The sequence below is a fragment of the Prionailurus bengalensis genome, chromosome A3 (assembly GCF_016509475.1).
Source record: "Prionailurus bengalensis isolate Pbe53 chromosome A3, Fcat_Pben_1.1_paternal_pri, whole genome shotgun sequence".
NCBI classification, from domain to species: Eukaryota; Metazoa; Chordata; class Mammalia; order Carnivora; family Felidae; genus Prionailurus; species Prionailurus bengalensis.
Window position 1 is genome coordinate 139,840,630 of NC_057354.1, and position 286,669 is coordinate 140,127,298.

Genomic DNA, 286,669 nt, shown 5'->3' on the forward strand with positions numbered 1-286,669 from the left:
CCCCCCCCACTGGCCGCCCCCCCACTGACCCCCCCCCCACTGGCCGCCCCCCCCCTCCCACTGGCTGCCCCCACTGTCCACCCCCGCTGACCCCCCCCCCCACTGGCCACCCCCGCTGACCCCCCCCCCACTGGCCACCCCCGCTGACCACCCCCACTGACCCCCCCCCCACTGGCCATCCCCTGCTGACCCTCCCACTGGCCGCCCCCACTGGCCACCCCCACTGACCCCCCTCCCCCCACTGGCCACCCCCGTCCCTGGGCCGCAGTCCCCACCTCCTCTGGGGTCTTTCCTGGTCATATGCCCTGGCCCGCGAGGTCTCCGTGCCAGGCCGCACACCCCAAGGACAGAGCCCGGCGTCCCCACGGGCAGACACCGCTGTAGGCAGGTGAACAGGAGTCCAGTCCTACCGAGTCTGACGCCGTTGGGGACTGAGCAGACGTCACGGAGGACGTGTGTGCCTGCGGACACTGGCGGACCCTCTCCGTGGTCACTGCCCTCGTGGCCCCAGGCTGGCGCTCACAGCCTGCTTCCAGGAAACGGACGAACTGGTATCTGATCACGTCTCGGATTTCCAGGGTCCAATCGCCCCGATACAAGTGGGCGAGAAGGTCCCCCTGCTGCGTGGTTGGAGGTGATTTCCGTCCCTAACGGTAGACGTTGGCATCTCGATCGTGGTCACAGGTGGTGCAGAAGACGTGGTCCGTGCGCTGAGGTGGATGTGGGGTCGGTTCCCAGAGCGTGCCCCGGTCAGGGTGTGCAGGCGGGAGGGTTTGTATAAAATCCTCCGTCAGGCTCACAAACAGAATTTCCCTTTTTCCTTAGTCGCCCGGCTCATTGGAAAGGCTGCCGACTTTCTGCCACGAAAGCGATCTGAATGTTGAAATCAGTGGCCTCTTCACAGAGACAGTAGGTCTGGGGGAGTCCACGGGCCCCTCCTGGTTTCTGTCCGCTTAGTTCAGTGCCCAACATGGTCGCCTGTGTGCGCAGTGCTCTCTCCGTAGGTGACAGCGTCACCGTGTCACTCTCTGGGGTTCCCCAAACCCAAGGGGGCCGTGAACCCGTCGGCTTACACCGTTGCCCTCCTGGTAGGAAGGGAGCCCCGGAGACCCCTGAGCTGGGCAGCAGGCGGGAGGAAGGCCAGTGGTGGGTCTGAGGCATTGGGACGTCTGACTTTGGGTCGCGACCGAGTTAACCTCATCGTCCGTTTGGCTCAGTGACCCCTCTGAGGTCGCCGGGCCGGGGTCGGCCCCCAGGGCTCTGCCTGCGGGTCCTGCTCCCCCATCAACAGGAGGGGATGGGACGCTGGCCTGCACGGGGAGCCTGGGACAGCCCGGGCGGCTTCTGTGCAGGACCCCTGCCCCCCGACCAAGGGACCCCGCTTTGTGGACCTCCGAGTGTCCCCAGCTGTGCCAGGGCCTCCTTCCCGGGGCTGGGAGTTTGGAACCATCTGCTGTTCTCATCACATAGTTTCCACCTTCCTGGGAACAGCCCGTTTGTGGACGGCGTCCAGCTCCTTCTGTGGCGGCCGCCTCCTCTCTGGTGTGTGTGTGGCTCGGGCCCCACGCAAGCCCTGCCCCCACTGCCTGACACCTCAGTCCCTGCCCCCCGGGCTTGAAATGAAATAAAGCTGGCCTCAGGGGTTTGCGAAGGAGACACGCTGTAGGGCACCAGTCCCGGGATGAAGGTCTGGAGGGTCCGCGGGCTGGGAAAGCCCCGTTGCTGAGGCAGCGAGGGGGTTCGCGCAGGTGTCCCGGCGTCTCTTGCGGCAAACGGTGCGCCCCACAGAACGTGTCAGGTTCGTGCTATTGAGGACGGAGCACAGCTCACCAGGGGTTGTTAGCCGCAGACCCGGATCTTCCGGAGGTCTGATCTGCCCCTGAATTGTGGGTGGACCGTCCAGGGAGCTCCCCCTGGCCCCGGTGACACGCTGCGGGCAGAGGTGGGCACACGGGCCACAGTAACGTCATAATACGGGTAAGTGGATCAGAGGAAAGTGTCTGTAACACGGCGGGGTGGTGAGGACAAGAGGAGGGTCCTGCAGTGGGACATGTGTGGCACATTGGAGGAGAGGCCGCCAGGCGCCTGTGTCTGACCTGACATGGGCCCAGGACGGGGCTGGGGGCCACCAGAGCACGCACACCCTTGGGCGCTGGGCCAAGGATGTGAGGGTCTCATCAGAGCAAAGGGAGTTAGTGGAGGGACTGTGGGGGGTCGAATAGTGTCCCCCAAATCCAAGTCGCCCGGGCCTCATTAGTGACTATTTGGAGGAAGGGTCTTTGCAGATGTAATTAAGGTAAGGGCAGGAAGCAATTGTGGTGTGAAGCGATGGCCCTAAATCCCACGGCACCCTTGTGAGAGGCACAAGAGGATGCACAGAGACGCAGGGAAGAGCACATGGTGGCCATGAGCCCAGGAAGCAGGGACGCGGCGGCCACCAGCCCAGGAAGGAGGGACGCAGCGGCCACGAGCCCAGGAAGGAGGGACGCGGCGGCCACGAGCCCAGGAAGCAGGGATGTGGCGGCCACCAGCCCAGGAAGCAGGGATGCGGCCCTGCCCTGCCCATACCTTGACTTTGGGTCTCCAGCTCCCAGAACAGTAGAGGACAAGTTCCTTTGGTTTAAAGCCGCCTGGTTTGTGATAATTTGGGAAACAACACGGGTTGTCAAAGGAAAGGAAAGTGATTTCATGTATCAAAGCCAAGAAGACACAGACCCTGGGTCCCGGCCCTGTTCCAGTGTCTGCTGTCCTCGTGCCTCGGTTTCCCTGAGCGCTCCACCAGCCCCCCTCCCCCCTTCGTCACTGGTGTCCCTCCCATGGCAGAAGATGAAGACGTGTGTCTTCCCAGGGAGCAGCTGGGGGCCCCGGTTGTCCCTGAAGGTCTCTGTGGCGAGTGGAGACCAAAACAATGCCTACCCCGCTGTGTTTACGGGCACGTCGCTCGGGCTTCTGGACTCTCCTCTCTGCAAGCTGGCTTGGGTCTCAGAGAGGGAGACACGTGGCGACAAGTGGGATTTGCCTCCTAGATGCGTAAGTGGCCACAGTTCTTACGTTCTGTGTAAGTTTTGACTGTTTTCTCTGTATTAAAATAATTTTGATGCATGGTTGTTGTAACGTGAGTAGGTGACTTTCGGTTCACTGTTTCCAAGTAAAACGCCAACAGCTCAGAGCTGATCATCTGGAACAAAGTACCCACGCCTTCTGCCGTGGCCTCGCCCTCTGGTGTGGCCCCTCGCTCCCGTGGCAACCGGCTCCTCGGCTCCACAGGTGTTTCCAGCACCTTCTCCGGGCATTTCTGAGGCACCGAGAGATTTGCTCTTTTCTCTCCTTCTTGTTCACTGTAATGGCCAACGTGCTGCAGTGGAAAACCAACATTTGCTTTGAGTTGTTCTTGTGAGACCGGCTTCCGAACAGCACGACTCCACAGGCACCTTTCAGGTTCGCGTTCTCTTCGCGTAAGACGGGGCGAGTAGCACCTTCCTCTCTCCTGGAGCAGCGTCAGCGTTGGCGTCCCCTGCGCTTGCCTCCTTGGGGAGGGACGGCGGGATTTGCTGGTGCCTCGGAGACTCTGGGGGACGCCGAGCACACCCTCCGGCTGGAATCTAAAACAGGAAGCATGGACTCCAGACCCACAGCTTGGAATGTCAGAGCCTTTGTCGCTGGAACCAGCAGAGGCCAAGGGAATGCAGCTCGCTGCCCTCCGGGGGGGTCTCCAGGGCGACCGCAGGACCCTCTGTGCTGTCAGGGCTCCGCCCCTGCTGGTCCCCACCTCCGGCTCGGTGTCTCAGAGCCTCTGCTCAGCGGGAAGGTGAAGCTGGGTGAGCGTCCACGGCGCGTCCCCTGCTCCCCCCGCCCCCAGAAGAGACCAGGAGGCCCAGGGGCCAGACGCTGTTCACAGGCCCAGGGAGAAGCGGCCGCTGGCCGGGCTGGGTCAGTCACCTTGGGGGTCGGTGGGAATACGGCAGCTTTGATGGGAACCGATGCCCGGAGGAGGCGCGTTTCTCCAGCACAAGCAGCGGCGGGGGTGGAGGCTGGTCCTCGCAGCGAGATGTGGCCCCAGCGGCCGTGCAGAGGGGCCAGGGGCTCTGCCACTGTGTGTCTCGGGGGCCACTGAGTTTCTAAATCACACGCATGCAACCGCAGGGCACGCAGCTCCCGTGCAGGACGGACACATTCACTTCATTCACGTATCCGGGTATCGTGCCCCCGCTTCCTCCAGCTTGTGATCCCCTGGCTTGAACGTGACCTCCGCCTCGTGGTTGGTCCCCGTGAATCTGCCTAGAGCGGCCATCTTAAACGGAGGAATCGCCACCAAGCACAAAATTGCCCAAAAACGCCCACCCAAACCGCGCCGCCGGGTAGACCACGAGAAGGAGCTTCGATTGCGGGAGGAGCTGAAGCAGGAAGTTGGGGCGTGGCCTCGTCCCGGCGGCAGGACGGTGGGCAGGGCGGCCCCCGCTTCCTGGGGCGCCAGCGGCCTGACAGTGCCCATGCGGGGCTGCAGCGCACTTCCGCGAGCCGGCGAAGTCACAAGGGGACCCCGGATAGCGAGCAGGAGGAGGGACGTCGGGGACGGCCGTGGGGCGCGTGCTCTGGGCGAGGCGAGGGACGGACCTCTCAGACGCGGGAACGTGCGGCTTCCCGGTGCCTGTCCTCCCGTGTGGTTGGGGGTCTCAGTCTGCGGGCCTCAGGAAGCCCTGCTACCCCGCTCGCGGACTCCCCGCCAGCCCAGCGCTTGGCACACGGGGTGGGGGCCGGCCACCTGCAGCTGGGGGACGGGGTGGGGGCCGGCCACCTGCGGTGGGGACGGCCCCGGGGACGCTCAGGTCCACACGAAGCGAGGCCGCTCTGTCCACCGAGTGGCTCCAGGGCAGCAGACAGGTGGGCGAGGCCTCTGTGTGAGCGGGGATCCCGAGCCACACAGCGCCCTGAGCTGACCTGACCTGCACCCCGGCTGCTCGGATGCACAGAGTCGGAGCAGGAAGGGCACTGGTTTGACTGGAAGAGACGCAAAGCAGCCACAGCCCACGGCCAAGGGGAAGGCCTCCCCTTGGTGAAACCACAGCCCGTAAGAAAGACAGCTGTCACCAACCACGTCGTCCAGAGAGTTTCCAGTGAAAATTGTTTTTCCGTTTGGGGTTGGGGAGAGAGGGTTCCAATGCTGCCAACAGAAATCACTTCTCGTGGCAGGTGCAGATTCTCGTGGCGTTTGTAGGCAGCTCTGTGTTCTCCAGAGGGGCTCTTAACCCCACGGAGCCCATCTGTGGGGGGGGGGGGGGCCCGACGGGGTCTGTGTTCAGTGTCTCAGGCTCTTGTCATGCGGGGCAGGGAGGAGCCGCACGAGCCCTCCCGCGTGTCTAGTCCCCGCACGGGGAGGGAAGCTCGCGAGCACTGTGGCCCCACGATGCACGTGACAGGCGGCCCCCGCGGGACGGCCCCAAGTGCCTCTGAAAACGGCCAGCGGTCCCAGGGGAGCTGGGGCACACGGGCTCTGAACCTTCCCTGTGTGCCCACCTCCCAGCACATTCTGGAATGAGCTCAGGTCCACGTGCGCCCACGTCCTGGCTCCAGGCGCCCCTTTTTTCCCTTTTTTGAGTACCGGTTTGAGTTGCTGGGAGTCAGGAACTTCCTGTGATAATCACTCGATCCATAAGCGCAGGCCCCTGAAAACAAGCCCCGTGGGCTTCCTGTGCCCAAGGAGATGGGGTCCCAGATGAGGAGAATCTGTGCACCCGCGTTTGTGAGGGGATTATGAGGAGGCAGGTGGACTCGAGGGACAGGCCAGAGAGGCTTCCTGGAGGAGGTGATGTTGGCTCTTTCAGTGTTCCACTTTCTCTTCAGAATTTCAAGAACAACGGCTTCTGAGATGTGTTACCGATGAAAACAACTCTGATGATGTTAGGAAGAGAAATACTCAAAGGGTTCCACGAGAAAAACATCGGTCTGTCTGACGTGCGCTTTGGTGACTTCTGGGAACACTATCCTGTGTGGCTGCGGCGCCCCCTCGTGGGGCCGCAGGTCCGCGGGGACACCGCAGGTCAGGGATGGGAAGGAGAGCGGTCCCTTCCAGCAGGTTGGGGGACACTCAGCCCGGTGTCCCCGGGGAAGGACGCCTTGGGGACTGTGGGCACCTCTGAGATGGTGACGTCCCGTCTGGTCACTGGGTGGGGACTTGGGTGACGGTCAGATGAGCAGGGGACACGGCTTTGAGGCCTGCAGATATTTGGGGTCCAGGCAAGGGTCAGGTTGCCCCAAGAAAGGGCAGGGCGCGCAGAGAGGAGGCCGCGGGGAGGCTGGTGTCAGCCTCGTGGCCCGGACGGGTCCGGGGGCTGCTCTCCCCATCTCCCCTCTGCCCAGGATCACGTCCCCAGGGCCAGCTGTCCTCTCCCTGGAGGCGAGCTGGGTCTATCCCCTGCACACGGGGCCGTGGATGCGAGCACTCCTGAGGGTGGGGCCGAGTGCTCCTTGATTCTCCATCCCCCCTGCCCAGACCGGACAGAAGTCCTTCATCCGAGGACCGACCCGACCCGGCCACGCCCCGGGGCCACCACTCTTCCGGCTCCCTTCGTGCCGTCGTGTCCATCCCGTTGGTCCTGGGACGGCCACGTGGGGCCCGGGTTAGCGTGAGAAACCACCACGGTCCCTGCTGGGTTCTTGCCACCGGCAGAAGGGTCTCCCCGTGGCCTCCGCCCGGCGGGACGGCTTGCAGACCCCGTGCTCAGGTGGGTCACCAGCTGCGAGCCCCACCCATGGACGAAGTCCGCACTCCGAGCCCGGGGCCAGCGACGGTGGTGTCCCCGCCAATGTCACCTACTGCCTGTTTTGGGCATGAAATTTTGTTGGTGCTCATCTGTCCACGGCCGCTTGCCGCGGCAGAGACCACGGCTCCCTCTAAGCCCAAGACAATGTGTGGCCCTCTGCAGAGAAGTCTGTGCCTGTTTTCAGGCAATCGTGATTTTACCGATGGGACCGTGTCCCGAGAGGCGGGACCATCGCAGGAGGCCCAGGAAACCACTTCCAAGGCGGGTGGTGTGTGGTGTTGGCCGTGGTTCCCAGGCCACAGGGGCTCCGCCCGCCCTCCTGCACGAGTGATTACAGTCTCCTCAACCTCCCCTCTGGAGCATAGTGGATAGTTACCTTTTGTCCCATACCGCGCATCTTACAGTTCATTTAAACTTATTTCCATAAGTGATGGTTTAATTTCCATGAGAAAAAAGGGGGCGTCTTTGTCCAGATGGATTTTATATTCTGTCTGCATCACGGATATCAATTTTTCATGCAATGCAATAAAATGGGTTCCAAACTTTGCTTGTTTTCTAATTCACCTGTTACTGCGGGGGTGGGGGGGGGGTCAAAGCTTTTACAAAATTCTCAGAAAGATTTTTTTGCTTTTAAAAACATGTTTGATAACGGATCACTGGTTCAGACAGCAAGGCCGTGCGGGGTCCCGTGGGGAGCTCCGTGGCAGGGGCTTCACGAGACCTCAGGGCGGCCTGGGGACCCTCTGCGGGCACCGCGAAGCCATCTGCTCACCGGACCCCCACCTCCTGCCCCCTTGCCGTCCCTGTTCTGACCTTCACTTTCCAGCCCCGAGCCCTGCGCCCTCACCCGCCCGGTGCAGAGGCGAGAGTCACAGCGGAGCCCCAGCAGCGCCGTGTCAGCGGAGGCCGTTTCCCGGGCTGCGAAACAGACTCTCCATTTGGGGAACCAGGATATGCTCTTACAAGGTCCTGCTTCCTCGAAGGTTTTCCTTCCCGAGGACTTTTTGGGTGAATGTTTTTCTTCATATTCTAGGCCCGAAGCTTTGAGAGGAGGAAGTGATGCTCTCCAGGGAACCAACTTGTCCCTCAGGTGCTGGGGGAGAGGTGGCCCTTGGCCAGCGTGGCTTCTGGGACCCCCAAACTCACCCCCCGCCCTCTTTGCTACCTCCCCATGATAGCCTATTCTCTTTTTATAAATATGTTGTTTAAATTTTTTTAGTGTTTATTTTTGAGAGAGACAGACAGAGACAGAGTGAGCAAGGGAGGGGCAGAGAGAGAGGGAGACACAGAGTCCCAAGCAGGCTCCAGGCTCCGAGCTGTCAGCACAGGGCCTGATGTGGGGCTTGAACTCATGAGCTACGAGATCATGACCTGAGCTGAAATCGGATGCTTAACCGACTGAGCCATCCAGGAGCCCCCATGACAGCCTCTTCTGAGGCATGGAAATAATATCAGTCATCTGTACTTTAGTGAGAATTAGGACTAAAATTTCAAGCCAGAAGTTTCCACCCTGCCTTGTTACAGCAAGTGTTGTATAGTGCTTCTTTGCTATCCTGAAATGAATCTCACAGCTAAAAGAACTTATCTGCACAGTTTAAAAATCAGCACAGCGTCCTAAGTGTTGTATAAAGAAGAACTTCGGAGCAAACCATTTAACGTGAAAAGGATTATCCGCAGCTGCCCAAGAGGCTCCTGCTATTGGCTGCTGTTTTCTAAGGAAGTAATGTAGGCCGAAAATAAGTAACATGACATTCAACTGAATGTCGTCAATGCTTTTTTGTTTCTACTTCACGTCTTGAAAGGAGGGATAAAGGAGTATCTTTATAAAAGTACACAGAACCGCAGCAAAACGCAATCACCCCAGACGCAACCCCGTGGGACGTGTGACCGAAGAGCCTCGCACAGTCCAGAAATGAGGAGGAACTTTGGCTGGGAAGACAGGGTCCTGATTTGCTTAATGAGCTCAAGACACGAAAACTGTGCAGAAAACGCTCTTGTGTTTCGGAATGGACCGCTTCCCCGGAGTTGGGGCCCGGTGGCGGAGGGGGGCGGTCCTGAGGCGGGACCACCGCCTGTGCCCTCCCAGCCCTCATGAGGCCCCGGCCCCGCCGACTTCCCCACACCCGAGGTGGGGCCTCCGGCTAACAGAGGCTGTTCTAACGCTCCTTTGTGGAATCCACCGGAAAGAGACCCTGCCCCCACCCCCCAGCCCCAGGTCCCAGGACCGCACCCGCTCCCTCGTCCAACACCCCTCCCTCCGGGGGGTGCAGGGGAGGACGGAGAGATCGGCGACCTCCCAACACTTCGCCAAAGAGGGAGTGGGATCCCAAAGCCCTTGCTTCTCCGCTCAGCTCTGTCCTTTGCAAACGCCACCCGCTTTTGCAGAGTCCTCCAGCCACTTATCTGCCCAGTCCCCGTGAACGAACCAGCACTAACGTCAGCCCCGAGCCACCGAGGGGCAGCCGGCCGTCCCCGAGGCAGGGAAGCGCAGGGCCGGGTGCTGGGCGGGCCCCGACCGGGGACCCCGTCGGGTGCGAGCGGGGCTGAGCCGGAGCCGCGGGAGGCCGGCGGGTCCAGACCTGAGGCGCCTTTGCGGGGGCCCGGCCGAAGGTGCGCGGGTGGCCCTGCTCACCGGCTGGGCTGCTGTTGGGTGGGGGCGCCCGCCCGCGGGTATTCCTGCCCCTCGCTGGGGAAAAGCCGCTTCGACAGCACAGTGGTGGCCGTTTCGCGGACCCATGCTCAGCACGTGTGGGCTTGAGCCTTGGCTGTGTCATCGGCCGTCACACTTTCACACTCAGTGGCCCCTGGGGCGGCGGGAAGGGTGGGACGGGGCACCGACGCCCCCTTCTGGTGGGGTCACCCCCTGGCCCCCACCTTAAGCGCGGGAGGCAACGGCACAGGGGCGGGGCTTCTGAGCTCACGGTGGACACCTGTTCTTGCCAGAGGCCCTCCCTCTGCTGTCATTTGCCCTCCCGCTCCATCACCGCCTTGTTGGGACCCACCCGGGGGGAGGGGCGTGGTGGGGACCCAGGGGCCTCTCCCAGCTGTGGGTGTGCTTTGACTGGCCACGGAAAAAGAAAAAAAAAATCGAAATAAACAGAACAAAAATCCCCCAAGACCAATAAACACAAACCAAAACCCCCCAAAGTCAACCCTTTTTCTCTGACACCGAAAGCTGCTCTCGGTCCCACACCCACGAGGAAATGAATCCTGCCAACGATCTTAATTGCTAAGGGTTGGGATCCGCTTCCACCCCGACTCTGGGCGTGGCCTCCTCCAGCCTGGCCCCAGATGCGAGCCACCCCGACAGGACAGAGCCCAGCACCGCGGCCGGCGTCCTGGCCAGGGACTGGGGAGCACACCCGGGTCCTGCTACAGCTCCTGGTAACTGGCACACCGCTCGGGAGAGCACGGCAGCTGGAACCCTCAGGACTATTCTCCCAGATACACCTGCCTCCCCCAAGGGCTGTCTGGGGGTAACATGAGGTGCAGCGGGTGCCTGGAGGTGGGGGCGCCTGGAGGTGGGGGCGCCTGGAGGTCAGGGAGCCTGGAGGTGGGGACGCCTGGAGGTCGGGGCGCCTGGAGGTCGGGGCGCCTGGAGGTCGGTCACCAAGCCTGGTCCTGCCCCACGGGGGGCCCTGGTCGGCGGTGAGGCTCACCCGGGACGGATGTGTGCACCGGAAGGGCCAGTGAGGGGTCGTCAGACCGAGAGCCGTCGGGACCGCGTGAGCTGGGCTCGTCCTTCGGGCTCATTACTTGTTCATCAGCACCGCCTACGAGGCCGGCCCCACGCGCACAGGCCCCGAGGCGGGAAAGCCCAAAACAAGAGCCTGGAGCGGAGGCCGCGCACGAGTCGCGCTGTTGGTGGCTGGCTGGGACCCTGAGGGGCAGCGGACTGTCCATCCGGGTCCACCCATCTCCTTACGGAAACCGCTCGGAGTCAGAGCCTGTCCCAAAGGCTCCGTCCACAGGCCGGGGAGTACACGGCGTGCAATGTTTGTGGGTCCACTACGCCCCCCATGTCTGGTGGTGAGGGGTCTCTGGCCGGGGTGCTTGACTGTGGCTGAATCGTCATTAACTTCATATTAACAGCAATGAGAGTCTGGGGACACAGGAAGACCCAGCACCCGTGGGGAATGACAGAATCTGCAGGTTCCGAACGCCAGGGCCGCGGACGTTCGGCAGTTTCCTTGCCGTGTCCTCCTTCCCGGCGCGTCGTGAAGAGGTGTCCAGGAGTGTGTCCCTCAGTCACCAACTCCCCAGGTTCCCGGGCAGGTGTGTCTGTGCTCTTCCCATCTCCCGGCTGGGCCCAGGGGGACTGGCCACCTTGGAGGGACCCAGGCTGCTGCTTGGTCGCTCGGTGTGGAAAAGTGGGGCGATGACAATAGCTGCTTTGTGGGGATGACCGGTCCCCCGACGCCAGCAGGTCCGGGGCCTTAGAGGGCCTCCAGGCTGTTGCCTGAGTGAGGGGAGCTGGGGGCAGGCAGCATGTGTCCAGAGCGGGGCGGGCCGGGCCCCGGGACACCGTGCCATCGACCCCTCGGGGCGGGGGTGAGACAGACCCCGAGAGTCGCCCTGCTTCCAGGCCCACCCGGAGGAGGGCAGCCGGGAGAGGACACAGGCGCGAAGGCCACCTGGGCACAGGACACTGGAAAAACGCACAAGCAGGAAACAGGTGCGCGGGCAGGAAGCGGGGTGGAAGGAAGAAGCAGCCAGGATGAGAGCGGGGGAGACGAGGCCTGAACGCAGTGGACACGGCGCCTCCCCGTCTGTCCGGCTGGACGAAGGGGCTGGTGAATCCCCGTCCGGGAGCCCCAGGAGGAGCCGGCAGGCAGGCTCACACACACGCACAGCCAGACGGTTGTCAGGGGAGGATTTATTTGTCCGCCCTTGAGTGTCACTGGACCACACGCCAGACGGGCCCTGATGTGGAAAACAGCCTCGGGAGTGATTTGGGGAACACGAAACCATTTTGAAGCCTCGAATGCCCCGGTCAGTAAACTGCAGGCCTACTGTCTTGTGTCCCGTTCCACAAAGGGGCAGCACACGTGTGTGTGACACGCGGCTCTGAGTGTTCAGAAGCAGCTCGCTTCCTGCAGGATGGAAAGGCCCAGGCCGTGTCATCTCCAGGGTGCACTTCTGCCCCAGATGCCCCGAGACGGCCATGCGCTCCCAGGAATCAGCAGGAAGCAAGTTCTCATGCGGGGTTTCCAAGCAGGCGCCTGTGGTTACTACCGGCAGAGGAGGGTCTGCGATCCATAGGCCGGGTCCTGTGGGAGACAAGTCGCACTGAGCACACGGACAGCGTGTGCTGTCCCGCGTCAGCCCTCGGGTCTCGGCCAGGCTAATTAGGGGCACAGGTGTGCAGGGAGCATCTCCAGGGACAGGACAGCGGGCTGTTGCAAGGGCCCGCTGACCTCCTAGGTCTGACAGGTGCAGGGGTGCGAAGTGAGTTTTTAAAAAGTCTTACTTATGTTTATGCAATCTCTACACCCAATGTGGGTCTCGACCTCATGACCCGAGATCAAGATTCGCACACTCTTCTGAACCAGCCAGACGCCCCTAGAAGTGACTTTTTAATGCATCTGTTGAGGTCACACGTACAGAGTAAAAACGGTAAAAAACAAGCCCATACGCTACTTACAGCTATTCATTTTTTTAAAAAAGTACATTTAGGGGCACCTGGGGGGCTCAGTCAGTTAACCGTCCGACTTGGGCTCAGGTCATGATCTCGCGGTCCGTGGGTTCGAGCCCCGCGTCGGGCTCTGTGCTGACAGCTCAGAGCCTGGAGCCTGTTTCCGATTCTGTGTCTCCCTCTCTCTCTGCCCCTCCCCCGTTCATGCTCTGTCTCTCTCTGTCTCAAAAATAAATAAACATTAAAAAAAAATTTAAAAAAAAAGAAGTCAACGTTTCCTTTCAGCTCCTGTTCGCTGGCAGCGTCTTGAGCCAGTACCTGGGGTGAACGCCCTCAGTTGGCACAACGAAAGCGTTTCACGGCTTCCACTCTGGCTCACCCGCTCTAATTTGCCCACGCTTTTTAAAAAGTAGGTTAACATTTCACTAGTTCACATTCTCCTGTAAATGCGATTTGTGGGAGAAAACACACAGGCAGGTGCAGAATGGGGAGGAGCGGGCGCTGTGGGGAGCACCTCCTGGTCGGAACGGAAACACCTGCCACGCGGGGACCCACGATCGCCCGGTGTGCACCCACCTGCCCCACGCCCCGAGTGCAGGCACCAGGCTGCGTCCCCGTTTCCGGGGATGTTCCAGGACCCGGCGGGCAGGCTCCTCCTGTCTGCACGATGGGCAGTGAGGATTTGCGGCCCGCGTGTGTCCTGTGGACAAGCACACACTGGTTACGACTGTCATTCCTCAGAGGCACCCCAAGGGCCCGCCCCACACGCCGTGCTGCCACCGTGACTGGAGGGAGTGTTGGAACACCGGGGAGCCCCGCCCCAACCCCGACCTCTCAGGGGAGGAGCCTGGCGGCATTACCGCGACGAGAACGTTCTCGCACGGCGTGGCCTGTACTGTCCTCGGTCAGACGAGGGACGTCAGGAGGCCACGGAGCGGGGCCAGCACCAGCCCTGCGGCCGCAGCCACCACACCCGAGCCCGGTGCTGCCACCCCTATCTGACGGCACTTTTAATTCGTGCAGAAACGCGTTCAGAAACTCACAATCCGTATGCGGAAAACTGGGATTACGGGCAAGACCCCCACTCCCACTGACGTTACAATTCTCACGCTCACTGAGGACGCTCTGCGTTTGAACGTGACCGTCTCTGACGCGCTGCGTGCGCCTCTCCTGCTGGGGCCAGTCCTGGCCGTGGCCCCCCACCCCACAAAGCAGGGGCGTCCCCAGCGTGCGACACAACACCCTCCCCAGCAGCCGGGGGCACAGGGGCCACAGGGAAACTAGGAAATGCCGCGGGACGAATGGACGTGAGCACAGGACGCACTGGGCCCTCGGGCGCAGAGGTGGCCCCAGGAGGAGGGGCCGGTCCCAGTGATGCGCGTCTACGTGGATATGAAGAAAGACGTCAGCCGAGCCACCTTGGTTTGCAGCCTGGGGCGCCGGGAAAGGAAGGACCGGTGGCGGCCGAGAGGCAGAAGGACCAGAGACCTGGGCAGACGAGTCTCACGGGCTGTGTGCCTCAACCTCCCCTCCCCCCCCACCTCCGCCTCTGCCCGCGGCCCAGCTCTCCCGCCGGGTGGGTACCCCAGGGGCGTGGGCATGTCCGCCACGGATCTGGGACAGCACAGCACGTGGCCACCACTTGCCAGGAGGGGCCGTGCTCTCTGGACCCCTCTGTCTGGGATGTGTGGCTGCAGGCGTGGGACAGCCCCCTGTCCGAACCGCACGTCCCACGGAGACGGGCCCGCTCCCAGAGACACCCTCTCGCCGGCACCTGCCCCGGGCCCCCGGGCGTTCCGCCTCCCCGTTCGCCAGCCTTCCGCTTGTATCCTGTGTTTACCCTGCCATTTCCACTGGAGCTCCCATCCCACAATCCATCTCTAACGGTGCTGGGCACGCGGGCAGCCGTGAGGGCCTCAAGGGACAAGGCGGTGGTGGGTTCGGTTCACACGGTCCTTTCGTTAGAAGGTCGCTGCGGTCAGCTCAGAGTGGGAACATGCGTGTGCACGCGTGTGCATGTGTGTGCAGAACACTCACACCCCCCGACGGCCGCACACAGGCCACCACACCAACTCCCTTCGTCAGACCTCATGTTCTCGGGACGAGTAGTTTCACAAACAGGTTTTCAGGGAAAGAAAAACAGAATCTTCTGTGGACAGAGCATTAGAGCGGACTGTTTCCCTTCCCATCCTCCTTTTCGTTTGTCACAGAATTATGATTCCAGCGTGTTCCGTAAGGAGCGAGCGGGAAGCGGGCTCATGGGTCCTGCTCCCGGGACGTGGGGACGGACGGGACTGGTGAGGTGGCAGGAGGTGGGTGCGGGCTCTCAGGGAGCCGGCTGTGTGGAGAGACAGGAGCGTGAGGCTGTGAACGCGGCTTTCCGAGCCCAGCCTCCTCCTGTGGTGGGCGGGTCACCAGGACCTGAGCGAGAGCGTGGGGAGTGTCGGCCATCCTGGAGGAAGGTGTCGCTGATGGTGAGTCAGTGAGGACTCAGCAGGACATTCGGACACGTCCTCCACCCACCAGCTGTGCCCGCCGCACGGGAGCCCGTCATCCCCGCGGTCACTTACGACGTCTCCAGGACTCAGGACACGACAGCAACAAGCCTTGGGGGGACCACCCTCCCTGGGGTAGCGTGGGTGAAGGCGTCTGGTCTCCTGGAAGGAAAGCTCTGGGAAGCCGGCTGGGCACTTGTTCCCGCTGGGTCCCCTGTGCCCGGACTGCAGAGGGCTCAGGGGAGCGCGGGACAGAGAGGGAGCCTCGGATTCGGCCCCCCCGCCCGGCTGGAGCGGAGGCAAGGAGGCCCCGTGCCTACACCCTCTGGGAAGTCACTGAATTTGCTCCATGGGGAGCAGAGGCCAAGACAGGAGGACAGGTGTCCCAGGCGTGTGGCCAGCCGCCACGCGCGACACTCGCTCCAACAGCGCAGCATGCTGGAGGGCGCCAGGCGAGGCCACCCAGCCTGGCGGCGGGGGTTGGGCGGGAAGCAGGGGCCCAGGTGCCAGGCGATTGTGGATCGCGCACGCAGAGCCGTCCGTGTGGGCACAGCCACACTCTCCCTCTCCCCCTGCTGAGCGCCCGCTAACCAGATGTCCCAGGAGGGCTGCCCACCAGGAGCTGAGCCCCCTCCCTCTGTTCCCTGTGTGGGTTCAAATCCAGAGGACAAACCCCCCCTTTCCAAGCCTCCCCCCCTTGCTGGGAGGACCGAAAACTGGGAAAATTCAAGCTGTCGACCAAAGCAGTTTCAGGTAAAAAAGGTGAAAGGCCTTCGGGGCGCGGAGGGGAGTGGACCCCGCAAGTGGAGAGGGCGCTTCTGGGCGTGGCAGGTCTGCACCCCCTCGTGGCTCAGGGTGTGGCTGCCTGGTCCACACGGCGGCCCCGGCCGTGGTCTGAGCCCGGTTCCTGTGTGAACTGGCGTCCTGTTTGCAAGTGAGCATCCGCCTCGAGCCGCTCGGCCGAGTGACCTCAGGTGTTCTCCCGGCTGCAGTCGGCCGTCGGGCTCGGGGGATGCTTCCCCCCAGACTCCCCGGGAAAGGTGTTCGTGGGGCCGACGGCTGTCAGTTTCTTGGTGTGGGGGCTACAGGCGTAACCCGGTGACCAGGGCCGGTGTCTTAACGGCGATGTTCGCAAACACAAAATCGCACGTTCGCACTCAATTACGGAACATCAGCTGCTCGCCGCGTGACACTTGGCAGGTCGGGAGCGGCGCCCGGCCCGTCTGGCGGAGTTTGCTGACGGCCCCTCGAGTTTCTGTTGCTCCGCTGACTTAGCGGCTCGCTGCGGGGGTCCTGGCGCCAGCGTCCGCGCCTCTAAGAGCAAGTGATTCTCACAACAGGTTGCCGTCCTACACCTGGAGACGCTCCGCGAACCCGACTCCAGGGACTCCCCGCCAGGTAAGTGGGGGGTGGGGGGCGGTGAGCGGTCCGTGACCAGTCAGAACAGCCCTGAGGGTGCGACCACAGTCGGGCCAGAGTCAACTAGGAGGAGGCAGGGGCGCGGTGGCCGAGGACAGGCCCCGGCCCCGCGCAGCCCCCGGGTTCCCGCGGCTACTCCACGGCCGACCAGCCCGGGCAAGTGACACATTCCGGAAACGACAGACCGACACTATCATACGAGTTTCTGGGGCTTCAGCAACACCGTGTGGCGGCCTGGGGACTGGGCAACGGGAATCTGCTCTCTCCCTGTTCTGCAGTGTAGACACCCGAGGTCATGATGTCGGCAGGGCTGGTGAGGGACCATCCGCTCAGCTGCTCTCCTGCTTCTGGGGTTTGCTGGAGACCCTTGGCTTGTAGACGCCCCGATCTCTGCCCTCGTCTCCACCCGGCCTCTCTCTGTGTGCGTCCTTGTCCCCGTCCCCCTTCTGTGAGGACGGCAGTCCTGCTGGGTTGGGACCACCCACTGCAGCATGACCTCATCTCAACTAGTTTCATCCACAGCCACCCCGCTTCCACATGTGGTCACGTTCCGAGACACCGGAGGTCGGGTCTTCAGCGTGTGACCCCGGGGGACGCACGTCAGCCTATAACAAAGACTCAGGTGACCGACAGAGAAGTTAGACGAGGTAACAGCTGAATTTACCGGCCCGTGTGACCCGTGATGTCTGGGTCTTCCTGTTCATGGTGACCCGAAGGAATCCCTTGCGGTATCGTCTGAACTGCGGCAAACGTTAGTTCTGTCGGACGTTACGAATCTGCTGCAAAGTGTGTCCTTTAAAAACCACTTAGCAGACACACAGTGAACTCTTCAGGGACAGAAGTCGAGGCAGAGGTGGTCTTGGAGCTTAAAGGATATGGGTGCCGGGTCTATCAGTGCGTTTCGGCAGGGGGATGGGCGGAGGGGGGCCGTCGCGCTAGGGGGGGGCTTCACCTCCAGCTGCTGGGGACAGAAGCAGGGCTGTGGCTGGCCTTGGTCGGTGACACCCGTGGAGCACAGCAGTGGCCTCACAACGGTGACACCTGTCTGCCGTGGCTATGAGGTTTGGCTGTTTAAAACCTGCTTCTGCAGGGTGTAGGAACACGGGGAGATGTCCCTCTTCAGGTCAGGGGCAGGCGTCTCTGAACGTGTCGGGACGTGGCGGGAGCCACGGAGGCGCCGACGCGTGGAGGTCACCGCATCGCTGGAAGACGGGAGAGACGCAGAGCAACGCGGGAGCCGCGGGGGCCGTGGGGCGAGGCCTCGGGGCTGTGGGGCGAGCGGCAGGAGGGACAGACCGCGGGAGGCACTGGTGGACGAGGTGCGGCAGACACGGGTGTGGAGGGGCGGCCAGACGGCATGAGCAACAGCTTCGTGCATTTTATGCACGTGAGAAACTTCAGCAAGAGTCTGAGCTTGACTCCTGAGAGCTGCTGGTGAGAGCGGCTCAGGGGCGCGGACCCGTCTGCCGCACAGACGCCCAGATCTGCCTCTGAGGCCCCACCACGCTGCCAGTTCGGCGTAAAAGTCCAACTTCCCAATTCCCAACTTCCCAGGAGTCGGCCCTGGAGTGGCGGATGTGGCTGAAGACAGGACCCTTGTTCTCTGAGAAACCAGGGGCGGGGGGTGGGGGGGCGAATCTCGGCTCCTGAGAGAGCATCCTGCAACCTTGTAACATTCCCAGAACCCCATCCCCGGGGTCTCCGCCCACAGACACCTGACTCCGGGGCGTGAGGGCCATTGTCCCACTTTCCTTGTTTGAAGCGTCATCAAGAACCAGGAAGTCTAATGTTTTGTACAGAACAGCTCTGGGGACGGAAGGGCTTGGGGCACTGACCCTCTACCCTGGCCCCTGAAACACAGCAGCCTTGCCCGCGGGGAGGAAATGGCTTCCCTGCGGCGGAAGAGCGGGGACTTACCACCTGCAAACCACCGTCCAGGTGAGGCCTGCCAGGCCGCCGACGAGCAGGGCACCCAGCGCCACGGAGACCCAGGACGCCTTGGGGAGCCTCCCGGAGTCTGAGGAGAAGGAGGGGGTTAGCGAGCCGGCCTGCCGAGCGTGTGGCCGGTGTGCCCGGGAGCCCGAGCCCACCCTGGTCCCGAGGGGGCCCGCCTCTGCTCGCGACGGCGTGGTGCCCCTGGGGGCACAAATCTGCCCGAAGCAGCCATTTGCACCGACGGGCTCCCCCCGATGTGAGGTGCAGGGAGAGCTGGGGAGAGCGCAGGGGCGCCTGCCCTTTTCCAGGAAGCAGGCCCTCCCGCCAGGACAGACAGGCAGAGCCGCGTGAGCCCCGTGGAGAGGTGCTGGGGACCCCGCGTGCTGGTGCTGCGCTCACAGAGGGGCCGAGCGGGCAGGTGGGGGGAGGTGCAACGTGACGCCACGAGCTCGAGCCCTCGGCGCCCCTTCTTGCAGAAGCAGGTGGAGGCCGAGCTCCGTTCCATGGTCAGAGCCCCGAGGGGGAGCCGTGGGGCCCCGACACAGCAGGCGCCCCAGCTACGGGCCGGCTGTTCATTCTGCAAAGAAACTGAGCAGGGCTGATGGGTGCGGACCGGAAGGGGCCGTGGCTGGACGGGGGTGAGGGGGGGCTGCAAGGAGTCGCCGGGGACGTGCAGGGCTCGGTGACGGGACTCGGGAAGTGCCCGGCCCACACCTGACTTCCACCTCCCCATCCCAGAAGCGGGGAGAGAACAGGTGGCCTCTCCAGACCCGTCACCTCCCGGGTCTCACCACCTGCCCAGGACGAGCCTGACGGGGGGAGAGGGCGCGGGCTTCTCTGCCCGTCCCCCGCCGGCTCCTGTGTGGGAGCAGGTCCTATGCCTATGTGTGGGTCATCCCAGGTCTGCTGGACTCAGTGCCGGCCAAGCAGACACATGGGACCTGTGACTCTTCGATCCCACTGATTTTTCTAAAATGGCCAAGAACGGACTTCCCAGACGCCTCCACCGCGGTCTGTGGCCTGTCACCCTGCGTCGAGCCAGCTCCTGTGTGGGAGGGGCCCCACCCCACCTGCCTGATGTCCACCCGGCCTCGCCACTGTCCCCAGCCTCAGCGCGGCTGCACGCAGATGGGCCTAAAGAGGTAACTGAGGTCGAACGAGGTCGTGAGGCCGGGCCCCAATCCCGTTGACGGGCGTCCTGTGAGGAAGGGACATCAGGACGCAGCCAGCACAGGGAACCAGGTGAGGACCCGGGAGGAGATGCCACCCACGGGCCTGCCGGGGACGGCCTGCCCACACCCGGATCCCCGACTCAGCCCCCGGGACGGGTGACAGGTCTGCGGTCCGGCCCAGCCCGTGTGTGTTGGATGTCGGGGCCACCAGGCAAGCGAGCACAAGGCCCCGTCCCAGGGCTCCGAGCCAAGCAACCCCGGAGCTGGCTGAGCACGACTGGGTTCCAGACGCCGTCCCAGGATCCGTGCGGCTGCCGCGGGGTCTCCTCTCACCTACCCTGATGTGGGGAAAGCCCGCACGCACGTGTGGCCATTAACGATCGTGCACAAAACGCACCAACACAAGGGCCCTTTGCCCACAACGTGAGCGTGCCCGGTGGCCCAGCTTTCCCGTGGCACCTGGGGTCTCTCAGCCTGTACGTGGTCGTGGACACCAGTGGGCAGTGGGTGTGGCGCAGGGAGGGGGGGGCACGCCACGGGGAGGCGAGGGGGGAGCCTCCGGCAGACGGGCATCAGCACTCTGTCCCCACCCACCCAGGACGGGATGACAACGCCGAGTGACCCAGGCGAGAGTCCGTCTTTCCCGACACCAGGCCCCCGCCTCGCCGAACACGTGCGCACGTGGGGTCCTCCCGCCTGAGAGCCCACCCTCTGGGACAGGATCGCTCGGAGAGGCTGGTGGGGGGGCGTCCGGAGCAGACAGCTCCTAGCGTGCTGGAGGCAGCCACAGCGGGTCACATGGGCGCACACACACACACCCGGCCACGACAGCAGCGGGACGCGTCCCCGCGGGCGCGGGCGGGGCCCAGGCCCGGTGCCTGCACCACAGTAAGACCTGCCACGGTGCTCGTGGATGTGGCTGTCGGGGACGGAGATCCCTCAGGGTGGCGAGACGGGGGTGTCTCCCGTGGGGGGCCCCCCTCGCCTTGAAAGCGGGGCGCCGGGGCCCCAGAGCGCAGGGACTGGATTTTCCCTGCACCTGCCCCTGACGCCCTCCAGCAGCTGACGCCCCGCCTGCCGCTTCCGGGCCCGGCGAGGCTCCCCGGCGGGACCACGCGGTCGCCCGGCACGCGCGACCAGCGCTCTGCACGGGCGGCGTGTGGGGGCGGGACTGGCTCCTGTCCGGGGGGCCCTTCGAGTCACAGCCTCTCAGAACCGTCCACGGGGCCTCGACCCGCCCGCCGCACTCAGCCCCTCAGTCGGCCCTCATGACCGGAAACCGTGAGCGCGCCCGCCGCTCTCAGCGAACACACGGGCGCCAGGATGGGCGCCTTGGTCCCAAAGCTGGCCGGGCCCCTGCACCGCCCGCCTGCGGAGCGCCCTAGGCTCCCCGCACATCCCTGTCCCTCGCGTCCACCTCTGGTCGCAACACCCACGTCCTGCCGCCACCTCGGCCTGGCCCACGGCAGCCGTCTCCTGCGGCGCAGGTGTGAGGAGGCGCCCCGCCCTCTGACACAGGGACATCAGGGGACAAGGGCCTGCTCCGCGTTGCTCTCGCCGCCTCTCCTGTCCCCCCCTCCTCCCAATCATCCCCGCGGGCCTGCCCCAGGGCCTTGGCACCGAAGTGCTTTTCCACCCCTCACCTCCGCCTGCGCCCCGCTGTGACAGAGACGCTCCCTGAAGCCCTGGGCGGGCCGGCGTCCTCACGGACATACCTGCACGTCACGCGCCCCTTTGTGGCACTTACCACGAGGGCGGGCTCTTCGCGGCTTGTGAGGCTGTGGGTTCGTGCCTTGCTCCCCTACAGGACTCTGACCCCTCACAAGCCGGGGACGTCAGGGTCCCGCCACCCCGCCATCCCTGCGCCTCATGTGGGCGCCCGGACGGTGCCTGCTGCATGCATTCGGGGACAAGGGTGCCGCCTGGAGTCTGTCTGGAGCGAGGGGCCCCTCCCGCCCCCCACACTCGCCGCTTCTGCAGGGATCCCCCAGCCTGACCACGCCCTCCGGCTGCTTCCCCCCCCCCACCCCGCGCTGTGTGGCCGGCTTCGGGTCCCCGGCTGCCCTGGCGTGTTTGCAGTTGGGCTCCGACGGCCTGGTGCCCCACCCCCACCCGAACAAAATCTGTCCCTGCAGATTCTCCTTCACGGGGGCGAGGCGCCAAGTTAGGAACCTGGATCTGCAACCCAGTGGCTGTGTGACCCCCAGCGAGTCACTGGACCTCTCTGTTCCGTACGGAGAATGAAACGTGGTGCCAGCCTCACAGCGGAAGCTCCCGGGAGAGGAGGGACGGTGTCCCCACACTGGAGAGGACAGGAAGGTGTCCCCAGTGCCGGAGAGGACGGGGCGGTGCCCCCACGCTACCTCGCCCTTCACGAGTGTCGTGTCTTTCCCGCAGCCAAGCTGGGGTCGGAACTGGCTGGTCCCCGCTCCCACCCAGAGCCACGGACGCGGCACAGGGAGCACACACAGGACGCCACGGGACACGCATCTAGGAGGATGACCCTGCGGGCGTCTGGAAGGCGCACTGCAGACGCGCTCAGGACGCAGGCGGAGGGTGGACTCACCCACGCACGTCGTTCCGTCCTCCCCCAGCACGTACGGGTCTGCGCACTCACACCGGAAGCTGCCCTTGGTGTTCCGGCACCGGGCCGACGGGTGGCAGGGGGGCTGTGCCACGTCTTCACACTCGTTCACGTCTGCACAAAGCACACGGAGGTCAGGCGCCGTCCCCTCCCCAGCTCCGGTCCTCACCCTGGGCGCAATGCAGGCCCCCCAGACTGCTGCCTAGAGAATACGAGAACCCCCAGTGCCCTGTGGGGCGTGTCCCTCTCGGGGGAGCCTCCGTGGGAGCACCTGCTCTCTTCTCGTCGGCCTGTGAGGTCAGCTCAAGAGCCGGTCGGCCACTCTGTGACCACGCTGCCCAGCACGACCAGGCCGTGTGGTGGGCGTGCGGGGCGGGGTTGTTCCTGACACGGAGGTCGAGGGTGCGGGCTCCCCCCAGCTGGGCTCTTCCCACGTGTAAACGGGTGTAATTATGCACATCCAAGGGGCCAGGGGTCAGGGCTGCGGTGCGTCTGGAGGGACATGTTTGCCCAGGTTGGGGACCCGCACCTTCTGCTCCCCCTGCCCCGGGGAAGCCACGGAACGCGTGGGACAGACCCACACTGGTCAGGCTTTGCCTAGTCCTAGATTCCTGGACCGTTACCTGCCCAGGTGCGTCTCCCCCTCCCGAGCTCAGGGTGCTGACCCGGGGCTCCCTGTCCAGTAGACACAGGAGCCACGGTTTGTATTCATGGATCACACACCCTCTGGGCAACAACAGAGCAAAGGGCCACAGACACCCCGTGTTTTATCCACTTTGATTCCCGACTTCGAAACCCTCACAAGAGCCTCATTGCAGTTAATTTCTAGGTTCGCTTTTTCCACTAGCCTTTCGTGTGGATGGGCTGGTGGAAATGTAGGGCTGAGTGACGAGGAGAGTGCGTGTCTCGTCTGACCCGGGCACCACATCCTCAGGAAAGCCTTTCTTTCCTCCCTGCAGCCGTGGCCGCCGTGGTTCACCGAGGACAGAGGTGGCTCTGACGTTCACATCAGTTCACCCCACGAGGAAAAGCACTCTCTGCACTGTGTTCAAAGGCTGTTTTTCCTTGACTTAGAAACTCACAGTGCAGGGCACAGATCAGGTGAAAAACACCACGTACGGAAATAGCACATTTATACCACTGGCTGCACCGCGTCGAGTTTTCCAGAATTTGTTTAAAGATATTATATCTTAATCGTTAATGCAGGAGGACAAAACACAGGTCGTGTAAATAAAAGGTTAACACCCTCTCCTTCCTCGTCCGGTCTCACTGTGCCAAGTTTGAAACCGAGATTAATGAGTCGTCGTCTTCACGAAGGCACTGGAAGTATTTACAAACAGGCTCCTCTCGCCCCAAGCGGGTTCCCACTGTACAGCTGCTCCGTGATGTGCATCTCACCTGGTGAATCTGTGGACAGTATCTCACGTCAGTGGACACACTGCTAATTTATTCAGCACAAGAGTTCCCGGTATGGATCCACCAAAATCCAACCCACTGGCTCTGGACTCGCTATGTTGGTAACGCTGGGCATCTGCCTGTGTTTTCGCTGTGCCTGTGACTAACCGGAGCGGAGAAGCCACGGACACGGATGACCCCCCTCGGTCAGGTCGCCTCTGCCAACGCGGAGTCACAGAAGCCCTTGGTTTGGGGGCAGATGACAAAGCTACTGAGGTGGCCCAGGCAGGGTGAGCGGGGGCGCGGGCCAGCGGGGGGGCAGGATCATTAGACCAGGAGCAGGCTTCTCAGAGCCGCCCCGCCCGACAGGGTCTTGGTATCCGGGCAGCTAGGTCCAGACTCGGGAGCTCTGGGCGCCCGGGGGGGGTGGGGGGGACTGTGAGCCAGGAATTGTGTCCACGTGGCGGGCCACGCCCCCCAAAGGCTGCCGGGTTCACCCCACCGGGGTTCAGAACCGAGTGACGTTCACTGCTAGTGGTCAGCACGAGCCAGGCATGCGCTGGGCAGACGGCTGGTTAAGGAAGAAGAAACACCCGATGGGTGTGAGACGGGACGTCAGGAATAGAGCTCTGGGGTCACGAGGGCTAAAATCCGCCGGAATCCACACGTAAAACGTCTAGGTATTTAGGCAAAAAGGGTGTAACCCATGGCACCGTGGGTTCCTGTGAACCTCGAGGGCAAAGCTCTGGCTTCCCCCCGACCACGTCGGATGAGGCACGGGGTGTCCTCCAGCCTTGCCGCTCACATCCTGCTCGTGCAAATCTGGGCACGGGGGTTTTCTGGTCCAGCCCTGGGCCTGGCGATACGCTCCCCCGAGCCGGCAGGGTCTCACCTGGTTGCTCCTGTTCTGGCGACTGCTCCTCAGGGCTCTCCCTGGACACGACTCTGGGGCCAGCCACCGGGCCCCTCCGGGGACCCCGACCCCTCCCAGACCCCGGCCCTCGCCAAGCAGGTGCACAGGACCGCACTGCAGCCCGGCCTTGGCGCTCACGGTCTCCGTCAGTCTCTCTTGTGTGACCACCGCAGCCCTTGGGGACAAGACACCGCTGGCCTCCGAGACCAGAACCGCATCTTCGTCACCGAGACAAAACGTCCGCAACGTGAACCACTTCTAGCTGAGCATCTCCGTGGCCGTAAGCTCGCTCTCACGGCCTCCATCCACCTCCAGAATGCTTTCCTCTTCCTGAACTGAAACTCCTGCGTGGCTGCACCCCTGTGCCCGCTGGGCCGTCAGCAGCTCCTAACAAGCAGCCCGCGCGCGGCTCCCTGCCTGCCGCCAGGCTCCTCCCAGGGGCAGTCGTGGCCAAGGTCGTGGGCCGATGAGCGGAGCCTGCGTGCCTCCGGCATCGCTTCCCCGGCTGCCGCGGCCCGGTGGGGTGCACGCACGGTTTGTGGGTCACTTCTCAGCCAGCGGGCCTGCGGTCACCAGGAGTCCCCGGCCTCAGGGACCCACACACAGGGATCTGCTGCAGACGGCCATTCTGCCCGCTCCTCCGCAGGGGCAGGGCCGCTGGGGGACCCTCACCTGCGCTCGCGCCCCTCCCCCCGCACCGCTGCCAGCAGCCAGGCTGGACGAACGGATGGGAGGTGACCTGGGGGCGCCCACATGCCCAGGTGCGCAAGCCGGGCGACAAGTGTGTCCCAGGGCGTTCCGAGAGGAAGCACCTCCCTCCTTCAAGTTTCACTCGAGAATGTGGCTCTAGAACCTTCTCCTGTGAGTCACTGACTTGTCCCTAATACCTGCGTGCCGACGTGACGGTCGTGACACATCTAGAAAGCGGTCCACGAGGGCACCCCCGCCCAGGAGACGCTTTATTTCCCCGCCACGCGGGAGGGTCGTTACGCTCAGAGGCGCCTTTTCAGGAGCCACACTTGCACTTACTTCCAGTCTGACGGGCACAGATTTGGGGGTGAGGCGGGGGCTGAGGAGCACTGACCTCTGCACACGGGGGGCTGGAAGCGCCCGCCCCGGGGGGAGCAGGCCACCTGCTCCGGGCCGTGCAGCCGAAACCCGTGGTGGCAGGAAAACACCAGCACGCGCTGCCCGGGCTCGCCGCACAGCGCCCAGTCCCCGTTGTCCACTCCGCCCTGGAGGCCACACGCGTCACCTGCACAGGGACGGAAGGCGGGTGCCCTCAGCGCTCATTGCCGGCTCCGCCCCGCCTCCGCCCGTCCCGCGGGTTGGTCCGGCCGCGCACGACCAGGAGCACTGGCTTCAGGGCCAACCCCACCTGCCTCAGGACGCCGGCTCCGGGCCAGGTCCCCCCCCAGGCTCTGCTGCCCCCTGACACGCTGTTCCCTGGTCACCAGACACAGCAATGGCGTCCAGGACGCTGTGCCCGCACCTTCCTCCTGCATCAACCCCTCCCTGGGAGGCCTACCCAGCCTTCCTGCCCCCTGGCGCCTCTCAGGGCCCTCACCTCCTGCCTCCTCCTCACTCCCTCACCCCCTCACTCCCCCCACCCCCCTCACCTCCCGCCTTCCAGCCAGAGACATTTCTGCCACAGCCCAGCGGGCCATCCAGCTTCTTGGCACCGGGCAGAGCTCTCCAGACGGCACCACTGAGGCCCAGCGGACACCTGTGCCCCCGAGGCCCATGCGCTCACCTGTCCGCCTGCCCACCCCGACTCGAGGGTCCCATGTGCAGCTCACGTGTGGGGCGCCCACCTCCCCCATCCTTGCAAATAATGCACGTGCCACGACAGAAGTTAAGAAGGGCGTTACGTCACCTTGAGGAAGGACCTCCCTCCACGCGTCCAGGTTCAGGCCTGGAATGTTCTCGCACGACTCAAAGTCCCTCGGGAATCTTCCGACCAGGAAGGCGTCAGGGGGCACGCGGGGGAGACCCGTGTTGTCACAGATGACCCGGGACAGGGAATGCCTGGCCAGCTGGCGCCGCTGGGCCTCCGTGAACACCCCGCTGCTCTCCCACCAGAACCTGCGCGAGAGGAGAGGGCCTGGGACCGGGCGGCCGTTGCGGTCCGCATGCTTCCAGACTTCTCACGCCCGCCATGCCGGGCCCAGAGCCAGGACCCTCAGGGTCCTCGCGGGGCCCGGGCCGAGGCTGAGCCTTCAGAGGGCGCCCTCGCGGGCCTGGGCCTCAGGCCCGGGTTAGCGTCCGTCTGCCCCACTGGGCAGACCTGTCAGAGAACACCCCACAGCGGGCTTCTGGCGCCAGAAACACGCGCTCTCCACGCGACACCTGCTCACAGGTGAGGCCGGGCGGTTGGGACGCGTCCGCAGCAGCTCACAGGGTGCTGGCCTGCACGAGCCCCGTCTGGGGTGACCCGGGGTCGCCTCCCGCACGAGGGCCGGTCAGGTGCACCCACCGGTCTCCGTCCCTCAGGGCCTTCATCTGTTTCCCGATGAGGCAGGCGAACAGCGGCCCCGTGCGCGCCCGGGGGAGGAAGGTCTCCGCCAAGCCGCCCAGCCAGACGTCGATGTTGTCCGGGTGACCATACAGGTCCATCATCCGGCCCGCGATGCTGGCGTTGGCAGTGGCCGTGCGCAGGTGGGCGCGGGTCTCCAGTGCGGGCAGGCCGCAGAACCGCCTCCACGCGTTGTAGCCTGCAGGGGGAGGGGCTGTAGCGTCCGCCCCGCCTGCCTCACCTCAGCCACGGCTCGCCCGTCCCGTCCAGGACCAGGGACGCCTGGCTACAGAGAACCCACCCCACTACCCGACGTGCCAGGACGTTCTGGCACCGACGTCGGGGCCTCCCTGAAGGGCTGGTTCATAAACCCAGTGGGAGGCACAAAATGCCAGACCCCAGATGCCACGTTTCACCGTGATCATAGCTCACCTCCCGGGCCTTTGAGGGGGAGGTAAGAGGGGACACGTGGGGGGGGGCTCTGAGCAGGCTGGCCTGGTTTCCCACGGCCGGTCTGGGAGTCCCCAACACACGCAGAGAGGGGACACGTCAGGCGTGGCCCCTGACCCGGAGGGGCTCCCCAGGCACCAGGGGAGTCGTGTCTGCACACAGAGACTGGATGGCAGGCGGCAGGGGCCTCGGGTGGCTACCAAAGGCTGGCCAGACAGCCCAACTATGGGCGCCCCAGAGGAAAGGCCACGGAGAGCATCCCAGAGGGTCTCAGGGCTAGGGCGGCGAGGGTTAGGACAGGTAAGGGTGATGGGGCCTGAGTGGGCACGGCAGGTGGGGGTGGGGAGCTAAGAGCCTCCTGGGGAGAGGGTTCCCACCCACACAGTGGCCAGGGAATCAGACTGCTGGGGTGAGACGGCCTGGAGGCAGCAGAAGGCTGTGTGCTGATTGGGACAGTGACAGGGAGGGGCGGGCAGGACAGCCGCCTCTCACTCCCCTGGAGCTGTGCCTCGTGTGGGCTGCTGGGAGGCCAGACCATCTCCCTTTTCCTCTTTTTAAACCCCCTGCTCCTGCGCCACTGGGAGGCCCCGGACGCCCTGCGGGGCCTGTCCTCTGAGCAAGCTGCATGAGCTCCCAGTGGATGAACGAGGGTGCTTGGAAGGCCCATTTCTTAGAGACTGGACAAAGGTTGGCGATGCATTTACTTCTGAGAAGACAGGCCCAGGTGGGAAGTGAGCCAGGGAGGAGCCTGGGGAAGTGACTCTGGGGAGGTGAGCCCAAGGAGGAGCCCGGGGAGGAGCCCAAGGAGAGTCAGGGGAGAAGCCCGGGGAAGTGAGTCTGGGGAGGTGAGCCCAAGGAGGAGCCCGGGGAGGAGCCCAAGGAGAGTCCGGGGAGAAGCCCGGGGAGGAGCCCAAGGAGAGTCGGGGGAGGAGCCTGGGGAAGTGAGTCTGAGGAGGTAAGCCCAAGGAGGAGCCCGGGGAGGAGCCCAAGGAGAGTCGGGGGAGAAGCCCAAGGAGGAGCCTGGGGAGGAGCCCAAGGAGAGTCCGGGGAGGAGCCCGGGGAAGTGAGTCTGGGGAGGTGAGCCCAAGGAGGAGCCCAGGGAGGAGCCCAAGGAGAGTCGGGGGAGAAGCCCGGGGAGGAGCCCAATGAGGAGCCCGGGGAGGAGCCCAAGGAGAGTCGGGGGAGGAGCCTGGGGAGGAGCCCAACGAGGAGCCCGGGGAGGAGCCCAAGGAGAGTCGGGGGAGGAGCCCGGGGAGAAGTCCAATGAGGAGCCCGGGGAGGAGCCCAAGGAGAGTCGGGGGAGGAGCCCGGGGAGGAGCCCAACGAGGAGCCCGGGGAGGAGCCCAAGGAGAGTCCGGGGAGGAGCCCGGGGAGGAGCCGGGAGCAGGCAGACCTGGCAGGCCGTGGTCCCGGCCCCGCTGCAGGTTGATGGACGCCAGGTCCAGCATGCCCGAGCTCCCCAGCACGAACAGCCTCTCTGTCAGCTCCTCGTTCATCAGCTGGTCCTGTACCTGCAGCTTGGCCGGTCTCGAGAGAAGGCCCCTCACGAGGGGGTCCAAACCGCCTGGAAAATATCACGGAAGAGGCCAAGGTTGTCTCACGAGTCCTGGGAAAACCACAGTGTCTCCAATGGCCAGCTCTGCTTGCTCTTAACGGATGAGCCCTTCAGGTTCTCGAATTCCCTCCACGTGACTCCGAGGGCTTCCCAGAGCTGCTTGGGTTCTGCCGTGTGGGTGGGTCGGCACCTGGCCGGGCCCCCCAGGGGACTGACTGGTGAGCGTAGGGGGCAGGCTGCAGGCCCAAAGGGGACCCAGAGAAGGAACCCGCAGTCCTGACGTTCTCACGTTGTGCACCAGTGAGGACGGTGTTACTTGTAACGAACGTGTGCTAACGAGGTTTCTACACGAGCTTTGAAACACTAGGTGGAGGGGGGGCTGCACCTCAGGTGGCCACCCTGCGGACTCTGAAGAGCTTCAGAATCCGGGAGGAGGTTTTCTGATGAGCGGTCGAGCCTTTAAAAAGCTTTGAGGTGTTGACTTTCCCTGTAAAGGCCGATAACCACACAGAATTCGGCCAAATGTGCTGGGAGCGGAAAGCCTGCCGTCACCACGGGTTTGTGGGCGCTTGTGCCGGGGAGCCTGCGGGAGGGGGCGCACCTTCCTTGAGGACCCTCCAGGGGCTGAAGAAGGCGTCCTGCAGCCGCAGCGGGGGGAGCGCGGGGTGCTCCCGGAAGCTGGCGTCCAGCCGCCGCACCAGCGGGTGCACTGTGGCGTGGCCGAAGCGGAAGGCGGCCGTGGAAAACACGTTGGACACGGTGGGGTCCACGGTGGGGTCATAGCCCTCATAGGGGCCCACGTGCTGCTGGAAGGCCTCGGGGCCCAGGACTTTGGGGACGTAGTCTCGCATGGTGATGATCTACGGAGAAGGGAAAACAGGAGTTTCTGAGCGGGGCACCTCCAGCAGGGCCCGGGGGCCAGACCGGGGCCACGTCCAGAGACAGGGGAGGACTTCCTCCTGCACATGCCCGGGGGCAGAGGTGTTCCAGGAGGGACGTGCCATCCAGGCAAGGGAACAGGCAACCAGCTGAACGGATGCGAGTAGCGACCTCACAGCTCTGGCATTTACGGGACGGGGCGCGTGTCAGCGACACCCCCAGACACCCCGCAGGGAAGGCCACACAAAACGTGGCTGCACACCACGCAGACACCGGGGCTGTGGCACTGCACCGCGCTTCACCCGTGGGCACTCCGGCGACGCCTGAACTCAGAGCGCAAGTCAGAAGTCCAGGCGTTTTGCGGAACCTGAGACCAGAGGCTCAGGATTCAGAGCCGGGAGTTCGAATCCCACCTCCTCCTTCTCAGTTGCGCTACTCTGGGAGGGCCGGGGGCCTCTCTGGACCGGCTTCCCTATCTGGAGAACCTCTTTCGTGGAGTTTCCGTGCGAGCAGGAACCAGCCATGGTTTTCTGTGCTGGGTGTGCGGTGTGGTGTCCACGTGGCAGACACGTTACTTACAGAGAGGGTCCGGGCGCTGCTGGACTCCCCGCCCGGAAGCGGGAAGGAAATGGCGCGCAAGCCGAGGGCTACGTGGGATTGAAGGGTCCTCGCCGGTTAAAATTAGGCCGAGAGAAACACCCTGTCGCTCCTTCCCCCCCGAATTGTGTCTGTCAGGTGGTTGGTTGGTTGTAACAGAAGCACGAAGGCAAGGGGCCGGCAGGGGTCGCCACGGGAGCCGAACCCGCGTGTGGGTTTTGTAAACGAGGCCTCGTCCTAATTTGGTCCCGAGCTGGAAGATGCATCGCTCTGTCTAAGGGGACAGGACTGACGCGGCCTGTGACCCTCCCCAGGTGCCCTTCAGGATCACGGGACCCAGCGGAGAGACAGGTGCAGCCCCCTGACTGGACCAGGTCTCAGCTCACCCTGCCCTGCAGTAAGGCCTCAAAGTGACTTCTCCACAAGGTTTTTGTTTGTCCTACACCTGTGGGTTCCCCTCGTGGGAGCCCCTTCCTCGACCTGGGGCAGGGGACGCCCCCCCTCCCACAGGGCTGTCTGTCCGGGGGCTGAGGGGCCCCCAGGACGCAGCCCATGCCCCTGCAAGGGTTTTACCAACTCTTTCAATGCAACCTATCATTATTTTAAGGTTTCCAAGGCATTTGCAAAAACCCCGAAGAGAAGCTATTGACCAAAGAAAACACAGAAGGAACTTTGAAAGTGAAATGTGAGCCTCAGAAATGTTGTAAAGTCCTGGGCAGCCGCAGGGAGGGGCTCCGGGGTGATGGGCGGGGCTCTGCTTCGTTCTTGCCCTTGGACCTGGACCCCTGCTCACACGGGACAGCTGGGAAACACACCGTCTGTCCCCGCGGAGCGTGCGTTCGGGGAAGGGGCACAGACACGACACGACACAGAAAACAAGGGGACACGCGCCATGGCAGAGAGGGGGGCGGGACGCCCCCGACGGGACCCTGTCTGAGAACGGATGCGCCTGCATCGCCTGCATCGGAGGCCACTTTGTTCAAGGTCAGAGCGTGTCTGACGAGCTGTTTGACTTTGCCAGAAGACGGTGGCGGGTTTCCGGGTCACATTACATCGCCGTCCTCCAAATCTGCCTAAACGCCCCTTCACAGGCCCTACGTGGTTATCACTTCTTTTATTTCGCCGACCGCGTGTTCCCCTCTGTGAATCGTCAACGTGACTCCGAGGTGAGCTCCCCTCCACCGCCCGCGGGTCCGTGTAAGCGTGGGCATCAGGTTCCCACGACCGGCTCCACCCTCCAGCACCACCCCCACAGCACCGGGCTCCCGCGCTCTTACCCCGCCCCCTGCACCAGGGGGCTCCCGCCCTCTACCCCCCACCCCTCCCCGCACCACGGGGCTCCCCCGGCTTACGCAAGCACGCAGCTCCTTCCGGAGCTCTACTCCTGAACCTCGGGGCTCCCGTGCTCCCCTCCCGCCCAGCTCCCGTCGCCCACGCTAGCACAGGGCGTCCCAGTGACCTCTCACACCTGGTGCAAGGCGCCCACCACCTTGCGCGCCTCCTGGTAGGCGGTGTCCGCGCTCCAGTGCGCGTTGAGGGCCTTGAGCGCCACGGCCAGGCGGTTGTGCTCCCGCAGCCACAGTGTGTGCAAGGCCGTCAGGGCGGGGACCTCGCTGGCACGGCCGTCCCCGGCCAGGAAGCAAGGCGCCTGGGCCGTCCCGCGGGTGCCGGGCTCGGGCGCGCAGCCCGTGGGCCCAGGTGGCCGCGCGAAGGGCAGGTAGGCGCGGCCGGCGTCCCAGTGGCGCGTGTTGACCCGGAGCAGCCCCTCCGCACTGGTCCAGTTGCGCAGCTGCTTCTCCAAGGCCGGGGAGCTGCCGTACACGGTGGACGCGTCCAGGAAAGAGGTCAGCCCGTTCATCTGCTGTCGCGGGTTCGCCGAGGTCAGGTTGCCGAAGAAGGCGCCTTGGATACCGGTGCCACAGGCCGCGGAGGAGCGGTAAAATGGCAAACAGGACCGGCCTGAGGTCCCCGAGCCGTTGGTGGGTAGCTGCCGGCAAAGGGGAGACCGGGTCACTGGGCCTCTGCAGACACCCTGAAAGCTCTAGGCGAGCCGGGACCCTAGGACACCGGCGCCGCTGTCTGCCCCGCCCACTTCGGTCTCCTGCTCCGCCCACTTGTCCCCCTCCAGCTCCGCCTTCCTGCCAGGGTCAGGACGTTCGGAGGAGGCTGGAGTTTCCTTAGGTGTGATTGGTGCGGGCCCCATGGTGCCCTTCCACCCCTTCTCCACAATCTTTCCTTTTGGTCTGTTTTGTTTAGATGCCTGGCCTGTTGGGGCCTCCTCTGCAGACGCCCAAAGGGTCCTAACTTCTGGTTCTCTTATCGGGACCTCCCACCAAGCTCGGGCACAGCACGGCCCGGGTGGCTGCTCCAGGAAGGTGTGTGGTACCTAGGGGACACGGCCCAGACAGTCTGCTTTTGGGTAGAAAGTGCTCCCCCTACCCCCGACCTTTGAGGATGTTTTCCAAAGAGAAGTGATGAAACCCTTACCTGCACTGTCTCTTCCCTTGCTAGTAAGAGAGGAAATTAGCACAATATTTACAGAGACCAGATTTGCAGTGTCCGTGGGCGCATTCTGTGCTCCCCCAGCTCTGCACCGTTAGCCCTGCCGATGTGCCCGCTAGGTGTGCATGCGTGCCCCAGGCTGTATGTCCAGGTGTGCGCCCGCTTTGTTATTTGTGACAGCATTTTAAAACAACAAAGCTTAAAACCACCTAAATGCTCATGAAGAAGCTAATCGTTAGTAAGTTATGACGCGTACTGCAGGACTGTCAAAGTCTGAAAACAATCACGTTTCTGTCCACTTAATGACACGGGGAGAACTATAACTACTGCTCGGAGACCCACACCAAGTTGGGAGCAACGCACGTAGTGCGACACACGAGCTGTGCGTGAGGCTCCTGTACGCACATAAGGACACGTTATGTACATACACGCACAGGCAATTTCTGGCCGCATCCAAAGGTTTTGACCTTTCATTTTAGACTTCTGTTTGATTTTTTAAACGACATCTATTACTTTTGTAACCAATGTGAAGGAGTTTAAACTTGTACCTGTATGGGAAAACACGGGTCTTGGTTTTTGCAGGTCAACTGGCAGTCAGCTTCTCCCTCAGATGCAACTTTCCTGGTGCTCTGAGGGGTGAACGCGATGTCGTGATCAATATATTGGCCCCACACCATCAGGAGATCAGAATATTGGTCATCTTCCGTGACGGCCTCGTTGGAAACTCGAATAACTTGCCTTGTCACCTCCCGGACCTGGGCGAAAGAGACCAGCTTGTCATGTGGGAAGGCCATCGGCAGAGAAAGAGGACACTGGGGGACCCTGAGGGTCGTAAGGCCGTGCTCGTTCACAGGACAGGAGGCTGCGCCCATTCACGGATGGCTGGCGCTCAGAAGTTCGAGTCTGTGGCATTAGGGTGGGTGGACACATCCAGGCTGCCTTCAGCATAATGCATTGGTTTGCGGTGATTGGGGGGCCTTCGTTAACTGCCCTGAGTCTTAGTTTCATTATCTGCATGTGAGTATGAAATGTTGATAGTTCAGGATCATTGTGGGGATTAAATTAGGTAATTTATTACACATCTAGCCATTGGTGTGACAGAGGTCATGACTCAGAGGACAGGGCCACGGAGGGCTGTTCCCCAGGCCTTGACACCTTTGTGGATGTGATTACTGTAAGGACCTCAAGACAGGGGGCTACCCTGGGTTTCCAAGTGGATCCCACGCAATCACATGGTTCTTAAAATCGGAGAGCTTCTCCTGACTATAGGCAGAGGGGATGCAGCTTTGGGGGGGCAAGAGCCAAGGAGGCAGTGTCCCTGAAAGCCAGGGGGCCAAGAAGCAGACCCCAGCCTCCAGGAGGAATGAAGCCCAGCCCACACCTGGATTGGAGGCCAGTGAGACCCATGTCAGACTTCTGGTAACTTTGCGTAGTTTAAGCCACTAAAATTGTGCTAACTTGTTACAGCAGCAGCAGGAAACTAATACATCCCATTAAAGGTACCTGAGCTCTGACCTGAGTAGCTGTATAATTCTGGCGGGGTTGCCCTTAACACTGAGAGTTCAGAAAGCCTCAGGGCGCCGACAGGTCTGGTAGCTAGTGCAGGACAGGAAAGGTGTTATTACCTCATTACCCAGGCCGCTGAATGGAGGCTGCAAGTGACCTGCAGAAAAGTACGGGTTAGCACACCCAGAGGGGCCTGTGCCAACCGCAGGGAGCCCACGGTGCGGCTCTGACACCAGGCGGCTCCTGTCCTCCTGCCTGTCAGCCAACGGAAGACCTCCCAGGGAAGCTGTTGGTTTCCGTAGGGGAGCCTGGGGACGGGGTGGCGGTCCCCAAGCTGGCGTGGTCACATCCTGACTTCTCACACTAAACAGGGAGTCCCTTTTATGTTTCTGGAGAGTTCCACTGTCACATACAGGACGGGACCAAGCAGACTGGTTTGTTCATGGAAGCAAGTAGTCAAACGGAGGGTCAAATATCCATTTTTTTAACCAAATTGATCAGTGGATTGGATATGAGTTTGCTTAGCAAATAACTTGCCTCTGGGAGTAAAGCGGCAACCATCCATGGTTTTGCATGAATGAATGAATTACGCAACTTTAAGAATCTTTGAATACACCCCCTCCTCTGCCCACGCATAGAGGATTTCTTTCAAATACTGAAATGAGGTGACGAGCAGAGAGTTAGAGGAACTTTAACTTAAATCTGCCTTGTTGTGCTCCCTGGCTGGTGACTGGGATCTCTCTGTGCCCTGGAGCACAGGGGTCGTGAGGGTGGACGGGGACTCTCCGAGCCCACTGCCCTGAGCAGGCTGGCTTCCTCCGAGGTGGCGGGTGGCCGGGGAACATCGTGGGGACACAGCGCTGTGAGCTACGTACGGGGGGCAGTGGAAAGCCGTTGTACAGGACGTGGGGGTTCCACCCCCTGGCCTCGCTGATGCCGTCTTCGTAGGCGGGGGGCAGCCACCTGGCCAGGGCTGTGTTGGAGGCTCCCCACCTGGGATGGTCTCTGCAGAAACAAATGTGAGGCTTCCAATCATGAGATAGCCTACATCTGGGGAAAAGCGATAGATGAATTAGAATGGAAACACTGGTTCAAAGAGCAAAAGGAAATGGGAATTTTCTGCTACAGAAAAATCTGTTCTTTGTTTTTTAACAGCTAATTTGGGTATAAAATTGTTCATGCTCCCTTGGCATTTACCAACCAAATCCACGTGGGGTCACTCGGCATCTGGGGCGGCCCTGTGGTGCTCTCTGCAAGAAAAATGAGCAAGGTGGCCATTTGAAGGCAGCAGGCAAGTGTCTGGCTCAGGAGGTCACACGGCAGAAGGACCTGAGTGGGCAAACATTGGGATCTAGACTTCCAACGATCCTTTCGTGCATCTGATGTGTAGGCACTTGGAGCACCTAAGTAGCAAAGTCTGAGAGACTCGTGACACGCTGAGTGTTTTTTTTAGTTTGTGGAGTGTTTAGAAATAGACGTATTTAAAAATTAGTTGTGTTCTGACACAATTATTATTAAGGACATCATGTATGTGGATCATTCTGACATAAATGTGACTGATTCCGATGCTCTAAGAGGGAAGAGAACCGGGAGCTCCTGCGAGTGGTTTCTGATCTGGGCAATGGAGTCGGCACATTAGAAGGACAGACTGAACACGGCTTCTCCTGATGGTGCCACATGGCTCCTGACTTAGGGAAAAGGGTTTTATTGCATCCATCGCATCGTGGCTGCCTTACCCGGGAACCCTCGGGAGCACCTAGCAGGAGGCGGGATGGGCACTGTTGTGTGTCTGCAGGGACAGTGGGTGGGGATAATTTGATTATCAGTCCTTCGTTGATCTCCAGCACACTGGAGTGGTTCATTTTGCAGAGCGACACGGGACAGCAATGCGTTTAATTAGCTGCCATAAGTCAGCATGGGGAGATTGGTGTGCGCTCCAGTAAGGTGTCAGATTTGTTACAGTTGGTTTCTCTTTACTGGAATCCCATGAAGAATGGCTTGGAGGGGTGCTCTTTCAATCAGTTACAAATGAGATTTTTTTTTTAATAATTTATTGTCAAATTGGTTTCCATACAACACCCAGTGCTCATCCCAACAGGTGCCCTCCTCAATGCCCATCACCCACTTTCCCCTCTCCCCCAGCCCCCATCAACCCTTGGTTTATTCTCAGTATTTAAGAGTCTCTTATGGTTTGCCTCCTTCCCTCTCTGTAACTTTTTCCCCCCTTCCCCTCCCCACTGTTAAGTTTCTCAGGATCCGCATATGAGTGAAAACATATGATATCTGTCTTTCTCTGCCTGATTTATTTCACTTAGCATAATACTCTCCAGTTCCATCCACATTGCTACAAACGGCCAGATTTCATTCTTTCTCATTGCCAAGTAGTATTCCATTGTATATATAAACCACATCTTCTTTATCCATTCGTCAGTTGATGGACATTTAGGCTTTTTCCATACTTTGGCTATGGTTGAAAGTGCCACTATAAACAATGGGGTACAAGTGCCCCTCTGCATCAGCACTCCTGTGTCCCTTGGGTAAATTCCTAGCAGTGCTATTGCTGGGTCATAGGGTAGTCCTATTTTTAATTTTTTGAGGAAACTCCACACTGTTTTCCAGAGCGGCTGCACCAGTTTGCATTCCCACCAACAGTGCACGAGGGTTCCTGTTTCTCCACATCCTCGCTAGAATCTACAGTCTCCTGACTTGTTCATTTTAGCCACTCTCACCGGCGTGAGGTGGTATCTCAGTGTGGCTTTGATTTGTATTTCCCTGATGAGGAATGACGTTGAGTATCTTTTCGTGTGCCTGTTGGTCAAATCCTAAAATCTGTATGGAACCACAAAAGACCCCAAATAGCCAAAGTAATATTGAAGAAGAAAACCAAAGTGGGAGGCATCACGATCCCAGACTTTGGCCTCTACTACAAAGCTGTAATCATCAAGACAGCGTGGTATTGGCACAAAAACAGACACATAGACCAATGGAATAGAGACTCCAGAATTGGACCCACAAAAGTATGGCCAACTAATCTTCGACAAAGCAGGAAAGAATATCCAATGGAAAAAAGACGGTCTCTTTAACAATGGTGCTGGGAGAACTGGACAGCAACATGCAGAAGAATGAAACTAGAACACTTTCTTACACCATTCACAAAAATAAACTCAAAATGGATAAAGGACCTGAATGTGAGACAGGAAACCATCAAAACCCTAGAACAGAAAGCAGGAAAAAATCTCTCTGGCCTCAGCCGCAGCAATTTCTTATTTGACACATCCTCAAAGGCACGGGAATTAAAAGCAAAAATGAACTATTGGGACCTCATGAAGATAAAAAGCTTCTGCACTGCAAAGGAAACAATCAACAAAACTAAAAGGCAGCCAACAGAATGGGAAAAGATATTTGCAAATGGCATATTGGACAAAGGGCTAGTATCCACAATCTATAAAGAACTCACCAAACTTCCACCCGAAAAACAAATAATCCAGCAAAGCAACGGGCAGAAAGAAGATGTGAATGAGACGTTAACTGCTTAGGCTGCGATGTTTGTGCCGAGTGACTTTTCTATTTCAGTAGCTTGTGGGCTATCACGACCGCCCAGGGGCACTCATGTGCCTTTGTGGACACTCAGCAAGGGTGTGCACTTGACCTGCACACCCCATGTGGCCTGGTGCCCTGCCGGCCGGCCTGGAAGCATGACCATCTCGGCCTGCGGTGCGGGGGCCCCTGCTGGAGCTCCCCGATCGGCGGCAGCAAAGACCCGTGAGCGTGAGAGACGGGCCGTGGAGGGGGCACGACTGAACCCTCCCGGAGGAACAGGCTTTTCCGTAATTGGTACGCGCTCAACGTGTTCCCCAAACTCTGGAAACCTTACTTATCGTGGTGACATCTGTGCCCATGTTGTGTTCCTCGATATTTCATCAAGAAACCAACACCAGCACCGTCTACTTTTCCTTAAAGGCTAACAAGCGTCCGTGGGGCCTCGGGGGGTGGCCTGTGCCTGTCAGGGGTGCTGTTCCGTTTCGGGTTTGTTTGGATTCAAGTGTCAATACCAGTAAAGGATCTGAGGACAGCGCGGGTGCTGACCCATCTAACAGCTGGTTTCAAGCAGATAAATGCAGGCGTTTAAGGGAGAGGATGGTGTGAAGGTGACACAAACAGCTCCCTCAGTGCGCTGAGATCCTCAAGGTTTCACCTCCGCTGGGCAATTTCGTGCCTTCGGTCCAAACACAAAGGAGAAGAAAGAGTCAGTGTGAAAATGACCCCAAAGCAAATGGCCAGAAGAAAAGGGCCCTGGGGACGTGAGTCTTCAGATGCCTGGCGTTCGTACAGCCACATATGTTGGCAAAGCCAGATCCGACACTTAATTTGGTTTTTGACAACTTTTTTTGGCAAATTAAGACAGAGAATTAATTATATATACACCAGAACGTATACTAAACCTAGGTATGTTTGGGGGTTCTTCCTATAATTTCAATGTACGTATCAAGTTTCGCCTTCAGAGTGTATTGTTTCCTCTATGAATTCACGGGTTTTGAGGAGAGAAGGTCTCCACAGATGAAGCTTGGTGCAGAATTAGCACGTAAAGGAGACTGGCATGCCAGCCTCTGCTAGGATGACGACCTGCAAACCTGGTCCCAACCTCTCTGTACGTCCGTGTGCAGGACGCACATCAGGCAGGCCTGGGAATTAAGCAGACGAATCCAGTAACAGGCTGTGTCTCTGTCACCGTGTGGATGGAAACGTCGTCTGCAACCTCCACGCCTCTGCTGGATGGTTAGAGAGGCTGAGGGCCAGGTTTACTGGCTGCCATCTTTAACTCGACGTTAACCAAGCCTGAGCCGTGAAGAGTGTCGCCGTCACCTTGAGAAGCAGTATACATCACAGCTGCCTGATCGTAGGGGCCTCCCCCCTGCTCTCGGGAAAATTCACATTGAAGGATGTTTCTGGCCCTCTGTGGCTAGTGCCCTCGGCCAGAGCCAACTGGTCACATGTGGAACGGTCATTTCATGGTAACAATCATGGCAACACCTACTGTCCCCGAGCTTGTAGACTGCATGCAGGGAGCTCTAGAAACGCGTCTCAAAATCAGCCCTGCCGGTATCATTCCCATTTTACGGATACAGAAATAGAGCCCGGAATGCCTCCGAGAGTCATCAAGGTGGTCCCCGCTGCACGCAGCAGCCAGAACTGGACAGCACATGTGTGAATTTCTGACGTCCTACATGTCACGTTTGGATTTACCGTAGGAGACACAAGCAGCACCCACGCCCACACCGCCACACGCGGGGAACCCAGGTGGCTGCCGGAGCCCGAGGACCAGCTGAGAGCAGAGAAGGGCCACGTGAACGGGTGTGCACTCGATTCCTCGTGAGCAACACGCTTGTGGCACCGATGGGGTCACACAAACAGAAGAGAGACCGTAGACGTCCTTCTCCACTCTGGCTGCTGATTTTGCGTGATGCGGCCCAGCAGTCGGGATATTCTCAGCAGAGGGCAAAGGAAGGTTAGAAGCCACGCCCCACCCACATGAGGTCCACGCTGCGAGAAAACCAGTACAAGTGGAGAGTTTTTAAACCCACCGTGTGGAGACTTAGAATTTGTACGGTTAAATCCCAGGTCGCTCTGGCCACCGCACCGCCGTCAGTAGGCCCAGAGCACCGCTGTTCGCTGCCTGGCAGCAGCTATAGGATGAGAAGGGACTTGGTTAAGGAAGAAAAAGGGAGGCAAAGACGCCCACTGCGCGTCCGAGTTCGGGTGTGGAGGAAAGACCGCAGCAGGAAGCAAACCCCAAGAACTCGGAAAGAAGCACTGGCGAAACTTAGGACGAATGGGAAGCATGACAGTGGTAGCGGCCAACACGTCCGCGGTTTAACTCTGCCACCTCGTAGGGAAGCCTGACCGCCGGCGAACCTCGAGGGAACAGCAGTGCCGGCTTCCTGCTGACGACAACGCTGCTTTCAAAACTGAGATAAAAGATGTAGAAGCTCAGCGAAATAACCAGAAGTACCCACAAGGAAAATACGCTTTCCCAGTTAAGAAGATACGGATCAGAAAGAAATAGCTGCTAAGCCTTTACTCCCCGGGTGTGAACACACCCGTGTGCATCACGCCCGGGGGGGCCGCGCAAGCCTTGTGGAGCTGATGGGACCCGGGGCCCGTGTGAGCACACGCGTGTTGGTCTCCGCGGCACAGACGTGCACCCCGGAGCAGCCATGAGCGGTGTCTCCCGTGTGCACTGAGGACTCACCGGTCCGGGCGTCACCGAGGCTCCCGCCCTCCGCAGCCTGCACCCCAGGCAAAGCCAGCGCCAGCAGGAGCCGGGGCGTCACGGAGGAAAGAGGTGCGGCCAGGAGAGGCGCCAGACAAGACCCCCCCGGATGGAGCTGGCAAGGGCTCCCCAGGGGGGCCCTGCCCCCACAGAAGGAGCCTCAGAGACGGAGGCGAGAGGCCCAGGCCCTCCTGGGGGGGGGGGCGGGGGGTGCCCAGGGACGCCCTCAGTGGCGTGCAGAGCGGGGGAGGGACGCCGAGCATCTGGTCGTCCTTGATGGCTTGGGTCACGGGCATCACCCTCTGCCTCCGACAGCAGCCCCGTGTGCACGGCCCCCGCCTGACCAGCCACGTGGGTGTCCCCGTTTCCTTTCCTTCATGTATTAAAAATGGGAGCTGTTCCTGTTTACGCCGGACCCACTGGGGCCCGTGGCCTTATTTGTCAGCTGCGAGGACCAGGCTGTCACATCCCCCAGCATGTGTCACGGTGCCTGGCTCTTTGGGCGCTCAAAGTGTTCTGAATAAACAAGGAAAGAACGAATGAACGAGCCAACGAACGGACGCATGGCTGACGGCCGTTTTCTCCCAGCCCCCACCCCGGGGCCAGGCCGCAGCGGTGCTGCCCTCCGGTGCCTGGCGGCTGCTCTCCTCCTCCGCCCGTGACCCAGCCCTGCGTCTGGGCCTGACGGAACCGCCCGCGGCCCTCGTGCTTCTGGGTTCTGGTCTCAGCTGAACCCATGGCTCCTGGGCCTCCCCAGCCCCGTCACACTCTCCCCTGCTCTCTCCCCTCCACGCCACTGTCCCCCGCGCTTGTGTGCCACTCTCTCCCCCACCCTCCTGTGGGCCCTGCTGTCCAGGGGCTGGGCGTCCCCTCACCGGTCCTGCGGCAGGTGTCCAGGGGACACCCGTGGACAGGATGGGGGCCGGGTTCAGGGGCCACTGGTAGATGGGACGGGGGTGGCATCCAGGGGACACCCGTGGACGGGTGGGCAGGTGAGGTGGTCGAGGGTAGAGAGATCCGGCGCTCAGAGGCGGAGACGACCCCGGGCGGTCTGCCACCTCCCTCAGGAGGGCCGCTCATCGTGTCGGAATCCAGCTGAGAAAACCGGAAGGAAATACCTGTTGGTGCAGGCGCCCGTGATGAGCCTGTACTTGTTTGCCAGGCAGGTGTCTGGACACGTGGGGGGCAGCATGTGAGGCAGGCATCCGGACAGGTTCGCGATGGTGCTCAGCACGTCTTCTGGCAGGACATCTGAGGAGAAACAGCAACGCGTTTGTGGCGGCAAGCCTACCGATGCGGCGGGCACTGTCCCACACTCTCAGGGTGTCTGTGACCCCTGGGTTCGGGCTCACACGGAAGCCACGCGGTTCGCTGGGGCAAGGGCTTCCTTCTCCGTCAATCCAGTCGCTCTCTCAACAATCCCCCTGAGCCTCTCACCGCCAGCAGGTGGCCTATTAAAACCTGGTTTTGCTTTGTGATCGTTCAGGAAAGCAAGTCAGAGCTCCAAGCCCCCAGACACAAGCCACCTAGGGGGGTCACCTCCCCGACGTGCCTGTCACACCCTCGCGGTGATGGAAGACAGCCAAGCGCAGTCCTTGTCCCTCCTCCAAGCCTGCCCTGGTCCGTGTGTCCATCCACAGAACCTTCTTTTCTCTGCACACTGATTTCTGGATCCCTTCTCCCGGATCTTTCTAGATTAGGGGCCCAGAAACCTGTCTCTTATTTACTCACTTTCTCCCCAGTTCTGTTGCTGCTTATTGAACAAATCAAAGCCAGGACCGCTTTGTTGTCTGCTCGCAGAAGGGATCACTGGCCACTTCTCCAAGATGGTTTGTACAAATCTTCAAGATAACGCCTTAATAAGCCGACTAACCAGACACCCGTGAAGCTGAGGTATTCGGCAGAGAGACACAAGGAGGAATGCACCCTGTAAACTGGGGAGAAATGACACCAGCTTCCTGACCATCAACGTGCGCCGAGCAGTCCCTGCGGCTCAGTGACCCTCCGACCACGCTTTCTGCTCAGCCGACGGGAACGTGTGCGGCTCACGACGTGAGTGCAGAGCCTTCAGAACAGGAAGCGTTCTGCCGTGGGGAGCGTGACCAAGCCCGTGGAACCATGGAACCACGATCGTAGCTGCGCTGACGGACGGAACCAGCGTGCGCGAAGGGCGGGAAGCAGGGCGCCTGCAAGTAGCTGTGGACGCTGCACGCTGATGAGGTCCCAGGGGCCGCGTGGCCTCAGTTACTTTTCCCACGTTCTACACTGTCTACACCTGTCCACGCTGTTGACAATGGCAACCATAGGAAACTCCCTAAATTAATGGGTTCTTCAGTTCTGTATGTTGGCCTGGGCCAAACCCCTCTGCCCTGTCTCCTGATACCCCTGCACCCCGCGGCTGAGCAAGGCTCTGGGGACGGGATGGGGCCTACAGCCCTCAGAGCCCTCACTCAGCCCCACGATTTGACACAAAACCACGTCAGAAGAATCTTTGGCTGCCGTGACGTCAGTCGAACCTGGTAAGTGTACTGTCTGAGAATTCTGGTGAGTCCCGACTCAGCCAAGCCTGTCTTGTTGTAGAGACTAAGTAACCACTTCAGGTTAAGTGTCTACGGCCAGTTCGGATTAAGGGACCCAGTAGCTCATGGCACCACACTGGAAAAGTCTGGGTGAGTTTGTTTCTTAAAAATCCTGCCTTCTAGGGGCGCCTGGGTGGCGCAGTCGGTTAAGCGTCCGACTTCAGCCAGGTCACGATCTCGCGGTCCGTGAGTTCAAGCCCCGCGTCGGGCTCTGGGCTGATGGCTCAGAGCCTGGAGCCTGTTTCCGATTCTGTGTCTCCCTCTCTCTCTGCCCCTCCCCTGTTCATGCTCTGTCTCTCTCTGTCCCAAAAATAAATAAAAAACGTTGAAAAAAAATTAAAAAAAAAAAAAAATCCTGCCTTCTAGTTGCCCACCCCAGGGCTCACAAATGTGCCCGTGGTCACGACGGCCATCAGCGCAGGGCCCTGCACCCACGGGGTGCTTTCACCCGATGCAGCTTGAGCCCAAGTCTATTTTGTTCTGCCAACAGCCGGGCAAGCCGGCAGCCGGTGTGGTGCCCAGTTCAGGGTCGAGCACCCTGGTTCTCCAAGGCTCTGAGCCAGTAACAGGCAATGACTTGCCGTCCTTGCTGGCCCCTGAGCTCCTGGGAGCTCCCCGGGTTCTGACCAGGTCTGTGGACCTCCCCACACTCCGTCCACCATGACGCGGGACGCCCAGGAGGCTGAGCTCCTTGGCAGGTTCAGTTCGGACGGCAGAGCAACAGTGACCTCCCAGGCCAGTGCAGACACAATGTGACGTCTGCCTGAGCCTGTTTATTTAAGAGCCAAGTGTCGGTCCTGGGAGTGAGCGGAGACCCCATGTGTGTGCAGCGGAGTGAGAAGTGCCCTCGAAGTCCCCACCCAGCCCGGGGGTCGGCTCCTCGGGGGCCGCGGCTCCGGGTGGGGGGCACCTCGGGGAGCTCACCGGTGGGAGGCTGAGATTGCCTGAGCTTCCCGTAGACTCTTGTCTTCACGGCCTGCACGGAAGCTTCCATGATCTCAGCCGCTCGGGCGACGGCGCGGCTGGTTGGCTCGGGGAGCTTGGAAAAAGACAGCAGCTGTGACGGAGAAGGGCTCTCTCGTTCGCTGAGGTCTCTGCGCACAAGAGGAGACTCGGGGTTGGTAACTCTTTCGTGGCTGTGTTCATCGGCCGTCACTGATGGCTTCAGCGGACGCTGTGGAGCACCACATGGCCAGCACCGTGCGGGCTGCAGGTCAGGCTGATACACACGCTGCTCGCCGGGACTCAGGGCTTAGCCAGGGGACAGGGCCTGTGCGACACTGTGTGAGATACACCTTCTCCCCCAGATCCCGAGATGCCTTTGCCGTGTTCCAGCCGGTGAGCAAGCCGCCCTGAGTGCCTGCAGCCCTGCGAGGCCCCAGGGCCAAGAATCAGCCACCACAGGGCATGACGCAGCCACACGCCCTTTGTTCTCGAACCGAAATCACCCTAACGTGAAGTGCCATCGGTGTCGCCGGCAGCTGGCCTTCCTGGCCTCTCACATCCCGGGAGCCCCAGCCACAGGGGGTCAGTGCGGCCCCTCTGCCCATGGCATCTGGGGGCCAGGGCCCCAGGAGCAGGGGGGCCGGGCTGGCCTCTGTGCCGAAGCTGCCCTCGCCTGGTGGCTCCTGCAGGGTGGCATCATGCGGCCCCAGGTGGAAGCAGGAGCTGGCAGGAAGGCCCGACGCTGAGGCCTTGGCGAAAAACAGCCAAATTCTCGCTCAGTCGTCCCCCTTGCTGCCATCCAGTGGGCCACCTCTGTGTTCCATTTGTTAATAATAAGCACAAACGGGCAGGGCTTCCTGGGTGAAAACAGTGTGGCAGGCGCTGTGCTAAGTACTACTTTCTTCTCAGTAATTCCTCACAAAGGCTCAGGGGATAAATTCTGCAATTATGCCCATGAGACCAGAGCAGCTGGCCTCAGGCCGACAGCCAGCGAGAGAAGGACCCGGTATTGGGACACAGAAGTCACACACGTCTGCAACGTGTACGTTAGAGATACCCGAACGCACATATAAAGGTATCTGACATGTAACTTTAATATAAAAAAGCTGTGCTTAGACCTGCCAGTGTGTTTTTTAACCACATGATGGCATCACGTACTTGAGGGGATCCAGCTTTTCATAGAAGCTGAGACACTGGCCTGCATACTGCACAGACCCCCAGACAGGGGACCCTGGCCCCAGACACGGAATCCCAGCCCCAGACAGGGGACCCTGGCCCCAGATACAAGACTCCCAGCCACAGACAGGGGACCCTGGCCCCAGACATGGGAACCCCAGCCCCAGACAGGGGACTCCGGCTCCAGACAGGGGACCCTGGCCCCAGACACAAGACTCCCAGCCCCAGACAGGGGACCCTGGCCCCAGACACGGGAACCCCAGCCCCAGACACAAGACCCCCAGCCCCAGACAGGGGACCCTGGCCCCAGCCCCAGACAGGGGAACCTGGCCCCAGACACAAGACTCCCAGCCCCAGATAGGGGACCCTGGCCCCAGATACAAGACTCCCAGCCCCAGACAGGGGACCCTGGACCCAGACACAGGAACCTGGCCTCAGACACAAGACTCCCAGCCCCAGACAGGGGACCCTGGCCCCAGCCCCAGACAGGGGAACCTGGCCCCAGACACAAGACTCCCAGCCCCAGATAGGGGACCCTGGCCCCAGATACAAGACTCCCAGCCCCAGACAGGGGACCCTGGACCCAGACACAGGAACCTGGCCTCAGACACAAGACTCCCAGCCCCAGACAGGGGACCCTGGCCCCAGACACGGGAACCCCAGCCCCAGACACAGGACTCCCGGCCCCAGACAGGGGACTCTAACCCCAGGCACAAGACTCCCAGCCCCCGACAGGGGATCCTGGCCCCAGACATGGGAACCCCAGCCCCAGACAGGGGACTCTGACCCCAGAATCAAGACTCCCAGCCCCAGACAGGGGACCCCGGCTCCAGACAGGGGACCCTGGACCCAGACATGGGAACCCCAGCCCCAGACAGGGGACCCTGACCCCAGAAACAAGACTCCCAGCCCCAGACAGGGGACCCCGGCTCCAGACAGGGGACCCTGGACCCAGACATGGGAACCCCAGCCCCAGACAGGGGACCCTGACCCCAGACACAAGACCCCCAGCTCCAGACAGGGGACCCTGGACCCAGACAGGACCCTAGTTGTGGACACCGGACCAAGCTGCAAACATGGGACTCTGGCCCCAGAGAAGGGACCCTGGCCCCAGCCACGAGCCCCCAGCCACAAGTGCCAGGCTTTCTGGCCCCCCCTGAGACTCTGTGTGGACAGGAGAAGGGCCCTCCAAAGATGTCCACACCCCAGTCCTCAGAGCCTGTGAACACGCCTGGCCGCATGGCAAAGGGGATTGGGTTGCAGGTAGAATCTGCCTTGCTGGTTAGCCGATGGTAAGATGACGTTTCCCTGGATTGTCCCATGGGCCATGTGCCCCCCAGGTCCTTGCGAGGGGAGGACGAAGTCAGAGTGAGGACGACCGAGGAGAAGTGCTCAGGGACCCAACGTCACCGCCTGAAGAGAGAGGAAGGCCCACCAGGGGACGTGAGCCGGGAACGAGCCGGGACGGTGAGGACAGAGGTTTCGTCCCACAGGCTCCTGGGCTCTGGTGCAGCGAGGGCCATGCCAGGCTTGTAAGCACAGGACCGTCTGCCGACTCACGAGTGCCATACTGAGCCCTGGGGTTTGGGGCAGTGTCTGCATGGGCCTCGGGGACGAGCACCCCACTGCTCCCAGATGCCCGGGGAGGACGGCGGTCCGTGCGGTGCGGTGGCCTCGCAGCCTCGGCCGGGAACCCCACTCCACATGGGCTCCCTGCCCCCCCAGGAGCCCTGCCTGTTACGTCCACGGGATCGAAGCTTTCCTGCTTGTGCAGGGAGGCGGTGTTTCTCCCAGGGCTTAGCCACTCTGTGGGAGACCTTGGAGAACTGTCCAGAACAAAGGCAGAGGGGCCTCTTAACTGCCTTTCCGAGCAAACAGGTGAGCAGAACCTTCCAGGGGCAAACCCCCGGCAGCCGGGCCAGGCCACAGCCCGGAGCACGGGCTTCCAAGGTCACAGACACCGCCGGCACGGCCCGCGGTGGGGAGGCGGCCTCCAGCACGGGCGGGCCTGGAGAGGCCACCTGAGGAAAGGGCTGTGCCCACCGTCTGCTCGCGGGAGGGGCCCACGCAGGCAGCTGCACCCCACGGGAGCTTGCACTGGTCACACCGCCTCCCATCCCATGGGAGGGGTCCCCCGAACGATTGAGGCGCCTCCATTGAGACCACCCCATCTGCTGGGACCCAACAGCGCCCCCCAGCCTGGGACCCAACAGCATCCAGCCCACACCAGCCTGGGTCCGTCCCCGCTCGGGGCACCTGCCCGCTCACGGGGAGAGTGCACTTTAACACGTTGCTCTGTGCTTGTGGCTGACCCCCTGGCCGCGCTGTTCCAGCCCCGATCCCTATGTAAGTCTTCTCGTGTGGAATCCCGGGACCAGACTGCGTCCACACAGCACACATACGCCCTCACCCCTGACAAAGGTGTGGCTCCTTTCCGGGCTGGCCTGGGGGAGCACGTGCAGATTCACAGAAGTGGGCTTTCACTGAGAGAGTACAGACACATGCCACACATATGCACACACGCACACGCGTGCGATGGGAGCCCAGAGCCCAGCACAGTACACACACATATGCACACACACACGTGTGACAGGAGCTCAGCACACACACATATGCACACATGCACATGTGTGAGCCCAGTGCTCACCAACAGAGCCCAGCACAGCACACACACATATGCACACACGCACACGCATGCGACGGGAGCCCAGCGCTCACCAACAGAGCTGAGACAAAGCCCTTGGAGCCCTTCTGGTGAGGTTGACAAGACACGTCCTCACGTCCAGACCCAGCTGGCCCGGCTTGGAGCGAGGACCGGACACCAGCCCCTGCCCCTGGGCCCCAGCCTCGTGCAGCCAGGCTCCTGTGCCCCACACAGACCTGCCCTGGCTGGCGGCAGGCCCTCGTGTGCTTCCCATGGACGGGCGGTCCTCAGAGATCTCCTCGGGGACGCACGTCACCCGGCTGTGCGGCCTCCGGTGTGGACTGCTTCTCCAGCCCCCAAGGCACCCAGGCCAGCCTGTGCTGCCCACTCCCGTGACCAGGGTCTGCCTGCTGACCCCCTCCCCCCGGGGGGATTCTCTGTTCCCTGCGAGGCCCCGGCTCCAGCTGGCTACCCTGCGTGCGGGCCTGGCCGTTCCGGGCCCGTGACAGGCTGGTGGCAACCACGAGTTGTCCTGCGGGCGTGTGTCCCTCTGGGCGCCTGGGCTGCTCCCTGCGGAGGCGCCTCCACTCCTGTCACCTCCGCTCCGTAGCCACCCCGTGAGGTCGCGGGGGTCGCTCACGCACGTCACAGTGCACACCCGGACCACGGCTGCAGGTTGACGGCCTCAGCTCTAGAGGTGAGTAAGGCAGCAAGCATGAAGAGGCGGCACACCTACCCTCTATTCGCAGCAAAACATGCCTGATTTGGAGCTCAGATCTGGGGAGCTCTCACGGGCTCAGCATCAGCCGTGCATCGGATCCCGGGTCCCGATGTCGCCCTGGTTCCCCCGGAGCGTCAGAAGCTCCCTCAGCCTCCCCCACGGAGCCGGAAAGGCCACAGCGTCTGCAACGGATGGGCTCCAGGGACACCGCAGACCAGGTCGTGCCGCCTGGGGCGCACCTTCTCCAGGCAAAGTGAGTGTCGGAAGTGGCCGGAAGGCCAACCTGGGAGGATTTAGCGCCCGGGGACGTGAGCCCCAGCATCGTGCCATTTACACTAATACGAGCGTTGGGGTCCTCGGGTCCACGTTCCTGGACCCAGCGCCTCCCGGCACCACGGGTCCCCTGCTGCTGAAGCGTCACAGACAGGAGGACCTGCTCCCCACCGCGTGCACGCGGGCCCTGGGAGCGCATCCTGGGAGCGCCAGGGAACGGTCATCAGCCCTTAAAGGCAAGTCATTGGGCACTGGGGGCATTCGGGACCCTCCCTGGGAGGCTCAGGGGGCAGGGGTGGGGGGGTGGCCGAGGTTCTCCCTGACATGCGCCTCTGGGCTCACCTGTCTGCTCCCCGTCCCGTCGCTCACCTGGGCCACTTCTCAGCAGCACCTTGGCCCCAGCCATCTGGGCTCACAGCCAGAGCACGGGGGGATCACAGCCCAAGCACGGGGATCACAGCCAGAGTACGGGGATCACAGCCAGAGCACGGGGGTCACAGCCAGAGCACGGGGGTCACAGCCAGAGCATGGGGGGTCACAGCCAGAGTACAGGGATCACAGCCAGAGCACAGGGGTCACAGCCAGAGCATGGGGGGTCACAGCCAGAGTACGGGGGATCACAGCCAGAGCACGGGGGTCACAGCCAGAGCATGGGGGTCTCAGCCAGAGCTTGGGGGGGTCACAGCCAGAGCATGGGGGGATCACAGCCAGAGCACGGGGGTCACAGCCAGAGCCGGGGGTCTCAGCCAGAGCTTGGGGGGATCACAGCCAGAGCACGGGGGTCTCAGCCAGAGCATGGGGGGATCACAGCCAGAGCACGGGGGTCTCAGCCAGAGCATGGGGGGGTCACAGCCAGAGCATGGGGGAGGTCACAGCCAGAGCATGGGGGGATCACAGCCCAAGCACGGGGGTCATAGCCAGAGTACGTGGGTCACAGCCAGAGCACGGGGGTCTCAGCCAGAGCACGGGGGTCTAAGCCAGAGCATGGGGGGGTCACAGCCAGAGCATGGGGGGATCACAGCCAGAGCACGGAGGTCACAGCCAGAGCACAGGGGTCACAGCCAGAGCATGGGGGGATCACAGCCAGAGCACGGGGGTCTCAGCCAGAGCACGAGGGTCTCAGCCAGAGCATGGGAGGGTCACAGCCAGAGCATGGGGGGATCACAGCCCGAGCACGGGGGTCACAGCCAGAGTATGTGGGTCACAGCCAGAGCACGGGGGTCACAGCCAGAGCATGGGGGGGGTCACAGCCAGAGCAGTGGGGATCAGAGCCAGAGCATGGGGGGGTCACAGCAGAACATGGGAGTCACAGCCAGAGCACAGGGGTCTCAGCCACAGCATGGGGGGGTTACAGCCAGAGCATGGGGGGGGGGTCACAGCAGAACATGGGAGTCACAGCCAGAACAAGGGGGCCACAGCCAGAGCACAGGGGTCTCAGCCACAGCATGGGGGGGGGTCATAGCCAGAGCAGGGGGGATCACAGCCAGAGCATGGGGGGGTCACAGCAGAACATGGGAGTCACAGCCAGAGCACAGGGGTCTCAGCCACAGCATGGGGGGGTTATAGCCAGAGCATGGGGGGTGTCACAGCAGAACATGGGAGTCACAGCCAGAACAAGGGGGCCACAGCCAGAGCACAGGGGTCTCAGCCACAGCATGGGGGGGGGTCACAGCCAGAGCAGGGGGGATCACAGCCAGAGCATGGGGGGGTTCACAGCCAGAACACGGGGGTCACAGCCAGAGCACAGGGGTCATAGCTAGAGCATGAAGGGTCACAGCCCTGAGTATGTGGGGTCACAGCCAGAACACATGGGGTCACGGCCAGAGCACGTGGGGTCACAGCCAAAGTATGGGAGGTCATAGCCTTCAGTACACAGGTGACAGTCCCCAACTGGTGGGCTCCAGCCCCAAGTTCTGCACTCATGTGTCAACCAGCCCTGGAGGCAGGGTCATAGCCTTGAGTCCATGGGGTCAGAACCCCGAGTATGTGGGGCCACAGCCCAGAACACATGTGGTAACAGACCTGAGATGGTGGGGTCCTAGCCCCGGGCAAGGGGGCCCCTTGGTCAGTTCATGGGACCTTCCTTCCTTCCTTGATTCTCTTCTCTACTGTCCTTCCTGCTCTGGATCTTTCTCCTCTGCCTTCTCTGCCCTCCGTCTGTCTGTCTGTCTGCTTCCCTGAGTGTCCCTCTCTCTCTGCTTCGGGATGAGCAGGGCCAAGGCCGCGCCCTGGTCCACAAGACGACCCCCTGGCGGCCAGGGTGACTCTCGCACCCCAGTCACTGGGCTTGTGCACTTTGTGGAATGAGGACCTTAAAGGCATGTGATCCTTCCAGTGACCACCGTGGACCCCACAGCTGGATTCTTCTCGCTTTAGAAGAATTCACAGAAGAGGCAGAGCTCACATGGCACATGAACCACGGTCTTAGCCTGAGTACTTTAGAAGCTCTTCAAGAATCAGGATAAAATATGCTGAGAAATTACCTTGTTTAGGCAACTCAGGTTTTATATGTTATCATTTCATAAATAATAAATAATTAAGCGACCACGCAATTATTGGGGGATTTTTGTTGAAACTTAATTAGTTATTGAAATGCAATAGTTCATTCTGTGATTAGTAAGCAAATAGCAAATTAACGGCTCCTTAGTTCATTAACCCTAATTGAGAAACAATACACGTCAGGGGGAAAATGTTGGCATTTCTAGCCTGAAGAGGCTTGTGAATGGAGGGCAGGAGCGTTGGGGCCACAGTGGAGCCACGAGGCCGCTGGGGGCAGGTCTGTGCACCCCAGCCCAAAGGGCATGAGTTCAGGGGCACCAACCACCCGGCACCACCCCCTCCAGAATGAGGCTTGTCTCTCCGCCCGCACCCAGCGCCCGCCCCGTCCCAGGTCGCCCTGCACCTGCCCCCGTCTCGGTTCCTCCAAAGCTGATTCTTTATCGCTAACCGACCACGATACTTTTTTGATGATCGGTGCGCCCGTCCCTGAATTAAGTGTGTGTCTCCCCAGAAGGAGTGTGGACATGAGATGATATTCATCTTCCTAACCCTAGCGGCACGGGGCTGGCCTTGCTAAGTAGGGAGAGCATAGCCCCTCAGGACACACCGCTTGAGTAGGCAAATCAAGCATTATTTGAGAGTTCTCAAAAAGCAGATCTTTCCAATAAAATATCCCAAGGGGGTCGTCACGGCCTCTTTAGGCTGCAGACACTGGCTTCAGCGGGATCTGTTGCCTCCGCCAGTTTCCAAGCAGGGTCTGGCTGGGCCACTGACGGCCATTCCCATAACCGCTGTTGTGGTTTCAGACACGCCGCCGGAATAGGAGTGCAGGGGAAGTGGGCTTTCTCTTTCTTCCCCCTTTGACTCAAGGTTTTAGAAAAGAGGTAAAAATTAGTTTACTATCAATACAGACAGCAGGGGACTTTTCTGGCTGGAAAAGCAGATATTTGGAAATGAACCAACTGTGCCTCGTGACATTCTGTATTTTGACAGTTTATATAATTATTAGTCAACTTCAAAACCTGCTTTTTAGTTGTTTTGTGTTTTATGAACATCTAATGTTTGAGACCACGGTATCTTTGATGTTGATGTCAATTATATATTTAAAATCGAGGTGTTTCGGGCGCCTGGGTGGCGCAGTCGGTTAAGCGTCCGACTTCAGCCAGGTCACGATCTCGCGGTCCATGAGTTCGAGCCCCGCGTCGGGCTCTGGGCTGATGGCTCGGAGCCTGGAGCCTGTTTCCGATTCTGTGTCTCCCTCTCTCTCTGCCCCTCCCCCATTCATGCTCTGTCTCTCTCTGTCCCAAAAATAAATAAACGTTGGAAAAAAAAAATTAAAAAAAAAAAATCGAGGTGTTTCTTAACTACTTAAACCAGAGTGATGGGTGGCCTTAATCCAGCACCGAATGCGCGTCTTTGCCAGCCCCGCCCAGGCCCCGGTCTCCCAGCTCCCCCGCCTCCTGCTCCCCAAAGGCTGAGTCTCACCCCCCAGGGAGAAGCCCCCGGCCCCCAGGACTGTGAGGACCGCAGCACTGAGTCCCGGGGACGGGGACGTCACTGTGCTTCTCCACATGCTGGAGGAAGAATTTGACACTGAATATGGGTCTTTCCAGCTCTTGCCCGAGAAACCAGGAAAGTGGATTTGCACAGGCAAGGTCTCCTGAGGTGTGGAGACGCTGGGCCGGTGGCGAAAATTAACCTTAACCCGGCAGACCCGTGCCCTCTCCTGGCGACCTGGCGGCTCCCCTCCCGCCCCCTCCGGAAAGCCCACCTTTTCATGGTGTGGTAGATGGCCTCGTCCACCATGCGCCTGCTCTCTTCCACAGCGCGAGTCACAGCAGAGTCTAGGTCCTTCCCTGTGGACGACACACCCCACGGTGAACCACATTCGAGGTCAGCCACCCTCTGCCACCTTCAGTTTCTCCACCAAGTCCACGGGAGGCGGCGACAAGCTCGCGGCTCCTGGGCCCGAATGTGGGGTCCTGGCTAGGTCACCCCGTGGGGCCCCGTTCACACATCGCAAATCGGGCACCAGCTCCCCCTGAAGAGCTGCCGTGGAGCAGAGCGCCAGGAGCAAGCGGGCCCAGACCCCCTCACCTCCTCCAAGGTCGGTCTGGCCGCCCTTCTTTCTCTCTTGTCCAGACACCACTGCCGATTCCGAAAACTCTGAGTACTTTGTTACCTAATCGGTGATGTGGTGAGTTCCTAATATCTTCCTATTTTAAGTTGTGCGTTTCACAAAAGATAAAATACTTAAATATACCAGCTGTTTCTGATGACAAGACTTCCACTATTTTATTTTATTTTATTTTATTTTATTTTATTTTATGTTCGAAATGTTTAACAAGTCCTATGGTCTAAGTGCTCATGTCCCCTCAAAATTCGTACACTGAAAGCTAACCCGCAGCGTGACCGTGTGAGGACAGAGGGGCTTTGGGAAGTGATTAGGTCACGAGGTGGAGCCCCTGAGTTGGGACCGGGGCCCTCGTAAGGGACCACACAGGGCCCGTCCCCGCGAGGACACAGCCAGGTGCTGAGCCAACCGTCTCACCAGACACCAAGTCGCTTGTCCATCTGGGACTTGGGCCTCCGGAGCCGCCGGAAGTAAAAGGCACCCAGCTGGCGCCATTTTGTTACAGCATCCCCAGCGGAGTGAGGGAGTCATTTACGACTCCAATCCGGTTAAAACGTGGGGTTCCACATGATCACGTAGCAGGCTCCTTCCAGTGATGCACACGAGGAGCTTCTGTTACTGACGTATCTTCACACAATCAACACTTCATCAAAGGAAACGCATTTGTTTGTAAGAATAAATGGAATATCAGAATGTTTTCAAACATTACACACCTTATAGGAATAAAACTATTTTTATTTCTTTAAATTTTTTTTTCAACGTTTTTTATTTATTTTTGGGACAGAGAGAGACAGAGCATGAGTGGGGGAGGGGCAGAGAGAGAGGGAGACACAGAATCGGAAACAGGCTCCAGGCTCTGAGCCATCAGCCCAGAGCCTGACGTGGGGCTCGAACCCACGGACCGCGAGATCGTGACCTGGCTGAAGTCGGATGCTTAACCGACTGTGCCACCCAGGCGCCCCAAACTATTTTTATTTCTTTAACGTTTATTTATTTTGAGAGAGCGCGAATGAGCAGGGGGGCAGAGGGAGAGGGAGAGAATACGGAGCGGAGTCTGCTCTCAACACAGAGCCTGATGAGGGGCTTGATCTCACGACCCTGGGATCATGACCTGAGCCAAAACCGAGAGTTGGACACTTAACCCACCGAGCCACCAGGCGCCCCAGGAATAAAACTACTTTTCGAAAGGTAACTGTCTGTATTTGGAATGACGGAGCCCAGCATATCCCAGGAAACAAAGAGGTGAGTATGCCAGGCAGGTGGCCTCTGTCCTAAAATGTAACTAATGATTCCCTTGCAGGAACAAATAAATGCGTCCATAGTCAGGAGCATCTGTGGGTCTGGAGACGGCACGTTCCTGAAGGCGGAGACCCCAGCAGGTTCCCACCACCCGCCGGGGTGTCCGACAGGGTTTCGAGCATGGAGACCCCAGCACGGGCGCCTTCCACACAGCCTCTCCACTGCCCCTCCGCTCCGGCCCTGTCTATTCTGAATATGTCATAAGAAGGCGAAACTCCATGTGGATCATCCCTGGGGTTTTGGGAGAAGCGATTAGCCCACGTGCTGGGTGGCCCTCCCTCCGCAAGGGTCTGGGGGAGCGCACTGTGGGGCAGGTGCGGCTGCGACCCCCAGGCCGGGGAGCTCAGGCATTCTCCCTGGGGCCGCAAACAAGGGCTCAGCCAGCATCACAGACCTGGAGACTTCGAACTTGCCTTCTGCTTTTCAGATCCGAAAGCTGATTTCTAGAGAGTTCCGTGGGGCGTCTGATCTGGAGACGCCAGCCTTCTAAGGACAGTCACAGCTCCCAGGGGGTGTACATCCCCCCGGAAAGTTCTCTTCGGGACACAATCATCTCACACAGGGGAGCTGGAGCGTGGGGAGTCCTTCAGGAAGAAGGTCCAGCCATTTCCGAAGAGTGCTCATTTAAAGAAAAAGGTCAGACAAGAATGTCGAGTCTTCCTTCTCTGAAGCCATAAACCGTGAGGGCCCCCGCGTGTCACTGTCGACTGACTCTGAGGACGTGGTTCTGTTCTCATCTCTGAGTTTGTGTCCTCACGTTACTGAGCCCTGGTGCTGAAACCCAATCAGCAGGAATAAAGTTTGTGCACTTTTCCTTTTTAAGCGTGTGTGCTGATTCCCGGATCTCCCAACCTGCAGGCAGCTCTCTGCCTCCCTATGCACCCTGATCTCGTCTGCTGTCGCTGTTGTGACTTGTCCGAACACGGGCCGTAAAGACGAGGTGCGTAAGTCTCGACTTTGCAGGAATGATGGAAACGCACCCCCTCTGCGTGCCGATGGGTACGGTGACTTCCGCCAGGAACCCCAGGCAGGGTGTGCTGAAGGGACTCACCCTGTTCCTTAGACCCACAGGGCCGTGCGTGTATTTTTGACAAAAACGAAATCCCCCTGCATCAGTAGAGATTGCCAAAGTGTGCCACTTTGTTCCTCCCTGGGCTGAGCCCTCCTGGGACCCTACTCTGGGTCCAGACTCAAGGGTGTCTCAAACTGTGCAGGTCACAGGCTGACACGATCTACGTGTGCCATGAGTGTTTATCAGCCAGACTCCCATCCAGTGGAGGGGGGGGGGCTTCCACAGAAAGACCTGGGGAGACAGTGAGCCTGGATACAGCTGCACCTCGGGTCTCTGGGGCCCTCCTGGGCCGTGGCTGGGTCGTGTCTGGACACAGGCCTCTGGGGCCCTCCTGGGCCGTGACTGGGTCATGGCTGGACACAGGCCTCTGGGGCCCTCCTGGGCCACGACTGGGTCTTGACTGGACACAGGCCTCTGGGGCCCTCCTGGGTGGTGACCAGACGTGCACACGCCAAGGAGAGGTGCCCAGCACAGAGCCCCCAGGCAGCTCTACATCCAGGCAGCCAGCTCAGTGAAGCCCCGAGTCCTGCGGTAGGAGCTCAGGTTCACACAAAAGTAGAGTTGTGTCGTCATTTACATCGGCTCCGGTGAAATGTGACCGATAAAAATATTTCAAAGAAAGTTAGGAGCGAATAATGACCTTGTTTCAAAGCTGTCAGGTTTTGTCAGCTGGAGAAAATAATCTCTCATATTAAAGAATGTAAAGTTGGTGCATTACGAGAGAAATATTTTGTAAGCAAGTAATTTGTAAATAATTAATAATCCAGCTTCAAAATATTCCGACCAACCATAAATTAACCTCCAAAGTACAGCGTTCTGACCAGACGCTGCATGGTGCATTATCTATATATTTATTCAAACTTTAAGCCAAAGAAAATCAAACTCTCAGGATGGGGAAGTGATAATAAAATTGCTGTCTCGAAGCTGCAGAAACCACATGTCCTGATACTTAAAAACGTGGTTTCTAGAACTAAAAATGGGGTGCACGTATTTACATTCTGTTGAACGTCCCTCATGGGTAACAATTTTGTCTGCTTAGCCATGTGACTTCTAACTCTTGCTACTGTGGTTTTACGGAACGAGGGCCTTGATAGACACAAAATAAAAGGACAGATTAGTTAATCCACGAGACACTTGCTGGGCATCGTCACAGGCGGGCACTGGGCTGCGTCGTGACTCACTGAGGCCGCGGTGGGACTACTTTCCCCTTGAGGTGCTTGAACACGTGAGTCCGTTTTATTTTTCCTGGTCCCGCCCAGACCCCGTGCATTCAGTGCCCCAAGCGCAGCACCGCGGGCCCTAACTGTGATGGATCTTTACCCCTTTCCTGCCTCCTGGGGTGGGGGCATGTTTGTAGGGGGCAAAGGAGTCTGTGGAGGGTTTTGGTGCGACCTGCAGTACGGTCACGGAGCCCCCTGATCCTGGAAAGTGGGAAAATGGGAGCTCCCAGCATGACGTGGAGTGTGGACCGGCAGCAGGAGGGCCCTCCACCCTGGGGCGGGGGGGGGGGGGGGCCCTGGGTCAGCAGTGAGTCCAGCCAGGCTGGGGGAGGCCAGGGCCTGCTGGGGGAGGTCTGAGTCCTGAGGTCGGCGGCCAGGGAGCTCCCACCAGGTGCCCCCCAACATTGTGTTGGGGAAAATTCCCTTCAAGGGGTTCAGTGCCTTCTTTTCTCTTTTACTCTTTGTCAGCCAAACAAAAGCAGAATTTGAGCTGTGATCACTTTAACCACCCATCCCTTTCTCAGCCGGGTTTGACACTGTAACATCCCGATCCAGAAAACACATCATAAGAATTACTTAATGAAAGTGATTTCATAGCAAAGAAACAAGCAATTTCTCCCAAAGAAAACTTTTTTCGCATATACGAGCAGATAAAATGGAGATTCTCATCGTGAATCAGAGGACACGAGTTACTCCTCAGACATAATTGTATTTTAACCCTTCTACCGTCCAGAATCACTGTCCCCTTCTGGGGAAAGCCCACGAACGGAACAGCCCGGGGGCCCCAGCTGAGTGCCAAGTCCCCCGTGACGCTTCCTGTCCCGGTGACCGTGGACGGTAACTTCAGGTCAAGAGACCGTATTTCATCTGTCACTCACCCCAGAGGAGGTCCTGGCCGGTCCGGATGAAGGGGAGGAGGCGGTGTGAGCAGGCCACCAGCAGCGCCACGCCCAGGACCGCGAGCACCCTCATTCTAACGGCAGAATCGATGGAGAGCACGCACGCCATCGGGGCAATGCCCACGAGAGCTGCTCTTTGGGCAACTTGTTACCGGAGCCTCTGGCGTCTGACGGCTCACTGACTAGTCTCCACGCCGGCGACAGAGCCCCACAAGCTTGGGTCTGAAGCCCTGACTCTGACTTGCCTCCCAGACTAACGCTCTGGCTCCCCGGGGCCGCGGCTGCTGCCCTATAAACCCTCTCGCGCTCCAGTGCCCACTCGAGTGTCGGGAGCCGCAGCGGCCCCTGTGCCCTCGGGTTTGCGCCAGGCTCCTGTGCCGTCAGAAGCAAGCGTTCGTTCCCTCCTTCAGGCCCTCGTGCGGCTGAGCCCCTGGCTCCGAGCCAGGAAGAAAGGCAAAGAGCGTGCGCGTGTGGAGAAAGAAGCAGCCGGCTACAATCAGCCCCTCATGACGCTGGCATCCCCTTCTCTCCTCTCTCTCCTTGACCTTCAGAGGCCGCCTGCCTTCGTGTGGTCCGGTGGGCTGCTGAGGCCTGGCAGGTGCGGGCCATTACCTCCATCTGGAAGGTGAACGGGCGCCTCTCCCAGGGTGGGGTGAACAAGGAGTCCCCGTACAGGAGGCGGGGCCCCCCCCACCCCGTCCATGGGCGGATCTGCCCGAACAGGCACCTGACCTGTGTGCACGCCGCTCCCTTTGGAAGGTGAGGGAGGAAGGGTTTCGGCACTTGGCCTCCTCCCAGGCTGCCCATCTCGGCACGAACGTGCTCAGCCCAGCATGTGTCCACAGCAGTTCTCTCCCACTAAAGACAACACCACCGTCATGACCTTTGTTCTGGGTGTTTTAATGGAGATGTACACTCTGTTTCCCATGGAAGTCTCTCGGGTTCCTACTATGTGAACACCATCTTCTTTCTCCTTTTCTCCTTTCTTCTCTCTTTAGGACCTACTCAAGCAGGCCCGTGGCTTCTCCAGGAGGGCCAAGACCGAAGTCTGAAGCCATCAGGCAAGGTGACCTGGAGGTCAGTGTGTCAGGAGGTTGCAGCAGAATGTCAAGATCAACACGACAGAGACCCTGACGGTCTGGGATGATCAGAGTCCTGGTAGAGGAAGGATGAGGGGGCCCTCTTCAGAAGGAGAGTCCTGGGCTCCCTGGGCAGAGCAGGGAGGCCAGCCAGGCTCAGCCTGCTGGCCTGATTCCCGGACATCTTGTCACTGACCCTGGGAGGCCAGGGGAGGAGGGAATCGGGCACGAGCCACAGAGGACTGGTTCAGGTTTGGACACGGAATTTGGGGTGTGGGATGCACACACAGGCGGCGAGCTAGTAGGGTTTGCAAATGCGCCTTTGGGGCCCGGGCTGGAGTCTGTGCTGAGGGACACATCTGGGGGCGGGTGCCATAGATTTGCAGCTGGATAACTGGGATAAGTGATAACTGGGGTCATCTGCAAGAGGACGCGGGAAGGTTCTGGGCACCAGCACCTCTAGTGCCATAGTGGGGGCTGCCGTGTCCCCAGCGACGTCACGTCCAAATCCTGGAACCTGGGAGTCTTCAGACGTGACTGAGCGCACGACCTGGAGATGGCAAGGAGCAATCCCAGGATCCTCACGGGACGCAGGCAGGAAAGTCTGGGGGACAGAGGTTTCGATGGCAGCAGAGGCTGGAGTGATGTATCCACGAGCCAAGGAATGCAGGTGCCCAGAAGCTGGAAAGAGCAAGGGACAGACTCTCCCCTGGAGTCCCGGAAGGACCCAGTGGTGACGCAGCCTGATTTTATTCCCTACGGGCTCCTTTTGGACTTAGGACCCCAGAGGTTAGAGAACAGATTCGTGCTGTTGGAAGCCACCAAGTGTGTGGTAGTTTGTTGTAACCAAGGAGACCAGCACAGGGCGCAGGAGAGGCTCCGACAGACAGTGGTGCCTGGGGCTCAAGGGGAATGTGAGAGTGGACAGAGGCAGAGAAACCAGGCCTAGAGACGTTACCTGGGAACGTCTCATCACACTTGAGTTACCATGTTGCTCGAGGAGCGAATTCTCAGATGACGTAAAAATCCAGGGGGACTTAAATCAGGTCGAGAAAGTTGGCTCTCTGGACATAGGAAGGAGAGTCTTCTCCACCCTTGGGGTCTGCCGGCGGGACGGAGGGTTAAACTGGCATGAGACAGACGAACAGGAGGGGTACCAAAATCTGACCCCGTGTGCACGGAGGCCCAGTAGTGAACTTAAGACCCAGAACGTGACCGAGGCAGGCAGTGTTTAGGACGGTAAATCTTTGAGGGGCTGACAGACAGGGAGCACTCAGCCTTGGGAGCTCCAGTTCGTGCAGGGACTTGAACGGGTTTGGGGAAGGGGGATCGGGGTGGTCCTGAACGGGTCCCTGAAGAGGTTCTCACGGGGGTGTACGAGTAGGCAGGGCCAGTCATTCATGGGCCTTCTCGGGCCGGAATGTGCCCTTCTGGCAACCAGGGGGCTCCCCTTACCTGGGACACGTATTTCCTGCTTCCAGGGGGCAGAGGGGGATCGGAGTGCCCGGTCTTCATTAGCTTCTAGGTAGAACAGCAATATGCCTGAGTGGGGGGTTTAGGCCGGCCTGCCCTTGGCCCCGATGGCCCCTACAGGAATGATGAAGATTGCCTCCTATCCAGCCTGTGGGTTTGTACTTGACTTGACAGAAAGTGAAAAATTCAGCCAGAATGAAAACCCACCAGATTTTCCCCTTGTGAAGGACCAGTTCTTGTGGTCAGTGTATTTAGTCCAAAGTGATGACACTGAGCGGGTCCAAAAATAATGGCGTTGGAAGAGGACGCTACCTGCCTTATTTCCTTCCACCCACTCTTACCTGATTGAGGCCCCGTCCACGGGTGCTGGGGACGTGAGCGCGAGCCCCTGGGCCTTGTTCTCAGGGGCAGGAAGTACTTAGTGATAAAATCTGGGAGGAGCAGATGGCGCTCATGCCTGGTAACCGCGGGGGTGGGTTCTGGCCTAGGGTCACGCCCTCAGGGGACACGAGGCCCTGGATTCAGCGACTGGCCTACTCTGCAAATGCCCCCCCTCCTATCAAAAAGAAATCTAAGTATCTTTCTCTGAAGCTACAAGGACATAGTGAAGGAAGCCACTGGAAGTGGAGATAAGACGTGCACGTAAATCATTACAATGCAAACCAGAAGTGACGAATGCCAGTGAGGCAGGTGTAGCCCGAGCTCTGGAGCCCACATGCCTTTGCACTATGGGTGACTCTGACCTCTGGTGCAAAAGGCATAGGACGCAGGGACACATGGGGCAGGAGACTGCACCCTCTGGGCGTGGGTCCTGTCATTGTCATCATGGGCACCATCGCCTGTGTGGGAGTAGGACCGAGGTCTGCCGGGCTCATGGGGACGAGGGTCTGCAAAGCCATCCCTGCCCTCGGGGTCTGTGCTGGACTACTGCCAGGAAGGATGCCCGGTGGGCACAGTTAGTGCTGGAGCCGGGGCTCTGGGGGCAGTGACATGGTGCTGTGGATCCTCAGGTCACAGCCGGAGGGAGACGGCAGGACAAAGGTCACTCGGATTGAGGCCCTGTGGCTGGAAGAATCACCCTGGACCCTGGGGCTTGGGGGTGGCAGGAGGCGACACTGGCTGGGGCTGGGGTGTGACACAGCAGGTGAGAAAGGAAAGTTCGGAGGTCTGCACCGCCCGCTTGGTTCGCTGGCTCTATAGTTTGGCTTCTGCCACGCCCAGGAGGCCAGGTCCCCTTGCCACCTCTCGACAGTGGCTCCTTGTGGCCTGGACCCACCCCTTGCTCTCCCAGGGTGCACTTTCAGTGGTCTTCGCATGCAGAGAGGACACAACCTGACTATGAAGTCAGAGAGGAACTCTGGTCCCGGACCCACCTCTTTCCAGCTGCGGTCCCCCAAGGTCAGCACTGAAACTCTGAGATTACGCATTTCTAAACGTAGCCACTGTCTTGTGCCACACACATCACACACCTGCACGCACACACGCACCTGGGTGCACACACACACCTACACATTTGCACACACACGCATGCTCGCACACAAACCCACAAGCACACACCTGTACACACACAGGCATGCACATGCACACCTGCACGCATAGAGGCACGCAGCTAATAGCACACACACACCTGCTTGCTCACACACGCGCACACACACAGGCGTGCAGCCAGTAGCACACACACATGCATGTTCACGGACAGCTGTATGTGCACACACACGCACAGGCGTGCAGTCAGTACGTTGTGTCTGGGACAACACACGTGTGATAGCAGGGAGAGCGGTGCAGACGCCCTTCCTCAGCGTCTCCTTGCCCCTGCCGAGCTCCCTGCGTCTTGTGTGACATCCCTGACCCTCCTGATCCGGGCGTGGCCTGCCACAGCCCGTGTCTGCTCCTGTTCCACTCAAGCTGCCCTCGTTGTGCCCAACAGGAAGACGGTCACCGCGATGCGTGAGCACTTCTGAGGTCTGTAACACAGGACATCCTGTGCCTTGCAGAAGACAAGATGGTGGATTTTGTCACCAACGAACTCGTCGTGTCCTAAGAAAACTCACGTACGCGTTACTGACTTGTGCTGGGCGATTATTTGTACTTTGGGTGTCAACAAACTATCCAACAGAGTGGGCTTTGATTGACACTTTAGTGAATGTGTGACCACTAATTTTCAAAGAATCAGGCCACTGAAGACCATCCTCGCACCAGCCCTGCAACCCTTCTGTCTGCCCGTCCTCAGCTCTGCTGGCAGTGAGACGCTCCCCTCCTCTGGGCCCAGGGGAGCCCCCAGACACCAGCTCTGAGGCCACCTTCACCTTGACTCTGGGTTCAAAGCCACCCACCCCCTTTATTGCTGCGAACCGAGTGCCATTCTTGCCTCTTACCTTTAGTTGTGTTGTGTCGTTTGTTCTTTCATTTGTAAACTTGTAAGTTAGTCTTTTTTAAAAGAAAGACTGTCTCCGATGTGGGGGGGGGGGGCAAGGGCACTCGGTGACAGCATCACTGCAGCCTGGTGTGGGGCTGGGTCCTGAGGCCCAGCAAGGACGCTGAGGGAGACGAGGAAGCAGAGCGGCTCCGTGGCTCGGTCAGTAGGATGCGGCTTCCACAGGCCTGTCAGTGGCCCCAGGGGGGCTGGTGAGATGGGCACGGGGGCCTCCGACCGTCTTCCAACTTTGATGGAAACCTACAATCATTTTAGAATAAGCTCATTTATAAAAAGAAAAGAAAATTCTGCATTCAGACTCCGTTAATTTTCCTTATAAAATTTGAGTAATTATTCAAGTTTGTTAAAACCTGAGTTTAGGTCAGCGGGTCACCTGACAATTCGTGCAAGTCTGACAAAACCAGGTGGGGACAGGAGGCTTTCAGCGCGAGACGCTCAGCAGGCATAGTGCCAACGCTCCCCAACCCCCGGCGTGGCCGCCTCCAGTTGCTGGCTCTGAGCCGGGGCCCGGCCTGGTCCCACTTTCCTGTGGGGGCGTCACGGGGCAGCAGCAGCAGCAGAATCTAGGACTTTGGGGCCAGATTGTCGGCGTCTGTGGGGCCAGAGCTGGCTGTGGCCCTGGAAGTGAGGATGCACACAGGAGGCACAGAGGCTCAGTAATTTGTTGCTTTAGTGAACAGCTCAGGTGCTATGTGCAGGGCGTTTGAGAAGGGCCTGAGATGCTCTGCGGCAGGAACCGGTGCCTGGGTGGCTGCAGTGTTTGGCACGAGGCCTCATCTGGCGTCAGGCTACCGTGGAGTTTGCGCAGATGCCCCACGGAGGGTGAAGAAGGGTCCGCGGTCTGCTGAACCTTCTAGTAGTTTCCAGTTAATGGTCATTCCCCATCAGCTCTCCTGGGGGTATTCACAGCTTCATCACGTTCAGCAAAAACATCAGAACTTCGCAGACCGGGGCCTGGACTCTCCCCACGTACTAGCACCTGCTTTAAGCTGGGTCCTCACAGCCCTGTCCTGGGGGCTTGTGTCAGACAAACAATCTTCCCAGAGAGGAGAGACATGGGAAGGTTGCAGAATTATTCCTACTTTTCAGTGAATTTACACTGCTACAGGGATAAGAGAACAACTAGTGGATGTTAAGGGGGCACCATGGTTTTCTGGTTTGTTAAAGGTTCTTAGGAACTCAGTTTCATATCGTGCATCACACACTGAAGAAGCAATAAGGAAAACACTTTGGCATTTGTTAAAGTAAAGCAACACAGAGAGGCCTCCCTGTGAGGTTGGAAAGGCCCCAGATCGTTTTTAGTGGTCTTTGGAAGCCCCAGGGCAAGAGTGTTGTCAGTGTTCACGTAGAATATTCTAGGACCCTGAGTAATGAGACGTGGCACCCCCACATTCCCATTGAGTTCAGAGCCCAGTCATTTTGGGGACTGTGAGGGCCTTTGGAATTTGGAAATGCACTTTGTTGACATGAAGTCTTTCTAAGGTACTTTGAAAGTAATGGTGCAAATATGATTTGCCAATGTTGACCTGAGTAGAAATCAGGCCCCAGAATGATCCAGCAGAAACAGGCATCCCAAAGTCTCTGAAGGTTGTGCGAACGTGTTGCCACATTAATAACTGCAATGTGCAGCTTCCTGACCTACGCTTGTCTTCAGTGACAATGTGTGTGGCACAGCGGATTTGTCCCTGTCACACGTAGTGCATTTATGGAACGGCGGGTGGGGACAATCAAACGCATGCAGTGTCCTTCCAGGTCCCCACCTTCATGAAGATCTCAGAATGATTCTGTCCTGAGAAGAGGTCCCGTCCCCTCGACCATGGGCGAGAGGCAGCTCACCAGGTGCCGGGACCCTGGGATCTTGGACGGTCACACCTACCCCTCCCCAGTGTCACAGAAGGCAACTCGGCTTCCTATTCCTGAAAGAAAATGGACGCCTGCCCTTGCCGGAGGTCATTAGGAGGGTGACACACAAAATGACTCGCGGCCTGTTTCGAGCGTTGTTGCTACCCTGTCAAGAGGGGATGGACGGACCACGTCCTTGTGCTGGTAACACTGTAGAGCACGGGGCGGGCAGGGCTGTGTGGGGAGAGCACGTCGGAGTTTCTGTCACCGTCATTCTTGCAAAGGGATGGGCCCACAGGAAAGGTGATGAATTCAAGCCAGGTCCTGTCTGAGGACAGGAGGGACGTGGTTGGGAGACTATCAGGTGTGGCCTGTTCTCTTGTTGGGCTGAGTTCCTCATGTGAAAAAGAACACTTTCCTTGGAGATAGAGAAGAAAGACGCTGGAATTTTAAAGAAATGTTGCGTTGGTGAACACAACGGCTCAGCCAGGTTCAGAGTTAGTAGCTTATATAAAAGGCTCTGGCATCCATACGCAGTAAGATGCACACCTTCCCTCTCCAAGTGTATTTCTCTAATCCGAGCACTGAAGGTCAATAAATGCACTTGAAAGATTTCCAGACGAGGATGTAAATATCAGCAACTAGTGATCTTCAAGCACACGGCTTTTTCTCAGGAAAAGTGATAAGGTGTTCGTTCGTACTGACCTAGAGGCACAGCTCACATGAGGGCAAAACGGTCAATTCAATCAACTTAGGGAAACAGCAAAACAGAACAAAAACTGTATATTCAATGTCGTTTTGACCAAATTCCAGTGTGAGAGAATATACAGCCTCTCCAGCTAGTTTTGGTCTGTGTGCATGTGTGTGTATGATGATAGTAAAAAAAAAAAAAAGCCTGCAAAGGTCACAAAAACAAAGGCCTAATTTAGAATACAGTACAGTTGAATTTTTTATATTGACTCCGTTAAATAAATGATGCATTTATTCTTGGATTAACCATTAACCATTGCAAACATCTTTAGGACGAAGTTCTACGCTGGACAGGTGTGAACAGAAGTAAGGTGTTCTCCCTGCATTCACCAGAGGTTTGATCTGGTTAGGGAGACACATGAGAGTATCATTTCTGTGGAGTGGGATACATTCTCTATTAGAATCCTGGACGTGAATCTCAGGAACACAGAAGAGGGTGTCCGACTGCAGCTGTGACAAGGAAAATCTGCTGCGGTAGACAATGCGCGGGTAGGAAGCCATCTGGGGGAGAGAGACTTCTGGCTAAAGGGAACAGCAGGAGGGCTCTGAGAGAAGTTGGTTTTGTCTCTGGTTCTGTCCATAGTGCCCAGAAAATCCTGGCATACGTTACCATCAATAAGTGTAAATGAATGGGGGGGGGGGCGGGAGGGAGGGATGCGCGATGGGAGGGAGGGTAGAGGCAGGGATGCACGGATGGAGGGAGGACGGACGGGCGGATGGATGAGTGGAATTAACGAATGTGTGGATGAACGACGGAATGGGAGAGTGACATGTGAAGGACTGATTGGATGTCCTGAGCAGCCAGGAGACTAGTCGTGTAAAACCAATCCTGGAAGGGAAATCAGGACCAGATTGCGAAGGACCTTACGCTTTCTCATGACGGATTCAGTGAAAGGACCGAGTGCGAGCAGGCCTGAAGCGGGGGAGGCAGGAAAGTCTGGTTTGGTTTGCCGGGGCGGCAGTAATAAGTCACCGCGGACGGTGGCCTGAACAACAGGACGCATTCCTCTCGGCCCTGGGGCTGCAGGTCTGCGATCTGGGTGCGGGCAGGAAGCCCCTGACGCGTCTCCTTGGGCCGTCTGCGCGTGGTGGTCCCTCCGTGGGTGTCCGTCCGCGACAGCAAGTCCCATTAGGACACCAGCCCCACTGGGAATGTGGCCCATTCTGAAGACCTCACTAACTCCCCCCATAAGGACCTTGCCTCTAGCGCATCTGGAGCTACTGCGGTTGGGACTGTAACGTGTGACTCTTGAGGGGACACGGCTTAGCCCACAACTGGCTGCACCGAGGGGCAGCAAGGTCCTCCCTCGCCCGGGTCCCATCGGGTGAGTACAGCTAGCTGGCCATGGAGGACGGGAGGTGGGGACCGTGCATCGCAGTCCCGGCCCCTCCCCCCGCTCCCTCCAGAAGCACACGTGACCCACACTCAGCTTCGAGCAGGAGTTGTGCGTGGAACGTGTGGCTTCCCGTGACCCACAGGCAGGTTTGACTCTCCTGTCCGAGGGAAGGTGGGACCAATTACATGTGCCAGGGGCCAGGAGTCACAGAGGGACGGAATGCAATTAGGGTAAGCCAGATTCTGCTGTGCTGACACCCGGCCCACATTTCCACTGCTCTAACCACACTCCGTGAGGTCTGTCGGGGGCCCTGCTGCTCACTGTCACCAGGACCAGACTGCCGGGATGGGCACTCTGTGACTCCTGTCACTTCCGCCTGCGGGTGACATATTCCCACTGCTCAGGGCAGGTCCCCGGACTCTCCCCGCCTCCACCTGGCACAGAGCAGAGGCCCAGGGACTCTGACCTCCGGCATCCAGAGGAGGGGGCTGGTGGCAGGAAGGTGGAGCACGCCTTGGGTCTTCACGTGGTCTGCGAGGCTGCACCCCCGGGGTTTGCCCACGCCCGCTCTCTCCCCGAGGGCGTGCCGTCTACGGGGCACACCCGCGGGCAGCAATCCCAGGGTGGCTGAAACACGTCCAGGCCACCGGAGTGTCGGGCAGCTCCCCACTCGGGCTCTGGTGGGCCCCTGGTGGGGACGGACGCCGGCTCCGCAGATGATATGCTTCTCTGTCTCCACAGTGACAGCTGGGTGCCGGTCACAGGACCTCCACCCGGAGTCACCCCTGCCTCCTGATGGGTCCTGTTGTCACTCTGCAAAAGCCAGTGAGACGCACAGAGATGATGTTTGCACGGGAACAATTCGAAACCGCAGCAGTGTGCCACGGACGTGGGAGACAGCCCGTCGCAGAGGCGGCGCAGGCAGAGGAGAGCACGGCTCTGCGGAGAGGAGCTGGCCGCACGTCTGTGAATCGGAGGCACGCAAGCAGCTGGGGAGGGGAGGAAACTCCCCCGGCCTCCCCACTTCTGCTTCTGGAGGGAGGCGGCTCGCACAGCCGGTCCACACGGGGCCCGGCCTCTCCTCCTAACTGGCCAGTCAGAGGGGCCAGCGGCCTGGCCACCGCGACGTCCACCTGCATTCGGGGTCACCGGGTGCCACACCCGATTCTGGCCCCACTCGGGCCCAGGCGGAACCAGGCTTTACGGGACATCTGTTCCGGGTGAGGCCTGGGTCCTCCACACCCGGGGTCCCTTCGGGCGAAAGCACTCAGTGCCCACTTAGTGCAGACAGGACCAAGCACAGACTGGGTGATCGGGTCCGCCCTGCACCCCTCGATTTGCATCAGGAGTATCAGGTCGCCTGTGCTCTCGGGCCCTCGCTACTGGCCTGCTCGCACAGGCGGCATCGTCTGTCACACTGCTCCCCACGGGGGTCTCGGGGTTAAGTGTTGGCTTTGGGCTCCCGGCTCCCAACCCTCCAGCCCACACCTGTGGACCCATAATCCCAGATCTGGAATTTATCCCAGTGACAAATACTCAGACGTGTGTGTGCAAGATATCCGTTGGGGAAGGGCTGAGATGACCTGAGTGGTGGTCGGGGTGGAGGGTGGGTTCGGGGGGCGGGTGGTGCAGCCGTGCCCTCAGGTGGCCAACTCCCCCAGGCAGGGCGTGGGGTGCCAGCAGGAGGGGGCAGGGGCAGCGGGTAGGGGGACCTCCCTGCAGCCTCAGCTTTGCTGGAGACCCACGGGCCTGGCCTCGGGGGGCTCACTGCCTGGGGGAGGCCACTGCTGACTCACCTGCGCCTTGGCCCCTCTCCAAGGCGCCCGGCCACGCTGCCCTCAGCATTTCAGGCAAGGGCCAGAATGACGTCTGCAGACAGCAATGAAACCACAGTCGTTTCTAGGTGTGCAAGGTGTGAGGGTCGGGGGAAGGGGCAGGAAAAGGAACACTTTTTCAAAGGGCTTTGTTTTTTACCTCTATGGCTTGAAATTTTGCCATGAGATTACGTGTTAGAAAACAATCTATATTTTTGTAAACGATAAAAGGGATTTTGAAAAGATCTTCTGTAGCCTTAGTCGTTACTGATTGACTTGCCAAGACACGAAGAAGATAATGTGGAATCTTTGATTCTTGCTAAAAATCGAGAGTAAATTCACACCTACAATAAAAGCTCGCGTCGGCTCCACAAATGTGCAATTTGCTTTCTCGCTTGCTCTGCTTGGTGATTTCACACATTGTGACAGAGAAGTTCTTTCCCTGAGACATGTGCAGACTTGAATCACAGATATTTCTGGTCATTACGTAATAGCCCGTTACAGCATCGCGTGTCCTCTGTAACTCAGGAGTCTCCCTGCCGAGTTTTGATCATATTTCAAAAATTAGTTTTCTAGGTGTGAGAAGCGTAGGACACAACGCTGAGGGCCCAGGCCATCCTGAAGGACTGAAGGGCTGTGTGTCCAGCAGGGAGGGTGCCCCAGTGAGCCCTGTGGTGCAGCCATCTGCTTCCCTGTGGCAAAATGGGGTAACTCGCTCAGGAAGCAATAACAACTGCCCCGTTAAGAGAATTCACAGGACAACATACTGCACAAGATACGGGGGCAGTGGGGTTCCTCTGTGATAAGGTGCCCAGACATGAACAGTAATTATCAACAGACACTGAGGACACATGGCACCTGTGTGGTCACAGGAAGTCCTTATGACATCTTTACAGGGCACGTGCCACCATTTCCTTTTTCAGATGGGAATGCTGAGTCTCAGGAATGCGTTAAGTTACTGCCACTAGTTGGGACCTAGTCGGTGTTGAGTCTTCAACGTAGGGCAAGTCTTATTTCAAAGTAGCTTGCATTTGAGGGGCTCCTGGGTGGCTTGCTTGGCAGGCGCTGTCCAGCAGAGATGACGGACCGGCCTGGCGGTGAGGGTGGCAATGGCCGTGCAGCAGCATGAACTGAAGGCAGACGGTGCCAGCCACAGGCTCAAAGGGGTCAAGACAGTAAAGTTCGTGTTTTGTGTATTTTGCTACGATTACAAACTCCAGGATCGGTGGTCTCTGCTTCCTGCTCTCCGTCCTCACTGCGCTTCTCTGCTGCCTCACCACCTAGAGGCCCCCGCCCAGTCAGCCCGCCCCAGGCTGTCCTGGCCTCACCTGAGCTGGGCGTGGGCGGCCTCCCCCATGAGTCAGGTGCAGGCTTCCCGGCTGGAATGTGTGGCCACTGCTTTCTGCCAGTGGCGCCTGCGCTCCACAAGCTTCAAGGTTGTAGTAAATCACAAGGGAAACTTCTCGGAAGCATCGCTGGGCCTGTATCGGTTTGAAGAATGTCTTTCTTCCTGGGTTGGGGGCAGCCCTTTGGCCAGGGTGACGATATTCCCGTGGCGTGGCTTACAGCAGGCCCCTAAGAGCCACCCAGGCGCCAGCCCCTCCTGAATCCACCCACTCTATCGGATGTGCTGGAAGCTTCCGGAACCTTCCATCATGAGAGCCACTCACAGGCTCACTGATGCCAAGTGCCCCATGCCCCCCTCGGGTTGGCTTACATCCACCTGCCAAGTGGCACACACACACTCTTTTTTCCATGTCGTCACTGTGTTCCAGAACATTCTGTTTCTTCTAAGAAAACCTCTCAGACAGAGGTCATTGACCTTTCTGCTGGCATATTACTGACGCTGAGCGAGAAAAGATAACTCTGGGGGTTGGTCCAAGGCACTCCTGGTGGGAGGCTCTGGAAATGAGTTTCTGGGCTGCTTCCCACACCTGTCAGGACGGGCGCTGAGAGTGTTTTACAGGGAAGGCCTGGGGTGAGTAAGCATAGATTTCTCCAAATTTGGGCTGCTTCACAGAGCATGTCGACACTAAACAGGCCGCCTGTGATGGGGTGCTATGCTCAGTGTGTGCCAGTCAACCCTCTAACGGTGTGGTTGCCGCGGACTTGCCCCTTGTGGCCTTCCAGCTTCACCCGAGTGCACACACTCCACACTCACTAAATTATTATGGGACCCTCAGGTCTCTGACACTTTTCTTCAAGGTCTTGTCAGGCATTTATCAGGTCCAGTTTGGGAGAAGACCCATTTCTGCACGTGGCTCACTGCCCAGACAGGCCAACCTCCCTCCAGCCTTGGTGTCTGATCTGAAGAGCCGTGCCCAGAGCAAACCTGTGGTCCAGGCTGATGCGGCTTAACCTCCGGGTTTGGGTTCAAGGTGTCTCGTGGCTGCAGCTGCTCAGGTCTGGCACCTCCAGCCACCACCTGCAGGTGACATGGTGGGCGTATGCAGGACTCCCATCAGTACCAAGCCCTGTGCCCTGGCTCTTGGGCTCTGGAACAGACGGGCCCGAGCTGTGGTTTCTCCCACCTCCTAAGCGAGGACACCGGGGCGTAGAGAGGTCATCTGCTCCAGGCTGTGCAGCTCGTTAACCCTGCAACATGGGCTCAAACTCTGCATGGTTTTAAGGCACACACCGTAACCCACGTCCGGAGCTCAGACAAGGATGTGATTTTCCAAATCAGAGCCTTTGCTCACCTTGTAGGGTGCCATGATGTCGGCCTCTGTGGGCTGACATGTCTTGCTTGAAGACATTAGTACACTGTAAAATTTTATTAGTGTATGTAAAAGGTAGACTTCAGGCTTTTACACAAAATAACCCAATTACCAAAAAAGTTATCTGTCTAGATACATTACGCTTTCTTCCCAGTACGATCTGTCTCCCAGATGGAACCGTGTACTCTGTGAGGAGGAGTCGGTATGTCCTGGTGCAGCTGGGACTCTGGCTGTGGGACTGGAGTTCTGGGGTAAATCCTGAAACTTGCATGGAATAAAACTGGAAGAATCAACTATTTTCCTTTGATGCTGTGCTCAGGTGCACAGGCAGGAATCCTTTGTGAGCTCTGTGACCATAAGGATGAACAGATACAGTGTCACAGCCACTGCGTGATGACCAACACGGCCATTTATTCTTGTCTCAGGTGAGACGAGGCGCCCTTGAGGAAGTCATGGAACAGATCAGGCTTTCCTCCCTTGGAAAAATTACTTTTGAGTGTTCACAAATAAATGGAAAAACAAACAGATTTTTCCTTGACCTTTCGCGAATTCACATTGGACGTCTCTACAGAATCAATTTGTCAACAAACTATGAGCCCAGGCTGTTGATTCAACTCTCGACTCCCACGACTCTGTTCTTCAAGACGTAGCGTCTGAGGTTCAGCGAGCGTGAGGCGGCCCTCACGGTGCCCCTGATGAGACTTCTATGAAGCCTGGTATCTCCACTTTTAGAGTTACTCCCTTAGGCTGACTTAAGAGACCGTGGCCCAAAGACTCTTTATCAGACGTGAGCTTCTTGACCAGAAAGTTGCAATATTAACAGGCATCTTTAGGAGCTCCCGTGGAAATAAAAATAAGATCTGTGGGCTCAGGCGCAGCAGGCGCAGGCAGGTGCGGGCTGCTGGGGGGAGGAAGCCTGGAAGCAGGGAAAGCACCAAAGGGAAGATGTGGCAGAAGGGGCTTCCCCTGCCCCCTCACGATTGCCATGGTGGCTAAGGCCGGCAGAGAGCGCCAGCAAGGGTGTCACAGCCGCCAAGGACAGCATCTGGGGTGTTCCTTAAATCCCTCTTTTCTGGCTCAGATTTGTCCCTTGTCCCACGCGGTTGCTGGAGGGCGGGTGCAGGAATCGGTGTGCCCTGGCTAAGCCACAGGTGGATGCCGCACCCAGGAGGGGCTGGGGTCACACCTGCTGAGAGTCCCCCTCACTGAGCCTGTTTAACCTCCTGGCCTTCACTCTGAACAAAACCCAATACCCCTGGTTTATGTGGCTTACCCCAGACACTTTGGATTTCCAGAATCAGCGCCAAGTGTCTGTGCTGAGGCGCTCAGATCTCAGTGTGCTGCCCTCAAAGACGAGGACGATTCCCACTTAAATTCCCCAGAAATCCTCCAGCCGCCGAGGCACCGTCTACTCAGCCTCCACCTGTCCAAGGGGTGTAAGGCCCTCAGCTCTTCCAGAAACTTCTGATTCACACAGAGGTGTTCTTCACCCTCCTGGCAAGCAGAGGTTCACGAGCCACCCCCGGGGTGCCCAGAATTTCACACGTCTGTCTTTCTGTCACATATACTTCTGTACATTCCCACCTACTTGTCACTCCCGTGCAGGTCACATCTCAGAAGGGGAGTTACTCTCCCTGGGACACGTGAGGTTCGGGGAGATTTAGGAAGTCCCCTTCCGCGGGAAGAGCCAGCCGGCCACTCTGTGCTCTGAGGCCCCCTGCCCTGCTCTCCCCACGTGTCCGTGGCTGGACGGCAAGGGCTTTGTTATGTGAGTTCTAGCTCTCAGACTCTCGAGCCTAGAAAGTGGTCAAATCTGTGCTGAACAGCCCGATGGATGAACGAGGGGGCTGACGACAACATGACACCCAAGGAAGCCCAGCAGTCCCTGCACTTACCCCCTGACTCCTGGGCTCCTCCCTGGCCTCCCCGCCTGTCTGGGATTTGTAGCCCGAGACTGAGCCACCTGAAGCCCCATCCACGCATCTTGCCTCCCCGAAGATCTCTGCTTTCCTGGCGTGTTCCACTGGGGACACCGTACCTGCCAGCTCCCCTGCCCACCCCCACATCCTGTAGGGCCCAGCGCGGAACAGCCTCTCTGGGCTACCAGGGCCTTCTGCCTGGAATGGGAGGTGCGAGCATGCTGGGAATAACGAGCAGATACTCATCCTCTCCACAGATGCGGGAGGGTGCCACATTCCAGGCACCTGTGTGTCCCCGGCCCCTAGCATGTCTGTACACAGCAAATGCCCAGGGAATGTTTTCTGAATGCTACGGCTGGAAGGCAGAATAAGAACATGTTTGAGACCGCAGCTGATGGTGCCGGGTCACCAAGGTCCAGATGAACGAACGCAGCCATGTTCTAATAAAGCCACATTTACAAAAACTGTCCACGGATCCGATGTGGCCCACGGGTTGTGGTTTGCTGACTCTGGCTTTCAAATAACTTTTTTTTTTTTTTACATTTATTTATTTAGAGAGAGGGAGAGACAGAGAAAGAGGGAGAGAGAGAGAATCCCAAGCAGGCTCTGTGCTGTCAGCTCAGAGCCCGACATGGGGCTTGAACTCACAAACAATGAGATCGTGACCTGAGCTGAAATCAGGAGTCGGACACTCAACCGACTGAGCCACCGGGTTCCCTGTGCTCTCGAACAACTTAAAGATGCTTATTAATAATTAAAAAAAAAATAGAGACAACCACTCAAATTATTTACACCCTGAGTTTGAAATTAGAGGGAATGAGTCAAGAGTGACTGAATTATTCCCTGAATAAAATATACATAAGTGAACACCAGCAATCATCCTGAAGTGCTCAACTGTGGGTCCGGCTGCACATTCTGGGCACTTCCACGGTTAAGTCACTTCTTGAACTTTTCATTTAGGGTGGGATCAAGGCTCTGGGGGCTAAGCTGACAATAATTTCATCAGTTCTGAGGATGTCGGATCTGAAGCCAATAAGGCAGAGCCGTGGCCCAGGCCCGTGGCCTGACCTTGCATTTTTTAAATGCGTCTAGGCTCACTCTGAGCTCTTATGAAGGCACAGAAAATCCCTAACTCCTAGAGGAAGAAGGTCACACGACATTCCATAAGGCCGCTGGTGAACCTCTCATCTCTGCCGCCGAGCGTCGGTGAGAGAGGGCTTTGCACAGAAATCCCCAGATCGCCTCGAAGCCGATTTCTGAAAAGGCCTTTCACGAACCATGATGGGCGGTGGTCCCCACGTTACCTGCAGGGCTCCCGAAATCTAACCCCCCCCCCCAAACCTATGGGGATACGACTCTACTTCTGTGTAGGAGTCACAATAAACGGTAACCAGAGAGCCCACCTGAGGGCAAACAGGAACTCTGGTTTACCTGGAGGAAACACTGTGCATGTTCTTTGTGTTTTGCATTTACCCTGAATTCCGGTTTCAAAGGAAAAGTTTATTACAGGTGAAAAGTTTTTCTTGGGATAAACACATATTATTGAAGATTCTCATCTCAAGTAAACTTACTGTTAGGTACCAATAAAATATATACCCTTTCTCCCGGCCAAATGTATGTCTGTTTTGGACACATAAACTCAGTCAAATTGATGTTCCTCCTAGTGCTCTGGACTAAAAACAGTTGTGTCCTCATAAAGTTCACGTGTTGAACCCGCCCCCCAGCGTGGCTGTGCGGGTGACGGGGGCAGGAGGGTGGCGCCTGCGTGATGGGGGAGTGGTGCCCGTGCAGCAGAGACCCCTGCCGGCCCCTGGCCCTGCACCACGGGAGGACACGGCGAGAAGTCGGCATCTGGGAACCAGAGCGGGTTCCCCCGAATCTTCTGGAGCCGTGACCGCGGACACGGAGCCTGCGGGACCGAGGAAGTGGACGTCGTTGTTCCCACGTCACCCAGTCTGTGGCTCCTGAGCGCAGCCCGAACATCTAAAATGCTCACTCCCCGGCAAACTTCCGCCGCCTTACCATGACTCCGGAAATCAAGTGACGAGGTATCTGCCTTTGAGTTTTTAAACAAACACACAGAAACGAGAATTACCATCTAAGCCAGTTTAGGGAAAGCCTGCTAAGGCGGCGCGATTACAAACTGCCGAGCTATAAAACAAACCAGCTTCCTCAGCAGGACAGAAACATCCGTGAGTCCTAGCACGTGGTACAGACTTGGGTTTACTACAAAGCGTGTTGTATCACGGGGCGATTACCTGTTTGGAACCGCTCTGTCCATGTGCTTCTGAAAAGTGCAGCCGGAACGGGAAGTGCAGTCCCACCAGCACCGACACGTCGGGGCCTGCTGTCACCTGTGTCCAGGTGCCTGACTTGGGGCCGGTTCAGCCGTGCACGCGCACTCTCCAGCAGAGCGTGCTCTCCAAACGTGTGCGTGCTCGCTCCAGGCGGGCACGCCCTCCAGCCGGGCGGGCTGGCTTCTCGCCGGCTCTTCCAGGCGTGTGCGCGTGCTCTCCAGCCCTCTGCGCATGCTCTCCAGCCGTGTGCGCATGCTCCTCCAGGCGTGTGCGCGCACCCTCCAGCCCTCTGCGCATGCTCTCCAGCCATGTATGCGTTCTCCAGCTGGGCACGCATGCTCCTCCAGGCTAGTGAGCTGCACCGGGCTCGGGCTCCGCACCGCCCGGCACCGACGGGTCATTCCACGGTATATGTTAAATAGTTGAATCCAGGGTCGTGCTTCCACCTCAGACTTCCACGTGTGTCTCATAGAAGTCTCTATGAGCCCGACTTGGATCTCCTTGGATTTACAGGGTGGGCTCTTCCTCAGGACGTAAGTCGGGTAGGCAGTGTCTTCTGAACCGTACACTGTCCTTTTGCCCCCCGGCTGAGGCCTGCTGAGAGCTTTACAGAGTTTTTGCTGTGCATTTCACCATTTCTGCTTGCGACTTAGCCGTGCTCTTACGTGTGGCTGTGCGTCCGTGCCCGGCGGTCAACCCACGGAGCTTGCTGCGGCCAGGACCCTCCGGACACGCAGAACCTGCGCCCGTGGCAGCCTCCACGTCCTTCCGGGGTTTTGACACACACGGAAAACGCTTTTCCTCGGCGACGCCGTGCTGGCTGTCCCTGACCACGGCCGTGTCTGCGTAACATGTGTGCAAGTGCACATGCCCACCAGGTGCGCCGTTTCGCGGGTAGGGGCGGGCGGCCAGCGGCGGGCAGCTGTGCAAATGCGCCCCCGCCTGGCGGGGTTACGGAGTCCTCCCTCCTCCCTGCAGGCTGGTACTCGGGCTGCGGGGTCAGGCTGCTCCCGTCCGCACGCGGGAGGACACGGCGGCAAATTCTCCACTCGGGACCCAGCCTTGCTTGTTGTGAAGGCAGGACGGGGCCGGGCTCTCCGTCCTGGACCAGGTGTTCCAAACCGCAAGGCCCCGCGGTGACCCCCGCAGGTGCCCCGCAGCATCCGAGAGGCGCCGTGGCAGGATCGTATTCGTGCTACGGGGACGCCCGCGTGTGCACCGCATAAGGGACAGACGTCCAATCATGTTGTGATTACACCCGAAACTAGTGTAACATCGTGTGTCAGCTGCACCCCGCTTAAAAAGTAAATAATAGATGCATAAATAATTAGCCTGTGAAACCATGAGGACATACAGTCTGGTTCCCGAGTTGAATAAATCAGTTTTACTTCCAAAAAAACCCAAAAAAGTCCTGTTGGAATTGGGGAGGGATGGGTTAGGAACTGTCTTTGCCTGTTCTGTTGCTCCAAACTCTGGAAAAAAACAAGATGATAATAATTGGTATAATCTCCAATCTTACCCCTCCCCTATTTTTGTGCCTCTGGACAGACGACATCAGATGGCCACCAGTCACTGAGTGGGAGGGAAGGGATTTACTCATGGCAGTCACCACAGGCCCCAGTAAAGAGAGGTTTTACCGTCAGCTCCCACAAATCGTCCACAGGGACAGAAAAATAAACCAGGACCTTGTTGAGTGTTTAGGGTTCCACGGACACTCCTGTGATATGCTGAGCGTCCTGAAGGCAGAAAACAGTCACGAAAGCTCACCGGCAGGCGGAGAGTGCAAGTATTAGGTCCTGGGGGGTGGGGTGGTGCCAGGAAGTTGCTGGTTGTGACAAGGCCTCTGCTGGTTGGACCCCCAGGTCCACACACACACACAGCTCAACGAATATGGGAAGAGGTTCTCTGGCACCTGCCTGTGTGTGGAGGGATCCAAATGCAGCTGGATCCTTTCCTTACGTGCAAATGTCGTTTGAGGTCATGAAAATACAGACCACGAGGTGAGAAAAATAAAGTTTGTGTGAACCATGTAAAATTGTTCCTGACGCTCAAACCTGCTCACGGTCCTTCCTAGGACACCCGCCTCGGCATCCAGCTCCCTGGTCCCCACCAAGCGCCGCTGGCTCCTGTCACTTCTCAGCTGTGCCCCCCCCCCCCCACCGTCTCCGCCACGTGCAGGTGTCTTTGCTTCTCCTCTGGTGTTAGCGGGTCACTTTTCCTGCCAGCTCAGAGCCCACCGGGCCTGTGAGAGCGGTCTGGGCACGAGACCCGAACCCCAGTCACAGACCAACGCGGTGTGTCCTCTGAGACACCGGTGATGATGTATTTGTCATTTCATTTCCTTGCCTTCAGGATGACGGACATTTCCTCCTCCTCCTCCTCCTCCGCCCAAGACTTAATAAACCTTCAAGATGAATGTTCAGCTAGCAGGGTCACTAACGGGATGCACCTACTCAACAGCATCCTGCCAGATGCCCACGTGTGGATCGTAAATTAGGTCAGGATCCACGGCATGGATTGAGATACTTTCCAAGAGGATGTGTTCCCACTTTGACTACAATACTTCGTCACCGGGCAAGTTTTCTGCTGTTACTGTTGAAATGGAATAGGAACATGTACAAAAATGGAACAAAGGGAAAACAGGCCACATTTAGAAGATACCGGTTACTACTCTCCAGGGACAGGCAAAGACAAAGTATGACCTTGGGGTTCCACAGGCCCTGGGCTGAAGCGTGTCTCACCAGCTCCACGGAATCCGTGCCGGGGGGCTCAGCCTGGGGACCCCAGGGCCTCGGCTCACCCAGCCCCACAAATAGCCTGGCCTTCGACCTGGGCTGAGGCCTGTTCCCTCACCTTCATGGTGAGAACGAAGTCAGACCTGTACCAGGTAGGGAGCGAGTTGAAAGGGGTCGTGTGTGTGCGGCCCTCAGCATGGTCTCCAGCACCGATGACTTTGCACACGAGATCAGTGGATGATTCCCACTGTTAATTAGGATGGTTACTGACAATTAGGAATTACTGATAATTCCTAATTAGAATGCAAAACTGGTATTTTAAGGTTAGCTGCACATCCCAAATGAAAATAAAATAATTTCTGACCCAGCACCCTGACAGCCTGGCGTGAGGAGCAGGCCCCGCCTTTGACGAGTCCTGTTTCCAAACCAAAGCAATAATTGTCGTTCCACCCCCACCCCCCACCCCCACCCCCCACTGGTCACAGGGGCCTGAGCAGCCTGACCCGTGTGGCCACGTGAGGGTGGGGATGACTCCCGTGGCCACTGGGCAGGTGCACAGAAATGCAAAGGGAAAGACAAGTGGGCACATGGCCACTGCTCATTTCCGAAAAAAAAAAAAGACTTTTGCTGTTTTTTAATTTTTAAAAAGTTGCGCATCTTTTCAAAGAATTGTATATTTATACAAATATAAAAATAAACTTTAGCATCAAATCTTCTTGGGAAAATATTAATCGTTCGTTATTATCCAGTAAAGGTACATTTTTTAAATCTCTGGTTTTAATGAAAATAAACAAAAAAAAATCCTCACAATTTCTTCACTCTGGTGAAGAATACCTTCTAGTTTTGAGTGAGCTTAGACTCTTTGGCTCCGGCGAGGAAATGGAGAACCCTTAAATGTGGAGGCCGGCACGCCCCCACGGAGGAGACGCCGCAGAGGGCTGTAACTTGGTCTTCAGGTGGAAATGTTACTCCTGCTGCCGCGAATGTTGATATTGATGGGAAGTGTGACGTAAAGCAAGGGAACAGACGTCTGCAGAGAAAATTGTTGCCTCGTGCTCTGTGAACACCGTTCTCCGGAGTATTATTTAAAATTCACCTTAAACAGTCTGCTGCTATTAGTTTTCCACAGAGGCCCTTGCGATGTAAACGGGAATTCTAGATATAATACCTATGATACACATACTGTGTACAGAGATCTTCTAGAAGGGAGATGCATTTCAAACACCTAAATATTAGTATGTGTTTAATATATGATTATAAATATTTGATGTATATTACAAACCAAAACGGTTCTTCTTCCAAAACACCGACCGACAAGAGGTGGGTGGGCTGCAGGGAACTGACGTAGCCGCTCAGGTCCACACCCGCGGGGCCATGGGGCTGTCAGCACTGCACACCTGCTTTCCTGCAGCTGCAGGAAACATCTACCTGTTTTCCCAGAACTGTTTTCCGGAACTTTCCAGCCCGGTGGTTTATGTGCTTCCTGTCCTCACAACCATGAGAAATGAGGCTGTGACCTGGACTTTGAGAACAGTCTGTCTCCCTAAAAGAAGATTCAAGGGTTCATTAAGTTGCTTTCAATGACAAAAATAGAAAGCGGACCTTCTTAGAAGTGGTAAACAGTACAAAAACCAAGGAAACTATGATAAAGGCTATATTTCACAGGTTAGGAAAGTGGTTTAAATTAGCATATAAGTGATGCATTATGTAATTACAGTTTATGAAAAGGTAGTATTGAAGTTAATTTCCTTTCCCGCATACTTCTCATTTCTCACGTCACACCCTTACTCAGCCCTCTGACAAAAAGGGAAGACAAGACCCTTCCCTGTCTGAGGACCGTAAAGCAGGGGATTCTCAGGATTTTCTCACATTTTATGAAAATACAATCTAGAGGATAGTGATGTGGGAGGCAGAGGGCGCCGGGCAGAGCCCACCGTGGCCTGACTCCGAGACGGGCCCGCGAGGTGCATCACCTCCAGGGACGCGGACGTGTGTGAACGCAGCTCCACCCAGCAGCGCCCTGGCCTCTCAGATCTAAGAAGCGTGATGCGTCTCTGGAAACTAGTGACACGTTTTATTGGTATCACAACTAGAGGCTCATTATAAAATCACACAGAGTTGTAATATTTGCAGGAAAGAGTCATTTCTTAAGAAAATAATTTAATGCTCAGCGCTCAGCAGAAGCACTTTTCCTCGCGAAGCTCTGGCTGTCCATGAATGCGGGGTCCACTGAGGCCACCTTTGCTGCTAGGAAGGCGTGAACACAGTGCAGGACGGCTGTCAGGTCCGGGAATTCGAGTTCCTGGAAGAAGAATAAGAAGATAAGATGAAACGCTGTGAGTCTTAGAAAAGCACATTACAAAAACACGTAACAGATTCTACGCTTTTTGAGCTCCCAGAAAATCACTCAAGTACAAACACACATGGAATAAGGATGGACTGAGGTCCAAGCAGACACCTGCGGTCTCACGGGACACAAACAGGAAGACACTACTTGTTTTGCAGGGACCCCTGACAGATCGGGCTGACAGCTTCATTTTCTTGCATCTCATACAGGTGATGCCCCTTCTGGGTGCCGCCTGGACCCCGTCTGCATCAGGTTGTGGGCTCCTGACCGGGCGGAGCGACTTCACTCAGGCCCCACTGACGCCTGGCCCGGTTGGTGCTTAGGTGAAGTTGTGACGGGGTCTCAGCATAGCAGGGCTCCTGGTGTTCAGAATTCAGTAGGACTGACCACTGTGCGTTAGCCGTGGTGTGTGTGTGCATGCCTGTGCATGCGTATGTTATGTGTGCACACGTGTGTATGCCTGTGCGTGTGCAACCATTCGTGGAAGGAACCGCCAGCAGCGGGTGAGCAGAGCGCGTGGGGCTCCCGGGCACAGGTGGGACCGTGGCTCACCCTCAGGCTGTCACCAGCCCAACAGGAGAAAGAGGAAATGATGCCCAAGGGGCAGGTTTCCTACAGAGACAGAGGTGCCCCATCAGGTAAGAAAATAAAAGTAAAAACACTCGAACTCCTGGGTCCCTCCGTCCCCATGCAGAAGATCCCAGATGCACCTGAAACAAAAAGGAGTCACAGACGGCCTTCCCTGTTCCTGAAAGCCCCACCCAGGTGCCCACGACCCTCCAGTGCGCTCGTCAGCCACGGACCCGCACGAGTGAGCTGCCACGGGGTCATCAGTGTCCTAACATTGCTGATGGTGACATGTGTGTCCTCTCTGGCTGCCCTCCCCACCCCCATTCTACCCGTGGAGAGAAAGCTTTAAATGCATTACTCTGACTTTTTTCTCTCCTACTTTGGCACAATGAAGTCCCAAAATAGTTGAAAACATCAAAATCCCTTTTAAGATGCTTGCTACCCGACTGACAGCTTAACTAAGTCTTGTCTACACCCCCTGTGCTCTACACTGTGGACACGGCCTCAGAAGGAGCCAGGTCACTGTCCAGGATGATAGGCTGGCTCGTCTATTCCACAGACCCACTCCTTCCCGCACCTCCGAAGACAGGATCTCTGAGATGCACGGAGGGCATCTGCAGGAGGGTTGAACCCCGCCCAGAGGGGCACCTGCCCACAGATGGGCCGATGAGGTCCCTGTGCTCGGAGCCACCGATTCCAGGTACGGGAACAAGAAGGGCCCCTTTTCTCTGTTCCACTTTGGATCAAGTTCCTTCTTTACAGGCAAATGAATCTGTACCTTGACAGCCGCATGACTGATTACTGCTTACTTTCACCCTTTCTGAGTAATGACCAGCAAGGTGTCTTAGTGGTTCGCGGTGCACCCTCCTGCGACAGCGTGCTAACACTTACGTGTTCCCGAGGAATCACCTCGCTCCGCAGCCCTCGCGTCACCACAGGATCTAGAAGCTGCCTGGACCTCCTGGCAGACCTCACCCCAAGCCAGCCCGCCAGTGGTGCCCACACCTTGGGACTCAGTCATGGTGGTCTTCCCGGAGGAGAGGAACTAACGAGTCTCCCGCTAGAAGGAACACGAGGTTCTTGCAAATCTCACACAAACCTAATGCAATTTCTGCATTTACAAGTCATAATTACTGAGCTTCCTGAAGGGACATTTCAAAAGAAGAGCTGCCACGTCCACGCGATATGCCTCAAGGTCTTGGTTTAACATCTGCAAATTGGAAACTGCTTTTCAAGTTCCCAGAAGACTTGTCTGGAAGTGCACGGCGCCGAAACAAGGAGCCGGGCACCTCCAGCACGAAGGCCCGCGGAGGGCGACATCGATACTTTCTGGCCCCACGTGTCGAAGGCACACACAGAATCTCTGCTCACACCAGTAAATTCCACACAAAACCACAGTCGACGGAGTCAAAATCCAGGAACCAATTTAAAGCCTCCACTCTAGGTTTTCCAGATACTGAGTAAGCAGGCGCCCTGTGAACCTGCAGCCAGAGACCCAGCTACCTCCGGCTGGTGTCCTATCCACGTGCCACCAGCAAGGCTCTCCGGTGACACTCATCGACCTGAGCAGTCATGTGTGGAGTTCTGACCTCATGCCCGCCAGGCAGTGAAGGCCCAGCCTGCACTGACGCCACGGAAAGCCACCCACGGACAGCCCCCGACGGAGAAGCCCCTCCCCGCCCAGCCGCCAGGGAGAACCCTCCACAGAGAACCCCCCCCCTCCCACGGACAGCTCCCCACGGAGAGCCGCCCACACTGGGGGAGAAGTGGAAGCGTGACGGTATGCACAGAGCAGCGCCTCCCCAAGCTGTGTGACGGTGACAGGTGCTGAGGCGGCGCGGGTCACTGGGGGGGTCGCCATGCCCCCGAGTCCACCAGGTCGTGTCTCTTGGAGTGCCATGCTGTGTGCTTTGTCTCTCAGATCTTCTTGACTTAGGATGGGGCATCGTGGAGGCCCCCTCAGCTGAGCAGATGAAGGAAATGGGGTCTGTCCCCAACGGAGCATGTGCAGCCTTAAAAGGAAGGAACTTCTCCCACCTGCTTCAACAGGGATTAAGGACATGAGGTTGAGAGGAACAAGCCGGTCACAGAGAACACACCCTGTGTGATTCCCCTACACGAGGCGCCTGAAGTCACTGACACGGAGGGAGGACTGAGTGCTCGGTGAGGGCGCAGAAGGAAGGCCCTCCCCGGTGGCTGCAGCGCCCGTGACACCGTCCCGGCTGTGCGGACCCTCAAGCCTGTCCTTCAGGCACGTTCTGTCCTCCTGCACTGTCAGTCACTCCCACTCACGTCCTGCAGCACCGTCAGGTGCAAATCGTGTGCATCTTACAGACAAGATTGGTGAGGTCCTGAGAGCCAGGCCGCACGCGCCTGGGGATGGACTCGCCTGCACTCGGCCCGTCCGCCGGCCCCCAGCACCTCGCCCACGCCTCTTTCTTCGGTGGCATGTTTGTCCCAATGACCTAGAGTTTTAGAAACTGTTGTTAAATATTTCACGGTGGCTGAAATAATGATTTGGACTACGACTCACAGCTTATATAATCATCCACTTTTGAGTGTTTTAATACCTAGAACTTCTCCTTAACGAAGTAAAACTTCTTAGGGAGCCATGTGTGAATTCCCGGTGTGAATCATGAGGTCGCCCGGAGCTGAGACAACTCTTCTTCCTCAGTCCTTGCTCCGGGCCTGCAGCATCGATCGCAAGAGTGACGCATCCAATCAGTGTACAGATGTCAGAATCACCTGTGTGTCCCCAGTAAACCTCCTCCAGTAGAAATCATCACATCGCTATCCATATTTCCTTCTCGGTGCACAAATCAGTGGCATTTGTCAGAAAGTGTCTGAGGTGACGGACGTCCCTTCCAAAGCCCAGCGGCCAACATCAGGTGCCCTCTTTCCCTAATAGCCATCGGAGACCCTGTGCGAGGGGACAGTTGAACGTCCACCACCATCTAAGAGGACAGTTTCCACTCGGCCACAGCGATCCACACGCAGGTGGCACTTCCACGGGAGCCTCAGCCTGTCCCTTCCCCACGAAGGCAACACAGAGGCTACGGGGCTAGTGAGCAAAGCCACACGGGAACAGATGCTGGCAGAACACAAGGACGAACATCTGGGATAACAGACGCGCCTTGTAATCGTCCTGAGATGCACACAGGCGGGACTGGAGACCGCACCCACCTTCCAACCCTGCTGGGAATCTCCCCGGGCCGACCGCTCCCGTTCTCTGTTGGGTCCCCCCCTTCCTCGAGGAAAGCGCTCCCCGTGACCTTTGCCGCGTCCTCTGTGACTCCCCTCCTGACACTGCCGCCTCACGCCGGGAAGCCTGATTCTCTGGCTCATATTTGAAGCCACTTTTTCCTCTTCGGCAAACAGCAGAATGATAACTTCCTAAGTTTTATTTATGTGAAAGCTCGGCACTGTTACCTTGCCAGGACGTTGAGAACGTCTGAGTCTCCCAACAGCTCTGTGTCTGTTCCCCAGGGACACGTACTGGAAGGCCGAGCGTCTGCTCTGGGAAGGCTGTTTGCACGAGTGTGGTCTCGAGCCTGCAGCAAGTCCACAGGGGCTCACACGTGCCAAGGGGGGCTGCCAGGCTGTGAAGGGCACCTCCTTTTCTCTGCTGTTAGAAATGTTTTATTTGGAAATTCCCGTGTTCTGACAAGGACACATACTCTCTTAGGCATAAACAAAGTGAATTTCCCACAGAGCTGGTAAAGGTTTTCCCTGTGAAATTAATATAGAAAACTAAAATAGAAATAAGTGTCTTAGAGGGGGCGCCCGTGCGGCTCAGTGGGTTAAGCGTCTGACTTTGGCTCAGGTCATGATCTCACAGTTTGTGAGTTCGAGCCCCACGTCAGGCTCTGTGCTGACAGCTGGGAGCCTGGAGCCTGCTTTGATTCTGTGTGTGTCTCTCTCTCTGCCCCTCCCCTGCTCCCACTCTGTCTCTTGCTCGCTCAAAAATAAACATTTAAAAAATTAAAAAAAAAATAAATACAGAAACCAAGAGGCCTCATCCTGGGCAGCCAGTGAGTCTGACCTTTGTCTCTTAATGGACTGGGGACAATTACAGAGGGGGACATGGGCCCAGGCTATGGGCTTGTGTCACTTGCCCACAGCACTTGGTGGGCTGGCCGGTTCTTGGGTCCTATTCTGTCATTCACAGGCTCAGGCCGGTTCTTTCTTTAACTCAGGATGTGCAGGCTCTGTGTTTAGACCACTGACCAGACACACGGGCAACTTGTGCTCACCGCTCCACACGGCCAGGTGTCCACACAGTGACGAACACGGAGGAGGCACCGTGGACGGAGGAGATGGTGTCTGAGGCGGGGCTGCCCGGGTCCTGGCTTTCATTCCACAACCAGTCGTCTGTGATCCTCAGCAAGTGCCCTGCCGGCGACCCCAGCACTGGCACCTGGGCCTCGGTGGGGATGCCCCTGTGCAGGTGCGCAGGTGAATAACGGCGCACGGCACCTGCTGTTATTGTCGACACATGAAGGTTCGCTAGGGAAGACCCAACGAGACAGCTCGGTGCACAGACGCTACGTGAAGTCTGTTTCTGTTCAGCTACAACAAGCACCCACCCACCCATTAAATTCTTTTTTCACTTTTTGAGAGAGATCATGAGTAGGGGTGAGAGAAGAGGGAGACGGAGAGAGAGAGAGAATCCCAAGCAGGCTCCACACTCAGCACAGAGCCCCACATGGGGCTCGAACCCACAAAGTGTGAGATCATGACCTGAGCTGAAATCAACAGATGCTCAACCGACTGAGCCCCCAGGCACCCTGGCACCTTTTAAAGAAAGCCTGTGCTCCTTCTGGGTGGGCACCGTCCGTAGCCCAGCCCCGTGAGGGCGGCCAGGGCACCAACGTCCACATGAACAGGCGGTGATGGCCGGACAGTGTCCTCTGAAGGCTCAGAAGAGGGATGTGTCAGCCCAGGCCTGGGCCAGGCTGAATGACACCTGCACTGTTTGTGTTTCAGGCAGAACCGATGGGTGCAGCTCGTCCTTAAAAACCACATTTGTCCCACTTAAGTTACATTCCTGCTACCTGAGCTGGTGGCCTTCAGCGCACTGGCTTCTGTGTTCCGCGTCCTCATGCCCAGGCCCGGGCAGCCATACCGACCTTTGCCCTCAAGCCCCATCCCTGGCCCCCTGCTCCTGCACACGCTCCCTCTCATTCCTTCCTTTCCTGTTTCCAGAAGGGTCTGCCACCTGCTGGCACAGCTCTGTGCTTGGGGACAGCGGCTATAAAACCCCTTTTTGCAGCTTTACAGTTTCTGGTGGAGGTGATGCAGCCTCAGAAGTGAGTGAGCCTCCTATCATGACAGAAGCTCATCGACGCCTCGGCACAGACCCCTGGAGCAGGAAGGGGTGAACCTGATCCGGCTGGACGCTGTGTGGCCTTCGGCAGATCCCTGTCTGTGCAGAATTTCCTGACTTGCCCCACCTGCACGCCGGGTCTGTCCTCCATCCACCCCCTGCCCTGCACATGGCAGGCCCTGAGACAAGGGACCAATGGAGAAGGTCCCCACGCAAGGCACGGCATCTGCCCTCTGCAGCAACTTCCCGTCTTCCCAAGGAGCGGGCGGGCTGTCACCGGGAGACAGCGCTGTCCTCTGTTGAGTGGGGACGGGGACAGGAGGCTCCTGTTCTTGCAAGCAGTGGTGTGCTGATGTCCACCTTCCCGCGGGCCACAGTGCCCTGGCTCTCAGGGCCGCCTGGCGTGGGGTCCCCGCCACCGTCGTTGGCAGCAGCTGATGGCGGGGTGTCGCGGGAGCTGGGCTCCGGGGGCGCTGGCCTCTGCTCAGTGCCCGCACCACCTGTCACGGCCCAACCCTCTGGGTGTCACCAGCGTGCTCCTGTGCAGGACCCGCTGGTGGGGAAGCAGGACCTGTGAGAAGCTCATCCTCCAGCCCCAGAAACTCAGGGCAGCTCGGGCAGATCAAATTCCTGTCCCCGGGGACTGGCTCCTTTCGTGTGAGATGAACACGGAAAGTCTGAGTTTGAAGGCAAGTTGATCTCTTTCACTTTATTTTTTACACCGAGGTCTTGCAAAGGAAGTGTCTGGAAATCCCAAAGGCAGCCGTGGGTTCCCATAAGGTGATGGGGCAGCCCCGTCAGCGGCTCACGGCACTGGTAACGCCACGGCTGTTAGAAATCCACTCAGACTCTTTGGGAGAGGGGAGCCACCAGGGGTCACTGAGCCCCTTCTAAGAAAGCCCGTGGGCTCCCGTGGTGCTGTCACTGTGGGGTGACGCAGCTCGCTGAGCAGGCGGGGTGCAGCTCTGTATTCGTGGCCTCCTCTTGTTCCCACAGTTTAAAAATCAGAAACCAAAAATAACCTACTCCTCGCAATGTGCAGATTCTCTTACCTCTGGGACGGGAGCAGCCTGTGCTCGAGCGGAAGGCAGGCTTCCTGGAGGCCTCAAGCTGCCATGAGGACAGCACACAACCAGCTGTGAACCCCGGCAGACGCTTGCAGGCTGAGTCAGGAACTGGAGCTGCCCAGGGAACCGCCACGCAGGAGCCTGCCCACGGGAGCCGCCCCACGGGAGCCACTCCACGGGAGCCACCCCACGAGAACCTTCCCATGGGAGCCGCCCCATGGGAGCTGCCCCACAGGAGCCGTCCCACGGGAGCCGTCCCACAGGAGCTGTCCCACGGAAGCCGCCCCACGGGAGCCGTCCCACGAGAACCTTCCCACGGGAGCTGCCACTCTGGAGCCACCATGAAGTGTGGACTTGGAAGCTTAACACTCGGTTGCTGGGCAACAAGAAAACGGACACACTGGATTCATCAAAATTGAAACCTTTTGGCATCAAAGGACATTTTCACGGGAGTACAAGGTGAAGACAGCCTACAGACGGGAGAGAACACCCGTAAGTCGTGTTTCTGATGTGGGGTTAACACCCAGCATGTGTGGAGACAGAACTCGCTCAGCTCAACCAGAGAGAGACACACGGCTCTCCTAAAAGATGGGAAAGGACTTGAACTGACCTCTCCCCAGAGAAGGCGCACGAGTGGCCAACAAGCTCAGAAACGATGCTGCACTCCACTAGGCATCAGGGACGTTCACATAAAAACCAGAGGAGACCCCGCCTCACACCCACGAGGGGGCTGGGATTTCACAAAACAGAAAATAACAGATGGGCGAGGGTGGGGAGGAACCAGGGCTCTCGTGCGCTGGTGGGAAGTCAGCCCGGCGGCCCCCGGGACACGCCCGGAACCGCCGAGCACACGCTTGTGCACCAGCGCTCGCAGCAGCTGGAAGGCGGAACCAGCCATGTGTCTGTGGACAGGGGCTGAACACAACCTGGCGTGTCCACACACAGGACACTGCTCGTCTGTCCCACGTGGATGGACCCTGCACACGTGGCACTGAGGGAAAGAGGCCAGACACGAAGCCACTTCTGCGTGGTGCTCGGGACACATCCACGCAGACAGAAGGTAGACTCGGGGTGGGGGGTGAGGGATGGGGACCTCCCCTCCCGTGTTTACTGGAAACAGCGCTTCCGTGGGGCATCATGGGAAGTGCTGGGGACAGGCGGAGGGGACGGCCGTGCACACGTTTCATTCTATCGTATAGAAGCTGAGTGACGTGAGCTTCGCATTAAGCACCCCGGGCCTCAGTTTCCCCACGTCCACAGCCATGATGACATCCTCCCTCCACAGAGAAGGTGGCAGAGAGAACGCCCACTCTCTCAGGTCTCCTTGCAAAGACCATGTACAAGGAGCGCCTGGCTGCCTCGGTCGGGGGGAGCACGTGACTTTGATCTTGTGGTTGTGAGTTCAAGCCCCACGCTGGGTATAGAGATTACTTTGAAAAAAAGGACGTGCACATCAGCAAAGCTTCCAGGAACCGCTAACTGCAGGGAGCATTCATTAATGGACAGCCAGATGCTTGTGCGGGTGACGACCCACAGACGGAACCAGGCTTCCCAATGCCAGGAACCCAGGTCCAGTGTTACAGCCATTGGAATGGCACCTACAGTTATGTAACCTCTCTAAGGAAAGGGCCGTCACCATGGCGCAGCCATAATCAAGAGGAGGGAGTCTAATGGGACAGAAAGTTCTTAGGAAACTAACTCTGTGACGCTGGCACCCTCCACCATGGGCTTGGGAGCACGAGCCGTGCAGCACTGTGTGTTACATGGTTGTCCGTCCCTAGTCCCGAATATCTCATTCACCCCAGGTCCCGACATTAACGGAGATCTGTGCTCCAGCAAGAGGCCCGTGGACATGGCTGATGCTGGACCCAGGTCTTCCGAATGGAGTCGACAGGGAGGCTACCGCTTCCCTGGAGGAGGAGCTGACGACCACGGGGTCAGACTGAGGCCAGCGGACGAGAAGCCGGGGTGGCTTCATGGGGGTCAGGCTGGCGTCTTAAGTCTGGAGACAGCGGGACCGTGGCTGGCACACCCTACTCGCCCCATGTGGGGGAGCGAGCGTTTCGCGGATCGTGGAGGTGCCCTGGTGGCTGTGGGCCAGCTGGCTGCGCTCCACGGGCAGGTTCGCGACAGCCTTTCTTCTGGAAATGGGAGTGTGATGACGTCCCAGCTGGAAGGATGGCAGGCGAGCTGGAGAGTCCCGTGCTCCTCACTGAGCTGCCGCAGCCACAAGCTGGGGCGCCAGGAGCCTTCCAGGAGCAGGCGTCCAACACTGTGCTGGGGGTCCCGCGATGACCCCAGACCTACCGACCTCACGGAGCCCCCCCACAGCTGGGCTCGCAGGGGCGGAGTGCCAGCGGCACATGACCGCTGTCTCTGCCCTGGTGACGTCCTCTCCACAGCACTGGGCCTGAGGGATGGGGCACGGCTCCCTGCGCTGCTCAGAGATTCGGTTCAACTGCATCTTCCGTCAGTGTGAACACTAGCTCTGGACATGTGGCCCCCAATGGGCTCAAAACCAAGACAAGGACGTCACCTGGACCCCTGAAGGCTACTTCATTTTTTTCTTTTTCTTTTTTTTTTTTTTTTGCTCTTTGAAATTTAAAGAAAAAATTTATTGAAGATCTGAAAAACAATTCCTAAAAGATTGCATTTTCCAGAAAACTGTAGCTACACAATGCATTGCGTCTATCATGTTAACACGTGCATTAGACACAAATACAAAACCATGAAACAGGCCACCATTCTTCAGCAATCGGAGCAAAGGGACGATGCCTAAGGAACAGCATGGACGGCCTGCAGGATGGGCTCTTTAAGCACCACAAAAAAAGGAGTACAGACGGATGAGCGTGTTCAGGTATATACACTGAATCGAACCTTTGGCACTAGGAGTCAGAGCAGTTTGTTGTACGGCATTGACACGTATTACAAAATTGCATGGTGTCAAAGGGATAGAACCAGCAGCATTCGAAAGCAGCTTTGTTGTCTACGCAATGAAACACTACAGTATGTCTCTCATTGTCCATCACTGAATACACTGGTAGTGACTGAAATGAAAAAAAAAAAAGGAAAAAAGGGGCTATAACCCCTTTTATTTTCTCTGTTTAGGATCAAACAGAAAGCAAACACCAATTCTCTTGTACGCTAACGTTTGCAAAGGACATCATTTGTATAAGAGGAGGACCAAACAAAATGTGTTTACAGAAATCCAAACAGAGTGTCAGCGCCTCGCCTCACACAGCCTTCCGATGGTACTCGGGGCGGGGGGTGGGGGCGACTTCATAATCGCTAGCACTAAACAAGGTTGCAGAATTCCTTGCCAGCCACTTTAGGAAATCATGAAGAGAATTCAGCAACAATCATCAGAGGCGTATAGGCCAACACGGCCGCGGTTCGTACAAACCACCTCGGTGGATGCGGTGCCCTGTGCACCTGGGACGTGGGCGCGTCCGCGTGGCCTGCGAGCATCTCCGCGTACTGCGGCCTCTCAAATTTGTAGAGCAGCTGAGTCCCCAGCATCACATTGAGGTTCTCCTTTATCCCGGCCACCACCTCGTTCACAGCGGACTCCTTATTATCTGTGTTTCCTCGAGGTTTCTTGTAATTTGCATAATCCTCTGGAATGGAATCCACGTTCTTCTTGGCAGGAAGATAAAAGCGTTTTTTGCCGGGGAATTAAGTCCCAACCGTCCACAAGCCGTGGTTTCAGTTCTTTGGGAATCTTGACTTTCACTTCAACTCTGTTCATGGATGTTTTCTCGTTCTCAACCGAGAATGAGGAAACCATTCTCTACCTACCGTTCTCTACCGAGTGGTAGGATCCACTCGGGCCCTTTTCTTGCGAGGAGGCTGAGGTGTCTCCATTTCCAGGTGTTCTCTGTTTGTTCTTTTTGGTTTTCACTTCGACGCTTTTCTGCCGCAGGCCGGCCGTCTTCTTCCCCGGGGCAGTGCCTCTCGTCTCCCCTCTGCACACCACTCCTGTTCCCGCTGTTTCTGCCGACTGGAGTCCACGTGTTTGAGTGCTCCGCTTTCTGGAACCCGTTCGTCCCGGTTTTTATTCCAACCATTGTAACGTATAAAGCATGTCGCTTGTCTGTCCTTTATGGCGACCTTCACGCACTTTGCCTCACGGAGAAGAGGCCCGTGAAAGCACAGCACTCGCTCGCCCTCCTGGGATTTGGGCTCCTGTTTTGGCGCCGCTTGTAAGCGGTTTGCCCCCGCCTCCCCCTTCTCCCACCGCCTACTCTCTACCCCACCCAGCTCCGCGTCGGACGCACCATCAGGCACCACCAGCTCCACATCCCGGGCCCGACCTGCCAGCGCCCGCGGACCTCACGCGCAGCCGAAGGCAACTTCATTTCTGGGATGAGCCACTCAGCAGGCCAAGGGGGCAGCAAAGGGGTTGGGGGGGGGGGGAAGAGATTGGGAGAGAGAGGGGGAGTAGGGAAGGGAGGAGACAGGGACTTAGGGGGAGAGAGGGTGCAGGGGAGACAGGGAGGGACAAAGGAAGAGAGGGGGAGGTTGGGAGAGCGAGGGGGCGTGGGGGGAAGAGACAGAGAGCGGGTGAGCCTGCTGTCGCTCGAGCGTCCCCGTCCCTGAGAACAGGTTGTGGAAGACAAGAGCACAGACGTTCTGGAAGGGGCTGCGGGCACATGTACCTCGGCTTGGCTCAGGCGCCTCCTGCTCACGCCGTCACGTGGAACACCCCGTGGCCCGTCCACGTGCCTCCCTCCCTCCGTTGTCCGCTCTCCGCTCCACCGGGTCGGCTGTATGGACGACAAATGCCGTGGCACCAACACTCTTGGCCACGGAGCTCAGCAGCCACGCTTCAGTTTCAGAAACGCAACCTCCTTTACTCGCTCTCAGACGCCTCAAGGACACCTGCGTCCACGTCCGCCCTCGTCTTTCCTTCTGGGGCATGTTTGGCCCACACCCTGAGGCCGGGGAGGAGGCGTCACCACAGGGCTCCTCCCGAGGACGCACCTACCGTCGGTGGAGCCGTGCCCTGCCTTCCGCGGCCAGAGGCCCGGGTCCGTGTGTGTGGACAGGTGGCTCAGGCTCCTGAGTCTTTTACTTTAGGGATAATTCAGGCACCTTCCTCGTTGGAAACTGGTAACAGTTTCTGTGAGTGTCTCTGGAGGCTCCGTCAATACCCATCTGCTCCTCCTTCGTGAACTTACTAATTTAGAACACGATTAAATGCCGGTTAAAAAGCTCACGTCCAGCTGCTTCTGGCGGCTCAGCCGAGAAGCAGATGTGGAATCACAGAGACGCGCCAGGCGCGCTGGCGGCCACCAGGACGAGGTCGGGACGAAGGAACCAGGGTGGGGGGGCACCGTGTCCCCTGTGGCACGCTCCTGACTTGGGCCTAACCCGCAGCCCATTCGCGGGACGCGGCCTCGGAGCCGACAGGAGACGAGTTCCTTCACCTCGGCTTTTCCGGGAGAAGGAGGCAGGAAGAGGACGGGCAAACCTCGTCATCGGAAAGCGGTGGGATGCCAGCCTTGGAGCCGTGGGAGCATCATGGAGTCCGGCACCTGCACGCAGGGGTGCAGAGTGCTCGCTGTGCCCGCAACCCTGCGCCCCTCCGGTTCTCATGGCGTGCTGGCTGGGGCACCGCCCCAGCCAAAGGGTCCAGAGACATTTTCAATGACTAATAAGGGAAAACTCATTCCTCAGTTATCACTCCCTTAACCAGAAAATTCGGTTAAGACGAACATAACTTTCTGGGAGGCAATTACCCGTTTCTGACTTGGAAGAAAAGGCACACAGTGCTCACACCCAGTATTTGCAAAAGCAAAAATAAATAGATAAATTCTCCATTCAGAGGTTAGTCCCCAGGGCTCTTTGTTTAAACAGAGCCTCGACCCTAAGAACTCTCCTGAGATCCAGATTCCCCGTCCGGTCTTTCCAACCTTTTCTGTGTCTCACGGCCTGTAATACACGTGGAGTGTCGGCTCAAAGGGGGTTTGTCGACAACCGCTGTGCCCCCGTCCTGCTACGGGAGGCCCTCTGCTCTGCTCCGCTCTCACTCAGTCGTCACCTGCACGGATCGCACACGGCCCTGCCAGGGCCCCAAGCAACGTGCCCCTGGGCTCCCTATGTCACCTGCCCTCGTCTCTGCCCTGCTGCCCTGGAGGGAGGCTCGGGGAGGCCGTCAGCAGCTTCGGGGTCTGCGAAGGGGCAGGTCAGGTGGAGATGTGCTCAGTTGGGTTTGCTGGGACTTTTCTATGTGTCTCCCTCTCATCTCTGAGTGCAGGTGGGTTTTCGGATTTCCAACTGTATTGTTATCATGAAGGCAGCCCTGCAAACCGTCCAAGCTCCCAGCCTTTCAGAGCGTGTGTCCGCCCCTGTGACCCACCACCTCCTAGGTCTCTCTGTCCTCGTGGGAGGAAAATGAAACGCGTCCAGCCTGTACGCATGCCGCCAAGATACTGAGATGAACGCTTGCCCCAAAGTCATGTGCCACATCTCACACTGTCTGGTTCAGATTTCCCAGCTCCTCCCATCATTAACACAGACCACCAAAAGTTCACCAAACGTTAACACATGAGAACAGATGCGTTTTGATCTGTTGAGAGCTGGCACCCACCAAGAGCACACTCTGACATCACGTATGCTGTTGGGTGTTACGAAGGCACGAGCCCACGTCAGCAGGTACTCCAGCAGATGCTGCTAGAACACCCACCGTGTGAAATCCCGCTGCAGACTGGCTTCCCAAGGCATTGCCCACACTCCCACGGAACGCGCTGGGTTAGGAGGTTTGCGGGATTTAAGCAGGAAATGTTGCTCGTTCGTCCCCTGCCCCCCAAAGGCCAATATATCAATCATCCAGAAGAAGTGGTAACGTGACCCATGGTCAACATATCAGTGCAGATAAAATGCCAAACACAAACGTAAAATTATCTCAAGTCCCCCCGCTCTCGGGATCCCTTCTCTGCTGGTGGCTAGAGTCCCCCGGATTCCATACCCCTCCATCGCAGCCACCTCCTGTGTCTGTCCTAGATCGGCTGTCCCCTCCACTGCCCTGTCACACACCTCATGACCCACGCGCCTAGACAGCATTTACATTCAGGCTGTGATTTTATCACTCCCCGAAGATAAAATGTCAACAGATTTGGACAATTTCAGTTGTACTTAAAAAGTAGACACAGATGAGGCGCCTGGGTGGCTCACTCGGTTAAGCGGCCGACTTTGGCTCAGGTCATGATCTCGCGGTCCGTGGGTTCGAGCCCCGCATCGGGCTCTGTGCTGACAGCTCAGAGCCTGGAGCCTCTTTCAGATTCTGTGTCTCCCTCTCTCTGACCCTCCCCTGTTCATGCTCTGTCTCTCCCTGTCTCAAAAATAAATAAAACGTTAAAAAAAATGGGGTGCCTGGGTGGCGCAGTCGGTTGGACGTCCGACTTCAGCCAGGTCACGATCTCGCGGTCCGTGAGTTCGAGCCCCGCGTCGGGCTCTGGGCTGATGGCTCAGAGCCTGGAGCCTGTTTCCGATTCTGTGTCTCCCTCTCTCTCTGCCCCTCCCCCGTTCATGCTCTGTCTCTCTCTGTCCCAAAAATAAATAAATGTTGAAAAAAAAAATTTAAAAAAAAAAGTAGACACAGAACATTATTTCATTAAACTCAACAAAAAGATGTTAGAAACTGACTTTTGGATTTAGCTGTGTCCCGTGTGGTGTGTCCTAATTTCATCAGAAAACCAGGCAAACTGTTGGATCTGTTTCCAAACAACATGTGCTCGTGGGTCCCATATTTTTGTTTTTTTCTTCCTTTTTCTATAGCGCATCAGACTGACACTTTGGTTTGTCTCTAGTTCCATTAAAACTGGGTGGTGACAACACGTGTACATTAAACACAGAAAAACCCATCCTTTGTGGACAGTAAGCTGACCGCTCAGCGTGATGAGTCTGGAGGTTGTGTCCGAGCACCTGTTAATTGAGTGCAGTCTGGTCATCATCTGAATTGTGCGTAATGCTGTTTGTGAAGCTCTTCCTTCCAATGTGGCCGCTCCTATTTGTTTGTTTGTTTATTGTTATTTGAGAGAGAGCACGAGCAGGGGAGAGGGGAGGAGGGAGAGAATGTTAAGCAGCTCTCATGCTCAATGCAGAGCCTGAGTCGGGGCTCGATCCCACGACCCTGGGATCATGACCTGAGCAGAAATCAAGAGTCAGGTGCCCAACCGTCTAAGCCACCCAGGCACCCCTCATGTATTTTTAAATATTGATTCCCTACTGACATTTATAAGGAACTTCTAATTTTCAGTAGGATGAATTCACATGGTTCAGGGATCACAACCCCAAGACAGAAGTGTCTCTGAGAGACACAGACCATGGGCTGTAGTGATGTCCTGGCCATCTGGGCTTGGAGGTAGTGGCACATGGGACAGACGTGTTCATCCTCTGACCTCTGAGGTTTCACGTGGCACGTGGCCGGGTGGCAGCACAAACAAGGTTCCCTACCTTCACCTCTATTTGTTTGGTGTCTGGATGCTGGAACAGCAGCTTTACGCGAGCGTTTCCGTCATCCGAAGATCCCTTAAGCTGAGAAAATTTAAATCTCCAGAGCACATTCTGAAAAGGAATGAAATTAATCAGTTATTTAGAAACGGGAGCTCATTTATTTAATTCATATTTAGTCATACGTTAAATACTCTATGTATATAGATGCAGACATTTGCTTAATTTTCTTATCGGCCCTGAGCATGTGATAACTTACCAGAATCCGCCTTCCCATCCTTCAGTCTGTGCACACGGACCGCCTCTGTCCGTGCACTGGGCTCCAGGCGTCCACGGCCACACTCCCCACCTGCCCCCCCGACTTTCTCCTTCCTGCACTCCGGTGGCCAGCATCATATGGTCAATGCTCCTTTCTCTGCCTATAAGACTTAAAAATCCACTCAGAGGCCACTTGTTGCTACAGAGCATGAGACACAGTTCGGAGCACAGATGGTGAAAACCTTCGATCCCGTGGACATGTTCCCACCTGGGGCTATGTGCAAATCACTCCCCACTCGTTTCTCTGGAACCAACAAGAAGAAGGTGGATGGTCACCTGTTACTACTGTTTGCTAAGGTTCTCCAGACATGAGATGTGCTTTGTAAGTTCTTGTTGTTTAATAGAAGAAAAAGTCTGCAGCTAATAAAGACCCTGTGCCTGGCTCCTCTGACCGATGGACAGACAGACGGATGGCGAGCTCAAGGGCTCCTACCGGGGGGGGCCGTCCCCCAAGATGACACACCCACACGCAGCCAGAGAGGGGTACGTGGGGCCTCGACGGGGCAGAGGGAGGACTCGAAACTGCTCTTCAGGTGAGAGCTGCGAAGTCTCGGCTCTGATCTCCTGGAACCCAGGATTTCGTGGAGCATGAGGCCAGAAAGACAAGTTCACAGTGGGGCTGACGGCTCCTCCTTGCTGCAGGCCAGCTGCTAAGTGGCTCATAGCGAGGACATGAGCACAGAGGTCACGCAGACCTGGCTGAAGGCTGAGCAGTGGCACCTGTACCACGGAGCCTGTCCACAGAGCCTGTCCACGGAGGTCTGTCCACAGAGCTCTGTGTAAGGAGCCTGTCCACAGAGATCTGTGCACGGAGCCTGTCCACGGAGATCTGTCCACAGAGCTCTGTGCACGGAGCCTGTCCACAGAGATCTGTGCACGGAGCCTGTCCACGGCCTCGCTGTGGCCTTGACGTTGGATGGAGCACACGGAATCCTTTTTGCATTCAGTGTCCCTGCAAATGGAGACTGCTGCTGTTCTAAGCACCAGGACCCCTGTTGTCAAAGCTCCACCCAGCCTCCCGTGCTCCTGCGAGGAGGGCGACAGTGAGGTTCCGGCCGGGAGCCCCCCACTTAGATCACAGCTCCCGCTCTGCACCCCTGACTGTTGTCAGCCATCCTGGGCATCGCGGGCATTTACAGCATCTGTGATCTCTACCCACTAGAGGCTGGCGGAAACTCCCCTTCAAGTCATGACAATAAGAGACGCCCCCAGACATTTCCAGACGTCCTTGAAGACAAGCCCACCCCCGTGGGAGCTGCGAGGGGCTCCTGAAGGGGCTGCAGGAATTAATTCGTAGATGAGAGTATTCAAAGGTTTTAGAGCACAGGTCTGGAAACACACCCTTGAGAACGTTCTGGAGATGAGGTGTCCCTGGCTCAGGGCCGACCCACTGCAGGCCACAGGCCAGGCACAGACAGTGCTGGTCCGGCCGATGCTCTCCCAGCCCTGCGCTCTGAACGAGCAGCTTGGACTTTAAAATATTGTAAATGTTGTGTCACAAAATAATTGGCTAAGGTGACGACTCAGGCCTGTCAGAGGTGCTGGTGGAAACAGCTGCTCAGGACGTGGGTTTACATCCAGGATGAGGGAAACCAGCCACAGCTGTGCATCTGGGGAACCAGCACCCGATGAGCCCACCAGTAACAGGGGCCATACTCGCACCAGAATGTTCCGGTTTTACTCCAGGTGGTAGTTAATGTTCCCTCAGTGCGTGGCGGGGGGGTGGTCTTTCCCTGGAGCAGGACCCAGGAAACCCAGCCCCTGATGGCGCAGGTGCTGTTGCGGGCACCGTGTAGCCAGGGCTCCTGTGAGGGCACAACCCCGACGCCCGTGCCTCTGACCGTAACAGCGCGTCGCCCCGGCCCCCGGCAGTGCCTGCTGACCCCTTACCTTCGTCTTGCTGTCAGAGCAGGTGAATCCCAGCGCGAAATCCACCGTGAAACACAGCATTTCTCCTTGCCAGCTGCACGTGTATGTTTTGGACTAGAAAAGAGCATTCGTTTCAAGAAAACAGTCTTTAGCAGTGGAGTTTAACATCAGTCAGCGAGTCACAAAACCCCCACGATCAGAAACGACTGTTGTAAAAGTGCCAACGATCTGCACAGGCAGTGCTTTCTGCTCCTCGTCTACAGGCAAACATGTCCACGTGCGTAGGACTCCACGTCATACCTGCCTTCCCCAGCGGGTTCTCAGGAGCGCTGTGCTCCGGGAAGCCCCGACTGCAGCTCAAGCCACGAACCCCCACGGCCATCGGCACAGCCCACGCCGGCACCCGCCAAGTTACTCTGCCCGGCGGGGAGGTGGCGCTGGCCGGACGCTCTCGGCACCCACCGCCCCAGCAGGTGGCAGCAACCTGACCCTCGGTGAGGGACAGGCCCAGCTGGACGGAAAGTGCTCCCGGACACTAGACGTGGGCTCCACACACCCTTCCCGCCAGCCCAAGCGCACCCACCAGCAGCACGAAGTGGTCACTGGCACATTTCTGGGTTTGAACACACACGGACAACCATCGCATATGCGACGCTTACGTAACTCAGCAGTAAGCCTGATTGAAATCACATGCTAGTATCAGGATAATGGTCATCAGACCTTTCTAGAAAGTTTGTAAATGTATCAAATGAGTTTAATTGTGAGGTCACTGGTGAATACAGTACAGAGATTATCCAACCAAATGAGTAACACTTTAAGAGAAAAGCTCGATTTTAACATGAAAACAGAGGAGGCCTGAAGATGGTGTGGTCCCACCTGACTGCCCTGACGCTCTGTCTGGCGAGGGGAGCGAAGACGCCTGAAGAGAGGCCAGTCCCCTCCAGGTCACTTGTGGAAATGTTGCGCATTTAGGGAAAATCAACATAAGCTACACAATTAGGTTGACCGTTTCAACCTAAATCTGACCAAAACCATAGCAGGTAAACTGAAATTCCAATAAGCTTCCTGCACACGACGAAAACAATCTGAAACCTGATTGTGCAATTAAACTGGTGCTTCTGGTAACGAACCAGTAACTACCTTTTAATGACCCCATAAATCTATCTCACCTAAGTGCTACTTAACATTCGCTCGGTTTTCTCTCGGGTCCTCTGGGCTTATTTTCTTCAGGAGACATAAATCCTATCTGTCCTACCCCACGTGGTGTCACAAAACTCTCACTGACGTGTTTCATTTTGAATACCGCAAGCTTGAGATTTCTTAAAAATGTATCTGGAAGATTGATTTAAGCATTTAAGGAAATTACGTGGTGCATATTTCAATGTCAAGTGCTTTACAAACATCAATTAATTACACATCACGGCACCATTCCAGGACACGAAATAGCAATCGTGTCGGAAAGAAGAAAATCAGTAAGAAAGTTAAGTGACTTCCTCAAGGTTACTTCTCAGTCTCCTACAAATTCGAAAAATATTAAAAGGGCAGCAAATCTCTCTCAGGTGCGTGCACACGCACACTGGTGAGGACTGGTGAAAACGCCTCTGTAACTTCACGCTACCTGTGACGCCCAGAAAACCTACGTCACAGCTGCCTGTCCGGCGAGAAGGGACGTTCGGGACTGGCCGGGCCCGGCCACCCCGTGGAGGAAGGCACCTTTCTGGGCCTCAGTTTCCCCGGATGAAAACATCTAAGGAAGTATGTGGCGCGTGGGGGACGCCCTACTGGCAGAGTGAATACAAGAACACAGACGTGGTTGCAGGAAACCACAAGCCACACCCAGACACTTGGGAACAACCGAACAGCCCACACGAGACTTCCTGTGCCTCGTTTATGTGAAGAGTCCTAAATCCCTCCCCGGACTCGTTTGCTCTTGCTTTGGACAAAACCCTAACGCGACCTGGACTTGCTCCGGGGCCACGGCGCACTGGAAGAGGCAGCCGGCCCGCGGGTCCTACGCGCAGGTCTATGCGGACCAGACGCAGCAGCAACACGGAAGCCGCGAAGCTCTGGGGACGGAGGGACCGACGGCCCTAATGCGAGCGGCTAAAGCAGGTGGGCCCTGTGGGCCGGGGATGATGTGCCTCGGGACGCACCCCAGGTGAGGCAGGCGGACGCCTGAGTGTTGTGCCCAGCTGCCAGAACCTGAGGTCATTTGAATGTTCTGATGAACTGGGCGGAGAGGACATTTCGGAATTTACCCGCCAAAAAGCAATTCCGGATTTGGCTGGAACTAAAGGGACATCTGAGTATCTAAAAAATGTGCTGGTTAATGACATCCGATAAGTGAAATCATGATTTTGATAAAATCACCTGTAAATTAAATTCGTGTCGCCAAGTGTCAGAGGGTGTTACTAATTGGAAACCACTTCACCCCCTTCCGAACGGGTCGGCCTGGAAGGGGCCCCTCGTGCGGCCAGTGCTGTCGGGCCCCACCTGCTCCCAGCTTGCCTGGGGCTGCGCCCGCTTCTCCGAGGACAGCGGGCCCTCCCCACCGCGCGGCCCTGACCGCCACACAAACGCCTGCCATCGCGGAGCTGTCCACAGCCACCTTCCCTCTTTTCCCGGAAAGGCTGGCTCGCCGCGGCGCCTGGAGTGCGAGGGGCTCGCAGACGGGGAGACCCACGTCCCATCCACGTGGCACAGGTGACAGCGTAAACGGGAAACCTAGAAAGCTTTTAGAGGAAGACACGGGACGGAACCTCCCTGACCTGGAACGAAACCCGGAGATCTTAGAAACGACACCAAGGACAAGCCAGGAAAGAAGAAATCTTGAATCGGACCTCATCAGAACGAGAACTCTGCTCTGTGACCCACAGGAAACGTACTCTTCTCTCGTCAGGCGGAGTGCCTCCCACGTTGCCGGGTGTGCCCGACATTCGTGGACAGCCCTGACATCCCACGTATCTAACAGTCCCACGTCGATGCACAGGCGGGTTGTTTGAGGATTTGGACAGCAGCTGCCGCCAAGGCTTCTGTGCACAAGGCAAGGAGCGGGATGTCTCCGTCTTAGGGTGGCTGTGCGTTTCATGCAGGGACTGGCCAGACTGGTCACATCACTTTACATCACCGCCAGCCACGTGCCAGACTCCCCATCCCTCCACGTCCTCACCTACGTGTGGTATCCGTCCTCGGGCGTTTAAATTTCAGTCCTGCCAACAGGTGTGCAATTTGCACTCTCCTCCTAACGACTCTGAGCGTATTCTCACGTGATGGTTTCTGGTCTGCACATCTTCTCTCACGGACTGTGTACTCAAATGCTTTGCCCAAATTTTGTTGGTTTGGTTGTTTTCCTCATTACTGAGCTCCGAGATCTCTATATAGATTATGGCTGCAAGCCCTTTGTGAGATCTACGCCTTGCAAGTATTTCCTCCCACGTTTTGGCATCTTTTTCACGTTTCCTGGCACTTGTCTTTCAAATAATACCGTTTTTTTATTTTGATGAAGTCCAAATTATCATTGTTTTCCTTTTATGTGGATTGTGGTTTTGGTTTGTATCTGAGAAACATTTGCATCACTAAGGGTCAGAAAGATTTTACCTACTATTTTCTTCTAGAAGTTTTATAGTTTTGCATTTATACTTCTATGACCCATTTTTTTAAAATATGAAATTTATTGTCAAATTGGTTTCCATATAACACCCAATGCTCATCCCAACAGGTGCCCTCCTCGATGCCCACCCCCACCCTCCCCTCCTTCCCACCCCCCATCAACCCTCAGTTTATTCTCAGTTTTTAAGAGTCTCTTATAGTTTGCCTCCCTCCCCAACTTTTTTTCCCCTTCTCCTCCCCCATTGACCCATTTTTAAAAATGTTTATTTATTTTTGACAGAGAGAGACAGAGCCTGAGTAGGGGAGGGGCAGAGAGCGACACACACACAGAATCCGAAGCAGGCTCCAGGCTCCGAGCTGTCAGCACAGAGCCTGACGCGGGGCTCGAACTCACGGACCGCAAGATCATGACCTGAGCCGAAGTCGGACGCTCAACCAAGTGAGCCACCCAGGCGCCCCTGTCTATGACCCATTTTGAGTCTATGTTCATAGATGGTGTGGGGTATGGATTAAAGTCCATTTTTTTGCATAAATACCCAATTGTTCCAGCAGAACTTGTCCGAGACTTCCATCCTCCCCTGAAGGGCCGTTCCGTGCCAGAGAACGTGGTCTATGTCTGTGTAGGTCTACTTCTGGATTCTGGATTCTGCCGGTCTTTGTGGCAACCGCACACAGTCGCGATGGCCCCAGCTTCTCCAGCTTTGGGATCAGGCAATGTTGTTCCCTGGGTTTTGCTGTTCCTTTTCCAGTTACCTAAGACATCTTCTGTCCCTCCATTCCCAACATGAAGTTTAGAATCATCTTGTCAGAGTCCACATACGAGGCTGCTGGGACAGCACCTGGAATCTCATCGATGGATCGGCGGCAGGGTCACTGACCTTTTAGCATCTCTGTGACTTCTGGGCCATGAACGAGTCTAGGTCTCCACTTAACGTGGGTTTCCTCTAACTTCTCTCTGAGCCACGCTTTGCAGTTTTGTTACAAGTCGTTTATGTGTTTCAGATTTGTCCACATTATTTCCTATTTTTGATGCTGTTACAAGTATTTTTTGTTGTCTGCTCTTTATATCAGGAAACGAAATGGATGTTTATACATTGACCTTGGATCTTGCAACTTTTTCTTGTAGCTGAACTCCCTTCTCTTGCAGATTCTGCCTGAGTTTCTAGTAGGAATGTCATGAAATCTGTGGGTAAAGACAGTTTACTCTTTCCCTTCCAACCTGGTGTCTCTTATTCATCTTTCTGGCTGTGGTCCTGGCTACTGCCTTCGGTAAATATCAATACAGGTGATGACAGGGGACAGCTTTGCCTATGCTCAGTCTTCGGGGACACAGTCTCTGGCCACTAAGCAGGATGTTACCTGTGGGCACTTCTGTGCCTTCCTAGCAGGTTAAGGAAAGTTTCTTCCATTTCTAGTTTGCTGAGTTTGTTAGATCAGATATGAAGTTGGATTTTGTCAAATATTTCCCTGGGTCTGTTGAAATAATGATAGGATTTTTCTCTTTTAAATTGTTAGCCTGATAGATTAATTTGATTGATTTTATTAAAAAAAATTTTTTAATGTTTATTTTATTTTTTAGACAGAGACAGAGCATGAACGGGGGAGGGTCAGAGAGAGAGGAAGACACAGAATCTGAAGCAGGCTCTAGGCTCTGAGCTGTCAGCACAGAGCCCGATGCAGGGCTCGAACTCACAGACCGCGAGATCATGACCAGAGCTGAAGTCGGACACTTAACCCACTGAGCCACCTAGGTGCCCCTAATTTGATTGATTTTAGACATAAAACCAATGGTATTTTCCTAGGATAATTTTTTCCTAATTTGACATATTATTCCTGTTATAGAAGAAGTTACTGGATTTTATTAGGTAAAACTGTGTTTAGAATATTTATCTACACTCGTAAAGGACAATGGTCCATAGCTGTGTTTACTTGGCACGACCTTGTCCAACACTGGCCGTGGGGTGATGCTGGGCTCGTGGGAGCTTGAAAGCATTGCCTCCTACTTCCAATTTTCTGGGTTAGTTTGTGTGATTAGTTTTTCCTTTTTTTAATGTTTAGTACAACTCATCAATGACTCCATTTGGGACCGGAATTTCCTTCGTGGGAAAGGACTCAGCAAAAACTCCACTTTTAAACCACAAATGGTATCATTTGGGTAACTCGTCTCCCCTTGAGGGAGGCTTGGTGGTTTGTGTCTTACAAGGATTGTGTCCATTCTGAGTTGTCAGATTTGTGTTAATTTTTAGAAATTGTTTATGTAATGTTCCCTGACTGTGTCTTTAAATATCTGGGTAGTGACCTTTTGTCCCTCATTCTTAATGCTTTTCCTTTTCATCAATCTGGCAAGACTTTCATTAATTTTTTGATCTTATAGAATCAAATTTCAGTTTCACTGATTTTCTGTTTTTCTTTGGTTTTCTGTCTAGTTCACTGATTTCTACTCCGACTTATCATATTTCTTTGCCTACTTTGGGTCAGACTGCCTGTTGTTTGTTTCCAGTTCCTTAGAAGAGGTTCGTTCTCTGGCTTCAGCGGCTGCTTGAGGCCACAGGACGTCGGACTGTAGAGTGACCCACGCTGCCCTGAGGTCGGCCCGGGCTCCGGCCACGTCTCCTGTCAAGACAGACAGGAGAACAAGTGTGTGTGCACATGCGTGTGAGTGCAGGAATGATGTCTGGAGATTCTTTTCCAGCAAAAAAGGACAAATCATCGGCCGGGTGACGTTCAGCTAACAAGCGGCAAAAGTTAACTTGGTTGTTTTTTGTCTGGTAGAGTCGGAAGACGCCTCCGTCCGGCGGGATGAGCCACCCGAGGGCCGGTTTAGGAGGCTGCTATACCCCCCCCCCCCTGCCGAGCAGGTTTTCCATCTACCCAGCAGGGGCGTCTGGAAGCACCCGCGTTACAGCGTCTGCGTTCGGTGGGTTTCCCGAGGGCTCTGTGGACTGTGCCAACAACCCCGACTTCCCTCAGTAATAAAGGAACTACATGACATCCTTGGGCACGTGTTCACCTTATGTTTCCTCGAGAGTCATGACCTCAGCTTTACACGGTCTCCGTTTACTGGAGCCGGACAGGCTGCAGGTGCGGAGGCTGGTGGGAGGGGCACCCGCTCTCGAGGGTTCGCAGAGTGCGGACGCCGGCCACACGCCCCGTCTGAGCATCGTCCTGGCCCAACAACCAGCACAGTTACCTGTTGTGGAACCAAAATCTGTGAACGGAAAGCACCCCCCGCTGCTCCGGCAGGTGTCCCACGACCAGCAGGGGAGACGGTCTAAGCAGACACGGGGACCTCAAAGCTCGGCCGGTGGGGCCGGCAAGCCCTGGTTTGTCTGTAGGACGGCGAGGGTCTCGGTGCCTCGTCCTGTGAGCTCAGAAGCAGCCCACCCGATGCAGATACTCAGACCGCAGGCTGCTGCGAGGACACAGATCCTGTTTCGTTTTTCTTAAATTCCAACAGGATGTGGCTGGTATAGTTAAAATTTAGGTACACTGATGTGCACAAAACGCACAGCACTTTGCACGTCACCCAGCACCACGCGCACCCGATGCCGAGATAGGAGCAAACGTTGTTTGAAGAGTGGACGGCGGGACCGTGGACCACGGCGGGACCACGGCACGGGGACAGGACAGTGGGACAGTCACGGCGGGACCCCGGCCTGCAGGCGACACGGCATGTACAGCCAGAGGACTTCCGTCTGGTGCCTGAGGGCACCTGTGGAGTTCTGTGACACAGGTGTCACTGGAAACGACTTTAGTTAAACGTGTTGAGCTGGAGACGGGCAGGGGTTGTAAACACCTGCTGGCACACCCCCGATTTGGAGGATTTCTCTGTGGGGTGCTGACCCCGCTGAGGTGCCCTGAGACGCTGCTGTGAGGAAACGGGCCACCAGTTCAAGTCCAGAACTTTCTTCCTGACGTCCTTATGGGGAAGCAGGGATGCGGTGACAGCCGGGGGGATGAAGCTCGCACATGGGAGGAGAACACGTCACAAACGTGTAAACCTTCTCGGGGTTTGAAGGCGGGGCCTCGGGAGGGGCGGAGTCCAAGCCAGGAACAGGAGAGACGCTGAATCAGGCAGAAATGCACGGGGCTGCGGAGGGGCCACTGAGCCCTTCCGAACGTGAGTCTTCTCATCCGTGAAAGAAAGAACACAGAAAACAGGGTCGCGTCTCAGATTTACTTTAAAAGATTAACACAGGGTACAAACTGCACACGGCCTGGCACGGGGGCACGTTAAGATTAGCATAATTCCCAGGGGTGCCTGGGTGGCTCAGTCGGTTAAGCGTCTGACTTCAGCTCAGGTCATGATCTTGCGGTTTGTGGGTTCGAGCCCCGCGTCGGGCTCCGTGTTGACAGCTCGGAGCCTGGAGCTGCTTCGGATTCTGTGTCTCCCTCTCTCTCTGCTCCTCCCCTGCTCGTGCTCTGTCTCTCTCTCTCAAAAATAAATAAACATTAAAAAAACCTTAAAAACAAATTAGTGTAATTCCCAGAGTGGCTCTCGTGTGCACACTATAATCGTTAATTTGCAGAGGAAGCGAAGGAGTTTAGGGAAATATTTTGCCCAAGTTCACGGAGGAAGAAACTGGCCACACATTCCAGAGCACGTCTGCCGTCCTTCCCGCCTCCGAGTCCAGAAAACTGAGAAATCGGGACAGAGTCCCTGGCACTGGATGCCACGCCAGGGGGCAGGAATCGCGAAGGATCCTGCTTCGGAAAGTGGGCGTGACGATTCAGACTGGGGAGGTCTTGGGGGAACTTCCTGTCCTGTACACGGAGACCCCACCACACACGCCGACCCCTCACACCGACGGTCGCCGTCGCGGCCACGCTCGTCCTCGCCTGCCCGTGAAAGGCCCTCGCCATCCCAATCCTGGATTGTGGAGAGGCTCCCCGGAACCCACCGGCACGCTGCCCTCCCGTCCTGATCCGGACCCGGCGTCTTCCCTTCTACCCGCTGCCCCGCCAGCCCGTCTCTGGCTCTCCCCTCTCCCTACTCGCCCAAATACCGAGGACCCTGCGAGGGGAGCCGCCACCCCCTCCGGAGGGACTTCCCGACCACGCAAGCACGGGTGTCCCGTCCCCACTCTGGACCCAGGGGAGAAAGTCTGTTCTTTAAGGAGAGGCACCGTAATCCACCCAGGGCGGTTCGGACCCACGCTCTGTTCCGACCGGCAGGGGCGAGACCGGCCTGCAGCCTCCGTGGCCACGGGGCATCAGGGTGCGTCTCCTGGGGTGCCCGTCCGCGACGCCTCCGTCCCCCACACACTGGGATGTCCCCCTGCCTGCAGCACAGCTGGGGACACTGGACACCAGCCGCCCGGCACACGCGGTGACGCAGGATGCCGTCTTCTTCCCACTTTCTGGGGCTGCAAGTGTGGTCACGATGAGCGTCCCTCAAGCTCCCATTTCTCCGCTGTCTGTGTTCAGGGCTCAGGGCTGTGAACAGTCGCCGGATGGGCCAACGAGTCCCCGCGACAGGCGAGTCGGTGTTCAGTGCCTCAGGACCCTTGCATCACCTGCCTGCTGGGGTCACCGAGCCGGCGCCTCTGGCACGTGGCTGCTCGCCGCAACGGAACCACATCCGGGGGCCGCCCAGCCGGAGAGGGGGGCCCGGGGGAAGCTGTGACGTGTGTTTCTAGGAACATCTGAGTGTGACGTCGCCATGCAGACTGGCAGGTCGCAGTGACGCCCAGTCAGGGACCCCCAGGCCCGAGCAGCCGCTGGAGAGTCGAAGCCACGCGGGGCCTTCCATTGAGAACGCGCGCTCCCAGACGAGGCGTGATCTCTGCACCAGGGCCGACGACACGGGGCTGGAGGTGGCCGCACGGTTGGCGGGAAGCCCCCTCCCTGACATCGCCGCGTGGACCTTCTGCCCGCGAAGGGTCCCACCGTTAACGACGCCGGGGGTCACGACCCCTGCCTGCTCACGCGTTTGACGGACGCACGTTTCTGTCCCCCGCCGACAAGGGCAGAAGCTCAGTCATGTGAACCACGTCATGTTCTCCCTCGGGTCCTGACGGCGGGAGCAAGGCCACCGGGTGCCTCGTCCGTGACAAACGCCCGGGGGACTTCACCGCAAATGAGCCACCTGCGTTGTCTGCTGGGAGCAGCCTGTGGCAGCGTGGCTCGTCAGGGGCGTGGACGTGCCCCCCGCCCCCTCCATGGAAAGCCCGTGGCTCTCTGCAAACGTGAAATGCGCCCCCTCGTGCTCTCCCGTGGTGACCCGTCACCTGCCACGGACGCTGACCTGGTGGCTCAGGTCAGAATGCTCAGCTTTCAAAGATTCGTTTTTGTCTGGAACGGCGGCGCACCTGATGGCGAGGTCGCGCCCCACCCGAGTTCTCCCGCGGGAGGGTGGGAGGCGCTTACCCTGCTTCTCTGAACTTCCTTGAAAGTGGCCCTCTGGAAAGACCTCTCCCAGGCGGCCAGCTCGCTCCCCAGGTCCACGCTGAAGACGCGACTCTGGCCGTGGCCGACCAGGACGCTGAAGCTGAACGGCCGCTGGGGCGCGAAGCCGGGAGGACCCAGGTGACAGTCTTCGTGGAGCCAGCCGTCGTCCGCCCGCCAGAGCTGGAAAACAGAACGCGTCAGGGCGTTAGTGCGGGAGGGGGTCCCGGCCGAGGGCCGAGGCCCCACGGCCACCAGATGGGGACACGGAGCCACTGTGGACCCGGCCACACGGGGAGCCCCGTTCAGGGCAGGGCCGTCCTCCCACGTGGCAGCTGTGGAAATGAGCCCGAAACAGATTTAGGTAAATCCCACCCAAAGCAGCTTTCACTTAAAGTAGCGGTAACCACAGCGTCCGCTTCAGCGTCTCACTGGAAGGTCTGGTCACGGGACCCGGGTGCCCTGATCTGGCATGAACACGGCCCTAACCAGGCCCCTCGCCGCCGGGTCGCGGGGCATCACCGGCTCTTCTGTCCTGGGCAAAAGGACCCCTGCTCAGAACCCCCCTGAGGCACCGCAGGACCCCCAGCCGTCCAAGGCGTACTTGTATCATCCCAGGGTCCTGGCCACACAGAACCAATGTCCAGAAACATCCTGAGAGCAAAGGTTGAGGCAGAGGAGCCCTGGATGCGGTGGACATCGGGTGCACACAGACATCGGGTGTGTGCACTTCCTTCCCGAGTCGGTGGCGGATGCAGCTAAGGAGAGGGTGACTCTGGGCCTCACTGGTCTCGGGTCAGCACAGCCCAGGACTGGATGCTCAGGGGACGCAGTGCTGCACGTGGCAGGCAGCGCCCGGCGAGTCTCCCCTCCCTCTGTGTGCTGGCCTGCACACGCCCCTCTTCTGCTCTCCACACACACACACATACTTGCATACGCCCCTCTTCCCGTCCACACACACACAGGTACTTGCATACGCATACTCACACACGCACACATGTACGTAAGCATGCACCTTCCTCTACTCACAGCGTGCTCCGGCCTGCACCTGCCCCTCATCCCTCTCTCCACACGCACACACATCTGCACACACACGCGCACCCGCACTGCCCAGGCGCTGATCCTCCACGTGGACTGTGCCTCAACCACCTTGTCCAGTGAAGGGGACAGAGGGCAGACTCCTCGCCAAGGGACCCCGGTGTTCACCGTGGCTCAGGTGTGCAGGTAAAAGAGACTACGGATGTGTGCAGGCGGCTCGTGGGTTCTGGGGGCTCCTGATTCTCCTCCGGCCTCGGGACGTCTCTGCAGGGTTCGCCTGTGCGCCCTGTCCCTGCTGTTGGTCCTCAGCGGTGTTTGCACCTGCACATGGTCAGATTCCTCCTGCCTCACAGGCGGGTGCACATGTGTGTGCGTGCCTGTGCACGTGCGGGTGTGGTGTGTGTTCCTAGCCCTAAACGAACCCTGGGCACAGAGACTGCGCCCTGATTTTGGACCCCCCCCCCCGATCTTTCACATGAGACTGCCTGTCATAAACCACGAGTACATCCTAGTCACCGACACAACGTCTCAGAAATCGGGTCTGCAAGTACTGAACTTAACTGTCTAGACCGCCGACCTAAGGAGACGGCTCGGGAAGCGTCTGTGTGGGCGATGCCGCCAGTGGGACGGCCAATCGCGCTCTCCTGTCCCTGGTTACACCGGGAGCTCGTATTTCCATAGGAGGAACACAGGACTTTCTGTGCCAAGGGTTAGCTGTCCACCTCTGAGGCTGTTTTGGGCTTTAAGACGCAGGCACAGGAGGGGGTCAGGCGCTGAGAGTGGCAGCACAGAGAAAGCACGAGCCACCAGTGCCCCCCGTGCCTGTTAGGTCCTCACGCGTTTGCACAAAAGCACGTCGTGATTGAGGCGCTGCTGAGCGGAGAGACGGGGTCTGAGCTCACACGCGGCTGGTGGGCTTCCAACAGTCGACAGTCGGGGCCAGTCCTGGAGCAGGAGCGGACCCCCTGCCGGCCCCGTAAGCATACAGAACCCCGCACGTCCCCTTTTCTGACAACGAAACAAAAAGAGCACATTTAAAAATTACCTGGAGTTTTCCCACTCCTGTGTATTTGCTCCATGTACTTATTTGCACATTTGAAATTATTGCATCAATGCAGAGAACGCGAAAGAGAAATAGTTCTGCTAGGGCTACTCTGTATGCCGCCTGTGGGTTTTATCCCCTCCAAATGCAGTGTCTGCACATGTACCTCTGCACGTAGTGGGGTTTTTAATAGACTACTTAAATAGACGGTTTTAAGAGACTACTTAAAATACATAATGTTAGGTTTCTAAGTATTGCTCAGTGATATTGTTATAATTCTCCAAATGGCCACTACCTTAAGGAGCAGAATTCAGATTTTCACCTACATGGCGATGTGACTCTTGAATTACTTATTTAGATCAGTTGTGAGGAGCAAGGTCACTTTTCAAGGAGTAACGTGTTTGCCACTCAAACCAGTGAGCGGAGCTCTGCCTTTACGGACAAATACGAGGAAATACAGATCGCTCTGGGAGCAGCCTGGGAAGTCCCAGGGAAGAACACGGAAGGATTTCGGGGATGACATTACTTTCTGAAGCACAGAAAACAACATTAATGTCAGTGACCTTAGTGGTCCGTATGGAGCTCATTTCCACAGACATTTCTTGTGGCCTCCGTGTGAGACGATAACTCAGTCAACAGGGCTCGGAAATGAGCCGCCAGGCTGGGAGGTGAGTGGCTCCCCCCTCCCCGGCTGCACCCACAGCATCTGCATTAGAACACCTGGTTTTAAGCCCCTCGGAGCTGCAAATCCCGTTAAGGGCCAGCTCCCTCCCCCCTCCCCCCACCCCCCAGGACCTGGACGTCCGAGGAACACAAACATCCAGGAACGCTGTGCCCCTGCACGGTGTCAGGACTATTCCAAGTTGCAGAACTCTGTCCTACCGTGAAGACAGACTGCTCACTTTGACTGGGTCACACAGTGGCCCGGGCTCCCTCTCCCGACCCCACCCCAGCCCTCAGAGACCCCCTGCCCTTTGTAACAAAGCCCTGGAGCCAACCCCCCCCCCCCCAACCCTGTGCAGGGTCCTCCCTGATGCAGGTGCAAGTTCTCGGCTCAAGGGAGGGGCTTCCAGACATTCACGGAGGAGGACAGGAGCCCCTTCCCTGGGGTCCCAGCTGCCTGGCGGGCCACCGGAGAGCAGGCTGAAAATTCTTACTGCGGACTCTAGACAGATTCCAGGGACTCCAAGGGTCCCAAGGAGTGGAACAGAATAGGATTTAAGATGACCCCGGGTCGGGAACTTACTAGCCCCCTGTGCTTATGGGCTCTGAGCCCGAAGATAAGGAGGATTCGCTCCCCGTACGAGACGATTAACTCCGATGTAAACGGGGGGCTTAGCAAGGCCCTGGGCAGGCACCCCACAGAGGTAGATGCTGCTATCTAGATCCTCTGCCAAATGTGAGTTAACTTAAATTTTAACCGAAAAATTTCAGGTTGGGTATTCTTCCGTTGGAGGACACATCCCCCTCCTCTTCCGCCAGACTCCCCAGAGTCGACTGGCGCTTCTGTTTGCCGCTGTCTATGAGCCGCGTACAACCTACATGTGCAATCAAAGCCCATGGATGCAATTTTCTCATCTATTTGTGATGAGAGTTGAAATAGAGAATACGTAATTGAAGAATCGGAAAAAGTAGGGGCGCCTGGGTGGCTCAGTCGGTTGAGCATCCAACTTCGGCTCAGGTCACAATCTCACGGTCTGTGAGTTCGAGCCCCGCGTCGGGCTCTGTGCTGACACCTCAGATCCTGGAGCTGCTTCGGATTCTCTCTACCCCTCCCACACTCTCTCTCTACCCCTCTCTCTACTCCCTCTCTCTCTACCCCTCCCACACTCGTGTTATGTCTCTCTCTCTCTCAAAAATGAATGAACTTACAAAAAAAGAACCAGAAAAAGTCATTTCTTAGAAGAAAGTCAGAGAAACAAACATACAACAACAGGGTTCATTCCTGGATGGAATACTAATGGCCGTACTTGGAAACAGTCGTTCTGACGCAAATCATTAACAACTGTTGCTGATGGTGCCAGTTCTTCTGATATCGTACATTTATTTCAACCTTTGAAAAGCGAATTAAATGCTTATAAATAAGTTTAGATTTGTATGTGCACAATGATCATCCACAACTAAAGGTGTGTACCAAAGGGGGTATCATTTTGTAGAATTGCCATTTAGGACATCCAAATAAGACATTCGACTGACAGAATACGATCTCCTTTTTAAAGAAGTTCCATGCTACAAAATTATCCTTATTATTATTATTTGCGCCATATGGGATTAATATATGTGCTGTGGCTGTTCTCCCGACCAATGTAATGGTTTGCTAATCATTTCACAACATGTTTACTGGTCTTCCTGGAAGAAATGCTGGATAAAAACAGAAACGGCTGCACAGTTATTAACGAAGCACGTCTGTACAAAATGACGGTCTTTGAAACACATCCCGACACCAAAAGAGCACCTCAGACGCGGGAAAGCCGTGTAAAAGCCAGAATGCGACAATGTGGAACTTTTGTAGAATAAAGGGAAAAGACATAAAATTTTCCTCTACAATTATCTCGTGGAATATCGATGAATGAAAATCGACACGTATAAATTGTCACGAGAATCACTTCAACATAATGGTTCCTTCTCCCACTGTGATAATAGTATTATGGGGACGTATTTCCCTCGTAGGTGTTATTATTACATGCAGCTTAAAACTCCAGACCTAAATTTAAAATTATTTTTGAGGACATTTTCCATTTAAGGAGGCATATCAAAATTTAAAACATTAAATTTTCATTCAAAACTTCTAACTTTTGACTAATGACTCCTGGGGGTCAAATTCTCAGACAAAACACATGAAAAACGGCATTGAATATATTTTTACTTTCCGCTTCGGTACAGACTTCCTACTTTGCTGTGCGCACTCCTGCGTGAGAAAGACACAGGAGCGTCCCACCTGGGGCACAGCGCTCTCCTGTACCGGGACTCAGACACGGCTTCCTCCCCTTGCGGAGAGGCTCGGACCTCAAGGCTGTGCCTCTTACCCCTGACCTGGGCCTCATCTGCCACAAAGTCAAAGCTCTCCATCCATCCGGGCTGTTTTGTTGCTGGAAGAAATTAGTCCTTGACGGAAACGTCCCCAGAATGAAGGGAAGCCCCCAGCTGGTAGGACACGTCTCCCAGACTCGTGCCACAGATGATGTGGTCAAGGCTTAGCTGTTGGCCTCTTTAGGGGACGTCTGGAGACAGCTTCCCTCCAAGTGTATGTAACTCACTTCTGATACCTCACTGAAGCCTGAGGGTTGACCAGCCGCCCCCACCCCCAGCAACAAGCATGGTCTGGCCAAGGACAGTCTGCTCCCCGCCACGCTGTGGCCAGTACCGTAGTGTGGGCCTCACGTGGTCTCTTCCTACGTGTGCATACCTACATACCATATAGAGGATGTGTATCACACGTCATCTGTGTCATATATGTTTAGTGACCCGCTTCTCACCAACAGAATATGGTGGAAATGGCTGTCTCTGGTGGAGACGGTGGCCTCTGGCCAACTCAGCAAGGAGCCGAGCCCCCCCCAGTCCAGCATCTTCCAGCAACCGAATTCCACTGACCTCCACTAGTGGGCCTGCAAGGAGACCTTCCGCAGAGTGCGGTTCAGCTGGGGCCATAGGCCTTAGGCTGAAATCAGACTCCTCTCGTGACCAGCTGTGGGACGGATGATTCCTGAGACAATGTGTGTTGTTTCACACGCCCAGATCACACTCACAGGTCTCTGACTTCACATTTCAGTGCGTGACTTACTAATGGAGCAAATGAGTTTCAACTACTGTGGAAAGGAGAGTGGAAAGGAAGGAAGAAACGGGCACCTGAGCGGCTCAGGAGGCTGAGCGTCTGACTCCTGATTTTGGCTCAGGTCATGATCTCACAGGTCGTGGGATCGAGCCCCGCGTTGGGCTCTGTGCCAACAGTGCGGAGCCTGCTTGGGATTCTCTCTCTCCCTCTCTCTGCCTCTCCCCTCCTCGCTCTCTCTCAAAATAAATAAGTAAACATTAAGAAATTTTAAAAAAGGAGGTATAATTAACGTACAATTATGATCCCTACTGGCATTGTTAACAACAACTAATATTCTCATGGTTTTGTAAAGGTTGTTAATACAACCAGGCCTCTCATCACGAAGGTTCCATCCAATGACGCAGAGGAATTCATTAGTGTTGTAAAATGATACTTACTGACAAGGAGGTGTCAAAGCACAAATGCTGCACACACGACACGAGACTTAGCACCGCAGAATGTTAGCACCACATGTTAGCTCTGCAGAAACTTCCAGAATGAACACAGGTGTCTGGGCCACATCTCAAATAAAATGAAACCATTAGCTTTGCTTTAAAGCTCCCTCCGGCTGATTTCCCCATAAGACAAGGCTGAGAATCACCGGCAGGTGCATCCCTGGCCCTGTGGTGTGGGAGAATCACGGCTCCCGGGATGCAGAGGGGAGGAGGGGACCTCAAACATGCCCTAAAAAGGCCGTGTTCGGTGAGCACTTCCTTATGGCCGGGGCGTTTGGTCATCACACAATCAACACAACCCTGCAGAGGGTCACAAAATATAGACGACAACAGGTTATTATCACCCCATTTTACAGATGAGGAAACTGAGGCATAAAGAAACAAAGTAAAATTTCAGGTGGTAGAGTCAGCCCCGACTACACTGAGAGCACGTGCTTCACACACAACAGCAGACCCTCTGCGGCACATTCACTGGGTGCATTCATTTCCTGCCTGTGGACTGTGGGTCAGCCAGATGTCAGCAGGTCCGGGACAGCTGGCCGAGGGCACCGCCTCCCGTGTCTCCTCCCCTGTGATGGGTGGTGATGGCCCTGGCTTCTCACTGAGCAGGGGCAGGAGGCCAGAGACAAGCCTCCCCCCCAGCCTGGGCACAAGTCACAGCTGGGAGCACCCCTGGGCCCAAAGCAGGCGCCTCCGGGTCACCGGGATGGGGTGGGACTGACCTCTTCCCGCCTGGCGGAGTCCCCTGAGCCGCTCAGTGACCAGGTTTTGCATTTCCCAACCTCTGTATCATTCAGTGTGACCTGAGGTCTGCTAAAAGCCCATCCGTGAGACGCCCGTGTCTCCTGGCTGGTGTAGCCTGGTGCAATCCCCACTCAAATCCCCAGTTGTCTTCTTCTCCGACATGTCAACGCGTGACAACTGCAAGCAAGCAGGAGTCGCACAGAGCGCTCCCGGGAAACCCCGACCCCTGACCTCATGAGTCCCAGATGAGGTGTCAGCCCAGGAGAAACGGAAAACTTGTTTCGTGGCAATGGGTTCGCTACTTTGGAACTGGGTGATTCGAAAGCTTGGGATGGATGTTATTGGTAAAACTTTGCCCTTTCTTAGCCAGTGAATACTTTCCCTCTAATAGACGTGGAATATTTGATCAGTCATTCTGGTCCGCTTGGGCCAGACTTTGAAAAGAAAAGCTGGGAAGCTGGGGTCTGTATCTGACCTGTTAAAAACAATGGCAATGACAACAATACACCTAAGATCCTGGAACATATTACTGTAAGAGGCAGTGACTAAAACACTCTCTTCCCAGTATGTGTGCACATACACACTTGTGCACACTCTATCGATCCACCGGTCCACCCACCCATCCACCCACCCACCAATCCACCAATCCATCCAACCATGCATCCTTCCTTCCTTCCATCCATCCACCCACTCACCAACTCATCCATCCATCCATCCATCATCCATCTATCCACCAACTCATCCATTCATCCATCCATCCATCCATCCATCCATCCATCCATCCGTGCATCCATGCATCCTTCCTTCCTTCCTTCCTTCCTACCTTCCTTCCTTCCTTCCATCCACCCACCAACTCATCCATCCATCCATCCATTCATCCGTGCATCCATGCTTCCTTCCATCCATCCATCCATCCCTCCATCCATCCATCCATCCACCCACCCACCAACTCATCCATCCATCCATCCATCCATCCATCCATCCATTCATCCATCCATCCGTGCATCCATGCTTCCTTCCATCCATCCATCCATCCATCCATCCGTGCATCCATGCTTCCTTCCATCCATCCATCCATCCATCCATCCACCCACCCACCAACTCATCCATCCATCCATCCATCCATCATCCATCTATCCACCAACTCATCCATCCATCCATCCATCCATCCATCCATCCATCCATCCGTGCATCCATGCTTCCTTCCTTCCTTCCTTCCTTCCTTCCTTCCTTCCTTCCATCCATCCACCCACCCACCCACCAACTCATCCATCCATCCATCCATCCATCCATCCATCCATCCATCCATCTGCGTGAACAGCAGGATGGCAAGTTTCAGGATGGGGAAATGTTATGAATACAGAAGATTTTCAGGTTATCTTACTATCTCAATGGACTCTTAAACCCAAAGGCACATCTTACTTCCATGAGCGCATCTCACGTGCAAAGGATACCTACCTTGTGAAGTTTAAATAGTACCTCACAGAGGTTGTAGGTTTTTTCTGCCCGTACCCAGTCTAATGTGCTTACCTGCAAGAAATATAAGATACATACATAAATCATAAGCATTTTCTTGTTTAAAAAAAGGCAACTATGTGAGGTGATGGATGTGCTCATTAGCTCGGCTGTGGGAATCATTTTACACAGGCACATATGTCAGACCATCATGTTATTCACTTTAACTATTTACAATTTTATTTGTTAATTGTACCTCATAAAGCTGGGAAGAATTTTAAAGGAGACACAAAAACAAGCATGCTTGTTGGATTACTTTCAGTTGGGTAAACTTAAACATTTACAGCAATGGAGTCAACGTGTCTTTACCTTAATTAAATTCTACGCCATGAGTAGGGCAGTAGGACACCAAACCTCGCCTGTGGCAGGGGATTTGACAGAAAACTTGTGCTCACAGCACAAGTCGGTAACGTAGGGGCTCATCTATTACACTCACTTGGGTACGGTTTTAGAATTCATTCTGGACTCCTCATACATTAAGTTATGGACCAATTTTCGGTCCCGTCTGGGGAGCTTACTGAGAGGGTGGCTAGTTTGTGTGTGACAGTGTGCTGCGTGTCCAGTCTTGAGACTTAGGATAACTCACTAGTCTGCTCTGTTCCAGAAACGAATACAAATTTGTTGACTTACCAATTTAATCGAACATGTTTTTGATTGGCCTGATTGCATTTCACAACCATTTTAGCAATAATAATGAAGACATCGTCCAACTTTTGAATGGTGTTCTATGGACTGCAATTCATGTTCACTTACATGCTGTACATGAAAATATTTCGTGTAGAAAAATCTGAAATACTCAACACTGTAACAAATTTTGACTGTGATTGCTTACCCGGTGGCTACCTTGCAGCCACTAAACACACAAATAAGAATGAAAATACTCAGAGGTTCACCGTGTCTTTGAAATGAAAGTACATGATGTACGTAGTTGGTGACCTTCTTGAAATTGTTCCACCAAATAAATACTGGGACGTAACCAGGCATTTCGAGCCCATCACCTGAGAATGTTTCACCGAATAGTTAATGATGTGAAATTACACTGGCATGTTGCCACTTCATATTAACTGATCCAGAGGTAAGTCAGTCATTGCTCCTGTGATTAACAAAACACGAAAATGGTAAAATATAAAGGTGGGAAGGTCAATCACAGTCATAATTGGAAGGTAATTTGGGGGCAAAGTAGAGCATTTAGGCTGCAGCAATGAAGGCAGACACAATTTTTAATTTTTTCCAGTTATAACAATGCTGCCTATTTTTGGAGAACCGTGAAAAAGAAAAAAATGGCATTATTCAGAATGTCCTTCCTTAGTAGTTCCCTGTTGCTGTAAATAGGCATGGCTACGCATACTTGTTCAGTGCACGTGTTGGCCGTTGTCAAGCTTTGCTACGTGAACCCTTCTCTGGCTCAGCCAAAGCACAAACACAAAGTACTCCTAAGTTTCCGCTTGACGTAAATTATCTCCAGAATATTCGTGATGCCCGTCAGGGCTGCCTCCACCTTCTATTTTATTAGTTACGACTCTAGACGCTATCTGGGCTGCACCAACCCAACACTAAAGCCAACAAGCTCCCAGGCAGGGGCCATCTAGGACGTGGCTGTCCCCAAGAAAACCAAGATGGGTGGCATCTACGTGTATTTGTATAATTAGAAGGGAAATAGAAAGTTCAGCCTTGGAGGTTTGTAGGACAGCGGTGAGTGATGGATGAAATCTCAGAAGTGGACATTCCTAGAGTTGTGAACTAACCCTGAATGCAGGCAGGTGTCACCTTTGAAGCAGGTTCCTGGCCCCATGGGGGTGATTCAGACTTAGCCAGTGTGGGAAGGGGCTCAGAGATCCTGGTTTTACATTTGAGTAAATTTACTACTGAGGCCACGTGAACCAGCAGCCTTGCCATCACCTGGGAACCTCAGGACCCACCACAGACTGGTCAGATCAGAATCTTGTCTCAAAAATACGCCCAGGTGGGGCACCTGGGGGGCTCGGCTGGTTGAGGGTCCGACTCGTGGTTTCAGCTCAGGCCATGATCCCAGGGTTGAGGGACCGAGCCCCACGTCCGGCTCCATGCTGAGCATGGAACGTTCTTGAGATTCTCTCTCTCCTGCTCTCTCTGCCCATCCGCACCGTTGGTGTGGGCTTGTTCTCTCTCTCTCAAAATAAATAAACTTAAAAAAAATATGTGCAAGCAATGCCCCTGTTGTGATGATGTCTTAAGAAAATAATCCAAGGGTTACAAGCCTAACCCCTTTTAAAAGGAAAGGCAGACAGACAGGCGGTGGGGGCCGGAGCAGACGCCTATTCGGTCAGAACTCCTTGCTCTGTGAACCAGATGCTCCACGACGTAACCTGCTGATTTCGGAGGCCCTCAGGTGGACGGACCCAGCTGAAGGATCTTCCCTGCCTCTCAGGAGGGGCGAGACCCTCTGATAGGAAGGGAGGGATGTGGAGTGACACTCGGAGCCGCCACCGTGCCTGCCTGTCTCCGGAGAAATACCTCCCTGGACGGGAATGAGACGTGATCCCCTGATCCTTACGCTCTTCCCGGCGACTCAGAAATCAAGGAAGGGAAAAATGATCCATGATGAAATCTCAGCGTTTCCAGCCAGCAGGCAACAAAATGGAACTAACCAGCCTTTGCAACGTGGAAGAAAAGCGTGAAGGTCTGTAACCCCAGGCCACTGATGCCTTTCCCGAGTCCTGGGAGTTGACAGTTTGTTTCCTCCGGCCACATCTGACTTGGAATGTAGCAGCAACTTCAGGCTGGAAATGCACTATCTTGGCGTCCTTCAATCTCATTGGGGAACACCTCCCGGTGGCCCCAGAGGGGACACAGAATAATTCTGCATCAGACACACAAGTATCTAGTGTTTCTTCAATCTACAAACCTTCAAATGAGTTATTTCTTTCCAGGTAAAAATTTTTAAATGATAGAATACATTTGCCTAATTGACATTCTTAAAGTTGCTTCTACTATTCCCTGCATATTCATAAGGAACTGCCACATAATTTATACGTTAATGCTGTACGATGCTGTAAAATTGACTTCGTGACTGTTATTAACACATTTTAATGAGTTTTGAAAGCACGTTGCTCACGTTTTCTCAGATGCCAACTTGCAAGTCAGAAATAACCTGCTGGCTGGAAGGAGAGCACAGTGATGAGAACAACCCCGGCTTTCGTCGGCCCGTGTGAGCACCTAGGAGGGCCCGAGGCCGGGCCAGCCCCCAGCCCTGGGCTCTGCCTCCTCCGGGCAGGACCTTGAGCCGGAAACTGCGGGCGCCCCCCCCGCGCCTCTCTTCCACTTTCTGCCCTTCTTTTCCGTCCTCTGCTTCAACACCATCCCTTTGGCTCGACCTGATGAAGCTCAGAAGCCGTCCTCGAATACGGGACTTTCTCACGGGACAGCGACAGCGACTGGTGGGGGACATCTGCGAATTTACCTCCCCTGGACCCTGCTCTCCCAAGAGGGTCCTCGTTTACCGAGTCGGAGAGATCGTCTCTCTCCTGTGCCCCCATCCCCCCTCTGCTCAGTGTCCGTGCGGAGCACGGCGGTGCTCACTGCGCTGCCTGGGGGCCGGGGCGGGAAACCGGCCCGGAGGTGTGTGGGGCGTGACCAGTGGTCGTCTCGCGTCTTCTGTCACCAGAGCATAAGTCACCGTGTACAGATGCTGCGAACGTAACGTAGGGTTGTTACAGATTTGGGCAAAGCAGACACTGTGATCGGCTGCAGGACACAAGCCCCGGCCGGACCGAAATACCTGCCAACAGCGAGGTCGGATTCCCTTGCCGTATTCTGGGTACTGCTCTCACAACGAGACTTGCCGAGCACCAATACCAAAGTCCACCTGTTAACTTTAAATGCTCTGGCGTCTTCAACCACGTCTACGAACACGTAGGTGCGGTCTCTTGGGGCTCACAGCGACCCTGCGGGGGGGAGGGGGGCGGCGGCTGCCGTCTGCTGTCCCTGTCCCCAAAGCGAGCAGACTATCGAATGAAGGGGGAATAACACACCTAGTCCCACAGCCAGTGATTACAATGCACAACTTATTCCACCAAACCACTCTTTCCCTGGGGTTTTTCAGACTGAAACTTCTTCGTTGTCTTATAAAGTCTTCTGAGTCCCCATTTAAAAATAGGCTTTTATTATTTTGGATAATGCATGAAAACGGTTTGTTTAAACAAGCATAATACCATTAAGTGATGGGGGAGTTTGATTTTTTTCTATTTAAAAAGTAAACATGTTGGGGCGCCTGGGTGGCGCAGTCGGTTAAGCGTCCGACTTCAGCCAGGTCACGATCTCGCGGTCCGGGAGTTCGAGCCCCACGTCGGGCTCTGGGCTGATGGCTCGGAGCCTGGAGCCTGTTTCAGATTCTGTGTCTCCCTCTCTCTCTGCCCCTCCCCCGTTCATGCTCTGTCTCTCTCTGTCTGAAAAATAAATAAACGTTGAAAAAAAAAATTAAAAAAAAAAAAAAGTAAACATGTTTCTGCTTGTGCACAAGGACCTTGGAAGTCCCTGCTCCGGTGTAACAAGTGAGAACCTCAACAGACTCTTCACAGATCCGTGAGAGCCACAGGGGAGGACACAGGGCGCACCACACCCCGAAGACAGGTCAGGAGGTGTGGAGTCCACGGCGGGCACCAGGGCAGGCAGGAAAATCTGGCCTGTCATTAGTGAGCTGCTGAGAGTTAAAAACTGCAGGGCCACCCAGTCACAGGGTGGGGGAGACCCCCCAACAGTGTGAGATTTACCTGCAGGAGCTCAACCAGGTTCCCACAGAAAACACCGGGGAAAGTCCCTTCGGAGACGTTTGAAATGTCCCAGAGCCCAGCTCTGCACAGGCCTGCCCTCGGGGAGGCTGGTCAGTCAGACCGGAACCTGGTGGGGTTTCATCAGAGCCTCCCTGCCCAGGGGAAGGGACATCCCAAGTCCAGTCCCCCACCCACCCTGCCCCACAGAAGGGGGTAGATAAACCAGAGAACGTTGGGGAGGCTCAGAGTCCAGGGGCTCAGACTCACGAGGGACTGACACATCATCACAGGACCTCATATCCCGGCCGTTTTTACCCAGAACATCGTGTCTGTTAAGAAATTAACTTCCATGAGAACTCAGCCTAGCCATTCCCAGGACGTTACTTTGTGGATGCAGACGTTCTAACCTTCATATGCATATGGAGGCAAAGGATCCCGACAGGCAGCCTGATATTGAGGGAGAAAGGTTGGAAAACTGACACCAACCAACTTCAAGACTTACTACAAAGCTACAGCGTTCACCACAGGTGGTTTAGAGCCACACAGATCAATGGATCAGAGAGAGCTCCTAATCCCATATAGTCACTGACGGTTCACAAGGGAGCAAAGAAAACAGAACAGAGCCTAGACGGTCTTTCATCAAGTGACTGGGGAACAAGGGGACGTCCGTGTGCAAAATAATCAATCTCGACCCAGACCTTACACTCCTGACAAAAAGCTCAGAATCAGTCAGAATCAAAATGCAAAATGTAAGACTCCTAAAACATAACATCGGGGACACCTAGGTGACCTTGGGGGTGATGATGACCTTTTGATCCAACACCACAGACGGGATCCATGAAGGGAAGAACCAATGAGCTGGACTCCATTAAGGTTAAAAACACTGCTCTGAGAAAGACAAAGAGAGAGAGAGGATGAGCCACAGACCGAGAGAAAATATTTGCCAAAGACACATCCAAGAAAGGACTGTTACCCAAAACATACAAAGAACTCTTAAAACTCAACAGTTAGCGAACAACCTGAGTAAAAAAATAGGCCGAAGACCTCAACAGATGCCTCCCCAGTGAAGAGACAAAGAAAGGCAGCAGATGCCTCACTCGTCTTCCGCGAAACACAAGTTAAAACCACACGGGGTCCCACCGCACACCCGTGAGAATGGCCACAATCCGGATCCCCGACAACGGCAGGTGCTGGCGAGGACGTGGGGCAGGAACGCCCACTCGTGGCAGGTCGCGACGCAGAATGGTGCGGCCCCTTTGGAAGACAGTGTGGAGCCTCCTCACAAAACTAAACACCAGACGGTCCAGAGATCACACTCCTTGGAATTCAGTCAAAGGAGGTGAGAACTTACGTCCACGTGGAAACCCGCACGTGGATGTTTACAGCAGCTTTATTTGTAACTGCTAAGCTCGGAAGTAACCAAGATGCCCTTCAGTAGGTGACGGAAAAATAAACTGTGGTCCATCCAGACAACGGAATCTCATTCTGCACTAAAAATACATGAGCTACAAGCCACGAAAAGACGAGGAATCTCAGATGTTACTGAGTGAGGGAAGCCAACGCGAAAAGGCCACGCACTATGATTCCAACCACAGGACAACCTGGATAAGGGGAACCCACGGAGACAGTAAATGATCGGTGGTTTTGGGCCACAGCACGGGCGGGGGTTGGGCTCAGAGGATGTTCAGGACAGCGAAACCACTCTGTAGGATGCTGTAATGGTGGACACGCATCACAGCACCCTTGTCCAAACCCAGAGAATGGATGTTTAGCAACAAATGCTAAAAAACATTAGTACATTTGTTCTGAGTAGAATTCTATGATTGTTTTTTTTTTTTTTTAATTCAGAAAACCCTTTGGCCTCAGTAAATTCACAGCATTGTTGGTTTAACAAAACACGTGCAGCTACACCCAAGCCGGTGTCCTGGGGGGGTCCTGGGACAGGAAGAGCGTCAGTGGACAGGCTGGTGAGGACAGCAGTGTCTGGTTTAGTTACCAGGAGGGACCACTGTCCAGTTTCACTTTCAGCAAAGGGACCACAGTCACATTTGGTGCCCACCTTTGGGGAAACTGGGACCCACAACTCTCCATACCACGCATGCGACTTCCGGTAAATCTAAAATCATTCCCAATTAAAAAGCTTATTAAAAAAACTATATTGACGCGTGAAAACTTGCATCATCGTCTCGATGCCTGGAGGTAAAATGTGATTCTGCCCTTTCATTATTCTTCATTTTTTTAAAACCACTTTCTTGGGATATGATCGCCATCCAACAAGAACACAAATTTAACGTACGCGGCCCGATGCGTTTGGAGGTGGGGCTCCACCCACGACACTGTCTTCCCACCACGCACCCCCCGCCCCAGACAAAGACTGGGTGCTGGCGGGAACGTGCAGAAAGGGAGCCACGTGCACTGTCGGTGAATGTGAGCAGGCAGGGCCACCACTGACAACAGTGCGGAGGGTCCTCAAAGCATCAAACCTGGAGCTACCACGTGATTCGGTATTTGTGCAAAGGAAATGAAATCCGGGCGTCCACACACTCAAACTTCCATCCAGTGCTATTCGCAACAGCCGCACACGGACACAATTCAAGGTCCATCGCCCGGTGGGCAGAGAAAGAGTGTGCTGTGTGTGCACAATGGGACACGGCCCAGCCTTAAGAGGAAGGAAACCCGTTATTTACTTTCAACGGCAGAAAGTTCCATCGACACTGCACACAGCGCATCCAAAGTTCTGGACGCCTGAACCTCCCAGGTCCTGTGGTTCCTGGTCCTGATGCCCACAGAAGCTGCTTTGACTGATACCCGAGGCAGAGCACATGTTATGTACCTGGTTCACTCAGGGAGAAAGGCGTCGTCGGTGCTAATTTGAAAACAAAATTGCAAACTATGGCATTTAGCGTCAGGTTTCTACGAGGGGCCCTGCTGAATCAGGCTGTTGGGTTATTTTCACAAAACTTGGGGGATGTGAAGGAAAGAGGAACTTTTAAAGTTTCATGACCTGTTCTGTTTCGTCTCTGGGTTCTCCGACCACGTAACGGACGGGCTCTGTGCCCCCACCTCCGGGCCGGGGAAGGGGTGTGAGCGGGAGGGGCCGCCCTGGCCTCCCGCGAACACTGGATCCCATCGCTGCTTCTCATCAGCAACCCCTTGCCCGCGGAACGTCAAGGCGTCCTTACCGGAGCGGTGCTGAAAACATACAGCAAAGAGCCTTTCAGGGCCAAGAACTTGGATCTGAAGGTCTCACGGGAGCTGGTGCCTTCAAGTCTCTCCCTGACCCAGCCCATGTGCACAACCTGCAAAAGAAAGCCTGTGTAATTAAAGCAAAGCCTTCGCAGCGGGCACGGTCGCAGGGCTGGAAGTGGCAGAGACGGGCACGCCCAGAACCAGCAGGTGTCCTAACCCTGATCAAGCAGACGGATGTGAAAGGTAGTGTCCCGGGGCAGCCTCGGGGCTCTGCACCTGCCGGGCTCCGTGTGCGCGTCTGGGCACCGCCGGACCCCTCGCCTGAGGCAGAGTTGTGCCTCCCACGCATCTTTCAAAACACAGTATTAAATCACATCCTCTCAGGGGCTAGGATTTCGGATTCGTCCATGAGTTTGCACAGAGCTGACGCACGTGGGAAAGGTGACTGTTTCTTTAGCGTTCCACTTCCTGACGAGAGTGAAGAGAAGACAACGATGTTTGACTCTTACGACTGGCATTTTGTGTGCAGGCTGTAACAAATCAGAATAGGATCCAAAAAGCTTACGGAAGCAGTGATTTAACCTAAGTGTTCAGTGCACGAACACAAACTAACGTTAAGCTGAAGTCCCTGCGTCTTACCCCAAATTTTGATGTGACACATATTTTGTAGTAATTTCATTTTAATTTCCTCCTTTTGCCACGTTTACAAAAAAAAGTAAGTGCTTAGAGCAGCTTCACGTGTAAGTAAAGCGAAGAGTGAATTACCACAGACATGCCAGGAAACCTTACGAAATAAAACCGTCCCACGAGCCGCTTCAAGGCGGTGCCCTGGGGCTCACTGGGGCGCCCAGCCGGGGCTCAGGTAGGTCCTCTCCGCTTCTGCGGTTTACGTGACAAATTCCTGACAGCTTTCACTCTTACGGCCGGTGAAAGACGTCCTAGGTCAAGATGCCAGACGAAGTTTTACAAGAAGAAATGTTTAAAAACCAGATTGTTAATCTGAAACATCTATAAATTGCATGTGAACTTAATGAAACTCCGTGTGTAATTTAATTCCGCCTCGATTAATTAGCAAAGAAATAAGTTACAGCTTAGCTATTATTAGAAACGTTGCCTGCTTTGTGAATCTTTTTTGGGTATATGTAGTTCATAAATAATTTCAAGGGTAGCTAATATTATCTTTTACATTATGAATTTTCTAATGGCTTATTATGTGTTCCAAGAAATGTATATTATAATTTTAGGAACACCTACCTGATTATGTCACTGTAAATTACATTAAGAGGACATGACCATTCATTATAATAAATGAGCACGTTTTCACTTATCTCTTCTGATTCCATTTCTATAGGAAAGCCTTTTATTTCACTTGACCGGGTCAAGATAATTAGGTAAGTGTTCGTGAGACGACGCCGTAGGGTCGGCCCTTTACACAGAAAATGCCCACGTTATCTGAGATACTTAGGTTTCTTTTGGGTTTGATGAGCCAGGCATCCACATTTCCCTTTACTTCAGGTTTTCTAGAAAAAATGTAGTTTGGAAATGTACAGAACTGCTTGTTGTTTTAGCAGGGAGCGCGTGTTCGGGTTCGCCCGGGACCCTTTTAAATGCACATGTGTTGTTTTCAGGCTGGCCGGCATCCCGGAAGGACCCGCCTCTGTTTGGATGGCAACATGTACAGCCATCTCACTCACTGAACGTGAGTCTAAAATCGTCTGTGCTGGGTTTTCTGTGTGATCTGCCGATTCTGTCTTGTAGTTGTTCTTGCAATTTCAGTAATCCCCAAATACGTTTACTTTTAAAAGTATTTAATCAAATAGTATGTTTTTTCTACATACCAAAACCAGGAATTAACGGTTCAGAATGAAAAAAAGCATGCCTTCTCGTTCCTAAGGGCCCAACATCACAAATCTAAACTCCTATAATACACACAAAATGTTTACTTTTTGGAGCACATGTGAGATAATCTGTATGTACCCAAAGCACACTGAGACAAGGCAGGGGTAGCTCTTCAGAAAGTCCACACGGTAAAGCTCGTCTCTAATATTTCCTTCCAAATGAACTAATTTGAGCCCCCGAGGGGAAAAAGAGTTCAGAGGCGCCTGGATGGCAGGCCAAGGTCTCCCAGTTTGTGGGTTCAAGCCCCGCGTCGGGGTCTGTGCTGACGGCTCGGAGCCTGGAGCCGGCTTCAGGGTCTGTGTCTCCCTCTCTCTGCCCCTCCCCCACTCGTGCTCGCTCTCTCAAAAATAAACAAACATTAAAAAAAGTTCAAAGTAATAAGGAAATTTTGAGGTTAGAAGAAGTCTTTAGATTTCCCGTTACCGCTTGCTTATCTTATGGGAGAGAAAACTGTGGCTGAGTTGTTAATTTGGCCAAAGTATGTCACCAGTGAAGGGATTACTTGGGATTAGAACCCAGGTGTTAGGGACACTGGCATCACACTGGCGTGGCTTAGCGTGTGACAACATCCTGCTAAGACCAAGCAGAGCACAATTACCCCACTGCCTCGAGGTCCCTGAGCCGTAACTGCCTAGTGCTCTCAGTATCGGGACTTTTGCTCCTCGGACGGCTTGAAGTTTCCCTGAACACTGGTCCTGATTTTCTGCTGTGATTCCCGATTTTCAGAGTGAAACACAGCGTGTTCTGAATCCCAGACCCGAGGCTCTTCCTCACGTGCCAGGAGACACAGGTACATCCTGAAAGGCCAGCGCGTTCCTCCAAGCACGGTAATTTCAAGCCCCGTCAAAGCCACACACTGCGCGTGCCCACGTGTGCACAGCCCTGACCGCAGTGACCTGCCAGCAGGGTCCCGGGGAGGGTCCCCACTGAACGACTGAAAAGCTGAGTTTCTGGGTCACCACCCGGACCATCCCTCTCTCCTGCGGTCTCGAGAGAGTCTCTGATTTACCATAAAAACAATTCCACAGACATTTTGCTAATTTTGAGATCCAATTTCAGAACGGTAAATTATTCCAGGAGAGAGCAGAACCGATTGGTCGGTTCCCACCTCCCCCCCCCCCCCCGCCCCCCAGCCTGGAGAAGACACGCTTTACGTGTGGACAGTGGAGCTCTGCCCTCAGTGGAAGAGTCCACAAGAGCCTCCACGTTAGAAACACAGCGCAGACTGAGAAAACGGTATTTTCTGTACAGGACTACGAAATGAATCCTGTATGAATTTAAAGGCATCTATGGAACTATCACCCATTAACAGCTCACCGCCCTCCTTCAGCTCCCTAAGGCAAAACAGATGATCGTGTATTCAGAAAAATGTTACGAGAAAAAGAAGTTACATTTAGAGCAGCTTTCCTTAGAGTTTGTTTCTTTCCTTCTCTCTCTTTCTTTCTTTCTTTCTTCCTTCCTTCCTTCCTTCCTTTCTTCCTTCCTTCCTTCCTTCCTTCTTCCTTCTTCCTTCCTTCCTTCCTTCCCTCCCTCCTTCCTTCCTTCCTTCCTTCCTTCCTTCCTTCCTTCTTCCTTCCTTCCTTCCCTCCCTCCTTCCTTCCTTCCTTCCTTCCTTTCCCTTCCTCCCTTCCTTCCTTCCTTCCTTCCTTCCTTCTTCCTTCTTCCTTCCTTTCCCTTCCTTCCTTCCTTCCTTCCTTCCTTCCTTCTTCCTTCCTTCCTTCCTTCCGTCCCTCCTTCCTTCCTTCCTTCCTTCCTTCTTCCTTCCTTCCTTCCTTCCTTCCTTCCCTCCCTCCTTCCTTCCTTCCTTCCTTCCTTCCTTCCTTCTTCCTTCTTCCTTCCTTCCTTCCCTCCCTCCTTCCTTCCTTCCTTCCTTCCTTCCTTCCTTCCTTCTTCCTTCTTCCTTCCTTCCTTCCTTCCCTCCCTCCTTCCTTCCTTCCTTCCTTCCTTCCTTCCTTCTTCCTTCCTTCCTTCCCTCCTTCCTTCCTTCCTTCCTTCCTTCCTTCCTTCTTCCTTCTTCCTTCTTCCTTCCTTCCCTCCCTCCTTCCTTCCTTCCTTCCTTCCTTCCTTCCTTCTTCCTTCTTCCTTCCTTTCCCTTCCTTCCTTCCTTCCTTCCTTCCTTCCTTCCTTCCTTCTTCCTTCCTTCCTTCCTTCCCTCCCTCCTTCCTTCCTTCCTTCCTTCCTTCTTCCTTCTTCCTTCCTTCCTTCCTTCCCTCCCTCCTTCCTTCCTTCCTTCCTTCCTTCCTTCCTTCTTCCTTCTTCCTTCCTTTCCCTTCCTTCCTTCCTTCCTTCCTTCCTTCCTTCCTTCCTTCCTTCCTTCTTCCTTCCTTCCTTCCCTCCCTCCTTCCTTCCTTCCTTCCTTCCTTCCTTCCTTCCTTCTTCCTTCTTCCTTCCTTTCCCTTCCTTCCTTCCTTCCTTCCTTCCTTCCTTCCTTCCTTCCTTCTTCCTTCCTTCCTTCCTTCCCTCCCTCCTTCCTTCCTTCCTTCCTTCCTTCTTCCTTCCTTCCTTCCTTCCTTCCTTCCTTCCCTCCCTCCTTCCTTCCTTCCTTCCTTCCTTCCTTCTTCCTTCTTCCTTCCTTCCTTCCTTCCCTCCCTCCTTCCTTCCTTCCTTCCTTCCTTCCTTCCTTCCTTCTTCCTTCTTCCTTCCTTTCCCTTCCTTCCTTCCTTCCTTCCTTCCTTCCTTCTTCCTTCCTTCCTTCCTTCCCTCCCTCCTTCCTTCCTTCCTTCCTTCCTTCTTCCTTCTTCCTTCCTTCCTTCCTTCCCTCCCTCCTTCCTTCCTTCCTTCCTTCCTTCTTCCTTCTTCCTTCCTTTCCCTTCCTTCCTTCCTTCCTTCCTTCCTTCCTTCCTTCCTTCCTTCCTTCCTTCCTTCTTCCTTCTTCCTTCCTTCCTTCCCTCCCTCCTTCCTTCCTTCCTTCCTTCCTTCCTTCCTTCTTCCTTCTTCCTTCCTTTCCCTTCCTTCCTTCCTTCCTTCCTTCCTTCCTTCCTTCTTCCTTCCTTCCTTCCTTCCCTCCCTCCTTCCTTCCTTCCTTCCTTCCTTCTTCCTTCCTTCCTTCCTTCCTTCCTTCCCTCCCTCCTTCCTTCCTTCCTTCCTTCCTTCCTTCTTCCTTCCTTCCTTCCTTCCCTCCCTCCTTCCTTCCTTCCTTCCTTCCTTCCTTCCTTTCCCTTCCTTCCTTCCTTCCTTCCTTCCTTCCTTCCTTCCTTCCTTCTTCCTTCTTCCTTCCTTTCCCTTCCTTCCTTCCTTCCTTCCTTCCTTCCTTCTTCCTTCTTCCTTCCTTCCTTCCCTCCCTCCTTCCTTCCTTCCTTCCTTCCTTCCTTCCTTCTTCCTTCTTCCTTCCTTCCTTCCTTCCCTCCCTCCCTCCCTCCTTCCTTCCTTCCTTCCTTCCTTCCTTCCTTCCTTCTTCCTTCCTTCCTTCCCTCCCTCCTTCCTTCCTTCCTTCCTTCCTTTCCCTTCCTTCCTTCCTTCCTTCTTCCTTCTTCCTTCCTTTCCCTTCCTTCCTTCCTTCCTTCTTCCTTCTTCCTTCCTTCCTTCCTTCCCTCCCTCCCTCCTTCCTTCCTTCCTTCCTTCCTTCCTTTCCCTTCCTTCCTTCCTTCCTTCCTTCCTTCCTTCTTCCTTCTTCCTTCTTCCTTCCTTTCCCTTCCTTCCTTCCTTCCTTCTTCCTTCTTCCTTCCTTCCTTCCTTCCCTCCCTCCTTCCTTCCTTCCTTCCTTCCTTCCTTCCTTCTTCCTTCTTCCTTCCTTCCTTCCTTCCCTCCCTCCTTCCTTCCTTCCTTCCTTCCTTTCTCCTTCCTTCCTTCCTTCCTTCCTTCCTTCCTTCCCTCCCTCCCTCCCTCCCTCCTTCCTTCCTTCCTTTGATGTTTGTTTACTTTTGAGAGATAGAGTGTGAGCAGGGGAGGGGCAGAGAGAGGGAGACAGAATCCGAAGCAGGCTCCAGGCTCTGAGCTGTCAGCACAGCGCCCGACGCAGGGCTCGAACCCATGAACTGCGAGGTCATGACCTGAGCCGAAGTCGGCCGCTCAACGGACTGGGCCACCCAGGCGCCCCTAGAGTTTCGTTTCTAATTACAAAACGTGCACTCGTGGATGGACTCAGACACAGGCCTAACTGTCCCTCTCGCGCAGCAAACACGGAGCGGCACAGACGGACGAGTGCCCCCACCCCGCGCCCACGCCTGATCGCGAGCACCATCTAGAGCGTGTGTGGGCGCTACTTAAAGCAAACTGAGCTCACTCTTCTCGGTTTTCTGCACCTCAAACCTGCGAGAGGCAAATGAGAAAACTGATGGGCAGGGAATAAAAAGTCTGCCCTCACAGGACGGCTTCAACTGTGACGTTTCCAGAAAGAGCCAGTGACTTCGTGGCTTCACAGTGCAGGCACCTGGCGCTCAAACTAGTTGAGCGTGATGGGTCACTCGCGGTGCTCGCAGACCGAGCGAGTGAGGGCCCTGAGTCGGGGGGCAGCACCCAGCCCTGGAAGGAAGGAGGTGTTGACTCCCCACGACGGGGCCCTGCAGGCGAGCCTGGGGCCCCGGGAGCGCTGTTCCCACACACCTGCCGTAATTCCTGCTGGCCAGAGGCCGCCCCGGGGCAAGGCCCTCCAAGTGAGGACGTTCTCTAGGAAAATTACACCGTGCTCAGATCACGCAGGGGAAAGCCCTCTCGGCTTAACCACTCACAGTGACACAGCTGTTTAATCGCACTTCCTCAGAGCACGTGCCGACAGCTCGGCTATAACGTGGCACCGGGGACCAGAACCCCCTCCCTAAGCCGTTTCCGCTAAAACTGAGCAGTTTGGTGGAGCTGATACTGGGGGAAGGACCCCTGACTTCGGTCTGCTCGTCCTCCCCAGATTTCCAAATCAAGCTCCAAATCCAGAAGCTACTGTAGAGACTTGTTATAGGATCAACATGAAAAACACAAGCCCTACCTGGTCACAAGGAGAACAGCCCTCATTCACCATTTTCATCTGTGAAGAGAGGGAAGTGAGAAGTCACTATGACAAGAATATTAACGCCATCACTTCTTCGCCTGTCGAACTGGCAACTGAAATTAACTAGCCGCGGGAAGGGTCCTTGGGAACAAGTTTCTTTTACGATGTATTTCTAACCTAAAAACCAGACTACGTACAAATGTACAGCAGCAGTTCCCACAACGAAAAAAAAAACAAAACTAGCAAAAAACAATATTAGCATATTGAAGCTGTTCTTTTTCAAATATCAGCATCTTGTGTGAGTGAAGCTATGGGACCACAGATACTTGAATTTCAATACCTGAAAAAAGTGGGGAAGACACTTTCTGCTCTAACGATCTTAGAGTTTCACATCACACACATTCTCCCCCACGCCCCCAGGAATCCCGCAAGGTGGTACTATCTCCAAACTTTACCGGTGAGGAAGTGGAGGTCCAGGAGAACAGCACACACGCTCGGAATGTGACTTCAGATCCACATTTCCGGCTTCCTCCCCTCTGCTCTGCCTACCGGCTGGGATGTGTAAAACTCACCCAGAACTGAGGGACACTCACGGTCACATGCATGCCTGCAAATACCAATCTACCACCAGCTGTCTGCTTTCTCCTTTCTTTTTATCCGTCCAGATACTTTGGAATTCAAAATGTCAAGTCTGAAAACTAAGGTCTTACAGAGGCTCCTTATCTGACTGGAGAAAGAAGCCATGAGGTCTGCAGAATGGAAATCAAACACATCGCTCCTTCCCGAGTCTCCCAATGTGCTCGGTCAACCTGTCCAGTAGCTTCAGAACAAGGCAGTGTGTGTGGAAGAACAGGGGCGGGGGGGGGGCCGGGGGGGGGGGCGCTGTGCACGTGCTGCTGCAGTGTCAGCCCCAGCGCTGGCCCCGCTGGCCCTCCACCTGCTCGCTCCAGCACAGAAGCTGGCCTCAGGATGCAAACACAGTCACTGGGCAAGTCAAGGCCACGTCTGACCAGGAGTGAGTCCTTCCGTGAGTGTCCACAGCTCTGGCCACCAGGCCACTGCCAGCACACCGTGGTTCCCGTGGGAACTTACTACTTAGTTGGATTTTAACTCCCAGCCCATTTTGTTTTACTTTTAATTTTCTAATTTCATATTGACTTTGAACATCAAACAGATCGCTCCAGGAGACAGCACTGTCTCCTGGATACTTGCTCTGAATATTTGGGACCTAATCTTTTTGGTTGGATATGCCTCTTGTTTTCATAAAGTTACAGGGGGAATTCCATCTTTGACCCCATTAAGTTCCCCACATCACATCGATAAAGTATACATGAAATCATGTGCACATGAGTACATCTGTGTCTGTGCGGGACAGGAGTTGAGAGAGGAAGGTCCTCTCAGGGAGGGAAACGGCCCCTGGGCATCCAAACGTCTGACCTGGTCCAGACTCTCCTGCCAGGAGGCATCTGGACAACTTAACACGACCTGGTTACAGTCAGAGATGTTGTTTAATCTCGTAACCCACTATTTTAGAGTTAATCATAAATTTAAAGATCTCTATTTCTGTGGATTAAACACAAAAGCACTGAGTCACGGGAGGTGTGCTCACGCTCTCCAGTGTCAGGTCACGGATGGTCGCGGACACTGCCCTCAGCCAGTCGGCGCTCTCCCGGGCCGTGTGAAACTGCAGGACTCCCGTGCGGACGCCGTCCACAGCCAGCACCTGGAACGCGCCGGACCTGCAGGGAGGGGAGAGCCACGCTGTGCACACCAGGCGGACAGTGTCGTCCACGGCGCCCCCGGCCCGGCCGAGAGCCACACGCGGAGACACGTGACAGCGCCCTGACATGACCACCCTGCTCCAGTTTGGAAGTTCACCAAAATTAAGTTCAGAACTTTGAGATCCATCACTAACAGACCATTTCTGCATCAACAGGAAACACGAGAGTCGTTCGTGGAGGACGCAACTCCTGCTCTTTTGGGAGTTTGGGAGTTCTCGTTTTACAGAAGCCTTGGTAAAGTCCGTCCAGAGACCATCCATTGTGGCATCTGAGGCTCCAGACACGATGATGGCGGCGCCATTGCTACTCGACGTGGACAGCCTCTTACGACACACATCGAGTGACGTTGTGAGGGCTGAGCCCCGAGCCCGCAGGACCGGAGTCCTTATGGGGAGAGACGCCAGAGCTCCCTCCCCACCCTGGAGGACACAGCAAGAAGACGGCCGTCTAGAAGCCAGGAAGAGGCTGTGATGCGCCCGACGTGGACATCTGGCCTCCGGAACGTGAGGATGTGAATTTGTGTTGTCTACGCGGCCTGGTGAGCGCTTGGCTGTGCAGCTCCACTGGACTAATGAAACTCGTACGGAAGGTAATGTCATCGACACTTCCGTTCACGTCTCCTTAAGAAAACCATGTATATCAGGGCACCTGGGGGGCTCAGTCGGTCGAGCGGCCGACTTCGGCTCAGGTCATGATCTCGCGGTCCGTGGGTTCCAGCCCCGCATCGAGCTCTGTGCCGACAGCTTGGAGCCTGGAGCCCGCTTCCGATTCTGTGTCTCCCCCTCTCTCTGCCCCTCCCATGCTCATGCTCTGTCTCTGTCTCCCAAAAATTAATAAACGTTGAAAAAAATGAAAGAAACAGACATGCGATGACTGTAGCACATCACAGGAGAAAACCAACAAAGGGACAGACGCTATGGAAGAGCCGGTGAATCTAGTGCAGTTAACGATATGAGAACTGAAATGCCGGAGAGGCTTCATAGTGGACTTGAACTGGGTGGGTGGGCAGAGTCCCCCCAACCCCCAGACCAGGCAGAAGAAAGAAGGAAGAAACCTGCCACAGGCTCTGAGAAGCAAGAGACGCTGGGGTGGGGGCACCAGCAGGAGGGAGACTGAGGGCAGAGGAAACGTTCCCAGGTTTTCTGGGGACGGCCCGTCAGCACACCGGGGACCTGGGGACGGCCGGTCAGCACACCCGGGACTTGGGACGGCCCGTCAGCACACCCGCCAAGGCCCAGGGGTGCAATCTGGATGCACACTCACACCTCCAGGGACGGACACCTTGGGTCAATGATGCGGGGAATGCCAGCCGAGGGGCACGTAGCAAAACAGCTCATTCCTCACAAGGAGGCCGCCAGCTATCAGCTGACCTGTTGCAGAGGCGGGGGCACAGGGGCACAGGGGCAGGAGGGCAGGAGGGCCGGGGGGCAGGGGGCAGGCACAGCGCATCCCCAGCGCTCAAAGCCAGAGTGTCGGCCGAGCACCGTGTTGCCAGCCCACAGGCACCTCTCCACGCGGACGGAATACGGGCGTCCCGGTGAAGGAAGCAGAGAAGCTGCTCCTGAAACCCCTGGGAAGTGCTGACGAGACTGTTAGGCTGAGAGCAGGCAGTTCCCGCCCGTGACGTGGATCCACGGGAACACAGACCAGTGCAGCGACGACGGGATCACAAGACAGGATACATCTTTTTTCCTCCTTTCTTTGCTTGTGTTTTTCTTTTTTTAAAGTAGGCTTCATGCCCAACGTGGGGCTCGAACTCACGACTGAGAGGCACGCGCTCCACGGACTGAGCCAGCCAGGCGCCCATTTCCTCCTTATTACAAACAGTGTAGAAGGCGTTGTAGAAAACGCCATGTCTCTGACATACTGCTGGCCCCACAACGGGGAAACGTACATACCACGGGCTCGTATCTGTAACACACGTGATCCGTGGGTCACGTACGTGCTCGCGACAGGGCAGAGGACGTGCAATGCGCTAAGGAGTTGGTAACAAGGGTGAATTAATTAGTTAGCAAATTAGTGTTTACATGTGATGTATGTACGAGATTACTCATGGCTCTGGGGTTCAGCATATGCCCCTTTGCTAATCAGAATCCGGCCCTGCTGTGTCCTTTCAACCCCAGGGACACACGGACCGCACCTGCAGAGCTCTCTCTGCCCCTCCCCGCGCCCAGGACCAGGGGAGCGTCCTCAGTCCGACACAGCCCTCCACGGGTTAGGGTTAGGGCTAGGGTCAGGACCTCCAGCCTCCGACATCTGTCCCCCTTCCCCACGTGATGGGCTTCAAAACGCCTACCATGCGACAGAACACAAGCGTGGGAGAAGAGGCCATAGGCAAGGTTATTGCAAACCCAGTTTCCCTGCAAAGAGCATCACTCAGAAACTCACCTTCAAAGAAAGCAACACAGATTGAAGATTATACAGATGCCGACATTAATGCTGATGACACATACACAGTAATAACGTTTGATCAGGACGTTCACTCTGGCTAATTGTTAGGAAAGCAGTATGAACGACAGATTCCCACTCATTTCTTCCAGACCGACTCTGAGGGTTCACTGTGTCAGCATCTCGCATGAACTGTGTTCGGGCTGGTGTACAAGGTCCCTCCCAGTGCACAGGAGGAGCCTGACCACGCGGCCCTGGAGTCAGAGCATCTGCTCACTCGGCCTTTTTGGGAATCTGTCCAACGGTCAAGGTCGTCATCAAAGCTAAAGATCAGAGTACCCACCGCTCGGGGCCCAGCACACTCTGTGACGGCCCTGCGTCGGGTTTTGAGAATCCGCAGAAAAGCTACACCTGAGCTCCCACGGGGGGAGCGAAGCCTCGTCCAAACACCGTTTCTGCAGGAAGTCGAGGCCCGGTGATGCCCAGGCTTCCGGAAAGCCTCTCCTGCCCCTGGACAGGAGCCCCGGAGGAGAAGTGGGCTGCACGCACACGGCTCGAGGCCCCCACGCTTTGGAGCTGAGGGACAGGATGTGTGTTTATTCTGCTCGTGATGGGCATTTGCCAAACAAAGCGAGAAGAAACTGTGCGTATGTCTCACTGTTTGAAAAGTTTGCGCTCGCCTGCAGCCTTTCGAGACTGTCTCTGTAGCCTGCACATCACGTTTTAGTGGAAGGCAGAGGAAGATTCTCTCCCTACTCTCCCCATCGGGCCGCGGCATTCCTAAGTACCACGTTACATGGGGGCCCGGAGCGCCAGTCTGAACCCAGGCACCGTTCTCCCCAGGGCGGTTATTCTAAGGCAGCACTCCTAGGAGAGCCAGGGACGACGAAAGCTGAGCAGGTCCAGACGAGAAAACCAGCTTCTCCCTGGTGGTGCCAAACAGAGCAAGTTGGCGTCCACCTCTGTCACCTCCTGTCACCTTCCCGAGACCAGGCCTGTGTCCGCCCAGCCCCTGGCCCCGCGGCGGTGTGAGCGGCACGGTGCCCCACACGGGCTGAGCACCTGCACGGGGTCCCCCTTAAAGGAGGAGCAGAGATAGAACAGAACCACAAGGATCCTACGGTCACTCACCACTGTCTCCTTGCTCGACTCTCGTGTCTGCTCGCTGCCTGCCTGTGCCTCCCACCAGATGCTGAGCTCCGTGAGCACTCACGCCGGGTTCGTTTGTTTCCCACCTATGGGAGCACCTACAGTGTGATCGAGAACATCTGCCGCCTGAGCACGTGCAGCCCGATGCGTGAGGCGAGGTGCGCCCAACCCCCTGCCCACTGCGTGGGTGCTAGAGGACCGATCTGATGGATCGAGACGGCTTCCACACCCGCGACCCCAGCCCCCAGTCGGGTGGCGGCTTCCACACCCCCAAACAGGTGTGCTGATGGGCTGCGGGGCCGCGCTGTGTGGACCAGACTCGGCAGGTGCTAGTGTGGCCTGGCAGACGCAGGCACGTAATTACTATAGTTACCATTTCTTCTGGAAAATCCGCCAGGAGAGCCAGTGACACGGCACCGGGTGACTTGTGCTTCTTTTGCGCATCTGTTCCCTGAGACGTCACCCCCTTTGTCGGAGGACGACGGTCCGGGGCGTGAACGGTTCACACTCAGCATTAGCCGGGGCACTGAGGGGACCGGAAGGTGACCATTTCCTCAGGCCTGGCTTTGCGCCAGCACCGTGCAGCCTGACTCTCGCTCTTCGTGTAACGCACGTCTCCTCTCAGCGACCTTGTAAAACAGGGTTACCGTTCCAGCTTCCCAGAGTGGCGTCGAGAGACCACGTCACCCGCCCAGCTCACAAGGTTGGAGACCAGATTTCAGCACCGCCCAGCTCCCTCCAGGTCTGTGCTCTGGACAGGGAGCCACGCTTCCTACAGGAACCAAGTTACTGTCCACGGTTTAGTCCACAAACACAAGCAGCTGCGTCTTGGGTTTCTGTCCTGCTTCGCCATTACCCGTGCCTAAGGAAGCCCGCTGCTTCGTCCGGGCCACCCCAAGTCGTCAGGAACAGTGGCCAACGGTCACCGAACCCAGCTGGCACCCACCTCACTGGCACCCACCGTCCACCGAGCCCCGGCCCCCGCACGACCTCTCCTGTGTAAACGTCCCCTGCACCCTCCAGCCACCGCCCCCGAAGACGTGCAATCCGAGCGTCAGCTCGATTCAGCGCACTGACCGCGACACCCCCCGGACCACGTGCACGTGGATCTCACCCGCCTTGTTTCCTCCTTCCGCTTCAGAAAGTAAACCCTCATGACTCAAACAGTACACCTGGGTCACAGAGCCTGGCACGAATCGGGCGTGACAATTACCCAAAATATCCTACGGATCGTGGATAGAAAATCGCGTTTTCTGACTGTGGACAGAGAGGCCACAGGCGGTGGGCACCTCACACCAGGAGCTGAGGAATCTCCCGCCTCTTGTGTCCTCGGCCCTAACACAGGTGGGGGGCAGGGCAGGACCGAGCTGTCACGTGACCAAACCTGTGCATTTGTTCGATTAAAAACCGGGCAGAGGACCTGAACGGACATCTCGCTGATGACGACATCCAGACGCCAACGGACACACGAGATGCTCGCCACCGCGCATCATCGAGCCACAAGGACACGTCACCTCACACCTGTCAGAGCGGCCAACGTGAACAACTCAGGAAACAACAGGTGTCGGTGAGGACGCGGAGAAAGAGGAGCCCTCGTGCACTGCTGGTGGGGGCGCCCCCATGCAGCTGCTCTGGGAACGGTGTGGAGGCCCCTCGACAAGTTGCAAGTAGAACCACCCTCCGACCCCGGAGCCACACGTGTCAGCATTTGTCAAAAGAAGGTGAAATCGCCACTCCCAAGACGTACGCGCACCCTCACGTTCACAACAGCCAAGACGTAGAAACCACCTCAGTGTCCATCCAGCCGTGAACGGATAAAGGAGACGTGGTGCATCGGGGCGCCCAGGGGGCTCCGTCGGTTAAGTGTCTGACCCTTGATCTCAGCGCAGGTCATGATCTCACACTCCGTGGGTTCGAGCCCCACGTCGGGCTCTGTGCTGACAGTGAGGGGCCTGCTTGGGATTCCCTCTCATCCTCTCTCCGCCACTTTCCTGCTTGCACTCTCTCTCTCGAAAAAGATAAGAAACATTTAGGGGCGCCTGGGTGGCTCAGTCGGTTAAGCGTCCGACTTTGACTCGGGTAACATTTAAAAGTTTTTAGAAAGGAAGCTGTGATACACGTATACAGTGGAACATTACTCAGTCGTAAAAAATAACAGGATCTTGCCATTTGCAGCAACACGGATGGACCTTGAGAGTACAACGTTCGGTGAAGTAAGTCGGACAGAGAAAGACAAGTGCCAGCTGGTCCCCCCCCTCTCATACGTGGAACCTGAAAAACGGAACAAGTGAAAAACCAAAACCAAATGGAAACAGACTCCTGGATACAGAAGACGATCTGGCGGTCACCGGAGTGAGGGTGGGGGATGGGCAAAGCAGGCGAGGGGGACGGGGGGGGGTGGGTGGTACGGACTTCCAGCTCTAAGCAGTGAGTGACACAGAGGACAGCCACGCCCCAATGACACCGCACGGGGGCATGTGGTACCTGGACTTGTGGGGATCACTTGCAACCTACAAAGACAGGAGATCCCTTCGATCCGGCCTGAAACGGAAAGGATATCGCGTGTCCCCTACCCTGCAGTGAAAATCGTCTTACGGGTTTACTGCCAAAAAGGAAGCAGTGAGGCCCTCAAGCAGCCCAGGTCCCGGAAAGGTCAGCTTGCAGCACAGAATGCAGCTGGTGGGTCTGTAGGGCGCCCGCGAGTGTGGGGGCGCCCGGGAGCACAGGGTTTCTCTGCACGCCCGGGGCGGCTCCGCCGAGCACCGTGAGCATCGATGCTGTGCCTGAAACTCTGGCCCCCATGTACTTATCCGTAACGTGACCTCTGTCTCCACAGCAAGTCTAGGCCAGCGTACCGGAGTCACAGGCCGTGACAGCTCCCGGTCCCCCACACACCTGCATTTTCTGTATTTCCCAGAGTCAGTATTTGTAGCTGTGCGTATCCACGGGGGTGTGCGCGCACGCATGCACAGGTGTGTGTGTCAGAGATGCCCCAACGGCTCCGATCCTCACCCCCGGCACAGGCTCCGCGTCCTTGCTGGCGGCCCCCCGCCCTCCAAGTGCTCACGACCCCTCTCCCCTCCCTAGGAAGCGTTGCCATCCTTCCTAGGTTTCGGACGCAGGACCCTTAAAGTTCCAATCTGATGGCTGTCACACTGAATATACACACTTGCACACACACAGCAGGGTCCCCGGAGCAGCACACGGCACCGGGTCGTGTCAAGACACGCTTCCCGGGCAAAACTCCATCATGGAGATTCGACGTCTCAGGTCCTCAGGGACGGGGCAGGAAGGGACTGGGGCCGCAGGCAGAGGGGCAGGACCCTCCCTGGGCCCCGAGAGCTCCTGGAGGCCGTCTGGAGTCTCAGCCGGCGACTCCTGACACACGGCACACATGGGACACAGAGGCCCTACTGTGGAAGTGAGTCCCGGGCATGAGGGATGGCCCGGGTCCGGGACAAGGGAACGCCGAGGCTGTTCCCTGAAAGTGACTCGGCAAACCCACACCAAGCGTGTGGGTGACGGGGAGGCTGGCCCGGAGGGACTCCACTGACCCTGAACGTGGCCTCCCCGCCCATCGCGAGGTCTGCAGCAAACGTTCCCCAGACGGGCTCATTTCCAGCGGTCGTAGACTTTCCGCTCTGTCTGGCGTTTGTCAGTGAAGTGTTCGCAGTAACTTCTTGGTCCACATGGTGCTTAAATTGTGTCCCCAAAGAGCCTTTTGTCAACGATTTCCGGCTGACAGCATGTTAGTTGATTTTATGGAAGTCACCGAAATGCATCGAAAAGACTCTCAAGAGGGTGTAAAACATACAGCATCTCACGCTGTCTCCGCTTCTCAGACGGGCCAGGGATGCGTGATGAATCTTACGTTCTTTCAACGAGCGTATGGGTTATTTTCACAATCCTATGTAAGTCTTTCAAGTTAAATAAGTAACAAAGTTTAGAGGCCAAAGAGATACCTCGTGTGTTATAATGACACAACGAATGGTAAAGAGAGCTCCCTGACACTGCTTCCGACCTTGCGACCACCACTGTGCACGACAGTTCGTAAACCGCAAACCGCTCTGGTTTAGACTCACTGTGACCCCACGCAGAGGGTCCCCTTGGTGTCACCACCTGGAGACGAGGAGACGGAGGCCTGTGTAGATCGATCAACGTACCCAAGGTCACGAGGCCAGAAACTGGAAAGGCACACACACACACAAACACACGCATATGCACACGCGTGCACACGTACGCACAGAACCCAGTCTCTGCTTCTGCAACCTCGGCTCTTACGACAGCACGCTGCCTGGCGGGGATCACAAGGGCATCTCCCTTGCGTTAGAACCACGCAGACCGCCGTCGTCGCCACTCGGCGCCCCTGCTTCCCGCGCCTGCCTGCATCCTGCGCGCGCACTTGTTTGGTACAACCGGATGTGCTGGACGGTCCAGACGGGCCGTGGCCACCCCGTGCGGCCACCCCGTGCGCTCTCTCCTGGGACGGAGACACTGCTGGAAGGCAGCGAGCATGCTGGGGCAGCCACAGAGCTTGAGGACCCGCAGTGGTTCTGTCACCTTCCGCGCAGGAACACGTGGGTCCCGGGCAGGGGTCCGTGCGCCCTGCGAATGCCGCCTGAGGGCCCCCGTCACCTTCTCACAGACTGGCAGACATGTGGCATCAGAAAGCATTTTGGGACACCTTCGGTCTCGGGGAGAAAATGGCCTCTGGGTAAGAGCAGGGCGGGACTGGCGGAGACAGGAGGTGCCCGTGGTGCCGTGGCCCTGGGAGGCAGGGTCCGTGTGGCGCACCCGGGCTTGCCCGCGAGGCCGAGGCAGGAATGGAAACCCAGATAGACCTGATTCGCTGGGTTTGTCCTCAAAAGTGGTTAGAAAGCTGTTCGGGTAAGTCAAGAGCAGGGTCCCCGTCTGTTCCCTGGGTCAGGGCCCAACCAGTGAGTGAATGTGGGAGGCCTGCCCGGAGCCACGTGGGAGCCTGTGGACCCCCTGCCGAGGGCGATGCAGATCCTCTGGGCACCGGGAGAGCGTTAGGTCATCCAGGCACAGCGCCCCTCAGTGGCGTGGAGACCCTGTCCCTCCAGTTCCTGTATTTCCCTGTAAGGACGGGACCTTGATAAGCGAGGGCAGAGGCACGGGACTAAACACCCCTGCTCTGCGTGCAGCACTGGGGCGGCGGGGGCAGGGGGGGTTCTGTTCTGGCTGAGGGACCCGTGCAGTGGGCGGGAAGCAGGCACGTGTGTCTCCAGCCACTTTAAGACCCCTCCTGATTGTTTTCATGTCCAGCTCTGGGTGCCTGTTCACCCCGCCCCCCCCCCCCACTCGGGTGCATCCTGCTTGGAAGGACGACGACGTGCATGTGGGGACCCGCAGGCGGGGTGCTCGTGACCCTCAGAGTGCCGGGAGGTGCCACTTGGGGAAACCACCACTGGATCGGCAAAGACAGACACGGAGCACTTCCACGTCGGCACATACCGCAGGGGAGCGGCCCCCCAGGATCACAGCCACGGAGCAAGTCCCGGCCACTGGCTCTGTTTACATTGGGTACAGCTCAGGGTTCGAATCTCCAGGAGGGCACGGCCCGCCGTCCCTGGCCGGGGAGGCTGTCCAGCTTCGCGCTACACGTTTGATCAACGGGCAGTGTCTGCTCTACGTCAACCCCAGCCCACGCCAGGAACGGCCACTGGTCAGGTTAGCGGGGGGGGCCACGAGGTGGGGGCGACTCTCCGTGGTTTCCACAGGCTTGTGCAGGCCACGGAGACCTGACCAGAGCTGACCACTGACGCAGGGGTCCCTGCTCCCCGAGGGACGGCCGAGACCCCGCCTTCCAGCCATGACGCAAAGCTCGTCCCAGGGCCAGCGTGGAGGGGGCAGCACGTCCACGCATGGTGAGGCCGCGGTCTGTGCTTTGGAAAAGCGCACAGAGAAAGCATGGCAGGCTTGTGTGGGCGTTAAAGCCGGTAATCATGGACCAGGAACACAGGATGAAGGGGCACAGAATTCGCCGCTCGTGCAGGGACCTCACTTCCCTCTTGGGTAGGCGTCGGCTCTGAGGCAGGCTCGTCACCCAGGCCGGGCCAGTGACATATGGAATCATCGGGCGGAAGCCTGGGCCGGCACCGCATCAGGACCCCCGCTCTCCGGCGGCCGGGCTTGCCCGGCCATCCCAGCAGGTCTGAGGCTCAGAAACACGGTTTGCGGGCACCGGCTCCCAGACCTCCGCATAAGGGACGAACTCCAAGTCTGTAGGGACGCTTCCAGAATGGCATCGTTCTCTTTCAACAAATATGAGCACCCTAACTTTCTACGCCTAAAATGAAACTTCCAGAACCCTTACGGCCAGAGTGCTGGGATGGAGACCAGAGCCCTGGCTGTGAGCACTGCCAGCCAGCCTGCGGGGCACCAGGCTCCCTGTGGGCCCCACGGAGGAAGTCAGCACAAGGGTTCTTCACGATCCCCCCTGAGCAGAGACACGGACGCCGTCCAATGACGAACTGACCGTGACGATGCCTCTCCCAGGACACGTCTGGCCCGCTCCTTCCCACTGTCCCCTGCCATCTTCCTAGATAAAAATTAAGCCAAGTGATGAGCACAGGAGCCCGATGCAGATCAGACCCTCAGTTCCCGACCGTCCTGCTGAGCGCCGACTCCGTCCACATCCTTTACAAGCCGCTCCCCTCACTGAGACGCCACGGCTCCCAGGACGCGGGACGTGGTCTCCCAGCTCTGCTCGGCCACACCAGGCCCACAGGCACCACGAGGCTGCACCCGCACAATTCCCAACCACAGAAAATCTGCTACAGAGGAGTCCATTCCTGGCACGAAACCAACCTTGCGATAGAAATCACAGTATTTAGCGGGATAATCCTGACAGCCCCTGTCGCTTCTCAAAATGTTCCCGTCTGCAAACCATCTGGCTCCCGACGTGCTTTCTTCTTCTTTTTTAAAGGTTTATTCACTTATTTTCCGGGGGGAGGGAAGGGCAGAGAGAGGGAGAGAGTCCCTAGCAGGCTCCACACTGCCAGCACAGAGCCCGACCTGGACCTTGAGCCCACAAACTCTGAGATCATGACCTGACTCAAGAGTCGGACGCTTAACCGACTGACCCCCCGGGTGCCCTGCTCTCGACGAAAGAACACACACTCTGTGCTCCGTCTTCTAACGTAAGGTCGTCTCCCAGAAGAAAAATGGAATCTCTGCAGTGATAAGACACAATTTCACTCTTACTTTCAGAGACTCAACACAAGTGAGGCAAAAGGGGCCAAAGTTTCAGTTTTGCTCCTTCCTCCTCCTCCCTCCCCACCCCTCCTTCCTCGCTTCCAAGTTTCAGAAACAACTCTGTACTATCTTTTACTTGGTCGTCTTTTAATGTTAATTTATCTTTGAGAGAGAGGCACAGCACAATCAGGGAAGGGGCAGAGAGAGAGGCAGACACAGAATCCGAAGCAGGCTCCAGGCTCCGAGCTGTCAGCACAGCGCCTGACGCGGGGCTCGAACTCACAAACCGCGAGATCCTGACCTGAACCGAAGTTGGCCACTTAACCGACTGAGCCACCCAGGTGCCCCTACATTTATTCATTTTTGAGAGACAGAGAGAGATAGAGTGTGAACATGGGAGAGGCAGAGAGAGAGGGAGACACAGACTCCAAAGCAGCTCCAGGCTCCAAACTTATCAGCACAGAGCCCGACGTGGGGCTCGAACCCACGAACCACAAGATCGTGACCTGAGCCGAAGTCGGATGCTCAACCGACTGAGCCACCCAGGTGCCCCGTCCATACTGTCTTCGAGGCCAGCATTAAACCAGAGGCATGCAGAGGCTAGTCTGAGCAGGACCATGGAGGTCTGTGCCCTGCAACCGAGTCCAGCTGTGCCCAGTGCCTGCAGGACAGACTCAGACTGCCTGACGCTCTTGGTGACATCTCTCAAAGCGTGATTTTCTTCTTTCAGGTCAGGCATTCCTCTTCTGCAGAACTTAGGAATTCTGTAATCTCACAAGCCTTCAGGATACTTGAGAGTTCCTTTAAACCTACAGCGTTAGTTTACGTTACCTGCGCGAGACCTTAGGAGGCAGTGAGGTATTAACATCTTTCCCCACCTACTTGTTTAAACACATGCCTCGCTGGGTGAAGCCATGGGGCCCTGGAAAGGCAAAGGGAAACCGGCAATATGTCGATTCCAGGACCCTTCCCCACCCAGGACTCTTCCCTATGCGCCGTGCACCTCCCCAGCGGTCTGGCGGCTTGTCCAAGGACAGCAAGGCTTTCCGAGGCGTATCCAGGCCATCTCCGGAAGCCTCCTGGGATGACCCTGGACACTCTGCATGCACAGTTCCCTTGGTCCTAAAGGCGTCCTCTCTGCCTTTACTTCCAAACCCCGGCACACGCACCTCGACTCAAACCCGGGTCCTGGAATCCCAAACCGGCGTCCTTTCGAAGGGACCAGGTGAAGCACAACCAAGCATGGACTGAGCCAATCGTGTGTTTAGAGCACGCGCCCCTGAGACGTCTCTGGACCCGCACGTGCTGCCCGGGTGACATGGGGCCTTCAACCGACACGATTTTGTCTCCGGAAGAGTTGAGGGCTGTCCGTGGGCTGGCGGCTCTGCGGCCTTTCCCCCGGGACAGGAGACGGGGCGGCACCGAGGCGGCAGCAGGAGCCCTCCCGAACCGCGTGTTGTCCACAGGCACAACGTGCTCATCCCAGGGGGCGCCTGCTGGAGGCCCGATGGGTTCGGCTCTCCCGTCGCCAGGAGCACCCGCTTGAACACCCCAGGCAGCGGAGCGGCTGGCAGAACCCAGTCAGGCGGTAGCGTTCTGTCACGCACCCCGCGGACGACACAGGGCACAGCCGCGGGCTGTGGGAAACGAGAGTGCTGGCCTTCCAACCAGAGGCTGGTCCGGGCCGCCCCTTCGTCCCGCGAGACAGCAGGTGCCTGAAGACGTCCGGTGGCCCTGGTTTTCCCAGAGCCTCTTATTCAAACAGGGGGATGGGCAGAGACACACACACACACACACACACACACACACACACACACACACTTTAAGAGGGATCTGTGGCCACGACTGCTGTTAGGCCTACACATGGCTGTTTACCGACGGGCCTACCTCGGCCTGCCTGCCTGCCTGCCTACTCTCTCTCTCTCCCTCTACCTACCTACCTTCCCACCTTACTGTCCACCTACCTACCTACCTACCCACATGCCCATCCATGTCTTCCCACCTCCCTAACTTCTCAGGTCTACTGACCTTCTCCAAACGGCCACACATGCAAAACTTAGACTCAGAGCTGGCGTGCACGCGGTGGTGTCAAAAGTGCCCTCTCACGGACGTGCACATTGACTGTGAGAGGCTACGCAAGTGATGTCACTTGATACCGAAAATGAAATGGTAGCCGTTCGTCAAAAGCGTCATCAGACAGACTCCCTCCTTCACCGAGGGACCAGAGAAGAGAACCTTGGACTCCGCTCTCCCCCACCCACACATGAGCACGCACGAGGGCACACACTCACAGGCAGGTGCGGGCCCGCACGTTTTGTCAGATAGTGCTCAGTTTGCAAACAGCAAACTCCTCCCTGGCTGACAGGCCACGGCTCACACAGGTGTCTGCACACCCGTCGTACAACTGAGAGGCAATTCACCAGCACCGTGCCATCCCTGCCACGGTGGTTAGCCACAGAGGACACGCTATGCCTGGGAAGAGAGCAAAACGCTGAGTCCGCAGAAACAGTTATGGAAACACAACCTTCGCACATAAATCTTTGAAATGGATTAATTAACCGAGCTCGGAGACAAGCAGCCTTACTGGACACAGATGCAGGTGTAACCCCTCATTTTATGAACAGCGACAACGAGGCCACGGACTGTAAGTGACTTCTCTGGAACCGTCTGCAACTTGGACACGAATGCACTCTTACTTCCTAATTCTACCGACACTTACACACGAACGTACGGTCTTTCCAGTGATCGGCGATTCAGAAGAACTAACATGAATCACCTCACCACGGGAGGCCTGTTGCCGACAATAGATCCACTACTGCTCTGATTACGGTTTCCTTTCAGTGCCTACCTTTCCTCTGACTCGTTACTTATTTATTTCGCAAATGCTCGCTCTACCAGAACACGTCACACACGCTTGCCTCACGACACAGATGCTCTGGGGCAGGCGGCAGCTGGGGGGTGTGCCAGCGTCCCGCTTTCCGACGGCGGTCACACACCTGCATTTTCCTGTTCCAGCCTTGCACCTGGAGATTCGGGCCATAGACAGAGGAACGGACAGCGTGTCCAGCCAGAGCTTCTCATACTGTGGCGCGTCAGCTGCGGGCGAGGAAGGCGACGGCGAATCCTGTGCACGGTAAGCAAGAAGCAACAGTCACAGAGTCAGTCAGCACCGAATGCAGGGACAGCCACTAGCATCCCGTTGCCTAAAATTCAAAGGAAATACACTTCAACTGTTTAAAAAGCATGTGACAATTTTCTGGAAGATCTGGAAAGAAGTAAGTGCCCTCCCATGCGAATTTAAACTAATTCTCTCTTTTGTCAACAAAACACTGCACAGAAGAGAAAGGTCAAAGGGGAAGCTTCGGGGAGAGAGCCTGACGTGGGAAGGGGCGAGTCCAGGAGGCCGAGGGGCTGCGGCCACGGCCACGTCAAACGTTGCAGTGGGGCGCCTCCGGGTCCGGAGACAGAATGTGCTAGTGCCGATCACACGCACAGAGGCCGGGTCAGGGGCCACGCTGACTGCCCGGTGGGTGCGAGCACAGTCCCTCCTCCATGGAACCTGCAGACCACAGGCAGGTGCGTGGGAAACGCGGAACCCACGCAAACGGGCTCGAGACCCGACCCCGCGCTGCCGGGTCCGCAGGCGGCAGGATCGGAAGTGGGCTCCAGGCAAGAGGACCCCCAAGTTCCCGTCTGGGTTCTGAGGGAGGGGCCGGTAGCAGCCTGACCCATCCTCCCGTGGAGCCCGCGGCCCAGCATGGAGACGGCAGCCCCGGGCAGGGGTGAGGGCATCCGGCCAGCACGCAGGCTCCCGAGCGCACAGCAGCCCCCGACTCAGCACCACCGGCTCCAAGGGCAAAGGGCCAATTCCCCGAGTTCCCTGCTGTCCATGTTCCTGTAAGAAATGACGGCTGCGTGGGGGTACCTGGGGGGCTCAGTCGGTGGAACGTCCAACTTCGGCTCAGGTCACGATCTCGTGGTCTGTGGGTCTGAGCCCCACGTCGGGCTCTGTGCTGACGGCTTGGAGCCTGGAGCCTGCTTCAGATTCTGTGTCTCCCTCTCTCTCTGCCCCTCCCCCGCCCACTCTCTGTCTCTCTCTCTCTCTCTGTCTCTCTCTCTCAAAACCGAGTAATCGTTAAAAAGAAAAAAGAGAAAGAAAGCAAGCAGAGCTGCTCAATCCTTCTAGCTTGCAGGAGCAAGGGGCCGCGTTCCCACAGCGGACCCGAGACGCCGCGGGCTGCGCCAGTCAGCGCCTCACAACCCGCACAGGTAAGGCAGGAGTCACGCGCCCACTGCAGGCGACACAAAACACGCCCTCCCCCGCTTGCTCTGTGACGCGGCCCAAAGGTGCCGAAGAGCTAAAGTGGAAAAGGCCGTCGTGAAACACCGATGTGCAACTAACCGAGTCCCGGGACCTCTCCTGTTCACTGCCGCAGTGACCACGAGACGGATTCTGAACGGGTGGGAACCTCGGGAGCTGCTGGGGGCGGCTGGAGGCGCAGCGTCGGGGCAGGTGCGTCAGGGGCGGGCGGCCCCTCTGTGGGGGGCCCCGTGGGGAGGCCCTCACAGACCCTCCCCAGGGCAATCCCTTCCCTCTGGTTCCCCGACGTGCCACACGATGGAGACATCTCAGAAACGCCAGGAAAACCAAGTACTTGTGATACAAGACACGGAAACCGTTTGGAAATGAGAGAGGGGAGATGAAGTAACACGCGTCCCGGCGTCTTGCCACGCACGGGCACGGAGAGCCACGCGTGGCACACGGCATGCCAGCGTGCCGGCTCTCCTCAGGCGTGCACGCACACGTGTCCACACCCTACACAACTGGGAAACTCAAAACTGTAAAGAGGGAAAAAATTCGGTCCAAACCTCATCACACACTTGGTACATTTCCCGAGGACCTTCTTCCTATTCTCTTTCTGAAACTTAGAGCCATACTGCCAATAATCGCGATCGAGGGCACGGAAGAGAAGAACGTTTATGGGTCACAGTTGACACAAAGCGGGACTCACCCACAGACCTCACGCTCGGAGGCAGAGCACCTTCTGGTTAATAGGAACCCGGGTCCTTGAGGGTGATTATGCTCTGTTCTATTTATCCCTTGTGTAGGGAGAGCTTGTCTTGCTCTAACTCCGTTGGAATGAAGTCTGTATCTAAATATAATTTAGCAGTTATCAGCACTTGCTCGAGGAGAACACGGCGTTCGCACGTTTTACAGGATTACCTAAGATGCCTGAGGTGTTGTCTGAAGAGCGGCCTACAGGCTGGCCCGAGACCCTGATGGCCTAGCGGGAACAGGCGACGGCCGTGAGGGGTAAGGACGATTCTGCAGGAACGAGTGTCAGCAGGGGCGGCCCTGAGCGGCGACCCTAGTTCACCGAGCACGTGAGCAGGAGCCGAGAGCGAGGGGGAGCGGACCCCCGTTCTCTGCTGCGCCGACCCCACTAATGGGGGTCTCCATCTCTGCCGTATGCCGAAATACGTCTTTAAGGCATTTTTTTAACTTTATTAATTTATTTTGAGGGGCGGGGGGGGGGGGAGAGAATCCCGAGCAGGCTCTGTGCTGTCAGGGCAGAGCTCGATGCGGGGCTCGAACTCATGAACCAGGAGATCACGACCTGGGCCGAAATCACGAGTCCAACACTTAACCGACTGAGCCACCCAGGTGCCCCTAAGTCATTTTTTTAAAAGAAAAAAAAAATATTAGTCATCGTAAAACTTTGAATAAGAGATTTGAAAGCAACTTTTCAGGTATTGCTGTCTTCTTCCTGCTTTGGATAATTGTGGGCTTTGCAACTCCTTTTATTTTTACTGAGCAATCTTGAGGCATGAACCACCCACAACATGTACTCATGTAGGAGCACAGTTTGATGAGCTTTGACAAACAGATACACCGCATGCCAGAACCTGAATCACGACACAGGCTAATTCTGCCCCATCCACACCCACACAAACCTTGTCCCCACAAAGTTCCCTGTGGCAGTTTGTAGGCAATTCCTGCCCTCCAGCCACGTCAGTCTGACAGAAGTCAGGTCAGCTAGATTAGTTTTGACTCTTAGAACTTCTACAAATAGGACCACACAGGAAGTATATGCACAAGGCTCCACTCAGCAGGAAGTCTGAGCTGTATCGGCAGAGGATTCGTTTTCATCAGTGGGTAGTATTCTACTGTTCGCGTACACCTGCATTTCTCATCCACTCACCTGCTAAAGGAGATCTGGGCTCCTTCCCGTTGGAGGGTATTATCAACACATTTGCTGTGTTATCAGTTAAGTCTGCACTTTGGATGTTGTGCCCGCTTGCGCTGCTGGGGCAACCATCACTTGCTCGTGATGTGGAACCCTTTGGGTTTTTTCACAGGTTGTTGACCGTTTGTGCACCAGCGTTCGTGAGGGTTGTTGTCTGTAACGTTCGTTACTTATAATGCCATCGAAAGGTTCCGGTACCCGTATTATCCTGGCCTCACACAATTAGTGGGATACATTCCATCTTCCTCTATTTCCCGAAAAACTGTGGAGGTCACATGTTATTTCTTTGACAGAATTCACCAATTACAGAATAGTTGAGTTTACAGTCCTAAATAGCCTATCACAGTCCTGCATGTGATCTTGGTGAACATTCCATATTCACCCTGTAGGCTTGGGGTGTGGTTCCCTGTAAAAGGCAGTTAGGTTCCAGTTGGTTCATAAGGTTGATTATGTCCTTTATGTCCTTACTGATGTTCTGTCTACACGTCATATCAACTTCTGCATAAAGAGTATTAAAATCTCCATAGATGATGAGAGGCTTGTCTAATTCTCATTTCTGCCAGGTTTTGGTATATGTATTTGGAAGCTCTATTACTGGGTGTGTGCCATACTTAAGACTAGAACGTCTTCCTGATGAATTGATTCTTTAATCGTAACGAAACACTTCTCTTTGTTTTTTGGACACTGCTTATCTTGAAGACTACTTTGTTAGACGTTAACAAAGCCACCTTTTTTGGTTACTGTTTATAAGATACATATTCTCTACTCTTTTAATCTCTACCCATCTGCATCTTTACATTTAAACAATACTTCCCGTGGTAAGCAGACTTGGGTCTAATTCAGTCTGATAATTTCTGTTTCAAATGGAACGTTTAGTTCGTTTACATTTAATATAATTCTCGTGTCACGGGGTTTAGTTATACATTGCTAATTTGTTATTTGTTCCTCTTGGGTTTTCTCCCAGTTCATTGAACATACTCTTTTAGGGGTTAATTTCTTTCATTATTCTTTTTTATCTCCTCATTGGCTATAGGGATCATAATACACACTCTTAATTTATCAGTGTTTACTCTGAGTCAGTACCGCATCACTTCAAACCTTGTATCTGATACATCCTCCTTCCCATGCCTCCCTTCACCAGTGCCAGGATCTCACAGCAGAGCATCTCAATGTGCTTGGCCCCCACCCTTGGTGCTATTTTTGCTGTCTCTTACGTCCACATACATCACCACCTCCGCCTTACTGTGCTATCATTCTGTCCTCTGAACTATCTAACTTCAAAGGAACTTCAGAGAAGGAAGCACAGACGTCTTACACACGCACGCTCCTCCTGTGGTGCTCCTCACTCCCTGTATATGCACGTCTCCCCCTGGCATCCTGTCCTTTCATCTGGAAGACCACCTCTTAGGATTTCCTGTAGTGCAGCCCCCCTGGTGGCATTTTCTTAGCTTAGATTTACTTTAAAAAGTCTGTAAGTGCTGATGTGTAGGGGCACTTGTATCCCAATGTTTATAGCAGCACTTTCAACAATAGCCAAATTATGGAAAGCACCTAAATGTCCATCAGCTGATGAACGGATAAAGAAACTGTGGTTTATATACACGATGGAATACTACATGGCAATGAGAAAGAATGAAATATGGCCTTTTGTAGCAACGTGGATGGAACTGGAGAGTGTTATGCTAAGTGAAATAAGTCATACAGAGAAGGACAGACTCCATATGTTTTCACTCCTATGTGGATCCTGAGAAACTTAACAGAAGACCATGGGGGAGGGGAAGGAAAAAAAAAGGCATTAGAGAGGGAGGGAGCCAAAACATAAGAGACTCTTATTAAAAACTGAGAACAAACTGAGGGTTGGTGGGGGGTGAGAGGGAAGGGAGGGTGGGTGAGGGGCATTGAGGAGGGCATCTGATGGGATGAGCACTGGGTGTTGTATGGAAACCAGTTTGACAATAAATTTCATATTTAAAAAAAATAAAAAATAAAAAAATTTTTTAAAGTCTGTATCCCTTCATTTTTAAAGAATATTTATTATCCCATGCATGTAAAATTCTTAATAAACACTCATTTACATCATTGTACCCGGGTAAGTAACATCTTTTTAAAATCTGGCTGCTGCCTGAATTTCCTCTTTCGGTTTTCGACAGTTTGATTGGAATAGTTTTCTTTGTATGCGTCGGGCTTATGACCATCCCCATCCTCATTCTGGGACTCGTCCACCTGATGTGTCCCACACATCACTGGGGCTCATTTGTCAGTCTCTCTGTCTCTGTTCTTGAGATGGGCAATTTTCCATTTGTCTCCTGGTCTCTCGAGCAGTCCTACTGCCATCTTCTCTCCATGGGAAGACGAACTAGTAGGCATTGGATTCTAATTATTATGCTTCCAGTTCTATGGTTACCATTCGTTCATTTTCTGAAGTTTCAGATTCTTCACTGGGAGTCCCCATCTGTTCAGTCATTACGACCGTATTTTCCTCTAAGGCCTTAAACATATTTGAAAGTGCTGCGTTAAGATCTTTGTCTAGGGGCGCCTGGGTGGCTCAGTCGGTTAAGCGTCCGACTTCGGCTCAGGTCACGATCTCGCGGTCCGTGAGTTTGAGCCCTGGGTCGGGCTCTGGGCTGATGGCTCAGAGCCTGGAGCCTGCTTCTGATTCTGTGTCTCCCTCTCTTTCTGCCCCTCCCCCGTTCATGCTCTGTCTCTGTCTCAAAAATAAATAAAAACGTTAAAAAAAAATTTAAGATCTTTGTCTGCTAAATTCCGTATTTTCACATGGGGTCTATTTCTACTGCTTGCGTGTTTTCTTAGCTTCATGTCACTCGTTCTTGTTTGCGTCACTAGTAGTTTCTGGCTGCAGACCAGACGTTATCAACAACCCAAGGTAGTGACTATGGACTATGTTTTCTTCCAGGGCATTTCTGTTCAGCAGGTAGATCACTTACCGTAATCACCTTAAACGTAGGGAGTTTTAAACTATGTTGGGGTGGGTTTGCAGAAACCAAAGTGTTTACTAAACCCCTGTAACTTGAAGGGATTCAGCCTCCAGTGCTGTCCCGTTCACACTTGTTGCCAAGGGCTGGTTTTAGAGACTCTGTTATGGCAGCTTTATGGTTGCCTCTGTGCCCGAGGCGCAGCCCTTCCGAATTTGCACATCTAGTTCAGTCTCTCCGGTTCGGCCGGGATGGAGCCGCGGTGTTACCAGCACGGCTAGACCTCTGGCATCTTTGCTTGTTGTGCCCTCAGCGCCTTGACTGGGGGGCACGGGGTGGTCTTTCCCTGCGCACTGGTATCCTGGCATTCGGCCGAGGACTTGCGCAAAACCTACGCAGACACGCTTCCAGCTCCCAACGCCACCTCCTTCCGGGGACCCTGCTGCCCCGCCCCACGGCTTCTAGCTGATCCAGAAGCCCTGCGTCCTTGTCCTTGTCTCCTCGGTGCGCCAGGACCACATGCTGTGTGTGAGTTGCACTGTCACCTTGTGGTGTCCCCTCCGTCACGGCTCGCGGTCTTATATGGCCGGCTGCCCAGCACCTGAAAACAAGCACCTTGCTTCTACTATTTAGGGCAGAGGTTAGCACTGCGGGAGATGTGCTGTGCGGGCTTCTTCAAGTGCACTTGGTTCTTCCTGTGCTCACGGATCTTCTCAGAGCCCGTGCTGGACGGGAGGTCTGTGCCAACAGCCGCTTCGTCTTGTTTCACACATCCGATGTCTCGTGCAAGGACTTGAAAATGTCACTGTGCATACAAATCATAAAGGGAGTTTGTAAGAGATAAATTCTCAGGCCTCCTTCTTTGAGATTCGTGTTGTACAGGTGCTTAGATATGGCTTTGGAATCTCCGTTACTTTGACACTGCACGCGCTTTGACACGTGTCACGAAACACCACTCGCGTGTATCAGGACCAGGCCACGCAAGATGTTGTAGTACCCAAGCACTGTGTCTGTTTCTAGGGAGAAGTGTGTTTAAAAACGTCTATGTTTGTAGGCTGATTAAGCATCATTCAGTGCATAACCTAAATGTAATTTTTAAAACAGAAATATTAACTGTAATTTTAAAATGATTACAATCTGGGGCGCCTGGGTGGCTCAGTCAGATGAGCGTCTGACTTTGGCTCAGGTCATGATCTCACAGCTCATGTGTTCGAGTCCCACGTCGGGCTCTGTGCTGACAGCTCAGAGCCTGGAGCCTGCTTCAGATTCTGTGTCCCTCTCTCTCTGCCCCTCCCCTGCTCACATTCTGTCACTCTCTCTCCCTCCCTCAAAAATAAACATTTTAAAAAAATAAATAAATAAAATGATTTCAATTAAATAATTAAAATGATTGTTGATATTTTCGTACCAGAGCAGAGTGCTGTATAATTCATGCCTGCTCATGGGCTATCTGATGCAGCTCGGGGCCCCCACCGGGGGCTCACAGGTTAGAGTCCATAGCAACCGGCTTCTTTCCATGTTTATTTCCATGAAATTAACTAATAAGTCACTAGAATGGACGGCAAGTGTTTGGTGGCTTTATTGAAGTTCTGGATTTTGGATATTCTGACCTAACATTGAGCCGATGACTATGAGGCAGCTGTTCACTGGAGGTTCCTGAGAAGGCGGTATACTAAATTTGTTATGCAGACCACAGACCAAAGACTCCAAATCCAAACCTTTATTTTACGTGGCTCTTTAGAATATGCTTCTACGTGGCAGACTGCAATGCCTCGGTGTTATCCTTAGAGAAGCTCCAAGATGGGACTTGGATTTCTTTCTAGTTTTGATGAATAAAGTAAAGGTAATTTTTAAACCTAGGAAAGACTCAAATGCTAGCAAGCAGCTGAATACTCACCACTTAGTGTTCAATTAATGGCAAGTGCGCTGCACAGCAGACAAAAATGCCTGTGGGTCACAAGTTCATAATTTCGACCTTGAGACATCCTGCTGGAGGTACGGGCCCGTTTTTAAATCTAATTTCAGACTGCGACACAACACAACCGTACTTTGGTATTGCACACAGCAACAGGAAGCGCCGTGTGGTGCCTTGGGGGAGAGGTGGCCGAAGCTGGACGCCCCGTCGCCATGACTTGGTCTGGGAACCCTGCGGGACCTTCACAACCTAGAGGCAATTTAAGAAGATGGGTTTCTGCGAGAAGTCCCAATTACCCCTACACTTAAAATCTGTGAAATGGACATGACATTCACAGCCTCATGTGGTCACTGGGTGAAACCCCTAGGGGTTGCCAAGGGTATCTGAGCCACATCCGGAAAGCCAAGGGCAGGTGGGGTGCACCTGGAGGGGACAGTCCCCTCCCTCGGCCTCCTGCCCTCCCCGTACCTCCCTGAAGAGACAGACTTTGAAAATACTCCTTGCCTTAGTTAAATACTATGACCTTGTGTCATAAAATTAGTGCTTTTAGAAGTGAAATTGATTAGAACAAAATGTACGTAAGACTTTTACAAACACTTCTTTTCTTGCAGAAAGCAAGACACATGTCACCTATATACCCCTAAATAATGAAAAAAAAAAAAAAAACCCAGAAGCCTCACATCCTCCGAACACACTGTGTTTTCCCTACGAGGAAGACCCCACGGTGGGTACGAAGCCCGGATACCAGCGCGGAATTTTAAATCCGAACTCTTAACAGTTAAGAACCTTGAGACACTACTTTCTCAGCATCAGAGATTCAGCGAGGGGAGGCGAGCCGAGCGGCGGAAAAGCCAGACTGAACTGTCACCTCTGAGTTCCCGGCAGGGCTCTGAGGGAGGTTCTTAAAGGAAAGAATGTTTCCATAATCGCGTAATTAACTCTGCTGTCAGCATGTAATTTAAGGTGAGTACGCGACGTGTCTGATGACGAACTATTTTGACTGCAGCGTCACGGGCCCTTCTCAACACTGTTCACGCCCGATGCTCTCGTCTTTCTTACTTTAAAAACCCGTAATCACGTTGGCACAGGGCGGGCTTGACACTCATCTCAGGGACAGGCTTGGTGACTCTGCTCTGTCTCTAGCGTCATGTTTCCTTCAGCTTTCGGGTGGTGACTTTGCTTCCAGAACTCTTCTCTTTGCGGGCTGGCCTCCGTAGTGTGCTACCTCCCAGGCCACCCGCGTGCACTCGCATGCACACGCGCACCCACATACACCCACACCCACGCACACGCCTCCCCACACATGCACCCCGGCATGCACACCCACGCTTGCACGCCTGCCTGTACACGCCCACACGCATGCACACATGCATCCACGTACACCCACGTGCACGCACCCGCACACCCTCACATGCACGTCCGCACACACCCACACCCACCCGTGCACACCGCACACGGGCTTGGGGGTTGGTTCGGGGCGCAGTGACACCGTCAGCACCACCCCAGGGCACACGGCCGGGCAGCGGCTCAGCATGGGGTGGGGGCGGGGTGGCCCGAGAAGCAACACCAGGATGGCCGCCGGGCCAGGATGGACCCCTCCACATCCCCGTGGGCAGCCGGTGGGGGGGTGGCATGGCTCCTGGGGAGGGCACGTCCCAGCACTGACCTGAGGGCTCCGGGCCCTGACCACCCAGCACCCAGCTGCCCCTGCAGGAGACACCCCCCGACCAGCCGCCTCGCCTCCCCGGGGCCGGAGCAGGTCCACCTGGCGCCTGCCTTTGGGCACCAAGTGTGGCCTCGCCCTCTGAATCACAAAACGAACAAGATGAACACGTATTTACTGTAACACATTTTAAAACAGCAGGAAAAGTATCTTTTGCTCTTTTCACACAGAAGAATCCAGAGCTGAAGCAGGCTGTGGGAAGGGACCTGGGCCCATGCAAGGTCCACTCCATCCAGAACCACCCATTTACTACGTTACAGAAATTATGGGTCAGCGCCCCTGCGGGCATTTACGGGCATACCTGTCGGGTCAGTGCCCCTACATGTGTTTACGGCCACATCCGTCGGGTCAGAGCCCGTGCGGGCGTTAATGGACACTCTATGGGCCAGGTCAGCGCCTCTATGGGCGTTTAGGATCACATCCGTCGAGTCAGCGTTCCTACGGGCGTTTATGGCCACATCCATCTCTAAAAATCAACTATTTCCTAATTTTTCATCTGCACGTCATTGAATGTCCTCGGAATGGCACAGACTGTGAACGTCTGTGGAGCGAAGGGAATGTGTTTTGTGCAGGATATTCTTCCTTTGGGGTCCTCTGTCCTGCGGTTTGCCCTGAGCTAGTCCAGAACTGCGGCCAGGATGGCGTGGACACGGTTGCCACGGCCAGAGAAGCTGTCGCCGAGGTGCCCGTGGTGAGGAGGAAACGCACCTGTTAGAGGCCCGATGGCCTCTGTTGTTTACTCGTCCCCCACACCCACATTTTACTAGAAACTGTGGATCCTGCCTTTTCTACACAAGACACACCTTGCTGAGCCATTTTGCGCTTTTGACGTTAGAGCAAATGCAATGCGTGAGATTGCAAAGCAGAAATACTGAACATAAATCAGTTCACGTAAGAGCGGTAATTCACCATTCCACATTTCACTACAGAAGAATAGTTTTCAGCTATTGCTTATACAAAACTATAAAATTAAAATAGCCTAACATTATTAAATGTACTTTTAGTAGAAATCTATCCAGACACAAGATTTCACAGAAACATCAGGTGCGGGAGGGCCCCAGGAAGCACTGGCCGCAGGGTTAGGGTGAGATATGTCCACGCCCGGTCTGTGGGTCTCTCGTGCCTTCCCAGAGGCCACAAGGGCCACCCACGGAGGCCTGGACCCTCTGCCACCTTCACCAGGGAGCAGCCGCTGGCGCCCTCGACCTGACGGCCACCTTGCCCCCTCAGCAGACCCCTCACGTCCTCACTCCAGTGACACCAGAGGGTCCCAGACATCTGCAAGATGTGCAGCAGGTGTGTCACAGGGTGGAGGGGACACGGGCTCCAGCTTCCCCGTGACAGGTGCCCACTCCTCCCATGACCACCCGTGACCTCTCTGGTCTCTTACTCTCCTCTCTAGGTCCCTGGGCACCAAAGAATGGGGGGATGCAGACCACAGCCGTGGCTGTTTTGCATACAGCCACCCCAGGGCCAGCCCGTGAGATGTCACCAGGCCGGGGGCTCAGAGACGGTGTGCTGCAGGCAAAGCCAGGTTTCTGGCGGTCAGGTCGCACCATTTCCCGAACCCAAGCTCAGACCCACCCTGGCACCAATCACCACACACGCCCAAGTCCCAGCTTGGGAGGAAGAACTCGTCAGTTAGAATTTCCTAGTAGATGCTTTCAGTGTCTGAATTTAAGTCAGTAAATTTGCCAACACATCTGTCATATTTACACACTCAATGAAAGTTTGGAAGAGATCCATGTGGCATAACGCTGCATGTTCTTATGTCCGTCCACGGTCTTGGGTCCTGTGTCTGAACACAACTGCCTGCAAAGCCAGAACGTGGCGACGGACAAATCCAGACCAGAACGATGCTTTAATGCAGAACCGGGAGGCCCGCATCTCCAGCACCTATGCTTCTGAACGTCACCGTCCCCTCTCAGCCGGGCACCCGACGCTGGCTGCCTTACGCCATCCTGGGCTCGTCCGGCCACCAGTTCTGCTCTCTGGCTCAGCTCAGCCTTTCAATTAAGTACTTGCATGCATTGTATAAACGTATACACTTGGCGTGTACAACACATTATGAACAAAGAGTAACAAATCTTGTGTTACCATAAGTAGGGTGATCACATACACATGCGTATCTTACACAAATATACCCCCTTAATGAGAAACGCCGTCTAACCCAAACACAGACCTGGCTCCAACCCTGCTGCTTATTTTTGCTACTCAGTACTCGGATGTAACCCCCTTGACCCTCAGTTTCCTCCTCTATAAACAGAGTCAGCGATGGCAGCTTTGGGGGACCAGAAGGGCGACGTGGACACCACAGCACTGACCCGGAAACACAGGGGCCATGCTCAGTTAGTGCTGAATACAACGAAACGACGAGGCCTGTTTTCCCATAAAATCCGGGTTGACGCCCACTTCAGCCTCTGCTTACCGTGAGTTTTCTCAGTAGCTGACTTTCCGTGGATGTGGAACTGTGGCCTCAGCTGAGCTCATCTCTGTAACGTTCCGCATGCCAGTTTGGGGGGGGGGGTGCACCCTCATTAGTCCTTTCAAGTTTTTGTTTAACACCCAGAAGCTTGGAAAGGAGACTTCGTTCTTGCACGGTGCGATCAGTGAGTTGGTTAACAGCCTTGCTCGAATCCCCGCGAAGCACACGCACGGGGCGGTCAGGTTTCCACTGACGTCCCCTCAGAACAGTGAGTCTTCTCTCCAGGGCGAAAGAGAAGGGCCTTGGGCCCTGGGCAGCAGGGGCCTCTCGAAGCATTTTGTTTCCTAATTTTCTTTAAATGGACCCGGGGGGCCTCTGGGGGGCTCGGTCGGTTCAGCATTGGACTCTTGACTTTGGTTCTGGTCATGATCTCACGGTTCCTGGGATGGAGCCCCACATCAGGTTCTCTGCTGACAACATGGAACCTCCTTGGGATTCTCTCTCCCTCTCTCTCTGCCGTTCCCCCACTCATGCACACATGCTCTCTCTCTCAATCTCTCTCTCAAAATAGATAAACAAACTGTAAAAAATAACAAATAGACAAGAATTAAGACAGTTTCTTAACAGCGTCAGCTTTTACGGACTTCCTGTTTTCCCATTTCCTCTGAACACGGTGTGTCAAGATGACCAGAGCCCGAGGCTGCACACACCGGGCCGGCCACCTGCACCTGCCCCCCGCCCCCCGCCCCCCACCCCCTGCCCCCTGTCCCTCTGCCACGCCCCTGTACACTGAGCGAAACTGCAGTGAATGGAGCAAGGAACTCACTGCAGCTGGTTGGTGAGGCGGCCAAGTAGACGAGGCCACCGAGGCCTCTCCAGAACCAGCCGCACGCGAGCCTCAGGAAACTGTCTCAGCAAATACACATAGCCCCACACAAGCTGGTTCTGCAGCTTCCGCAGGGTGCATCCTGACGAAACAGGAGTTCTCCGTGTTATCTACAAGGAGCGAGTCTTACAGGCTAACTAGACATCCAATATTAACTATCATTGACGGGAAAGTCTTCTAACGTCTTTGTCCGCAGCTAGATTTAGACATACGTCTCAGGAATGAACAGCATGGTCTCAGCGTTTCATATGAGAAATGTAAATAATTTTCTATTTGAATTTGATGTATTTTGAGTGGAAATGTTTAGTCTATTATTTTCAAATATTTTGTGCAGGCTATCTACAGTACTTATGGTGCATAAATTTTTTGATGTTACGGCAATACAATTATTAAAAGCAAATGAACTTTTGTGACAACAGATTATTGTCATATTTTTCAAATCGAAATCACTATTATCACAATAAGATTAAAAATCTCTTGGGGCGCCTGGGTGGCGCAGTCAGTTAAGCGTCCGACTTCAGCCAGGTCACGATCTCGCGGTCCGGGAGTTCGAGCCCCGCGTCAGGCTCTGGGCTGATGGCTCAGAGCCTGGAGCCTGTTTCCGATTCTGTGTCTCCCTCTCTCTCTGCCCCTCCCCCGTTCATGCTCTGTCTCTCTCTGTCCCAAAAATAAATAAAAAACGTTGAAAAAAAAAAAACTAAAAAAAAAAAAAAATCTCTTAAGAAACGTGAATAATGGAGACAAAATAGGACATGACTGTTCTTAGACTCTTCACAGGCAGTTGTAAATCAGGCCCGTTCAGAAGCCAGTGGGGTGACCTAGAGATTTCATGTCTGTGGTGATGACTCTGGTCCTTTGTGGTCTTTGCCACGTTCCACTCACAGAGTCCCCTTAGGACCTCCTGCAGGGCCGGATTAGTGGTCACAAACTCCTTCAGTTTTGTTTGGGAAAGGCTTTATCTTTCCTTCTACTCTGAATGACGGCCTTGCTGAACAAAGGATTCTTGGCTGCATATTTTTCCTGTTCAGCACATTGACTATTTTCTGCCAATCCCTTCCGGCCTGCCAAGGTTCAGTGGACAGGTCTGCCCCTACCCTTATGTGTCTACCCTTATAGGTTAAGGCATGTTTGTCCCTTGCTGATTTCAGAACTGTCCCTTATCTTTGAATTCTGTCAGTTTTACTATGATATGTCATGGTGTTGACCTGTTTTTATTGATTTTAAACAGAGTTCTCTGTGCCTCTTGGACTTGGATGCCTGTTTCTTTCCCCAGATTAAGGATCACTCTGAATATAAATGGACTAAATGCTCCAATCAAAAGACACAGGGTATCAGAAAGGATAAAAAAAAAAAAAACCAAGATCCATCTATACACTGTCTACAAGAGACTCACTCTAGACCCACAGATTGAAAGTGAGGGGATGGAGAACCATCTATCATGCTCCTGGAAGTCAAAAGAAAGCCGGAGTAGCCATACTTCTATCAGACACACTAGATGTAAAACAAAGACTGTAACAAGAGATGAAGAAGGGCATCATATCATAATCAAGGGGTCCATCCAAATGTGGAGGCACCCAAATAGAAATTAAGTTAATCACAAACATAAGCAAACTTTTAGATAATACTGTAATTGTAGGAGACTTTAATACCCCACGTACAACAATGGACAGATCATCTAGGCAGAAAATCAATAAGGAAACCACGGCTCTGAATAAGACATTGGACCAGATGGACCTAACATATATTCAGAACATTTCATCTTGAAGCAGCAGAATACACATTCTTCTCCAGTGCACATGGAGCATTCTCCACAATAGATCACACACTGGGTCACAAAACAGCCCACAACAAGTACAAAAAGATCGAGATCATACCATGAATATTTTCAGACCACAACACTATGAAACTTGAAATTAACCACTAGAAAAAACGTGGAGAGCCCCCAAATACATGGAGGTTAAAGAACATCCTACTGAAGAATGAATGGGTTAGCCATGAAATTGAAGAAGAAATTTAAAAATACATGGAAGCAAATCAAAACGAAAACATGACAGTCAGTCCCTTTGGGATGCAGCAAAGGCAGTCCTAAGAGGAAAATACATTGCAATCCAGGCCCATCTCAAGAAACAAGAATGGTCCCAAACACACAACCTAACCTTACACCTAAAGGAGCAGCAAATAAAGCCAAAAGTCAGAAGAAGGGAAATAATAAAGATTAGAGCAGAAATAAATGATATAGAATTTAAAAAAATAGAACAGATCAACGAAACTGAGTGCTGGTTTTTTTGAAAGAATAAACAAAATTGATAAACCCCAAGCCAGACTTCTCTAAAAGCAAACAGGTAAAATCACAAATGAAAGAGATAACAAATACAATTAGAAGACAATGCTTTGAAAAAACTATATGCCAACAAACTGGACGATCCAGATGAAATGGACAAATTCCTGGACACCCACACACTACCAAAACTCAAATAGGAAGAAACAGAAAATCTGAACAGATGCATAGCCAGCAAAGAAATTGAACTGCTTATCACAAATCTCCCAGCAAACAAGAGTCGTGGGCTAGAGGGCTTCCTAGGGGAATTCTACCAAACATCTAAACAAGAGTTAATACCTATTGTTCTCAAGGTATTCCAAAAACAGAAATGGAAGGAAAGCTTCCAAACTCATTGTATGAGGCCAGCATTACTTTGATTCCAAAACCAGACAAAGACCCCACCTAAAAAGGAGAACTGCAGGTCAATATCCCAGATAAACATGGATGCAAAAATTTTCAACAAGATACTAACAAATCAAATTCAACAGTACATCTAAAGAATTATTCACCATGGCCAAGTGGGATTCATTCCTGGGCTGCAGCGCTGGTTCAATATTTGCAAGTCAATCAACATGATACACTACATTAGAAGAAAGTATAAGAACCACATGACCCTGTCAATAGATGCAGAAAAAGCATTCGACAAAACACAGCATCCTTTCCTAATAAAACTGTTAAAAAAGTAGGGATAGAAAGAGCATACATTAACATCATAAAAGCCATATACGAAATGCCCACAGCTCATATCATCCTCAATGGGGAAAAACCAAGAGTTTTCCCCCTCATATCAGGAACACAACAGGATGTCCATTCTCCCTACTGTTGTTCAACATAGTGATGGAAGTCCTAGCCTCAGCAATCAGACAACACAAAGAAGTAAAAGGCATCCAAACTGGCAAAGAAGAAGTCACCCTTTCACTCTTCGCAGATGACATATACTCCACATGGAAAACCCAAAAGATTCCACCAAAAAACTGCTAGAGCTGATCCATGAATTCAGCAAGGCTGCAAGATATAAAATCAATGTACAGAAATTGGTTGTATTCCTATACACCAACAATGAAGCAACAGACAGATATCGAGGAATTGATCCCATTTACAATTGCACCCAAAACTGTAAAATACCTAGGAATAAACCTAACCAAAGAGGTAAAAGATCTGCATGCTGAAAACTATAGAAAACTTAAGAAAGAAATTGAAGAAGACATAAAGAAATGGAAAAACACTCCATGCTCATGGGTTCTAAGAACAAATATTGTTACAATGTCGATACTACCCAAAGCAATCTACATATTCAATTCAATCCCTATCAAAATAACACCAGCATTCTTCACAGAGCTAGAACAAATGATCCTAAAATTTGTATGGAACCAGAAAAGACCCCGAATAGCCAAAGCGGTCTTGAAAAAGAAAACCAAAGCAGGAGGCATCACAATCCCAGACCTCAAGCTCTACTACAGAGCTGTCATCATCAAGACAGTACGGTACTGGCACAAGAAGAGACACTCAGATCAATGGAACAGAATAGAGAACCCAGAAATGGACCCACAAACATACGGCCAACTAATCTTTGACAAAGCAGGACAGAATATCCCATGGAATAAAGACAGTCTCTTCAGCAAGTGGTGCTGGGAAAACTGGACAGCGACATGCAGAAGAACGAACCTGGACCGCTTTCTTACACCATCCACAAAAATAAACTCACAATGGATGAAAGACCTCCATGTAAGACAGGAAGCCATCAAAATCGAGGAGAAAGCCGGCAAAAACCTCACTGACAGAGAAACACAGGGAAACGGCTGTGTAAATTGGGGCTTTCACCGCTGTTATCACAATTCCCAGCAGACAGGTCTATGCGCACAAGGAAACCGCAGTCCTGAACATTCTCACCTCCGCAGGTAATCACTGTTGCACACGGCAGAGCTCATTCGCGTCTCTGTGTCCTTGTAAATGACTGTGTTCCTACGGCACTCACACTTCTGAAAATTAACATTGCGTAAGTATCTTCCAGCCATTAAAAGCTCTTGGTAAGATTCATTTTAAAACACTGAAAACTCTCCTCACATGAATGCATCAGCATATACATAACTATCTCCCTATTCTTGAGACGTTAGATCGAAATGGGTTTTTCTTAAGCACTTACTATGTGCACTATGAACACGGCTTGCCGTCAGTCCCGGGCTTGGGACTGCTGTGTGGACGGCGTGACGGTCCACGGAGGCACTGCCCTTACCGCCAGACAGCACTCCAGAAACACCCCCGCAAGGCGCTCAGCCGGACTGGTCAGGATCGCCTCCGTGGAATCTGCCACCACACCACAGCCTTTGGTAAAACCCCATTTCCAACGCCCTCTGCGGAGCCCCCAGATCAGACTCACTGAGCCCTCACTGGGACTGGTGTGTGTGAGCCTGAATACACAGCTTACCAGTCGTGGCTTCAGGGCCACATCCTGGGGACACGGGCCCCGAGCCCTGAGCCCCACTGTGGTTTATAACAGACTTGTTGTTTGTGTGAAACTGTTTATCGACTCACACATCACACGACTGACGCCCTGCAGCCACCTGGGTCGTCCCTTTCACCCCGTGGCTACCGTCAGCCACTCTCCCCGCCATAACCAGCGTCCCGCGCTCTGCGGTGCGTGTGGCTTCCACAAGCACAAGCATGGTACGGTCGGGGGGCCACAAAGCTGAGGCACCCACGACAGCGGTCCACGTGCACGAACACCTACCGCTGACCATCCCCAGCAGGACTTGCCTCGGGGACGCAGCGCGACAGTCACAGTCCCCCACCCAACGTGGCCAGAGGGACGAGGGAGGGGATGTGACAGCAAGACTGGCTGAGGTCGTCGCCAGGGTTCCTCGCTGGCTCCACGTGACGGGTGGACCTGGCAGTGTCCGGTGCCTCCACTCTTCTCTTCAGCCACCTCACCCAGTGCCCCCCAGCCTACCTCTGACAACCACCAATCTATGCACTGTGTCTGCGAGGGTTTCCTTCACTCGTTTTTATTTTTCAGGTTCCGCATGTAAGCGAAATCATACAGTAACTGTCTTTCTTTCTGTGCTTCCTCTCACTTAGCACGATGCCACCAAGGTCCATCCGTGTTGTCACAAGTGGCAGGACTTCCTTCTTCCCAAGGCCGTGTAATATGCCACTGCAGACACAGATGTAGGGCTTCCGTGTTTTCGTGAGCCGTGCACCCATCAACGACACTCAGGTTGATTCCTATCTTGGCTGCTGTCAATAACGAGCAATGAACGAGGGAATGCAGGTGTCTCTTCGAGACCGTGGTTTCGTGTCCTTTGGAAGCATTCCCCGAAGTGGGATTGCTGGTCATCCGGCACTTCTATTTCTCACGTTTTGAGGAACCTCCACGCTGCCCTCCAGCGTGGCTGCACCAGTCAGCATTCCCACCGACAGTGCTTGAGGGTTCCCTTTTCTCCGCGTCCTCGCCAACACCTGCTGTTTCTTGTGTCGTTGACTTTAGCCATTCGGACAGCTGTGAGGTGACATCATGGTCTTGATTTGATTTTCTTTTTTTTAATTTTTAAAAATCTTTATTATTTATTTTTGAGAGAGAGAGAGAGAGAGAGAGAGAGAGAGAGAGAGAGAGAAAGAAAGAGAGAATGAGCCAGGGAGGGTACAGACAGAGGGAGACACAGAATCCGAAGCAGGCTCCAGGCTCTGAGCTGTCAGCACAGAGCCAGACACGGGGCCCGAACCCACGAACCGCAAGATCATGACCTGAGCCGAAGTCGGACGCTCGGCTCACTGAGCCACCCAGGCGCCCCACTGATTTGCATTTTCTTGAGGATGTCTGACGCCGACCATCTTCTCGTGTGTGCTAGTCACCTGTATGTCTTCTGCAGAAAAATATCTATTCAGTTCGTCTACCCAATTTTTTTAAGTTTACTTACTTATTTTGAGAGTGAGAGAATCCCCAGCAGGCTCCACACTGTCAGTGCAGAGCCCGATGTGGAGCTCAAACTCACGAACCGTGAGACTGTCACCTGACGCGATCAAGAGTTGACGCTTAACCGACTGAGCCCGCCAGGCACCCCGCGTCCTCTCCACCTAAATCTTCATTGAAGTGTAAGGTTTCTTCTCTTGAGCTGTAGGTGTTCCTTATAAAGTTTGAATAATAGCCCCTTACGAGTCAAGTATCTTCTCCATTTTTGATGCCTTCATTTGCTGTGCAGAAGCTTTCTGTGTGATACAGCCCGCTTGTTTATTTTTGCTTTTGTTGCCTTTGCGTTTGGGGTCAATTTTTAAAAATCAGCACCAAGACCAGAATCAAGGCACTTAAACGCTATGATTTCTTCCAGGAGGTTTACGGTTAAGGGTCTTATGTTCAGTCTTTCATCTACTTTGACTTAATTCTTTTGTGTAAGAAATCGGTTCACTTTCATTTCATCCTTCTGCACGTTGCTGTCCAGCTTTCCCAACACCATTTCCTGAAGAGACTGTCCTTTCCCTGCTGTATATTCTTGGCTCTTCTGTAATAAAGTAATTGACCATATAATTGTGGATTTATTGCTGGGTTTTCTCTTCTGTCCCATCGGTCTATGTGTCTGTTTTTATACGAGGACGATACTGTTTTGATGATCACAGCTTTGTAAAAAAAACTTAAGTCAGGGAACATCATGCCTCCAGCTTTGTTCTTTTTCAAGATTTATCTGGTGTCTCTTAGTCTTTCTTGGCCTCATACAAATTTTAGGATCGTTTGTTCTACTTCTGTGAAAACTGCTATTGAATTTTGATAGGGACTGCATTGAATCTGTACATTGCTTTGGATAGTGTGGGCATTTTATTTAAAAGATTTTTAAAATAAATGTGTTATTTATTTTTGAGAGAGAGACAGCACGAGTAGGGAAGGGGTGAGAGAGAGGGACAGAGGATCCAAAGCGGCTCCAGCTCTGTGCTGACAGCAGAGAGCCCAGTGTGGGGCTCGAACCCACGAACCGCGCGATCATGACCGGAGCTAAAGCCAAGAGTCAGATGCTTAACCGACTGAGCCCCCAGGCACCCCTGATTCCAGTCCTCTTAGAGACTGAAATAATCGATGGCTCCTGAACTGTAAATTCAGTCTAATGAAACGTATTTTATTACTACTCTATTTGTGTTCATATTTACCTTCTTACTTTGGCTCCTTCATTGTCTTCTTTTCCTTTTTTCTTGGTGCATTTTTAATTATCTTTTGCAATTTGCTTTATTTCTCTTTTGGCCTTTAATTTTACTGGTGTTTTACTAATTTATGAAGTATTGTAACAGGAGAGGGACCTCAGCATGCTCACGGTCCAGTCCTACCTGAGCTCCGACTAACCTACGACAGCAGACAGTGACATCGGTGGTGTTACCACCTCAAGACAAACAACGTTGGTCTATACTCACCCGAGAGCCCAAGAACACCCAGGGAGCACGCTGGCTCTCGCTCGGGACAAAGGAGACCTTTTTGGACACGAAACCCTCTTAGAGCAGCCCGCTCCGAGGACAAGCATCAACACTAACCGGGTAAGGAGGGGCCAGCGGGTCTGCAGACGAGTGGGAGGTCCAGGGGGACAGAAGGAGGAATGAATTCTGCAATTTTCAGCCTAATAGATGCTGTCAGTGTGAATGAGACCTTCTCTGCTGTTATAAATATTCGGTAAGGACTTCTGGCAGAGAAGCAGCGAAAAGATGAAGTCAGTTCTAAACTATGTGGGGCAGCCCCCACTTCTGGATGAGAGCGTGTGGGAGCTAGAAGGAAAAGCCGGGAGCCGACCCCGTCTCACGGGGGAAGAGAGGTCACGTCGGGAAGGAGTAGTTACCAATTCAGTTCGGAATAAACACACAGAAAGGCTGCGACCTAGCCAAGGTAGCACGGGCGTCCCTCCGGCAGTGTGGACCGGAGGACGTGCAGCCTCCCCGCCTCCACAAGGAGAGGCGCGGACGCACCGGGTCGGAGGCACGAGCCATGAGAGCCGGGGACCAGCCCGCGGGTCCCCCCTCCCCGTTACAAGGCTGCTCTGAGCAAAGTCCACTTCCTGCTCGGTCGGGTCGGGTTCGGTCCCGGAGGACGGAAGCCATCCAACCATTCCGAGAGCGTCGCCACCGGAAACGGTCCACATCCCGCGAGTCTGAGGATGTTTCCGACCCGCTTCTGTCGATAAAGCAAAGTGCAGGGCAGGGTCTACTTTACCCCCCGATCCACAGGTCCTGTCAGTTCCAGCACCATCGAGAGGCTGTACTGGACACAGTCCCCTGTCGAGCGCAGAGAACGATCTCAGTGCCAAACAGGCTTCAGGAGAGAGAGCCCAGCCGCTAAGGGCGTGGAACCAGCTGGCCGCTGGATTATTGACGCGATTATTATTGTTTCCATCTGGAATACCAAGCAGGTGGCCTTTAAAATTTCTTACAGGATTTTGAGTCTGAATATCTTTTAAAAAATAATGTATTAAAACTCTTTTTTGACTCTCTGGGATTCAGATTCTCTGAAATGCATTGTTCTTGAAGGTGACCTAACCAAATGATTACAGAGCATTCCTACGCTCTGCCTTTCTCTTTCTCCCCTTCGTGATGAGGGTAACGATGACGGCTGAGGGTACGCGTTCACAGGAGTGGGCTGGTCGCCGGCCCCACGCCGAGCCTGAGAGCACGGAGGCCCGAGGCCGTGGGAGGAGGTGCCGGGGGACCTCGGGTGGGGCCTCCCACCCCCCCGTCTGTTCCGTTCTCCAGTGCGCACCACATCTCCGGCAGACTGGGTCACCTATCCTGAGGGGACTTCTGGGGATGCGTCCTGCTCTGTGCACACCCTCTCATTCAAGAAGAATCGCATTAACATGATCCTGGATGACGTTTTCTCAAAAAAAAACAACACTCAGCACACGATTCAACTAGGATACTGTATAAAGCCGAGACAAATAACGAAATAAAAATCTTAAGAGATCTCCTAGAAGACAGTCCGATGAGAAGCCCAAGGGAAGGCAAGAAGGGACAAGAAGTAAGGCCTGTAAGGGACAGGAGGTGACGCTGGGGCACAAACGCAATCTGAGCTCGGGGTGGGGGCCGGAGGGGCGGGGAGGTGCCGTGTGTGTAGATGAAGGCTGGTGTCAAAGACCATGGAGAGGGCTGTATCAGTGACCACACCGGAGGCTGCCCAGGAACACAGCCGGACCCGCAGCCACGTGGAGAGAAAACTTCCCCGTGTCCGCAGTGGAGACCAGAGACGCTGGAAGTACATTCAAGTGTAGACAAAATAACCCGTTTTAAAATAACCTGAAATAGATTTTGGTACCAACAGGCCTTAAGTTCTAGTGAGAGTCCTTGAGCAGAGAGGAGATCCATCCTGCAAGGAGGCCGGATGCAGAAGTCGTGGGGAGAACAAGAGGCTGTAACATTTCGGAATGCAGGAGCCCCAAAAGTTGTGACTTTCCGTGCAGTTAAAAGCGGCTTCTAAACACAAAGCCACAGCAGGTGGTAAATCAGGAAACAACTCGGGCTCAGGGGTCACAAGGTCCTAGCACCTTCCAGCAGGACCTAAACACGCTGTCTTTCTATCGTGTAGGCAAAGTATACATTTGCCAAAATTTCAAGGGCCACCTTCAAATAAATGTAAATGGAGTACACACATTTGAGACACGCAGAGGAGAATTTTAGAAGGAAGACACGTGAAAAATTTAATCCGAATAATTTAAATATCAAGAAGAAAAGGGGCACAGTGAAGGGGGGGACCAATAAAAATTCAAAGTCCGCGATCAAAACCAAACTCGAGCACACATCGGTCATCACCACACACTCCAACGGGGGCGCAGCCTGTCAGGCTCGGTGGTAAGAAAGAAGGAAGCACATGGGGCGCCTGGGTGGCGCAGTCGGTTAAGCGTCCGACTTCAGCCAGGTCACGATCTCGCGGTCCGGGAGTTCGAGCCCCGCGTCGGGCTCTGGGCTGATGGCTCGGAGCCTGGAGCCTGTTTCCGATTCTGTGTCTCCCTCTCTCTCTGCCCCTCCCCCGTTCATGCTCTGTCTCTCTCTGTCCCAAAAAAAATAAATAAATGTTGGAAAAAAAAAATTAAAAAAAAAAAAAAAAAAAAGAAAGAAGGAAGCACAAAAATGCAAACGAAATCAAAGGGACAAGGTAACAAAAATGAGTAGGAACCAGCAGCGTGCGGATCCGGGAGCCAAAGTCGTTCTTTGCTAAGAGCAGTAAAATGAAGGATCCTCGGCTGAGTCGATCAAAAAAGAAAAAATTAACCCTATTGGAAAGTATTGGAGATCTGAGACCCTTTCACCAGCAGGAAAAATGACTTCCCCTGTAGTCACACACTTTCACACACTTTCAATAAACACCCCAAGACTTCTGCAGAATCTGATCGGAGGCTTTTAAAATTCTCACGAAGAAACAAAGGGAAAGAGAAGACGGAAAAAATAAAGTGAACCAGGAGGTGAGGAGACCTGGGCCCGCGGTGGCAAACGTGTTGCCGTAGGTCCACAGCGGTAAGTGTGATTCCGGCCTTGACACCGTTGGAGAGCACACGTAAACCACGGCAGGACACGCGGTCGAGGGCCCAGGTGGCACACAATCCCCGAGGAACCGGTCACGACACGTGCTTGCCCAGGACAATAAATCTGATCCCGACTTTTCACATGTTTTACAGAAATAAGTGTCACATGCCTGGGAGACCTAACACAGAGAGCAAACGAACACTGAGAAGGAAACACAAGCAGATATATTTACGAGCATGGGGTAAGGAAGGTTCTCCTGAACCAGATGCTAAATCCACACAGGAAAGCACGGACGAGGGGCGCTTGGGTCGCTCAGTCGGTTAAGCGCCTGACTTCGGCCAGGTCATGATCTCACGGTTCGTGGGTTCCAGCCCCGCGTCGGGCTCTGTGCTGACAGTGTGGAGCCTGCTTGGGATCCTCTCTCTCCCTCTCTCTCTGCCCCTCACCCACTCTCTCTCTCTCTCAAAATAAATAAACATTTTTTTAACGTGAAAATGAAAAACGGTATTTCAAGAACGTTACTGTCTGAATCTGGACTTTTCCCTCAGGCTGTCCCTGCACGTCCCGCAGCTGGTCCTTTTACGAGCGAGAGAGGGTCTGATTTCCAGTAACAGGTTTTCAGACTGCTTACGGGATTCCGATCCCCATCCGCTAACGCCGGTGGAGAGGAGCCCACACGCTGGAAGGGGGCCGAGGCAGGCCCGCTGCACAGGGTCTGGGTCTCTGCGGGAGGGGTTTCGGGGGCCAGGGGCCCCCCGCTCTGGCTCAGCTGGGGTTTTCGGGGGGGCAGGCATCTGGGGGGGAGGAAAACGTCCCGCTGGCACACGGCACACGGGAGCCCGGCAGAGGTGGTGGGAGCAGGGCTGAATCCCACCTCGGAGCCAACTGCACCTGCCCGCTCGCTGGGCCGTGGGGGCCACGGCCACCACGGCCACCAGGTCCTACATCGTGGTGCCGAGCCATCCCTTGTGGGACCAGACGCCAACCAACGGGTCCTCCATCGTGCCCCACGTCCTCCTAGCTGAACCTGCCACCTCGAGTGGTGTTTTAATTCTGGGGCGCGTGTGGGGACATACATCCCGCTCGGTTAAAGTACGAGAAGCCGTGCTTACTGTGCTGCTGGGGTTGCTGTTCAGATGCAGTCCACTGTCAAACAGAGGGGACGAGGCCCCGCTGCTGTGGTCGCCGGCTGGCCCCGGGGACCCTGCAGGCAAGCAGAGACGGTCACTCAGACGTGGCAAGGGCAGCGGTCCCCAGGTAGAGCGCCTCCCTTCTCCCGAGGCACCGGGAAGTCCCCCAGGACGCCGGCCATCACGCGGAGCCACCACGTCCGCCCTCCGTCCCCTGCTGTCCTGGGGCCACCTCACACCCGTCTGGCCTCAACCAGAAATGGGGCAGAAGGCAGAAGGAGGGAAGATGGCCCACCTCACGGGAAAAGGTGCCACCGGGGTCCAGAATCCGCACCCACACGGCACCGGGAGACCGTCATCCCTGGTCCCTGGGGACGTCCCACACCTGCACTTTCTACCACCAGGATCACATCAGAACCTTCTACACGCTATTCCTGACTTTCTGTTCTAAATTTCCAAGCTGCTTATTTGTTTGACATTCTCTGATTTCCTTGGCATTGCCAACTGCATTAGTGGACAACACAGAGATAAATCAGATAAGTTTGTGGACAGTGGGTCTGAAAACAAAAAGCCCGTGTCTGGGTAGGAAGCAGAGGTCTGGGGCCAGGAGCCATTCCGAGCTACAGTTTCCTCTTCCGAAAGCAGAGACGGGGCTGAGTGACCTCCACCCCTGTCCTTCTGAAAGGAGGTGCCCTGGGCACCCCCAGCAGCCGATTGTTGGGCAGTAAATCACATTAGGGAGAGACACCAAACTGCAGGGTAAAGTTGAAGCTGACCTACAGATCGGTTTTGCTTGAGAAAAACCGAGACATCACATTAAATCTCAGAATTCATAAGGGCGCCTGGGTGGCTCAGTCGGTTAAGCGTCCGACTTCAGCTCAGGTCACGATCTCGCGGTTTGTGAGTTCGGGCCCCGCGTCGGGCTCTGTGCTGACGGCTCGGAGCCTGGAGCCTGCTTTGGATTCTGTGTTTCTCTCTCTCTGCTCCTCCCCTGGTCACGCTCTGTCTCTCTCTCAAAAATAAACATTAAAGAAAAATTAAAAAAAAAAAACAAACAGATTTCTGACTTTCCTGGAAAAGAGAAACATCTGAGGCTCCCAACAATAAATCGCTGTCCCCTAGCCTCCTCACCACGCAGGGCCCAAACCCACCAGCCACCGGCATCAGGGCCCCCGCCGTGCGGGTCAGTCGCATGAGGTGGCCACGCAGGGACAGAGATGAGCCTGTGTTGGTCACCCCGTCATCAACATCCTTATGATTTCTCGGGAACTGAACCAAGTGCCTCGTAAATGTGGTTTCCCTCGCTGCTTCAAAACACGTGCCTCTGCTGGGCGTGTTTACTACAAGCGTCATTTTGCAGAGGAAGAAACTGGAGGGGTTCTGTCCGTCACCCACTGACCGCAGTCCTCTCGGGACCGAGGGCTCACACCCGGAGCACCTGGTTCCGGTAAAGGGGAACACGCCCCACCTCCAGGCCTCCGGGGCCACACGACCAGAGCTTGTGATCAGCTCCACAAAATTCACGCCAACGGTGAACTTTCAAGGGGAAGGAGAAAGCTTTCCTGCTGTTTCCGATGTCTGAGAATAGCTTCGCAGAGAAAGCTAGATTCGCCGACAACCGGATCCCAAATATTTTTGGCCACAATAGGAGCATGAGCAGCTCCCGTGTGACTCACAGGTTCAGTCTGTTAATTCTTGTGGTGGAGCCACACGGAGAAGGACACCTGCCCACGTAAGTCCACCGGCCACGAGAACCAGGCATCTAGGCTTTACCCTGAGGAGCCCCCTACGGACGGACCCCTGAGCCGATCCAGGGTCCTGGCGTGTGACCGTCTGGGTGCTGAGGACGGCGCGGCCGATCTGCCACAGACACCGGCCGCCAGCCATCACCGCGTGATGTGGCGTGCCCCCTCCCCCACCCGCTGCAGGAAAGGAGCCGGAAGCCCCAAACAGTGGAGACGCCTGGTGCTCGGTCGACTTCCTAAGATTAAACTGAAGGTCAGGTGACGTCACGTACGCAGTCATTCCGAAGTCACCAGCCCTCTCACTGTGGACGGGCTCGCGGGGCTCTGCAGCCGACTATTGCCACCCCTGCCTGCCGCTGCGGGACTCCTGGGCCACCAGCCACCACGCCCCCACCCCCCGCACCCTTCCCCCGTCTCTACAGAACCGACGAGGACCTGGATTCCCCACTGAACACCACGTTCCTGCACGCGCCGTGCGCAGCCCCAAGGACTCGGGAAATGCGCGCTGTTCTGGGCTCCGAAGACGGCGCTCCAGCGCACCCCTCCTTCCCTGGACCAGCCCCTGCGAACCCGCTGCCCTGGGGCCGTCTCCGCCTGGGTGCTCCGCTAGGCCACGGTGACACAACGCCGCCCTTGCTCCCTGCACCTCTGAGCTCCCCGCGCCCCAGGACAGTGCTGCGGCCAGAGGACAGGCGACTGCTGGTCCCAGAGGGCGAAATAAAGGATGCGGAGCGAACGGGAACGTGAGTAGGTCACCCTGCCAGTCATCCTACTGACTTCGGATACACGGGTATGTTTTCGTCTACAGCATCCCAGAAGGGAAATCCGAACTGTTGTGATACAATTTTGGTTACCACCAGTAAAGCCCATTATTTACAGGACGATCAGTTGTTGTCAATAATTGCTAATGATAAAAATAAACTTGGTGTCACAATTCAACATTAGAAAATATACAACAGGAGCACTTGGGGGCTCAGTCGGTGGGGCATCTGACCTCGGCTCAGGTCACGATCTCACCATTCGTGGGCTCAAGCCCCGCATCAGGCTCTGTGCCGACAGCTCGGAGCCGGGAGCCTGGAGCCTGCTTGGGATTCTGTGTCTCCCTCCCTCTCTGCCCCTCCCCCTGCTCGTGCTCTGTCTCTCTCAAAAATAAATATAAAGAAAATTTAAAAAAATAAAATATACAACAAAAAGCTTACAAGAAATATTTATAGAAACTTCTAGCCTACAAAACGAGCTCTCACCTAGGAAATTACACTGGCCTCCCTCATGCAGGGTGGGTGGGGTTTAATGAGGGGGTGGCTGCCGAGAAGGTCCCCCGGGGTCATGCACAGAGAGACCGAAGGACACAGCAATCCCATGCAGCTAACACCCCAGAGAAGGAACACATGTCCACACAAAACCCACGTATGAAGGCTCATGTCCGTATTACTCACAGCGGCTCCAAGGCGGGAAACAAACCACCCGCCGCTCCCCCCGCCCCCTGTCCGCTGATGAAGCAGGGATCACAATGTGGGACCTCATAGAACACAACAGAACAGGGGGGCTGACACCTGCTACAGCCTCTGCCAGCCTGGAAAACAAGAGCTCAAGTGAGGGACGCAGACGCAGAGGCCACACCGTGTGCGGATTCACCTTCACAGGGAGTGTGGAGCAGGAGAGCCCAGACACAGGAGGGGGGCCCGTGGGGCCGGGCCAGGGGCTGTGGTCTCTCTGGGGTGACGGGACGGCTCTGGGACTGGACACCGAGGGCTGCACGGCACGCGGAAAACACTACAAACCGCTCAAGTGAACGAGCACTTGAAATGGTGGATCTTGGGGGCACGTGGGGGGCTCAGTCCATTGAGCATCTGACTTCAGCTCAGGTCATGATCTCTTGGTTCCTGAGTTCAAGCCCCACATCGGGCTCAGGGCTACAGCACAGAACCCTCTCCAGATCCTCTGTCCCTCTCTCTCTGCCCCTCTCCTGCTTGCATTCTCTTGAAAATAAAACGTTAAAAAAATAAAAAGATAAACAGTGGAAGTTGTGTTATGTGACTTCTATCTTAAAAAAACACGAAGAGTCTGAATTTATGCAAGAAAAAAAAAAAGAGAGAGAGAGAGACTGCTGACTCCTGTCACCGGCCGTTCATCTTCTCTCCAGTGTGGCGGTCAGGTGTCGAAAGCGGGCGCTGTCCTCACGGGCCTGGTGTCCTTGCACCACCGCCAGTCGCTGCTGTAGTGCACGGCGGGCTTCCATCGATGACCCGGTGCAGGGGTGAGGGTGGCGCAGGCAAGAGCGAGTTGCCGTCCTGCTGCGGCCTCACCAGAGGAACCTGCCTGAATTTACGGAGGGATTATGGTGTTTTGGAATAGTAAGGTTTTAACTTTTGAAGATTATACAAAACCAAATAAAGAACAGACGTTTACTGACTCAAGAGAGGGTTCAACATCCTTGCCACGTGGGAAGGCTGGCAGGCAGATCGCATGGGGCTTGTTGCCAGGCGACCGTTGGCTGGCCCCCCACACTGGGCCGTGAGCACCCTTACGAGGGTGCTGACGTGCGTGCTGAGCCCACCACGAGGGCCAGCGGGACTCAGCCAGGCTGTGCCAGGACATCGGCAGCAAAGCCGGGCAAGTGATGAGGCTGCTGGCTACGCGCAGCTCTGTCGCATCTCTCAACAAAACGTCTCCAGCACCCCGGCTGATGGTCAGAGCTCCCCGTCGGTGCCTCGGCCAGGTGGACGTGGCCACCCCAGGCCTGTGGTGGCTCTGGGGACAGGCTCCCTGTTGACTCCTCTGGGCACTCCCCCCCCCCCCCCCACCGGTTTCAAGATGCTGCTGGGGTTGCCTGGATTCTGCTGCTTCCGTAGCGTTATCGAAAGCAGTCTGGAGACCCTGGCCGCCCCCTCTGCCAGGAGGTCACCTCACCTGGAAGAAGGCAGACGGAGCCCTAACACGAACGTCCTCGGTGTCTACGCGCCAGATCCTGCCCGCCACCCCATTCCTCCTGCTGCAACGTTACAGGATCAGCTCTCTATCTGCACGGGAATATGCCTACAGGACAGATATGCAGGCCGACCGACAGGGTGGACACACGGCCCGCCTGGTGGCACAGTGCTGTCAATCGACCACCTTCCACGAACACGATGCCACATATGTGACACCCAAGTGCACGTCCAACACTTGCTAGCTTTACGTTCTGCTGGAAAGAACCCCCGTGAAACCCTGGTACCATGTGCTCACAATCTGAAACGGAAGCCCAGAGTGGCCAGAAGCGACTAAGCTCTTTGCACAAGAGCCGCTCACTCTGTGTGCGATTCAGAAGAAACACGACGGACCCTTCTCCAGCCCCCCTGCTGTGGGGGGACACGAAGTCCACAGGCCACCCCAGCCTCTCCATTTCCACCTGCCACCCTAAATCCCTTATCTCACCCGAACCTCACGTCTGTTATGAACTGAACGTTTGTGTCCTCCAAATTCCTCTGCTGAATTTGGAATTCAACCGAGCCCCTGACAGGAGGTTGTTGGGGCACCTGAGGCAGGTGATGGGTGACCTTCCAAAAGGCCCCAGGGTCTCCCTGGCTCCTGCCACACGCGAGGACACAGAGAGGAGAGGCGTCTATGAACCAGGTCCTCCCAAGACGTCCCGCCTCCAGAAGCCAGAGCAAGAAGCATCTGCTGTCCCGGCCGCCACTGTGCTTTGTTACTGTGACCGAGTGGACCAGCCCCCCTGTCTTCTCCTCCAAACTGCTGGAGGTGCCCACGGATGTGCCCCCTGAGCCCAAAGACCCAGAGCAGCTGGCCGCAGGCAGGAGGTAGTGGCGTCCCCTCTTCGGGCCAGAGGCGCCTGCCTCCCCCACGGACAGCGCCCCCTGCGACCGGCGTCCCCCTCCTTCCCCGCAACGGACAGTCTGTCCCGGGAGTAGCGCCCCGCTGGCTCCTGGGACCTGCACACGGGCTGCCCCGAGCCGCTCCCCTCACAGGTGCACGTGCACGTCTGCCCAGACCCCACGGGACACGACGCAGTGCTGTGCGTGGTGCTTATTTTTCCAAAGACTGGTCTGATGGTCACCATTCCCACTTCCTGCTGCTCGGGGCGCGCTCCCTTGCGTCCACAGCCCCGCAGCCTCTCCTCTTGACCCTGGAGCCCTCTGCGAACTGCGAGGAGCTGGGCTCCTAAGAACGTAGACCCCGAGGGATCTTACCGACGGAGGAATATCAACTTTCCCGAGAAAGGCGAATAGTGGCCTGGTTACCCCAGTGCGGTCTGACAGGAAAATGGATTCTGAAACTGACTTGCTCAGGTTCTCAGGGAGAGAAAGTAAGAAGTCGACTGAGTCCAATGACTTTCTGTCAAACGTGGGCCCTCCTGCAAGACGGATTTCCACCACGGACGCGCCCAGAGGACTGCGCCGGCCCCCCAACCACAGGCTTCTGCGGTTGGGGGGAGAAGAGGGAGAGAAAACGCGGAGAACGTGGCCAGCCCAGGGCGGGCGCTGGTCCTCCACAGGACGACACGGAGGGTGGGACCCACCCCCGTCCTCGGGACGCCTGCCCTGCCAGAGCTGGACCTCGAGGGGCCACCAGCAGAGTCACAGCCCCTGCGGGCACGATGGTACCTAACGCCCCCTCTGGCTGAGAGGACCGCACCTCCACCCCCACTGAACCATTCTGCACCTGTTGTAAAAATGTGGTGGCGGCAGAGTCCGTAAGGGGCATGGTGACTACTCTGACGAAAACGTCTGTATGGACGGGCGACCCATCGCTTCCAAACTGGGTCACAGCCGTGTACGGGAGACGAACACGGGGCAGGCACTTCACAGTATGCACTTACTACTGTCTTCTCTCTCTCGGGGGATCTCCCAAGTCTACACAGGTACTTCAGGTACAACCTTAGTTCCCGTACACGTGCCGGTGCACATGCAGGAAGCGTGATCAGCGAGCCCACCCGCAGAAGTCAACTGATCCGCACGCGGTAGTCGGACGCCTCCACTAAGAGGCTGCGGACGTGGAAACGCAGGGTGTCTATCAGTGCCCCTGCTGCCTCCGAACCCGCGCTGGGGACCTGGCGTATGCCTGTCAGTGCCGTGTCCTGTGCAGACACGGCGAGGCGCGGGAGGACAGTGCCCCGACGGTCTGCCGCCCTTACCTAATGGGAGCTTCAGAAATGCCGGCGCCTCCCTGAGATAGTCAACAGTGATGGCCACCTCGTCACCAGCGTTTCTCAAAAGATGCACCTGTCAACACGACAAAAAATAACTACTTTACCACCAGGAGAGGATCAAACACAGAATTAAAACAAGAGTCCTATGCACCTGGCCTGCTTCCCGAGAATTCCACGCTGGTGATTTCCTGAGACACTGAGGGCCTGTGGGCCCCTGGAGGTCTGAGCTCGGGTCTACATGGAGGCTGTGCACACCAGCAGGGACAAGCTGTCTACACGGGTGCTTTTGCACACCATCAGGGGCGAGCCGTCTACACAGATGCTCATGCATGCTTCCTGCATTCCGTCTACACGGACACTCGTGCACACCATCAGGGGCGAGCCGTCTACACGGACGCTCGTGCACACCAGCAGGGGCGAGCTGTCTACACGGACACTCGTGCACACCAGCAGGGGCAAGCCTGCATTCAACCAGACCGGGCTCCCCGCCCACCACACGGGCCGTCTCCCCGAAGGTCGAGTCAGGTGAGGACTCAATGTATTGGCAGAAAGACTCAAGCATCAGACGCCGGCAAAATGCACACCGCCACGCAGCTGAGACACGGCTGACCACCAGCCCCGCTCCAGGTCTGAAGCACAATTCTGGAGGGAGGAGCGGGCACCTCTCCCTGTGCCAACGCATCCCCACCACGGGGCTCTGCTTCCACCCACGTCCGGTCAGCTTCCCGTGCTCAGAGCACTCACTGGTGTTGAGGCAGACGTGACGTGGCTGCTCCAGAGCCTGGGATCACGCGGGCACACGGCTGGGGCACTCCAGGTCGGGCCCAATCAGGGCCGGTGGTCAGCCGTCGGGCCGGTGGTCAGCCGTCTGGCCGGCGTGGGGACCCTACGGGCTCGCACTCGGCTCTGTCACCCCCAAGTCCAGAGCCCTCAGACACCTGCTGTCGTCCCCTGCACAGCCCTGAGAGCCACACAAAAGCCCTTGTCCGCCGTGACAACGACCACCGGGCACCAGCACCTCCACCCCAGTGGACCTGGGACCACGCCTGCCGGTGGCCTGCGTCACCTCAACCTTGACCTCACACCCAGGCCCTGAATTCCCCCTAAATACTCCAGGCTGCAGACTCACCTCTGCAGCGTCCCTCCCACACCTTCCATGTCCTCCCTCATTCCCCGTGGCCATGCATTGATGGCCTCCCGCCTCACGCGGGCCACACTGACCCTCTAAGGATTAAACCACGTGGTCCTGTGGCTTTGCCTCTGCTCACACTTGGTCAAGGTGGGTGGACACCAAGCCATCCCTTCCATAGCCGCCTCGTCGGACCTGCTCTCCGGACAGGTGCACACGGGACATGTCCACTGCCAGGGACGAGGTCCAAACCCGCCTCCAAACACAGCGTAGGACCAAACCGCTTGGGAGCTCATGGTAGGGGTCAGAGCCCCCAGACCAGGAGGGGGGCCTGGGAGCACCTAGCACCGGCCTCTGCTCGCGGACAGGCCTCAGCAGGCCCTGATGCGTCCGTGGTAACCTCGCCACTACGTTCTCTCCGTCTGACCCGAGAGACCACCACCGGCCACCCGGCCCTAAGCAGCGGCTCCTCCACGGACGCAGGTGGGGTCGCAGACACTCCACCGCATCCGAGGAAGAGCACCGAGGCCCCCGAGACGTCCTGAGCTCGTGTGGCTTTAAACTTCAAAGAGCGAGCGTCCCCTGGACGGAACAGCCCCAGATCTGTGCACGCAGGTGGCCACCTTCAGCGGCCTCTCCAGACTCTTCTTGAAGGAGACGCGCACACCCCACCTACGTAAACACCTGCAGCAGTCACAGATGGAATACCACGCACGAGGCTTTCTGGACATGACACGCGTCGAAGCGTTAACGTCTCCTACCTGTTTAGCGGAGGCTGATTAACCCCAAAGAACCCGCTGCACCTTTTCGTGAGTCTGCCCTTGTGTGTGGTTCACGAGGCCCCTCAAGAGACACCACTTGGGACAGGTTGATTTTGTCTGCGGGACAGTGAGGCGTGCGGCAAGCGGCCTGAAGGAATTCGACACTTTTACTGGCACACGGGGCCCCCTCCCCCCCTCTGCCCACCGCGATGCTCTGGACGCCCACGTGGGGGCCACGAAGGCTCCGCTTCATTGTGCGTCTTCCCCAATTTGGTGCAAGGTTTGTGTGCGTGTTCAGAAATGTCTGCGAACAGGGGCGTCTAGGGGCCTCAGTCGGTTAACTTCGGTTCAGATCGTGATCTCGCGGTTCGTGAGTTCGAGCCCCACATCCGGCTCACTGCTGTCAGCCTGTCAGCCCCAAGCCTGCTTCAAGTTCTCTGTTCCCCCCTCTCTGCCCCTCCCCTGCTTGCGCTCGCCCAACAATAAAAAAACTGTCTGGGACACTCGTCATTAATGCCTCCACACTCACCAAAGGGCTCCAAGACCATCTCTCCCCTCAAGACATCACCGGAAGACTGACAGGTGCAGGGGCAGACACCTGACTGCAGCCTTGAGGTCGGACGGCTCCTTGCCACCCTGAGCGACACACAACTGCCTTGTGCATCTAACCAGAGTCTCCTCTCCTCCTGCGTCACTGACCCTGAGGCACATCGGTCCCACCCCCACAGGGCAGCTGGGGGCTGCAGACTCCAGCTTCTGATTCCCACCTGTGCCCTCAGCTTCCTGCAGCCACGTCAGGGACCTTTCCTTTTAAGGAAAGATTCAACTTCTGCGTGAATTTTCCCAAGCTTTTTAATTTTTTAACTTTTTATTTTTTGAGGGCGAGAACATGTGAGCAGGAGAGGGGCAGAGAGAGAGAGAAAGAATATCCCAAACAGGCTCCAGGCTCCGTGGTGCCTGTACAGAGCCTGACTCGGGGTTCCGACCCACAAACCATGAGATCATGACCTGAGCCTAAGTTAAGATTCGGATGCTCAACCGACTGGTCCCCCCAGGCACCCCGAATTTTCCCGAGCGTTTAACAAAAGCCACTCAAGCCATTCAAACCCCCGGGGTCTTAGCGCGTTGGTGGGGAGCTTCCACAACAGAAGTTTATCTGCCGGGGTCAGAGGCCAGAGCCTAAGGTCAGGGGCCAGCGGGGCTGGACACCCGTGAGGCTCCTCCCCAGCCACGGACGGTGTGAACGGTGAGCGGCGTGAGCTCAAGCGTCTCTCCTGGTAGGGACACTGATCCCACCCCGGGACCCGCCCATGACCTGACTGAACCCCCATCACCTCCACGGGCCCACCTGCTAAGGGCACCCAGGGGCCAGAGGCACCGCATGGGAACGTGGGCACAAACCCTCCCTCCGCCCACACCAGAGGCTGGAAAGTGGCGCAGGGCAGGTGAGCTGAGGCATCAGCGCGAATTATCCGCCGCGTCTCGCACACTCGCCTCCATGCACGAGGCCCGTAGCGCAGAGAAAACCAGTCCCTGTGCGCGCGGGGCTGGGGCGCGCGCGGGGCTGGGGCGCGCGCGGGGCTGGGGCGCGCGCGGGGCTGGGGCGCGCGCGGGGCTGGGGCGCGCGCGGGGCTGGGGCGCGCGCGGGGCTGGGGCGCGCGCGGGGCTGGGGCGCGCGCGGGGCTGGGGCGCGCGCGGGGCTGGGGCGCGCGCGGGGCTGGGGCGCGCGCGCATGCTCACAGGCTCCAGCCCAGCCTGGCCCTCCCCGGGCCTCCTCTGCTCCCTGAGGTCCCGTCGCCTGGCCGGCCGCACTCACAGGGTCCTATGCCTGACCTTGCCGAGCTCCCGGGGTGTCTGCACCACATGTGTCCTCCACACACATGGGTACCTGCCGCTCCGGGTGGCCCCCATGTGACGCCTCACACCCTCTTCGCGCAGCTCCGATTCCCGGACCCGTCACTGCACCCCTTGACCCTCACCCTCTGGCATCACGGCCACCGCTGACCATCGGTCCCGTGGCGCAGGCGGCACCGCGTGGCCGGAGGGACACAAGTGGCCGATCAGCCTCGTGCCATCCTCATGACCTCATTCGGGGGGGGGGGGGGCGGGGGTCTGAGCGCATGAGGCTGCGTCCTCATCCCCGCTGAGGGGACGTTCCTCCTCGTCTCCTCTCGGCTGAACCCCGAGGTCACCTCCTCTCCCTGAGGTCAGTCAGCTGCAGGTCACCACCCCCCCCCCCCCCGCTCTGGGCGTGCATCAGCCCAGGGATCCCCCACCTCGGAGGCTGCACCTGCGCCTGGTGAGCGGCCCTGGAGCAGGAACAGCCCACGGCGCCTCCACCCCTCCCCCCCTTAGCGCCTCGTCCCCAAGGGCAGAAAACGCTGGCAAACACTGTCGGCCCCCAGGCAGGCTACCCTCGCTGACTCCCCTGAGGCGGCCTCTGCCCGCCAAGCTCTACGGCCGTCCTCCTCCGTGCCTCCAGGGACGTCTCAGATGCCCTGCCCAGGCGATGACGTCACACTGTCCACTCGCCTCCAGGATGCCACGCCATCCCCCCCACGCCCCCGCCGGGATTTCTTTCCTGAATTCCCAATGTGGGAGATTTAAGGGGCTGCCCCTGGGCCCTCCCTCCGCATGTGTAACTGTCACTCTGAGCCATGAGATAACTATTCGTGTGTATTCCATATTTATATTCCTAATATTTTCCTTACAACTCAAAGTAACAGACTCTGCTAATGTATCATTCAAACAGAGATAATCCATTTTTTATTAAATTTTTTTAATGTTTATTTTTGAGAGACAGAGCACGGGTGGGGGAGGGGCAGAGAGAGCATGAGATACAGAATCCGAAGCAGGCTCCAGGCCCCGAGCTGTCAGCACAGAGCCCCACGCAGGGCTCGAACTCATGGAGTGTGAGATCGTGACCTGAGTTGAAGTCGGACGCTCAACCGAGTGAGCCACCCAGGCACCCCTCCTTTATATATATTTTTGACGATAATCGTATAGCAATATGTCACAGTTTGTTAATAGCTTTATGCGTCCACTTGTGTAGGCTACAGTACCCAGCTACCTAGGTGTTGCTGTAAAGGTATTTCGTGGATGTGACTGATGTCTGCAGTCAGGGACTTTGAGTAGAGCTGGTCACCCTCCATACTGCAGGTGGGCCTCATCTAATTAGTTGAAGGCTCTAAGATAAAATTTGAGGATTCTCTGAGGAAGAAAACATTTCTATTAGCGGAAGCCACCAATTCTGCCTGAGAGCTTCAAGCCTCAAGCTCTGACCTCCAGAGTTCCCTCCTTCTCTGTCTCTCCCCGTCTCTGTGTGTCGGTCTCTCTCTCTCTCTCTCTCTCTCTCTCTCACACACACACACACACACACACACACACACACACACAGAAATCCAGTATCTCCCTCGATGGCTCTGTTTCTCTACTAGAACCCCAAAACATCACCCACCATTAAAACAATCCTCGAAATAATAGTCGGTGGTACATAATTTGGCAAGAGCAAAGTGTGGCTTGAGGTAATCGATTGGGGGCCTGATGGGTTTGTGTGTAAGATCAGGGAGGTTTGAGCAAAACCTTTCCTTCCTTCTGAGTTAGAACATGCTAGATCGTGTCCCGAGATGACAGCAGAAAGTATGTGTCATCCTCTGTCACTCTGAAGACGCCAGCCTCCGAAAGGACACGTGGGGATTCCCTCCACCACTTTCACACCCCAGAAAACCAGCCACACTGGCAAACACACGGAACCCCAGTTGCAATCCCCACTGCCGTCCAGGTGCGCTCTGCTCCGTGGCAAGTGACGCCCTCCGCCGGCACAGCGACCTTCCCTCGTCTGTTGGCAGAAACAGCCTGCTTTCGGAGGGCAGCACCGGGGCCATGCCAGCGACCTGTCAGTCTCTGCTCCACAGGACCCGGGGCCTCTCAGGGGGCATCATGGTCTGCTACGTGGGGACACCATGCTTATCCAACTTGGGGGAAACGAGGCAGCACCCTGGAGGACCTGGTGATGTGAGGGAGAGAGAAACGACCCCACAAACACGTGCAAGCCTGGGACCCCCGTGGGCTTTGCTGGTGGCCTGGGGCAGGTCAGACACTCCGGCCGAAGGACAAACTGCTGCAGGTTGCACCCCTACGGCGAGGAAGCCAACCAAACCCCCAGAGGTCTCTGTGGATCCTGATGGGACATCAGCCCCATCTGCGCTTTCCAGACGGCCGGTCGTGACAAGGCTCAGCACCGCAGTCACACGGCCGCCACGTAAGGGCTCAGCAACCCAGACAGCACGGCCCAAGACCCGAAGGGGCCGGGGGGTCCGTGCAGACAGGCCCTGTAGGTGGCTCCTGGGGGAGGCCAACAGGACAATCACACGCACATCCTCGGGTGTGGGACTAAGGCCACGTCAGGAAAACCGTATCTGCTAATACATACGCTCTCGTCTTGAAAAGGCTCCTTGGGAGAGCAGGCTGGTCCCTGGGCTCTGGCGGGGTCTCGGTGATCGACCTCGGGCCAACGAGCCACACACAGTAACTGTCCACCGAGGCTTGCCCGTCACCTGCCCCACTACCCCTGGGGACCGGGCTGGACCGGGTCTTGGTGGAAGAGGTGAGCCTGTGAACAGGACTCTTGACTACCACGGCTCCTTCCACAGCCACGTGACACCCCGCTCGTAAACCACAACCACGACACCATCACAAGTTTTATTTCCTACTCCTTGATTTTGAACTCTACTGATTAAGAAGTCTGGACGTTCGGGAGGAATCATGCTGACCCTAAGGCATCTAGTGAAATCTCTGTGTGGTGCTGGCTGATTCCAGTGTGCCGTGGGGTTGAGAACCCCCCCCCCCCACCGCAACTTTCCAACTCAGGAGTGAGAGAGTATTGTCATTAAGTTATCTCTACCTGTCTGTCAACCTACCCATCACCCATCTCTCTCACCTACCTATCTACTTCTATCATGGAATCTTCCACCAATCATCTACCATCTATCATCTATCTGTCTATCATCTGTTATCTATCTACAATCTATCATCTATCTAATCTAATCGCGTCCGTCCATCCATGCACCCATCCATCCGTCTGTCTGTCTGTCGTCCATGCATGCATTTCAGCCTGTCTCTCCACCCAGCTCTAATGCTCCTTCCCACGAGACGGGAAGGCTGCTGGAATCTTCTGTCAGTTCACGGCAACAGAGCTTCGGGGCAGGTCCTCATGGGAGCAGGACAGAGCGCACTGTAACCCCTGACCCCTGAAGAGAATATGTGGGGGGTCGCGCGAGGAGGCAGAGGGCGACGCCCCTGGGACGGGGTGACAGGCATCTCAAGGGCTCAGTGTCTCTCCCAGGAGCTGAGAGCAGACGCAGGATCGGGTGGCTCGCCGCCAGCAGGGGTGCAGCTTTCGCTCCCCCGTCAGACCACACTCAACCCTGAGGGGGAGGCCTCGTTCCGCATGATCCAATGCCATAGTATCAGGCATAAGAGACGTCCCACGCATATTTGTCGTGGGTGACCTGGGGGGAAGCGAGCGTCCGCTCTCAGGGAAACCCTTCTGTCCTGGCTCACCCCTGGGGCAGACTGTGGTGGCACAGCTGGGACAAGGGACCCGCCACCCCGTTTTCTTTGTTTTGTCCTCAACATGTAGTTGGCTTTATTTCTGTGGGTTACGTTCAAACCCACCTGAACTTAGAAACTGTCCCGAGGCCTCCGTGAGAACAAAAGTCCTACCGATGACTGAAATATGCACAAAAAGGACTAATTTCAACTTAAATAGGAGGCTCTGGAAATAAGTTAGTGAATTTTTACTGATTACGGCAGTTTTCATCCGTGTGTTCGCAGCACCTGAGAACTCAGTGCTACGTGAGACCACAAGTAACATCCTATCGCAAATCGGAGAGGTCTTCTACAGTTTCTGACCCCGTTGCGGAAAAATGAAACCCGTCACGCGGTCCGGACAGCACAGACCCTGCTCCAGCCCTCGACTGCCGTGAGCTCTGCCTGCACACCCACCACGGCCCCCGCTCCTCGCGGACCCGCGTGGCCGGGGACCCGCTGCGTGAGCAGTCACCTCCTCTCCAGGCACCTCCTAGCTCCAAAGGCAGGTGTCAGGCTCTGACTTTCCGTTTTCTCGGGTGACGGGTCTCAGAACGCGCCCAAGGCACACACGTGCCCAAGGACACTTACTCCCTGCCACAGCAGTTCTGATGACAGACGTCGACGTGGAAAAAAACACACAGTGTATTAAAAAGAGGGAAAGTTGCATGTTTATTCCCACAGATGCATTACGTGGAAATAAACAGACTTCTGTCCCCATCACGTATCGGAACTCTTCCAAAGCTTGGGCAGAAGGCGAGTGATTACGATTCATTTTGTGGATCCTTTGTGTTGAGCAAAACCGACATTTTTCCTTTTAGAATTAACTGAAGCTAGAATTCACTCTTAAAGGCAAGCGTGTGAGACTATGATTTCTGAGGTCTTCACAAATTTAATATTTTTATGAACTTTATGATGGAATCTGTCTCATTAACAGTGTTGCAATCATGTGTTTTCTGTCACCTAAGAATGTAGACGTGGGGGTCCTGGGGGTGCTCAGGCAGTTGAGCGTCTGACTCCTGATTTTGGCTCAGGTCATGATCTCAGGGTTGGTGGGTTCAAGCCCCACATTGGGCTCTGTGCTGATGGTGTGGAGCCTGCTTGGGATTCTCCTGCCCTCTCCCTCAGTCCCTCTCCCTGACATACTCTCTCTAAAATAAAAAAGGAGGTAGACGTATAATTTGATAGTGAGATTTTAAAAGTATATTTGTGTCAAATATTAGAATATCTCCGTTTACAAGGTATGCACCTCGTTTACTCAAGAATTGGTTTCTTGGATGAATGCTGGGCCGAGGAGGGGTCACTGTGGTGCACAAGGCCTCCCCGAGTCATGGGCTTCTTCACCCTAACAAAACAAACCTTTGCAGAGAACGTCCCTTGAGACCAAGAAACACGTTTATCCCCAGTGTGAGCGCCTTCCCCACACCTGGCACAGGTCCAGGGCCCCGAGCGAGGAGGGGGGATGGCGAACAACTCTTCACGGGCTGAGATTACTGGGGACTCTGTGCCAGTGTCGTGGAAGTTCAGGGGGACCGCATCAGCAGACTTTCTGCCCTACGTGAGCCAGGAGGTGGCTTCTTGGAAAGATAAACACTGACGGATGGACGCACGCCGACCCTTCCCAGGGACAGTAATACATTATGCTTGGTTCCCTGTAACGTGCAGAGTAAAGTCCCTGTGGGGGGCGCCAACACCTCTGGGGGAGGCGTTCCTTCCCGCCTCGCCCTCCAGTGACCACCCCTGCTCTGCACTTGACCGCACTACCCACCCATCCCCCACCTTCTCGGTTTCAAGAGCCAGCTTAAACACCTCCCCACCTTGGTGCCGTCCTGACCGCAGTCACACGTGAGCACATAGGGCTTCTTCGTGCCCAACTTCACGTGGATGTTCATTTCACCCCTGCTGGCATCCTGCACCTGACCTGAACTGGACAAAGTCCTCTCCCACAGAAGGAAGGCTGGAGCACGTGCGTGTTGACAAGCCTTTGTCCCAGACGGTCACCAGGTGCGTGCGTCACGGGACATCCTGCCCGGTCTGCCCACGTTACACACCAGCGTGCTCCAGCAAGCCAGTGGTCCTCACTGCCCCAGGGGCTGGGTCCACACTCCCCGAACTCAGTCCCCCAGTTGGAATAGGAGCAGTTCCTTCCACCCTGCTCATCCCGTGAGAACCCGTCACACAGCGTACGGGACGCGCCTCACTGCCACGCTGGGCTTTTCACGCAGGTCCTCTGGGAGCACCCTCACTAAGTTTTCTAAGCTTTCCTTCCAATTCTGGAACTCTGTGTCTAGGAACGCACTCAGTGAAATACAACTTAGAAAAATCGTTACGATAGAAGAACACATAATAAGAAACGAGGCACACTCACCACTTCCTCATGGGTCGCGTGTTCTACGTTAATGCCGTTAACCTGAGTAGACAACAAATTGAGAGCTGAAAATTGTGAGGATGATCACTGATTACTGTCACTATAAAATAAACAACAGGGCGGAGGCTCAAGTTTAAAATACTGACCTGCAGGACGGCGTCTCCGACGAACAACATCCCTGTCTGGTCGGCTGCAGGGTTGCAAAAGTGGCAACAGTGTTAAGAAAAATTGAGGTCATCACTCTTTTTAGGGCCCCGTTTAAGCTCAGTGCCCACAGCAACTGCAATGGCTTATGTGTCTGCCCATGTGTGTGCGTGTGTGCACACACATGTGGGTGAACACAGGTACATGCGTGCACACGTGTGGGCTGAGTGAGCATGTGTGTGGGATGTGTGTGCACACGTGTGGGGTGAACACACACGTGGGAATGTGTGCAGGGGGCATATACGTGTGTGTTGTGCGTGCGACATGCAGGGGTGTGCAGTGTGAGTGTGCGTGGGTGTGCGCGGGCCTGTGGTGTGCAGTATGTGTGTGAGCGTGGGTGCCTGTGCAGGTGTGCAGCAGGTGTGTGTGGGTGCACGTGCGAGGGCCCGTGCAGGTGTGGGAAGTGCCAGCACAAGGGGGTAGGCAGGTCCCGCCCATCAAGCTGAGCACGTTAAGGGAGTTCCTCCCCAGGCACACAAGAGCCCTTTAATAGGGAAAGAAGCTCATCACGTTCGTGGAAAGTCAGCTTCCCGGTTTTCATCAAGTCGGCACAGGCCATGAAGCAGGAAACCCAGAAACTCTTTAGCATTTCCAGTCTTTCTTGGGGACAAATTTACACAGACGGTTTTAATTAAAGAGACCGTGCGGAGACCGGAGGCTCGCGGTGCCGTCCGCATTACCACTCTGGTCCCCAGACGCAGAGACGGCTTCCAGGAAGACTGACGCACCTGCCCCAAATAGAAGGTGCTGCGGTTTCCTGTCTTCGTGCGGATTGGTTTTAATTTTTAAGTCTTTGGTTAAATACTGGAAGCCAGAGACTACGCTATTCTTTAAACATTGCAATTCTCTTCACGCTCCCTGTATGTATTTAAGGTGAGTTATTAATATTACTTCTGGTCATTGTAACAGTATTCAACTTTGTTGAAAATGAAATACAGCCCACATCACTAAACGTAATGGTACTGATCTCGGCTAGCTAACAGGGTTCTCACTTCCACGGCAGCTTTGCCCAGAAAAGCTGCGTGACCCACTGGTGTGACCAATGTCCCTGTCTCTGTCTCCCGGTCTCTCTCCCGCTCTCCTTCGTCCTTCCTGCACCCCCTCCAGCTCTGAGCTGGGGGCAGAGAACAGGACAATGCTGGCTTCAGGGGCTCAAAGTCTAGCAGGTGAAAACCCACACAGGGCGACAGAAGGATTACTGACTACTGGCTACACAGATTCTTTGTAAAATGTGCACGGTAGAGTCCCCACCTAAACACAGCCCTGACCCAGCACGAGAGGTGTGCATGGCGTTTGAAAAACCCCAGGTGCAGGACACGTAACTTTGTGGGTGCAGTGGGGGCCTCAGAAAACCTAGAACACAGACACCAGAGTTCCCCTTGCAGCCGAACGGTAAAAGGGAGAGCATGCGAGCGAGGGGTCCCTCCAGGCTCGGTCGGGTGGAACGGGGTGAGGCGAGCCGGACCGAGGGGGCTGCAGGGGCCAGCGGCCATGGTGTGTGAGGCCCTGAACACCATGCTACAGGCGGGACAGAATTTCAGGATGCCGCATCCTTCAGAGCAGGGCTCAGCCTCTCAACACCTCCCTCCGTGATTCGCACATACTTGTCCTCCACTGAATTTCAGTGAATGATACTCTCATCCCGGGTCGCTCTGGAAAAATGGGATCTATATGAAAGGTGAACTCAGGTAGTAAGGAATTCAACTTTATCTGAATTTTTCTTTTTTGGTTCCAGACATTCTGATGTGAAGTCTTAAGAGTTTGAACAGTGAGGTCTTTACTTGCAAAATTATACAAATCTATTCAATAGATGTTAACATGTATTTACATATGGAGATATAATCGTTTCATGTGCACGTATGATCTCTGTCTTTGCTGTGTCTGTGCCTAAAACCCACTGACTCCCAGCCCCACCTGGCCCGTCTGAACTCCTGGTTCTCAGCCCTCAGAACAGATGCCTGAACCCTCCACCTCCGTGCTCCCACCACCCCCTTTCCATTCCTGGGACCAGCCCCTCTCCAGCTGTGGGACCAGCCGTACAACTGAGCCATCCCCTTGACTCTACTGGGGCCAGGCTGTCTCTCATGATCAGAACGACCTCCTCCCCATGCACCTGTCACTGTACTCTCACATGAAGCCCTCTACCACCTCTCAGCTCTCTCTGTTCACACAGACCAACAAAGGGCCTCTGGTGGTGGCTCAGTCTGTGCTCAGGCCTCCCCGATGATGCTGTCTAGCTCCTGCTCCCTCAACATGGTCTGTGTCCCCATCCCTGCTCGGGCACCGACTGTCTGTTCCCAAGCCCACGTCGCCACCAAGTCACTGCTCCTTTGTGGAGAAACTATGGCCTTTGATGCTGACTTCTGCTCGATTACCTGCTGTTAAAACTTAACTATACTTGTCTTCACTTTCATGAGAAAGAAAAAGGACAATAATAAGAGTTATTTGTTAAAATTGAACAACCAATAACAAAAAAGTGACAGTGTCAGCAGTTGTTAAAAGTGACCTTGATACCTTAGATTGCTGTATAACCCACGCTGATGTCTCAGAAATACCATCCCCAGCTCTCTCTCTCTCTCTCTCTCTCTCTCTCTCTCTCACACACACACACACACACACACACACACACACGGGCTCTGCAGAATCCCCAAGTGACACACACACACACACACACACACACACACACACACACACACACGGACGGGCTCTGCAGAATCCCCAAGTGACTATAGAATCACAGGGAAAGACTGATCACCTTCAGTAATTTGGATCTGATTTTCTGAAAATAAACCCCTGTCGAGAACACCCCCCATTCTGGCAATTCTGCAGGAAGCGCAGGGTGCAACAGGGTCCCACAAGGTGCATGTGACACAGTCCCACAAGGTGTGACACGGTTCCCCAGGGTGCGACAGGGCCCCCAGAGTTTGACAGGGTCCCTTAGGGTGCAACAGGGTCCCTTAGGGTGCGACAAGGCCCCCGCAGGGTGGGACAAGGCCCCCGCAGGGTGGGACAGGATCCCACAGAGCTTCAGCATTTCTCACCCAGAGGATGAGTCCACTTCTATCATCTGTTTCAAGTTCTGTTTGTTTCGACAGCTTTAAAATCATGCCGTTCATCGGTTTGTTTCCAGTAAACAAGAAGAGGCACGGAAACGCTCTTCATCCCACTCTCTCCACCCCTAACTCGGTCCAGGATTGGCCCCGGGGCCTCCTCCCCCATAGGGCCAGCTCTCTGGACACGGGAAGTAGACTGGGGTTTGGTGAAAGAACCGGGGGGAGGCGAGTGTGGCGAGAAATTCTGCTCCCACTCTGCACTCAGCCGCCCCAAGCGGGAGGGGCGTCTCAGGCTGTGTGCGCACGACTCCGGTCGGGTGCAGCCTAACCCATCTCGGAGTGGGGTCTACCGAGATCCACGGACCCCCAGAAGGGGTCAGGGGCTGACCTGCTATCGCCGTGGGCGCGCGGGCCTGCGTGTCTGGACCTCGTTCTACACGCTGAAGGCGGGCTCCCCCACGGAACCGACAGGAAGGTGGGGGCCCCGCGGGCACCTCTGCTGGTTCAGGGGCAGTGAGACGGGAGCCCAGCACACGGGCCCTGGGTCTGAGCGGTGTCACTGCAAGGCTGCGGCACCCTGAATCAGTCACGTCTACGAGAATGGAGCTCGGACTCTTCCCTCTGCTTCCTGAGGCGGCTGGCGCTCGGCTCCCCGGGCACCTGTTGCACATTCCCTGGGCGTGCAAGACGGCAGGGGTCTCGAAGGGCTCAGCATCGCCTACAGATTCAGGAGTTAGTGTTGACTGGAAGCAGGGAAGGGGGAGGGGGAAGCTTTAACGTGCAATCAGCTAAGCTGATGAAATATCACGGATGTGAAAATAAATCTGAAAGGGCGGGCTTACGCCAGCGGACTCCATCTTGTTCTGTGTCCTTCACCTAGACCACGCCTCCTCCCTTTGAGTGACCTCCCGCTCACCCATTCAAGCTTCCTGATCAAAACACGCCACTTCCCCAGCCAATCGGCTGCCCCTAGACCCCTATAAAACCTTTGTGCTTTTGAAACTCGCTCTCTTTCCCTGGTATCTCACCGCTGCGTCGGTGCAGGTAGGGGATTGAGCTCGAGCTAGCTCGAATAAAGGCTCTTTGCTTTTGCATCGGACTCGGCTCCCTAGTGGTCTTTGGGGATCACGAATTCTGGGCATAACATTTGGGGGCTCGTCCGGGATCCCCAAGACCCCCAAGGGACCCCCGACCCGGAGAGCCTGACTGGCCACGGTTAGTGTCTGTTTGTTCTGTCTTTTCTGTGTGAGCTCATTTCTGGAATTCTGGTAGTGCCCGACGCGGTCTAAGTGGACGCACTGGAGGACCACGGGCCGGGAGTTTCGGAAGACGTTCCGATTCTCCCTTCTGGAGGGACGTGGAATCCCCTCATCTGTTTCGGAGGGACGTGGAATCCCCTCAAAGGTCTGAGACGAGGTGGGTCGCTCCCGCTGGTCGGCGTGAGGCCGTCGTCTTTGGAGGGACGTGGAATCCCCTCATCGGTTTTGGAGGGACGTGGAATCCCCTCATCGGTTTTGGAGGGACATGGAATCCCCTCAAAGGTCTAAGCTAGCTTTCAGTTTTGCTTCCATGGAGTTGGAAGACTTTCTAGGGGCCCTCTGTTTGTCTGTTTTTGTGTTTCTCTGTTTTGCTCTGTGGACTTACTGGACGGACGTTATGGGACAGACTCGGACTACTCCTCTAAGTATTATGATTGATCACTTTAAGGATGTGAGGGGAAGAGCTAACAACCTCAGTGTGGAAGTCCGAAAGGGTCGGTTGCAGTTTTTTTGTTCTAGCGAGTGGCCAACTTTCAATGTCGGATGGCCACCAGAGGGGACCTTCAACCTCCCTACCATCCACCGAGTCAGGAGTATCATCTCTCAGCCTAAGACGGGCCATCTTGATCAGCTCCCTTACATTATCACTTGGCAGGACCTTGTAGAAGACCCACCCTCTTGGCTTAAGCCCTTCCTAACCCTGCTCCCTCCGGAGCCAAAACCCATTCTTGCTTTGCAGGAGACAGAGAAGAGGAAACGTCTTACCCAGCCTTCAGCACCCCTCTACCCTGTCCTACAGGGGGGTACTGAAGAAGAATTAATTTTTCCTCCCCCGTATAACCCCTCTAGGATGCCGGAAGAACACCATCCTCCCCCTCCGGGGGAGGAAGACGCTGTTCCGAGAGCGGGAGGCGGAAACGCTCCAGGGGGAAGCCCGCCCTTTACCAGGCAAAGGGCTCAGAGGGGGCAATCCGCCTCCGCCGCCGACTCTACTATTCTGCCCCTGAGAGCCACCGGACCCCCAGACGCGGAGGGGAATCAGCCCCATCACTATTGGCCTTTCGCCACTAGTGACCTCTACAATTGGAAAGCTCAGAATCCTAAGTTTTCCGAGAAACCGGCAGGGCTTATTGATTTATTAGACTCTGTTCTTTTTACCCATCAGCCCACGTGGGACGATTGCCAGCAGCTTTCGCAAGTCCTGTTCACGACTGAAGAAAGAGAAAGAATCCTCAATGGGGCCCGAAAACTAGTTCCGGGCACACACGGGAATCCCACCACCAACCAGGCTCAGACAGATGCCTCCTTCCCCTTAACTCAGCCCCAGTGGGATTTCAACACGGCAGAAGGTAAGGAGAGGCTCCGGGTCTACCGCCAGACTCTAATGGGGGGTCTCCGAATGGCTGCTAGAAAGCCAACCAATTTGGCCAAGGTAGGAAATGTACAACAGGGAAAAGATGAATCTCCGGCTGCCTTTTTAGAACGGATCATGGAGGCATTCCGTACCTATACCCCCATGGATCCAGAGGCTCCGGAAAGCAAGGCAGCTGTTATCATGGCCTTTGTAAACCAATCAGCCGTAGACATTAGGAGAAAATTACAGAAAATAGATAGACTAGGAGAAAAAAGTCTGCAGGACTTACTGGTGGTAGCCGAAAAGGTATATAATAACCGGGAGCCTCCTGAGGACAAGCAAGGTCGCGCCATGGCGGCTGCCAGCAGTAAGCAGACTCGAGACCTGGCCAGAATACTGCTAGCTACCACTGCTGACTTCCCCGAGGAACGAGACCGCTGTCTCCGGCAGCTGGCAGACGACGCAAGAAAAGGTAAAGGAACCACCAAGAGGGGGAAGCAGAGGCTGCAGAAGGATCAGTGCGCATACTGCAAGGAGATAGGGCATTGGGCCCGAGATTGTCCGAAAAGGGCCGGCGGGAAGGGAAGCAAGACTGATCGAGTAAAAGTCCTAGAGCTGGATGAACTAAGTGATTAGGGGAGTCAGGGTTCGGACCCTCTCCCCGAACCCAGGGTAACTCTTAAAGTGGAGGGGACCCCTATTGACTTCCTTGTCGACACCGGAGCACAACATTCGGTCCTCCGCACCCCACAAGGAAAACTAGCTAGCAAGAAGTCCTGGGTACAAGGGGCAACTGGTATGAGCCAGTATTCATGGACTACCCAAAGAACAGTAGATTTGGGAACGGGCCGGGTATCCCACTCCTTTATGGTAATACCAGAATGCCCCTACCCGCTGTTAGGACGAGACTTACTGACCAAGATTGGAGCTCAGATAACTTTCAGACAAGGGGGGCCTCAGGTCACCGATGGCAAGGGCCACCCCATCCAGGTCCTGACCATGAAAGTGGAGGATGAATACCTCCTCCACCAGGAGGCGCTCCCGAGAGAGGATAATATAGACAGATGGCTACAAGAATTCCCCTCGGTTTGAGCAGAGACAGGGGGGATGGGACTAGCCGCTCATAGGACCCCAGTCCTGGTAAAGCTCAAGCCAGGAGAGAGTCCGGTAAGGATCAAACAATACCCCATGTCTCAGGAGGCCCGGAAGGGGATCCAGCCACACATCCGGAGACTACGAAGCCTAGGGGTACTAGTTCCTTGCCAGTCTGCCTGGAACACCCCCTCACTGCCGGTCAAAAAGCCTCACACAAATGACTACCGACCGGTACAAGACCTCCGGGAAGTAAATAAGAGGGTCGCGGACATACACCCAACTGTTCCCAACCCATATACTCTCTTGAGCTCCTTAGCGCCCTCCAGGGTCTGGTATACTGTACTAGATTTAAAGGACGCCTTCTTCAGTCTGCTGTTGGCACCCCAGAGCCAACCCTTGTTCGCCTTTGAGTGGCATGATCCGGAGGAGGGCTACAGTGGACAACTCACCTGGACACGGTTACCTCAGGGATTCAAAAATTCACCCACCATCTTCGACGAGGCACTACACAAGGACCTGGGTGAGTACAGAAGGGAGCACCCTGGCCTCACCCTTCTACAGTATGTAGATGACATCCTGATTGCTGCCGACACGGCCGAGGACTGCGAGCGAGGGACCCAGGACCTGCTGGCTACCTTTGGGGCCTTGGGGTACCGGGCATCTGCAAAGAAGGCTCAGATATGCAGGGAGAGAGTAAGTTACCTGGGATATATCCTGGAGGGCGGACAGCGGCGGTTATCAGAAGCCAGAAAAGAAACTGTCCTAAAGATCCCTACTCCCACCTCCCGAAGAGAAGTGAGGGAATTCCTAGGATCAGCCGGCTACTGCCGCCTCTGGGTTCCAGGTTTTGCTGAGATCGCCAGGCCCCTATATGAAGTTACCAAAGAGGGGAAAACATTTAAATGGGCTAAAAAAGAAGAAACTGCCTTTAACCAGTTAAAAAGGGCCCTCCTAAGTGCCCCAGCCCTGGGCCTACCGGACATTACGAAGCCCTTCCACCTCTTTGTAGACGAACATAAGGGAATAGCAAAAGGAGTTCTAACTCAAGCCTTAGGCCCCTGGAACCATCCAGTGGCTTACCTGTCTAAGAAACTAGACCCAGTGGCTGCTGGCTGGCTGCCATGCCTAAGAATTATTGCAGCGACAGCACTCCTAGTCAAGGATGCAGACAAACTGACCCTAGGACAGGAGATCTGGATCACGACCCCACACGCCATTGAAGGGGTCCTGAAACAGCCTCCAGATAGATGGATGAGCAACACACGTGTGACTCATTACCAGAGCCTCCTACTCAACCCTCCACGAGTGCGGTTCCACCCCAGTGCAGCCCTCAATCCCGCAACCCTGCTGCCCGACCCTGACCTAGGTGCTCCACTACATGACTGCGGGAATCCTGGAACAAGTACATGGATTCCGGACGGACCTGACCGACCGGCCCCTCCCCGATGCTGAGGCTACTTGGTTCACTGATGGCAGCAGCTTTGTGCGAGACGGACACAGGTATGCGGGTGCAGCGGTGGTCACCGAAACCGACACCGTATGGGCGGAGGCTCTACCCTCCGGAACGTCAGCCCAGCGAGCAGAGCTCATAGCCCTCACCAAGGCGCTGATGCTGGGAGCTGGAAAACGGCTCAACATCTACACAGACAGCCGTTATGCATTTGCCACAGCTCATATTCATGGGGCAATTTATCAGGAGAGGGGGTTACTGACGGCAGAAGGACGGACTATAAAAAATAAGCAGGAGATACTTAACCTGCTTATGGCCTTATGGCTTCCTGCCAAGCTAGCCATTATCCACTGCCAAGGGCACCAAAAAGCTGATAACCTAGTAGCTAGAGGTAATCGAAAGGCTGACCAGGCAGCCAAGGCAGTAGCCCTTACTCCAGTCCCCACCATGACCATACAACGACCAGACCCGGGAGACCCAGTTTTACCAGACCAGCCCAAGTACTCCCAGGAGGAGTTACAGCGGATCAAGAAACTCCCCATGGCCCAGGAGATAAAGGGATGGTGGTATACACCTAACAAGGAGCTCGTGTTGCCAGACCAGCTCGGAGTCTCAATATTAGAGCACGTGCATCGGTCTACTCACATGGGGGCCCGAAAATTAAAAGACTTAATCCGACATGCCGGAATTAAGATTCACCAACAGGACACCAAAATAGAGCAAGTTGTATCTGCCTGCAAGACCTGCCAACTCACCAACGCGAGGGCCACATCAAATAAAAAAGGAACCAGGCTCAGAGGCACCAGACCGGGAGCCCAATGGGAAGTCGACTTCACTGAAGTCAAACCAGGAAAGTATGGTTTTAAATATCTTTTAGTATTTACAGACACCTTCGCTGGCTGGGTGGAGGCATACCCAACCAAGCATGAAACGGCTCAGACGGTGGCTAAGAAGCTACTAGAAGACATCTTACCCAGGTATGGTTTTCCTGCCATGGTAGGATCGGACAATGGACCAGCTTTTATCTCGCAGGTAACACAGGCAGTAGCCAAGGCGGTGGGGGCAAACTGGAAATTACATTGTGCTTATAGGCCCCAGAGCTCAGGACAGGTAGAAAGAATGAATAGAACCCTAAAAGAGACCCTTACCAAATTAACCATGGAGACTGGCGGGGACTGGGTGACTCTCCTACCGTACGCCCTTTACCGGGTTAGAAACACTCCTTACACTCTGGGTTTTACTCCCTACGAGATCATGTTTGGCAGGCCACCCCGTTATTCCCAGCCTTCAAGCTGAACTTATTGCTGAGTTTAAAGATCAAGAACTTTTTCTTTCCTTGAGCGGGCTCCAGAGGGCGCACGAGGACATTTGGCCGCGCCTCCGTGCCATCTACGAGGCTGGCCTGATCCCGACACCTCATCAGTACAGGCCGGGAGACTGGGTCTACGTGAAGAGGCACCACCGAGAGACTCTCGAGCCGCGCTGGAAGGGACCCTACATCGTGGTGTTGACGACCCCCACCGCTCTCAAGGTAGACGGCATTGCGACCTGGGTCCATCACACCCACGCCCAGCCAGCGGACCCCTCCTCGATCCGGAAGGACTTCGTCACGCGATGGGCCATCAGTCGGGACCAACACAACCCACTCAAGCTCAAGCTACAGCGCATTCGACCCACCTAATATTGGTAACTCTGTTAACTCTGCTTGTCATTGCTCATACGCCCCCCAAAACATCACCTGGCAGATCATAGACACCAGCTCGGGCACAATACTTAATCAGACCTCCCAGAACCACCCCAGGGACACTTGCTTCCCAGAACTTTGCGTAAACCTCCAAACTCTGTTCCCCTTGTCACCAAAAATGCAGCCGGCCCCATGATTGGGTCCGTAAGCTACGTGACAAGGGGGGAATGAAAGGGCGGGCCTACGCCAGCGGACTCCATCTTGTTCTGTGTCCTTCACCTAGACCACGCCTCCTCCCTTTGAGTGACCTCCCGCTCACCCATTCAAGCTTCCTGATCAAAACACGCCACTTCCCCAGCCAATCGGCTGCCCCTAGACCCCTATAAAACCTTTGTGCTTTTGAAACTCGCTCTCTTTCCCTGGTATCTCACCGCTGCGTCGGTGCAGGTAGGGGATTGAGCTCGAGCTAGCTCGAATAAAGGCTCTTTGCTTTTGCATCGGACTCGGCTCCCTAGTGGTCTTTGGGGATCACGAATTCTGGGCATAACAAAATCAATCGCAAATCTATACGGTGATGACATACTCATGGCAGTGAGACGCCAGATGCAAGTGAAAATTCTAGAGAAGGCTGGAAATCAGGGGCCCAGGGGACCCACAGCTGCACCCACGCAGCTCAGACACCCTGAGGTCTAAGGACCCCAAGGCCGCAGCTTCAGAAGCTCGGCCCCTGCAGGCTGGAGAGCTGGGCAGGCAGCGGCCCCGCCTCACCTCTGCTTCCCCTCAGAGAAATCCCCACACGTGGCTGCAAAATGCTGTCCTGTGTCACGTGCGAACATCTGCACGAATAGCACGGCGTGTCTGCTCCCAGTCTGACACTCAGCGGGGCCTTATGAGAACCCACATTTCGCCCAGGACGCTTACTCGCTTTTAACAAGGGAAGTTTCGCGTGAAAGACCCTGGCTCTCATCCCTTTCGCCCTTCCTAACGCACAAGCTCCTCTCTTTCCCTCCCTCTTGTTGAAATTTTCTGGGTAGTTTCGGGGGGGGGGGCCCACGTGTCTCCCGAACACGGGTCTCAAACCAGCCACCGGCCGGGCCTGCCCACACGCCTGCCGAAACGTTGCCGCGATACCCGGACTTGCACCGCGGCCGGGAACGGACCGGGTCTCCGAGCGCGTCCGGCGGCGCAGCGGCAGAAGAACTAGACGTGGGACAGCCCAGGTTTGCGACGGGGCTGCCCCCGCCCCTGGGCGCGGCCTCAGCGGACAGGCCCGGGAGCGCCTCCTCCCGCGGGGCGTTGGCGAGCGGCTGCGCCGCAGCAGCTCGGGGTGACCGCTGCCAGCCGTCCAGCGCCTCCCTGTGCTCACTGTCTGCACGCGGCACGAAGCTCCGCGCTTCATTTCCGCCACATGGAGAGGCTCCTTGTGAACGTCGTTCTCGGTGGAGACGCTCTTCTCCCCCTTAATCCGGCTCAGTACGAACCGGGTAATCGAAGAGCAGCTTCCGTGACCGACCCCCGAGAGAGGAGCCGCGCTGCTTTCGCTTTTCCAAAAGCGTAAATGTTCTCAGGGTCTGTGTGTGACTCCACACACGCACGACCACGGTGACGCTGGCGCGTCTGCGACAGAGCGTCTGAGATGCCAGTAGGCGAGGGGGTGGGGTCTGCACCCCAAGAAGGGTGGGGGAAGCCCAGCGAGGCAGAGCTGCCATGGGAACGAGGCTGAGGCACGATGCACGGGGTCAGTGGGTGACCAAGGCCAGCAACACGCAAAGGGCTGAATTTCTGCCCGGCGTTTACGGTTTTGTGACGGGACGGGGTCACTGGATACTCCTGGGCAAGGACACAGAAGCGCCACACAGAGAATTAAGCGTCAAGTTCAAAGGATGCGGCCACATTCACCACACCTGCATGCTCAGCGTGAACACCCCACCCACGCAGAACTCCTTGCTGGCTCTGTGACATCTCCCTCCGAGTCCTGCTGCCTACAGCTGGTTCAGGTTTTTTATTTTTATTTATTTACTTATTTTTTTTGAGAGACAGAGCATGAGTGGGGGAGGTGCAGACACAGAGAGAGACACAGAACCCAAAGCAGGCTCCAGGCTCCAAGCTGTCAGCACAGAGCCCGACGCGGGGCTCGAACTCACAGACTGTGAGATCATGACCTGAGCCGAAGCCGGACGCTCAACCGACTGAGCCACCCAGGCGCCCCACTGGTTCAGGTTTTTAAGTGGAATTCTGGGTGATGACATCACTCAGCCACCCTGAGGGGCCCACACTTCTGCATCCTGGGCAGGTGGGCCTGGGCAGGTGTGAGCAGATGTAGGCAGGTGGGCCTGGGCAGGTGTGGACAGGTGGGCCTGGGGAGGTGCACTCAACACCGCCAGGGAGTAGACACGCAGGAGCGCACCCCTGAGACTGATCTCAGGCAGAACTGCGTCCCCACACAACAGGCTAGCTCAGCTCAGAGCACACAACACGACACAACACAACTCCACGTGACACACCTCCTCTATGCTGCGAGAGGAAAACCAAACATGCCCCCCCCCAGTTCTGAGCAATTTCTGTGGGGCGTCTATTACCTACCAGGTGTGGGCGCAAACTAGGAAGATACCCTCGCCTGCTAAATACCTCTCTCCTCACTGGCGGGATCAACAGGGCAGCTTGAGCTGCACAAGACTGCGATGCCCTCTCTGCAGCCTGGACTCGAGAAACCAGGGCCGGGCCCCGTCAGCACCGCACGAGGCAGAGGCTGCTGGTCAGCCTGCGGCTCCCACGGGATGTGCTGCTCTCCTCAAGAAAAGAGTGAACGCCCCTCGCCGCACGCACTGACAGAGGGTCTGTGGTGCCCCCGGTGGCCTCTGGAGTAACCCGGGGACCCGGCTGGTCCAGCTTCCCCGCCTGTCCTGTGAAATCTTAGTGCACCTGCTGCGGAGGCCCGACTTCCGGTGCCGGGCCAGAACTCCGCGTTGATCACTTCACAGCAAGGAGAGCAAAGCCCGACCAGGACGAATGACCTCCTCAGGTTACGCTTCGAGTCTCCGGGGCCAGCTCTCCTCAAGGTCATCCTACGCCCACCACCCACGGAGCCCCAGAGTCGTGCAGTTTGCTCACATCCTTCAGACGGGGCCGAGCACAGCTGACCCTGAGTGTTAACTGGCAACCGCGAATCTGCTCTAAGCCACACCTTCCGAGGTAGTTAGTTACCTTCAGCTTATGAAGCTTGATCTCTTGTTGGTTATGTCCGTGTTCTGTGTATGCGCACGCGCACGTATCCGTAACTCTACACAGAACAGGCTCACATATATGCATACACGTGTACGCACACAAACAGTGCAACTTCCATGTACGTACTCAAGTACTGATCTAGTTTTCCTCCAGGCTGAGGTCCTGTGCTCCACACCTCCATGTCTCGGGGTCTGGAAAGGAACCAGCACCCAGGATGCATTTAGGAAATACAGAAAGTTGTCAGGAAAGGGCATACGCGGATCTGCAGAAGGGCGGCACTGGACCCTAGTGTCCTGGGTCTAGGGTTCTTCACTATTTCCGTTGACCCCTGTATTCCTTTGTGTGATCATTAAATAATAAGTAAATAAAAGGCCACAAGTGTATGGGCGCTTTCTGTTTAAGTTTGAGACGTTTCTCCACAAGGTAAATGCAGCACCAGTTTCAGACACTGAAATCACATGAGACGTAAGGAACACGTACTCACTAGTCATCACTAACCAGAAGTTGAACTGCTATGAAATGCTGGCGTTTTGTCACTTAAGGAAGGAAAACTCTACTACGTTATTTCTAAGGTTTTTTTTTCCAGTTGGTAACCACTTATGGCTTGTTAATTATTAACAGATGGAGTCATAAGTCACAGTTGTAGTTAAAACCACGTGTTTTAGGAAATTTGTGTGTGAAACATAATACAGTAAATTAGGGAACGTTTCTGTGCGAATCCGGAGCCTCTAGAAGGAAGTGTTTTCTAGCTCACCTGTAAGAGGCCCGACAGCTGCCGTACCGGCTCTCCTTGTCTCCACTTCCTTGAACATCCCTGCCCCCGGACCTCATCTGCCAGCGGGAAAGGGCTCCTCGGCAGCTACGGATTCCACTCTTGGCGCAGACGCAAGCACACAGGCTGGAAGCCAGCCACGAGCTTCATCAGCAGAACAACACAAGAAAAGCAGCACGAGAAAGTGGGATATAGCTGGAAAGGGTCCAAGGAAAAGAGCCCAATGGTGTGGCCCAAAAGAAGGACTCATCAAGGTTTGAAAGAGCAGAGCTAATGTACATACGAGGCCCTTTGTGTCCAGGGAAAGGAAGCTGCTGAAGGCACTGTTGTTGACAAAATGCAAGCGCCCCCCCCCCAATACTTGCCCAGCCCCGAGTCACCTCCCCCCACGACAGGTGCACGTGCTCACACTGCTTCCGAGAGCCCGGTGTTTCCTTCTGGTGAGAGGAGGCCCTGCGCTCCCCTGAACTCGGGCTGAAGAGAGCTGACCAAAAGACATGCCGCAAGCTCATTCCCTCGGCCTTTCCGAGGGTGACTTGGGTGCAGTCCCAGTTAGTGGGTGGGGACGATGCCGGAAAGCATTCTTCTTGCAGGAAAAGACGGCCCTTCCTGGAGGTGGCCTTCGCCAACTCTCTTCTGCCCCACCTGGAAAGAGGTTACTGCCTTGAAAGGCAGCCATTCTGTAAACGTGGAACAGGTAATGAGGCGAAGCCCAAGTTGGTAGGGACGGCTCCGTGGAAGGACGGGGAGATGCCGGGGCCTGGACCGTTGGCTTCTTGTTGAGTCAGAAAAGCAGACCCTATCCCTTCAGGCCACTGGACATTTAGGATATTTCACAACCAAAGACATCCCTACCTGGATGTGAATCCACGGATTTTCAGGGCAATTTCTCACGATGACCTCAGAGACTCACCACGTGGGCCACACCCTGGCTTTTCCGTTTGCCAGCCGTGTGTCTCTGGACAATCTTTTTAGTGTCCTTGTGCCTCAGCGTTCTCACTGCACCACGAGGGTGGTCACGAGAGTCCCTCTCTGACAGGGTGCTGAATGCCCAGACGCAGAAAGCATTAAAATTCATATTTTTCTTTGCACTACGATCTGCTCCTGCCGTTATTTATCTGTGTCCCTGTGGGTGACCTGGCTTCCCCAGCATGAGGCACACTCCAGGAGGGCAGGAAGCAGGTGTGTCTTCACTGCCCCCTGAAGCGAGGGGGAGCTCAGTGTAGCAGCAGGTCCCCGAGAGTGAGCGAGAGCCTGTGATCTTACAAGCCAAGTGAGCTGCCCCTGTTCACGAGGTTTGACGTTACCAAACAGAAATTTCTAATAATAACTTGAAGGGCTTCAGGAATTGAAGGACTGTTAAATGTCCAAGGAAAGATATTTTTAAGACTTTGCTGACTAGGTATATAGTATTAATAAATATCCTCAAGCAAAATAAACACTTGTACCTTTTCCTCGTGATGTGAGCAGACATCATGGACTCACCGGGCCTCTGAGCTCAGAGCCTCAGCCTGGCTGGAGGCCGCGGGGCACCGCGGTCTGCCGGGGTCCCTCCCAGGAGGCCTGGGCACCGAGATGTGCGGGGAGAGCCTCTGGGTGCGTCCTGAGCCCCAGAGGGACTTCATGCGCTCGCAGAGGTGGGAAAGCTCTTCCTGAAGAAATAAAGGAGCCAGAGGGTAACCCGGCCCCTCGGCCTCGGACCCCTCTCAGGCCCCCTCCTTTCACACCCCAGGTGCTCAGGCAGCCGCTCCTCCCCATGGAGGTTAAGTTCTTAGAAAATCACCCTAATTCAAATGCTTCTTTTGTTCTAATTCCCCAACCCGTTCCGAGCACCCTTAAGCATGCACCTGCCACGGGGCGTGGATCCCCACCCCTACCCACATTTCCAGCATCTGCTGATCCCCGTGTCTGCTGTGTCATGTTACCAAATGCCGTCAGATGCTGCTGAAGCTAAAGATACAGAGACTCCAGCAGGAGTCCCCGTGGTGTCTCTGTAAAATCGCGCCTGGGCTCCCCTTCAAAGCACCTGAGAGGCTGGCGGCTGCCCCCACGTTCACCAAGACGTCCGAGAGCGCGGTCCCTCCTGCTCACTTCCTGCAGCAGCCGGGTGGTGGGTCTTTAATGTGAACAGACGTTATAATGCTGCGTTTGGAAAGTCTGCAAACCACCTTCTCGCTGGCAAATACAACCCAAGCTCCTTCCTTGGACTTCAGACCCCGAACACCCGACCACCTGCCTCTTCCGGCGTGTCTCTGCCTCTTCCAGCAAAACGACGCCTGTGTCTCCACCTCTTCCGGCGTGACGACCACTGTCTCCGCCTCTTCCGGCCTGACGACCACTGTGTCTCCACCTCTTCCGGCCTGACGACCACCATGTCTCCTCCTCTCCACGTGCACCACGCTCCCGCCGAGGCAACCCGGGCTACACTCTTCCGTTTCTCGCCAATATCGGTGAACATCACCCGCGGGAGGCCTTTCTCAGACCACGTCGCACAAAACCCTCCCTCACGTCCATCATCACACGGCCTAGTTTCCTACACAGCGGAACCTATGGCGCCGGCCTGAACATACCTTATTCATCTTGTTGCCTGACGATTTTGATGTGATGGTGGGCTCATCACCGCTGAATGCCCAGAACAGAGACTCTTCCGAAGACATGATTTGTTGAACGTGGCTGCACAAATGCACAGATGAACGACAGCCTGAGCTGACGTTCCCCTTTGACCTTACAGTTTATAGCCGCCTCGCTCCTGAAGGTGAAGCCAGGTGCACATCACGTTCCCAGTGGGACTGAGGCTGCAGACGATCCCTCAACATCTAGGCCTTCCTTGTGGGCAAGTGACACGTGCCACATCGGGGAGGTACCCAGGCCATGTGGGGGTGCGGCCGTCTCACCAGGGCCAGTCAGTGTCCCCCTTCCCACCACTCACCTGGAGTCTCCCGTCTCCAGGAGCCAATCCTGACTTGACTGCTGGACTGGGAACCAGTTCACGGGTGTGCTGGCTGCCATGTGCGTCTCCAGGTCGCCTGGACCCGGGGCTCCAGCACACGGGGCCCCACACTTTCACCCGACACCCGAGGCACACGGCAGCTGGGCACAGATTTCCAGCAGCCAAGGGCGTCCCTGCCCGTAAAACCATAGTCCTGTGCCACACTCTGAGGTGAGTGGCGTTACACCGAGCCTGGGTCTCTAAAAGCTCACAGTCGGTTGAGCATTTATGCAGACTTTACAAAGAGTTCAGGGTGTGGGATATGCACTCGGTGAAAAGGGAAGCAACAGGTCTGGAACGCAGGCCGACAGCAGTAGGGTGGGGGCGACCGTCTTCGTGTCTGAGAAGAGGCCTGAGCTACTGAGGCCGACTGAGGCAGGACCGCACTGATGGAGTGCAGGGACAGGTGACCCAATGGATGGGGACAGGGCCCTGGCTCTCAGCTCACCGGCCACCGATGCCAGGACAGAGGCAGCCTGAGAAGACAGGAAGCTTCTTTGACCCCTGCAGGGACTCTGCTCAGGAGGCACCCGCACATTCTGGCTGCAGGACCAGTAGGAAGTGGGGGAATCTACTGGCCCAGCTGCCTCGGGGGCCCCAGCTCAGAGATGGGAGGACTGGGGTGACTGGCCACCCTTCTCAAAACTGCAGCTTCGATTCACGGTGGCGCTCTCTGCACGTGGCCTTCACCTGTTTGTCCCTCCACAGAGAATGGAGGTTTTCCCTCTAACTTAAGCATAAAAGCTTTTTCTGATTTTTATCTGCTGGTTAATCCTACTTCCTCTCCTCTGACACACTCATATCCACAAATGAAAACCTACACTAGTAGAAAAGACGGGGTGTTTGCAACATCACAGAAACACATCGAGCTGTCCTCCTTCCATCACCAATCAGCCCACCCCGTGTGCCACATGGCACAGAAGGAACCAGACAGATGGCCCAGTCCAGGTAGGGACAGTCCCTTGCACAGACGCACTAGGTTCTGGAAGCATCTGGGCTCTACGGTATCACCAGAAGTACAACAGGAACGCTCCAGTCTGGAGGGACGACGGTTTTGAAATCTCTGAAAACGTCAACAAGAGTGACCCACGTGAAGCAGAGACCAGTGCAGCTCTCCTGCTACCTACAGATTTCATCAAAACCACACTTCCTACAGAACCGAAATCCTCGTGTTAGGAAGGCGTATGCAGGAGAGCCACGCACTGGCCACAATTCACAAGCTGGTCTCCTCGAATGCCCTGAGTCTCAGCCTCGGTCCTGATGAAACACTACCCACCTGTTGTAACCTTGCTCAACAAGGGGAGAAATGTAACACTGTTGTTGAGCCGATGACTCAATGTCCTTTGGGTGGAAATGGTCTTTTTGCAGATGCAAATGTGTGGTTAAAATCTCTCTTCTCTGCATGAATGAGTCAAGGTTGTTGTGGGGAATTCACATTCCGTGTAGACATGGACTCCAGTCACAGGTCCACGCCACAGCCCCCGCGCACACGCACCCGAGGAGCACGCGGTGGTGGGGTCCCAGGCCGAGGCCGCCTCTCCCGCAACCACTGGGCCGCCACGTGCTCTGACACGGGCTGGGGCTGCAGTCGGGGAGAAGGAGGGGACATGTTTCCACTGTTCAAGAGCCCAGTCTGCGTGGGCGACTCACCCCGGCTCTGTTTTCACCGCCTCGGACCCCTTCCCCCACACGGGTCGCTGCCTCCCCTCCTCCTCCAGCAGGGGGACAAACGGCCCCTGAGCCTCAGGGGGACCGGCACCACAGGCAGAGTGGAGGCGGCCGCACGGAGGGCCTGCTGGGACACCGGACTGGTCCCTGCCATCTAACTACGTGACTGTACTACAACCATCTCCCACCGTTCAGCACTGGACGGTGAGGCCGCAAACCGCACATCCACTCCCACTCCCGCTCCCGGTGACCTGAGTCAGGGCAGCTGCGGGGCGACCATCCCCCCCCAAGCCTGACACCGTCCAACCGCGTCCCCGACGGCCATCCCGGCCTCCCCACCAAGCCGCTCCTAGAGGGCGGGACGCGATTTTTGTCACAGACCTCCATGAGCATCATGACTGCCGATGCCAGGACCATGTGTCCTCGGGCATCACACTGCTGAGAAGACCCTGTGGTCTGGCCCTGAACGTGTCTCCAGAGGCTGCCCTGATGGCCACAGGGGGGGAATCAGTATCTCTCTTAAGGGCTTGCGGCCTCAGAGGACATGAAAAAGGCAGAGCCGTGTCAGGGGTAACGTAGGGGCAACAACAAAACAAAACGGCCGCTAAACAACCCAGCACACAAACAGGTGCTTATTTTTATCGTTTCCAATAACACATTATCTCACAAACTGCCATGGGCATACATGTCCTGGCCGCGTTACCTGCGTGGCCTCTGAATATCTTTGATATGACGACAGGGACCCTGTGCTCGGCGCCTCCCTGGAAGACAGGCAGAGAGAAGGTTCCGTCACGATCAGCACAGACACGCGCTCAGAAAGAAGGTCACGAGGGAGGAATGCGTTCCTACCTTTACGCTCAGGCCCAAGCCGCCAACGGGCTGTCTGCGCAGCGTAACGGTTCTGTGCTTTAAAAAATTTTAGAAAACAAAGCAAGTTTAGGTTGAAATGCATGATCAGAGAGTGAATGCAAAATGCAGACATACGTTCATTTAAATTTAAGTAACTCTTTAAAATACACCTGCAGAGTGACACACATTCACTTCCTGTCTGTAGTGTTACCTTGAGGAGCAGAGACCTGGATTAAAAACAGACACACAAGATCCAGGCCCTGTTACGGCCGTTATTTAAACCCAAGGTGAATTCCTGCAAGCTGGCCGATCTTCCGGATCTTTCTCAAGGATCACAGGCCCCAGGAAATGGCCGTGCTCTCCCGATCTCAACCCGCCTTCAAATCCGTTCTTCCCACCAGTCCCCAGCCTGGCTCCCTCCCCTGCTGCCTCTCCACCTGGCACAACCGCCTTCAGGCCCAGGCCCGTTCTCAGGTAGTCAGAGCTGACCCCTGAATGATCACCATCTCCCGGTCCTTGGCCCACGGGGCCCAACCACGCGTGAAGGCGCCAGGGGTGGCAACGAGCTGGAAGTGCAGCGGTGCCCGGAACCAGCAAGGCCTCCAAACCGCATACACGTTCAATCCCCAGCTCCTGTTCTGCTCGGTCTAAACTGACCAATCGTTTAACCAACTGCGCCAGATCTGAGGGTGGAAGACAGGGGCCTGGGGTGGGAGGAAGGGGAGGGCCAGGCCCATCTGTGGCTCAGAAAGATCCCGTGGGAACAACAGCAACGACCCACGTTCTCTGCTCTGGAAGCAGAAGCATAGATGCTTTCACACCAAACGCAGAGCACCGTGAGCAGGGACAGGCCATCGGGAGTGTGCTCGCAGAGCGCCATGATCAGGGACAGGCTGTCAGGGGGCCGTGGAGAGCCGTGAGCAGGGACAGGCCATCAGGAGTGTGCTCGCGGAGTGTCATGAGCAGGGACAAGCCGCCAGGGGGCCGTGGAGAGCCGTGAGCAGGGACAGGCCATCAGGAGTGTGCTCACAGAGCGCCGTGAGCAGGGACAGGCCATCAGGGGGGTGTGGAGAGCCTTGAGCAGGAACAGGCCATCAGGCGTGTACTCGCGGAGCACCGTGAGCAGGGACAGACCATCAGGCGTGTGCTCGCGGAGCACCGTGAGCAGGAACAGGCCATCAGGGGGGCCATGTGGGCTCCCGCCCAAGCCCAGGGCATGCCAGCCGCCAGCAATGGGCCACAGAGACTGTAGGGCCGAGGGGGAAGCCAGTGTTTACAACGTGTCTCTTGCACAACGTGTAAAATCCAAGAATGACTCCATTCTCAGGAGTGAATTCATCATAAGAAACCAGAGCCAACGTACCTCCTTTAGTGCACGCATGGGAATCTGTTACCCGTGTGGATATTAACGGCAACACTGTGTTCTGAGTGTCCTGTGGCTGCAGCATCTTCAGCTGGTGGCCGTTTGTATCATCACACGCAGAGAGAGAGCCGCGGGTCGGGGACGCTGGCTTCAGGGTAATGGATCGCACTGTCTCCGTGTCCCGCACTGCCCGCGAGGGGGTGACGGTAAAGAGCAGGCCCAGCTCACGCCCGTTGACAGACTCGCGGGGGCTCCTTCCAGGCTTTTCCAAGTACTTAGCTGAACGCTGGGAGCACGTCTCATCCCTGCCAAGGGCAGACACACTCGGGACGTAAATCCCACGGTGCGTGGGGGTCTTCTGTCCGCAAAGTCTGGAGTCAGCCAGCGACTCAGCGGGAAAGGCGGAGGGGACAGTTACCGGCTGCCTCATCATTCAGGCTGAGTCCCTGCCGCATGTGTGGCGACACCCAACGTGCCTCTGAGGGGAATATTCTAACCAAAGCCCAGAAAATAGGGTCATGTGATTCCACACCAGCCAGCAATCTCCACCGCACGGAATTTGTCAAACATTCAATCGTGTTTTCCAACTTTCGCCATTAATGAGAGCATTTGAACCTCACGGAGAGCAAGCAGATATATTTTAGAGAAAACATGTTTGGAAAAGTGCCAAGGGTGTTTCTGTTGAGACAGACTTTGCCAAATGACACTGTAAATCAGTCATTTTATTCACATATCGATCTCAGGAGGAAACTTCGAATAAAACTTCAAAAAATGATCACCTGAGGCAAAACGGGTTAATGCACACCAAAAATCTGGACTAATAGTCCCAACAGGTGAAAGCAGAAAAAATTTATGCAATGAGCCTCTTTACCGTTTGTTCAGGAGAACTTGAAGAGACTGTTACCTGTTATTAATCCAGAACACTATTTATTCAAGTATTTGCTCTACGCAATCTGCTAAAATTTCCTTTTGGAGCAAATGCACCCTGGTCACTTAACCCTCTGAGATATTGAGTTTCTGTGTCTGGAAAGCGAGGATGATACTGTGTGTCCCACACAGAAAGTTGCCGTGGGCTGAACTGTTCCCCTCAAGTCCCTACGTGGATGTCCCATCCCTGTATGACTACATTTGGAGGTAGAGTGAGGTTGGAGGGGTCACAGGCTGGGCCCCAGACCATGGGACTGCTGTCCCCACAGGAGCAGGAAGAGGGGGGACCCCAGAGCCCTCTCTGCATGTGCTCAGAGGAAAGCCTGTGGAGGGCGCGGTGGGAAGAGGGCACCTGACCATCTGCGTGGTTCTGCATGGGCAGCCTGGGCCTGCGAAGACAGCCAGTGGAGAGAATTACGGGAAACCAGCAAGTGTCACAGAAACATCAGGATGTCAAGTCTCGTCATGAAAAACCTCTTCTTTCTGCTCTTCTAAACTCCCTCACTGGGACTTGTAAGAATCTCACATTTCAAAGCCAGGAGAAGGTTCAGCCAACCTGTGTTCTCACAATTGAAGACCATGTAACTACCTAGGTTCTAACACGAATGTAGCATTGTCGTATTTAACAATTTTTTCAAAACAAGATTTGTAAAAGTTAGTGGATAGTTAAAACGAATAGAAAATACAACTTATACAGCTTTTAGCTGAAAACGTCCACACAGCAACCCAGCTAAGGACCCCCTCCTGTGTCCTGATGCTTCACGAACTCACAGCCAGGCCACAGACACAAGTTTCGAAAGCCCTTCTCTCAGCAGATGTGTAGACGGAAACTAGTGCTCTCAAAAGGCATTTTTTAATTCAACCAAAGCAGTCCTCTCTGACGAGCTCGCTCAGTGCACAACCGTGGGGCCAGTACCTCATCCATCGAGCCACGTTCTCCCCTTAACCATGTTTCTCTTCAGGGTTGGGGTGTGCTCACTTCCCAGAGCAATGAATTATGAATTCATTCAGATGTGAAGAGACTTGGGAGGACCAAGTTTGGAATCTAAGGTAACTCTTCAATGAACTCTTCCAACCGAAGCCAGCTGCACTTTTCACAAACATAAGAGATAAGGACCTTCAAAAATATTCTGCTTTATCATTAATTCCAAACTATGTTTTGATATTTACCTACTGCAGATTTATGGACCCAGAGAATTGAAAGCAAAAGGGAACCACAGAAAGGATATAAATGTAGGTGGATAAAAGCAGTAATAATGCATTTATTTTATCACAAATGAGCAATGATAGAATTGTGGGCATTGCGTATAGAATTTATCAGACATAGCCAGGACTTTGGCAGGCGTCATGGTAACAAATTCATCCATCTTGGTGAGTTTAATACAAGTTTAATTCTTTATTCCAAACTAAAATATCAGTTTGTTGATATTCCTCACAGCACTTGTTACGTGAGAAATAAACTTAATTTTTGAAAATGACTTTAACAAGTTCACTACCCACCCCCTCACCCCCAGCTCCCCCCACTCCTGTGACGTCTTTCGGTCTCATAGCCTGGGTTTTGTGTCTGATACGTTGTTTAGCTGGTGCACGGAGATTCCAATGCCGGGTGTGTTTTCATCTTTATCTCAAGACAGCCCCTCTACTCAGGTCTGCTGGGTCACTTTTCGTGCCTTGTCCTTGTCCCACCTCCGTAGCCTCCTGTGCCGGAGGCATGCTACAAACTTGGTCGTTGCCGAGCCTGAGGTCCCCGAAGGTCAACGTCTGTTTTATTTCTGCCATCTGTTGCTTACAGTGGTCTCAAGTTCACTCATGAAGGACATGACTTTATGGTGGTTTCAAGTTCACTCATGAAGGACGTGATTTTCCAGCACTCCTGCTCCAAGCAGGGGAGAAAGTCAGCTGTCCTCTGACCTCTGGGCCCCGGGACTGCCTCCTGAGGTCTCATGCAGATGCAGCCAGGTCGTGGCAGGTGGGCCAACGCCAGCCCCAGGGGCCGGGAGCCTCCCCTCACGCCAGCTTGGCAGCACCCCCCAGAACCGGGGATCCGTGTGTCCGAGAGCGTCCCCAGGTCACACCCTCACAGAGGAGCAGCTGAGACACTGCCCCGACCCCGTGACTAACTCCAGCCTAGCTCAGTCGCTCTGAATCTTAGCGTCCCAAATAGTAACACGAGGACACAGAATCCACTGAAGTACGTGCCAGCCGCAAATTCGCCGGGACTCAAGGTAGCAAATACGATATAAATTTATTAAAATGTTCTCTTCATGCGGACCTTCCCAACCACGTTAATTTAAGCCACAAGCATAAACTTACAATTAGAGAAATGCAACGTGTCACGTGTACAGGGATGACTATAAAATAAAATGATGTACACAAAACCCTGAAACACGAGAAAAAGCTAGGTCTCTCACGCTACAAGCACTCCCTCTCTTTAGGAGATAATGGGAAAATCCCAGGATTTGAAATATGCAAAACGCCATGTTGATCTCAACCGGAAGAAATACGAATGGAATAAGAATTTTCTGGTTTTAAACTCCGGTGATGAACCGGCAGATTTAAAAAATCCTCTGGTTTCATGGAAGAGTCAATGCAGTCCAGTCCTCCATCTTTTGTGATAAAAATAACACCCATCGTGAACTGACATTGCGGCGATTGCTTCGGCAGGGCCACGTCCACCCGTTGCCATGTCTCGGACACGCGCAATCCAGAAAGTGCGGCCCGAGGCGGGGACCCCACGCGGACGGAGTCCGCCTGCGGTGTCGGGGGAGCCGGTTCCCGCCACCGCGCGGCTGGATCACCAAGCACGCGGCACGCACACTTCGCCCCAAGGTCAGAGCGTGAAAGGCGGCAATGGTCACCATTTCCTGGGAAGAAAACGGACGTCGAGGACAAGAACTCCGTGGGCCTGCTGCACGTGCGGCTGCACAAGGACCCTGACCTCAGGTGCTCAGGGCGTCCCGGCCCCCGGGGCGGAGTCACCCAGGGCAGGTACGTGATGTCAGGTACCTGACATGCTCAGGGCGTCCCGGCCCCTGGGGCGGAGTCACCCACGACAGCAATGACGTTTAATGGTAGTTTTAAGTCTTGTGGTCCTACTGATAAGCTAGCTTCTGCTGGAATTTAGTATCTATACTGTGTGCCCAGTAAATAGGTGTCGCACCGAATCTGACACGTAAGTATCAATCACGTCCTGGCCACAGAGGCTCGGGGTTCGGCGACGTGTGAAACCCCGACTTGTTTCTTCTGTCGACCCACCGTGGACTGACCAGACCTTCCACTCCTGCCCTTCGGAATAAGCTTCAAGGGAATAATCGTCCTCGGCCAGGTGCGGCCTCCTTGGAAACGTCCAGTTCCACAGGCGCGGTGAGAGCTCCCCAGAGGTGTTCTGGATCCCATTCCAAAATCAGCTGTGACCTTTGTTAAAAACAGTCTTCTCGCTCTCCAGACACATGACGTATTCTCAGGCAAGATAGCTGTTATTTTTATAACCAACTGAAGAATGCAGTGCTTCAGCCCTCCCGCAAACTAATAGGGCTGCACCCAACCTGCTCTGTGGCTGGGATACAGGAGTCTGATCTCAGGTTGCTGTTTCCCCCGGAGCCACCCCCCAAACCATCCAGCACAGGGACACGTGTTTCTTCACCAGAACGTCCACGATTTTGTAGCAGGAGAAGCAGGGAACCCGCAGAGAACACCGGAAGTGGGGCCGGCAGACACAGTGGTCACAGACCCAAGCCCCGTGTGCCCCCCACCCACTCTCCAGAGCGGGTGAGTTAAGGTCAGTCCTGTGGCCGTTCACAGCCCTCAGTGAACCACTGGAAATTATAAACATAAACTGACAGGTCCGAACACACACTCATTTATCCCAGGAAGGAACTGATCACTTTCATCAAGGACTTAACCTTAGGCCAAGAATCTGACATTATGAATAAAGCATGTAATTTATTTTTCCTGGACAACTGAGCACAGAAACACTGAATATTTTTATTATAAGTTGTCAGGGATTCTCTACAGATTATAAAGTCACTCTGAAGAAGGATAATTTTTTAAACAGTTCCAAACTCTTTGCTAACCCTCTGCTCCCCAGTCCCATGCCACCAAGTACTCAGAACAGGTAGGGGACAGAAGGGGACAGTAGGTTGAATGAGGGGTTAGTGCCTGGGCTGCAGGAAGGTGGACCCCAACCTCCAACCCGACCCTCGATTCAAGGGAGGAACAGCGGAAGGAACTGTCCTCCACCCCCATCACAGTCACCTCACCTGTCCTGGATGGCAGGGAGCATCCAGAACAGGGGCAGTGACCTGAGAAAGGTGGGGCACAGAGGGACACTTCCAGTGGAAGCCACAAGCACTTCCGTTCTCAGGGCCACGTGTGTGTATGACTCACACAGGAGCCCAGCATCGCTTCCGTGTGGGGACACGTCGGGCTCTCCCAGGGAAGACATCACACTGGCAGCATCTGTATCTCCCAGGAAACGCCGATTCGAGAGAAGTGGCCAGTTTACTTCATTTCCGATCAAAGGTCATGAGGACCTAGGCAATTGTGAACGTAAGAGCCCGCGCTCTCCCAACAGCCCTCCCTGGACTGGGGAAAAGGAATGACCTGGGGTATTATCAAATGCACAGAAAAAACTTATTTTCAGCTACATGATTCCTTGAGTCTCTCTCTGTTTTTGTAGCTCCTGGGTGGGTGCATTCAAAGGACAGAGCAGTGAGATGTAGATTGTATATGCATAGATTTATATATTTCCAATTATGAGCCCACCAGAAGGAAAACAGGAAATTGGCTACAGTTTTAATATAGCACACTTAATACAGTATACTGTATATTAAATATATCGTGTGCAGTATACTACATATTAAATATATCGTGTGAAGCATACTATATATTAAATATATCATGTACAGTATACTGTATGTTAAACATATTGCATACAGTATGCTATATATTAAAATATCATTTACAGCATACTGTGTATTAAATATACCATATACAGTATGCTGTGTATTAAATGTATCACGCACAGTATAGCGCATATTAAAATACATCATGTACAGTATACTGTATATTAAATATACCACATAGGGTAGCCCCGTTTGAGTTAAACTGAAACAAAAGCAGCCAAAATTATTCTTCCTCATCTTTATTCGACATTTTATTGCCTCTAATCAGTAAGTTTCTTGCCTTAAGAAAAGTTCATTTGTAAAAGACTGAAGCCAAAAGTGGCAGGAGCGCCTGTTTATGTCCCCAAACGCCAGGGACAGACCTGACACCAGGCACCAGAAAATGGCCGCTGCACACGGTTCTAGACAGAGACCTCCCGGCTGAGGTTTCCGCCAGCAGACGACCTCTCACACTATGTCCTTCCATTTCCAATGAGGTTGTGTCACGTTCCATCCCGTGGTGCGTGGGGCCATTTTCACATAAAGGTCCTTAAGGGAAACCCATCAGCAAAGAAATGGCGGAAGTCAGGGCGACAGTAAAGGGTTCCACCTGGAACCTGATGTCTGGGGACAGTTAATGGGGGAGGGGCTCTTCCTCAGCAAACAGCCCGAAGGAAATAGGAAAGCGGCCTCACCCAGTTAGGCCTTCCCAGCGCGTCCACACGACGCCCGGCGGCGGCGCAGGGCACTTACATGTGCGCCGTGGCCGCTCCCGCGGACACAGACCACGTCTTGTTTCTGAATCGTGAGGACCTCTCTCGTCAGCTTCAGGCGGACGTCGCAGGGGCTTCCAGACCCTTCGTGGTGCAGCAGGGCGAGGCCGGTTCTGGTCTGAGGGGGCAAAGCGGAAACAGGCCAAGGGCGTGAGCGCAGGGACGTGGGCGCCACAACAGGACCACGGCCCCTCGCCCACCAGCCCATGGGACACGCCAGCACTGACCACACAGGGCAGCACATCTGCCTCCCATCTGACCAGGGCTCCGGTGACTGGCCTAACACACGGGAAGTCTAAGTTTTGAATAACCGTTGCTGAACAGTTTTTACAGGATTTAAGTAAATATGTTTTTAAAAGAAAATTGGCCAGGATTTTCTTCAAAATATTGAAGTATTATTAGTATTTTATTTAAAGCAATTTTTTCTGCCTTTAGAAAGGCTTTTCTACTTTAACCAAAGCTATTTAAGTGAAAACCATAACTTTAGAAAGATTCAGATAATACTTGGATGAAGATTTGTTGTTGTAGGGAATGTTGAAAATAATCATTAAATGGACACCGACTTCATCGGAAGCACCAGGCGGGGCCCGTGCACCAGGCTCCTCCAGGGTGGCCTCTGCTTCCGTGGGAGCCTGGGGACGAGGGGGGGGCTTCCTCCTGACACCAGACAAAGCAGTCAGAAAACGGAAGCAGCGGTCAGGAGGGAATTTAAGTAAAGAAGATGGCCTGCCAGGCCTTGTCCGCAGAGGAGAAGGGGTAAGTCGGAAAGACGTCTCTGGATAAATGAGAGGGGGCCTCCTGGTGCATGAAAATCGCGGTCGACCGGGTGCCCCCGGGTGCCCCCAGCCGGGCCCCGGCGGTCGGGTCTCAGGTGCGGAGCAAGCTGGCATTTCCATCCTGTCGAGCGGCAGGGGCTGCATGCAGGGCGCTACCCGCACAGCCCTAGGCGGTCACCCCGCACGCCAGGAAGGAGGGCGGGGGAGACAGGAGGATGACTGGCGAGGTGGCAGGTGCTGCACCCTCAGGCCAGGGCCACGTGGATGGGCCCGCGAGAGGGAGGCCCAGCGAGGTGTGAAGGATGACGCCGGTGGCGGGGCAGCTCAAGGCCACTAAACGTGGCTGCTCGGGAATGACCGGGCGCCCACAGAGCACCAGTGCCCGCACCGGTCTCCCCTGAGACCACGCCTGAATCTGTGGGGTGCGGTCTGAGCCTCAGGGTTCTAGAACCTTGCCAGATGCTTCTATTAACGGGAGAGTCAGGGGAGGAAGGGCTCAGAGCAAGGGGGACGGCGTCCAGAACGCTCCCTGGAAACGGAGACGCTTGGCCCACAGACCCTCCCACCCAAACAGAACCTGCGCTCCCCCCACCCCAGGTGACGCCGGCGCGGAGGAAGCCGCGTCCTGCCGGGCTAGACTGTGCGACAGTACGGCCCACCCGTACTCCCGGCACAGCCGCGCTCACCCACGACCACGCCGACGCACTCGCGCAAGGCTGCCGTCCACACAAACAGCTGCGCATTGACGCCGAATCCACAGACGGCCCGTTCAAAACTCTGCTTGATTTAGAAAGTACACAAATAGCAGCCGTAGGGGCGTCTGCAAACCCGTCGGGCGTCTGGACGCGCTCGGCCTACACGCACCCCGTCTGCCAGCTGCCGGGGCCGGAGCCGACGTGGCTCCGTCACATGTGGCCGCCGGGGCCGAGCGCTGCACGGAGATGTCGGCACAGGGCTGGCCCCCACACCCACGCTCCGGAACCCAGGAACCCGGGAACCCAGCCGTGGTTCTCTTCCTCTCCTGGCCTCAGCAGGTGGCTGAGAAGCAGGCACCAGAGTCGCCAAGCCTTTGCGGGGGAGCAGGACAACCCCGACCATCGATGACCAGTCCCACTGGACAGCGAAAGCGCCCACTGACCCGCTCTCCCTTCGACCTCCTGGCTCCCCGCCTGGCGGGCGGGCGGGCACACGGGCTCCCCAGAATCCTTCACTAGAGACGTGCCCACAGCCAGGAGCGTCCCCTGGCCAGCTGTGGGTGCCACGTGGCATCAGGACCGTCTGCTCTCACTCTGCGGCCGGAGCAGCAGGGGCTCGAGGAACGTGTGTAACTTAAACACGTCCCTGTAGAAAGACACCTGTGTGACCTGCTGTCCGTCATGTGACTTTGGGTGCGTTATTGCACTTCTACGCAAGACTAGGTCTTCGTGGCCGCTGCGTGTGTTAACAATGACGACAACTTTACTCACTCTGACGGAGAATGACACTGTCCACTCTCAGACCAACACGGGAGCGCGGAGATGACACGCACACGAGATGACTCAAACACGGCAAAGCGCCACCTGATTTAGCAGGACCCGCTCTGAACCCTCTCTTGCCGGAACGTTCTTGCTGGACCTAACTTATTGTTCCTTCACTTACTCTTGGGAAGGTGCTGCCCGAGAGTGACCACGTCTGTGAAACCGTCAGGGGCCTGTGGACGTCGGACGGAGCCGCTTCCCACGTGCCTGGGCCGCTCCTGTGTTAACTCCGCTAATTACAACAGCCCCGTCCTCCCTCCCTTCCGTGGAGGCAAGATGCCCACTCTCAGCAGTACGGAGCTCAAACCTCTCAAAGTGCAGGGGATTCCCCCACACTATAAATTCGACAGCTTGTTCTCCTGGTATGAAGGTTCTAAAAACGCTGCTAAAATCTCTCACCCAACCACTGTTCCTTCTTCTTTCACATTTCCCAGAAGTGTGTTCTTTTATGGGACTTCACTTCGTACATTTAAGCCAAAAACGTCAGGGGGGAGAGCCATCACCGAAGCTCACAGGGTCACCGTGCGTCAGAGGCTGGGCAGTGCGATCTCACACGGGGCAACTTCTCTGGTTCCCTCCTAAGCGGCAGATGTGACGTCCACCTAAGGGAGCCCTGATCTGTCTGCATCGCTCCTGCGACAGTGTGACTGGATGTGACCGTACATGGCGGCCCCTCCCTCCTTCCCCCAGACACGTGGACGGAGAGCTGGGAAGGCGTCGGCGCCTTCCTGGAGGTCCCCTCCCCTCCACCTGCCACAGGCCCTTGGCTTCTCCTCTGTTCTCCTGCTGGCTCGTCGACGTTCTCCCACTCTCCACCCACAGTCGCCCAAGGGCCTCTATGCGGACACCCTGCCTGTCCCCTCACACCCACCTGGCCAATGCCTAACCCCCAACTCCTCCCTTGTCCACAGCCCTCCGAGAGGCGTCCTACCCGACGGCCTGACCGCGGGGCCGACGGCCTGCCCCCCGCTACCCGGTGGGCCAGATGCCGGAGGAACGCAGACCTCCCAGCGAAGCATCCTGACGCGGAGGGATCGATAAACCACCTTCTGGCCTTGGTGATGGACCTTACTTTTCTTCATCGTGACCAGCGCCTGCTGATTTAGGGCAGGATTTCAGTGAGAACACAGGTCAGTCTCACCGACGGGCCAGGCGAGTTGCAGGAAGCAGACGGGAAGACAGGGCGATGGCTTCCCACTTGCACGGGAGACGCTCAGGCTATTTTAACGTCCTTCTTGCACGTGTTGGCGTGCGTGTGTGCTCAGCTTGCAATAAAGTCACGCGGTCTTCCTGCAGGGATGGGCCTTTACGGTATCGCTTTTTCATTAACATTTATAAACCCTACACACGTTTGGTAAACTGGCCAAGTATGACTCAAAGAAGTCTTTCTTCAGGTTACTTATAAAACGTGCGTGCTTCTGTTCTGTTTAAGTACGTCTGTTACTAGGAACACCTCATGAGGGGAAGGCATCGGCAAGGGCACTGACGTCACTATGTATCATTATGTACTCTCCAAACCGACGGTGAAGCCCCATGGGGGGAGGGTTAGTAGATTGTCGTGTTGTGTTCCACTCGCTGCCCTCAGAACCACCAGCAGCACATACAGACAAGAAGCTTCCCGTTCAAGGGAAAAAAGAAATGGGACCAGCTGCAGATCAGAGGCAGGACACAGTATTTCAGGACCCTGTGAAATGCAGCGAAACGAGGAAAGATTCTGACCACCGATGCAGAACTCCTCACACTTGCGGGAAGACACATGTTTCTCTAAATGCGCATGCACATTCCTGAAGGGTAATAATTTAATGATGCTCTATTTAGAACGACAGACCTGAGGATCGTAGGCCAAAAACAATGCAGATTCAATACCGTCCAGATACGCTGCTGTTGCCGTGGGGTTTCGGAGAGAAAGCGGATGGCCATAACCTGGACGACAGGAGAGAGCCAGCCAGCCCGGCTCGGGAGGGGATGCGTGTTGAGGAGGAAGGCGACATGAGCGTAATTAGAATACAGTCCATGACGAAATGTGTTAGAGTCAAGTGAAGCAGTGAGGGAGTCCACCGAATCCCACAGACGTGTGCAGGCAGGCAGGGGGCGAAAAGCACACGAGAGCTCACCAGCACCTAACTGATGTCTGCGGAGCGGAGAATGGACCGAAGGAGCGGGAGCGACAGTCCTCCTAGTCACAGAGAAGTGTCCGGAAAACTCAAATCCATCCACCAGGAGGACACAGCTGGACCTGTGGGGACTCACTTGTCTTGGTCAACAATCAACCCCAAAGCACAGAAGGAAGCCATACAATTAGGGTTTTTGTCTTCTTATAATTTAGGGGAACTGGTATGTCTGCTGAAGAACCTTCACCTTGGCTAAAAACCCTGAAATGCTGAGTAGCTTTTTGTCTGTGCTGTAATGGGTATGTTTTATTGTCTCCATTAGGCTTTTCATGCTCAAACTGTGTCATTTTTGACAAGAAATAGGTTTAAAGTACAGGTTTCACGCCACTGCACACCCCCAGGCTGGCTGTCATCAGAACGTGGAAAGGACCGGTGTTGGTGAGGCTCGGCACATGAGGACCCCTACGTGCCTTCGGAAGAGCCTGGTGCTTCCTCCCGGTGATTAAACACGGAGTGCCCACACCAGCCGCCAAATCCACTCCCACGTACAGACCCAGAGAGTCAAACACGTATCCGCACAAAAACGTGTCCCCAAGTGTCCACAGCAGTGTCCCTCAGAACAGGCGAAAACAACCCAAATGCCCACCAGGTGATGTGTGGCTACATACACGTGTCCTATCCCGAAGGTGGAATCACATTAACGACAGAAATGGAGTTCCGGCACACGGAGCACCGTGGCCAAACCCTGACTGCTTCGCGCGAGAGAGCAATCAGCCACGGATAACACCACGACCCCGTGTCCACAGAAGGCCCAGGGAAGATCCACAGAGCACAGACTAGCGGATGCAGGGGTGGGGGCCAGGGGCGTGTGCAAGGACCAGTCGGGACACGGCGTTTCCTTCCGGGGGATAACAATGTCGGGCACAGCTCTGCAAGAAGCGAACCACCGACCTGCACGCTTTGAGTGCAGGCCTTGCGGTCTGTGAACATCTCAACGAGCACTTGTACACAAAATGTATTTCAGGTTTTCTGAGTAAGATGGCAAGTCTGATCTCAGCTCCGACCCACTGAATCGACAGAAAAGTTATTGGTGACATAACCCTACCAATGATTAAGAGAATGCACGGGGTGCCTGGGGACTCAGCTGGTTAAGCTCCCGACTCTTGATTTCGGCTCAGGTCATGGTCTCACGGGTCATGGGATGGAGTCTCGAGCTGGGCTCTGGGCTGACGGCTCAGAGCCTCTTTGGGGTTCTCTCTCTCCCTCTCTCTCTGCTCCTGGCCCATGCTCGCTCTCTCGCTCTCGCTCCCTCTCGCTCTCAAAACCAAAAACAGAAACCGAAAAACATGAAGAAGAGAGAATGGAGGCGCTCGCACACCATAAACCATGTGAAACAGCTTCTACACGACAACGCAGAAAAATCACGTGGGTTCTGTGCAGCCATCGTCATGCTGTCTGGGAATGAAGGGGAGACCCTTAAAGGCAGCAGCTGTATATACAGGTATTTTTGCACATTCTGTATTTACACAAAGTGTGGGCCGAGGCAGACACGACCAGAAGCCACGTGCCACGAGTCAGGGATGAGACGATGCGTGGCAGGCGCCCTGCGGGAACGCGCCAGGGTCCCACGTGTGGACAGGGTGCCGCCGGGCGGCTCTGGCTCAGGACGCCCTAGGTCGTGGCCCCCAGGCACGTGGGCTCCCTGCCTCGAGGAGCGGCGTGCAGGGCTGTGCAGAACCCAAGGGCGGATGGCAGCATGACCAGGGTGGCGAGAGAAAGCTGTGCCCACCCGGCCACCAGCTGCTCCGACCTGGTCGGTTCTCGCTCGCCTGTGCCCACGGACCGGGAACGGCAGGCTTACCTGGCAGGCAGGCGGGCGACACCAGACAGCCGCACCCACACAGGGGTGCCTGGGACTCACAACAGCCTTTCCTGTACTGGTTCGCTGGTCTGCAGCACATCAAAGCGAACCACCGTCCGTGTTTGCCTACCTCTGAGAAGTGGGAAACTTGGTGGGAAGAGCAGGGCTGAGTCAGTGTGTATTTTAAGAATATACAGTTGCTAACAATATAGGGATCAGCTGGAAAAATCAGAGGAAAGTTACGCCAAATAAAATTACTGTAGGAAACAAGAGACAGTTTATTAAATTTTCAGTTCGATGTCTACAGCACCACTTGAGGAGACAATAGCGTCTATAAGCCAAAGTAGAGAAGACTGAGTGAAGTAACCCGATGGAGAAACGATGCCAAGTTGGAGCCACAGTGGGCAGCGGCCTGCATCTGCACCGTAGGTGACAATTTTCGGTAAAAATTAAATCGTCAAAACTCAAGCAGACTTGGAGACAATGAACAGACTCACAATTTTGTCAACACCATCTTTATAAATGACCCAAAGCTCAGATGGTTATGAGCACATCCTTTGAAACTTTCAAGGAAAGAAATCCTATGCTATGTGAAGTATTCCCAAGTATAGGAAAGAGGGAATGACTCCCACCACATCCGACAGAAAAATTAAAAAACCTGACAAAGAAAAAGAACAAAAATAAATGAAGAACAAAGTCTCACTTTGGAATAAAAATGGACCGTCTTCGGCACTCTGATAATAGAATTCAAGAACAGAACGAAAGAATAATATTGCAACTACACAGAAATAGTTACATGTCCACAAAATAATATCCTAATGATCGTAAGTAACAAATCACCTAAGTAAACCAGAAGGAAACATCTTACGATCTTGTTAACAGATATCAGAAAGTTATTATAAAACACTTCAATTATCATCAGTACCATCTAACGTTCTGAAAAAACAGAGCTAACTTAGTAAGGCAGTAAATAGAAATATGGTGTTTAATGACTGGAAAAGGAGAAGAAAAAATTATCATTATTGTCAGACAATGCAATTGTTTATCTTGCAAAAAAACAGATCTCCCACACACAGAAGGGAAATAGTTGTTTCAAGTTGAAAAGCTCTTCACGTGAAATCTGCAGACAATAAAATAAAGACAAGAAATAAACTGAAGACACACAAAAATATACAAAAAAAGTTGAAAAGGACACTGACATATAAACTAGGGAAATCTGAACTCCTCAAAGGGGATCAATCCAATTTAAACCAATTTATGAAAAAAAAAACCCAGATTTTCCAGCAACAATAAAAACATGACAACAAAACACTGATAAAAGGAACAATAAATCAAGAAGATACAACAACCAAGACCACACACATACGCGGCAAATATTTAAGATAAAAAAAAAACCCAATAACCAAATATTGCAGATAAACAAAATTAAAGCGGCAGCTGGAGATTTGGGCACACCTGTCTGCCCATCTGCCGTTAGAATAAAAGGAAAATAGGCAAAGGCACAGAAGATGGGAAACATGATTATGAATCTGAAAGAAACAGCCATGAATTTAAAAAGTTCTTGTTTTAGGGGCACGTGGGTGGCTCAGTCAGTTGAGCATCCAACTTCAGCTCAGGTCACGATCTCACAGTTTGTGAGTTCAAGCCCTGTGAGTTCGCCCCCGTGAGTTCGAGCCCCGAGTTCGTGCTGACAGCTCAGAGCCTGGAGCCTGCTTGGGATTCTGTGTCTCCCTCTCTCTCTGCCCCATCCCCACTCATACTCTGTCTCTCTCTGTCTTAAAAATAAATAAAACATTAAAATAATAGTAATAATAATAATAATAATAATAAATAATAATAATAAAAAGTTCTCGTTTTAGGAGCTCCTGGCCGGCTCAGTCAGTGGAGCGTGTGACTCGATCTTGGGGCCATGAGTTCGAGTCCCACACTGGGTGTAGAGTTTACTTTAAAAAATAAAACAAAACCAAACAAAACTCACTTCAGAGTCCCCCATGGAGCACAGCCCCAAAGCAACCACAGAGCATCACGGTCAGTCAGAATGTAGTCTCTGATCATAACACCAACTTCCGGACAGACATCAGGACACAACACCAACTGACAGAGAAAAGAACACAGCAGGTTATGAACTGAATGAAAATAAAGATATTACTTCAAAACTTCCGTGAATTTGCTTAATATACCCAACAGATAGGTGAAAACAATAAAACCAGAAGTTTAGGTGAGGATATGAAGAAACTAGAGACACACTGTACATGCAGGGCGCCCAGACTGGAGCGCACCCCTGCCATGGGCTCCTGAGTTTCGCAGTAAAGACGCATGGACAAATCCCACCCCAGCAACCCTGCCCTGGAGCACATGACCAGAGACGCTCCTTGAAGGTCCACAGATAAAGTATAACAGGACTCAGTCCCAAAGAAACGTTTCTGGAACGGCCAACTAAGAACATTTGAAAATCCACACCTCCAAAAAGGCCAGACGATATTGGCAAATATCACCCGGTACAACCATTCACAATGAACAAAATTAACCAAAGGTCAAGGGGAGAAGGAAGGTCAAGGGCAGAAGAGGGTCAAGGATAAAAGTCAAGGGCAGAAGGGGGTCGACGATAAAAGGTCAAGAGCAGAGGGAGAGTCAAGGGAAGGAGGAGGTCAGGGCAAAGGGGGGTCAAGGATAAAAAGTCAAGGGCAGAAGGAGGGTCAAGAGAAGGAGGTCAAGGGAAGGAGAGGTCAGGGCAGAAGGGGGTCAAGGATAAAAAGGTCAAGGCAGAGAAGGCTGCTGCATTCCCCGGGTGAGTAAGGATGGGGAGATGTGGGTGGAATCCAGACGCCCCCAAAGGCAGAGTCGGCAGGCCGTCCTGACGGCTGGGTGTTGGGGGGGGGTGGCGCTCAGGGGCCAGGACTCCAGGGGGAGGAAGTGAGAGGACACACGAAGGGCCAACAACGACCATTCTCTCGGAAACACAGAGTTTCTCTCACTCATTTTCCTGGAAGTTTCATTTATTTGTACTTTTGGATGTTGGCAAACGCCCATCTACGATTTGCTAAACCTGCTTCCAGAGGGGACGTCCGTGTGCTGTGACCCCGTGACCCCTAGTGACTTGTCCGCGCATCACACAGCCGGTGCGGAACCAACACCGAGGACACCGAGGGCACCTGAAATCGGGAGGAGGAGGAGGAGGACTAGTTTCCTGCCCTGCATTTTATTCGGAATCCAGGTTTAGTGCTTGGAGAGTAACACCACCAGAGAATCTGATTAATAACCCTGAAATTCCATAAAACAACGCTAGAGCGGTTTCCAATTAAAAGCCGTGTGTCCGCATCTGGTGCTGAACGCTGGAAAGGGCTTTCAAAAATTAACTGTCCAGTAATGACTGATAGCTGTTTGCTTTTCCAGACATTGATTAACAATTCATATTCAAATGATGTATTGCTTTTGGGCTGGTTTTAAAGGATGTATCCTAAATTCTGTAAATATGCAGCAAAAGGAAGTCAAGTGACGCATCTATTTGTCGTGCTGACTTGGAAGCAGAACTTCTGGGTTTGTGACCTAGTCCAGCAAATCGATGCTCTCGTGGGACCCAAACGTTCGAATCTCTCCAACGCAGTCAGTCTGTCCCAGGGTCTCACGTGAATGAACGATGCTGCCCATGGTGTCACAGGCAGACCCGTCCTCGGAGCTCCGGGAAAACCCCACGGCACGCGGCCCTCCCAGGGCGCCCGCCCAGCGCAGCCCTGCCCGCACCTGACCTGCGGCCCGCCTCGTGGTCAGCTCTCAGTCTCCGGGCACCGCAAGTCCCCATGGTTACTCGGAGCCAGGACGACCACTGTCCTGCCCGGACCCCGTCCCAGTACCAGTAGGTCCCTCCTGCCCCGAAGTGAAAACCCGAGTCGACCCCCTGTGATCTCCTCCCAGTTGATTAAACAGACTCCACGAGATTCCCGTCAATGATGCAACAGACGTGTAGTCTGACACTGGGTGAGATGAGGGGGGGTGTTTTATAGTCTGAGTCTTTATACTAATTATTTAATCCATTTGGAATGCATGTAGCGGGTCATAAATATTTTCTCAAAATAACTAACAGATTACATCAATGCCGTCTGCTTCACACTCCCACAGCCTTGCTGTCAGCGCTGGACTCTGTTCGGACCGGCTGTACCGCGTGGATCCGCGTCATTGGTCGTTCCGACGACCACGGCGCTGACGGTACACTGACACTTGGAGGGAGGGTCAGCGTCCTTTCCCTGTTTTGGTTTTCCCTTCATTCCCACCTGCTCGTTTTTGCAGCTAAACTTCAGAATCCATTTATTTTATTTAAAAATACCCTAGGCGTTTTGATTGGTGTTATACTGAAACCACGAATTCATTTGTAGAGAAAATACAAATTTACTCTCCCGTATCACTTCCTGGTGTAACCTTATTCAGTCAAGTCACGTATTTATTTATTTATTTATTTATTTATTTTTAATGTTTATTTTTGACAGAGAGGGACAGAGCCTGAGCGGGGGAGGGGCAGAGAGAAAGGGAGACACAGAATTCGAAACAGGCTCCAGGCTCTGAGCCGTCAGCACAGGGCCCGACGCGGGGCTCGAACCCACAGACCATGAGATCATGACCTGAGCCGAATTCGGACACTTAACCTACTGAGCCACCCAGGCACCCCAGTCACATATTTCTTTAATAAAGAATCTCTCAGTTTGCTTCACACTGATCGTCACTTCACTTGGAATTTTCCAAATAGATGTTCTCTTCGACTCTACTTTCTAAGTAAATCTGGGATCATCAAACTGGCCCACAGATCAGATGTGGCCTGGCCCACGCACGCCCACACCGTCGCTTCCCTGACAAGGGCAGACGCGGTCGCCAAGACAGAGCCCACACAGGGGCCTCTACTGAAATAGGTTTTGCGGGTGTGACACGTATACCGCTTTGCCCACATCTCCAGCTATTCTAGTAAGTTCCCTCATACGTACCAGCCTAGACTTTCGAGTGCGTTTTCTCCCCTGTGGTCACAGGGCAAGAGGCCACGGAGCCCAGCGCAGCCACACTTCCGCACACAGATGTGAGCGAGGACTAGCTCTCCTTGCAAACTGCTAAGGGCCGAACGCACTCGTCCGACAACGCGATCTACCTAAAGCTGACGGAATACCCACAGGGTGGCGGTCCTGGCAGATGGGGTCGTCACTGGGGCCACAGCCAGTCAACTGTTCTTCCAGACTGACCCTCTGCTCCAGGGGGTCAGGAGGGCAGAGAAGTGAGGCAAGCCAGTGCAGGAACATTCAGACTTCTGCTGTCAACACTCCACACGGCAATCTACCACCGACCTCGTGAATTAGGTTACGTCCTCATCTTTTAATAAGACGCTGCATTTGACAGAAAGATTAAAGCCTTTTTATCTCTGCCATTCAAAACAAAGACTCAACACCATCTATTTGCACATTCTGAGCACGGAGAATTGTTTTAAAAACAGGTTTCCCCACACCCAGACTCCAATACAGCGTGCCTGAACGGTTCAACCCAATTCTATGGACACTAACCTCCCGCTGCGTCGGAGGAGGAAAACACCAGGCCCTCATCCATCCACTCCCACCGGGGGTTACCTTCCACACGAGGAAAGTAACCATCCAGGCCAGGCTCTGAGGCTGTAACTCACTCCCCTCCACTTCCACCAGGATAGATCCTGTGGATCCAGCCCAATTCCCAGCTGAACAAAGTCCAGGGGCCACCACTAAACAAAGCCCACTTGAGTTGTTACTGAGAGCAGCCTCAAGATGAAGTCAAAAAGGATTCACTTCAACCCATAACCACAGGGTACGGAATCCTCTTTCTTCAGTGCCCTCCCAGGTGCTCGTGAGCTTGGACCTGCCGATGACTCACCTGTGGCCCCACGCGCTCCTGACCGCCGGCTGCATCCGGGATCCCAGATCTCCTCCTCCTCCGGTCTCCTCTCTTCCTGAAGTAAATCTTAACTCGTCATGTTCCTTCCCTCAAGGCCTACAGACGTATCTCCACCGTCAAGACGGCGCTCTCACCTCTAACCCCAGAGACCCAGCCAGCCGAAGAGGTCCTCCCAGGTGGAGCTGCGCCATTCTCTTCCTCGGACGGTGGCGTGCGGAAGCCTTACGTGGTCCTCGCACACCGCGAATATGGCCTGTCACACAGGCACGCATCACGTGTTTACAAACATGCTCGAGTGTGTCGCGTGCACAGGCCCATGACGGCTTCCCAGGCCGAGGACAGCCTGTTCCTCTGAAGCCTTCCCTCCAGAGCCCACAGCCTGCGGGCACACGCGCTTCTGCCCTTCAGGCGGGTCGCCGGTAGCTTAGTTTGACCCCCACTTCTGGAAGAACGAGCCATCGTGATTAAATCAGACCATCGCGGAGGTAAGTCCCCATCGTCCCTGTCTGAGGGCTTGGTGACGTGTGTATTTCCCCGAGTCAGTGGGTACCTGGGATTCATCCGACACCAGAACTGCTGCTGGAAAAACACCACCAACTACCTACTTGGTCCGGCTCCACAGTGTTTCTCTGACATCCCCACCGAACTGACTTGTTGCTCTGGCACTCATTCCGTTCACGTGAAACATCAGAACCGAGAAAGAAAATCAAATGTGTGTTCCTCACTTTAAGTAAAGCAATAACATTTCCCGAATTAAAGTCATCACAATTCCTGATTTGAAAGGCAGATAATGTAAGTTAACACGACATCATGAAAAACAGCCGTCTTTCTTTTAAAGACAATGTTATATTTAAGAGCCTTTTCTGTATTTAGAAGCAAGCACTTGACAGTGAATTTCTATACAGTTTTCTTAATATCTTTGGGTAAATTTATATGAAACAATTCAGCTAATCTTCAAGCCTACATTCATCCCACCTCTCCTGGCACTGAACTTGAGAAATGCAGGTCAATTTCTCCCTTAACTCTCCATGAAGTTTTCAAATAGCTCAGTATCCCCATTTCGGTGTCTATCACGGGTATGTCATCCTGTTCATTCACTTTTCAAAATAAAACCCAATACCCCAGTGTATTAACTACAACATTCAGCCTTGGACTTTTCCTTCATATAAAATCATGTTTCTTACTAGAGAACTCTTTAACAAAAAATATGGACGGCAATTAGATGTAAAACAAGAAATGAACACAGGTTTTATTCTGCAAAGGATGATCCAAGACCTCAGTGCAAATGCAGCATCCATGCCAAAATCATTCCACTGTGGTTCCCAATTCCCTAGGCTAAAATCATCATTATATAAATGCAGAAGAAAGGCACACGGATGTGCCCGAACTCCCCATGTTCTAGAAATGACTGTCCCAACCACTCCCAACACCCTGAAAGGTTGTTTTGTGTGATATAAATAAAACTCCTATGCAGACAATACACAATGAAAAAAATCCTATGGTCAGAAATCAAAGAAATTTACTAGTTAAGTGTGACTATGTGTCAGCAAATCATAATTTTGAATTACAGAAATGGTCTTTGTTTAATTTATTATCATTTAGTATTGAAGCCAGTGATTTAGTAGAATTTGGAAGAGAAGCTTTTGGATACTTTTTAGTTGGACAAATTGCTACCTAAAGCAAATCAAAGTTCTAACGGAAAGTTCTGCAATCACTTCACTCCACTTGAATATCCTTAATGGTTATAATGTTAATAAACAGTTGTTTAATCAATCTTCTGGAGGTAATACTAAAATGAAATATCCTATTTCTTAATTGTACACTACATATAATAATCAATTCTGAAATATGTACGTTGATTTGGTGGCCTACAGCAGACTTTTCACATGTGAGAGAACACAGTCAAAGAACAAAATGACAGCTTCCTTGGGGACGTCATTTTAGAGACGCCCTGGAAAGCAGACTGACTCCCACCACCTCTGTGGTCCACGCTCCCACACACCGGCCTCGCATAGTAGTTGATCCCTGGTATCTAAGTGAGCTGAGGTAAATTGGCCATCAGACTCCTCAGTTGGTACTTTGCATAAGGACGTTCATAATCAGAGCCCTATTTGGTCAACATATAGTTAAATAAGAATATCACAGCAATACTACTATAAAGGGAAAATAATTTGCACAATTAAGTTGGAGAAATAATTTCAGGTTCCCACTGGAAAACTGTAGCTTTTTAAATTTAAACTGCTAGACATATTTCAAAACACCTTGGAGACCACAGGAAAGCAGGTAAAATTACCACAGCTCATGTCTGAGGTGTGAGGAGGAGACAGATAACACCAAACTTGTATTTGCATGGAAATGTGAAAATACACATTTTTAAACAGAAGCACAGGCCCTCAGTCCTCATCAGTGACCTCAGGCACAAATAAACGTGACAACACCCCACTGTTTGCATCTGAAGGAAACTAAGAGTCTAAACAGCTGCCGGCTAAGTGCAAAACAGCCCTACCCCAGGGGCAGAAATGTGAGCCGCTTAGTTAAGTCATGCATCTACCACGTGGCCTGTAAGTCCTCCTCTGGATTCCAACTGCTAGGTACCCTCACAGACATGCGAAGGGATATTAGTTGCAACACTGTATTTGCAAAAGCCCTAGAAGCATAGAGTATCTCTGAACGGGGACTGGCTGAACATGCGAGGTGGGACATTCACATGGCAGCCCCAAGAATAGTGAGGGAGACGCCAACTAGTAACATCGTAACACAGAGTCAATTTCAAGATACGGGACGTTGTGTACAGTAAGATAATCCTGCATCAGAAGAACATATTATGAGAGAGAAGCACAGAAGAGAAAAAATATACGTTTAGCTTTTTCCCCCCCAAATAAAAATCTAAATATAAATGAGAAAGTAACCGAAGTGACCACAGGAGGCAGGAAGCGTCAGGACCCAGGTAGATAATAGGGGCAAAGCAAGGATTCTCTGAGTTCTTTTTATCTGCGTTTAATTGCACACATTGTAAGTTTTTACATATTCAAAAACTGAATTAAGTCAAAAGAAAAATATGAAAACCCCAAAATTAGAAACTAATGTAAATATTCAAGCTAATTGTATGTTAAATTGATAACATGCCCACAAACAGAAAATAACCATTTCAAAAGGACTGTGCACATGGCACGGGTGTGTTCATTCCTCACTGACGATGTCCTAGACGACGTCCTAAAGAGGAGTAATAAATAAACCTTCAGTCAATCATTCTGGTGTTGAGAGTTTGATATTACCACTTGGAGAGTGTTCAATGTACACACAGGACTAGTAAACAAGCAACGATGATAAGATTAGTAGGAGCCGAGATTTTCATTGAAGAAGTAAGAAAAGAAAAATCAAATCTAGGTGAAAATCTTATACTGTGAAATTTGAAAGTCTCGACAATTTAAAAATACTTTTTCTTGCTCTGTCCAGCGAACAGTCCTGGAAGCTTTGGTTTCTAAATATTCAATTAAACTCAACAAAAAGAGCGGCCCCCACTGCTTGCGAGGCAGGAGACCACATTACTGGGTTCAGCAGCGGTTACAGGGTGACTACAGCGTGACCATTTAACGTCAGAACAGGCCGCGAAGACGGGACAAACACCAAGGAGACAGGCAGGCGGCCCGCTCCGGGCACATGGCGTCTCACACCCAAGACCGGGGTGACCATAACCGATGGCTCACACTGGGTAAATACGCGGCCTGGGAACATAATGCCGCTCGGCCAAGTAAGGAGAAAGACTCTGAAAGGCAGCAGGCAAAGCCGTCCTGACGGGGCCCCGGCTCCAGCGCGGAAGGCCCAGGGCGCTGGACACCGGGAGGCACTGACCTTGTGTTTCTGAGAGCACCGCAGCACGTCTCAGCGGACGAGGGAAGGCTGTCTTCACACAAGGCCACTAAGAAATGCATCAGCGAGTCGCCACTTGGCCAGACTTCTAGGTTGACGGACTCAGAAGGGTCACCACCGAGTGCCAACGCCATCGGGCTAAAAACTGCTGCTAAACAGCATATTCATGGTGCCAGCTGCTTACCATTAGTGAGAGAGAGAGAGATCTGAGTTACTCCCTTGACCAAGTGAGAAACTCAGATCATGGTAACAGACAGACTGACGTGAGGGACAGGCTGACATGTCTGGGGCTGAAATCCTGACCTGCAATGCACACGCACATAGACGAGGAGAACGTAAAACATCAGTCACGGGGCGCGGGGGCGGCTCAGTCGGTTGAGTGTCCGACTGCTGATTTCAGCCCAGGTCAAGATCCCAAGGTCGTGGGACCCAGCCCCGTGTCGGGCTCTGTGCTAGGTGTGGAGCCTGCTGAGGTCTCTCTCTCTCCCCCTCCCTACCTCCCTCCCTCCCTCCCTCTCTCTCCCTCTCTCTCTCTCTCCTGCTGCCCTCCTCCCCTTCATGCGCTCTCTCTAAAAAAATAAGCAAAAACAAACAAAAAAGCCCAAAAAACATTGTGATGGAATCTGGGTCATGGGTATATAAGATAATCTACTGGGGTAGTTTTCCAAATCTTCCATGTTTTAGAAGATATTCACTAACACAACTTTGGAGAAAACCCGCAGTAATCATTACACAAACTCAGCACACTCAGACCCCACGTGGACGGAGCGGGGATGAACTTTGTGGAGAGCACTCTTCTCGTAAAGATGAGCCTCGCTGGCAGCTCGCCCCCCGAGACGTGATCTGAGGTTCTGCCACCGTCTGCTGGCTTCAGTTTCCTCTCAGTCACCATCTGGCGATGGGCTCCAGGGGCAGAGGAGAGGCACAAACGCCAGAGCCGGCGACAGCCAGCCCCAAAGCTCAGATCTCTACCGGTTGCTGACTGTGCCTCAGACGCTGGCCCTGCCATCTCCGATCAGGCCCCCGTGAGACAGCGGGGCGTCACCAGCGGCCCCCTCACCACATGTCTCTCCCTGGCTCCCCACCCGCCCACTCTCTGCATCTCACGGCCACCTTCCTAATTCAAAGCAGTCCCTCTCACCTGAATTGCTCTGGGAAGATTTAATCCACCTCTCGGGCTCCAGTGCTGGAGTAGCTAAAACACTGTCACATGACCAAACCAGGTACTTGAAAAATGCACTTAACAGACATTACAACAACCAATAGGGGCGCCTGGGTGGCTCAGTCGGCTGGGCGTCCGACTTCAGCTCAGGTCGTGATCTCGAGGTTTGTGAGTTCGAGCCCCGCATCAGGCTCTGTGCTGACGGCTCGGAGCCTGGGGCTGCTTCTGATTCTGTGTCTCCCCCTCTCCCTGCCCCTCCCCTGCTAATGCTCTGTATCTCTCTCTCTCTCTCTAATAAATAAACGTTAAAACATTTTTTTAAAAAACAATCAATCATCCCACGTTGCATAAACAGTTGCCCTGCACTGAGCAGAGTCTGAATTTCTTAGCAGCCCCTACAAAAGCTGCATCTCTGGCCCCCGGTCACAGGTCACCTCGTGGCCGCTGTACAAACCCACACACTCAACCACCACCAGTTCCTCCACGTGCTGCCGAGCTCGTGCACACACGGTTCCGTCTCCTTGAGAAAGCCTTCCCTCCTCACCTTTCCGATTCTGTCTCAGCTCTCGTGTCCCCACCTGCAGGGAGCCTTCGCTGACCTCCTAGGCGCGCTGGGACACCGTACCCTCCCGTGAGAGTGTAGATCACCGAGTGAACTTGGATCGCATCTCTGTTCCCAGAGACCAACTCACGTACTTCATTCGCCCCCCGTGGGGGTTAATTCTGTGCGTCAACTTGACTGGGCCACGGCCCCCAGATATTCGGCCAAACGTTATTTGAGATGTTTCCGTGAAAGCACTTTTGAACGAGAACGACATTTAAATCGGCGGACTGTGAGAAAAGCAGACTGCTCTCCATGATGTGGGTGGGCCTCACCTCATCAGCTGAAGGAAGGCCTGCTAGAACGAAAAAGTGGATGCTCTCTAAAACGAGAGAATTCCCCTGCCAGACGGTCTTCAAACTGAAACATCAGTTCTTTCTGCCTTTAGACTTGAACCACATCACTGGGCCTCCTGGTCCTCAGGCCTTCTGACTCAGAGACCACGGGCTCCCCTGGGTCTGCCGCTGGCCTGGGGCAGAGGTGGAGGAACTCCCCGGCCGCCATTACCGCATGAGCCCTTCCTCACAATAAACCCCTTTCTCTGCCTGTACGCACACACCTATTGCACCCCCTCAGTTGTTTGTCTGGAGCACCCTAGGAGGGGGGGTGGGGGTGGGGGGCCCACCCTCTCCACGCCACTACCCTTGTGGGAAACGGAGCCTGGGGGCACGCTTGCTCTTTCCCCTCAGTTAACGGAGGGGAGACGCAGCTGGCGTTCATCTGTGGACAGGGGCACGCCGGAATCACTGCCAGCAACAGCCATCAGTGGCTCCCTGGGTCTCAGTGCCGGTGACGGTCGCGTGCCCCCTGGTGCCGTCACTCATCCGAAATCTGCAGCACGGCCGTGAGCAGACACCCCGTTAACGGAGGTAAAGCTGGGCCGGTCTGGACCACCTGCCGCCAAGCCGGGCTTTCAGTCAGCGGTCCCTGCCCTCCACTCCCTTCCCCGGGCCGCTATGCAAGCTCCCGAGTGTGGCGGGCGCCTCACCCCAGCCCTCCCGGCCTGTCGGTCCCCCGGGGACCATGCCTCCGACACCTTCTATAACCTGACAACCCGTGCCTCTTCCCACAACACCCCCTTCGGTTCACAAGTGGGGTACGCTTCTTAACAGCTCTGGACTGCCTCCTCCCCACTCACCCCTGCACGCCACCATCATGGTAAAAGCAACAGGACGGTTTTAAGCTCTGCAGCCGGACCGCTCCTCACGGCGGTTGTGGAGACTTACAAAGTCGCACGTGAGTTTCTCACAATCCACTAAGGAGGCGTCACTTGGGGTTAACATGTTTTTTATTCTTCGACCTCGTAGCTGTGAAGTCTTTTATCCTGAACGATGACTTCCATTTCCCTGATCACTGGTGAGCCGCCCGAGCCTCATTTATGTTTGCTGCTCTTAGAGATTTCCATGTGTGGGATTTCCTGTTTACACCACGGGGGCGTTTTGGTATTTCTTCGTTAATTTTTAATGATTTACGCAATATGGAAATCAACCCTCGGTATACAAATGGAAAATGTGCTTTTGCAGCCTATGCTCTGCCCGTCAATCCGAGTTATGCTGTCTTTGGGGTGGGGGGGTGGGGGGACAAAACCACGTCCACATACATGCACATGTCTTCACTGTAATGCAGGCAAATTTTCAATCTGACTCGTTACAGTCTGTTTTGTGATCTGCTCTAAAAGTCTGTTCTACCGACCCTTTACGTAACGCTTCTAAGTTTCGTCCTGAACATTTTTTGAAAGTTTGTGTGCAGGCCAGATGCCACGTCTCCAAGTGTGCACAGAAGTCACACGGGGGATGGCCCGCCACCCGTGTGCACGGCCGAGGCCCACGGAGGCCACGTGCTGTTCCGAGTGTTTCCGCACTGCCCCCCATCCCCCCATCACCACCACAGCCCGGCCAGCACCTGCGCCTGCAAACAGATCTCCCAAAGCCTGGGGGCCCTTCCCTCCCAGCAGCTCCAGAGTGGGCCCTCCGTTCCCGGTGCCCACAACCCCCCCCCCCCCCCCCCCCCCCCCCCCCCCCCCCCCCCGTTCCCAGTCCCCACATCCCCCCCCATTCCCAGTGCCCACAACACCCCCCCCCCCCCGTTCCCAGTGCCTGCAACCGCCCCCCCCCCTTCCAAGTGCCCACAACGCCCCCACCCCCGTTCCCGGTGCCCACACTGCCCCCCCACCCCCGTTCCCGGTGCCCGCAACCACCCCCCCATTCCCGGTGTCAACACCCCCCATTCCGGGTGCGCACAACGCCCCCCCCATTCCCAGTGCCCACAACACCCCCCCCGTTTCCCAGTGCCTGCAACCGCCCCCCCCCCCCGTTCCAAGTGCCCACAACGCCCCCACCCCCGTTCCCGGTGCCCACACTGCACCCCCACCCCCGTTCCTGGTGCCCGCAATGCCCTACCCCATTCCCGGTGCCCACGCCGTGCCCCCCCCCACCCTGTTCCCGGTGCCCACGCCGCCCCCCACCCCGTTCCCAGTCCCCACGCCCCCCATTCCCGGTGCCCACAACACCCCCCCGTTCCTGGTGCCCACAACACCCCCCCCATTCCCGGTGCCCGCAACCACCGCCCCATTTCCGGTGTCAACACCCCCCCGTTCCGGGTGCGCACAACGCCCCCCCCCCCATTCCCGGTGCCCACAACATCCCCCCCCCCGTTCCAAGTGCCCACAACCCCCCCACCCCCATTCCTGGTGCCCGCAATGCCCCCCTGCCCCCCCATTCCCAGTGCCCACAACACCCCCCCCCCCGTTCCCAGTGCCCACAACCGCCCCCCCCCGTTCCAAGTGCCCACAACGCCCCCACCCCCGTTCCCGGTGCCCACACTGCCCCCCCACCCCCGTTCCCAGTGCCCACGCCCTCCCATTCCCGGTGCCCACAACACCCACCCCGTTCCTGGTGCCCGCAATGCACCCCCGCCCCCCGCCCCGTTCCCGGTGCCCGCAACCACCCCCGCCCCGTTCGCAGTGCCCACGCCACCCCCCCCCCCCCCCGTTCCGGGTGACTGTAATGCACGCCCGCCCCCTGCCCCGTTCGCAGTGCCCACGCCACACCCCCCCCCCACCCCGTTCCGGGTGCTCACGCTGCCCCACCCTCCCCACCCCCACCCCCACCCCCGGGCCCTGCAGCCAGCCGACCCCTCTTCCATCTCCTCCACGGGCGCCCCGATTCCAGAGCACGAGCAGGATCCTGTCCCGGCTCGCCCTGCCCCGCACGCCTCTCACCTCTTCCCGGGTGCCACACCTCGTGGCCACACACAGCCCCCACTGCCGCGGCTCACCTGCTTTCTCCACCGCCTGTCCCAGCGCCCTGCCGTCCCTCAAGGCCCCCCCCCCCCCCCCCCCCCCCGCCTCTCCTCCCTGAGCCTCCGTTCACGTTCACGTCCCTCTCCAGAGAGCAGGGGAGGGAGAACAGGCAGCGCACAGAGGGTTTTCAGGGCAGTGAGACGACTCCGTGTGACACAACAATGAGCACATTTCCTCACCCATCTGCCCAAACTCCGAGTTGACATCACCACCAGTGGACCCTCAGGTGAACTACAGACTGTGGGCCATGATGCCGCGTCCACAGGCATCAGTTATACCAAACGTCCCCTCTGCTGGGGGTGCCGATAACTAGGGAGGCCGTGCATGTGTGAGGGGCGGAGGGCATATGGGACATCTGTGCCTTCCCCTCAACCTTGCTGAGTCTTAAACTTCTGTAAAAAACAGAAAAAAAAGTCTTACTAATCAAAAAAGAACTAATACTCAACTATACTAAAAATTAAGAAGACTCTATTTGCAAAATACATTATCTTATGTACAGAAAATCTTAAGGAATCCGCCCAAAGATCAGTTGAACCGATAACTGAGTTTAGAAAGGTGGCAGGATACAAGATCAACACATAGGCAGCTGTATCTCTACACTTGCAGTGAATAATCTGAAAACGAAAATAAGAAAACTCCATTTATAAGAGCAAAAAAGGAATGAAATATCTGGGAACAACTTTACGAAAACAGATGGAAACTCGGAAGCTGTGTATCCTCGCGGAAGGAAGCTGAGGCGCTAACTCAATGGGAAGACCCCGCATTCGCAGGTCAGAAGACTCCAGAAGACTCTGAATGACGATGCCAGTGATCCACTCCCTGATCCACAGGCTCAGTGCAATCTCGGTCAAGAGGCCAGGTGGCTTCCTTGCAAAAATCGACAACCTGATCCTACAAGTATGTGGAAATTCAAGGGATCCAACACGGTCAAAACAGTCCTGACAAAGAACAAAACTGGAGAACTCACATTTCCCAGTTTCAAAACTTACAAGGTACAGGAATCGAGACAGTGTGGTGCTAGCGAGGAGGGTGAGGATATATATAAAAGTCTGCAAGGGCAGACACATAGATCAATGGAATCAAACCGAGAATCCAGAAATAAACCCTCACTTATATGATCAATTAACTTTCAGCAACACTGACAGGGCAAGTCAATGGGGAAAGAATACACTTTTTGACCAACGCTGGGACACCTGGATATTCACATTTTAAAAAATGAATTTTGGGGCGCCTGGGTGACTCCGTCGTTTAAGCATCTGACTTCAGCTCAGGTCATGATCTCACGGTTCGTGAGTTCAAGTCCTGTGCTGGGCTCTGTGCTTGACAACTCGGAGCCTGGAGCCTGCTTTGGATTCTGTGTCTCCCTCTCTCTCTGCCCCTCCCCTGCTTGCATTCTGTCTCTCTCTCTCAAAAATAAAAACATTAAAAATAAAAATAAATAAAAATTACAAAATGAATTTGTATTCCTTCCTCACACCATACACAAAAGTTAACTCAAAATGGATCCTTTCCTAAAAACAAACTAAAATTATGGAAGTCCTGGAAGAAAACAGGAGTAAATCTAAAGGAACTTGGTAAGGCACTATTTTGTCAGATAAAACACCAAAAAATATATGACAAAAGAAAAAGCAGACCAAAATAAAAACTCTGTGATACCATGAAGAAAATAAAAAGACAACCCACGGAATGGCAGAAAATAGTTGCAAATCGTATATCTGTTTTTATAAGGGATTTGTATGCAAAATACTTTTTAAAAACCCTATAGTTGAATAAAAGCAAAGAATCCAATTAAAATATGGGTGAACAATTTGAATACACAACTGTCCTAAGAAGACACACAAATGGCCATTAAATACATGGGAAGATATTCAACACCTTTAAGAACTGAGGAAATGCACATCAAAACCACTTAGATACTCCGTCCCATCCACCGCTGTGACCGTAACTCTCCAGCAGGAACACCAGCGAGTTTCCGCAAGGACGCCCAGAGGCTGGCGCGCTCTCGTGCTGCTGGTGGGGGCAGAAAAAGGCACAACCTTCACGACACACTCGCCGTCACTCAGAGATACCGTCCTGACATCTGGGGTTTCGAAAGCAGTGAACCCGAGCTGGAAATCTGTGGCGAACGGCCAGGCCGTCCGTCCCACTGGCGAAAGCAGAGTCTCCACGACACCCAGTGTCTCCATGACACTCCACTCCGAGGCACAGACCACCAACGGGACCGAGCCTGCAGGTCCCACCCCAAACCTCAACACGCGTGTTCGCCGCAGCACCATTCAGGTAGCCCCGGAGCCACCCAATCGTCCGTAAACAGATGTGATACACAGAACGTATTTTGCAGCAACAAAAAATACAGTCTGAAACTTGCTAGAATGTTGGCGAACCTTGAAGTCATGACAAGGGAAAGACGCGAGTCACCAAGACCACCGTGAGACCCACTTACTGTAAAGTGTCTGCAACAGGCAGATCCATACGGAAAGCAGACGGGCACCCTGGCGGGAGGGACAACGGGGACGGAGTGCTCGGCGGGTACGGAGTTCTTTCGCTGGGTGTGAAACGTCCTTGAAGTGGATTGTGGCGATGACGGCACAGCTCAAGGACACGACAGACCGCTAAACCGCTCACTTTGGGTGAAGAGGGCGGTGTGTGAATTACGTATCTGCCGTAAAGAAAATACGGAGCAGCGGGAACTAAGACCTGGCCGGGCTGTGCCCAGGGAGCCACAATGAGCGCCTGGCTGCGTCTCCAAGCCCCGACACGTGAAACACGGTGTGCTGCTGGAGAATTCTTTCCCGGCAACTGGGAAGCCGTTCCAAAGCGTCGATCAGTGCCCCCGAGGTGAATTGTCAGAGAAGGGGAATTATGTTCAGTTAATGACCATCATCTTTTTATTTCATTTTGCGGATTTACTTACTTTGCCCTGCAGGAATCCCTCAGTCTTCATTCTCCTTCACTTGTGAATTTCCTAAGGTCAACAGTGTATTTCCGAGGACGCCAGAAATAAATTCTGTACCAAGAAAGTTTCGAAGGGCACCTGGGTGGCTCAGTCAGTTGAACGTTTGACTTCCGACTTCAGCTCAGGTCGTGATCTCACAGCTCACGAGTTCAAGCCCTGTTGTCGAGCTCGCTGCGGCCAGCACAGAGCCTGCCTGGGAGTCTCCGACTCCCCGTCTCTCTCCTCCTCCCCCACTATCTCTCTCAAAAATGAATAAACGTTTAAAAAAAAGAGAGAAAGTTTTGTAATTGTACTTTGATAACTGTGTTTTTTTCCATGTCTTCTTTGGAATTTCTGTAATTTGCTCTGTCTTCCATACCTTTTATCTTCTTTATCATATTTTTGTCTTTCTTTGCTCTGTATTCTTAGAAATCCTAATTTTCTCAATATCATGAATTCAATTTCTACATCTGTTTTCTGCTTATTTCTGCTAAAGCATTTTTCCATTTTTTTTGTTCTATGAAACAAATGTTTGCTTTTCAGTGTGGCACATGGTGCTGGTAATTTATACAAAAATATGTCGTATTCTACAGGAAGTCCTAACGAACGTTCTTTCCTTCATCTGTGCAGTGCGCCTCACAACACAGACGCTCAGCCCCTGAGGAAAGATACTCCTGTTTCGGTTCCCACCTTGAGCAGCAGGTGACCTTTCCGTGGTCTCTCTCAGCGCCCAGTTCATCCCCTTCCCGGATTTAAGCTCCAGGGCAACGTGACGGGTACAGTCTTCCAGGAAGCTTCTCATCATTTATTTATTAATGCTTACAGTGAACTGTGGGGGATTCATCCTACCACTGCTGCCACGTCTCATATCCGCTCCTGGAAGAGCAGCTGTGTCCTCTCCGCCGAAGGCGTGCGCGTCCTACGAGCGGCCCTGGGGCCCCACCCAGTGGAGTTGGCTGGTTTTGAATTACATACGGCGGATGCTTTTTCTCAGCTACCCAAATACCTCCTACGGTCAGTTCACGTTACTACTGGGCATTATTTTGGGGCAAAAAATTGCCACACGTCTCAACACGTGATTATGAAGTCAAAAGCTTTAAGAGGAGTATGGAAAATAAAATAAACGTAAAGAACTCCAGTGAGTTACTGAATATAAGCATCCTAATACAAGAAGGCACTTACTTTTGGGAAGCAAAATTACAGTGTGCATTGTTAATTTTGGAATTGGGGCGCCTGGGTGGCTCAGTCGGTTGAGCATCCGACTCTGGCTCAGGTCATGATCTCACAGCCTGTGAGTTCGAGCCCCGCGTCAGGCTCTGTGCTGACAACTGGGAGCCTGGAGCCTGCTTCAGACTCTGTGCCTCCCTCTGCCCCAACCCACTCGCATTCTATCTCTGTCTCAAAAATAAATAAACATTAAAAAAAATTAATTTTGGAATTAAAGTCATGGTTTTGTTCTTTCAAATACTATAGAACTTATATCTTCCCCTCCATCCCCACTGCCCTCAGAACTTCAATTCACATACTGACTGTATTTAATAGTCACACGACTTATAAAATTAAACCATTTGTTTGAGGGATTGGCATTCATCCTTGAAATTCATTAGATATTAATACTTGCAACAGACTTTCAGGAGACTCAGCTATAATCCCTAAAGTTACAGAACAATAAAGTTGCCATCTGGTTTTCTCTGTCTTCAGTATTAAATTATCTGGTTACCAGCAGAAACATGCAGATTAATAACAAGTTTTCTATATACTTTTGAACGACATAGGGCTGGGGCACTGATCTCTGCACAGTCAAAAATCCACACATAACTTCTGACTCCCCCAAAACTTAACTACTATCAGCCTACTGTTGACCAAAGCCATATCAACAACATAAACAGTAGATTAACACATATTTTATATATGTATTATACATTGTGCTCTTACAATAAAGTAAGCTAGAGAAAAAAAATGTTACTAGGACAATCATAGGAAAGACAAAATACATTACAGCACTGTGCTGTATTTATTGAAAAAACAATTCACGTATGTATAAGGGGACCGATGCAGTTCAAACCCGTGTTGTTCAGGGATCGACTGTAGGGTGGTGAGAGACACAGGTGATTTCTAGGCTTTCTGTAAAGCTACAACAATCAGCAGGCATAAGAAGAGGTGTGTGTGTGTGTGTGTGTGTGTGTACGTATGAGAGTCCAGAAATACATCCACAGAGATGTAGCTGACAGATTTTTAATTAAAAGGGCCAAAGAAAAGGGGTGCCTGGGTGGCTCAGTCAGTTAAGTGTCTGACTCTTGGTTTTGGCTCAGGTCATGATCTTGTAGTTCGTGGGATCAAGTCCTACATTGGGCTCTGTGCTGACAGCATGGAGCCTGCTTGGGATGCTCCCCTTCTCTCTCAGAATAAATAAATTAATTTTAAAAAAGGCTAACAAGGTTTAACAAGGAAAGAGTAGTCTTTTTTACAAAATGCCACTTGAACAGTCAGAGCGCCATCTATGAATAAGTGAACCCCAGTCTGTACTTCACTACTTACACAGAAAGTACTCACGATAGATCCCAGACTTACGTGTAAGAATAAAAATCTATAAAACTTCAAGAACGAAGCAGAAAGTTATGGCAGCAGGTTTAGCACAAGAAAGAAGAGCGAGATCAGTAAAAGCAAACAAAAAAACTAAAGTGAAAGGGAGCAAACTGGGTAACCAGAGTTCACTGAAATTAAAAATGTGTGCTTTATGAAATGCACAGTTAAAGAAATAAAAAGACAAAACGGTCTGGAAAAAATTTGTGCAAAATATGTGTGTTAGGTCTGATAACGGGGTTGCCTCCAGAGGAGACAGTTTCAATTTAATTTAAAGCTATTAATGAGAGAAAAACTATTACACTTTAAGCACATTCTGTAAAATTAGCCCCTGAGACAGGCATCCTAAAAATGCTAGGAGTTTATCGGTTTTGCTAACATGTTTTATCTTTCCAGAATGTGGGGGACACTCTCCTTAACACGATCTGTGCTTTAAGGAGAACAGGACTACATTTTGTCTTCTGCACTAAAGGAACAAGTCCTCTATGTAAGGAAGGAGACAGCGTCCCGCGCGCTGACGAGCAGTTCTTGCACAGAACCCCGGAGACTGCGCGGTGGGCCTTTGGAAAAGAGGTCAGCGAGCCGGTGCATCCCTGCAGGGCGCCTCCTTCCTGCCTCGCCCGGAGCCATCCAGATCCCTCTCTGCATTTCATCTCGTGTCCTACCTTTTCACTAAGCATGGCCATCTGAGTCACAGCATTTGCTAAACGCAGCTTCTCCAGAGAGAGCACGATTCCATTAAGTTTACGCTGCGTCTCGTTGAGCGTAGGTCACCTTACGTGAAGGAGCGTCTTTACCAACGTTCAACATGAGAACAGAAAGGGGGCAGTTACTTCCCACTCCGTCCGAAATGGCCCCAGCAGAGGCGGGGGAGGGGATGCCCAGAGGCGCCTGTACCGGTGGCCGTCCTGCCCCGTCCCCTCTCCTCCACCCAAAGCCAGAGGAAAAGGGACATCTGGTAAATACAGCCTGTCTCACCTCAGTCTCTCCACACGCACACACAGGGGGATGGTGTGTATGTTTTATTGTTACTCGCAGGGAATACATGTGACCCGGTGATGCACACACACCCAGAAATAATAAGAACAAACAAAAGGACTTCTCTTCTCCCTTCTGAGCTTTGATTTCCAGAAAAAGAACAAACACATTGGCTCTCTGAACACAACAACATCCTCTGCTTCCTTCCTTATCTATGACACTGACGATGCTCGCCCACCTTAGCACTGACAACTCCTGCGAGAGGATTCGGACGGGTAATTCCGACGATTCATGATAGGGCAGCAACGCTTAGGACGATTCAAGGACCGCCTGGGTGCTCCCGGCAGCCCTGCACACAGGGGGTCACCCCACCTACAGGGAGCACACGGGGGGGGGGGTCACCCAATTTGCAGGGAGCACACAGGGGGTCACCCAATTTGCAGGGAGTACACACGGGGTCACCCCACCTACAGGGAGCACACAGGGGGTCACCCAATTTGTGGGGAGCACACAGGGGTCACCCCACCTTCGGGGAGCACACGGGGGTCACCCCACCTATGGGGAGCACACAGGGGTCACCCCACCTGCAGGGAGCAAGTGTTCCCCAAAGTCAGCCGGAGAAAAAGCCGAATTTGTGACCACAGTTCCAAGAGACCAATTTATCACAAGTCAGTTTCTCCTTCAAAATAAAATTATTCTATAGAAATCCTCTGACATTAAAAAGCAACGTGTCCTTGGTTGGTACATTTGAATCCTTTCGGCTGTCTCTTCGTGGACCGGCGCTGTGCCAGGGCGGGGTGGGGGTGGGGGGAGCCTCCCAACACAGGTGCATAATGTTATTATCACCAGTACTGGCCCCAAATTCAAGCCAGGAAGCTGGGTTTTCCACTTCTTAGAAAAGAAAAGGCCAACTGGGAGAGAAGGAAAGCAGGATTTGTCACCCAACAAACCGTTCTATTCTGGAGAAAGGAAATATCTTAATTACAGAAGTCGTTCTGGCATAAAATGCATTCTAACCAGTTTCTACACTTGCCAAACAGAAAAAAATACCACCTAGTCTTTACGTTTAATGGAAGCAGGCACATATGTCTTGGTAGATTTTTCTGGAACCCTGTGCACATTAACTGAGGAAAAGGCAGTTACTCAAGGGGAGCCCGACTCATTTTCGTCAGGGGATACATTTTCCCCTTCAGAAACCAGATTGTGTCTAAGAATGAATGTGATTTATATATATTTGGTTTTCTGGCAACTCTCGATGATTGGATTTTGTATCTTCACAAATTGAGGTGACTGCTTTCCAAAAAAAAAATGAAGTTTCCCGGGAAGAAAAATGACATATAACGTGCTCCTGCCCAGAAATCTGTGCCGGCAAACTGTGCAGCCTGTGCTGTCTCTTTTCTAGTGTGACTGAAGAAAACTCCTTACAAGGAGCAGGTGGGTTCACATCAACCCTTGTTACATTCTGATAACAAAACCTCCGCTCTGCCATAATACACTCAGCACCGGAGTGCGGACGTCAGGTGCAGCTGTAAGAGCTACAAACTGGACGTTCCTCTGCGGTCAAGCAAGTAGTGTCTCTGGGTGACGTCACCATAACCTCAACTTTGGCAATGGGGTCTGTCTGCTGCCCCCTCCTTGCCTTGCTCAGAATACATTTACATGTTCAGCACTGTCTCTTGTCCCAGGGATAAGGCAATGCCGTCCCACACTGCACACTACTGCTGGACGCCCACAAGGAAGAGACAGTTCCAAGAGGACGACATGTGTGTGTATGCACAAGTGTGTGTACATGTATGTGTGTACGTGGACACCTGCACGTGTGTGCAGGCACAAGTGCGTATGTGTGTACAAGTATGTGTGTGCAGGTGTGTATGTGCACAGGAATGTGTGTCGGTGCATGTGTGTATGTGTACACATGGGTGTACATGCACAAATGTATATGTGCACGTAGACAAGTGCACGTGTGTATATGTGCATGTGAGTATATGCACAAGAGTATATGGGTATGCATGTGTGTACGTGGACAAGCATATCGTTTGATGCGTTGTACCTAAGCACACAAGCAAACGTGTGTGTGCATGTGTGTATGTGCACAAGTGTATATGTACACCCATGTGCAAACGTGCACAAGTGTGTGCAGGTGCGCTCATGTAGGCGTACAAGTGCATGTGTATAAGCATGTGTGAATGTATACATGTGTGCGGGTGTGTGCAGATGTGTATATGTGCACGTGTGCATATCTGTGTGTAGGTGTGTGTATGTGCAGATATATATGTGCATATGTGCAGATATATGTGTATATGTGTGCACAGGTGTGTGTGCACGTGTGTATGCCTGTGTACCTGCATGTGTGTGCATGTGTGTTCCTTTCAAGGAAAACTAAGAGTATTTTCTTTTGGTGATGTCAAATATTAAAACAAGGTTTACTACACCATTTATTTTTTATTCATTAAAATGTAAATAACACTAGATCTGTGTATTTAATTACACTTTTATTGAGTAGCTCATGGAGCTAAAATATTTCAGGTAAACATCTAGAATATACGAGCTTTGTAGAAACCACTGTATTCTTGACAAAATAGATGATAAACTGACATTCCACTTTCTGACATTTGCTTTAAGTATAAAACAGGATGGGAATGTCGATATTATTATCCAGAATTCTTTTCTCTCTTCTGGCAGCGACCCCGTGACTCAGGACTACCACATATCCTTATGGTACTAAATCTACTGGAAACAAAAATTTTTCCATGAATTATTAATCACGGGATGTTTCCAGGTCTACTATGAAAATCACCTCTCACTTGTTCACCTATGAAGAAGAATCACAAGGCTGAGCTGCAACTTGAAAACTTGATCTGACGCATTTAACACAGGAACACTTGGTCAGCCTGGTGTGTGTGCATGGTTAAGAATTAACTATTGATCTGATGATTCTGGATCTGAGACAGGTTTTATTTCAAACATACCAGTCAGCAGAAGTCACAGATGCTCAACAGAAAGCATAAAATTATAAAATAACCTAACCTGTGAAAATTTATTCTGTTAGAAATGTTGAATGGTGATTAATAGCCACTTCATAACAAAAAAGTGGCATGATTATCTCTCACGTTATTTATCTAATACAACTGAAATCAAATTACCTTGTCTTTCTGTAAATTTCAGCACTAACTTTGTTCAAAGAAGAAACTCTGCACTGTAAACATCACATTAAGAGTGGAAAATCGCCTCATCGCCTGTTGAAAGAAACCCACACGTCTGCCTTACTGGTGGGAATGATCTGTTCCTGGTCCTGCAGCTTTGAGAAAGGCAGGTATCTTCAAAAAGGAGAACAGAAAAAGACGACAGACAACGCGAGGTTTCCCTAAAACCACTTTCTGGAGAAGGTAATTTCTTAGCAGCAAAGCTGCTGGGTGTGTTTAAAGACGCCCTCCGGTTTCCCCAAAGGCATCTTGGCAGATCATGGAGATGTGACACTTAACCCACGATCCCAAAGAGGCAACGGTCACAAAGAGGCTAACGGAACCCAGGCGCTCCGCGAGACGGGGCGGGTGGGTTCCTGTCCATCCTTCCGGGCCAGGCAGACGCACGGCAGCCCTGCTTCCCCAGGGGCCACCGGCATCCTCACTGAGCCACCGGGAGTTTGCACCTGCTCCGCTAGATTCTCTCACGGAAGCCGTCCCTGTGCCAGCACAGGACAGCGGACTGCTGAACAGTCGGATGTCACAAGCTGTAATGAAACCACTGGCAGCCTGAAATGAGCCGCGACGGTATTTACACCAGGGCAGTCCCCTCACGCGCAAAGTCAGGCCTCTTCTCCCCCCGGCCTCCCCCAGAGAGACCGTGTGCGGCCGACCGTCCAGTTTACGGTAACATTTTGACTCCATTTCAGTTCTTCCCGTGAAACTGAGTTCAGGAGAGAGGGGCCCCTGCCTTACTCATTTTTGAGTCCTCGATGCCTAGTCCTGAGCCTGCAACACACCAAGAGCTCAGTTTTCAAAAATGAGTCCAGAACGCTGAAGGATCAAACCACGTCATCAAGCGTCTCCTTATAAATGATTTTGTAGACGAGGAAACTCCACCCTGAATGAGATAAGGGGCCGACCCGCGCCTGCACGGCTCACTGGTGAGAGCGAGCCGGAAAGACCTAGGGCTCTCACCCAGCCCCACAGTGACAGCACTGTGACGCCTCGTGCGTTCAGAATTTCGGGCTAATTTCACTGGTATGTGTTACTGGCACTGCACGGTAAGAATATCTAAGGTTCAAAGCTGTTTTCCAAGGACCTTCAGCCCCGGCCCGCAGACTGAGCGTGCGGTTCCGCCTGTGTCTGGAAGGAGGCCTGCCGGCTCATTCTGTGCAGCTGGGAGGACGCGGACTTCCCACCAGCAACAAAGGGAGGAGGAGGAATCGAATAAAACCTCGAAGAGCGATGAGAAGTAAAACCAGAATCCCACCACTCTTTCCAGAAAAAGGGGGCAGGGAAATAAGAGGTTTCGTACTAAAGACAGCTTTATCACAGGAACCCCTGAGGATGGTCTAGAGGAAGAGTGAGCCCAGGAGGAGGTACAGATAGAGAAGCAGGGAAGGTGTGGGGAGGGCTGGGGGAGGGAGAGAGGGTGTGGGGGAGGAGCGAGGGGAGGGATGGGTGAGGGGCAAGGGGAGCCACGACTGACCCCAGGACGCCTCACTTCTCACTTGGAAGTTAAATTCTCCAGATGGCGTTGAAATCCCACCTATACAGCTTGAGGTTCACGCCCCAGCAGGTGCCAGGCAGGTCCTGTCTGAGGGCAGATGGGGCCACAAATCCACCTGGAGATGTTTCTCTTGCTCCTGTGGCCCCGATGAACTTCCGTAGATACAGACTCAGGGGATGACAAGGATGTCCCTGCACCCCCTCCTTCACCCCGCTGTCAAGGATGCGGCACCAGGATCGGAACAACCCACCGCAAACCCGCCTGAAGGATCGTAACTTGCGGGTGCACTTCTGACACATGGGCACGATGGGACTGCGCCCGAGAACCGCGGGGAAATCGGCATTTGGTCCCTATGGGAGTATGACCCATGGACAAGTGACTGCTACCAAGAGCTCCCAGGGGACGGGCGTGGACCGGCTGGTACCGGTCCCCACACGGACAAACCGCGTCACCCTTACAACCCCCTCTTATGGGAGTAGCCGTGCAAAGCCGCATCTGATACGACACACGTGGCTGAGATTTGACCACCGAGCGGTAGGTAGTCTTTAATAAACTGAAAACTACTACTTTCTGACGAAGAATTTTAAAAAGCAAGATAAACGTTGTAGGTAAGAGGAGTTCAGGACCGGGAATCCTGGCCAGTGCAGACAAGGCACAAGGAGACAGGCGACGTTAGCCTGTCCACCAGCAGGCCACAGGGAGGCAGGCGACATTAGCCTGTCCATCAGCAGGCCACAGGGAGGCAGGGGACGTTAGCCTGTCCACCAGCAGGCCACAGGGAGGCAGGGGACGTTAGCCTGTCCACCAGCAGGCCACAGGGACCCTTGTCAGGGCTGCGCACACTGACTATGCTGGGAAGGGCTGGGGATGGGCTCCGGTGGGGCCCGGTGGCCCTGCTCCTGTGGTCCAGGGCTGTCCCGTGTCTCCCGGGTGCTCTATGCCTCCTTGAACCCCACGCCAGCTCAGCAGGAACAGGGTGAAACTCGTAGGGCCCCACGGGCCACACCGCCTGCCCACCGAGCCACGCTCCTGGTGCGCCCGGCACATCCCAGTACCCACCTCTGGGACCCAGGATGGGCTGTGCAGACTCCTCCTGCCCCCCCCCCCCCACATCCCACCTACGAAAACGGAAATCACAAAGCTAAGAGCATTTGATTCCACCCTGATGAAAAGGAATCTGTGGGCTGCAATGGAATCTGATCAAGTGAAGATCAGGAAATAAATCCGATGCCTGAAGCACTCAATTTGCAAGGACGTGGGCTGGTCCTCACCTGAGTCAGAGGAAGAAGAGTAAAGAGACCTGTGCACCCTGAGCTTACAAGGTGGGTAACTCCTGCGGCCCAGGCGACCCTCACTTTTCTGGGGTTTGTGTCCTGCCCGGGTGGGAAGCTCCTCAGCTCACCTGCTCTTCCCTAGCTCCTAACTTTGTCCCCTTGGTTCCGCTCCGGGTTCTGTTAACCCAGCAGACTGTGTTCGATGTTTTCACGTCAAGCCAGTTTTAAATACCAATATTATCCAACTTAGAAATTAATTTTTAAAAGTATAATTAAATCAGGGGTGCCTGGATGGCTGTCAGTTAACTGTCCGACTTCGGATCAGGTCAGGATCTCGTGGGATGTGGGTTCAAGCCCCACGTCGGGCTCTGTGCTGACAGCTCGGAGCCTGGAGCCTGCTTCAGATTCTGTGTCTCCCTCTCTCTCTGCCCCCCCTCCCCCGTTCATGCCCTGTCTCTCTCTCTCTCTCTATGTCAAAAACAAATAAAGGTTAAATTTTTTAATATAATTACATCTGATCCATTAAGCTTTGTACGTCCCACTTTGCCCCATTTCATTTCAGATGCCAGAATGAAGGTATTGCCTATACAAAGAGGTGACCTTACACGTGTGTTGTTTCTCTGTTATCGTTTGTTATTAGCACTTCAGAGCTGGACTCCAATTTCTTAAATCTTAGAGAAACACAATGGTTTTAGGTGAATATTATTGCAATATCCTAAACGTCAATTAAGGATGTTTAACATTGTCACCATATTAACATCAGAATATAAAATACGTATCTATTACTTGTATTATATCCAGAGAGTTAAAATAGAAAAAGAATTTTTTAAGTAACTCTCTGGATTTTAAATGAACAAATTTCTTTTTAAAATGGCATTTATTTATTTTTCTTAATGTTTATTTATTTTTTTTGGGGGGGGGGAGGTAGAGAGCATGAGAACAGGGGAGGGGCAGAGAGAGGGAGGGAGACACAGAATCTGAAGCAGGCTCCAGGCTCCAGCTGTCAGCACAGAGCCCAACATGGGGCTCAAACTCATGGACCTCAAGATCATGACCTGAGTTGAAGTCCGATGCTCAACAGACTGAGCCACCCAGGCGCCCCTAAAATGCCATTTACTTTGATTTCAACAGATTTTAGCTGTAAACCCTGGTTTCCATTGCATTTCAAATCCTATCAATGTAGATAATGATGAATTTAGAGATTTTTCTAGAAAAACTGTTAAGATGTTCACAAAACTTCAGTTGTTCAACCTCACTGAAATGTCGTATCTTTGCTGAATTAATAAATATGCCACGTTCATCTCCAAATCCTGTACTCCCTATTTACCAGTCACCACTATGACAGAATACAGGATAAAAGTTAAAATACTTGATTGACAAATATTTACAAGGAAAATGAAGGAACCTCTCTAAGAAATGAAAGATTATATTTTTCCAAATTTGTTCAACCACATATTTTATCATTTTAAACTGAAAACTGAAAATGCTTAAATATTTAATACTGAAAATAGGTCCTTAGAATATAGTTCCAAGCAAACTCAAGGGAAAATATTCTTTAAAAGCTTTAGTCCTCAAGAATTAATTGAAAATCATTTTTTAAAGATATGGGTATCTTCCCCAGTTTTAAACTCAACTTACACATTTAATTTTTTTTTTAAGCAAAGCCCAGCTTCAGGTGCAAACTTTGGAAACTGAACACTTGGTTGCATCCTCTCGGCATCGCGAGCGTGCGTGTGTGCGCAGGCACCCAGATACTGCTGCCTTCTGTCTGACCTGTGAACTGGTCTCGGTTTGTAGTGGAGCCTCAGGTTTATTTTTAAGTTTATTCATTTCTTTTGAGAGACAGAGTGAGCACAAGAGCGCGCGCATGTGAGGGGGGAGGGGCAGAGAGAGAGAATCCCAAGCAGGCTCTGCGCTGTCAGCACAGAGCCCAACTCGGGCTTGATCTCACCAACCGTGAGGTCACACCCTGAGCCAATCAAGAGTCGGACGCTTAACTGACGAAGCCACCCTGGTGCCCCAAGACCCAAGTGTAAAACCGGTGATTTAAAGGTAACAAATACTTGGAGACTAAAGAACATCCCACTAAAGAATGAATGGGCCAACCAAGCAGTTAAAGAGGAAATTAAAAAGTATATGGAAGCCAATGAAAATGATAACACCACAACACAAAACCTCTGAGACCCAGCAAAGGCGGTCATAAGAGGAAAGTATATAGCAATCCAGGCCTTCCTAAAGAAGGAAGAAAGATCTCAGATACACAACTTAACCTTACGCCTTAAGGAGCTGGGAAAAGAACAGCAAATAAAACCCCAAACCAGCAGAAGACAGGAAATAACAAAGACAAGAACAGATATTATTGCTATCGAAATGAAAAAACAGCAGAACAGATCAATGAAACCAGAAGCTGGTTCTTTGAAAGAATTAACAAAATTGATAAACCACTAGCCAGTCTGATCAAAAAGAAAAAGGAAAGGACCCAAATAAATAAAATCAAGAATGAAAGAAGAGAGATCACAACCAAAACAACAAAAATAAAAACAGTAATAAGAGAATATTATGAGCAATTATATGCCAATAAAATGGGCCATCTGGAAGAAATGGACAAATTCCTAGAAACATACACACTACCAAACCTGAAACAGGAAGAAATAGAAAATTTGAACAGACCCATAACCAGTAAGGAAATCAAATTAGTAATCAAAAATCTGCCAAAAAACAAGAGTCCAGGGCCAAATGGCTTTCCAGGAGAATTCTACCAAACATTTAAGGAAGAGTTAACACCTATTCTCTTGAAGCTGTTCCAAAAAATAGAAATGGAAGCAAAACTTCCAAACTCTTTCTATGAAGCCAGCATTACCTTGATTCCAAAACCAGACAGAGACCCCACTAAAAAGGAGAACTACAGACCAATTTCCCTGATGAACATGGATGCAAAAATCCTCAACAAGATATTAGCCAACCAGATCCAACAATACATTAAAAAAATTAGTCACCATGACCAAGTGGGATTTATACGTGGGATGCAGGGCTGGTTCAATATCTGCAAAACAATTAACGTGATTCATCACATATCAATAAAAGAAAGGACAAGAACCATATGATCCTCTCAATAGATGCAGAGAAAGCATTTGACAAAATACAGCATCCTTTCTTGATAAAAACCCTCAAGAAAGTAGGGATAGAAGGAGCATACCTCGAGATCATAAAAGCCATATATGAACGACCCAACGCTAACCTCATCCTCAATGGGGAAAAACTGACAGCTTTCCCCCTAAGGTCACGAACAACACAGGGATGTCCACTCTCACCACTGTTATTCAACCTAGTATTGGAAGCCTTAGCCTCTGCAATCAGACAACACAAAGAAACAAAAGGCATCCAAATCGGCCAGGAGGAGGTCAAACTTGCACTCTTCGCAGATGACACGATACTCTATATGGAAAACCCAAAAGATTCCACCAAAAAACTGCTAGAATTGATTCATCAATTCAGCAAAGTCGCAGGATATAAAATCAACACACAGAAATCAGTTGCATTCCTATACACCAACAATGAAGCGACAGAGAAATCAAGGAATTGATCCCATTTACAGTTGTGCCAAAAAACATAAAATACCTAGGAATAAAACTAACCAAAGAGGTGAAAAATCCATACACTGAAAACCATAGAAAGCTTATGAAAGAAATTGAAGAAGACACAAAAAAATGGAAAAAGATTCCATGCTCCTGGATAGGAAGAACAAATATTGTTAAAATGCCGATACTACCCAACGCAATCTACATATTCCATGCGATCCCTATCAAAGTAACAAGAGAATTCTTCACAGAGCTAGAACAAATGATCCTAAAATTTGTATGGAACCAGAAAAGACCCCGAACAGCCAAAGCGATCTTGAAAAAGAAAACCAAAGCAGGAGGCATCACAATCCCAGACTTCAAGCTCTACTACAAAGCTGTCATCATCAAGACAGTATGGTACTGGCACAAGAACAGACACTCAGATCAATGGAACAGAATAGAGAACCCAGAAATGGACCCACAAACGTATGGCCAACTAATCTTTGACAAAGCAGGACAGAATATCCCATGGAATAAAGACAGTCTCTTCAGCAAGTGGTACTGGGAAAACTGGACAGCGACATGCAGACGAATGAACCTGGACCGCTTTCTTACACCATCCACAAAAATAAACTCACAATGGATGAAAGACCTCCACGTAAGACAGGAAGCCATCAAAATCCTCAAGCAGAAAGCAGGCAAAAACCTCTTTGATCTTGGCCGCAGCAACTTCTTATTCAAATCGTCTCCAAAGGCAAGGGAAACAAAAGCAAAAATGAACTACTGGGACCTCATCAAAATAAAAAGCTTCTGCACAGCGAAGGAAACAATCAGCAAAACTAAAAGGCAACCAACAGAATGGGAGAAGATATTTGCAAATGACATATCAGATAAAGGGTTAGTATCCAAAATGCATAAAGAACTTATCAAACTCAACACCCAAAAAACAAAGAATTCAGTGAAGAAATGGGCAAAAGACATGGATAGACACTTCTCCAAGGAAGACATCCAGATGGCCAACCAACACATGAAAAAAGGCTCCACATCACTCATCATCAGGGAAATACAAATCAAAACCACAATGAGATACCACCTTACACCTGTCAGAATGGCTAACATTAACAACTCAGGCAACAACAGATGTTGGTGAGGATGCGGAGAAAGAGGATGTCTTTTGCGGGAATGCAGGCTGGTGCAGCCACTCAAAAAACTAAAAATAGGGGCTCCTGGGTGGCTCAGTCGGTTGAGCACCGGCTTCAGCTCAGGTCACGATCTCACGGTCTATGAGTTCAAGCCCCGCGTCGGGCTGTGTGCTGACAGCTCAGAGCCTGGAGCCTGTTTCGGATTCTGTGTCTCCCTCTCTCTGACCCTCCCCCATTCATGCTCTGTCTCTCTCTGTCTCATAAATAAATAAACGTTAAAAAAAATTAAAAAAAAAACAAACTAAAAATAGAACTACCCTACGACCCAGCAATTGCACTACTAGGCATTTATCCATGGGATACAAGTGTGCTGTTTCGAAGGGGTACATGCACCCCCCCATGTTTATAGCAGCACTATCAACAATAGCCAGAGTATGGAAAGAGCCCAAATGTCCACTGATGGATGAACAGATAAAGAAGATGTGGTCTGTAGATACAATAGAGTATTACTCGGCAATCAAAAAGAATGGAATCTTGCCATCTGCAACTACGTGGATGGACCTGGAGGGTATTACGCTAAGTGAAATTAGTCAGAGAAAGACAAAAATCGTATGGCTTCACTCATACGAGGACTTTAAGACACAGAACAGATGAACACAAGGGAAGGGAAACAAAAATAATATAAAAACAGGGAGGGGGACAAAACAGAAGAGACTCATAAATAAGGAAACAAACTGAGGGTTGCTGGAGGGGTTGTGGGAGGGGGGATGGGCTAAATGGGGGAGGGGCACTAAAGAATCTACTCCTGAAATCATTGTTGCACGATATGCTAATTTGGATGTAAATTTTTAAAAATTAAAAATAAAATTAAAAATAAACTAAAATAAAATAAAATAATAAAATAAAATAAAATAAAATAAAATAAAATAAAATAAAATAAAATAAAATAAAATAAAATAAATCGGGTGATTTAAGGAGATATCCACATATCCCCTCCCAATTTCTGATGTTCCGATTCCTGATGTTTTGTTTTCCTTTCACACGACATGACCAAAGGTCCATTTCTGCAGGGTGCACACAGGAGGGAGGCCGCTGCTGTGGGCACCCAGAGTGTGGGTCCACGACAGATGCCCAGGGCTGCAGCCAGCAGCTGGGTGGTGTGGACACGACCTCCCCAGGGTTGGGGGCCCTGGAGGAGCTCCCCCAGAGCATCAGCAAATGTAACAACTATGGACCTACTTCTGAAGCTGCAGGTCTGTGCTCAGATTCCCTTGCAAACTGTATACTTTTTTAATTTTTTTTTTTTTTTTTTTTTTTTTTTTTTACTTATTTTTGAGACAGAGAGAGGCAGAACATGAGCAGGGGAGGAGCAGAGAGAGAGAGAGAGAGAGAGGGAGACACAGAATCTGAAGCAGGCTCCAGGCTCCGAGCTGTCAGCACGGAGCCTGACACGGGGCTCGAACTCACAAACCATGAGATCATGACCTGAGCCGAAGCTGGAAGCCCAACCAACTGAGCCACCCAGGCGCCCCACAAACTATTCTTTACTGAAGGTGCGTCAGTGTCCCAGCTTGCTGTAACAAAATTGTCACAAACTTGGTGGTGCAAAACAGGAAGGCCATCTTCGCAGTCTTTGAGGGCCTCAGTACAAAATGAAATCAGAGGCTCGCCTCTCTCCCAGCTCCCAGGCTCGTGGCCGCATCCGGGTCTCTGTCTCCCCATTCACCTCCCCTCTGCTCCGTGCATCTGTCCCCCTGCCCTCCACCCCGAACACAGGTACTCACACTTAAGTGTCCGCTCAAATAATTCAGGACAAGCGTCTCCTTTCAAGACCCTTCTCTGAATCCCACCTTTGGCCATATGACTTTCCAGGGATTCTTAGGGCATAGGTGTATCTTCTTGGGAACCACCACCCAATCCACTACAGAAGACACATTGGGCGATTGGAAAATCACAGGCAAAACCCTAAATATGCTAAGTAATGTCCTAAACAAACCTTCTGACCGAGAAAAGCCCATTACGATTAGTCCTAACACACAAACTCCTGGGGCAGCATTCCAGTGGAAACAGCGACTGTCGGGAGTGTGTAGTTACAGAGCCATCTGGCACTGCGTTGTTTTTTCTAGCGAGGAAAGAAGGATTGTGTTGTGCCTCTGACGGTAGATGATGCTGTGTGTAAATTCCACGTTACAGCATATCACACAGTTATGTGGTCTCATTAAGACAAAACCTGCAAACCACACAAGATCAAAGTTTGGGCCCTATGTTCTCAGGATAGTGACACAGTAAAAATTAGGAATACAAATCGCCTAAGACATCACAGTCGTACTATGATAATGACTCACCTTTAATGGAGCCTGCCTAATAATAATAGTAAAAACGTGTGAAGTTGTTACTAGTACCCCCATTACACACTTCCCAACACAGTCGTTTACAAACGGGGCCATCGTAGAACCCTGTAATGTGGGCGCTGTGTTTCTCCCCACCTTACCGGTGAGCCACAGAGAAGTTCAGTAACCCACCCCAGTCACACAGAAATTGGCCCCTGAGCTTTGTGCTCTCAGTCCTTCTGGTATGCTAGTCGAGAACGCAGAATCGGCCAGAATAGTGGACCAGGAGAGGTGCCCAAAGGACAAGCATACAAAGAATAGGTAGCAAACTAAAACAACTTGAGCTAGACTAGGTTAACACAAAACAAACTGTGGCCCCAGGGTCAAGGACTCCGACGTGCAAGCCTGTGAATGATGCACAGCTCACACTCCACAGAGAGCAGAGATTGCACATTTAGGGAAAAGTTCTTACTTAAGTTCAGACCACTTGGACCTTGGGTCTCACTCTGCTCACTAGAAAGAAGCAGGCGTTTGCTGAGACACCAGAGCCCCTCACGGGCCTCCACTCACAGCTCTGCCTCTTCCGCCTCGATGTGGAGGGATTCTGCTTAACCCCTGAGAACCTACTGCCCCAGCGGGTAACGCCTCTGCTCCGTGACCCGAAAACACTGGGTCTGGGGAGGAAGCCTGCTCTGTGAGTAAAAACCTTCAGACCCTGGGTCTGGACTTTTCCCTCCACGCCGGCTGGGGAGTAAAACAGAAATGTGGGCTCTAAGAGACTCCCCCGAAAGAGCTCTGAAACCTGGTGTATGTGGGAAGAATGCATGTGCGCATGTGTGTATATGCACGGGAGGTGTGCGTTGCATGTGCAAGGTGTATGTGTCTGGTGTGTGTACGTGTGTGTGTGCAGTGTTTGCTGTGTGTGTGCACGTGTGTGTGATGCATATGCATGTGTGATGTGCATGTGTGATGTGTGCACATGTGACGTGTGCAGTATGTGTGGTGCATGTGCACAAGTATGTGATGTGTGCACGCACATCTGTGGTGTGTGTACTCTGTGCATGTGTGATGCATATGCACACTGTGGTGTGCACACGTGTGTCACATGTGTGTGCACCTACACGCGGCACCCGCACTCCTGCCCCGCCCCCAGAGTCCCCACAGGCACCACGTCCAGCGCGCCTGCCCTGAATCCGAGCCACTCCCGGCTGCACCTGTGCTGACCGTCCCCGCAGCTCCCACATACCGTCCCCCCCCAGGGCTTCTGTGCATCCGCCTCAAGTGTCTGGGCCACGGCTCCGGGACTGTCCTGCATGCGTAACGACCACACCAGGTAACACAGGGGTTCCTCTGTGCCGGCACATGCCTCTTCCTCTTACAATGCCCACGAAGACTGGCCACTACGTGTCACGTGTTCACTCCGCAAACCCTGACCTCCACCTCTCCAGAAGGCCCCTGAGCACACTGCCCCCCACGGCCCAGGGAGGAGCCCCAGGAGGACGCGGGGACTCCCTCCCGCTGTGGTGCTGGCTCGACCCAGCGCCTCTGCCTGGACCTCTCCGTTTCTGCCTCCGATTCCAGCACAGACACTGTCCTGTAAGTTGTGTGTGTGCGTGCACGGGTGTAACATTTACACCCACAGAGCCCTTCTCCAGAGGACACGCAATTCTCCCGTCGCCAAGTGCCCATTCCCCAGGAAATCCTTGAGCCTGGGAGAACCCATGTGGTGCCAGCTTCCCAGGCCACCCTCCGTCTGCTCCCTCCTCTGCAGGAAGCCTGGCGTCTCTGGCATTTCTCATGACACACGGGGAGAAGTGGGTATTTCTCTACCTTGCTACGCAAACCATGAAACTTTTCGGAATAAGACCAGACTTGGATTTCTTTCATCAAGATAACATGGGCCCGTGATGATGCACCGACACCGCACGCCTTTCTAGAAGGACTGCTTCTAACTCATCGGGTTCTGAATGTCCTGGGGTTTACGGCATGCGAGGTAATTTTATATTTCTCAGTCGGTGACACTTAGGGAAAATGGGTGATGGGCACTGAGGAGGGCACTTGTTGGGATGAGCACCGGGTGTCGTGTGTAAGCGATGAACCATGGGAACGTACTCTCAAAGCCAAGAGCACACTGCATACAGTATGTTGGCCAACTTGACGATAAGTTATCAAAAATAAACAAATAAACATTTGAAAAGATAATTACAATGAGCCATTTGGTAAAGTACACCTATCTGAAGAGAAATCATTAAGGGTAATATTCAGCAGGATAGAAACGAGAAACAGAATAAACTATATTTTACCATTAAGAGTTCTACTCATTTGTCAAAGCGATGTTAGAATGTTGCTATCACAAAAATAAAAGGTGCGATTTTATTCAAACCCAAAACAGCTAACGATAAATGTAAAATAAATTCTCAGCATAAAGGCCAGAATCAGAACTTCTCCCTCCCACTCACAGAATCACACCCGGACGCAGGTATGTACATGATCGGGAGGGCGTGTGCTTGTCCACGCCAAGCTCCGAGTATACGAGTAGCCAAGTCTTCTGGCTCTTTCTAAGAGAAAGGGAAATCCTCGCATTCGCTCCTAAATAGCATCATTGGCCAAGCTGCAGACATGCCTTTCTAAAGGCTATCATGACTTAGGTTGGTTCAAATCGTAACCTGGCTGTTGTAACAAGGCCCATGCAGCCTAGGAGCACCGACCGTGTGGATGGGAACAAGCCCACAAGGCCTGGGAGCATCGAACGCCTGGACGGAGCCGGGGCTTTGGCCGCAGGAGAGGAGGGAGCGGCCATCAGGGAGGAGCAGGGCTGCGCAGCCACTGGGAATCAGCAGAGCTAACGGGAGGCTGGGACTGAGGTGAGGGTTGGGATGCAGCATGAGCAAAGGGCCCGAGGCAGCCAGAAGGAACATGGGTGCCTCCGAAGCTTCAGAGGGCAGGGTCTGGACACTGCCATGTGCTCTGTGGGTGGTGCTATATGACTCTCTGACACGAAAACCCAGAAAGGCAACCGGGTTTCAGGACTGAGATTATGAGACTGGTTTGGGGGAGGTAACTGAAGAGCCAGGCCACAGACACAGAGGTCTGAGCTGAGTGGCTGAGGACACAGCCTGGGGGTGCCAGTGGTGTCCAGTGGCCGGGTGGTGGGTACCCTAAGCAGGGGAGGTTACCCCGGAAGGCTAATGGAGGGCTGGTCACCCAAAGACCCCAAGGAGGAAGGGGTGAAGCAGAGGCTGTGATGTGGGACAGGGGTGTGTCCGGAGGGAGCTGGAAGCCACTGCTGCTTCCCACAGGCTGAGGTCTGGGGACCCACAGGGCCCCCGTGTCTCAGGGACGGAGGCTGAGCACAGAGGCAGCTGTGGGCAGCGCTCAGACTGAGGGAAAGACGGCACAGGGCTCAGGCCCCCTTCATCTCGTAGTTCTGTTTTAGAAAGGGAAGCCGGTTTCCCCATTAGAGAACATTCCAGAGCCCTTGCGTTCAGTTTCCGGAAGCTCGTCCTCCAAGGTTTGCTGTGAACACCGCTAACCATAAAGTACTTATTTTCCGTGGAAGGGGTTATAATTTTTGAGAGGAATAACTGAGAGTTATGTCACACCTTATAAATACAGATTATTTTTCTAAACGCTATCTCAAAGAATAAAAACATTCTCATATGGAATTTGGGTGCATTTCTGTGGTTACATTTTTACCAACAATAATTCATAAAACAGACAATAAAATATCTGTCTGTCAGGAACATTCATTCTAGATGGGATTTAATTCTAACTGCAGTGTGTCATTTAAACCATTTTTTTTTTTTAATTTTTTTTTTTCAACGTTTATTTATTTTTGGGACAGAGAGAGACAGAGAATGAACGGGGGAGGGGCAGAGAGAGAGGGAGACACAGAACCGGAAACAGGCTCCAGGCTCTGAGCCATCAGCCCAGAGCCTGACGCGGGGCTCGAACTCACGGACCGCGAGATCGTGACCTGGCTGAAGTCGATTGCTTAACCGACTGCGCCACCCAGGCGCCCCAAAGCATTTTTGATTAAAACATAAATAATCACAGTTAATTCCTCATTAGTGAACTCCTCAACGCAATTACTAACCCGCTGGGTACCGAGGGATGTCTGTCCTCCCGAGCTGGAGTCTAACAAAGATGCGTGAAAAATAAAGAGTGGATGTTAATGAGCATGACGGTATTTACGATGCTGAACTTGCACATTTTGTGTGACTGTTTCCATAATAGTGCAATTCAGTGCTGTAACAAAACGGTATCTGTCCAAATTTCAAAAGAGTTCAAAATAACTATCAAAACTGAGGAGAGTCAATGTCAAATGTCAACGGTATGGTCCGATTTATTCGTTCCCAACAACTAACAGGCGCGGCACCAGGCTCGTTAGAACCCAGCCCCATCAGCCCGGCATTCCTTTAAGTGGAGACAGCTTTATTTCCCTAAATCTTCACTCTTTGCTTAATTAAGCATAGCTAATTAATAACATTTACAGGCTCTAAAACAGCAGACACTTTAGAAAACACAACTATTTTACCCAATAACTTTAGTTGAAAAATCACAAAATCATAACTGTTCGGCATCGAAGCAGATGTGGGATCAGCACGGTCCGGAAGGGCGGGCTTCAGGGGCGACGGGTCAGGCCTCACGGCTCTGGGTCCCCAAGAGCAGGGAGGTTTAGTCTTTGACACAGAAGTAGGAGAGGTCGAGCCGCTTCAGTGTGGGCACGGACTGGGGGGGACAAGTGACATCTACCGTTCACTGGAAAGAATCTGAAGCCTTTCATCCAAAACCACCGCCTGGACGACAGGACGAGGTGACCAGCCTGAAGGTAACCACAAGTACCGGCCCCTTTAAAATGCAAATACGTTTCTTCTGGACCTTCTCAGGCATTTTTCCTCCGGAGGCATTTTTTACCCTTCCTTATCTCAGTAAAATACCTGTGGGTTCTATTTAAATAGCAGGTGCTGCATCAGAGATTCAAAACCACCCTGGGCACCCAAACAGCACATTCTTCGGGTGAGACACCAGAGGGAGGGAACACCACCGGCTGTACTCACTGGGGGGGGGAGGGCCTGCCCCTGCCAACAGGACACGGACAGCCATGGAGGGCCCCTCCCCTTCCGGAACTGTCCTTTCTGGGCGTGAGGTCACCAGGTCCTGCCCCCAGGGACAGGTAAGCTCTAGGGTCTGGGCGAAACGCCCACCTAAGTTAATTCCTCCTCAGCCAACAGCACAGACTCTCCTCCCTCCTTCCCGTCAGAAAGGAGCCAGGAGCCCGAGTAAGTAAGTCCTTCCCTGGATGGAATACAGTCAGCCTCTCCCAACGCAGGTCTCCATAATAGTGCAATTCAGTGCTGGAATCCACTGGGAAGTGGAGCTACTTAAAGTTGGGAGTTTTAAAATCCAGGTCTCTGTTCAGGCATCAGACGGACCTGCTGCTGTAAAAGGTTGTCGTCCCGCGTACCGATGTTTGGGAAACAAGGCGATTTCAACCTCTGGGGTTTTCGATAAATAAGCATGGCTCTAACTCGGATCTTGTTGAAATGTTCACTGGCAATTACATCTCCTGATAAAATCTGATTCCTCATTTTAAATTATGTGAATCTTGCTTTTATGATGTCACAGACCTCACCAGAAATTCCACAGTGGAAACCAAAGATGAGTCAGCAAGGAGAAGAAACAGGTAACAAAAGCATAAAAGGAAGGGACTGCCTTGCCGGGAGGTCGCACGCGTACATGACCTCCCACAGTAATTCACATCTCAAATTACCAACCGCACGTTTAAGCGACCTGTTCTCACCTTTCCAGGGGCAAGCTCATCGCACACAACAACAGGCACGCTGCTGGCCCACGCGGCTTCGTGCTTCCAGCCCCTTGGACTGGACAGTGTTGCTATTCGGGCACCCAGAATGTGCTCTCGGCACCAACCGCCAGCAGCAGCCTTGGACCCTAGAAGCAGAGCACACTCTTCCACTGCACTGTTGCTTCTCCAGCAATGCATTTAGCAGGGGTGGGGGGTGGGGGAGCCGGGGTCCAGCAATGCACTTCAGGAGGGGTGGGGGGTGGGGGAGCCCGGGTCCAGCAATGCACTTTAGCAGGGGTGGGGGGTGGGGGAGCCGGGGTCCAGCAATGCACTTCAGGAGGGGTGGGGGGTGGGGGAGCCGGGGTCCAGCAATGCACTTTAGCAGGGGTGGGGAGGTGGGGAGCCAGGGGCTCCCGCACCTGTACTGGCAGAACCCAGAGGGAGCAGACCACGGAACAGCTGTGGAAAAGGGACTGCAAAGGAAGAGACATTCACGTTTGGCCAGGTTCCCACGATTCAAGCAACCAGTCCTTGCAAAGATTGTGCTGCATTTGTGACTTCCGAAAAAATACCTGCCACTAGAAATATAATGGGCTTAAAACAAGTTTCTTTTTTGTCATCAATCTTTCTCATCAGAAGCACGGAGTTCCTTCCTTAACAGAAAGGATGGAATAGCTATGCAAATTCAATGACATTACGTAAAGTTACTGACACAAAAATTCGTAATTCTGCGTGGTTGTCTGGACCCCAATCATCCCAGTAAAAATTAATGACCATCCAACACACATAGTGCCGCTTCCCATACCTAAGTCATGACTACACGCTCTGGATGCGCATGTTTTTAAAGACAACATGTAAACGGGACACTTAGATGGGTTTAAACAGAGAGGAATCTGAAGCTTCTCCTACACTGCAGCCCAGTGGAGCACTGAGAACAGCGTGCTGTGTATGTGCCCAAAGTTATTCTTCTCGCCCTTACCACGCTGTCCATCACGATTCTAATGTTTGGCCTCCAATCCTAACAAGAGCTTACTTGCAAGTATAATTCACATAGGTTGTATCATATAATCAAGGCTCTTCTTACAAAGAAAGCACTAATCACATCTTATGCAAACTGGTGAATAGATTCCATCTCGACTAGCACAGCCCAAATTTAGCACCTTAGAGGAATCAACACTTGGCACAGTGGAGACTACTCATCGGGCGACTTGCAGTTGATACAGTTTTTAAAAGCCACAGTCACTGCTAATAATTCATCAACTGGGTCAATGATGATAAATCCACTCGATTCTTCCACTACAAGAGCAACGGTTATAAACAGGACTTGTTGGGAAAAATACCTCAAGGAAAACGTACAATTCTAACCATGGGGGAATCGCTTTAAAATTCGAAGCAGCACTAAAACGAAAGCTTCTGGCTAGAGTGTCTGTATTTCCTTAAGCAGTTTACTGCCACTTACTACAAGCACATCTTGTCGGGTTTAATCGCCACCCGCAGTGGCTGGAGAGCGGTTCATGTCACAAAGTACTTTAAAAATACACACAGAACATTACCTGGGATGGAGTTTTAAGATTTTGTAACAATATCCCAGAAATGCATAACGTGATGGAAAAGGCAGCTATTCACAGACTGAGAAAAAACAATCATAGTTACTACTCCTGCCCTAGTTCAGAAGCATCAGGACCCGTGACCATCTCTGAAAACACTTGTCAGGTACCCCGAAAAGTACAGCCAGTGTATCCTGGGTTCTCACCGGCGTCCACGGGGTGAGGGGACGTGGGGGCGAGCCCCACAGGGGTGCTGCTGTGACACCTGCATGAACCACTTCAGTGTCTCCAGAGAGCCTCCTGAGGCTCCTGATAATCCGCTGCTTTCCTAAACTGTTTCCCGGAAGCTCGGTTATGCTGTGGGTGGCAACTTGAAGGCTTCCAAGAACTTTCCGTTTTTGTTTGTGCCAACATTTCTGTTTTCTGTCAATAGTTCAGCCATTCAAAAATACGAAGCTGGCAGGAGGGCTGTTTGAACCAGGGACTGGAATAGGGGGTCCCAACAGCGTCCATGTTCCAAATCCGGATACGGCGCACGGGACTGTGGGTGTCCCCGGCACCGGAGAGACAGAGGGGTACGGGGGGGGGCAAACTGGGACCGACCCCCACCCGGCCGCAACCGAGACGCGGGCCCCCGGGCCCCAAACCCCCGGACCCGGAGTCGCTCGCACGAAGGAACCAGCCAACCCCAAACGCCCGATTCTGGAAAACCCCCGTTCCCGTGGCCCAGGGCGCCCCCGCGCTTCCTGCCAGCCCTTCGGGAAGTCAGACAGCAAACCCAGTTTCCAGCCGGGGTACTGGGGTGCGGACAGAGAGAGGCGGCCAGGAGGTGAGCGCCCACTGTGGCCGAGGTCCCCGAGCCCGCCCACCGGCACCGGCCGCTCCAGATGACAGAGAAGGAAGGGGGAGGGTGTGGGAGGGGGCGCGGGGGGCGGAGGGAGACTCGCGGAGGGGAAGGGGTGCGAAAAGGCGTGCGGAAAGGGGTGCGCGGAGAGGACGGGGCGCTGGAAGGCTAGGTGGGCGCGGGGAGGGGAAGGGGCGCGGGGAGGGGAAGGGGCGCGGGGAGGGGAAGGGCGCGGGGGGCGGAGGGGGACTCGCGGAGCGGAAAGGCTAAGAGAAGGGTGCGGGAAGGGGCGCCGAGGGTAAGGGGGCGGGAAGGGGAAAGGACGTGGGGAGAGGAGGGGAAGGGGTGAGCGGAGAGGACGGGACACTGGAAGGCGAGGCGGGAAGGGGAAGGCGAGGCGGGAAGGGGAAGGCGAGGCGGGAAGGAGGCGGCGAGGCGGGGAGGGGAAGGCGAGGCGGGGAGGGGAAGGGGTGCGCGGGGAGGGGAAGGGGTGCGCAGAGAGGACGGGGCACTGGAAGGCGAGGCGAGGAGGGGAAGGGGCGCGGGAAGGGGTGCGCGGAGAGGACGGGACACTGGAAGGCGAGGCGGGGAGGGGAAGGCGAGGCGGGAAGGAGAAGGCGAGGCGGGGAGGGGAAGGCGAGGCGGGGAGGGGAAGGGGTGCGCGGGGAGGGGAAGGGGTGCGCGGAGAGGACGGGACACTGGAAGGCGAGGCGGGGAGGGGAAGGCGAGGCGGGAAGGAGAAGGCGAGGCGGGGAGGGGAAGGGGTGCGCGGAGAGGACGGGACACTGGAAGGCGAGGCGGGGAGGGGAAGGCGAGGCGGGAAGGAGAAGGCGAGGCGGGGAGGGGAAAGGGTGCGCGGAGAGGACGGGGCACTGGAAGGCGAGGCGGGGAGGGGAAGGGGAAGGGGCGCGGGGGGCGGAGGGGGACTCGCGGAGCGGAAGGGCTAAGAGAAGGGGTGCGGGAAGGGGTGCACGGAGAGGACGGGGCGCGGGTAGGCGAACGGGCGCGGGAAGCCGAGGTGGACGCCGGCGGGAGAGGGGCACGGAGTGGGGGACGGGGAGCCGGGGGGCGGAGGGGGCGCCGAGGGGCCGCACTCACCCGCGCGGGCTCCAGCAGGTGGTCGGGGCGCCCGCTGGGGGCGGCGGGGGGCGGCGGGCCGTGCGCGCTCATGGCCGCCCAGCGCCGGGGCCCCGCGCCAGCGTCCGAGGGTCCCGCGGGCGGCTGGTCCGCGCCCCTCCCGGGCTCGGCGGCAGGGGGAGGGGCGCTCCTCGCTCCGCCCACGTGGCCCCGCCCCCGGGGGAGGGGCGCGCTGCGTTCCGGGTGGGCGGGGCCGGCGCACGGGCGGGGCCGGGGCACGTGGCGCTCCCGCGGGGGTGAGGGGGCAGGGGTCCGAGGCGGAGCGGGCGTACGGGCCCCGGGCCGGGGGAGCGCATCCGGCTGGGGTCGGGAGGGGGCACTAGGGCCGCACGGTGGGGGGGGGGTGGGGGGCGGGAAGGGTGGGAGAGCTTGGATGCTCCGCTCCCTCGGGCGCGAGGCGAGCGCCCCCACCCCGGGCTGGGCGCCCCCTCCGCGTCCTTCTCCAGGGTGTCTGATTGGGGGGCTCCCCTCCGCCCTCCCCGCCCTCACTCGGTACAGCCCCGCTGCTTTTCGGGTCCCTGGGGACCCACCACCCACCGCACCCCCGTGCCGTCGCCGGTCTCACCGCAGGTGACGTGGGACTCCGGGGACCATCCCGCGAAGGAAAGCGCGCGGAAGCCTCGGCTCTTCCCCAAGCACTCGTCCAGCCCGAACCCGGGGGGTCACCGCTCCGTGGCGCCCCGGCCTCCCCGCCCTGGGCCCAGTCGGGAGTCCGGTCCCAGCCCCCAGCCCGGGGCTCCGCGGAAACGGCTCTCGGGCCGGTAACACTGGCAGTGTAGACCCAAATACTCCTCGTTTAAATGCAAATGTGGATTTGAGACACGTTTGGGGAAGAAACGCAAAAACACAAGGCCACCAACCTGTAAAGAAGCAACCACGTGTCTTCCTCCCTTTCTGAGCCCCACGTACCCGGCCACGCGGGCCCTGCTGGGTGGAGCCTGCATACGAGGGGCTCTTCCTGCCCGGATCCCCCTTCCTCTCGCTGCCCAGGCCTGGAAGAGGCCCCAAGCTAAGTCCCTAGACCGCCTGACGGAGGAGGGGGGGGGGGGTGTATATACTGAACAAACGTCAGATTCCAACCTGGGTTTTTTTTCCAGCTTTACTGAGATGTACTTGGCGTAACCCTGTGTGCGTTTAAGGTGTGTGTGGTGTTGATCTGATGCACTTCTATACTGCAGTGTGATCGCCACCCTAGCATTAGCTAAACCCTCCAGGTCACACAACTGCCACTTCTTTCTGGTGGTGAGAACACTTAAATCTCTACTCTCTCACCAACGTTCAAGTGTGGAGTACAGTATTAACACCTGTAGTCACCATGCTGTTCATTAGACTCCCTACAACTCAACTGCTCTCCTGACCAGCGTGTCCCCATTTCCCACCCCCACCCCAGCCCCCTCTTTGCTTCTTTTTAGATTCCACGGTGTGAGATTAGACAGTATTTCTCTCTCTATGTCTCACTTACTTCACTGCACATAATTCCTCAAGGTCCATCCATGTTGCTAGAACTGGCGAGATTTCCTTCTTTCTCATGGCTGAATGATATTTCATCATATATATGTATATACATACATGTTCATATACACCTATGCACAAATATGTGTCTACAGCATATATATCGTAGGTACGACATACGTACACGCACACACCCACATCTTCTCTATCCATATATACAACCACTGCTGGAAACAGGATCTCTCGGTATTCTGGCTGTTGCAGTACGTTGTAACGTTGCAGTACACGTGTGAGTGCAGAGATCTCTTCCATGCCCTGTCTTCACCCCCTTTGGTAGAGGGGTTGCCGGATCCTATGGTAATTCTGTTTCTAATCTTGTGAGGAACCGAGGCATGGGTTTTCCTAGTGGCCGCACCAGTTTACAACCTGTTTTGACTGCTGAGCAGGTCTGGGCTTCTAACCCAGATGCACAAAAAGAGCGAGACTTTCCAGAATTCTCTCTCCTTTGTATCCCATCTATCCTGTACGGAAGATTGGAGCTTCTAACACTTCTGACACTCAGTGGCTTACTAGAACATAAGCTCTTGAAACACAGAAATCTGGTCTTTCTATCCCTGGCACGGTAGGCCCCAAGCAAAATAAGTGTCTTGGATGGACTGGCAAGGAATATTGTAGTACTTTTTGTCCACAGCAAAATCTAGAATGAGGACGAGGAGGTATGAGAGAGCATTATTTGAAGTTGCACGTAAGAAAGCGTCTGCAGAGAGTGCAGGGTTTTCCCGGCTGCCGCCTTTGGAGCTGTGTCCCCCTTTTCCATCAGGGGCAGATCCTCAGTTGCATTTACAATCTACACAGTCCCCCGGTGTCTAACCAAGCTCTCAGAAGGTGTCTCTTCCACGGCACATCAGCTCGGTGGCCCCAAACACACAGGCCCCTGTCAGCCCCGCCTCGCCTCATACGGCCTGTGCCAACCTTGTCCTGGTCCCTGGCCCCTGCGTGTGGCCCCTACTCCTCCAGCAGCTCCGAGGACCGGGTGCAAAGCCACACAGGACACCACAGCTCCACCTCTGCTGTGGCTTCTTTTCTCGTGGCCTCAGTCCCTCAAGTCCTGGTCATTTTGGTGGCATGGAGCTGAGGTTTCTATGTCCCCAGAGCTGTGGGAAGGCAGTTTCTATGTCCGCAGAGCCCTTGGACCGCAGCAGGCACTGAGCCTCCGTGAGCTCTGACACAGGAACCTCAGAAGCTCCCCTTCTCTCCCACGTCTCCAGCCAGCCCGTCCTGGTCCTGCCGCTTCTTCTCCTCCCTCAGTCACAACTTACGTCGTATTTGATTCAGCTTTTATATTTGCTCGATTTCAGAGGGATGTTCAAATACAGGTTTCCCCAGCGTAGCTGCAAGCAGCAGACTCTTGTGTGGGTTTAAAACCATATTTGCTACAGAAGAAATATGTTTGTATACGACATAATTTCTTGGTGTTGTTTAAACTGTGAAAATTTACTGGAGAGTAAAGAAAGTTTATTAGTTATTTAAGAAAAGAACATCATTTATGATCCAGTAAGCCTTTCAAAACTGATACGTATATGAATCATGTCTGAAACTCACACACTGTTGTGGAAATGTGTTGATATTTATATGCTAAGGAGTTGAAGTGAATACTCTCTTTGAGGCTCTTTCGGAAAGACGGTAGTGTCACATTATAAAGAAAGGTGTGAGATCATCCAGGCTCACAGCTACTCAGAGAAAGGAAAAAGGAAGCAAGAGAAAGTAAAGGCTTCCGCAGCAGGGGACCTGGATTATCATATGGAAATTTCTCCCAGGGCCTCTGGGGGCATCTGGGGGGTGGCCTCACCTCTCAGAGGACTTAGTCCCTGTGATAGCACCAGTGTCCACGGGCCCAAGTGAATGCCTAAAACTGTGTGAATCTTTGTATCTTTTGCCGCTTGTGGTTTGCGGTATTTTTTCAGTCACCAGGCTCAGCCGCTATTGACCGAGTGCTGCTCAGCGCTCAGCTGCTTCCGCAGATGCTGGGGTACGACTGACATAAGAGCGGTGGGTCCTCACGGGCGTCCAGCGGATCGCTGACACAAGAGTACCGCCCTCCCTAGGGGCACTGCTGACCTTTTCTTACCCAGGTCATACAAATGTCCACAAGCGAGTTTCTTCACATACACGTGTTAAGTATTTTTGAGAATGAATAAATGAGCGCACGACGCATTAAGTCACCTTATCCTTACCTGAGTAAGATATTTGGAGAAGATATTAAAGAATATCTAGTAGGCACTGGAATATTCAAATATGCACTTCAATTTTTAGAATGGTCTCCAAATAGAAATAAAGCGTGAATATATTTAGGCTTGACTCATAACCAAGTACTCAACCCTTATTTTCAGTTACGTAAGTGTGCAGAGGCTCTGAGGAGAGAATCAGTTTCTGAACACAGAACTACTTAGATTTTCACAGGCTTAAGGAAGATGAATGTAAGTATTTGAACAACTTTATATGGTTCTCAACTTTGGCCGTGATAAAGATAATTATAAGGTTATCTTCTCAATGCTTTCATTCTCTTAATAAGTACTTTAGAAATGTATAAAGTGTATGAATTTTGAGAAGTCGGAACTTACGATTTATTCACTTGTTCCTACAGAACATTACTTGTGGTCCATAGATCGTTCTTTATAAGAAAGTGCTCTCATCAAACACCTAGCCGTCACCAAGGCATATGGGGTTCCTTTGCTTCGTGACCTGATGAAGTGGTCATTTATCTCATTCATTCATTATTTATTCCACACTAGGGACAGAACTTGTGTGATACACTGTGTTCCATGGAGGACAGGACGGGAAGGGCGGGTCCCGCCTCAGTCAGATGCACAGCACAGGGAGCAGCAGACAGGGGAATCGGGAGGGCTTGGCATCAATCAGGGAACCATGTCAAGGATCAGTACCCTGCCCACCGCCCCCAGCCCCCAGCCCCACCAGGGTCCTCACCTGGGCCACTGCCCCACCCACCACGTGACGTGGTACCTGCCCCCCCCCCCCCCCCCCCCCCCCCCCGCACAGCAGCCCTCCCTTCCAGACCCTGGTCCTTCTCTCCAGCTCACTGACCTGTCAGTCCCAGGTGTCTCACTCCACACGTCCACTCAAGGACTGGAACCTGTCCTCACCGCCATCCACTGACCCCCCCTCAACAAGTGTCCACTTCTCCCCTGTTCTGCTTGACCAATGAGATCCACCACTACCAGCCCCTTACAGCCCATTCTTACCCTCACCCCCGTTCAGCCCTGCCCCTTCTTACCTGCCTGGAGAAACCACAAGCCATTACGCCCAGCTGTCCCCGCATTCCTTACCTGTCCCCACACACCCGAGCGAGCGTGCAGGAAACCACAACGCTGTGTAGAATGCTCTCCACCCCCCCCCCCAGGCCCTGGATCCCCAGCCTTCCCTCCCCCTTCCTGCCCTGTTCTCTCCCTACCTTTCCCTCCCCCTCCCTGCCCCCCCTCCAGTCCCTCCCTCACTGCTCCCTTCCTCCCTATCCCTCTCCTTCCCTCTCCTGCCTCCCCTCTCTGCTCTCTCTTTACCTTTCCCTACCCCTCCCTTGCCCGTCCCCTCCCTTGCTCCTTCTCTCCGCTTCCCCCTCCCCTGCACTCCCCTCCCCATTCTCTCCCTACCTTCCCCTCTGCTCCCATTCTCTCTGCTGCTGCCATCTTGCTTCCTGACCCCACAGAGAGAAACCAGAAAAGAGCTGGAGCCCCCCCCACCTCGCCCATCACCCTGCAATCACATCTACCCCCTTTCTGCTTTTCTGCAGACTCTCTGCTTCCACTTTCTCCAGAGGACTTCCCGATGTCCACTCAGAGGGGAGAGAAGCCCCAGTTGCACTATGGAAGCTGTCGCTTTGTCTTTTCTTGCAATTACGTATTCTGTCTCCTCTTGGTGCTCTGCTAGAATATTCTCACCCATTTGGAACGTGTCCTGCACTGAGAAGAGTAAACTGTTCCTTCTCCTGGTCCTTGCAGACTGGTACCCCTCGCTCAGCCCTCCTGCCCTCTGGCTTCTGCAGGGGCGACCACAGCCTTCCCTCCACCTCACTCCCAGCGCTCTGCCAGGGCCTTGCCCCGCCCACCCTCAGCCCTGTCCAGGCTCCGGTGATGACGCCCCTATTCCCACACAGTCAGGTCACCGTGTATCAGGTGCACCTTCAGTGATTATCAACGTGAGTACTTGATTTATGAAAGAGGAGGAGGTCTTTTGTAATTACCTGGAGGCCCCGTTGCAAGTGGAGACTTGGAAAATTAAAACGTTGATCACCTTCCCTGGAAGATGTAAGAAACCACCCAATGGTCATTCAGGAGTAATCCAGGCAAAGCTAAAAATATATTTTCAGTTCTGTGGACCCTAAGCCAGATCCGAATGGGATCTCCTTGTTCCTCTTTGAAGAGAAAAGCAGGGTCTTTGAGTCTTTGTAAAGCAGAGTCAAGAAAGGGAGACGTACCGAAGACAGTTTTGGAAGGCAGTGGTTCCCCATGTGAGGTGCTGAAGAGGTTCATCTGTAAGCTTTTTGACTCAGCCATGCTGTACCTAAGAATTTATCACAGTTCGTGATTAAAACACTCGTGGGCACACATCTATTAAGCTTCATTAATAAAAGAAGGTACCACCTTTGTGCATAAAGAGGTGAAATCAATGCAGCCCGTGCATACTGCTTATGCAGCTGTTTCTCTGAGGTCGGTCTCCGCTCGTGCATTAGACAGGTCTGCAGTATGTTAAGAGAACAAAATGTTAAGTCACAAAATGTGAACAGTGCATAATGCACTTTATGAAAAGCAGAAATTAAGACGATTTATGTAAAAATGTATGTGTCTAGGGGCGCCTGCGTGGCTCAGTCGGTTGAGCGTCCAACTTCAGCTCAGGTCATGATCTCACAGTCCGTGAGTTCGAGCCCCACGTCGGGCTCTGTGCTGACAGCTCGGAGCCTGGAGCCTGCTTCCGATTCTGTGTCTCCCTCTCTCTTCCCCTCCCATGCTCATGCTCTGTCTCTCTCTGTCTCTCAAAATGAATAAATGTTAAAAAAAAATTTTTTAAGAGCGATTTTGGAGGCGCCTGGGTGGCTCAGTAGGTTAAGCATCCGACTTCGGCTCAGGTCATGATCTCACGGTTCATGGATTCGAACCCCAGGTCAGGCTCTGTGCTGACAGCTCAGAGCCTGGAGCCTGCTTCAGATTCTGTGTCTCTCCCTCTCTCTGCCCCTTCCTAGCTCATGCTCTCTCTCAAAAAAACAAATAAAAAACATTAAAATTTTCAAAATAAATTTAAAAATAAACATTTAAAAATTAAAAAAAAAATGACTTCGTGTTAGCGTAAACTGAAGGCATTCACACGCAGGCACACGCAGGCACACGCCCACAAGCACACATCTTTGCCTTCCCATCAGGACTTCAAACTCGGGGAACACAAGTGCTCTGTCCTGGGTGGTCCTGGTACTGGGGGGCCCTCACTCCTGAGCACTCCAGGGATGCTGAACTAGTCAGCTGGCACTGAGACCAGCCAGGCCATTGACAATCACTGAGCCATGGAAACCAACTTCTTTTCCAGGGTCTGCCAGGAGCAGGAAGCTCTGTGCTGCACCCTGAGACAGACTGGCCCTCCTATTGGCCCAAAGGACAGGTCCTCCCAAAGGACTGTTAGCCCAAAGGACCCATCTTCCCAAAGGCCTATTAGCCCAGGGACAGTCCTCTGGAGGCTCTACCCAGCTGAGACTGGGTGGGTAAGCTGAAACTTCCCAGATGAGCCACGAGTAAGTGGCAGCAAATGTCTCTGGAGGACCTGGTCTCACTCCTGGTGAAGTTATAACACTGATCACTGATCACCGATCACGTTGGCATCCATTGGGGTTGTCTATATTACAGCCACTTTCTTCTTTGTAAATAATATATTGTGGGAAGATACTTTTAGGTGTGTAAAATTGTTATTTATCCAATTTAAACTCCATAATTTTAAGTTTCATGAAGACTGATGATAACATTTAAATGAATAATTTTGTGTAAATCTCTGCCTTACTTTTGAACTTTACATCAATATTTCTGAAAATGAATCTGGGTAAGAGCACTTTCGAGACTCTATGTGAAAATGAGGGGCGCCTGGGCGCCTCAGTCGGTTGAGTGTCCAACTTCAGCTCAGGTCACGGTCTCACGGTTTGTGAGTTCGAGTCCCACGTCGGGCTCTGTGCTGACAGCTGGGAGCCTGGAGCTGCTCAGATTCTGCGTCTCCCTCTCTCTCTGCCCCTGCCCCACTCACGCTCTGTCTCTCTCAAAAATAAACATTAAAAAAAATTTAAGATTCTATGTGAAAATTAAATCACATTTCAGAAAGGTTTTCATGATGTTTTCATGTTGTCTGAGTTGTAGTCAAGAGAATCAAGAGACATGCTGTCCCTTCGTGTGCATTTGCTGCAACTGTGTTTGCCCACATCACGGGCCCTCTGCGCCCCACTGCGCGCCCCCAGCTCCCCACTCCCATCCAACACATGCTCCCTGATTCTGGGTAAGCTCCACTTGTGTGCTTCCGGCTCAGCCGTAAGTACCGCCGATTTGAGGGCTTAAACAATAGAATATCCTCTCCCCATTCTGGGGCCAGAAGTCTGAGATCCAGGAGCCGGCCGGGCCGGGCCCTTAGATGTGAGGGAGACTGTCCCCCACCTCTGGCAGGTGGCGGGCAGTCCTTGCTGCCTCGGCCTGGAGAAGCACCCCCAGACTTCTGCCTAATTCCAGATGGCGCTGTTCTGCTCGGTCTGCCTAGGATTGTATTGGATTAGGGCCCGTCCTAATGGCCTCAGGTAACTTAACTAATTACATTTGCAACAACCCTCTGTCCAGATAAGGTCACATCTTGAGGGTTTGGGGCTAGAAGGTCACCATTCGGATTGTGAGGGACACAGCTGCACCTGTGACGTGTGACCGGCTCTTGCCAGCTGGACGGCACGGTCGTGGAGGGAGCGAGGTTGGGAGGGGACGGCCCACATCTGGAGGTGGTTACACAGCAGGAGAAAGGGACACACTTTCTTCAGAGCCCTTTCTGCTCTGACTTCTGCCCGTTTAGCGACACCTCCAGGGAAAGTGCTGAAGTGAACATAAACATAGGAGGAGAGCGTTTTCTTGGGAAATTCATGGCAGCTTGCTTCACCCTCGGCTGGGCTCTGTGTCCCCTGGGGTCAAGGCCCCAAACATGGAAAAAGCACTGTGGCTGCAGGTGTTGGGGAAGTGAGGGGGTGGAGGGGGGCCCGGTGCCCCTGGGGCTCTGCAGGGAGGCTGGCAGGCCTTAGGGCAGCAGGCCGAGAGACTCGCTCAGGGTCAGGAGCCTCTGAAGAAATGAAAGGCCCATGCTTGGTTGGTTTCATGAGGAAAGGCCGTGGGGTGGCCTTGCACAGTGGTGGGTTCAGGCTGGGGCCCCAGACGTGGCACGGTCTCAGGGATGCGAACTCGGCTGTCTCTCCCTGCTTCCTGTGCACGTCCCCAGTGGGGGGCCAGCCCCCATCGCTGGCGTCCGCCTCAACACCCTCCTGGCCTACAGACCAGATCAGTGTGATAAGGACAAGGGTTATGTCTTCCCTGCACCATCCAGATAGGACAGGAGAAAACTGCCCTGAACTTCCTTTATTTTTATTTCTTTTAATTGATTTTATTTTGAGAGAGACAGAGACAGAGCACGAGCTGGGGAGGGGCAGAGAGAGAGAGAGAGAGAGAGAGAGAGAGAGAGAGAATCTGAAGCAGGCTCCAGGCTCCGAGCTGTCAGCACAGAGACTGGGCTCGTGAGATCTTGACCTGAGATTGGTTGCTTAACCGGCTGAGCCCTCAGGCGCCCCACTCCTTTTTTTTTCATATGTGAATACGGAAAACGTAGTGGGAATGGCTTTCTTCCGTAGCAGCTTCATGGAAGGAGCTAATTCTCCGTGATATAATTCACAGTCCCTCCACTGAGCCACTGCTGGCCAGGTCATGTCCCTGCGTGACAGGAGGGACTGGGCAGGGGTGTCCTTCCTTGAACAGAGATCGCAAATGTAAGAAATGAAGAAGTGACCCCTGGAGACACGGTCTACACTAGAAATAAAAACTAGAAGCTGTCTACTAGAAATTTTCCTTGAGAATGAGCCCAGCATCAAATCTCTTTCAAGGTGTTTTAAGCTTAACTTTTCTTTTCTTTAATGTTTATTTATTTTTGAGACAATGCAAGAGACAGAGTGCAAGCAGAGGGAGGAGCAGACAGAGGGAGACACAGAATCTGAAGCGGGCTCCAGGCTCTGAGCTGTCAGCACAGAGCCTGACATGGGGCTCAAACTCACAAACAGTGAGATGGTGACCTGAGCTGAGGTCAGATGCTTAACTGACTGAGCCGCGCAGGCACCCCTGTAGGTTACCTTGTAAAGAAAGCAGAAAACATCCGAACTCTGGGAAGTCAAGCGTTGATTAAAAGGTACCTGATGTTACTGGTTTCTTTCACGGGTATCTGTTAATTTCCTGCTTCAGGCCGTCAGAACACTGAGTGGCTTAAAACAATGAACCTTTACTGCCTCACAGCTCAGACCAGAAGGGTCTGACCAGAAACTCGCAGTGTTGGGGGGGCTCCCCCAGGGCCACGGGGGTACAGCCTTGCCGCTCCTGAGCTGACCAGCTGTGGTCTCCTGGGCTGTGGACACATCACCCCTGTCTTGTCTCTGTCCTCACGGCCTCCGTATGAGGACCCAGGAGTGTTGGATTCGGGCTCTCATTACCCTGGGATGACCTCATCTCTGCGTGTTTTATTTTTATTGACCCGATTTCCAAATAAGGTCACCTGCATAGGCACTAGGGGTCAGGACTTCAGCGCGTCTTTTATGTTGAACACAACCCGTCACATGCCTCATGGTGGTGATTTCCACAGCCCAAGTTAACACCGTATTAAGCATATTTGTGGTGAGGAATGCGTCCCGGAGAACCTCATCCTGCGGCTTGTAGACACCGGCACACGTTGGCAGAACACCGGTCCCACGCTGGTCCCCGCTTTTAACCTGTTCTTCCGTGACTCGTTGATCAGCAGCGAGCAGAGTCCTGGCCACCACCCATGTGACAGAATACTCTGGAAGCCGCGGACAGCTGTACATACAGAAATGGCAAGATCAGCAAATGATGGTAACGAGCATGGACAATTCTCATAAATTTGAGTATTTTTTAAAGGAGCACATGCCACAGACTTCGACTGATGCCTTCACGAGGTAATAAGCAGGAAGATGAGGCTGGTTCATCGGGAGTTAGAACAAGGTACTTACGTCGGCTCACGTAAAGAATGCTGGCTTAGCGTTGCAAACACAACCTCCAACAGAGTGATGTCGCACAGACCAGAGGGGCTGTGACCTCCGAGGACTCCTGTGCCTGCAGAGGTGACTGACCGGTCACTGGACAAATACACCTCCTTTGCTATGGGACGGGGGTCTCCGCACCTCATTTTTCTGTAAGTTGATGTGTGTCCATATAGGGTTCTAAGACACCTGAGAACACTAATATGTGGAAAGTCAGGGAACGGGCCCATCCCTGAAACACCAACCAGGCAACCCTGGGAGTCTGCCCGGCGACACCCAGCGTGACACTGGAGACAGACAGTAACCCTCTGACCTCCTGGTCGGCGTCCAGTGCTCCTCTTGCCACTCTGGGTACCCTCCCCAGACTGTGCGCGACCCCAGGGACCCTGGTTTCCTTGTGTTTGGGTGTGGTTTGTTTACACTGGTCCGCAAGAAATGTGAACGAGCCAGGATAAGTCTGCGAGCTCGTTCATCACCACCACTAAGTCGCTACCCAGTGTTTGCGCCAGAGGCTAAACTTCTTTTGTTTGTGAGGGATGTAGGATTGTGTTTTCAACACCCTCCAGGATTTCAGAGACTGTTTTGCTGTTTTTCTTTGTCTTTTATTCTAAGGGTAGGAAACCAAATTCAAGAAAACCATCTCTCTCAGTTTTGCCTGCTTCCTAGAAATTTAGGTGCGTCTCTCCCCGAGGTTGTTCAACCTGACAGAGTTCCTGATTTGCCTGGGAGACACATTCCTTACGCTCTTAGAGCCAGGACCCCAAACCACAGGATCACACAAGGTCAGCTCCTAGAAAGGCTTGGTAGGCACTGGTTCCACTGACAAAGGACATCCTTGCTTCTTAATGATGGACTTTCCAAACTTGGTCAAATGAGATTTAGTCTCCAAAACAATACTCCATTATGACGTGATTTGCACAACTGATTGGGGCAAAAAAAAAAAAAAAAAAGTGCATCATTTATTTTTGAACCCGTGAAAGTGATTACTTTGCCATTGAAAGTAAAACTATTCAGTAAAAATATTTGCTCTTGAATATTTTATTTCCATGGTAAGCGCTTGGTTACTAAGTTAGACAGTAACCCTCTGTTCTGGGGAGGAACAAAGGAACAGAGAGAGAGCTTCAGGGTTTCCGTACAAACCTGTCTGGAAATAGAGAGGAAAGCTACACAGACCTTGTTCTACGACAAAACACATGGCCGTAATCAGTGAGACATAATTAATTCTCACTGTGCTGGCTCTTGGGTCACCTGTTTCTATGGAGCTGCTTGTTACCAAACCAAAGGCAGTTCTGGAAACAGGGTACTGCCCGGCAGTTGTCTGATTGGCCCTCCAGCCCGTCCTTGAGGGTCCGTGGCGGGTCAGAGCTCAGCGTCAGCCTCTCCCTTGGAGGACACAAGGCTGCCTTCTTTTTTTTTTTTTTCAACGTTTCTTTATTTTTGGGACAGAGAGAGACAGAGCATGAACAGGGGAGGGGCAGAGAGAGAGGGAGACACAGAATCGGAAACAGGCTCCAGGCTCCGAGCCATCAGCCCAGAGCCTGACGCGGGGCTCGAACTCCCGGACCGCGAGATCGTGACCTGGCTGAAGTCGGACGCTTAACCGACTGCGCCACCCAGGCACCCCAAGGCTGCCTTCTTAACAGAAACCTAATTTCTAGCTTTTGGGGAGAGCAGAGCAAACGCAAACCCAGCTGTTGATGATGATGGGACACGAAGTTAATATATTGCGATGACTCCCACACTGGGACAGAAGAAAGTCACACCCTCTTTTCCCGTTAAACACACAGTCGTTTCATTAGGTCTGGACGCTCGGTTCCCCTCTGAGGTGAGGACACCCTGCACGTGGCAAGGACACTGGAAATGGCCAGCGTCTTCCCCAACAGCTCATCTCTGAGACCTGCCTGCATCCACTTACCGGACAGAAGTCACCTGGTGGTCGGGCTTCTCCGGACGGACGCCTCTCCCCACAGGCTCACACCTGTGGTCCGCGAGCAGCGTGTGCGGTATCCCAGGGAAACAGGGCGGCCTTGTGGTCATCTCTTTGTAAGGTGAGGCTCATCTCAGAGGCACTTCCTTGGCCATGGGGGACATCGCAGAGGAAGTCTGAGCATAAAAGTCACCCTGAACATTTCTTCTGGTGTGTGTGTGGGGGGAGGGTGAGATTGGGTTTATAATGTTGAAAATCAAAAAAATAATAAGAAATATGATGAAGATACGATCCTCGGTGTCTTTGGACAGTGAATGGCCTGTTAATCGGTGACGATACAGAGTCAAACAGAACACAGAAGCCATGACATTTTGAAAAACATTTGCTCCCTCACAAGTGAGAAACCATTTCCAAATTTTTTAATAATGAAAGAAATGAGAGAGTGAACACACGGAACAGAACGTTATTGTGGCAAGAACCAGAATATCTGCCATCGGTGGATTACACGGAAGGCAAGTCGCCACCTGTTACTACTTGCTATTAAAACACGCTGAAAATTCTAAGGCTAGATTGTCATTCTTACAGAGGTAAAGTCAGTTTTGCATTAAGGTAGCAGTTAGCTGTAATGGAGTCCCAAGATCCGTTTTAAAACTCTGATGAATGAATCCATCAAAACGGAGCCAAACTTGCCAAGATATTAACACATTGTGCTACTTCCTTAGAGATTCATTATTTGCAGACATAGGACCCAAAGCAAATAAAATGTCCATTCACAAGCTCTCTTCATTCACATACAGGATTAACCAGCAGCCTTAAGGAAAATGATTCTCTTTTTTCCCTTCATTAAATGGACATTTCATCCGTATACCCATCACCATTGCTGCTGGGATGGTCTCAACCACCCATAACCATGGAAACTTCTAACCAGGTAAGTTAATTTCTACTTCACAGAGGAAAGCAAGAGATAGGAACTGAGAACCTCACCTTGCAGAAGCATTTTGCAGATGAGCAAAGCTACGTAATCTGACTCTTTTTGGGGAAGCACATTTTAAAATTCCTACATAATGTATAAAAGTGGATGCATTCATTAACATGACCCAAAGATGTAGCCACTTTAAAAACAGGAGAAAGCTAAGTTCTATTATTCCAAGGTCTTAGTTTAAAGATCTTAGCAACTGTTTGTAAGGTCGCACACGATACGTTAACTACTGTCGCGGTGAAGAGGTTCCTCGGTCAGAACCACAACTACATTTAGTTGAAGGTATAATTATACGTACTTTACAATCTTAAACATGATACAAACATGTTATTAGTTTATCCAAACAGTAAGTAGTAGAGGAAATTTAGGAAGTTGAAATTAACTAGACTTGTCATGACAAAACAGAGACCTTATAAAAACTTAAATGAAAAACTGTATCAGACATTGAGTTTGTAAATCAGAATTATCCAACTAGATTGTTTTGTCAAAGGATTATCTGTGGTTTCTTTGAATTTGCTTTCTTATGGGGAACAAAAATGTTTTTGTGCTAGCAGTTTCTCTAGAAAAGTTGTTCTTTCTTTCTTTTTTTTTTCATAAAATTCTAGTGTACTTCCAATGTTAGGTGGTAGTTCTCTTCAGTTTTCTTGGAATTCAAGAAATATTAGTTTTATATAAACACCTATTAGACTACAAACCAGCCTGAGAAGAGTTCCTTGGTTACAAGGGCCCCATAATCTAATTTATTAGTACACTCCGGGGCAGGAAGATATTTACTGTCCCACAGTGACAGGTAAGGCGTTTTTCCAACTACTGTGTGCACAGACTCACAGAGAACTTGTAGCTTTAGTTGCTCAAGTGCAGACCAAAGTCACACAGAACCATGACAAACAGGTCCTCATGCCAGAGGGCTGCTCCTTCCGAGCGGAGATGACACATAGTCACGTGCAGTCAGACACAGGAAAAGATGAACTGACCCAGTTCTCTGTCCTCTCTGCTGGACAGGTGCCGTCGTGAGTCAAGTCCCCACTCTCTGCCGAGGACTTGGCCACACTGGACAGCAGCACACCTGGCTGAAGGCCGGGAACGGGGCTGTGATGGTCAGCTTCAGGGTCCACTCGGCTGTCCAGGCGCACCCGGAGTGTCACCGCGCATGTCTCTTGCAGGTGTGGTCGGCAGCCTCGGAGTACATCGGCGTTCCCTCCACGGTGTGGGGGGGCCTCGCCTGATTAGCGGAGGACTCCAGAGCAAAACCAGGTTTCTCAAAGAAGAAATTCTGCCTGATGAGTGAGGTGCTGGCCTGCCCTGCAGATTCCAGCCTTGCAGCCCTTGGTCCGTCTCCCTCTGTCTCGGCGTGTGGAGGGACGGCTGGGGATGCTATCACATTGTGGGTAGACACATACCCCATTGACTCGAGGTCTCCGGGGAACCTGGGCTAACGTGGACCCCCTTGGGCCCGTGCGGAAGCTGTGATGTCTGTGCTCTCGACGGCTGTAATAGTTTCAGCTTTGTGTTTCCCTCATCTGTATAGTTACGAAGGTTACACTAAATGACAAAAAAACTGGGTGATATGGAGAAATCCCTGAACGGTGCGTCTTTCTAAGCGGGGTAGGTGTGGAGCATGGATGTTCCGGAACTGCTAAGCCTGCCGAATCTTGTAAGTGAATGCTTCCCGCGAAGAGCATTCTAAACCCAAAGAAGTTTACCAATGAATCTTGCAAAAATTCAACCAGAAGATAGAAAAGGAGAGAACACTCCCCCACCCATTTTTTATCGGAAGACGGACCCCAGCCAGAAGCCGGAGGCAGGGGCAGCAGATTCTGGCAGGGTGGTGCAGAGCTCCGGTTTCCCGAGACGGACCAGGACGCTTGCGTCAGATTGGCTCTTATGCAGGAGCACCTCTGGCGAGGACTGGAGGATAGAGACATCCTAGCTGTGCCTGCTGCCAGCTCTGCACAGCTCTGCCTTCGGGAAGAGGCCGGTGTCCCTTCCAGCCGGTCAGCCTTCTGGGGCGGAAGGGCTCTCCGGGGAGGTCTCTGCGGCTGGAGGAAATCCGGAGGTGACATTTTATTCAGCCCTGTGTTGCCAAAGGCCGGTATGGAGCGGCTGACCATGGCTTAGGCCGCGGGGCACCCGCACCCGTGCTGTGGACGAGGGCGGGTCGGGCCCTCCAGCCTCTTTCGTGCAGGAGAGCTGCTTCGGGCCCCCACGCAGACCTGTGCACAGGTCCACAGCCACACGTCCACGGGAGACCAAAGGTGGGAACAGCTGGCGTGTCCATACAATCACCTGTACGACGAAATATTGTCAGACACAAAAGGAGTGAGGCCCTCATAATTGCTACAGTGTGGATGGACCTTGAAACCAGCCAGAAAAGGACAAAAATGGTGGGATTTCACTTATTGGAGGTGTCTAGAACAGGCAAACCCATCAGGGGCTCGTGTGTGAAGATACTGGCATCCTTGCAGGGGACGGAATTGTTGTAGGGTCACACTGTGGTTATTGTTCCATAACTGTGGATGTTCCAGAAACCCCACTCAACCATACACTGTAAATGGGAGAGTTTTACGGCAAGTGAATTATCTCGGCAAAGCCGGTACACATATCAGCAACCATAATCAGTGATACATATCAAACACGGAGTATTATAACCAAGCAAAGTTTATTTCAGGAACAAAGAGTTGGTTTAACATTAAAAAACTAGTCAAGGGGCGCCTGGGTGGCGCAGTCGGTTAAGCGTCCGACTTCAGCCAGGTCACGATCTCGCGGTCCGTGAGTTCGAGCCCCGCGTCGGGCTCTGGGCTGATGGCTCGGAGCCTGGAGCCTGTTTCTGATTCTGTGTCTCCCTCTCTCTCTGCCCCTCCCCCGTTCATGCTCTGTCTCTCTCTGTCCCAAAAATAAATAAACATTGAAAAAAAAAATTAAAAAAAAAAAAAAAAAACTAGTCAATTAAATTTGCCACATTAACAAATTAAAAGAAATAATCAAATGATCACCTTATTCGATTAAAAAAAGCCTTGGATATAGCGAATGTCCATTCACGATAAAAATTCTCAGCAAACCAAGAATAGAAAGGTTCTACCTTAACTATAGGAAGGGATCCACCCAAACCTGCCTTACTGCAAACATTGACTTAATAGCAAAGGCGGGACGTGTTCTCTTTGAGTGTGGGGTGTGGCGTGAACGTGGCTGTGAGCCACGGCGTGGGCAAGGAATGGCGTGACACTCCGAGAGCCGCAGGTCAGCCACATGTGCCCCATCCACGTGGCCGAGCTGTCCCCGGCACGTCCATCGTCCACCCTCGAAGCCTGCGTGCCCAGAGCCTGCGGCCTCCTGCTCTGCGCTGCCGGAAGCAAACCCCCAGGTATTAGGCCTGCCCACCCTCCATCCCCCTCGGTAGGCACGAGGCAGAAGAGCCACCTGCCAAGTCCCCGAGAAGGCCCTTCATCTCACGCGCAGCCGAACAGTCCTGCGACTCCACTGGAGAGAGATCTGGACGCAGCTGGTGGTGGTGCTGAGCCTCCCACCTCTTGATGACCACACCCCCTCAGGACCCCTGCTTCATGCTCTGAGAACAGGTGGCAGCCTTCCCAGGGGTTCGTGAGGGGTGTTCTGTCCTTGTGCGTGTGTGCATGTGCGTGCACGCAGGAACGTGTGTGCACACATGTGCATGCATGTGTGAGGGCGTGTGCATCATGTGCACATGTGTGCACACGTGTGCATGCATGTGCGTGACATGCGTGCACATATGGGCATGTGTGCATTGCGTGCACAGGTGAGGGTATGTGTGCACGTGTGTGCACTTATGTGTACATATGAGCACGTGTGCATTGTGTGCACATGTGAGGGGTGTGTGCGCATGTGTGTAGGTATGCGTACACACACGTGTGTGCAGGCATGTGCATGTGTGCGTGCATGTATGTGCGTGTTCCAGATGCTTCACATTTAGTCCATCTCACCACAGATGAAGAAACGCGGGTGGAGAGTCAGGATAGGGGTTCCAGGCTCTGGGACCCTCTGAACCAGATGCTCCCCACCCCGCTGTGCCCTGCAGCCACGTGCTGCCACAGCTGCTCCGTGGACTTCCAGAGGGCCATAACCGTGGGTCCCGCTGGGATGCGCAGGTGCCCGCCCCTACCCCTACCTCTGAAGGACCTGCAGTCTTCAGGGAGGCAGCCGTGTAGGCGCTAGATCAGGGCTCAGCAGGGACCTGCGTGGGGCCTGAAGGATGTCGCCTGCCACGTGGGTCCTGCTTCCCCACAAGTAACATGAGGGCGGTTTTCTTTGCCTCCTAAGGCCATTTTGACAATCAGTGAGATAACGTGAAAACTGCTTCATTCTCCCTGGGCTCAGAGCGAGTGCCCCATAAACATCAGCTGGGGTGTTGAATAGAGTCGTAGTCAGGTGCCGTGCACGGGCAGATGGGCGCGTACTCAGTTCAGTACCTCGAGGGAGCACAAGGAAGAGAAGTATTAAATTTGGTGGATGTAGTTCCCAAATACTAAACTTATGATCTTGTATCTTAAAGGGTGTCCAAAAATGTTAAACAGGACAACTTAATTGTCTTAAATTGTACAATCTATCAGGGAGAGAGATTAAAAATAATTTAGACACTAACGATGAAAATAGAGTTTATTAATCTTTCCGCCTTTTATTTATTTATTTAAAATTTTTTTTTTACATTTATTTTTGAGAGAGAGAGAGAGAGATAGACATGGGCAGGGGAGGGGCAGACAGAGAGGGAGACACAGAATCTGAAGCAGGCTCCAGGCTTCGAGCTGTCAGCACAGAACCGGACGCGGGGCTCGAACCCACAAACCGCGAGATCATGACCCGAGCTGAAGTCGGACTCTCGACCAACTGAGCCCCCCATGCGCCCCTTTCTTTCCCTCTTTTAATTTAAAATTATTTTATTCCCAGAAAATACTTTTATGTGGTCATGGAATTTCAACATCCTCAGTTTAGGGGGTTAAGGACTAGTTGGATGTGCATTCACTATCAAAAATATTTTATTCCTATTTTGTAAACATTTATGAAAAAAGAATTTTGTAAGAAATTCCATTTCAAACCTAACATGTTCTCAATAATCGATTGGCGGACACCGTGGCTTTCGGCTACAGTCCTGCCCCTAAGCCCTCTCATCCTGGGCCCACCAGTGCATCGTGAAGATGTGTGGGCTCACGCTCACTCCCTGCCTCACCAGCCCGCGTGACACATCCCACCCCCGGCGTGGGCTGCAGGTGCGTCCGGAGCAGGAGCCGCCATCTTTCCTCGGGAAAAGGTATGACGATAAATCTGCAGATCATAACCTGAAGTTTGAAGACATCATGCGCACAGGGCGGGCAGCGTGTGCAGACGGGGCGGAGGGCAGGGGCGCGCCCTCCGTGCACACGTGCCTGTAAATTCCGGGGTCTGCCCCCCACAGACCGACGTCTCCCTCTCTCCTGCTCTAGAACACTCTGTCCTCGCTTGGCTACTCTCCAAGAATCGTCAGAGTCCAGAGTAGTATTCCTGTGAACTCAGAATCGTCACTTTTGATCCTCAAACCTGGTTTCGTGATACTCATACCCTTTTACATGCACACTAGGTACACGTTTATTAAAATTCATATCTCCCGAAAAAACTTTGATAAGGTAAATGTCCAATGTCACATTCTTAAGCCTCACTCTAGAGAATCTGATGGATTTGTTACTTTTTATTCCCCCGATTTTTGTGCCTCTTCTCGCCATGCATTTTATGATGAAATTCTGATTTATTCACACAGAAATTCTTTGCCAATGAGATGGCCAGAAACTGGTGCTCTCTTGCTGGGCAAGGGTCCTGGGAAGGAGGTCTAATTTCTTTTTGCCTGTTTTATCATTGGGTAGAAAAATCTTAACCATTTCTTGGTAGAGTTTGGTCTGGTTTCTGTCCATGTGGCTCCCAGTCTCAGAGGCAGGGGCAGGGAGACAAGCCCCACTGGCCCGGGAACGGGGCTCGATGCTTTGGACAGAGGAAGCCGGAGTTTAGGAGCAAACGAAAGAGCTCCTCTGACTTTGCAAGCGTCACCCTGTTTTGAGGATTGTCCTGACTTACTTGATCTCATGAAGCCCCTGTTGGTTAGAGGTGGACCCCAGGAGTCCCTGGAGCACCCGCAGCCTGCTGGTGACGACGCGTCAGCCTCTCTCCCACCGTGGACACCGTGTCGTCCTACCACATCCTCAAGAGGAGCATGGGGGACCGTCATGAACAAACATCCAGGTGACGCCTGGCGTTAGGGCTCCATGCCCAATTAGCTATCCCCTCACGGTGCCACAGACACCCATCTGCCGGTCACCAGAGCAGAAGCTAACCTTGGGAATAGGGGACCCGCAGGGCACAAGTGGGGGCGCTAGACCTGGTCTACTCTGCAGTGTCAACGACCTTCTTGATTAGAACACAGGTGGGCAGAATTTTC

The 286,669-nt window shown here is 54.4% G+C and overlaps 2 protein-coding genes, 1 long non-coding RNA gene and 1 pseudogene across 3 annotated transcripts; 1 reads left to right on the top strand and 3 right to left on the bottom strand.

Moving 5' to 3' along the window:
• Positions 1-18,144: 18,144 nt before the first annotated feature.
• TPO (thyroid peroxidase) lies at positions 18,145-58,154 on the bottom strand. Its single transcript, XM_043553346.1, has 18 exons — positions 58,025-58,154; positions 53,324-53,470; positions 53,193-53,277; positions 48,933-49,122; positions 45,267-45,313; positions 44,666-44,831; positions 44,088-44,337; positions 41,703-41,835; positions 35,189-35,318; positions 33,356-33,562; positions 31,774-32,292; positions 29,431-29,689; positions 28,668-28,838; positions 26,786-27,023; positions 26,186-26,394; positions 25,394-25,564; positions 21,984-22,115; positions 18,145-18,327 (listed from the first exon to the last, which is right to left on the bottom strand). The coding sequence occupies exons 1-18, from the start codon at positions 58,152-58,154 to the stop codon at positions 18,224-18,226; spliced, it is 3,288 nt and encodes a 1,095-aa protein (XP_043409281.1). The 3' UTR covers positions 18,145-18,223.
• A 17,872-nt stretch (positions 58,155-76,026) lies between these two features.
• On the top strand, positions 76,027-78,316 carry LOC122467040. The gene is made up of 2 exons (XR_006292834.1): positions 76,027-76,249; positions 78,060-78,316. It is a non-coding gene; the product is annotated as an uncharacterized LOC122467040 (long non-coding RNA).
• A 1,171-nt stretch (positions 78,317-79,487) lies between these two features.
• Positions 79,488-217,800, bottom strand: SNTG2 (syntrophin gamma 2). Its single transcript, XM_043604659.1, has 16 exons — positions 216,609-217,800; positions 208,683-208,739; positions 208,537-208,594; positions 189,227-189,270; positions 189,081-189,122; positions 179,219-179,306; positions 172,325-172,416; positions 147,284-147,411; positions 133,361-133,490; positions 131,749-131,787; positions 124,925-125,041; positions 116,938-117,009; positions 108,372-108,572; positions 98,415-98,507; positions 96,210-96,320; positions 79,488-80,744 (listed from the first exon to the last, which is right to left on the bottom strand). The coding sequence occupies exons 1-16, from the start codon at positions 216,870-216,872 to the stop codon at positions 80,610-80,612; spliced, it is 1,671 nt and encodes a 556-aa protein (XP_043460594.1). The 5' UTR covers positions 216,873-217,800; the 3' UTR covers positions 79,488-80,609.
• Positions 90,563-92,672, bottom strand: LOC122466895 (annotated as a pseudogene).
• Positions 217,801-286,669: the final 68,869 nt, after the last annotated feature.

Coding starts and splice junctions, on each gene's coding strand:
- TPO (XM_043553346.1), bottom strand. CDS start 58,154: ATGGCGTGCGTGCTCTCCATCGATTCTGCCGTTAGAATGAGGGTGCTC. Junction 35,319..41,702: donor ACGGGCGCCTGCACCAACAG/GTATTTCCTTCC, acceptor TTGTTTCTGCAG/AGACCATCCCAGGTGGGGAG. Junction 22,116..25,393: donor CCAGCCCCCCGTGTGCAGAG/GTCAGTGCTCCT, acceptor TGCTTTGTGCAG/ACGTGAACGAGTGTGAAGAC.
- SNTG2 (XM_043604659.1), bottom strand. CDS start 216,872: ATGTGCTGCCCTGTGTGGTCAGTGCTGGCGTGTCCCATGGGCTGGTGG. Junction 189,271..208,536: donor GATATTCAGAGGCCACGCAG/GTAACGCGGCCA, acceptor GCAACCCTGCAG/CCGACCAGACAGGGATGTTG. Junction 125,042..131,748: donor GCTGTTCTCCTTGTGACCAG/GTAGGGCTTGTG, acceptor TTTCTTTTGCAG/GTTGTGCACATGGGCTGGGT.